This window comes from Triturus cristatus, chromosome 1_2 (genome assembly GCF_964204655.1).
Source record: "Triturus cristatus chromosome 1_2, aTriCri1.1, whole genome shotgun sequence".
Lineage (NCBI taxonomy): Eukaryota > Metazoa > Chordata > Amphibia > Caudata > Salamandridae > Triturus > Triturus cristatus.
The window spans coordinates 1,104,502,394-1,104,790,751 of NC_140580.1; the positions used below are offsets into that span (position 1 = coordinate 1,104,502,394).

A 288,358-nucleotide genomic window follows, 5' to 3' on the forward strand; every position below is an offset into this window, starting at 1 on the left:
CCATCGATCAATGCCTGAATTTGCATCTCCTGATCCAAAAATATACTGTGACCAAAAAGGGGACCCTTTTTCTGGGTTTTATGAACCGCCCATCAGCCTTTGATCGAGTGAACCAATCAAAGGTGTGGTCTTTATTACTGTATGTGGGGGTTGAGCAAGCTGTGGTTTCCTTCCTGGCCGACCTTCGCATGGATATGTCTATTTCTGTTAGATTTATGACTGATGGCACCTGTGCACAGAACTTTTCTATTACAAGAGGTGTGAGACAGGGGTTTTCTTGTCACCATTCCTATTTACCCTCTACATTAATTGTTTGGAGGCTGCATTGGGTGAAGCACAAGGAGAGGAGGCCCTCGCCAACGGGGTTCACGAGCATACCATTCCTCCAATACATGGACGATGGCATCCTTATGTCAAGGATGGCATTAGGATTTCAAAAGCTTTTATATTCCTACAGCAATTTTATGGAGGGCCTGGTTATATCCGTGAACACCTTGAAATGGTTAACAGCGGTGTTGCGGGTTAAGCCCCCCCCCCGAATTAAGGAGCCATTTTTGTCTCAAAACCTAGATTACCCAAGTTTGTTCTTTTAACTACCTGGGCATCCTGTTAGAAGACCAATCCTCCTGGAGCCCATCTTTTCAATAAAAGAAGCTTGCACTTTATAGACTGTGTGGAGAGATTTTGGATCTTAGTTCAAGGGTGGGCAGGAAACCTGTCAAAGTACTGGCCCATGTTTATAAAGCTAAGTGTGTCTCTGCCACTAGTTATGGGGGTATGGGTCTGGTGGTATATGGATTAAGGCTTAATATAGCTGGAAAAAAACAAGTTTCTTAGGCAGCTCCTTGGTGCCCCCCAGAACTCATCTACTCTTGCCGTGCACGAGGAACTTGGTATTAGTTATATCTCAGACCTCATTAAACTCAGGCCTTCATTACGCTGGATCTCAATTTGGCTTAGGAGAGAGCCAATACTTAACAGATTGAAACATAGGGACTGCCTTTCCTTGAAGAACCATAAAGCTATCCCTTGGCTGAGTTATATTAAATCTGTATTCACAGACTTGGGCTGCCCCAGTCTTTTCACGCAGCCCATGGACATCGTTAAAGACAGTTATCGGTGGGTCAAACATAACTTTGTACTGGGTCTTTCGGCTTCTGGAGAGGATACTGAGCTCTGCAAACCTGTGCAGTTAGCTCGATAGAACCACACCTGACCTGGGTGCACAATACTAACCACTGTCAGCTTTTATCCAGATTCAGGCTGAACTTCTTTCTTTGTCCTACTGGTAAGCTTCCCTAAAGGCTGTGCTACAGAGAGCCTTTTAGGTCCTTATGAGTGTGACAAAACCTCAGTGCAGTCTATCTAGCTTGTTGTCATGTTCTGTAACTTATACACCCTTCCAAGGAAAAAGTTTCTGTATCCTATTTTGAAATAGGCTCAGTTTGTTCAAGTAAGGCCAGCCATGCTCTTTCTTGTCCTATTGGGAGATATTCGTATTTGTGTAAACATGGATTATTTTTCTAAGCAAAGTTGTCAATATCCGAGGGTCCTAGCCTTAACGAGCTTGTTTTATAATCTTTTTTGTACATACTGTTCCCGTCCCTCATACATTTATGCTGCGTTTTGTTTTATCGTTGCTTATTGTGCTTGATTTGTCATTTCAATCTCCAGGACTGTTTACCTTGTGTTTTATATTATGTGTGCATTTACTCCTTTTATTCTGTTTTCATCCAGTTTTATATATTTTATCGTTATTTATTTAACAAATAAAAGAGGCTACTACTACTATATGAAGTACTGTGCGACGGTGCGCAAGTGATCACAATGTGACAGCTTCAGAGATATTGGAAATAATTGTACATACAAAATACCAATACATTAAAGAAATTTGATGGAGCGCAAGACACTATGGGCAGGATTTATCAACCTTTCATGCAATGCAGCAAGACAACTTGCTGCACTGCGCTGCGTGAAAGTGAGAGGGCAGGAATGCACCATTACTACCGACACATGGTGCAGTCCTGCTCTTTGCCTGTTATGGAGCACAATCTGCTGCCTAACACCAATACAGGCACCCTTGCACAATGGTGCAAGGGTGTCTTAGCTGCAGGCAGGCTTGTTTTTAGTGCAGCAAGGGACACCTTCTTTCACAAAATCAATTCTCCCAGGCCTTTTCCTCTTTCTAAGTGTGCTGCAAAATGCAGCACACTTAGAAAGAGGAATCAACGAGGAGAAAAAAAGATATTTCTCCTCTTTGCACCTCCACTGGAAAGGGGCAACATTTTGACGCATTCCAAGGTTTACCAGTATTGGTAAATCTAGGAATGCACCAAAATCTGTGAGCAGATGCATGGGAACACCCATACTCCAACCCTGGAATGCTTTCGCAGGGGAGAGTAATGCAAGGCCGCAGCTTGCCCTGTCATGTGTTACCCCAGATTTACCTAGCAATGAAGGGCCACGCAGGGGTCCTTGCGCTGCTTGGTAAATCTGATTTTGGTATTGCATTGTCCTTGCAACACTATGGGGCCTATTCACGAAGAGTCCTGCAGTGCAGGAAGTCACCTTGCTGCACTGTGTGACAGGGAAAGTGCAGGAATGTGCCGTCTTGAAGGCAGTATGACACATTCCTGCCTTTTTCTCTATGCTGGCGCTCTTTTGGCAGCCTAGCACAAATGCAGAATACCTTCCTGCACAAAAACAACCCTGAGAGGCATATTCCTCTATCCATGTGTGCTGTAGAATGCAGCACACCTAGAAAAAGGAAGTAACGAGTAGAAATGAAGATATTTCTCCTCGTTATGCCTCTCCTGAGAAGTAATTTCTTTCTGGCGCATTCCCAGGTTTAACAGTTCTGGTAAACCTGGGAATGCACCAAAAACCATGGGAGTTGCATGGGACACACACCCACGCAACGCCCATGGAATGCCTTGCCAGTTCAGAGTAAGACAATGCAGCGATTTGCGCTGCATTGCCTTACTCCAGATTTATGAAGCCACTCAGGGCCTCGCAAAGTGGGCTTGCGTGGCTTCATAAATCTCACTTAAAGGTTGCAGCGCTCTTGCACCACATTGTGGTGCAAGAGGAAATCAAACCACCTCGTAAATAGGGCCCGTATCGTGGCGCAAGGGCAATGCAATACTATGAAAAATCTGCTTGTTATGTTAATCACATTATTCTGTTTCCATCTATTAATCATTGCAGTGCAAGTATTTTACTGAAGAATAACAATGCTTCAATAAATATTGAAAGGTTTTACTGTGTATTGCTTGTGTATCTCTTTGGGTCTGCATAGTTGGCTGAGCAAAAGGGTTCTAGAGATGTCACCACAATATCCTTGGCATGTCAGGGTTGTTTTGTTCTGAGTTTGCAAATCCATTTGTTACCTTGTGACGTTAGGGGTACAGCTGGTGCAGCTAGCAGGACTATAGACCAACATATCCTGAGGGGTGCTCTGAATCAGTCTTACACCAATCCAAACATACGCACAGTTTAACTTGAGAAAGTATAAGCTTTATGACATACCATTCACCCCCCACACCCCAAATCCATTCAGAGCCAACATTAAAATCCAGCCAGGTTTTCTGGGTTTTTTTCAGACATATTTACATTGAATATGCTTGTGACTGATTTAGATATGATGGAATTTTTGGGAGATATTTATTTGTCATGCAATAAAATCTTTTTGGGGTCTGAGCCCCACCGTCCCCAACCAGTAGCAATCCAGTGGCGATGGGGTAGTTTTCTCATTAGAGAAAAATAAAGCTTTTCTCAACATACCCTGGTAGGCTGTTTCTTTAATATCAAATAGATGCTTCTGGTGGGGGGATGGGTAATTGGGGGGATTTGGCGGGGAAATGGCTAGGTCTTCAGACCACTGAAGTACTATGTTTGCTTGAACTGACTGGAGGCCATCCTCATGGCGCCTCTTTAAAAAATCATGCAATATTGTTTACAGTCGCTGCATGATCCTTCTAAAGACTATGGTGATGTTGGTGGTGTCTTAGTGTATGGTAACCTTTAAAGATAAAATCACAAAAAACATCCAAACGTCGGCTGTTCTGTCATGTGGCATGCTAGTAAGCTAGCTGTCAGACATGCTATGTCTGTTGGTTAAACTTTATAGAAATAAGGCTGTAGGCTGTACTCTGTTGGCACACTCAGCAATGACACAAATTGGGGCAGGATTATCAACTCTTTGTGGAGGTGTAATGTCATCAAAAGTGACAATAACCTGCTCAAAGTGTTGGTCAGGCATTTGCTTTTCAGCGCAAAACCTGTTTTATAATGGAAAAGAGAAGACCGACAATGAGGAAGCCACATTAGCACAACTTCTCATCAACATCCACAGAGGAAAACCCAAGATCCTGAAGGGTATCCCGGCCAGTACAACTGCAGTCACAATGCAGGTGATGCACTCGAAGAGGCTGAGGCCTTCACCTACCTGGGCAGGTAGTCATAAATAAGGACAAGCGTTTTCGTTGCTCCAAATTTTTCAAATTTTACATGTGTCCTGCACTGTGCAGCACACATACAAAGTGGAAAAAGTATAAAAGGAAATTGAAGCATAGTAATTTGTACTGTAAAAGTGTCCTTCCAATACAAAATCTATGCTGGACTCATGCAGGCACCTTTGTACGATGGTGCAAAGGTGTGTGCATAGAGAAAGGCAGCTAAATTGTGCACCAGTGCTTAGGAAGACAGCTGCTGTGCCATATCAACATAGATATATGGTGCTTTGTCTCTCTCTCTCTCTCTCTCTCTCTCTCTCTCATTTCATGTGGCACAGCACATTAGGTTGCTGCTTTGCATGCAATATTAGTAAATCTGCCCCTTGATGGCTTGAACCCATTGGGAAGCATACTAGCCACTAGACTTCAATCCAGCTGCCTTCTTCTGCCTTTAAGACAGTTAAGAGCTAGTGACAGCCTACTTGTTAAAGGGCATCTATCTTGGGCAATTGCTCTCCGACACAGCAGGAATTGTCAAAACATTTTTCTGTGTTTTAGCTGCATCACCACAGAAATTACCAATATGCCACAGGGGATTACTTTCAAAAGCACTATCCCAGATCTTGCAGGTTGACCAGAAACATAAAACCAGTAGTACATTTTTAGCAAGGCAGTAGTCATAAGTTAGTTTTACTGCACATAAATTTACACAACACATAGTTGAAATACGATACAAAGTTGAGCACCAGCAATTTGGTACATTTATGCTGATCTGCAGTCCATGCCACCGGAGGCATGTGGGTGAAGCCCCCGGCATGCAAACAGCAACCAGCCTGATTGTACCCAGTGTGGGGTTTGCATGTTTTGTGGCTACTCATCCCTTTTGTGCATTAAGTAGACCCATGTCAGCATTCTCTCACTTTTTGGTGCATTTGTTCTGATGCATTGCAATTGGATGCTACTGACTACTGTCTTTGCAATTGTAACACTCAACATCTTGTGAAGAGTTTCATGCTTGTGTGCATAATCTCTCAGGGTAGTATCCACTGAATCTGCATCGTCATGCGACAGCGCATTCGCTGAGTCCATCGCCACTGAAAGTCCAATCGCTCCAGATGTAGGTCTGGTGGTGTAGACAGTAGGTTTGTCCATGCACCCAGGGTGCATTATCATGCTAACACACAAAGTGGCCAGCATCACACATCTTCTTTGGGTTTCAGATCTTGAGCAGACATGTGTGCATCCTACACACATCAGTGCCTGGATACTCTCATAGGTGACAAGCAGTGCTTTAGAAAGCCAACTTACATTTCATCCAGTTGTTCTATTGTGACTTAGTGCAAGACCGCAAGAAAGCCCTTTGTGAACATAAGGATCAAATTCACCAACAGCTACAGGTTTGGACCACCTGCTTAGGGCAGACTCTCTTTGCACCTCAGGACACAGATGCACCTGCCTCCAGTCACACCCCAACCTGGTCACGCAAGTTAGTCAGCGAGCCCCGCCTCTAGGGAGTGGGGCAGCGGTCAGTTAATGAAGGACCTTCTTCCAGTCCTGAAGTAAGACTCGATCTGCTCCAGGGTTCGGCCTTTGGTCTCGGGAACACAAAACCCAGTAAAAACAAGATTCACTGCGCAGATGACGGCAAAAAAAAAGAAAGGTACGTCAAGGCCAAACGCCTCCTGAAACACAAAGCACAAGAAGGGATAAGCAGATGACCCTAGGTAGAAAGTACATTCTTAAGTTGCAACATCATATCAGACAAATGTGGCACAAAAGTTAATGCACTTTTATAATTTATTTATAATGAAGTTGACATTGATTGCCAATAGCCATCCTGTATTTCTTAAAACAAGTGCACCATATCCTTGAAAGGGAAAATATTGTTTTTATTGAACTGAACTTTGTAGTTTTTGGATTCTTGGGTGAAATTAATTGGGAATAAAGGACACATAGTGAGCCCAAGACCATCCTACTCTTGTAGTGGTGTCACACAGGAGAGTGGTGGATGGGGCACGTTGGAATAGCAAGTTGCATTGCAGTGTTAAGAGGCCTAAGAAATATGTGTAAATGTGGTCCTTTATGTGATTCCTTGATCAGAGACGAATTAGTCAAATGCACAAACAACCCCAAAATTCAAGAAAAGTTACTGACTGGTCATCCTGATTTGAAGGTTGCAGTAGAAGTTGCAAAAAGTGTACAGCACATAGCAGAGTGCATAAGCGAAATGAAGCAAGTAACATATCAGACAATGTTCATGAGGTAAAGAATAAATCTGGTATCGATGTACAATTAGGTGAGAATGGAGAGGTGAAGAACATTAATGAGTACCCTATCAAAAAAAGAGGATGATAAAAAGTAAAGATTGAGGTGTCATCATTGTGGGCGCTACAACCATTTAGCCAAGAACCTCAGTTGTCCTGCACAATCTATTGTATGTAGGAAATGCAATAAGAAGAGGCATTACACTATGCTATGTAAGAATCTAATTACAGGAAAAAAGTGTACATTCTATTGAAGATTTGGGTGATGTTGGGAACAAATATGTATTCCATATTGAAACTAATGCTGCAGAAAAGAACAATTATTCTATTATTGACATAGCCTTAGATGGGGTAAAAATGAAGGTGTATCCTGGCTCATGTTCTCCGTATACGTTAATTGATTATAATATTTTCAGAAAGAAGTTCCAAGAGAGGAATTATGTCATACATCTTGCAGACATTAAACCATGGGGATACAAAAAGGACCCAATACCCTTAGTAGGAATGATAAGAATGCAGATTTCATTCAAAGATCGTGCACTGGTAGGAAAGATTTACTTAACGGAAAATGGATCCACTTTATTAGGGTGGGCACACCAAACTTATTTGGAGATTAAGCTCCATCCTTACAATGTTGAACCTGTCTTAGCAGAGGAAGGGGAAAGCAAAAGCAAAGCATTGGGTGATAAATTGACCGATGTATTCACTGAGGAATTAGGACATTTAAAAAAAATCCAACACAAAATTAAAGTAAAAGACAACGCAGTCCCAGTTATTTACAAAGTTAGACCAATACCTCTCTTAATGCAGGAACCACTTTGAGAAGAGTTGAACAAGGTGGTCTTGGAGGGCCCTATTGAATTGTTTGAGAGTTCACTGTGGCTTGCCCCGATAGTGGTGACCCAAAAACCTGGAGGTAGGGGTTTGCGTCTTTGTGTCAACTTGAGAGACCTCAACGCAAATATCTGGGTGGACGGATTTCCTCTCTCCCGCAAAAATGGAATGATCAGTGTGATTGGGAAAGCTGAACAATTTACAGTCATTGACCTCTCTTCAGTGTAACACCAAATAGAGTTACATCCAGACTACAAATCTCTAACATCATTCATAACACCTTTTAAAGTGTTCAGGGTTTGCAGAATGCCATTTGGCCTTGCGTCAGCGGCTGCTGTATTTCATAGACCATTTATAGGAGAAGTTTACGGCTGCAGTTTTACAACTTTCTTTGTAAATTAACCCCATTGTATTTATTAACCTAACGCTTACTTGAAATATTATGTATACACCTTTAGAAATGTACTGTAGCACTTAGCAGGCTTCTTTAAACAGCAATTGTGGTGTGCAAACAAAGGTACATCAAAATACAAAGTAAAATCTTATTGAAAATTATGGCTGGAGTAATACTAATGTACATTTATAGCCACATTTCAATGAAGCAATTTCTATAGCTGATTTTTGGGAAAGGCATCTTTCCAATAACGCTTCAGTGTTTTTTTTATTGGTACTCCTCTTTAAGCCTGATTATGGGACAGGGCACTATTTTTCATAAGTCTATGCTAGACTCATTCAATTACTCTAGTGGAACGTCTTTGCAACATTCACTGACAGTACACATTTTTTAAATTAATCTTACATTTTGGATTAACTATTAGTCACATTCTGACTGCTTTCGGTCTTCATTGGCATGGCTTTAATGTGCTATGGTATGCAAATGACGTCTGTGCATGCCAGAGTTGGCATGTGTTGGCACAATAAGGTCGGACCCATAGGATTTGTCAACGTGGATGGCTTTAAAGTCAGGATAAATGGTGAGTTGCCATATTTGCCATTGAGGGTCCCCTTCAACCTCGACTTTTAAGAGCTGCGTCACTACACACAACTTCATCGATGACCTCTGGCTGAGATAGTGCCAGGGCTTCAGGCTGATCCTCTTTCCAGGGTCCCATTTTTGTCAGAGGTTGAAACAGGGCTGTAAAACTACCCCCTTGCTTTGTGGTTGATTTTCATGTAGAGTGAAACTGACCCCTCAAGGTCAAACTTCTGGCTTTCGTTTTTATGAGTGCTTCAAGACCCATGACATCAAAGTATCTAATGGATTTGACGTCAAAACATTCTTGTGGGTTTTGGTTTCGCCTGTTTTGGATATACTTTCACCGTGGAGTCACGTGATTGCTTTGTTGTGTTTTGTGGGCATCCTCTGGACTGGGACACCACACAAACCATTCTACTGGAGAATGGTTCTTGTACTATCAATCCCCATTAATATCCATGCACGGTTCTTACAATGTCCACCTTTTCAAATCTTTCTCAAAACTCCTGTGGGGACTCCTCTGCTGACACAGTTACCCAATGTGCTGGACACCGCAGCCCAGATTAACTAATTGTTCATGCAACGCAGAGCAGGAACCACATTTTCTGTGCTGCATTGTGCCACGGAAAAAGACAGTGCAGAGCCTTATCTACTAAGGTTGGGTTGTTGCTGTTATTCCCTGCACTGGCGCTCTCCCTAGGCTGCTTAGTGTGCCACAAAACCTCGCACCATGGGATTGAGGTAAGTGTGTTCTCTCCGCTTACGATTTGTACTCGAAGCATACATTTCCAGCGTAAATTTCTAAACGTATTGACAAACTCAGAAAGATCCCCTATGTGCTATGCACGTCCACACAAATGAGATGCATGGGGTTTTGGAAAAAAGAAAGCATTTTCCCTTGCTAGTGCCTGCTTTATGGAATTTGTTTTTGATTTAAAGCCCTTCCAGGCTATTTTAGTAGATTGGGCTTTGCGTCAAAACCCATGTAGTGTTTGTGCTGATCCACCCAAGTAACATCCAGAAACTTCCCCTTGATGCAAAGTGATGCAAAGTAGTTGCGCTTAGAAAAGCGCACCCTTAATACCTTTTGTGCTGCAAATTACTTTGCATCACTTTGCATCAGCAGAAAGCCTGGATCTTGGAGTTATTGTGATTAAGATTAGTGGGTGTTTCACTAGGCACAGATCCCCAAAAAATTGTTTTCCATTAACGTGAACTCCATCCCCTCCAAACTAATTCTTATACAAGCCAAGTCCACTTGAAGAAAAGGCTGTTAAGATGTTTCTGAATCGCTTGGTCCTAAGTAACGGTGGGCGTAGTGGGCGTAGTGGGGCTACGTGAAGCAGCGCGTAGTGTGCCCAAATCTACGCACACTCGCACGCTCCGCGTAGCCCCACTACGCGCCGCCCGCCTCCCGCCCACCCTCCTTTTAAATAATACCCTGCATGTTAAACAATTAAAAGTAAAGAGACTTACCTGAAGCGCGGTGTCTCCGGGGCTCCCTCTTCCTCATTTCCAACTTCTTGTGACACATGCGCATGCGCGGACGCCCGCGCATTTCTCGCAAGAAATGCGCATGCGCGGGCATCCGCGCATGCGCATTTGTCACAAGAAGTTGAAAACGAGGAAGAGGGAGCCCCGGAGACGCCGCGCTTCAGGTAAGTCTCTTTACTTTTAATTATTTAACACGCAAGATATGATTTAAAAGGAGGGCAGGCGGGAGGCGTGTGTTATGTTATAACAATTTATATAGCGCACTAATACCCATAGGTGTCTAAGCGCTTACGGTTCGCATACTAATTTGTAAAAAGCCATGTCTTGAGGTGTTTCCTAAATTCAAACAGGGATGAAATCTTCCTGAGAGAGAGCACGGAAGAGAGTTCCATATCCTGATAGTGCTATGTCTGAAAATCCTCCCCCCCAGTTCATCCTTTTGACTCTGGAGGTGGGCATCAGGAAAGCATTGGCCGAGTGTAGGGGTCTGCTCGGAGAGTACCAGCTAAAGGTACTCCAAAGAAATTGTGGATTTTCTCTGTGAAGTGCCTTATGTGCAATGCAAAGTGCCTTGTATTTTACTCGCTGGCCAACTGGCACCCAATGCAGCTTCTGTATCCCAGCCCTAATGGACTGATGTTTGGGAATATCCAGCACTAATCTGGTGGCGGCATTCTGCACCGTTTGCAATCTTCTGAGTAGATTGGACTGTAAGTTAATGCATAGGCCATTACAGTAGTCCAACTTTGATACAACCAGAGAAGTTAGAACTGTTTTTCTGGAATTTTTAGGGATGAATTTTATGCAAGGTTCTAATAGTAAAAAATGCGGAAGACACCACCTTCGAAATCTGAGAGTTAAAATTAAGCTTCTCATCTATTATGACCCCCAAATTTTTTGCTTTAGCTACCGGTGTAGGAGGGGGCCCAGGTGTTTGGCCCGCTAAACTGACGACCATAGAGGAAAAAGCTTTCCAAATAGCACCACCTCAGTTTTACTAGAATTAAGCGTCAAGCAGTGTCTACTCATCCAGTTGCTCAAGGAGACCATACAGTCATGAAGTTTGATGGAATAGTTAGTCTATTGTAGAAATGACCAACTGGGTGTCGTCGGCATATGAGGTGGGAATTAGATCAAAACTTCTGATCAAAGATGCTAATTCAGACACATAAATATTAAAAAGCGTAGTGCCCAGGAGGAACCCTGCGGCACCCAACAAGGCAGGATAAAAGATGCAGATTTAAAATTGCCTAATTGGAATGTCTGAGTTCTATCTGATAAAAACGAGGTTAAAAGCGATAGGGCTTTTCCTCCTAAACCTATGGTCTTTAATCGTTCTATCAGCAAGGTGTGGTCTACGGTATCAAATGCCGCGGACAGGTCAAGGAGGATAAGTGCCGCCAACCCTCCACCATCTAGTGCAGTGCGGATTTCCTCCGTGGTCTTTATCAGAGCTGTCTCAGTGCTGTGACATGCCCTAAATCCAAACTGACTATGGTCCGCGGGGTCCATTATATCCAGATTGGGTTTTTTAATAACGGCAAAATGCAGGCCTGTTTCCACTTTGTTGGGAATAGTTCTTGTGAAATCATCTGATTAAATATGCTAGATAGCCCCGGACTAATAAGATGGCTAATATTGTGGAGGATCCTCGGAGGGCAGGGCTTATCCGGAGAGCCATATTTGGTCCTTGAGAGAAGGGTGGCTATTTGCATTGAGGAGGTAGGGGTAAAATTTAAGAGAGGCGTTAAAATACTAGCTTCCTGTTCTGTGACATTGGTGTTTGATTTATACATGGTAAACTGATCATAAATGTGATCAACCTTTGATTTAAAAGCCTGGGCCAGTGTGTTACAGAAGTCTTGAGTACAATTGGCAGCATCGTCCTTTTTAATAGTTGTCAGATCATTTATGATCTTAAAAAGTTCCTTGCCGGAATTGCCCGCCTTCTCTATTTTCAGTGTATAATATTGGCTCTTTTCAGCAATTATTTTTTTCTTATAATCTGCTAACATTCATTTATACTGATCTTTCTCAGCTGCTTCATAGTTTTTTCGCCAAATTCTTTCTTGCCTCCTGCAGAACATGTGACTCTTCTGAAGCTACAGGCTTCAACCATTATCTTGCTAGTGTTATTATTTGTTAATTCACAACCTACATTTATGGGTTCGAGGGAAATATGAAGAGGCACAATGGAGGGAAGGGCAATTAATAGCTATTAGCAGGTGATGGCATCTGGCAACACAGCTTTTCCCTCTCAACAGAAAAGACAACCAGGTCAGTTGTCCCCGTTTGCTTCATGTGCCTGCTTTGCATTCACAATCCAGGCAAACCACAGCAGTATGTGCCTTTACTCTCAGCATTCTGACTAAGCATTCAGTATAAAATTCAGAGAACTAGCATAAATCTGAATCCTGCTGCCAACATCTAAAACACTTGTAAAAGGCCAGCTGCTGGGTATTAGGCCGAGCCCAAGACTTAAACAAGTGCCCATAATGTTAGCGAGGGCATTTAATGACAGATATAGCCCGAATCAAAAGTCATTTAATGCTATTATGATAGTCAATCCAATAAGGGCACAGTCTTCTAAATAAAACATGGAAATGCAAAAGGAGAAATATTGGAGCAACGGATGTATATGAGGAAATATTCTCCCTCTGTCACTTAATTTTTTGTAAAGGTGCTCTCATAATTCCAATATCTAAATATTATTTTGGTGCTAATCTTTATAATTACTGTTATGAAAAATATAAATATATGTTGGCAAGTATTCTGTATCATTTTTATTACATACTGCTTCTAGTACCACCGCATCTAAGTAAATTTGTAATATTGCAGATACTCACCGATGCAGGAATGAATGACTCGATCATAGTAAAGGCTGTTGCCCAGCTGACCAGCACACAGAGTCCGGAAGCCACTCCCCGTGCCCGGAGGGGCAGGACCTCAGACATCAGCAGCCAGGTGATTGGACCCCAGCCCATTGCATAACCTGTAACAAACAGTCCCATGAAACAAGTGGCTCATTAGCTGGGTAATAATGCAGAGATTATATGACATTTTTCACTGCATAAAAGGAATTGGACCAAGGAAGAGACACCTAGAAAAAAAAAAATCACTCTAACAGCCAGTCACTTAAGGGGTGATTAAGATAATAACACCGAATCACTCCAACAGCCAGTCACTTCGGGGGTTGTCTAGAAATAACACTGAGTAGCTCTACCAGCCAGGCACATAAGGGGTGATTTAGATAACAACACTGAATCACTCTAGCAGCTGTTCAATGAGGAAGTGATTTAGATCAAACTAAATCCCACTAACAGCTGGTCATTTAGGGGGTGATTTAGAGTTTGGCGGTGCAGGACATTTGCCAAAACTGGCAGATGTTTAATCCATCGTATTTACAGTATATACCATAGACGACACTCTTAATCGAACATAAAGAGCTTCTGCTTATTTTTGTATACATTTGTATACACGGAAATATATTCTAAATAGAGTAGATGGGGCATCCACCAATTTTAGGCAGATGTTCCACATCCACCAAACTCTTAGGGGCATAATATCAAGAATGACGATAACATTTTCACCGCTTTAGCAGCAGGAATCTGCCGCTAAAGCTGCGGTAAGGGGCTTGATAATATGCCCTTGTGAATTCCAGTAGAAGCCCAGGACATCAAACCTGGGCTTCTATTGGAATTCACAAGGGCATATTATCAAGCCCCTTATCACTGCTTTAGTGGTAGTTTCCTGCCGCTAAAGCGGTGATAATGTTATCGCCATCTAGGTAATATGGCCCTTAGAGCCTGAATCACAAATTTACACTTCTGTAAGTTTAAGATTCTTTGCTTTTCACAAAAGTGTTTTACTAGAAGTATCCTTATGAATGCTGAGTCACTGAACATAAAAAGAAAGGACAGTCACATCTTTTACCTTATCCCTAAAGTCTGTCACCATATCAATCACAGTCATCTGCACAGTTTGAAACACATTTTAGTTTCACACAGTCCCGAGGTCTGCTCAAACTGTATTCAGGCTGTAATGTCAGGCCTGGGACATGTTTCAAGGGGCTACTTAATTGGGTGGCATAGTAAGTACGTCAGACCCACTAGTAGCATTTAATGTTGAAAGTTGGCATTTTCTTGTTGCAACCAACTGTACCTTTCTGCTAGTGTCCTGGATCACATGACTCAATGGCTCTGCTGTTGGGGTTTGTATATTGCTTTCAGAGAATGAACCAAAGGAAACCTAGGTGTGGGGCGAGAGAGTATTCCTGACAGGATGACTGAAGAGGAACTGTCCGTACTCTGATTACATTTCAAAAGGCCCTGCCTGCAGCACAAACATAGCAAATTGACACCAGGCCTGCCTTTCATCACCCTAGACAGTTTGGAGCTAGGGATAAGGGATATGGGAAGAACTGACCAGAACCAGTTTTGAGGTAGGTCAGGGAATTCCCCCATACAACGGCTGGCACAAGGAATAAAAATACGATGAGAACTACGCATCAAAAAACTCCTGGACTTGTGGAAGATTCAGAAGAAGGACTTACCTGCCCCAGAAGGACTGACCTGCTGCTTGAAGGACTTCCTTGGTGTCTGAAGAAGGATGATTGGGCATGCTTGCCTTGATCCCTGGCTATACAGAGAGACTACAATGGTCAGTTGGCTAACCTTTGTGAACTACATCGACACCACAAGCTTTCAGAAGCCTTCCTACAACTGCCCAGCTGACCAGAACCAACAGACCTTGCCTGGACTTGCCGGAGTCTTGATGCTGGCCCCTTTTGGAATGAGTCCTGATCTCCAACAGGTGCCCCCAGATCCTAGACCATTGACTGGCATAATGAGAGCTTCTCCTGCAGAAAAAGGTGAAAATCCTGAAGTTTGCGCTCTTTGTGAGCACGATTGGGCCTGTTTATGCCAAAATTCTGCCGCCCTCGAAGACTGCCAATGCAAAGCTCTAGTGGGACCTGCTCCTCACGGCAACAGCAACCATCCACAATGACCGGCAACGTGAGATAGTCACTTCGTGATGACAATGACCGTCTGTGATGATCAACCAATGTAAATCTCTGGCGATGACTGGCTCTTTGTGCTACAGCAATGACCGCCTACGATCCTTGACATTCTCTTTGCGTCGAAAAATCTCCTCCTAGCGGCCTCCTCCAATGCAAATGGAAATCTTTGTGCTGGATTCGAGAAGGTAACTCGTCATACGAAACGCTTTGACCGAGTTTACCGCAGCCACAGATCTGCAAGCAAACTTGGAGAAATCTGCAATATTATCCGGCCCAACCTACACAACCTGTCTACCTGGGTGAAACTCCCCTTCACTGGCAAGCATCAGAACTCCGCTTGACTTGCATGAGGATAATCTTTGTGCTGCGTTGCCTGGCATCAGGGCACAAATTCATTTCTGGCAGCCACTCCCTCTAGCCCCTATTGGTTGGATAGCCTTAGCTAAAAAAGAATCTAATATCTAGGCTACTTTACTACTTTCCAATCTCCCAATAGTTCCTTTGTGTCTATTCTTCAAGGAATTGGATACCTTATTAGGTAATCTTATCTGGGGCCACACACAACATCGAGTTGCTCTTTGGAAAATACAATAGCCAGTAGACCGTAGCGGTCTGGGCGCTCCCACGTTCTAAGCCTACTATTTAGCACCTAAACTGAAATGGCGCCCACAATGGACTGCTGGATGATACATGAGTGAGACTAGCAGTGAGGAGGGAGTCCTCCCTCATCCACGGTTAGCAGCTTCCTGCATCCAAAATCCACACCTCCCCCCCATATAACCACTACAAGTGGCAGTGGCCCGGACATGCATATCCTGCATATACCACTTAGCACAGTGTACCGTGGCATATGCCCCGGCATTCCCCCTGGTAGGTTTCCCACACTTCCCTGCCACTTACACACACCGAGACATGACTCCTTAGACGACTCAGTCAATCCACACCATAGGCGACTTGGTTGTAGACGGACATCTCCTTTCGTTCGACCAGCTGATGTCGACTACAGCCTTCAGCCCTGCCAATTTCTTCTTCAAAGACAGTAGTCTACACACCTGCTGTGTTCTTTGAAACACTGCAGATGCAGAACCTTCAACCCACCCTTTAGTATAGACTGCCCTTATAATGGGGAATGACCAACACCTTATTACCTGGCTCTACAAAGCCATCCAAGACTTGTCAGTGGTCCTCCTAGAGTCTCTTCAACAGAAATAGGAGGATTGAGTATAGAAGAGGGCTGCATGACAATGAATGGACACAAGCCCAAGAATTTCCTTAGCTGGTCTCTCAAAACTTTTGTTTCAAGAACATACAATTCTTTCTTCTGCACAGATTGTATCTCACCCCGGCTCAAATAAAATGACATTTCCCAAGCGTGCAAGTGAGCTGTCCATGTTGCTGGTTGCTAGATGCTGACCTAATATGTATGCTATGATCCTTCCTGCTTGTTAGACCTGGCTTTTTGAGCAGGTTTATCCCCAGACCTTTTGCTTTTTGGACTCCTGTTTTTGACCCTGTTTTCGTTGGTTATAGGACTCTGGGCACTTTACCACAGCTATTCAGTGCTAAAGTGCATATGCTCTCCATGTAAACTGTGTTATTGGATTGATGTTTCCATGATTGGCTTATTTGATTTATTACTAAGTCCCTAGTACAGTGCAATGTGTCTGGTCAGGGTATGTAAATCAAATGCTGCTAGTGGGCCTCCAGCACTGATTGTGCCACCCACACAAGAAGCCTTTCACTGGGTTCTCAGACCTGCCACTGCAGTGTCTGAGTGCAGTTTGTTACTGCCATGTGATCCTGGCAAGTGCATCCACTTCTCAGACCCTAACGTTCCCTTTTCATACATGTAAGACACCCCTCAGGTAGGCCCAGGGTACCTCTATGGGCAGGGTGGAGTGTATGTGAAAGATAGGACATGTACTGGTGTGTGTGACATGTCCTGATAGTGAAATACAGTGCATTTTTTTGTTTTTCACTATTGAAGGCTATTTGTCCCATAGGATAAAATGGAAGTTTATTTATTACATCTTATACATATAACTTCCCATTGGGATAAGATAGAAAGGGAGAGTTTGGTATCTCTGAACTTAGGATGTAATAATGCATCTTTTTATATTGTGTGTTTGAAAATAAATTTTTTAGAAAGTGGGTATTTTCTTGCTTAGCCATCCTATTTGCCTCTGCTGGTTTGTGTATTGACTGTCTGATTTTGGAATAACAGGTGACAGGGGCTGGGGATGTGCATTCACTGCAGACAGCCACTGGGGGGTTGAGGTGTGTCCTGCCTTTCCTGGGTGACTCAGAGCTGGGCTGAATATACCTGGGCTGCATTTAGAATAGTGGGAGGAGTTTCACTAACACCTGAATAGGCCTGGCCTGCATTTAGAGTGGTTGGAGGAGATTTACCGTGCACCTGAATAGGCCCTGTCTACCCTGCACAATCCTGTTTCCACCTCATGCCAGGAAGCTGGGCCAGAGAGGACAGAATTGGTATGGATTGAACTGAGAGACGTTTGCCACAAGAGAACAAAGCAAAATGTGGTATAAATATTGGGCAAGAGGTCCCAGAACTTTAGATTACTGCTGGACTAAGGAACCTGCCAGGAAGAAGAGCTGGAAGATCTGCCAGGACGAGTACTGCCCCTTTGCGGTCTGCTTTGCTGGGTTAGCCTGCAGTTGCTGTATCTCTCTTGGGCAGGGAAAGGACTGGACTGTTCTTTCTGCATTCAAAGTATCTCCAAGGGCTGTATGTAGAGATTGCCTCCTGTTGGAAGTCTCAGGAAAATCAAAGACTTCAACATCTTCTGGGTATCGGCTTCTGGAACTGGATGTTTCAGCTGCCACAGAGGAAAAAGGTAACCCGACACCGTCAATGACGACACTGCCAGCTTTGTGACCTGAAGGCACAGCAGAGGGCACTGCTGCACATCACACTGCAACCCTGGTCTCACTGCCGCCGCCCGATGGCACCACCGAGGCACTGCTTGCACCGTGACATGTGGGCACTGCACTTCGGCTCGCCTCGCTTCACACCGCAACCACAGTATTCCTGATGGCACCGTGATGCCGTCATGGACACCGCTGCCTGCACTGTGACCTGCGGACACTGCTCTTGGAGAACACAGAGCACCGTCCGGCTTCGCACCGCAGCCCGGTGTCAACAACATTGCCGCTCCAAGCTGACATCGATGCCACTGCTTGCACCGTGGTTCGTGGGCACCGCTCGTTGGTTACTTGATGCACTGCCTTGTCCTACACTGCGGCCTTGGCCCACAGACGCCAGCACCATTGACTCTAGATCATCAACTGATGCTGCTAACTGCACCGCAACCTGTGAGCCCCACATGACGCATTGACCCGTCTCACACCGCAGCCTTTGTACACCGCTGCTTGCACCATGACCTGCCAGCACCGTGACGAGCGCCACATCTCATTGTACAGCAGCCCTGGTCTCACTGATGCTGCTAGATGACTGTGACCGAGCCGTTGCCTGCACCAAACACTGGAGGCACTGCATGCCGCATCGCTGCACTCCATACCGCATCCACGACGCCTGCGACACCAGCGCTCCTGACAAAAAACGTACAGAGTTCGAACAGCAACGCGTGTGACTATAAGGGCTCGACGAATACTGCACCAACTTTCCAAACTGATGCCTGCAGACGCCGGCTCTTCCGAGCTCAACGAGGGGTCGCCGGCATCCTGCATTTCTAAAGGTACTGTTTTGCGGGTCTTCCCAACACTGCAGCTGGCCTGTGACGCCCTGGTCAGCCAGAACTCTTTGGATTTGTTTACTTATGATGCCGTCATAGCCCCGGACGGAGCTATCGACTTCAAGGAACTGTATATAAAGTCTATTTTTGCTCTATTGGTATTGTTTACTGTATGTTGGCGTCCTTTTGTAGTGTTTTCACTGTATTACTGTGTGTTATGTGCAAATGCTTTTTACATTGCCTCTGAGGAAAGCCTGACTGCTCTTGCCAAGCAACCAAGGGGATGACCAGGGGTTATTATAGATGTGTAATACTCTTATCTTGACTTGAGTGGTGGATTCTGCCTGGTTTAGGTGCCAACCCTAGCCAACTAGAAAACACTTTTCTAACACCAGCCCTTCAACACTGCTGGCAAACAGTCCATGACACCCTGTGGGAGGTCATTGAACTGCCTGTTATACACACCTGGGAAGCGTGTTCACTGGGCATCATTAAGCACCAATAGCAGTACAATGAGCGCACCTGTTTTGCCTGCTTGGTGCTCCTCCTTGCCAAATGTGCACTCACCCTACAATGGCGCTCCAACACAGGCCCGCCATTAGAGGCCTGGTATGACAGGGTGCATAAGTGGGCGACAGCAGAGTAAGACACCCTTCGTTATGAAGAAGTGGGACACCTACGCAAACAACCCATATCTTACCACGGGGCGACCCTATTAACACAATTCTTACAGCATACTAGGAATGACGACCTTACCCCCTAGCCACATAGATCCTCTTCACCACCCCCACCAGTGCCAGTATCCCTCACCCTTATCTTACATGTGGAATGAAACTCTGCTTCTTCCCCACTTGGGCCTCCCTTGCTGTGCTCATCCCACTTCACTCTCTCCCTACTCTATCTGCTACTACTGTGAAATGCTGCCCCTACTCTCAGTTTATTTTTATCTAGTTCAACATGGTTTATAAACCGAATTCCCACCCTACGTTTACTCCTCCTATCGTTACAGTGCATTAATAATTTGCTTCACAGTCTCTTTGATCCTTGACATATACAGTTACTGAATTCTGCTAACTACAGAATGTCAGGAATTAAATGTTCCTTTCATTATCAATTACAATAATTGACACCAGTATCATGTAATGCACTGGGAGCCAGTTTATGTTCTTGACAAAATTCATGAAAATTGAAACAATTAAAAAAGAGAAAGGAACTCTTGAACAGGACTAACCTGGTCTCTGTATCTAACACGCGCTCCATTGTGGTCAGTCTAAACTTGTAACTTTCCCCTGGTCTAGTGCGACCAGATAACCGGTAGTAGCAGGTTATGCTTCTTGGTGCTATTTTTACCTAAAACTTTAAAAAATCAATATCACCAATTTTACTGATTGGATTTGGTGTAATTTTATTTATTAAAATTTACTCTTTTTTTCTAAATTGCATTTGGGGTTTTCTTTGTATTACTGTCTGTGTCCTGCATAAATACTTTACGCATTGCCTTTAAGTTAAGCCTGACTGTGTTGTGCCAAGCAAACAGAAGGATAAGCACAGGTTAGTTTAATGACTTTAAGTGGTTCCCAAACTTTTTTGACCAGTGGATCTCTTGACCGTTGGCCGCTGCTCCCCATTATGCTTTTCTTTTTTCACGGGTGGAGATTACCTGGCCCGTAAGGCCAGCCTCTGGAGTACTTCCATTTTATTCCCTTAAAATAATTGGCATGAAGCTGACGAAGGTATTATAATCATAGATGTAACAAAATAAGAGTATAACAGCACTGTTACGCATCACTGCTCGGATGTAGAGCTGCCTGTTGCCTTTTAGCTGCACTTATGTTGCAACCTCGGAGATGGTTTCAAAACGTTTGAGTGCACATCAATTCTTTTCTTGCTGTGCTCAGAGTTAGTCACTTCACTTAATAGATTAGTGCTACTCACTCAAGTGCGGGAGTAGGAAATTCAGGTCTGAGAGGAAGTACGAGGATGCATTACGAGTCCTCTATCAAGGAAAGTGCAGTTGAAATGTACTCTAATTGCCATGGTGTGCACAGCACAAGGAGCTCGTTTCACAAAGTGAACCTGCTATTCTTCTATAAAAGGAAAACAGAGCGACAAGCACCCCGGCCCGCGAAAGTGAAAGTGATCGCAGACGCAATCACGCACGGCGAGACACATGGCGGCTGCGCGCGTGCACGCAAGCTTTAGGCCACAGGCAGCACTTGGAAAACCCGCATACAAAATGTCTCGGCCAGACCAGCGCATGGATCAGGCGAGACCTAAAAAAGGACGCTTGCAGTCAGAGCTTCACGGTAAAGAACTTGCCTCCCCAGAGCGGGTGAGCATCAGCTGCTGAGCGCCGTAGTCCCTGCAGCCCCTGCCACATAGGAAACTGGCCCGAGTAGAGTGCCTTAGACCCCAGTGCGAAGGAAATCAAGGCACTTGGTAACAAGCATTTGAAATGCAATAGGTCTTGCAACTGCGAGATTTTGAGCTATTGGCATTCTAAATGACAATGCCTTTTATTTATGTGTTTAAAAAACCTGCAATAATAAAAGGCATTGTCATTTACAATACTAATAGGTCCAAGTTTCGAATATGCGAGACCTATAGCATTGCAAATGTTTGTTGAAAGTTCTCAGGAAGCACTGGGGAGGCCAAGCCTCAAGTGAACTCCTGCTGATATATTGTCACACTCAAATTACTTTTAACTACTGACCAGGATGCAATCCAGCCCTATGAACTAATGCTCAGGGCAACAGTTCTCAAATGCACATGTACCTTTTTTTTAGCTAATTAGTCTCATGAGTCATTTATGAAAAGAAGACGATTAAGAATAAAGATGTTTCATCATCACCTGCATACACTCTTAACTTCAATGAACTCTGTTAATGGCTCAGTTTTTTATTCTATGATTTAAAGAGCCTTCTCTCTGTGTGTGTAATAATATTTCCTCATTGCTAATAGTTTGTGTTAACTGTAATGGTTAGCTTTCCTGTGGTTGCGACTTCGCTAGCTGGAACCTGTACCCACGTCATCCGCGGGCCAGGCATGGCGTGCGGGGTTCAATAAAAGGGACAAGCCCGCTCGGGGGTGTTCTTCTGGCACCGGCTAACTGTGTGTCATTGCAAGATCCCCTAGTAACAATAATAGGCCTCATCTTTGCCGTTGATCAAACGAGGTTAGCACATTGGCAACGAGGGGGCCGTGACTCTCGCCTCGTCCTTGTGCCCCACGATAACCTGACTGCTACAGTGTGCGTCTGGTCCGGCGCTCAAGGAGCTGCAACCGCTGTGTCGCCCGGCAAGCTGGTGGTGCGCCAACAAGGCCATGCGAGTGAGTGCAACCCTGCTGTGAGCCCCCAGTGTCCCGCTGCTCGGGGACAGTACCTCGACAACACCTGCTGTCTGCTCTTGCACCTGGGGTGGTGGAGTGAGCTAAAGAATGATGATGGATTAAACCCAGATCAGTTGACTGGGGGTGAGTGTTTGATTTGCTCAAACGCTCTGTCCATCATCCCCTTTGGTATCGCTTTGTTCGCCCTAAGTTGGCAGGGTATGCCCAGACGTGGGTCCCTTGCTCACTTTGCCACTGGATTCAAGATAGCCTGGCTGATGAGGGTTATGAACCCGAAACCGGTCCCAGGATGCTTGTTTCCGGTCCAGGGAAGACATGGCTTGGCAGTTCGGTCTGGACTGTTCTCATGAGGCACAGGGTCAGACTGATTTGCATATGGCCATGTCTGAACTGGGGTGGTGGAGTGAGCTAAAGAATGATGATGGATTAAACCCAGATCAGTTGACTGGGGGTGAGTGTTTGATTTGCTCAAACGCTCTGTCCATCATCCCCTTTGGTATCGCCTACTCTTGCACCGGCGTGAAGTCCTGCTCCTCGTGGATGCGGCTTTGCTCACAGCTCGAGCGTGACCTCCGCAGGAGGGGCTCCTTGGTGCAACGCCTGCCCCGCCCCTGCGAGGTGAGAGAAGCTCGGCCAGTGTGTATGTGCGAAGAATGTGTTCTGGTGTCCGGCGAGGCCCAGAAGTGCACATAGTCCCCAGAAAGGGAGGGGGAGCACCACCACGAGGGAGACAGTGCGAATCAAGAGTCTCAGCACACAGGTGGAGCCCAGAGACAGCCACGATTACAGTGGGAGGCTATTGAGGACTCAGCAAGAAGAGTCTAGGCTGGACAGCCCAGTCTAGGAAGACAAAGGGGGCACTACCCATCGCCCCAGGCGCGGGGGAGGGAAGGAAAAGAAGAAAAAGGCGAATACAGTGGAAGTAGCCTGGAAAAAAATAAATAAAACAACTGAAAAAACAGGAGGAAAAGGAAAATAAAGGGGCAGAAACATAAATACAGACACAAAAGAAGGGGGCAGAGTGGCGCAGCAGCATTTCTACCACTCCACACAGAGCCAAAGAAAGAGACATCGGCACAGAGGCTCCGAACACAGGCCCGGCCACACTGAAGGAGGCTAAGCACGAAGAAGGGTGAGGAGGCACCTACTCACAGGAGAATAGGGGATGAAGACCAACCGCACACTCTACCCAGACTCCCAGTCCAACAGGCACTTACAGGGGTACTTCCACCTGTTAACAAACTAGAAGATCTGGCCACTGGGTCCCCGAGGTGGAAGATCTGGATTGAACGCCTGAATAACTATTTCGTTGCCACTAGGGAGACCGACAGGGCAGTGAAAAGATTGTTACTACTCCACTGTGCCGGAGACAAAAGATTCAAGTTGTTCAAACACCAGCCAAATACAGGCATTGCCACGGATTACGACGCTGCAGTGGTGGCATTAGATGCGCATTTCGACCCCCAGCTCAACCCAGACTTTGAACGTTTCAAATTGTGCCAAGCCCGCCAAGGAGAAGGGGAGTAAATTGATGCGTTTTACGCCCACCTACATGAACCGGAGGATGATCAGCCAAAGGAGATAAGGGCCCAGTTAATACAGGGGTACCTGGACAAGACACTCAGAGGCCTCATCCTGCGCCAGCCAAAGATCGCTCTAGAGGAGATGCTTATACTAGCGAGGACCCATGATCTATCAGCAGCCAGGGCCAATGAAATGTACCAGGCCCTCACCAAGCCACAAGGAAGACCAGAGAACATTAAGATGGAGTGGGCAGATGCCCTCTGAACGAAACCACGAAATGACACGCCCAGGAAGGCAAAGCCCGAAGCGCCCAAGATTCAGTGCGGGTACTGCGGGCATGAACCGCACGCAGCGAAAAACTTCCCCGCGCAAGGCAAAACCTGTGACAACTGCAGGATCGCCAACCACTTTGCTGCGGTGTGTAGGAGACGGAACCGAGGCCGCGACACCCGAAGACAAAGGCCACCATCTCGGACAGTACGGCAACTGTCCCTAGCTGACTTGGCGCAGTAAGAGGAGCCACAAAGAACAAGCTGGAGGTATCAAGGACCAGAAGACTCATCCACAGGAGGAGGATGAAGGGGAAACTTACCTGATCTCGTTTGCACAAGAGCTCAAGCAGCGCCGATGCCCCAACATACCTGCACGGTCAGAATCGCAGGCACAGAAGTAAAGGTGATCATTAACACAGGAGCATCGGTGAACGTGATGGGCCTCCAGCAATATCGGCAGCTCCGACCTCGCCCACCAGTCACTCCATCCCAGACCAAGATATTTGCCTATGGGAGTCAAACCACCCTGCCGCGGAGAGGTAAAATATCTGTCTCGATCAGGTCAAATGCCCAGGAGGTCACAGCCATCATTCACGTCATAGACCGCGAAGCAAATACCCTACTAAGCGGAGGACCTGGGTCTGGTTTCTTTTGCCAGGAGTGTCCAAGCCCATCAGGTAGATGAGCTACTCGACCAATTTCCAGAACTCTTCCAAGGACTCGGAAGCATCAAGTGTGACCCCATCAAGCTACACATCGACAAGTCCATCACCCCAGTAACACTGTAACACAGACGAATCCCCTTCCACCTGAGGCCAGTGGTGGAGAATACCGAAGTCCTTGAAAATTAAGGAGTAATTGAGAGTCTTAGTACCAACGCCCTGGGTATCCCCGATGGTTATCACGGAAAAACCCAAACAGCCAGGGGTCATACTCCTATGCATCGACATGAGGCTGCCCAACCAGGCCATCAAAAGAGAACACCATCTTATGCCAACCATGGATGACATAATTGCGGACGTCAACGGGTCAAGGTGGTTCTCTAAAATCGATCTGAATGCAGGGTACCATCAACTGCTGTTAGCAAAAGAAAGCTGCTACATCACAAAGTTCAGTACCCACTTGGGGCTGCGTTGTTTCAAACAACTGAACTTCGGAATATCCTCGGCAGCAGAGGTATTCCAGAACATGATACGTGAGATGCTGTCAGGATAAACGTCAGCGACGACATCCTGATCCACTCTGCCATGGCAGCTGACCATCACAAACATCTGAGAAGCACGCTCCACAGAGAAAAGTGTCTCTTCTTCAAGCCTTCTCTAGAATTCTTTGGGTACGTGATCAACCAGGAGGGCATTCAAGTAGATCCGAAAAAGTCGCATGCCATCCGAAACTCTCCAGCTCCAACTACACCTACCGAAGTGAGTAGTTTCCTAGGCATGGCTACTGATTGCGGGAGATTCATCCCTGATTTAGCGACCCGTGCGAAAGCATTGAGAGCCCTCACGAGAGCAGACACCAAGTGGCAATGGGGACAGCGGGAAGAGGAGGCATTCCAAAGTATCAAGGACACGCTCCTTGGGGAGACCACCCTCGCTTACTTCGATCCTGCAAAATGGACAGAACTACTAGTAGACGCCAGACCAGTGGGGCTAGGAGCGGTGCTGGCCCAGGAACAGGAGCCGGGCATATGAGCAGCGTTGTGCTTTGCCAGCAAGTCGCTCACCCCCACTGAAGCCAGGTACGCCCAGATTGAGCGAGAGGCCCGCGCTATAAAGTGGGCCTGTAATCACTTCCACTTGTACCTGACAGGCCAGTCGTTCACTGTGGTCACCGACCATCAGGCCCTGGTTCCCCTCTTCAAGGAATCAGCCCCTCATTCGCCTCCCCAGATCGAGCGATGGGCTGTACAACTTCAGTCATACCAAATGGAAGACGTGTACAGACCAGGTGCGAAGAATCCTGCGGATTTTTAATCCCAACATCCAGCACCACAAGAAGAGGTGGGTGACGCCAAAGGGACGGAACAATACGTCAACAACATGATCTCTGCGGCGGTGTGCCCCCAGGCGATGACACTTGAGGAGATCAAGGAAGACGCTGAGAAAGACACCGTGTACACTCGGACCCTCCAGGCGGTCCAAGAAAGGTCGTGGAGGAACTACCTTCAGCAGACCGGAGGACCGAGAGGGGCTGATGAAGATATGGAGAGTGGGGAGCAAGCTGAGCGCCACAGAGGACGGAATACTATTGAGAGGCTCGAGGCTCATGATACCACAAGCGCTGAAACACCAAGCAATGCAGCTAGCCCATGGAGGCCATCAAGGATAACCAAAATGAAGGCGAGAAAGTCTGGTTCCTGGAACTTGAAGAAATGGTTGAAGACCTAGTTCGCTATTGCCCGGCCTGCCAACTGACCAGTGCTCCAGAGAAGCCGACCCCGGTGATCACAGAAGAGGCCTGCACCCTCCCTTGGTCGAATGTGAGCATAGACTTTAGGAGCTTCCCAGAAGGGAAACACACGCTTGTCCTCGTGGATGCCTTCTCGAAATATCCCATTGTAGAACCAGTTGTGACGACCGCCTTCGCCAATGTGGCCCCCATCCTGGAGAAAGTATATGCCACGTTTGGATTTCCCCTGGAGATCCGGAGTGACTATGGGCCCCCGTTCCATGGGAAGGAGTTCGCTACCTTCCTGCATCCACGAGGGATCCACCATCGCCATGTCACGCCTCAATGGCCCCAGGCCAACGGAGACATTGAGCTCTTCATGCGGACTTTAAACTAAATGCTACGCATTGCCACAGTGGGACAAGTGGATCCCAAACAGCGTCTCCACGAATTCCTCAGGGAGTACCGGAGCACTCCACACTGCACCACGCTGCGGAACCCGTGGTCCCTCATGCTAAATGGCCCAAGGAGAGATCTGATCCCTACATGTCCTGGATGGACACCTTCACCGCCAGATGCCCAAGAAACTCAAACAAGGAGGGAATGACAGAACAACCAAGCCAGTGCTCGATGTCATGCTGTAACGCGGTCACTCTGACCCGGTACCACAGTCTTACACAAAGACCGCCGGCCAGGGGGCAAGTTTTGGACTATATATGAACCAGGAACCTGGACAGTCGTTGCCAGCAATGGGACCATGGTGACGGCCAGGAGAGGGAGCGAGGATATATCGTGAAACATCTCATGGTTCAAGGAAGTCCCCTCTGAAGCCCCAGCCGAGCCCTCGTGTATGATCCCCGGCTCCCACGGAGTGCCCAGGGTATGGAAGCAGAAGAAGGGGTCAATACAGCGGAACCCAATCCCCAAAACATGCTGCCTCCCTGTTCACCTCCCAGTAGACCAACACCTGGGAAGCCACCTCTAAGAAGCCAACCACATTGTTACAGCCTACGGCCCAATCCTCGCCCTAACCATCGGCTCCAGAATTTTGCGTGCTAAGGCTGTAGAGACTCATGCCACCGAACTGTGTATATTTTACTAGACATTCAGCAGTTGAATTTTCAAGAACCAAGTTGGAGAGGGATGTAATGGTTAGCGTTCCTGTGGTTGCGACTCCGTTAGCCAGAACCTGTACCCACGTCATCCGCAGGCCAGGCTTGGCCTACGGGGTTCAATAAAAGGGAAGAGCCTGCTCGGGGGCGTTCTTCCAGCACCAGCTAACTGTGTGTCATTGTGTGTTTAATGCAAGGTCCCCTAGTAACAATAATAGGCCTCACCTTTGCCGTTGATCAAACGAGGTCAGCATATTAACTGCGGCAATCTCTGGCATACAGGAGCAATTCATGTGCTATTTTGCATGTCACACTGCCATCTAGTGAGCAATTCATGTGCTATTTTGCATGTCACAATGCCATCTAGTGGTACTAAGAGGGCGTTTCATCTTTATGGTTTAGGAAAACATATTTTAGAATGCGAGCTTACACAATGCAAGAAAGTGCGGGACATTGACGTGTTGTGTGGCTGCGGCCCTAGCTAGTTTTGGAGGTGCACCAGGATGCCGCAGTGCACCGATTGAGAACTGCTGGACAAGGGATATTGACGCATTGTGTCGCTGCGCATCTGGCTAGTTTTGGAGGTTCACCAGGGTGCCGCTGTGCACAGATTGAGAACCGCTGGTCAAGGGATATTGACACATTGTGTCGCTGCAGCCCTGGCTAGTTTTGGAGGTGTACCAGTGTGCCGCAGTCCACAGATTGTGAACCGCTGGTCAAGGGATATTGACGCATTGTGTCGCAGCGCCCCTTTGTAGTTTTGGAGGGTTTACTTATTATTCACATCCTTTTAATAAATATTCGAAATTGGATTATTTTATGATCTCGACTACCTTACTTAAGAGTGTTCAAATAAACAAGCTTCCCAAAATCATGTCAGATCACAACCCCCTAGTCTTAAATATGCTCATCAATAGATCATACAAGGTTCCTAGACCTTGGACATTTGATAAAAAATTATTAGCGGATGTCGACTACATCACTCATATGAAAATATGGTCCCAGTCCTTTTTTGACGCTAATAGGTATAGTGCATCAAGGGGAGTGGTGTGGGATAGCTTCAAGGCAGGAATAAGAGGAGAGACCATAAGCTATACCACCAACGTATGGAAAAAGGTTAATAGGGAAAGGGAAGCATTGATGGGAAAATTGAGTGAGGCAGAGACACAACATAGACAAGATTTAATTACAGGTGATCAATCTGTTGAGAGCCTACATAAAGTAAACTCCTTAAAAGCTGAGATCCAGAAACAATTAGCAAGAAAGGCAGCATCATACTACCAGGCACAGAGATCATGCCTTTATGAAACTGGTGAGCAAGCAGGTAGAGCTCTTGCCTTGCGAATCAGGCAGGTTGCAAGTAAAAACATGGTGACACAAATTGAATATCAGGGCCAAATATACGACAAGCCTGGTGAAATTTTGGAGGGGTTTAGGAAATTTTACCAAGAACTATATCAGGAGGAAGCGGTTGGAGGGCACCCAAATATAACATGGTTAGACATGGGTAGTAAGCTAAAATTAGGCCAGATCGAATTACTGGAACAAGATATCACATTGACGGAGGTATTGGAAGCTCTGCAAGATCTTGCAAGCGGAAAGGCGGCGGGCCCAGATGCCATACCGTTAGAGCTATATAAAAGTCTAAGGGAGGAAACAACACCACTGCTCTTAGATCTATTCAATGGTGTTATGAATACCGGAATAATACCTGAGTCTTGGCAAGAAACCAATATAGTAATCTTTCACAAAAAAGGGAAACCAAAGACCAACCCGGGCTCCTACAGACCAATATCATTGATTAACAGTGATAACAAGCTATATGCCAAAATCATGGCCACTCGTATGGGAAGGATTATTGCGTCCTTGGTTTCCCCCTGGCAGCATGGATTTATCCCAGGAAGAGGAACCACAAACCATATTAGGAGAGCTATTACCTTATTTGACATCGGTGCTGCTAGGGGGGAGAGGGTCGCAATGATCCTCCTCGATGCAGAGAAGGCATTTGATCGCGTTAGATGGAGTTTTCTATGGAAGGTTATGGAGGCAAGGGGATTTGGCCCTAGATTTTGTCAAGCTATTCAGGCTATGTATTCATCACCTACGGCTAGAATTCAATCAATGGGGGAAAGATCAGATAGGATCAATATAACAAGGGGTACGAGACAGGGCTGCCCATGCTCTCCAATCTTGTTCGCGCTCTACATAGATCCTTTAATTACACAATTAATGAATAGTGCGATTATTAAACCAGTAATATCAAATGGGTTTCATACTAAAATTCTCGCTTATGCGGATGATTTAGCAGTCATTACAAAAGATCCAGAGCTAGCTATGAGGGAGGTAGTTAACATAACCGGTCAGTTTGGAGATGTGTCTGGCTACCGACTAAATGTTGATAAAACTCAGGTATTATGTTAAAAAAAAATAGCCAAGGTGGATGGAAGATATGTAGGATCTGTAGCTTACCTGGGTATAACAATAAATGCAGAACCAGGTAAAATAATTGACGATAATTACACCCCTCTCTTGAAATCTATGGAAACAGACCTAAAAAGAATGGACTCATTACAGCTGTCACTGATAGGGAGGGCTAACGTTATAAAAATGACAATGTTTCCTAAGGTGCTTTACAAATTAAGGTCAATCCCATTTAAAATAGATGAGAAAATTATTAGGAAGATTGAGGCCATTTTTATGAAATTTTTATGGCAATACGGCAAAATAAGGCGGTCAAATAGATATATGTCATTACCACAAGATAGAGGTGGGTTGGGACTGCCAGATATTAAGAGCTACCATCTTGCATGTCACCTCACAGACATGGCTATTCTACTCCATCCGGGGGGTCCAACCCTCAGACAGGCGGCGATACCATCAATTTTTCAGCTATTGGTAGGAGGTGAAGCCGTAGGGCTTTTATTAAGGAGAACTCAGAGGAGTTATTACAAGGAAATTGGATACAAGACGCTTGAGGGTGTATGGTATATTTGGAAAACTGTTAAAAAAGCTCTAGATATACCTACCATCCATCATCGCACACCACTTTGGAACTCAACACTTTTTCCAAATTTTAGTAGGGATGGAACGTGGCGTCATTGGGAGAGTCATGGTATAGTGGAGTTGGGGCAAATAATGATTGGTGATCAGTGCAGAACACTCGAAGAACTTACACAACACTATTCACTACGAGGCTATCAAGAGTTCAAATACATGCAGATTGTAAATAGAATTAAATCAATTAGGCCACGTATCACTCTGCAAGGGAAATACGAATTAATTGAGTATTTGAAGTCAGGGGGCCATAGAATTAGAGATATATATAAAATATTTAACGATGCATCAATAGATGATATTGGGAAAATTGAAGCTGCATGGTCCAAAAAATTGGGAGATCCCGAAATAGACGTTGATAAGGCGTTAGCTATGGATAAGAGGTTCTTACGCTCCTCGAATCTTAGAGCCCAACATTACAAAACCTTATTTAATTTATACTATACGCCCGAAAAATTATTTTCGTGGGGGAAAGCGACAGATAGCAATTGCCCCAGATGTGGAAATGGTACAGCAGATCTTATACACATGTTCTATGGCTGTGAAAAATTAAAATTTATCAAAACTGAAATAATACGGTTTTTAGAGGGGCTACTTGATGTCAAAATTAACCTATCCCCGACCCTGATAATAATTGGCTGCGACGTGAAACTAAATATAAGTATTGAGGCTGAAGCTTTAGTTTTCATCTCTGTAGCAGTCCTTAGGATTCTAATTAGCGCAGCCTGGAAGGATACAGAAGCCCCAACTTTTCAAATGTGGTTGTGCAGAATGTTGGGCATACATAATATGGAGGAAGCATTATATGATTTAAAGGGAGCAAAGCTAAGGGATGTGGGCAAGCGACTTTGGGCCCCAGTGGCTACATGGAGGACTGCAAAATTAACTACAAATGAATGACTTACTGGCTGTGTAGATATTTAACATGTCAATTGATCTCGTATTGTTTATCACTGTTTATCACTCTTTCTGTTTCTGTTTCGCATGACGGTATAATGCTATGCTTCTATTTTATGTATTTATGTATCCATTTAGGAATATGTATTTACCGGTACGAACTCTCAATAAAAAAAAAAAATGAAAAAAAAAAAAAAAGTAGTTTTGGAGGTGCACCAGGGTGCCACTGCACACAGATTGGGAACTGATGACTTGTGTGATTCACGCTCACAAGGATTGTATTTATTATTTGAGTGGGGCTTCCATGTCTCTCACCTAATTTCCTACAGTCACATGTCTAAAGAAGCTTGTGTTTTAAATTGATGATGAAACTATATGCATGGAAGAATGCATCTTTGAAAATTTGAAATGGCATCCCATGCAGACATACGTGAAACATTAAAGCTCTGCTGTAATACCATTAAATGAAAAGGCCAAAACAATCACAGTAGGTCCTCTAACAGACAGTGGGTCCACCAGACACCTGCGTGTAGGACCAATAAGGTCAAGGCCACAGTCGATCTACCTACTCAGTGCTACCCAAGCCATTGTCCGTCAATGGTTGGTTGTGGTTGTTGTATGTCCTTGATGGTGCTGCATGCACAGGTGTCTTAAATTTTACTTTGGTTTAGATTGAGTTGGAATTGTGTCTCAACAATGTGTTCATGTCATGCATGTTTTGTTTTCTTACAATGATAATGATTTGAAAATTGTTTGTATTTCAGTCATGTGAAAGGCTTCTATTGGTCTAAACCTCCAACATTACCCTCACGCTGTTAAACAGACTTTTAAATTGCAAGGGGATAGTGAACACCAGTTCCATATGTATTGCATTTGTGCCAAGGCACCTCTTGTCTAAAGTTGGAAAAGGATTTCCCCTTCTCTCTGCTTTGAAATGGCACCCAGTGGAGTGTCCCAAGACACTCTGGGGCATATCAACAACAACCGGCGATAATTATCTCGAAGCGCACTAGGATAATTATCGCCGGCTAGCGTGAATTTTTATCACTGAGATAGCGTGCTATTAGCAACGCTTATCTCAATAGCGATAAAAATCCTCACGCTAACAGGCTAACGTGAGATTATCGCTGGAAACCCAGCGATAATCTCACGTTACCTTGTTGATAGGGACAGGCAAATTTAGCCATGATATCCTCCTTCCATAGGATATCATGGCTAAGTCAGAAAAATACCAGATGTAAAAAAGCAGCGTTAACCGCGGTTAGCGCTGCTTTTTTTGTCTCTAACAGGGTTAGCGACATTCTTGATAATAGGAGAAATGTCGCTTAGCGACATTTCTCCTATTATTTTACTCTGGAACGCCCCCTTTGCATCTCATTAGAGATGCAAGGGGAAGCGGAGTAAAAGGGTGCTAACATGCAAATTTGCATTATAGCACCCTGTTGTTGATAGGGTGCTAGTTTTATCTCTGCTTTTTTGGCTTTGATGATGTGGCAGATTTTCTATTTTAAGACCCATGCAAGTTATTCCTGGTAAATGTACCTTCACGTGTGTCTTGCTCTTTCAGTGTGTGCTTTACACTATCACAGCTTACAGCAGCCCCTTCTATTTGACACTCACATGAGATTCCTGTGTTAACTCACAGTATTGTTCCCAACATTGAGGTATGCTCAGTGTTTGTGATCATGAATCATATAACCCCTGGAGGAGTACAACATAGCATCTCTTATAGCTGTATATTTCTATTGCGCCATGCATGTGCATGTTCAATCTTCCCAACAAACATAAACCCTAGGCCTGAAAGAAGTTTCAATAATATGAGTGAAATTAGCTTTACATTAAGTCCATTAGACAATTTTGTGAATTTTTTTGCACCCACGGAACTTGTTCATTCAGAAAATGTCTTGCCGAAACATGTTAGTCTTGTGATGGTATCTAGCACGACTTTTTATTATGAAGTGTGTGCTTGGAAGAAATAAGTCATGCAAGATATCTGCAAAGCACATTTCACTCTAAAATAGTAAACTCTCAAATTAATGGAATTTCACGAAATAAAATGATATTTGGCCAACCAACACATGCATCTATGTGATCTCTACCTAAGTGTTAAATATTGTACTCATACATTTCAAAATTCTATGCTATATTACAGGAATGCATCTCTTTGTGTTGTATATAAGGTTGATTGTGTGCACTGTATTCTGATTTTTTAATGCTGCCTTTGTGTTGTTTCTGCTTTCCTTTGGTTGTGTGTGAATGCACCCAGGAGCTCACTAACACACTTCAGAAGCACTGCAATAACAGCTAATAACAAGGCTGTGTTGCTTCTGGTAAAGGCTTCCTTTAAATAAGCTTTTTTTCTTTGTCTCAGTTGTGGCAACCTTTCTGTTGTGTATCCGCTGACTGTAAAACCACTCTAAATATGATGGAGAGACTATGGACTTTTTTGGAAGTCTTTATGCCTTTTTTTTGGTGATTTGACCACCAAGGATATGGTTGGATGATGCTGGACGGCTGCAAATTACTATCCTACCACTAACCTATACATAGGGAGGATGCTAACCTATAAATAAGGGGGAGGAGAGTTCTTTTACATCACTCCTATAGCAAGGAGAAACCTCTCTCTCCACATCAGAACCTCCTCCTCTCTTCTTTAATTCCGCAAGAAGCTGACGGCCTGGCATTTGAAATAACCAACCTACCATAGGCAGCGCTAGGCACACTCACCTGCCCAGTGCCAGGATACTGCAAGGGTGTTAGCGCTCTTTACAAATAACCTTACTTAACATAATATAACGGTGTCCTGGCTTCGTGGTTAGGAGATCCATCAATATTGATGGTTTGTCTGTAATCTTCAAACTCTAAATGACTCCTTGAGTCTATACAATGAAGCATTCTTTAATAATTGGAGTGCACCAAAGTACTTTTCGACAGTCTCTCAATTTGTGCACAGAACTCTAGAACACTTTACTGTAGGAAACTGGGAAATTAGTTGAGGTGAAAGCCCCACTCAAGTAATAAACAGAACCCTTGTCAGGGTGAACCACAAAAGTTTCAAGATAAACATGTGCTTAAATCTCTGGTAGTTAGGCACAAAAGCAATCAGTCTTACCTTAGAGGTGATTGAGCGCCACATGTACTAAGATTTGTTGGGGTGCATCATATTCACCGTTAGTCAGCACCCGCATATAATTAATGTATGTTTAGAAGTGTTATAGAAATGCATTTGTTGAAATCATATAACGTAGAAGTGTTAGAAACGTACTAATGCCTTGAGAGAAATTAACGCCATTAGTTATTGTGAAATGTGTAATGAGTAGTTTTGTATAATGTTATGGCATTAGGTAAATCGTATGCAATGTTAAGTGTTAAGAAATGTAGGCTACTTATGTTTAGTTATAAGAGGATTATGTTGAATTAATGCATAGAATGTAATTGTAATGTGTTTAATTTTGCAAGGCCTAAGTGCATATGTAGGGGAGAAGGCCTGTTCATTTCTTATATTAGCTATATTTGAGGCTGACAGGGATTTCTTAGTAAGGCTTGAATTGTAGTGAAATGTAAAACTTAACGATGCGAAGCGCCTCTTTTTCCGTTCCCATGTTTCTGTTGCAGGTGCAAGGACATTTAGCTCGTTAGTTAGAATAAGTCTTTGTTGTAGGAGTTGAGATACGAGGAGCAGACTGGAGGGAGTGAATTGGAATGTGAAATTGCAACTCCTAGTACGGATGGTGTCTGGGACCGAAGGTCAAGCTAACGGACGATGGAAGATGGAAAGCTCTGGATGGAAATTTACAGAAGGAAGACCTGGCTGAAGAGGTGTGCCGAAGGGCGTGTGTGACGATTTTTGGGGTTTGTATTAGGGACAGTGCCCCGTGGGTGGAGCAGACGAGACTTAGGCGGGAAGCTAGAAGGAGCATCATAGATCGAGCTCTCACTAGTGAAGACTTCTTAGGAAGTTTCACTCCTGACACCTCTATATGATTTTTTCGGTTGGAAGGGAATGTTAAGTAGGGATGCCACTCTAGAATAGAGTAGGGACAGAAATGCTTTGATTAATGAATACGAAATTCGATGTCACTACAGCGATTCTTTACCTGATGCTTTTAGAAGCTGTAATTCTCTTTATTTTTAGTCGAATGCGGATTCTTCGTAGGTTAGCTTTTGTGTTAGTGCCCATCTATCTTTTGTGCCTTGTATTGAGGTGCCTATATATTCAGATGTTTTTGTTGGTAATAAAAGGTCAAAACCTTAGATTCTGAGTCCTCTATTCATTTACGATGTCCAATCGCGGTACATATGATTTGATAATTGTGTTTATTCCCCCTACGCTAATTGGCAAGTAAAAAGATCCTGGCGACCTGAAAGGGTTCTTGGAGATAAGTAGGTAGACAAGAATCCGGCCTTATCAGTTGGTAGCAGAGACGGATGGTTATTTCCGATAGCGAGGGAAGGTTTAGACTAGGATAAGTGATCCTTGAGGCCCATAAACGTTAAGTGATGGTGATCCATCAGAACGTGAACAGCAGACGACGACGGCTGATGGACATTGACGGCGAGTAGCAGTGTGGCAGAAAGCAGCAGTCCGAGGAGTGAGTATGAATAGGGTGAGATGTTGTCGATTGCGGTGTTGACTTGTTGTGTGATGTCTTGCGGAGTTGGTGTGAATGTTGAGTGATTGTGAGATCAGGCTGTGAGCGCGCGCAGCCCGGGAAAGTCTTAGGCTCGACGAGTAGCTTAAGCGATTGGGTGTAGAAGACACCCGCGGTAGATTTTGTTGACCACCCGAAGGGGATCGTGAGGCGCCATCGATCACCCGGACCGAGATAGGGAGAGCGATTGAGTGAGTGCATGTCAACCCGACGCTGGCCGTGGGTTGTGGTATGTGAATTTGAGTATTTCTAACCTATCAGAGGCGATTTGTCTGGCCGGACGGGGACAGACAGTTGCCAACCGAGGTCGACAACTTCGAGAGACTGTGGACGTACAGTCAGAGAAGTAACTTGTATGGGACAAGCGGTTATTTCAGCGTATGAATGGGACGAATGCAAGGGTAAGACGTGTGTTGTAAAGGAGGGGAGCTGCTGCGAGTAGAGAGAAAAGCGACGTCAAAGGGTGTCGTGCCGCGATAGGTCGGTTGGTGTGAGTCGCGTTGTCATTGGTGGATAGTTACCAGGAAGTAAACAGAAATTGTGTGCGTTCAGAATTTGGTCATTATGAAATGTTTTAAAGCTTTCCGAGAATTGTGTAGAGGTGACAAACATGTGGTCACTCGTGGGGGAGAAGAAGCCCCTCCCGAGGATACTCCGGCACATTACATGGCGAGAAATGTGGGGGTGCATACTATAATTTGGCTCGAAAATTGGCATAAAATGACCCAAGGTGAAGGAGAATTCGCTTTCCCCAGATATGGTTCATTCAGGCTAGAAGTGTTGTACCAGTTGAAGTCTGTGATGGCGGCTTTACGACCTTTGCCAAGGCCAACACAATTTGATGCACTGCATGCGTGGATTAGGACAAGAGATAGAAATCAGGAAAGGGTGAAAAAGTCGATCAAGGCGTTTCAGGATGCCAGATGGGATGCAGAAGAGAAAAGATGGAGAGTACAGGCAATAGAAGGACACAGACTGTATCCCTTATTGGTAAAGACGGATGGATCAAAAGAAAAGGCAGCAGATGAGGAGGATGACAGTGACACTGATGATAGCCTACTAGAGAGGTTATTATCTGAGACACCACCTCCATACAACCCAGATGCCCCGGAAGGGAATTCAGCTCAGATAGAAGAGACTAGGGGAGCACCAACCCAACCAGACGTGAGAGTAGAAGGAAAGATCTCGACAGGAGCCAAGGATACGAGGAATCAGCCTGTGGCTAGCATAAAGGTTGGGAGAGGTGTGAGGTTACCGGATGTGCTGAAAATACCGGTCACTATTGGACTTATTGTTTCAGTGTATGACCCAGATCAAGAGAAGGTAGGAAGCTCAGTGCAGTCAGAGGTAGGGGTGAGGAGCGTGGTCGAGAGAAGTGAGTCAGTGGGGGGAATGGAGCAGACTCCGAAGCCTGTAGAATGGAGTGCACCATTGCCAGCCACAGCAGACTCCTCTAGGGGACAGGGAGAGTCGAGGTCAGTGAGACCGAGGTCTTTGGTCGAGTCGAAATCAGACTTGTGAATGTGGACACCACCAGTGAGAAACCAGAGCCAGAGTGTGATAACAGCAGAGAGTGAACGAGGCACAATAATGAATCGTTCCGTTCCTATGAGTATGTCAGAAGAGAGTAGGTCACAGGAACGAGAATGTGAGTACAATGAAAAGGATGATGCAGGTTACCGAGAAGTACTGAAGGGAGCCCTGAGAGGGAGAATGTTAGATGTCGTAAGATTAAAGGCAGAGGTAGATGAGATAATAAGTGGAAATTTACCTCTTGAGAGAATGTTGATATACGAACAGGATGAACTACTTTTTGTAGCGAAGGATGTGACTCGCAAGGGACGAACCACGCATGAGAAGTTGTCAGATTTAGCCAAGAGATGTGAGGTGGATTTATCTAAAACTAAAGCATTGCAAGGAAGTCATAGGTTGCAGTACAGTGACCAGGAATTAGAAGAGAAAAGAGTCATGGGATTGAGAACCCATATCAAAGATCTAATCATAGCAATGCGTGCATGAATTATGCTTGATAAGTGGGAAGAAAGATGGTCCAAGAAGAAAAGCTCCAGGAGAGCAATAGGAGAGACGCCAACCCCGGGTGGAGGGACAACGGAGATAGGGAACTACCCTTTACGGGAAGTGCAGAATGGAGGATACGTGCATGTACCTTGGAGTAGGGGTGATTTAGGTGCCTTCACAAATGATTTCCCCCGCCTGAGGGAGAAGCCTGTGGAGTGGTAAAGCAAGTTGACCGCTTTGTCAAAATTTCGAAAGTATTGTGGATTGATCTGAACACCTTGTTTGACATTGTGTCCCGAGCGACTTGTGGTCGCAATGTAAAATTGCTGTTGAGTGGCCGACTTCGGAGCCTGACAGGGACCCGATTTCAAATGGTCAGTCGCCGATAGTGATGAAAAAGTTTGAACAGGTGATTACGTGGTTCAAGTCGAAAATATCACCTCAGAGACATCGATTGGGTGAAGATAGATAGGACAGTGCAAGAGCCTAAGGAGACCGTGCATGAGTTTAATGAGAGACTTTTGCAGACTTTTAAACAGTACAGTGGCCTAGATGTGTTGGATACCAAATACATGGCACAGTTTGTTTCTAAGTTTGTGTTGGGACTGAGGCCAGAGGTTAGTCTCATTATACAAAAGCATCTGATTTGTTGGCAGAACAAGCTCGTGGATGAGATTCTACGGTACACTAGATACTGTAGTGATGAGATAGAATCCAAGCACAGGAAGTTGAAAGATAATTTGCTGCTGGTGCAGATGCAAACAGCCCAGGGACAGCCTAATGGAGGAACATTGGGAAGGAGACAGGGAAATAATCAAGGAGGAATGCAGAATACTCAGGGTCAGGGAAGGCCGAAGGGAATAGACCCTAAGACAGGAATGGATGTGGCGACATTGAAAAAGACTACAGCATGTCATCTTTGTCACCAGATTGGACACTGGAGACACGAGTGTCCTTTGAACCCGTTGAACCAAATACAGCACGAAGGAGAGGAAGTCCAGGTTCCTGTGGCGGACACGGTCCCTACAGTGACTAGACCTCGGATGGTCAAGGGGGGGACAGGTGTTCCGCAGATGCAGGTTCCACAACCACCCAAGATACCGAATATACAGCAGGGAGCTCGGACATATTTGCAGATGCCTTTGTTTGAAGTGAGTGGGGAAGACGATTTAGACTCAGTGGCACGACCCTGCTTAAGGGGAGAAAATGACTGTGCACTTGGAGCAGTCCTAGAGGTAGATCAGAGGGGACCCTTTGTGGAAGCAGACATTGAAGGTCACCCTACGACCTTTTTAGTTGATACGGGTGCTACGCGATCGACTGTAAGATCTGCAGTGGTCCCGGACCTACCCCTTTCTGGACAATCGATCCAAGTCATTGGCATGGCAAATAAGAAATTGACTAGCCCGCTGACGGAGCCAATACCTATTAGGATAGTGAATTTCAGCGATCGACACCAGTTTGTGGTATGCGACTCTAGTCCAGTTTGCTTGCTAGGGAGAGATCTGTTGTGCAAGCTTAACTGCACTATCTACTGTACCCCGAAGGGAGTGGAAGTGCAGACGAGTGATGACGATGCGACCTTTAAGGTTGCGAACCAGCGTTTTTGTGTTGAAATGTACCCAGCACTGACGGTGGATGAACTTCCGCTTGACCTGAGGGATTCCGTGTCAATTGATGTATGGGATCTCAGTGGAGAGGAGATCGGACTAGTCAAGGGAGTAGACCCAGTGAAAATCCAGATTAAGCCAAATGTAGAGTACCCGAGGACGCCCCAGTATAAGTTATCACCTGAAACCATTGTAGGGATTAAACCTGTAATTGAGTCTATGATTAAGCAGGGAATTCTGAGGGAGATCATGGGTAGCCCATGCAATTCACCTATTATGGGACTACAGAAATCGAGTGGGAAATTCCGGATCGTACAAGATCTGCGAAAAATTAATGAGATAGTAGTTCCATGTTGTCCGGTGGTACCGAATCCCTCTGTCATCCTGTTCCAGATCCCATGTGAAGCTGAATGGTTCACAGTGGTTGACTTGTGTCAAGCCTTTTTCTCGATCCCTCTGGAGACAATTTCTTTTTGCTTTTCGGCTGGAAAACCGTGTGTTAACGTGGTGTCGTATCCCACAGGGATATACAGAGAGCCCGTCTATCTTCAATCAGATCTTTAAGAGAAGGTCTTGTGCTGCCACAGGACTCTGTCCTTGTGCAGTACATTGACGATCTGCTTGTGGCGTCAAAAACTTAAGACGCCTGCAGGATCGATACTGTAGCTCTGTTGAATTACGTAGCGGAGAATGGGCATAAGGTGTCTCCGAATAAGCTACAATACTGTCTCAGTGAAGTACAGTATTTGGGTCACCGGATTGAGAAGGGTAGAAGGAAGGTGTCACCAGATCGCATTGAGGCTATTCTGAAAATGCCTGTTCCAACTACCCAGAGGGCAGTTCGAATGTTTTTGGAAATGGTTGGTTACTGTCGCCAATGGATCCCAAACTTTTCCTTTGAAGCGAAGCCTTTACAGCCGCTGACGCGTAAGGATGTGAGTGATCCGGTACCATGGGATGAAGACTGTCTAAGGTCATTTTTGAGACTGAGAGAGGCCTTGTGTTGCGCTCCAGCTCTGGGGATGTCTGACTATAACAAGGCATTCGCACTATTGTTCTGTGAAAGGGAAGGTTGTGCATTGGCAGTTTTAACTCAGATTCATGGGAATGTCCGTAGACCAGTTGCCTACTCTTCAGCTACTTTAGATCCCGTAGCTTCTGCGTTGCCCGGATGTCTCAGATCCGTTGCTGCAACAGGTGTCAGTATCGAAAGATGTGAGAGCATTGTAATGGGTCATCCGCTTACTGTGCATGTACCACATTCTGTTGAACTGTTGATGACCAGGACTAAAACACAGCACCTCACAAACAATAGGTTGACGCGTTATGAACAAGTCATCCTTGCTACAGATAACGTGACATTGAAGAGGTGTTCTGTTTTAAATCCTGCCACACTGTTGCCTATCCCGAATGTAGACGATAAAGACTGTGAGGATCATGATTGTCTCGATGTGACTGAATTGTACACCAAAGCGAGACCTGACATTGTCGATGAACCGCTTCCAGAGTCAGATGAAATTTTCTTTGTGGACGGTTCATGTTTAAGAGACGGTGTAGGTCGATTGAAAGCAGCGTTTGCTGCATGTACCATCACAGGAGTGGTTAAAGCTGCTTGTTTAGAAGGAGTATACTCCGCACAGGTGGCTGAGCTTATAGCTTTGACTCGTGCCTGTTTGGCTGCTGACAAGATCCGTATAACGATTTATACGGATAGTCAGTATGGGTTTGGTGTCGTTCATGACTTCGGACAGCTATGGTCACAGAGAGGGTTTATGACATCTTCTGGTTCGCCCATCAGGAATGGGGATTATGTGAGGCAATTGTTGGAAGCATTGCAATGTCCAGATGAAATTGCAGTTGTAAAGTGTTCTGCACACACCAAGGGAAATGATTTTGTATTATTAGATAATAATTATGCAGATGAAGTTGCTAGATTTTGTGCGGAACAAGGGTGTGCCTTTACTGAAAGACATGTTGATGGAAGCCAAGAGAGATCCGATTTCAACGTGATGTTAGCCATGGCTGATACATGGGAAGAACTGAAACAGTTGCAGGACGAAGTTTCCAACAAAGAACGGGATAGTTGGGTGCGAGCTGGATGTGAGCAGGGAGATGTGGATGTGTGGGTTTCAAATGATGGAAGAGCTGTATTACCGGAATGCCTGTTGAACCCAATGGCGAGATTGATACATGGTGCTGTGCATCTTGGTAGAGATGTGATGGTGCGAGTGTTTCGCCAAACATGGTACAATCCAAAGTTTCGTGCAGTAGCCGAAGCTGTGTGCCAGAGATGTGTCACGTGCCAACAAATTAATGTAGGGAAGAGGACAGCTGTGACGTTGAGTCATATAGGGAGGTCAGGTGAGCTTTCAACAGAATGCAGTTAGATTTCATTGAGATGCCAAAGTGTAATGGGTTGAGGTACATATTAGTCGTAGTATGTGTCTTTTCTAGATGGGTGGAGGCTTACCCAACACGTAGATGTGACACACTCACAGTAGCCAAGTTACTACTGAGAGAGCTTATCCCGAGGTTCGGTTTTCCGACCTCTTTTGAATCAGACAGAGGAACGCATTTCCATAGTGAGATCATGAAATTGCTTTGTGCTGCCTTGAATGTAGACCAAAGGTTGCACTGCAGCTACCGACCAGAGGCTTCTGGGATTGTGGAACAAGTTAATGGGACATTGAAAGCCCGAATGGCCAAAGTGTGCTCTTCAACATCTTTGAAATGGCCGGACGCAATGCCCTTGGTTCTCATGAGTCTCCGTAGTGTGCCTGATAGGAGGACTGGATTGTCACCCCATGAGATCCTCATGGGGAGAGCGATGCGTTTGCCTGCGATACCTGCCACTGCTTTGATTAACATCACTGATGATTTGATTCTCGACTACTGTAAAGGCCTGGCTGACGTGGTCCGTTCTGTATCCCAGCAGGTGCAGGCAGCAGCTGTTCCAGCCGCAAGTGACCTGTGCCACGACTTGTGCCCAGGGGATTGGGTACTTGTGCGCAAACACGTGAGGAAGAGTTGCCTGGATGCTCGTTGGCATGGGCCGTACCAGATCATTCTGGTTATGAATACGGCAGTGAAGTGTGGGGGATTGCCGAACTGGGTGCATGCCTCCCATACCCGTAGAGTCCCAGCACCCTTGGAAGATACAGCCCCTCTCGTGAACGAAAACCCAGCTGAGGTGGCAGAGCCATCTGAGAGGGCAAGTCAAGCTGTAGGGGCAGCTGGTTGTGCACTAGACCGAGCTGAAAGGGGATGTGAGAGTAGCCCCGAATTAGACTCCGAACAAAGGAAGAGTTGCTGTGGGCGGAGTAGAGCCAAATTCTGCCGAAGAAGAAAGCAGTGCACAGGGTACCAGAAGGGAGAGCAGAAGTGCCACAGAAGCAGAAAAGGTTTGTCCCGTGAGTTAGAGACGGGTAAACTTGCGATTGGCACCGAGAAGAGATCTTGCCCCAGTTTCCGAAGCATCTGACTCGGAGCAGAGTGACGAAGAGCAAGCTCAAGGCGGCCTGAGAAGCTCAAGGAGAGCAAGAGTGCTGTGTCAAAAGTACGCCTCACCAGATTGGACATACGCTGTGACTGATGCCAGGTTTACTGAGTACGGGGAGGCTGAAATCGTTGACACTGGTCAGCAGTTCTCCGAATCTGAAGGTGGAAGTGTTGCTGAAGATTCCAGGACTGGAGATCGAGGGGATATTGACCATCAACATTCCGAGTCCACCGCTTCTGAGTAACGTCCGTGGACTGATCTTGGACACCCTAGTTTTCCCGACCTTTGCTGTCATACCAGCTCCCCAGGAGTTGAAAAACCTTAAAATTGAAATCTTGCAGGGGGTCCTAGAACTGTTGGGACCAGCTTTTATTCTGGACTGATGGTGAACTTTATTGTGTATAAGTCTGAAAAGAAGATAACCTAGACCCGAGTGGAAGAAGAATAAACTTAGGGACTTTCTGTTGAAGAAAACGAAAAGGGCTAGGGAAGTCTTTCTGGACGGTGTAAATAAGGAACTGAAAATTGCTAGGGGTTTCCCAGCTTCAAGAGGGCGATTGAACTGAGTTGACAAGAAACTCTGCATGAGAAAGAGACTTTTACCGATTGTCATTGAACTGAATTTTGAGCATCATATGAAAATGGCGGAAGCTGGAAATACTCACCGTACAGCAAAATTAGTGATAGGTACACTGCTAGGGGTAGTGATAGTTGCTATATTCGCGATAGTTGTAGCCTCATATGTATTGTCACACGAGCAGGAGGGGGAGGTTCAGGGGGCACCTACACCTACCACTTCCAGCCAAAAAGGGGTTACTATAGGAGCTCGAAGAGCTTTGACACTTGAAGAAAGCCGTATGTTTCACATAGATTTATCTAGAGGTGACTTCAAACTTAATGCTTATGCGAAGCTGTTGTATGAGTATGTTGACGCGATGGATGCGAAGGATTGCTATGTGTGTATGCAGCTGCCTGCTTCTGTGGATGAGGGTATTAGATATCATCACCTTCCACTAACATATGGGATTTCTTGCAGCTTATTGCTTAGCCTGTTTTATGAAAGGAAACAGTTTGAGTATTTCTTTTCCAATTATGATACAGTACTTCCTGAAGTTACGGCATTTAAGCATTTGAATAAGTATGATTATTATAAGTCAGAAGATAGACTTCGGACTTATTTCATACCGACTACAAGTTTAGATACAGCTTATGCGCATAGACATAATTTGACGTGTTTATTATCAGAAACTGAAAAGAAGTTTATTGGTCAAATTGAGGATAGGTATAGAAAACTAACCCAGAAACTAAATGCAGGAGGCAGTTCAGTAGATTGGACTGATGAGGAGAAATTACACAGATCAAAGGGAAGTTATGGACCTGTAGCATTAGATCAAGTACAGAGGGGAAATGTGTGTGTGGGACGTCCACAGACCGATAAGGACAAGGTCTCGGTGGGACATAGTACGTGTGACCATACCTTTACCATGGAAGATTCTGCTAAGAACTTTTTGCAAGGTCCGGTACAAGTGATTCCAACGGTGTATTTTGTATGCGGAAAGAATGCCTATGTGAGATTGCCTGCGAATTGGTATGGTACATGTTACTTGGCTATCATTTTTCAGAAGATTTACCACGCAGAAGATTTGAACTTGCTAGAGACCGGACGTCATTCTAAAGTGCGAAGAGCTGTGAGTGCAGGAGCAGTGATTGGTGATATCTTTGGAGCAATGATACCCAGTTTGGGCGTGGTTTTGAATGATGTGAAAATAAGAAGGTTGGCGACCGTGGTTGATGAATTGTCAATGAACACGGCAAGGTCATTGCTGTTGGTTGATGGAGAGATGTTATCGATAAGAACGATGGTTTTGCAAAATCGTCTTGCATTACACGTATTATTGGCAAAGGAGGGCGGAGTCTGTAAATTGTTGAAAGTTCAGGAATGCTGCACATATATTCCAGACAATAGCAAGGATCTGGAGAAATATATAGCCAACATCACCACGATTCATCCAGAGGTTGCAGATTTGACGGAAGAGAATGTGTGGGATAAGATTGGCAAGGGATTTGGTCGAATAGGGACTAGGTTTGCAGACTTGGGAAAAGGGTTCCTCGGATTTGTACTGAAGCCGTTGATCATTGTGGTGGTCTGCGTGATCTGTCTGTGGGGACTTATAAGAGCCTTTAAGTGGTACAGGGGAAATAGGATTGAGAGAACCCTCAGAGCAAATGAGAGACGAATGGCGAAAATGCATGATAGTCAATATCAGAATCTTAAAAGGATGGAGGGGTTCCGACAGGGCAGAATGGCTACCACCACTGTTTAGATTGGTTCTTTCTGGGACGGAAATGAGGTTGTGATGGTGTGATGAAAATTGTCATCAAAGGGGGGAACTGATAGAGCGCCACATGTACTAAGATTTGTAGGGGTGCATCATATTCACCGTTAGTCAGCACCTGCATATAATTAATGTATGTTTAGAAGTGTTATAGAAACGCATTTGTTGAAATCATATAACGTAGAAGTGTTAGAAACGTACTAATGCCTTGAGAGAAATTAACGCCATTAGTTATTGTGAAATGTATTTGTAATAAGTTTAATGAGTAGTTTTGTAGAATGTTATGGCATTAGGTAAATCGTATGCAATGTTAAGAGTTAAGAAATGTAGGCTACTTATGTTTAGTTATAAGATGATTATGTTGAATTAATGCATAGAATGTAATTGTAATGTGTTTAATTTTACAAGGCCTAAGTGCATATGTAGGGGAGAAGGCCTGTTCATTTCTTATATTAGTAAACATAGTGATCCACCCACAAGTAAATGTGTATGTATGAATCTCCCAAAAAGAAGTATATCACCCCACAGTGGTGGAGAGTACACACTAGTTGTTACACCAACGGAGCCGATCGGGGAGGTTATTCAGCAGGGCAGTGCACCCGGGAGTCATAGCCTATTAGGCACTCCAACCACCCGTTCAACAGGCTCATGACGCTTGTCATTTTGCAAACATCAAGTATATTGACTACACTTACCTATTAAGGCATTATATATCCTCAGGAAGTTATTTCTTCTTGTTACACACCTTTTTTTTCGTTTTCAATTATTTTATCACGTTATCACACGTCACAGTGAGTATAGGAAGGGATCCTTAAGGTCCTGAAGAAGAAGCCTGGGGAGCTTCGAAACATGTCGGCAGACATAGGAGGCACAGCTCATTGAGGCATGTACACCTCCTCCCCCCACCTTTTACTAATACCAGCTCAACGGTATATTAAATTTTTTTTATGACCAACGAGCCAGGTATTTTTTATCTCACTTTTCCATTCACCCCAGACCCTTCCTCTCACACCCTTACAGAACACATAGTTGTCTCATAACAACAGTGCTCCCACGCAAACGTAGGTCGTAGCACGCCCCGTCCCGTAGAGGGGTGGGAAGACCCCTATGATGAAGCATGACACCAAGGGCCCTTTTGGTGTGTGAGGGGTATTTTAACAACTAGTGTGTACTCTCCACCACTGTGGGGTGATATACTTCTTTTTGGGAGATTCTTACATACACATTTACTTGTGGGTGGATGACTATGTTTACTGATCTAAGCCTGGGAGGATGTATCCACCTTCACTACTCATCTTGAGTGGTACCTCTCTACTCCCCATTTTGTTCTTTTCCACATTTCTTATATTAGCTATATTTTAGGCTGACAGGGATTTCTTAGTAAGGCTTGAATTGTAGTGAAATGTAAAACTTCACGATGCGAAGCGCCTCTTTTTCCGTTCCCATGTTTCTGTTGCAGGTGTAAGGACATTTAGCTCGTTAGTTAGAATAAGTCTTTGTTGTAGGAGTTGAGATACGAGGAGCAGGCTGGAGAGAGTGAATTGGAATGTGAAATTGCAACTCCTAGTACGGATGGTGTCTGGGACACAAGGTCAAGCTAACGGACGATGGAAGATGGAAAGCTCTGGATGGAAATTTACAGAAGGAAGACCTGGCTGAAGAGTTGTGCCGAAGGGCGTGTTTGACGATTTTTGGGGTTTGTATTAGGGACAGTGCCCCGTGGGTGGAGCAGACGAGACTTAGGCGGGAAGCTAGAAGGAGCATCATAGATCGAGCTCTCACTGAGTGAAGACTTCTTAGGAAGTTTCACTCCTGACACCTCTATATGACTTTCTCAGTTGGAAGGGAATGTTAAGTAGGGATGCCACTCTAGAATAGAGTAGGGACAGAAATGCTTTGATTAATGAATTAGAAATTCGATGTCACTATAGCGATTCTTTACCTGATGCTTTTAGAAGCTGTAATTCTCTTTATTTTTAGTCGAATGCGGATTCTTCGTAGGTTAGCTTTTGTGTTAGTGACCATCTATCTTTTGTGCCTTGTATTGAGGTGCCTATATATTCAGATGTTTTTGTTGGTAATAAAAGGTCAAAACCTTAGATTCTGAGTCCTCTATTCATTTACGATGTCCAATCGCGGTACATATGATTTGATAATTGTGTTTATTCCCCCTACGCTATTTGGCAAGTAAAAAGATCCTGGCGACCTGAAAGGGTTCTTGGAGATAAGTAGGTAGACAAGAATCCGGCCTTATCAGAGGCAATGTGTGAAATATGTATGCAGCGCACAAACAATAATAAAGTGAAAACTCAACACAATAAAATAGAGAAAATTGTAATAAATGAAGTGACGCCAAAATGACAAAGCTCCATTGAGTAGACCGAAAGATATCAATTTTTTTAATTTTTAACAGAAATAGCACCAAAGGGCCCAACGCACCAATCGCGGTAATCTGGTCACACTGGACCGGGTCAAAGTCCAAAGTTTAGATCAAACGACATGGAGTGCAAGTAGGATTCAGGGACCAGATTTGTCCAGGTGGATAGTTTACCTTCTAACTTAGTCCAGTTTCATGAAAGAAGCCCAGTTGGCTGCAGTCGGGCTGCAGGCTGGATCCTGAGATGGGCTCATCGATGGTAGGATTGCTAAAGTCCCAGGCCTCAGTCGGAACTTTGTGTTGGTGGTGCGGTCTCGATCAGCATGAAAAGCTGCTCGACTTCACATTGACAGGAAACACAGGACGGTTGTTGTCAACACAAATATTTCTGGATAGCGAAGTCTGGGGTGTGAATCCGGGAAGGTCTTGTTGTCAGACATATGCAGTTCCCTCGTTGGCCTCTGTGGCGTCTGCTCATGTTCACAAGAAAAAGGGCACTATACCTTTTAGCTCGAAAAGTCCAGAGTCTCTCTATTTTTTCACCTAGAGCCAATTCATACAGGAACTTGGGCACACCTTTTAGGGGTTAGACTTCACACCAGAAGGGGCGATCATCACGATTCAGGCAGGTCCAGTTGGTACTGGTCAGCTAGGCAGTTGCAGCGAAAGGACTCTGGAAGCTTGTTGTGTCTTTGTAGTTCAAACAGGAGGTTAGCCAACTAACTCTTATAGTCGCTTCTTGGTTCCTGGGTTCAAGGCAAGCAGATCCAGTCTTCCTTCAGGCTGTAACCACTTCCCGGGCTCTTACGCCCTATCTCTCTCCTCAATATTGATATGAAGGTTTTGAGTGGAGTGTTGGCGGCCCGGCTCTTACCACATATGACCCAGCTGGTACATCCTGACCAGTCTGGGTTCATCCCAACCTGCAATACAACACATAATTTGTGCCGTCTGGCGCATTTATGGCATGCACCGGAACTTGAGGGCTCGGCCTGGGTGCTATGTCTCCTAGATATCCGTCAGGCCTTCGACACGGTTGAATGGGACTATGTGTGGTGGGTTCTGGCTCGGCTGAAACTTGGAGACTCGTATATGAGGTGGGTGAGGCTGCTCTATTCTGGTCCGACCGCCCGGGTTCGACTCCATAACCAGGTGTCCGATAAATTAGTGCTCCAGTGCGGTACGCGGCAGGGTTGTCCCCTGTCGCCACTCCTTTTTGCGTTAGTGATGGAGCCACTGGCGGCTGTCCTTCAACGACGAATGGAGTGCTGGGGGGGTCCGGGTGGGTGATACAACTCATGTTGTGTCAATGTATGCAGACGACATGATGGTCTACCTCACTCAACCTGACGTGGCGGTCCCGGAGCTTATCTGGGAACTTGCCCGATTTGTTCTGCTTTCTGGACTCTGTCTTAACTAGAGGCGATCCAAACTTTTCCCCATGGGTAACTTGAGAGGGGTGAGTCTAGACGATCTGCCGGAAGTGGGGATGGTTTGGGTTACTGACTCGGTCCGATACCTCGGGGTCCAGCTGGCGCATACCCATGATGTATACCACAACCTGAATGTGGGGCGGTGCACAGAGGGGATTAAAAATTCCTTCAGGTTCTGGAGAGATCTCCCGTTGTCACTGATGGGGCGGATTTCATTGATAAAAATAGTGGTTCTTCCACGTTGTCTGTATGTTTTGCAGAGCTCGCTTTATAATGTCCCGTGGGTGTACTTCACACAATTGGATCGCTTACTGGTGGACTTGCTGTGGGGATGTAAACGTAAACGAGTGAAGCTCCCTACCCTGCAGATAACTTGGGAGCAGGGAGGGTTAGAGGTCCCCAGATTGGCATATTATTATATTGCGACACATTTACAGCATGCGGTACACTGGCTGGATGATGGCGACAATTGGGAGAAACGGCTGTTGAGGGGGACCCATGGAGAGACCCCCTACCTCAACTCCTTATGTTGGGATCGAAGGTCCCAGTGCACCTTCCGTATATTATTAGACAGGTGGCTGCTATATGGGAATACACGATCCGCAACGTGGTGAAAAGAGCCCCTTACGCTCCAGAGGCCCCGCTATGGGCGGTTACACAATTTAGGAATGTCGGCCATCACTCGATGGACAACGGGAGGCTGTGATACGATGGAAGACTTGTACCTGAATCAGTGTTTTCTCACTAGAGAGGAGGCTGAGTCAGCGTTTAATTTAGGTCGCGGACAATACCTCCAATACGCTAAGATTTCCGCGGTAGCACGTGAGGTGTGGCCAACATTTCCTGATGAACCGCCCATATTTAATACCCTTCGGACTCTAGTCACGATGGTCGGGGACCGCCAATTGGTAACTCATATTTATAGGGCATTGAGGGACGACTTTGCGGTGGCTCTGTTGCCAATACAGGGCAAGTGGGATGAACTCCTTGAGACGCCTCTGACGGAGACTGAGTGGAAAAAGGTGCATATAGAGGTCAAAAAAATTAGCTCTAATGTGCGGTTCAAACTACTTCATTATAACATTGTTCACCAAACATACCTGACCCCATATACACTACACAAAATATACTCTGACAGGTCCTCTGAGTGCCCCAGGTGTGGATATGCTGATGCCAGGTTTCTGCATATGCTATGGGATTGCCCTATGGCGACCCGCTTTTGGGAGGTGTTATTGGATCATTTGAAATAAGTAACGGGGTGGTCAATTCAACGCACAAGTAGGCAGGTACTTCTGGGACTGATCTCTAGGCCCAAGGCCAAGAAACTTTCAAGACGATTTTTGCAGCTAGGTTTAGTGTTGGCAAAAAGGCGGGTGGCGATTCATTGGATGAGTGCGCAGCCACCCACACTAAAGAATTGGGCCCGGGACCTGGTTGAGTGGGCAACGGCGGAGGTAGTTCGTATGAGACGAGTCCGAAGAGACGACAAATTAGAAGATGACGTGAGTGTATGGCAGGGAATGATTTGGGAGGTCCCGCTTTGGGAGGAGGTCGTAGTCTCTCCCTCACGGAACACTGAGGGAACCCTGGGGGTGCAATCTGAGCGTGACGACAGGGTAGGTACATCGCTCGGGGTGGCTTAGGGGGCATATGGTGAAATTGAGTCATAGCACTGGTTCTGTACTGATTTTCCTGATATATAGGTGATGGGAGGGGTGTATCTAGTTGACCGGGGGTGGGGGGGGGGGGTGGAGGGAGGGAGTTCTTTGGTTATTTGCATGGGTGTTTGATGCTGTTCATTTAGATCCTATTATTTAGGGTGATGTACAGTATATGGCATCGGATAGTTGCTGTTTCTACAAAATGACACTGTATTGCATTGTCCTTGATTTGTATACTGAGAATTTTTGTTTTATGACTGTGGGAATTATGATTGTAACATGCTGTGCTGCTTTGTGCACGAACAAGTTAAAATAAAAATATATATTTTTTTAAATCCTTCAGGCTGTAGGCAGCAGGACTGTCCTTCTTCTGAGTCTTCGCATGTCCTGGAGTGTTCTCATTAGAGGTTCTGGGGGGCACCACCTTTACACCCCGTGCCTGCCTGTGTAAGGAGGAAACTTCCTTTGTCTAACCTTAAACTGGTTCTCATAGTTCTTCCCTTTTCCTGGGTTTGACTCCAGTCTGTCTAGTGTAGAGTGTAGAGTGTAGAGAGGCCCGGGTGGGATGCATTTGCCAGTGACAGGGCAGGCATCTTCTGAAGTCAAGAAGGGGCTGGGTACAGACCGCAGCCTTTCCTTTGAAGCTCCGGTAGGGCAGGGTACAACCCCAAAGGCCATCCTGCTTGGGAAAGAAACACCCATTCATCACACCGAAGGCCCTTTTGTTCCCTGTCTGGAAGGAATGCACATCACACTACAGGAGAGCTATTAGCAGTCATGTGACCCTGAGCACTTGTAGAATGGCACATTTGGTGTAGGTAGAAAAATGCCAACTTTCTAAAAGAGGTATTTTCAAAATAGTAATTTAAAATTCGCCTTTACCATGAAGGACGATTTTAAATCAAAATTTCAATGGGTGGAAGAAGTATTTCTCTAGCTGGTCCTAAACTGAAGTTATCACATATTAAATAAAAAAGGGTAACCCAGTGTTAATCTATGTGAGAGCTAGCCTTAAGTACACATGTCCTATCTACTACTTTTTAAATACCATTCACCCAGCCCTGTGAGCCTTTAGGGCCTTAGGGTGATTTGCAAGCTTTAAAAAGGAAGGTTCCGCTATGGCTAAAGGTATATTTTGCAGCTCAAAAAGTCAGTGGCAGGCAAGAGACATGTTTTCAGCGCTTCTGTAGTGGGTGGGACAACAAGTGCTGCATCCCGCTTTAGCATTTCATTTGCAGGTCCTGTGTACATGAAGTACCATTTAATAGGACCCAGGAGTAAATAAAGGTGCTAATTAGATGCATACCACTTTTGCCAGGTTTAGAAAAGACAGCACAAGTAGTTTACCACTGGTTGGCAGGAGTAAAGTGCACAGAGTCCTAATGCCAACAAAAACAGGATCAGCAAAAATAGGGTAGTGAAAGTCAAAAAGCTGAAGGAATACATCACAAAAGATGGTCATTTCCACAATTCGAGTCAGTTACTTAGTCAGTAGATCAAACACAGGATTTCTTTACAGTTAGATTATGTGTAATACTTCAGTAACGTTTTCTGTGTAACACTGGACTGCTCTTGCAGTCATCTGCACAGTCTGTACATTGAACGCTAGGAAACTCCTACAGTCAGTCACTCAGTTTATATCTGTAACGCCTGCAGTCAGACTGTGAGATACAGCACCCTACGTACCCATGATGTAGAGCATAATGCAGAACAGGGGGATCAGTGTGATGTAGTTGGTGGGTTCCATGGTGGTGCTGGTCAGACTGTCTCCAGTGTGGTTGGTGCTGTTCCCTGGAGGTAGTGATGTGAAGTGCACATACAAGCCCATGGTGAATGTTGAAGCCAACATAAGACCACCTGCAAGACAAAGAATGGAGAAGATATTGAAAAAGTGGACATCATTTAAGGAACATTTCTCGTGCATTTGCTATTACCTCTATTGCCGCTATAGGCACAGTTCGGCACACGTTCTATAGGCTGTGGCCTGTTTAGGTGTCCTCAACAACTTGGCAGTTATTACTGATCTGGTCAACGGACAGCAATATCTGTCTTCCCATATGCCGAGAAAGTTAAACAAGCATTTACAATGCAATAGGTCTCGCATTTGCAAGAGTTTAAGCTATTGGCATTGAAAATGACAATGTCTTTTATATGTTTTAAAAACCAAAACATAAATAAAAGGAATTGACATTTACAATGCCAATAGCTCAAACTCGCAAAATGCGAGACCTATTGCATTGAAAACGCTTGTTTTATCCGATACTGGGTCATGGCATGGGTAGACGATGCGTCGTAAATTATAATCAGTGACTGTCGGTGGCCGCCCTGCCTTTCTGTTATGCTGTTTTGTTATACCTTAAACAAAAACTAAAACAGATGAGTAAAAAAAAAAATCCTTGACATAGGTACTCCTTCGTTGTAATCAGTGGTCGAAGTCGGCGGGAACAGCAGGGCACGGCGTGCCCCTACTTCTTCAATTCCAGCGATTCCGTTCCCCTACTTTTTTATTTTGAAAATGCGTCCCGGGACGCAAGAAATCGGCATGGCCTATAAAGCTCGGCGTTCCTGTCGTTTGAGGATGGGCAGCAGAGAAGTAACAGGACCCTGTCTTTTTCTTCTTACCCAGAGAAGAAAAAATACAGTGTCCACTTCTGCTCTGCGCTTCAGCTGCCTTCCCCCCTCCCCCCAACTCTTTCCCTCTTCCCTCTCTTTTTGTCTAGCAGCTCTTCTCTTACAGAAAACCGAGATTTCAAGACGGGGTTCTCACTCTCTTTCCTCTCCTTTCTCTTATTTCCTCCCCTGTGAAATGGATTATAATTCCAAAGTGCAGCATCTGGAATAAAAGGTTAAAAATAGGAAAAATAACTAAGTAAAGTAAGACAGACTGGTAGCCAGAGGGGGGGGGGCTTAATCTTTAAGCAATAGGCAGAGTGGAGCTGCAGGGGCTCTTAGAAGGGGTGAAACAACCGTAAGGCCTCATTAACATGCAAATGGTCTTTAAAAGACCTGTGAAGTGCTCGGGTGCGGCTGTCTGTGTACCCTCTGTGTACCCGGGAAGCTGTCTCATCCCGGGCTGCCACACACGACGTGAGTCCAATGGGTGTTGCGCGCCTGCTGATAGCAAACTGACCAGATTGATTTTATTCACACCCAAACAAATTAGCGCCACTTTTACAGAGTTTGCCAGTGAAGCGCTATTTTTGTTTTCTTGTCTTTGTTTTCCCTGGGCTTGCAACTAGTGCACCAATCCTGGAGGTACTACAATGCGTGGATTGGAAAACAATATGTGTACTGCGGCTCTGCGTACAGGGATGTGGTCTTTTTACCATACTGCTTACATTTTGTAAGGATATAAGCAATGGGCATTGAAATGGGTCCATTCAGGGCCCTGTAGTCATGTCCTTAACTTTTCAGGCAGGAGCACTCACTGAATTCTGAATAGTGAGTGTAAACGCATTAAGATAACCATGTTGTTCCTGCTTACAATTCACATGGTTTGCTAAATTTTGCATTCCCTATGAGTGTTTGCTTTTTAGGTCTCGGGACCATCCGGTCGGCAGACCGGAAGTCCGGAGATTTAATGTTATTGAGAAGAGGGGCTTGCACCCGCCCCTCTTCTATCCTGTTCTCCATTGGCTGGCCTCTTAAATGCTGGCCAGCCACTGGAGAAGAGGTCCAGTCACTCCGTTGAAGGCCCGTCTTTTTCGGATCGGGGGGCGTGTTTTTTGCGTTCCGTTTCGTTAACTCCTAAAACACGCCCCCCAATCCGAAAATGCCGCTGCCTTTACTCCCGCTCCACATGCGCCTCAGATTCCTGACAACGTTCATTATTTTCAGTCATTGGCAGTTACAAACATCCGGTGTTCTTTATGCGCGGTAACTGTGGCATGATAATCTGTGCATCGTCGAGCAGGGAAAGGTCTGCGTAAGACTGCGCTGCAGCCGTCAGTATCACTAACCAGCTGTCGGAGGTTAGATTTGTTAAACTGCAATTAGTCATGTCATCCCATTCTTCCACCATGTCTGTGAATCAAACATGTGTTCACTGCGTCTACTAAACAACTGATACTAGTTTACTTTTACTTCACAAACGCATAGACGATGTGACACAAATTTCATCTAAGAGTGCGTCCACTACACAGGCTCAAAGAGGTGAGCGCGTGCTACGGCGGTCCGTGTGCAAAGCTCAGAATCGAGGTCCAGCAGGGCCGATTCCCCTATTCATCATTCCGTTCTAACAGTTGAAGAAAGGCGTAACACAGCAGATAGAAAATATCCGTAACTTAGAGTGTCATACTGTTATTGCTGCTAAAAAAAACCTTCAGATTGAGCAGTAGTTCGGTTTCACTGCTGAATTTTTAAAAGAAAAAGCCTTTTCACTGAGCACTCATTTCAGCCAGTGCACAGCATTAATAGTGCCACATTGTAGAAAATGAACCGGAAAGACATTCTGCCTATTAAAAATATCAGCTGATTTAAGGATAAAGTGTTTTCAGTCCCCAGCTTCCCCCCGCCCCCCTAAAAAAGAAATCGGTACCGGCAAATTCTCCATTTTGTGCGCAGTGGCCTTTCTACGGCCTGGAATGACACTCGCAGCATTTACGATCGGACACCTTTAATTTAAATTTTTTTTTTTTTTTTTTTTTTTTTAATCGGGTGGTACAGCTGAAACAAGGTCAGGTACATGCATCAGTTACCTGTGCCTCATACTTTCTTATTGTTTAAAATTTGAATTAAAGTCGCAGATGGTGGATTGAACAAACATTAGGAGCGCAACCCTTCCCTCACTGAGCCACCCCTGCCACCGAAGATGGAAAAAACAAACATTGCTGCCAGGGCGCCCCCTGCCTCACTGTCCTCACAGCCTCCGATCAGTGTCACCGAGAAGCATTAATTAGATGCAATTTATTCCCTTTTTGCTGCTTGGAATACCAGATAATCACAGGGTGTTAATTGAAGCCAGCCAGACACTTAGCTTTCTTAAACACCGCCAGCACTTTCTGCTGGGAGCATGTTGTGGGTTTTTTAAGACAGATAAATAACAGTTCAGACGGGGCTGCTACTCCTGTAGTACTCTTTTACATACTGTTAAATGCCTTTGTGAACTGTCCCCAAAACATCTAAAAAGGGAATAAAATGAGAATATTAAGGTAATAGGCATACTCAATCAGTTCAAATAGAAAGGAGTGGTGCCCTTTTTGCACTTCTACTAATAAAGAATTCGACGTTTGAGATCTGAGTCACAAAGAAATGTAAGAGTACATAAAATATTACTCCTTAAGTACTACTTTCCCTACTCCAAATGTTTTTGCAAATCATCCCCCGAACTCCCTTATAACGGTTGGGATCACTCGCTACGCTCGCTTGCCACATGCCACTCATCCCGAACTTTTATGCCTCACCACTTTCATATGTCATCAGCCGCCACTGTTCTACGCCCAGGCTTAACAGTTGTGACAAATGCATCATTGCTGGGTTGGGAATGGTGTGTCCTACAACTTGAGAAGATTGGTGAAACGTGTGAGAATCAAATCAACTGTCATCCAGATGCTGCAAAAAAAAACTTTTCATGTGATATTCCTGGTTGAATTTGAGCTTAAAATGAAAGCAAAGAAACTCTGGATATAATGGTCCCTGTCTCTGTAAGTGAGAGTGCTTCTCAGACCAGCTAGTAAGCTCAGGTCAAAGCCATAGGTCAACATGTTTCATGCATTAGGTGGTCATTGAGCGATCTGGTGGCATTTCGTCCGGCCCAACCATTTATACAAACGGGTAGATGTGACCTAATATTCTCTGCAGAGAGAGGAGCTCAATGACTCAAAGCCCCACACTGTGAATATCTGATGAGGTGCCGACTGACATCTTACCACCACTGGCGAGCACTGTTCTAATAAAGTGCTCGAATTGTGAAAACCCTCCTGCAATTCAGGGCAAATCGACCTACCCGATTGCGAGGATGCCAACACAGAGCACAATTTGTCAACTCTGGGCAGTGCCCACTATCTCCTATCCCCGTCCTTGCCTCAGAAGGTGTGGTGTCCATGCCATGAACATTACATGTGATTATGCTGACTTTGGTCATCCTGTTGTTACAACATAAGAGTGGGCCCCAGAGAGACCCATAAACCACATGGCGACAACCACAAATCTAGGCACCAGAGCCACATTTCTTGGAAAGGAATATGATAGCACACCATATGACTCTGCAAACTGCAACAATAGAACCTACAACACACAGGGCAACACTAGAACATGTAATCACCCCGACTGAAAATTACCTCTTCTGGACCCTTTCTCTGCTGTGCTAAGTATGTATGTAATATTGTGTCAAATGCAGTCAGATAACGTGTAGACTCGAGGAATGCCGTTATATGCCCCCACATTTTACACAGTCTCCATAACTTCTCAGCCATTAGGAGAAAAAAGTGACAGCTACCAGCAACCCAACACGTCTCAGCAGCTTCCTGATGTTTCAGACCTAACCATACAAAATCCTGAGACCAATGAGTAATCATCATGGCAAACCTAGAGAAAACCTCAACAGCTTCCTTAACTTTCCGTTCTTTTGCGAGGCAGAGAGTAACGACTACGGCATGAGTGTTCGCTGACCAATCGCCCCCACTATGGCCACCTCAGAAACCTTTCTGATAATCTGTCAATTTTTATTAGTCATTTATTTTTTAAATGCTTAATTTTTAGTGATAAATGCAAAGATCTAGAAACAACGGTGCCACTTCTGCTTTGGCTCCCAAGATCAATGTGTATGTGTCTAGATCCATGTGTGTGTGTGTGGTTCTGTACGTGTGTGCGTGTGGCTGTGTGTGTATGTGTATGCGGCTCTGTGTATGTATGTGTGGCTCTGTGTGTGTGTGTGTGTGGGAGGCTCTGTGTGTGTATGTGTGTGCCTCTGTGTGTGTGTTGCTCTGTGTGGGTGGCTTTTTAGTAGGTGGCTCTATGCGTGGGTGGCTCTGTCTGTGTGTGGGTGGCTCTATTTGTGTGGCTCTATTTGTGTGTGGTTTGCTCTATGTGAATAGCTCTGTGTAGGTGGCTCTGTGTGGGTGGCTCTGTGTTTGTGGGTGGCTTTGTGTGTGTGGCTCTGTGTGTGGGTGCAAATGCAATAGGTCTCGCATTTGAGATAGATTACGCTATTGACATTGTAAATAACAATGGCGTTTCTTTAAATGTTTTAAAAATAAAAACACACACAAAAAAAATGTCATGAGCAGTGCCAATAGCTCTAACTTTAACAATGCCGAGACCATTGCATTGTAAATGCTTGTTGCTGGATGTTGTCACTTTTTTTTTGTAGACTGCATATTGCTCTGCGTCATTTAACCTCTTCAGCGCTGCGCGGATTCCCGCGCAGTGCTGAAAGATCTGAGCGCGGGCGGGGCCATGACGGAACCGTCACAAGCACAGCCCAACCGGCGTGCATGACGGAACCGTTCCGTCATCGGCATCGAAGAGGTTAAATTGAGCCGCATCCAGGTGTTTATACCCGGCAGCAATTGGGTTGTAGTTGAAGGCAGTGTGAGTTTTTCTCAGTGGGGCAGTATGGTGTTCAGTGGGGGAGAGGATGTGGCACTATGGCCAGAGCTGCTGAATTTGGAACTGGGGAACCAGATTCAGCCTTAATAACCAGTCAACCAGACCACTCTCCTGAGAGAGCACAATCCCATGCTAGACCTTAGAAGGCTGCGCAAGACCTTAGAAGCCCTGGTGTCTTAGCACCAGCAGGTGGACCCTAGCAGTGGCAAGTGTGGGTTAACCTTCAAGGTTTGTCCACCACAATCCATATTGAAGTTCACCTCCAGTCTTGCAGACAGGCCTATGAAGCAGCACACCCTAGAGCGACAGTGACTCTGTCACTGAGGTCACAGGACACTTGAGAAGGGCCAGCTCTAGAGCAGTGCAACCGGTGTGACCGCACCGGGTGCTGACTTTGGGTGGAGGCATTATGTTTGCAAGTATATTAAGGTTTTAAAAGTGCTTGCTGCCTCCTTCCTGGCCTCCAGCAATTTTCGGCAACAATAAAAATGTCATGATGACTCTGGTGTTTAATGTTCTTCCTAGAGAGAGATCATTTTGTCTAGTGGAAGTTCTGATTCATGGAAAGGTAGCTCAGAGGGTTAATGTGCCTGCTGCAAAGAACATGTACCATACAGATTGTGAGAAGTTGGCCTGGTATATGCTGTCCACTAGTTATAGTGGGCACCTTGTACCAGTCCAAACAACCCTTATTGATGATAGGTTTAAAGACAACCTTTATTGAAAGCTATCCTAGTGGTAGCTATGGAGAGCAGCCTTCAGGCTAAGTCTTGAAGGAGTGTAAAGCAGCTTGGTTTACCAGATTATAACCTCTTGAATTACTAAATGAAAGGAGATCCACACAAGGTATATATAAAATATATGCATTTATTTCTAAACACTCACTACTAATCTCTTTATGAGATTAGAGTCCAAGATTCACAATAATACAGTTCTAAAACGACAGTAAATAGCACAATATGCAATGGGCCCTAGGGACGGACCAAACCATATATTAAGAAAGTGGTATAAGAACCACAACTTCACTAGACACAGTGCCTAAAGCACGTAGAATCGCTGGGACCCCAAGGAACCACCCAAGGTAGTGACACAGGAGACCCACAGGGGACGTGTGCAGTGTGAGAACACAGGCGCGAGCCCCGTACTATTTTATGGGAAAGTCACGGTTGGAATTTTAGAAGTTAAGGACACTTAGGAGAGGACTTTGAGATAACCCCTTTAGACTTAGGGGGTTCTAGGGCCAGCACCCACGGGAGCACCGGAGTACTTGAGTTACCTCACCCAGGGAAGCCGGGTGCATAGGTGTCAGATGGTGTCGGGGATCGTCGTTGATTTCAATGGCGATCTACTGCAAAGTGCTGCTGCCGGGAAGGAGAAAAGTGTCCAGTGTGATCCAAGCCTGGATCGAAGATCAGAAGAATCTGAAAGCAGAGGGTACGGAGTCTGGGTCACTTGCCAGTGACCAGGGGCACGGTAGACGAAACCCCACCGATGTTGGGTGATTTAAGTGCGAAGAGGCGAAGCTTGACTCTGCAGCCACGAGGACCAGGAGGAGTCGACGACAACCAGAAGCTGGATTTGAGCTGTCCCACAAAGGATGTCGAGTGCTGGGGTGTCGGTCCTGGTATTGAACACAACAAGCCTTGGCAACAGCAACCTACACAGGAAGAGAAAAGATGCTTTGGTGCGGACCAGCAAGGTCCTGGGGACTCCCCAAGCAATGGAGAGTCAGGACACGTCTGGAGCAATCAGGTAAGCCTAATTAGAGGTAAAGTTGCCTTCACAGGGACCCACCAGTCGACGGACTAGGGATCGCGAAGGGACCTCGAGAGAAAACACAAAGGGCCAGCTCATGGAACACTCGTGGAGTGTAGGCGGGCAATCTTCAGTGCAAATGCTGCTCGGGGTAAGGGCTATAAGTAATCCAAAGCTTAGCTGCAGGAGTTGTTGGAAAGCTGATGCTTCTGCAAAGTGATGTGGTGTCCAGGGGTTCGGTTTGCACGGTCGCCACGAGGGATACGGGCCTCAGACTTGCTGTGGGCACTGTTCGACCTCTAAGACCACGGAAACCCACCTCCTGTGTTGCAAAATTCTTTGGAGTCTGGCGGGAGCTTTGGAGCTGTCTTGGATCTGTCTTTGGTGCCTGCCTTGCAGGGGAGTAACTCCTTTACTCCAAGGGAGATTCTTTACTTATCTAGTTCAATGTAGATGTTTCAGGATTCAGTATCAGAGTAACTCCTTTACTCCAAGGGAGATTCTTTACTTATCTAGTTCAATGTAGAAGTTCCAGGATTCAGTATCAGAGTTTCGTCCAGGTGTAATCTGAGGTCCTGTAGCCAGGGGTTCCTTTCTTATACCCAAGGAAGGGGTGGGACAAACTCTAGGGACCCACCTATGGGAGGGTCAGGAAAGAGGGGTGGCTACACCCATTTCCTTTGTCCAGTTTCGCGCCAAAGCAGGGGCTAGTAGCCCCTGCAACCGGTTTGAGCTGGACTATGCACAGGGACACCAAATGTGCCCCAGTGCTGAACTTAAAAGCACTCTTGGAGTGCACCCACCCAGCCCCAATACACTAAAGCCTTTGTGGGAGGTGGTGACACCTCCCTGTGACAGGAAACCTATTGTCCAGGCCTCCCCTGCCGGAGTTTCATCCAGCAACAGGAGGGCATACTCGTGTCTGTGGCTGGCAGCATCCATTTTGTGATGCCAGGGCTCTGTTAGCTGGTACCGGGTATACCGGTGCTGTCATGTCTCTCCCTCTAGAAGGGTGGGATCATACTCCCACACCAGTCACCTCTGAGCATACCCTGCCAACTTATGGCGAACAAAGCAAAAACCAAAGGAAATGATGGACGGAGTGTTGAACATTGCAAGCACTCACCCCCAGTCAACTGATCTGGGTTTAATCCATCACCGTTCTTTAGCCCACTCTGCCACCCCAGTTCAGACATGGCCATATGCAAATCAGTCTGACCCTATGCCTCATGGGAACAGTCCAGCCCGAACTGCCAAGCCATGTCTTCCCTGGACCGGAAGCAAGCTTCCTTTGGTTTTGCTTTGTTCGCCATAAATTGGCAGGGTATGCTCAGACGTGAGTCCCTTGCTCACTTTGCCACTGGATTCAAGCAAGCCTGGCTGAAGACGGCTGAAATGCCAGAAACCGGTCCTAGGAAGCTTGTTTCCGGTCCAGGGAAGACATGGCTTGGCAGTTCGGGCTGGACTGTTCCCATGAGGCACAGGGTCAGACTGATTTGCATATGGCCATGTCTGAACTGGGGTGGCAGAGTGGGCTAAAGAACGGTGGTGGATTAAACCCAGATCAGTTGAATGGGGGTGAGTGCTTGCAATGTTCAACACTCCGTCCATCATTTCCTTTGGTTTTATTTTGAAAGGCTTCCCAGGGGTGACACAACACATGCTGCAGCCCCTGGTAGGCCTCTGGGGTACCTATGCCCTTGGTACATAGTATACCATATACTAGGGAGTTATAAGGGTACCCCAGAATCCAATCTGGAGTGTACCTATAGTACTTGTAATCAATTTAAGGGAGAAAGTAGATAGACTGGGGTCCTGAATAGCAGGATCCCAGCCAGACTAAGTCGAAAACCAGCAAAACACCAGGAAAAAAGTGGGGGCAACCATGTAGTCAGATTCCACCTTCCTACACAGATCACAAAGTGCACATAATGTAAATAGGTCAGTGGGCTACTGCTTTTGTCAGAGAGATCCTTTTGTTACTTGCAGTTTATAAGTTAAAATCCTAACATACAACATTGAGCTATTAACTTTCATCTAAGAGCTGCATACAACCTGCAAGGTATAAATTAGACCGTTATGTTTTTCCCCCCGGTCTTTGATTATCCTAATGTTGCAAAAAGTGTTCTTTTGGACAGAAATCAATTCTGATTATTAAAGAGAACCCCCAACCATGGTATTACGATTTAAAATTCTGAGTTTGTTTCTCCAGACCAATCACTATTAAACTATACCGCCTAGTAGTATGGTTGTCATGTGACTCCTACACCTTCTAGTCCTTAGTCTTATGTAACATTTTCTATACAGTGATTTACACACATATTGATTGTCTCTGAGTAATGTGTGTGATGTAAAGTGCTCTGACACCCTACACTGGTATGAGTTGGGCTGTAAATCAAATTAAATGCATCTGAGAGAGAGTGTGGTTATGGAGACTTGAGGGGCACTGTTAAAGGGTGGTAGTGAGGGAATCCATGACAGAGGTGGCCATTAGAGGGTAATAACAAACATTAATGCACAGGGCACCACCAGTGCTAAGACCGGCCCTGCCCTTGAGGCCAGTCTGCCTCAACCATAGTTAGCTCCATTGGCCTTGTTTCAGAAGTAGTAGCTGCAACTCACCAGGGATTGGCAATGCAGAATTTGGCACGCACACCAAACTCAGTTCGCAAACTTCACAGTCTTTCTGCTTCATTCACAAGCACTTTTAACATGTGCTGCTTGCTGTGGGGTCACTGGAATTAAATATGCAGCAAAGGAGGACAAAATTATGCCACAGTGTTGACTAAATTATGCATTTATAAAAAGGCTGCAGCGTAATGCAGTATATTTTCTGATATTTTATTATTTTGACGTGTACACATGCTAACAGTCTTTGGAAAGATTTTGCCTTAATAGGACCAGTGTAACATACAAATGCAACAGTGAGAAAGATGATCAGTCAACCTTTGCAATAAGCCATCCACTCCGCAGCAAAACAAGTCACATTTTTTGTTAACTTTTGATACATTTGAGCTATAAACAATTTATTAGTTTAAATGGTCAGATCATGCAGCAGATCTTGCATTAGGAGGCAAATATGGCAGAGCCAGAGTTATATAGAAAACATTTGCCAACTAGGATATTTTGCCATTCATGTTTGAACTGCTGTTTTGGAAAAAGGGAGAAGTGCTGATGATAAACACCATGGCTCTGCGAAAAATTGCTTGTGCTTCCACATTTTATCGTATTTGGGACATTCTTTGATTAGAAGCATATCCCACTTTGTGAATGTGTTTTAATGTCAATAACTCATTATAACCTTATATAATCATGTGTATCCATTGGTTGATTAAACTGGGCAGTGAAATGCCAAGCAAATACTAAAAATTGGGATATTTGCGCATTCTGGCCACACCTCTGGCTCCGCCCACTGAGCTAATTCTTGGGTTATTCCCGCCCTCTGATTCTCCGCCCACAGTTCCCCTACTTTTTTTCCCCCACGTCGACCACTGGTTGTAACTCAAAACATAAAACCGAGGGCTGAGGCACTAAGTGTCAGGAGTGGAGGAAGTCTCCGTTCACTACTTTCAGCTTGGTGCAGTTTCAGTGGCAGCGTCCACAGGGTGGTGCTGTTCTCCCATGGAAGAGCAGAGGGTTGAAAGAAAACTAAGACTACACTAGAAGTTCTCAGCAGCGCTGGACTGCTGCTAAGAGGCGCGGTCTCGCCACACAATCTAGGCGTGTGAAAAACAGCCTGCAAATATTTACATTTACATGTTTAGGTATGGTAAATCATTTTTTCCTCCCAGTGTTTTACTTTTCTACTGAATACACGGTGGCAAACTTCCTAAACGGTGGCTGTTATCCGGTGATGTAGTGAGCCCAGTGCTTAATTTGTAAAATATTAAGTCCAGGTGCTAACATTTATGTAGGAGGTCACACCCACTTACCCCGACTCCACCAACTTCCTCCACTGGCCCCACCCATTCACTCTATTGGCTCCACCCACATCCTCAACTGGCATAGAACAGCTATTGAGGTACCCATCAAGCCTGAAAGATATTTTCAGAAACAATATTACAACGGAATAATGTATAATATAGTACAACTTTAAATCCTCTCTGCCTACATCTCACACACCTCACAATGTTACTGTGAGAAGTTGGCCTGGCATATGCTGTCTCCTAGTTATAGGGGACACCTTGCACCAGTCCAATTCGACTCTTATTGATGATAGGTTTAAGACAACCTTTAAAGAAAGCTATCCTAGTGGTAGCTGTGGAGAGCAGCCTTCAGGAAGGAGTGTTAAGCTTATTGTTTTACCATAAATAACCTCTTGAATAACCAAATGAAAAAGTAGCCCACACAGGTATATATATAAAATATATGTATTTATTCTAGACAGAATCCCACAGTCTCTTTATGAAGCTGTGGCAAAGTTACAATTCAAATAAGCATTTATAAACACAATAAATAGCACTGGAATCACAGGGCCCAGGGGGGACCAAACCATATATTTAAAAAGTGGTATAAGAACCACGACAATTCTACAGACAATGCCTAGGGCATTTAGGATCGCTGGCCCCTTAAGAATCCTCCCCAGGTTATGAGGAAGGGGACCCACGGGTGGCGCGTGCAGTGGAAATAGCTGCTATTGGGATCTCCATTAAAGCCTATGGAGAATGTCGCGGTTTGATTTACACAGATTAAAGACACTTCTAGCAGGAGTTCAAAGTTAAAACTTTAGAGTTAAGCTTTTGAGGAACCCACTATCACGAGAGTACCGAGGTATCACTGTTACCTGCCCCAGGGAAGCCGGGTGCATAGGTCGTTTTCGATGTCGGGTCGCGGGCTGATTTTCAATGGGAAAATGTTCAAAAGTGCTGCTAGCCAAAAGCGTTGATGATGCCGTGAAGATTGAAGTTGTAGAAGTTGTAGAGGAGAACCTGAAAGCAGAGGGGACAGAGTCTGGGTCTCGGCACAGTGACCAGGGAGCTCAAAGGAAAGAGCCCTTCAATGTCGGGTGCTTCAAGTGGAAAGAGGTGTAGCTTGGATCTGCAGCCACGGGCTCCGGGAGGCTTCAAGGAAGGCCAGCTTCTGGAGGGCGACTGTCCCACGTTGGATAAGGGTCGCGGCAGTGTTAGTGTTAGTGTTAGTGTCCGGATTGGATCCACTAAGCCTTGGCAACCGCAACCCACGCAAGATGAACAAATCAGCTACTGGTGCAGACCCACGAGGTCTGTGAGAGGTCTCCTTTGGATAGACTGTAGAGCAGGCCTGGACCACGGAAGGCAGCAAAATGGAGTGCGTAAAAGGGAGCCCACGGGCCACCAGAGGGGGCTAGGGCACTGATCTTTGGCACAAATGCTGCTTCGTGGTTGTCTCAATAATGGGCCAAAGCACAACTTCCCCACTGGTCAGGGTCATGTGCTATGCAAGAGGTGGCCGGTGTCCTGGGGTATTGAGAATCTCGGCACCCACGCGGTCCACGGTGCTCAGGTTTGCTGAGCACACTCACTGGCCGCTGGGATGCTTAGGAAACCCACCTCAAGGGTGCTGGAAGTCGACGAAGTCTGCAGGAGCAGCGAAGTTCCAACCAGGTCACTTGCAGTGCTTCAGGTGCCTGCCAAGCAGGGGGATAACTCCTTTATCCCAAGGGAGATTTCTTCAGTCAGCTGGGCAGCAGCTCGTCGAAGGTCAAGTCTGTAAAGTCCAAGATTAATCTGAGGCTCTGGGGCCACGTTATTCACCTTTATCCCCAAGATTAGGGGAGTGTCCAGAGTAGTGTCCACCAATGAGTGGTGAGGCGGGAAAGGGTGGCTACACCCTCTCCCCTTTGTGTGTTTCCCGCCTGGGCGAGGGGCAGGATGCTCCTGAACCGGTTCCAAGCGGTGTATGAAGAATGCAGGCGCTGTAACTGCCTACGTGCAACTCTGAAAGGACATTTGGTGCACCCACCCAGTTCCAATCCACATATCCTGTCTGGGGAGATGCTAGCACCTCCCTGCCACAGGAGCCCTATTGTCTAGCTGGTGAGGCTGGGATTTTCCCCAGCAACAGCCAGCCAGAGTCGTGTGGGTGGTGGGTAGTAGCCATTTTGTACTACTTGTGCACTTTTAAATTGGTGTCTAAATTCTGCCGCTTTTCCCATATCGCCCCTCTAGCAGGGGGGAATCATACCCTCATGCCCATGGCTGGACTGGGGGTATGATTCCTACATGTTTGACACCAAACACGATATGGTTCTGTGTAACCATTCTCAAGTTATCGTGTTATCGCGATAGACTTATAATGCGGTTAAGAGTATATGGTATAGCTACACTACAAACAACCCAGTAATGATTTTATGAAGGTTGCAGAGGGGCCCTACTCAGGTAGGGGTCCCCCCCTCACACATACCTCAGCACCCTGCCTTGTAGGATTACCAAGGCCTGCTATAGGGGTGACCTATGAGAGTATATGCATTGTAATGGAGTGGGATATAGGGTACCTATATCCCTGTAAGGGGTGCTAGCACCACCTTACCCAGACTACAGTAGTGGTCTGGTGGTGTCAGTTTGTATGGCTGTCCCGGGTGGCACAATAAGTGCTGCAGCCCTGGTAGGCCTACTGAGGCACCCATGCCCTGGGTACCTAGGGTACCATCTACAAGGGACTGCCAGGGTATCCTCAGTATCCAATTGGCTTGTACCTAGGGTACTCACATCAGTTTTAAGGAGAAAGCAGATAGGCTGGGGTCCTGGATAGCAGGATCCCAGCCAGACTAGTCAAAAACCACTCAAATACCAGGCAAAAAGTTGGGGGCAACCATTAGTCAGATTCCACCTTCCTCAATAAACCCCCCCCCCCCCCAAACGAAAGGAGATAAGGCTAACCTTGTCCAGATAAGCCTTTATTTCCTGAGTGGCCATATAAGGAAGAACCTGCACTAGCATGGTTGCTCCCTGTCTCATGGTCCACTTGGGGAATCCTACCCCAAGGGGTTTGTGAGTCTCTCCAAAGTCTAGGGGAATTACCTGTATTGGTTTTTGGTACAGAGGTGGGCTGGTGGGGTGTCTGAGTCTGGAAGTGAGGCCCTATTTGGGGTGGTCTCAACCTCCTCAGGTCACTGGTCACCATGGAAGCCTTTCTGCCCATGACTGTGTCATATCTAGCCCTAAGGGTCAACCTCTGGCTGCCTACAGCTGGGGGTTGGGTCCCTTTGGTTCGAATAGTGGAGGGCACTTGAAGGGTTGGGGCAACTATGCCCCAGGTTTCCCTGTGCCCAACAACGTCCATTTGAGGGGTACCTGTACCTAGGGGTAAGGGGGATCCCTCAGTTTGTAGAGGAATATTCACCTGGCTAGAACTACTCTGCTGGGTGTCCCTAATCTCCCGATGAGGGGGTTCCTCTGGGCAGGGGCCCATTAAGGGTTCACTGACCTCCCTGACCTCTGCAGCCCTGGGCTGACTGAGGCAGGGTAGAGAGGGGCAGGATGCCTGCTCCAGACTGGGTACCACCTTGGAAGGATCCCCTGCCATCAGAGGGGTGGCCAGGCCAGGCCTGTCCACTTCTGGGGCAGTTACTTCACAAGGGCCAGGATCAGTTCCCTGAGAAACTTGACCCTTACCTTTAGTCTGGTGGGGGGGGGGCTGTTCCTCACCCCCTATGCTCTCTGTTTGTGTGGAGTGATCCATAGTTTCAGGCTTCACTCCCTTTATTTTTTCCTGGGGTGGAGGTGAGGCCCTCAGGGTCTCATCCACTCTCTCAGGGATGCCTACCATTCTTAAATGGGCATTGTGGTCTACCTCAGCCCAGGCTGAGATTTCCAGATCATTCCCCAGTAGACAATCTACAGGCAAGGTGGGGGACACTGCCACTCTCTTTGGGCCAGTGACCCCTCCCCAGCTGAGATTTACCACTGCCATGGGATGGACTGTCCTAACTCCATCAATATTGGTCACCTGGTAGCTAAACCCAGGTAAAAGCTGTTCTAGGGGCACCAGTCTCTTGGTCACCATGGTGACACTAGCCCCTGTGTCCTTGTAGGCCACAGCCTTCTGACCATTGATCATGGGCTCTTGTCTGTACCTGCCCAGGATACTGGGACTCATGGTAAAGTTGGCAAACCCCATGCCACCAACACAGACTAGAGTTGCTTGTGTAGGGGACCTGGTTAGGCCAGAGTCCACCTGAGTTCCCCAAGAAAATCCGACTAAGTTTTTGGGTGCACTCCCACCACCTGGGGGATTACTACTAGTAGCAACAGGAGGTGTTGGAGCTGCAATGGGAGGAACATTTTATTTATTGCCATTCTTTGGACAACTGGAGTCAGTTTTCCAGTGGCCAGGTTGCTTACACACATGGCAATATGGTTTCTTGTTAGAAGAGGAAGGATTTTGGGACCCACCCCCAGCAATGGTTTTTTGGAGCCCTTCAGAGGACTTTTCTGTTTTATTATCCCCACCTTTCTCTTTGGGCTTAGTAGAATCTTTCTTCTGGTCACCACCTTGGTTCTTGGGCCTGATCCTTGTTCAGACCCATTTGTCTGCCTTCTTTCCCAATTCTTGGGGAGAGGTCAGATCAGAGTCCACCAGGTGCTGGTGTGAGAGTTGGTTTTGACAATTATTAAGAATCTGCTCCCTCATGATGAGATTATACAATCCTTGATAATTATTTACTTTACTGCCATTTAACCAACCTTCCAATGCCTTGGTAGCACAATCCACAAAGTCTACCTAATCTTGATCCTGTGCTTTTTGGGTGTCTCTGAACTTTAATCTATATTGATCAGTGGTTAAGCCAAACCCATTTATTAAAGCATCTCTCAAGCTATAGTAATCATCTGCATCCTCTTCTCTTACAGAGAGGAGCTTGTTTCTACCTTTGTCTGCAAAGGAGAGCCACAGAACTGCTGCCCACTGCTCTATTGGGACCCTTTGTACTTTACAGGCCCTCTCAAGAGCAGAGATCCATTTGTGGATGTCATCCCCTGTATGATAGGGGGGCACAATCTTGTGGAGGTTCCTATCGTCAGGGACTTTCTCTCTAACTCTAGGGGTTTCATTACTGCCACCAGGGGTCTCTAGACCCCACTTTCTTGAAGCTTTCTGAAGCTCCAGGGACTCCCTGTCTAATGCCAACTGTTCTCTCCTGAGCTGTAGCTTTGCCTGCTCAAACTGGATCAGTCTGCATTTCCTCTCTTGGGAGGATTCTCTCCTCTGAGGAGAGGCAGAGGTCCTTTTGGATCTCCTAGAATGGTTGGACCCCACTGAGGGGGATCTGTTCCTTCTACTTGGACCCACCACTCTCCCTTTAGGGATGGAGAGAGTGCCTTTTGGGCCATCCCCTCCATGTTGTGAGTGGTCTGTTTCTTCCAGGTAAGGATCATCATCCTCTTCCTGGTCCTCATCAGAGTCCACTCTGGGAGTGTCCTCTTCTGAGGGATGCCCACCCAACCTGTCTACCCCATCAGACCCTAAAGTCTGCTTAAAGTCTGCTATGAGCAGGATTTCCCTGAGACGTTGAGTATTGGCACCCTTGTTTGTCTTAAGTTTCCTAGAGGTGCACATCTCCCTAAGATCAGCAAAGGAAAGATGATCATATTTGTCGACTGGGACCCTCTGGGGTCCTTCCAGAGCCTTATAGGCACCTGAACCTGAAGACATTTTCTAGTGTAGTGGTACTGGTGTATCTACCTACACTAGGTGTGGCCTACTGAACCCTTTCTTGAGTTGTAGTCAAGGTGTGCTAAACCCTCTACACACAACTCCTAAGTTCAGGAGAACTTATTGTATTCTAAGCTTGAATTTATATGTACCTTTGGTACCAAGTGGCGTTCACTTTAGAAATTCAATTTGTTATCTGGTAAAACAATGGCAAGCTTGAATCCAACCGCTGCACACCAATGTGAGAAGTTGGCCTGGCATATGCTGTCTCCTAGTTATAGGGGACACCTTGCACCAGTCCAATTCGACTCTTATTGATGATAGGTTTAAGACAACCTTTAAAGAAAGCTATCCTAGTGGTAGCTGTGGAGAGCAGCCTTCAGGCTAAGTCTTGAAGGAGTGTTAAGCTTATTGTTTTACCATAAATAACCTCTTGAATAACCAAATGAAAGAGTAGCCCACACAGGTATATATAAAAAATATATGTATTTATTCTAGACAGAATCCCACAGTCTCTTTATGAAGCTGTGGCAAAGTTACAATTCAAACAAGCATTTATAAACACAATAAATAGCACTGGAATCACAGGGCCCCAGGGGGGGACCAAACCATATATTAAAAAAGTGGTATAAGAACCACGACAATTCTACAGACAATGCCTAGGGCATTTAGGATCGCTGGCCCCTTAAGGATCCACCCCAGGTTATGAGGAAGGGAACCCATGGGAGGCACGTGCAGTGGAAATAGCTGCTATCGGGATCTCTATTAAAGCCTATGGAGAATGTCGCGGTTTGATTTACACAGATTAAAGACACTTCTAGCAGGAGTTCAAAGTTAAAACTTTAGAGTTAAGCTTTTGAGGAGCCCACTACCACGAGAGTACCGAGGTACCACTGTTACCTGCCCCAGGGAAGCGGGTGCATAGGTCGTTTTCGATGTCGGGTCGCGGGCTGATTTTCAATGGGAGTATGTTCAAAAGTGCTGCTAGCCAAAAGCGTCGATGATGCCGTGACGATTGAAGTTGTAGAAGTTGTAGAGGAGAACCTGAAAGCAGAGGGGACAGAGTCTGGGTCACGGCACAGTGACTAGGGAGCTCAAAGGAAAGAGCCCTTCAATGTCGGGTGCTTCAAGTGGAAAGAGGTGTAGCTTGGATCTGCAGCCACGGGCTCCGAGAGGCTTCAAGGAAGGCCAGCTTCTGGAGGGCAACTGTCCCACGTCAGATGAGGGTTGCTGCGGTGTTAGTGTCCGGATTGGATCCACTAAGCCTTGGCAACCGCAACCCACGCAAGATGAACAAATCAGCTACTGGTGCAGAACCACGAGGTCTGTGAGAGGTCTCCTTTGGAGAGACTGTAGAGCAGACCTGGAGCAACCAGGGGAACTCTTAGATGTCGAGATTGTTCTCCGCTTGGGCCCACAAGTCGAGAGACAAGGGACCGCGGAAGGCAGCAAAATGGAGTGCGTAAAAGGGAGCCCACGGGCCACCAGAGGGGGCTAGGGCACTGATCTTTGGCACAAATGCTGCTTCGTGGTTGGCTCAATAATGGGCCAAAGCACAACTTCCCCACTGGTCAGGGTCGTGTGCTATGCAAGAGGTGGCCGGTGTCCTGGGGTATTGAGAATCTCGGCACCCACGCGGTCCACGGTGCTCAGGTTTGCTGAGCACACTCACTGGCCGATGGGATGCTTAGGAAACCCACCTCAAGGGTGCTGGAAGTCGACGAAGTCCGCAGGAGCAGCGAGGTGCCAACCGGGTCACTTGCAGTGTTTCAGGTGCCTGCCAAGCAGGGGGATAACTCCTTTATCCCAAGGGAGATTTCTTCAGTCAGCTGGGCAGCAGCTTGTCGAAGGTCAAGTCTGTAAAGTCCAAGATTAATCTGAGGCTCTGGGGCCACGTTATTCACCTTTATCCCCAAGATTAGGGGAGTGTCCAGAGTAGTGTCCACCAATGAGTGGTGAGGCGGGAAAGGGTGGCTACACCCTCTCCCCTTTGTGTGTTTCCCGCCTGGGCGAGGGGCAGGATGCCCCTGAACCGGTTCCAAGCGGTGTATGCAGAATACAGGCGCTGTAGCTGCCTACGTGCAACTCTGAAATGACATTTGGTGCACCCACCCAGTTCCAATCCACATGTCCTGTATGGGGAGATGCTAGCACCTCCCTGCCACAGGAGCCCTATTGTCCAGCTGGCGAGGCTGGGGTTTTCCCCAGCAACAGCCAGCCAGAGTCGTGTGGGTGGCGGATAGTAGCCATTTTGTACTACTTGTGCACTTTTAAATTGGTGTCTAAATTCTTCCGCTTTTCCCATATCGCCCCTCTAGCAGGGGGGAATCGTACCCTCATGCCCATGGCTGGACTGGGGGTATGATTCCTACATGTTTGACACCAAACACGATATGGTTCTGTGTAGCCATTCTCAAGTTATCGCGTTATCGCGATAGACTTATAATGCGGTTAAGAGTATATGGTATGGCTACACTACAAACAACCCAGTAATGATTTTTCGAAGGTTGCAGAGGGGCCCTACTCAGGTAGGGGTCCCCCCTCACACATACCTCAGCACCCTGCCTTGTAGGATTACCAAGGCCTGCTATAGGGGTGACCTATGAGAGTATATGCGTTGTAATGGGGTGGGATATAGGGTACCTATATCCCTGTAAGGGGTGCTAGCACCACCTTACCCAGACTACAGTAGTGGTCTGGTGGTGTCAGTTTGTATGGCTGTCCCAGGGTGGCACAATAAGTGCTGCAGCCCTGGTAGGCCTACTGAGGGACCCATGCCCTGGGTACCTAGGGTACCATCTACAAGGGACTGCCAGGGTATCCTCAGTATCCAATTGGCTTGTACCTAGGGTACTCACATCAGTTTTAAGGAGAAAGCAGATAGGCTGGGGTCCTGGATAGCAGGATCCCAGCCAGACTAGTCAAACACCACTCAAATACCAGGCAAAAAGTTGGGGGCAACCATTAGTCAGATTCCACCTTCCTACAGTTACCCACTGTAGAAATGCGCCTCTTCTGAATCTGTCCTGTTCTGCATATAAATTTAATTGTGCATGGTGGCACAGAATGGAACTGCACCATATCCATAATGCAGACCCTGGGCTGTATAATCTGCATGGAATAGGGCATCACTTTTACTTTACATGGACACATCCTTAACCCAGTCATTCACCCCATAGGAAAATTCAGTGATGTGGAAAAAAAAAAAAGAACAGAAGCCCATGAGCAGCACTATCCACCCCTTCCTTGTAATATTGAGAATAACTAAAGCCCCTCTCCAGGCAGGTGTACAGTTATTGAGGTATGACTGTACAAATTCCCAATCAAATATATCAAACCCTTGTCAATACCCTAATTTTCCATATTTTGACAACAGTTTTTTTGAGTCACTATCGAAATCTAAATCCTGGGCAAGCTCAAGGAATCAAAATAAAGATGTAGATTTTACTTCTCTTCTCGTTTGGTACAGAATCCCTGTCAACAGCCAGCTTGATTAAACTGAAGAACTCCATTTTAAACAATCTGTTTCTGGACCTTGCCCAAGATCCACAAGTAATACATTTGAACACATATCCTGAGGATTTTTGGGCCTATATGCATCCAGGTCACCAGTCTTCTTTTCTACACAAAACAGATTAATATAGTGTCAATATGTGACTCTGTAATCCATCATCTGATATTTACAAAAAGTAACATGTGCCCCTAAAGAGTTCTAGTAGTGTTATACAAGCCCCCATGCTGGCTAAACAAAAGTTGGGGTGATGGCCTATTGTGAATCAAGCATCTTGAACACTAAAGACATATACTCCCCATTGCTAATCCTTAAGCTTTAAAAGAACTGAAGGAACGCCCTAGAACCATAAAACCTTGTGATACTCAAAGTAGCCAAGAATGTGGCAAGTTTATGTCTCCGTGGCAAAGTGAGACCATACTCTGAACTCGATTCTCAATGCTACTGCAGAGGCTGTCATGTACTCCGTTACGGCCCTCATAGCCAAAATTCCTCACAATACTTATAAATTGACCAACAAAAGTACTTCACGGACAAAACAAGCACCAACAAGTCTCAACGTCAGCAGCACATAAAACTCACACTGACAAACAATAACACAGTCTTACCTCACAGTATCACTGTATCACTTACCTCAATATCACTTCTAGAAAGAAAATCTAAGGGGCATATTATCAAGCACGGCGTTAAAATTATCGCCGCTTTAGAGGTGGAAAACTGCCGCTAAAGCGGCGATAATGGGCTTGAAAATATGCTGCAGAGAATTCCCATAGAAGCCCATGTTGACACCAGAACATGGGCATCTATGGGAATTCTCACGGGCATATTATCAAGCCCATTATCGCCGCTTTAGCAGCAGTTTTCTGCCGCTAAAGAGGTGATAATTTTAACGCAGGTTCTTGATAATATGCCCTTAAATTATTTCTTCAAACATTGACTAGTAATATTAATAGCACCTATAATATGATTTGTGAGTGAATCTGCTCTTTTTTGTTTTTTTGCAGTTTTATATAGCGCAACCTCGACTCAAAGGTATTGGAACGCTTTACATGAGCACCAGTTACATTACACAAAGACACATTTGTTATGTTAGGAACAGGGAGATTAAGTGATTTGCCCAGAATCACAGGATGGTGAGCCGATGCCCAGACCAGAACTTGGTTCCCCAGTTCCAAAACAGGCAGCGCTGGCTGTCATGCCACATCCTCTCCCCTAATCTGGGGGAGAAGCCTGGAGAGTGGATGTTCAATTGCTAGAGTGCCTTGCAAACGATGTGAAGACCCACAAACTTGCATTCATTATATGGTACATTTAAAGTTGATTTATTCTTGTTGAGGGAAAAGTAAATTGCTTTCACAAGGACGCAGTGCAGTGGGAATAATCTCAAAATTCATGAGGTGTAGGAGAAGGGTATTGTCTAAGGGAAAATCAGTTAGAAAAAGTTGTGTGAACCCTATTTTCTTATATGTTAACAAATGGGTAACTGTGCACAATGACAAATGTGTGTGTATTCCTGGAAAGCTACTGTAATAATATTCAGTACTTTAAATGGGCTGGTAGTTTCAGGGACCGAGTACCTGCACTTCTTTAATTTTCAAGTGAGAGTACCTGCACTTCTCAGCAGAAGCCTAATACGTTTAATTGGAGAGTACCAGCACTTCTCTGCAGCAAGAAGGTACTCTGGAATAGTAAATACCCACACTTTTCCATTTCATGCATCTGTCATCCTGTCCCTGGAGTGCTCTCAGATGTTTTGTCCAATTTCAAATTATCCCTGCAACACCATAAACGACAGGCCAGGCCCAATCTATGGAGGTCAAGTCACATCCCAAAACGCTGCAGGAAAGGGTGGGTAGCGACCTTACTTTATTATGAATTCTCCTTGGCGACTGGCACATCCAGATTACCAGGAAAAGGCCAGGTGGTGCCTTTAAATACAACTTCATAAAATCAAAGTACCACTCGGGATAGGGGTACAGGGAGATTTGCCCAGGTCCAATACATTAACGAGAGAAGGCATTGCATTCAACCAGGCAGATTCGTTCATATGTATGTCTGCATGCCACAAAACATCAAACCGTAACAAAACGCCAGCTTTAACAAACGACGCTCCGAAGGTGCAAAAATAGGACATTTGCCAGATTCTGGGGTGGCTGAAAAGAGGTAATGTTTCAATGGTCTACGCTTGAAATGCGCTGGCTGCAACCTCGTTGTGGCGAGTCCCCCAGGACTCCACAGGGAATAGTTTTCCATTGCGGCGCATCTTTGAGGACTACACCCAACCAACCCCACCGCATTAACCTTGCAAAATATCCTCCAGCCAGAGAAATATTTCAAATTCTCCAATATCTACCTAGCAGGCGCGCAACACCCATTGGACTCAAAGGGCTTCAGGCCCCCTCCCCCCCACGACCATTTGCATGTTAATGAGGCCTTGCTGTTGTTTCACCCCTTCTAAGAGCCCCTGAAGCTCCACTCTGCCTATTGCTTAGAGATTCAGCCCCCCCCCCCAAGAAATCAGCTCCACTCTGCCTATTGCTTAGAGATTCAGCCCCCCCCCCCCAAGAAATCAGCTCCACTCTGCCTATTGCTTAGAGATTCAGCCCCCCCCCCAGGAAATCAGCTCCACTTCACCCCCCAAAACTTTTTCTTAGCCCCCCCCCCCCCACCCCCCCGAAATTTGGCTCTAGTTGCGCCTCTGCTACCTAGTTACCCATGTCTACAGGGAGCACTATCAGCAGTGCCAGTTCATGCTTTCACGCCCACAAACGTTTTGTAGTAGAAAGGTCAGACGCCTGCCTGCATCCCAAATACGAAAAAAAGTGATGCTTGTATCAGGATGTGACACGCAAATGCAAGCTATGAATTAGTTCCGTTACACTGAGTGTATGAAAAATTAACTTATCTGGATTGCCTGAAAGGCAGGAATCGAATAGGAAACTGCCGTGATTAGGTTAAAAAACGTTTTTTTAATTGACTGGGAAGAAATGTGTGCATTTGTTAGCATTTGAAACTTTATGCACATGTTAGCACAAACCTGAGAATTCGAAAAAGAAGTAGATAGCAGAGAGGTATACAAAAAAGAGGCATGAAAAGAATGAACAATTGGGCCTACCATGCCCTGACTCGACTGGTGCTGTTGCTGTTCAAACTGTTGTAATTACAGTTTACTCCTCAAGGCTCGCCTCAATGCCAAAGTCGTCCAGGTCGTGCTCTCAGACTGACTTTGAACGGCGGCGGCCGTTGAACCACGATGACTTGGTGGTGAGGTGCGGCCGTGCGGGTATGCTGGGGCGTGGCAAAGCAGCAAATGCGCGTGCAATCTGAAAAAATCTGCACACGCTGCCTGCTGCCATGCACAGCCCCAACCCCCGCAGAAGATCAAAATCCAGTCCTGCCCAACTCAGTGTCCCCGTCCCGCCCACTGGGCCGGTGTTACCTCCCGGCAATTCTGAGCCGCGGCCGCTGGGCTGACAGTGCCACTGCATCAACAACATTTAGATTGAGATTTTTTTTTGGGGCATCTTTTATGTAGCGCGAACTCGACCCGAAGGTATTGGAGCGCTGTACATGAGCACCGTATTTTACATTGCATATTCAGGCACGGGGAGATTAAGTGATTTGCCCAGAATCATAGGATGTGGACGCGACCTCGAGGCTCGAACCCTGGTTTCCTGCACCAAAGTCGGCAGTTTAAGTCGACGGACCAGAAGAACTTGAAGACGTGAAGAACAGAAATTGAAGAATCAGAGTCAGAAATAAGTTCAACATCAACACAACAGTACGTAACACTCTCTAACAGTAACAGTAGCACTTACGGTAGAGCAGCACTCACTCTGTGCCGCTAATTACTATCAAATCATTTACGTGCACTAAATGCGTATAGACCCGGCCCTGATAATTAAGTGCCGGTGCTAAGCACTGGAAAGCACCGGCACAAATTAAGCCCTGAGTGAGCCACACTTACGCTCGCGTACCGTACCGAAGTCACGCTCATGCGGGTCACGTACCTCGGGGGTGGTCTCAGCCTAAGGGGGCAGGGGCCGCTCGAGTCTCCGGACAGTGGAGCATTAACAGCGTCTGCGCCTCTTATACATGCACCTCCGGCCTGGGTCAGTTCGAGGTCCAGCTGTGCAATCGGCGACCCACGTTTGTCCCCACGCACAGTGACGTTCCCTGCCGGGGCTGTGAATCGGGGGGCCGGTATCAAGTAGACCGCGGCAGTCGCTGGCATTGCAAGCTCGGTTCCTGGACAGGGTGAGAGGTGAATCTAGGGCTCTAGGCACACAAATGGCGTAACGGGCAGAGAGAACTGCTGACTTTGGAACTGGGGACAGCGGCTCGAGTCTCGGTGTCCAGTTCCCGTGATTCTGGGCAAATCACTTAGGGGCATATTTACAAGGGCTTTATCTCCGCTTTTTTGGCTTAAAACTATCACCCTATTTACAAGAGGGTGCTAACATGCATAATCGCATGTTAGCACCCTTTTACCCAACGCCTCCCTTTGCATCTCTAATGAGATGCAAAGTGGGCATCACTGGGCGTACCCCAGATAGACAGCCTTGTAAATATCGCTGATGTTCACATCGCTATATTTACAAGGCTGCCCCAGCATTTTAGCACACGTTAGTTTTTCGAGAAACAGCTGTTTTCTCCAAAGACTAATGTCTGCTAAAATGCAGACTTACCTATCCCCAACATTGGGGTGGATTATGCTGATACGACCCTGTGGGTTGTATCAGCAAGGTTATCGCCGTTTTGCAGGGAACATCGCTGGAAAACCAGCGATGTTCCCTGCAAAAGGGTGATAATCCCGCTATCTCTGGAATTTTTATCGCCCTGGAGTAACGCGTTGTTAATAACGCGCTACCAGGGCAATAAATTCCAGAGATAGCCTGCGATAATATATTTATTGCAAAGCGCCCCTTAATTTCCCTGTGCCTAAAAAAGGTGTTTTTGTGTAATGTAACTGGTGCTCATGTAAAGCGTTACAATACCTTCATATCAAATTTGCTGTACACAATACAGGAGAAAAAAAACAACTTTGCAGCGCTTACCAAGGGTTATCTGTAATAAACAGGGTAAACTTGAAGCCAGAGTGAAAGTACATAGGTGGCAGCAGTTCAACAAACGCGCTGCCCATCTGAGCCTTACCCTAAGACCTGGGGCACAGTAAGGAAGCCATGGGGACTAAGGCAACTTGCAAGCCATACAACGCTAGTGGATGAACAGCAGTTCCAGATGGTGGACCCCCTTGACTGCAGGCATCAGCACTAGATGCACCATCAATCCACTCATCCAGGGCGGCCCTTCCACTGTCCAGTGATCTATCGGCCCCGGCTGCTCCCAAGATAACAAAGGTGAAAGCTTAATAACTATTTCAGGGACACTTGAGAAACAGTCAGCACTGTCAAGAGGTTGCTCTTCTACATGTTGCTGGGGAGAGGTTCACAAACTATTTGAGAAGCTCCCAACACTTGTGAACAGGACTATGACACATCAGTGATCGCTCTCCAGGGACCTTTTGACCCTCAGCTCAATCCAGACTGAGAGGTTTGAGCTAAGACACAAGACGCAACTGGAAAGGAAGTCTATAGACTGTTTCAGTGCCCGGCTACGGACAGCAGCCCGCACACGCAGAGGTGATGGTCCAGCAAAGGAGGTTTGAGTCCAAATGGTGCAAGTCATCCTGTTGAGGAAGCCAGGAATGAAGCTGGAACCAATGACGGTGCTAGAACGATCGCGTGAACTTTCCACTAACTCAGCAAAGCTGATGGATAATGGTCATCAAGTCTGAATCTGGCTGCGCTCCTTCAGGAGGAAACCATCGACGTGCTCCAACCAAAGTACCAGGACAGACGAGATACGGCGAGAAAAATATGTGAGCCACTAAAACTACTGCACCATGGAGCCCCATCCCTCAACAAAGTGCCGGCACAAGGGAAAGCAGACTTGAAATGTGGCAAGGTCAGACACTTTGTCGCAGCAGGGGAAGAGCGGCACCAGGAAGATGGTCGTAGTCTTGGAGAACCTTTACTAGAGAAAAAAAACAGTGGTGCGCGCGCACCACAGAGGAGCGGGGGCTAGGGAGCGCGGCAGTGACGCGCATCGCTGCGCATGCTAGACACCGGTGGGAATGGGCGAAGCAAATGCGGGACATGCGCCCGCCATTGCGCAATTCCGTGCCTTTAAAAAAATTTAAAAAACACAAGCGAAACCCAATGGCAGCCAGCGAGAGCAAAACCACATGCACGAGCGTGTGGTTAGCTTTCAAAACCCCCTTACAAGAAGTCTCGCGCTGCGTGAGCATTGTCACGACCTGCAACGCTAGGCGCGAGACCTAAAAAGGGATGGGTGGGATGCTGGAATGCATCCAAACTGCTGGCAATTACCGGGGGCTGCATTCCAGTCCATCATGTTTATGTTTACTGTGCTACTACAGACAGTGACCAACCATATGGTGAGCACTGGTCCTGCTTCAATAAGAGCAGTGCATAAAAACAATGCCATACTATGTCCCTTTTGAATGTGAGCACAATCTACCCAAAGTCATTTTGCCTTCTTTGCCCTCATCATTGAGGTGCAGCTTGAGTCGTATGGCAGCGAGTTATGGCATCCACATCTGCATATATCCAATGCACTAATGATTGGGCCACTGAGAAAAGCAAAAAAGTGGTAATGGATGGTAAATTATATTGGAACAGTGCCATAGCTGGAGACTTAGTGTCACCCCTTTACTAATAGTTACGCAGCCACATCTCTTTTAGCTCTTTTTTGACACCTGTATGAATGTAGGGATGCGTATTTATCATGTGGTAACCTAGCTATAGATCAACTAGGCACTTGTTAGGGAAACCCCATCCCACGTTTAGATGCTCACACACTTTTAACCTACACAAAGCGCAGTGTAAGGTTTTGTCATTTAGAGGGGTCTTTTACAACAGGGCGTACAAACCTGAGACGAAGAGGAGAATCTTCCTGCCTGCCTTGTCCATGGAAAAAGCTGCAATGCCCACAGAAAGTAGTCGCACCAAACCAACCAGGGCCGCATCATATTTCCCGTCCTACAGAAGTAAAGGGGAAAGACTAGGTCACCAAACACAAATCGACTCCCATAAGTAACATGTCCTCAATTTAATTTATTACTACTTATAGTGCCTTTTTCATAAAAACATCTAAATGCATTCTCAAAAATGATTGTCATTCAAAGAACTCTAGGAGTCTTATAAAAACGAATATTTTTCTTCTCAGAATTGTTCTCCCATTGCTATATTGATCTAAAATAAATAAAGGAGAGAGGTAGCATCTCCCATACTGTAATCCAAAAACTTGTTATGCATAAAAACAGCATACAAATCTCCACTGTTACACCTCTCTGATGAGCTCCTAGCAGAATGAAATCCACTAGAGGGGCTGCAGGGAAGGAAAATGCACAGAAATGTTTGCCCTGTGGCCATAATGTAATGAGACATGATAAGTTAGTCTATTCATACCTGACATTGCTATATAACAAATGTACTATGAAATAAACAATTACAAGGTCCACAATGTGATGCAGGACGAGGAAGAGAAGAAAGACTACTAAAGCCAAGGTACATGCTGGGGAGACATTTGTGTGGGTTAGTTGTTTTGCTACACTGGTTTCTTTGATTTTATTTTCTCCCTCACTTCCTAAGGACTCACAACAACTGGTCCACGCTTGGCTACAAACTCTCATTTGCACCTAAATTGAGATTTGAAATATATTTTTTGCATAGACCATTTGATTTGCATTGGGAAAAACTTCAAAACATTATAACATGGAAATATAATAAAAGAGTGTTCAGTTATCTTGCTGGATAGCATATCAATGTGAATGAGACCTTTCATGGGAGCTCTAACACCTATTGCAACCACCTCCAATCAATCAATTAATCAATCAGGGTCGTGTAAAGCCCAAATACCTACCCGTGAGGGTCTGAAGGCGTGGGGCTGGGTCTGCAGTTCAGTCGAAGAGACAGGTCTTGAGGTCCTTCCTGAATTGCGGCAGTAATGGTGATTGTCTGAGGTGCAGAGGCAGGGAGTTCCAGGTCTTCGCAACAAGGTAGGAGAAGGATCTGCCTCCATCCATGGTCTTGTGAAAGTGTGGGACGGTGGCTTGGGCCAGTTGGACGGAGTGGAGATGTCTAGTGGGAGTGTAGAAGGGGAGGTGGTGGTTGAGGTATGTAGGTCTGGCATTGTGGAGGGCTTTGTAGGTGTGCGTGAGAAGCTTGAAGTTGATTCTGTTGTTGACAGGTAGCCAGTGAAGATCCCTCAGGAGGCTGGTGATGTGGTTGTGGCGTGAGATGTTCAGGATGAGTCTGGCAGAGGCGTTCTGGATGGTCTGCAGTTTTTTGGGGAGTTTCTGGGTGGTGCTGGCATAGAGTGCGTTGCTGTAGTCAAGTCTGCTGATGACGAGTGCATGGGTGGCCGTTTTATTGGATTCGGTGGGGATCCACTTAAAGATCTGAGGATCTCCACTATTATAGGTTATGTATTACAATTAAAGCATAATTTCAGCATCTATTCCTAGCTCTTCCCACAATCTTCACACTCCATTGCCATTAAAGATGAACACAAGTGTCAACGAATAGCTAATCCGATAAGCTACACGATTTACATTTTTCAAGGGAAATCCAGAACCTCTAGCTCCTCCCACAACTGCCTGAAGTAATTACCATAAAAGAGAAAGTCCAAGTCCCAGCCACAATTTCTGTCATGATCTGACAGATATATTACCCGAAAGGGTAAGAGCAACCCACATCTTAGATCAGTCCATATACTTTCTGTGCTATTACCCTTGCCAGCAAACCCCTGCTTACCAGTATTACTTTAGTTTTGTTAAAGATGGACTCCAAGAAGACCAGTATGGGCGTGACCCCTGACAGCTGCTGAAGGAAGCGCATGAACACCGTGATCAGGAGGGGTTTGTAATAGTAGGGGTCCCGGAGCTCGGCCCATGTGATCTTGTTGCCCTAAGGAAAGAAGCATAAGGTGTAAGACATAGCTCCAGAAACATAGGATGTAACAGTGTAGTGCCAATCACAGGGCATTACAGTGTGGATTATAAATGCATAAGGTAAGATGGTAAGATATTGAATAAAGACAGTCTGTTGAGTAGCTGTGCGCTCTACAAGTCCTTTTTAACATAACATAACAACAACATAAAGTGTGAAGGCATAATATGCAAAGACAGATGACCTATAGTGCGCAACTAATGGTATGGTTCATTAAATTATTGGATGCAAAGCTACAAAGTAACATGCAAGACAATATGATGTGGTCTATAAATGCACACATGGTTTAAATGGATAGCTTATAAAGATCCGTCAATTTAATATTTCCGTCACCTTAATTATAGAATATATACATTACATATAGAGTACATAACTCAGAGGAGTTCCTGGGACTGCTCTAGTTTTCTGGTCCTTCAACGTGCTTATGGTGCCTTTGCAACTTACTCTCGAAACTTGGCCTGAATGCAAGCTTCAGCCAGCCTGGCCTAACTTTTGAATCTCCCTGGTTAGAGGCCTGGTCAATGCAGCTACCGCCTTTCTCAGGTCACCAAAGTAGGGCTTCTATGTGGAGGCTAGGTCTGCTCCTAGCCTTGCTGGTATGCAGCATCTACCATAGTTTTGTCCTTGGTAAATGTCTACTAGGGTGGTACACTGAGCATTTTTTTTTATCTAGACAAAATGCAAGATGCTTGCCCAAGGAGGGCATCATTTATTCTTGTTCGGAGCACTGGAAGAAATCAAGGGCCAGCCAAACGGCTTATAAGTTCAAAGATTAAGCACTCTCCAAAGCTGTGGATCACCTGAAGCTTTCTTCCTGGGCTTCATGAAAGGGAGAAGAGGAGGAGGTTGGTACCAATTGGTCGCTCGATGATGAGTAGCCAGACTGAGTATACTGACTGAGTATCCTGGCTGAGATCAGACTCTCAGCCAAGGTCTGTGGACTTCTGGTCGTTGCCCACCAAGGAACAAAGGGAGAAAGGTAGCTGAGATATCGTTGCAGTGCAGCTGTGCGCCTGGCCGGGAAGGGATGTATGTTCAGTCTCACCCTCTGACTAAAGGCTGCTCGACAGGGGCAGCGATATGCAGATTGCAACATCCATGGCTGAAAGTCACAATATCGAGTGACAACAGATGATCCTGTCATAACCTATTGTCTAGAATATCGACTCCAACAATATTGTGAAGGTAAGTATGTATAGGTAAGTATAGATTTCCAATTCTTAACTCCACATCTGTGTAACTTGAGGAAACACATGTCGTTGATAGGGAGTTAGGTGTAGTAAATCTATATTTACTTCTATATAATTATCTTCACGATAATTTGTTAATTGATATTGTGGTCATGTTATTTTTGGCAGGACACCTTCTATTAAAACATGATATTATGGTGGAATATGCACACATCCCCAAAGAAGCATGAGCTCAACCTGAGAGGAGCTCTCATGTTGTGCCACATTTGCTCTATCCGTCGTAGGGCACTATTAGTAGTGCACACGATTATCTACACGTGTTATACACAAACCACTAATTACGCTCTGCTGGTGAACGTCACCAAAACCATGAAGCATGAACTCACCGATTTCTATGTCCATGCATGGGAAAACACAGTGCAAGTCTGAAAACGTTGAGTAGGGACAGGGTGAAGACCAAAACATTAACCTCAAGCGAAACACAATGCTTTTACGATACAGTCTCTACCATTGCAAATATCCAGGGATTAAACAGAAAAGAAGACAAAACACAAATAATGGCAATAAGCCACAGTACAATGGTTCAAGGCAGAAACAAAAATAGTGAAAAAGCATGGGTTGAATTCATGAGCTGTATTGGGAATCAAAGGCTTGACCCGTAACTGTAAATGGCCCCCAGATACAAAAGCCTCAGTAAACAAGCATTGGCATAGCCTTTGGGACCTTATAAGTGTTTAGCCATGCAACACCTGATGTTGTTGCACCAAGGATATTGTGCTGGATAACTAAACACTTATAAGGTCCCAATGGCGAGACCTATTGGCTATGCCAATGCTTGTTTAAACTGTGCGAACGATGCTTCTTTACTGGCTGATAAAAAAAAAAAAGTAAATCCCCCTCTTTTTGGTGGATGACACCCTGCTAAGACTGAGAAGGGCTTGAGATTCTACTTGAGAGATTTGCCTTATGTTCCACCTATGGGTTAGGGGTTAATGTCCAAAAGAGTAAGCTTATGACATTAAACCCACACAAGAAATCTAAAGGTAAAAAAAATGATAGGTGGGAGTAACTTAAACAGTGAGGGAGCTTGACTATCCTGGGGTCACGATATCTGACTCACTCGTGTTCTAAGCAAATGCTGAAAAGTACAGTTTTACTAAAAAACAGATCATGGCCAGTCTCTAAATCCCTTAGGCAAACATTATACCAGCCTATATCACCTGTTCTCGATGTATAGAGCTCAAGCAGTAAGCAGAGCCATTTATGGATTAGATTTATGGGGCATTGTGAAGTATCTAGCTTTGAGAAAGCTGAATACGCTTTCAGAAGGACAGTGTTTGCTCTGCCTTCATTACTTGTTATGAAGAATCCAGTATAAAGACTATGTAAATACCACAATACTCCTCTGCTCCCTTTGAGATTTGAGTTGTCCATGAAATCTATTGCTGACCACGTGAGTTTGAGGCCAAGCCTGTACTCGGTTGTGTGAACTAGTAAAGACTTGGTGTCCTACAGGGAGAGTCTGCGTGATGTGAGAGGGAGGCGAAATGCGAGTAAAATACTGTGGTTGAGTTATGGCAGTCACTTGTAGACCTTGGCCTGTCAAACAATTGCTCCGATGTGGACATGTTTTCGGTGGGAGCACACGGTTTCGTTAAGGAAAGGTTTTGGTATTGCCTTAACGACCAGAGAGATTTGACGTGAACTTTGGGTCAGTTGAATTGGACTATTATTTTGAAGACTATATGGACCTGATACAACCTCCCACAGCCAAATCGCTTTACATAAAGTTTAGATTGGGGACCTTAACAACTGCCTCTCTCATACGTAAGTGGTCAGTTCTGGGTAATGACATCTTGTGCCCAATTTGCATGCAATATGAACATGTAATATCTCGATAAGAGATATGATGAAGAAAGTGTGTAGATTAATTTTTTTTAAGTTATTTAATTCTTTATTTTTTTTTTACCAACGTATCATTGTCAAGTTAAAATAATAAATAAGATGCAATGAATACATGCGCCGTGAATTGAAATAAGTTGGTATAATTTTACTTTTGCCCAGCAGGTGGCAGTAAAGTTATTTAATTAACTGTGAATTTGAACGCTTCACTTTTCCATTTTTATCCGCCTTTGAACCAAACGGACTAGGTATTAGAAATAAAGCTGTAAGGAATGGGCAATGCTTTGGTATGAGTGTTTCGAATCTCCCCCTGCTAAACTTCCACAGAATGCTCCATTCCTTGAACAAGATGAACAATTTTGCCCAAGGTGTGAAAGGTTTTTATCAGTGCAGAACAAATTGGTATGGTGGGGTCCGTGGAGTCCGTGAAAATCGAACATCAGTAGCTTTGTAAAACTTCCCATTGACAACAAAAGAAAACAAGGATTGGCGTGTGAAAACGTGCTGAAAATTACAATTACAAACAAGCTGCGAGATGCGCTTTGTGGTGGGGGAGGGGGAGGGACATTGAAGCGAGGCACGCACGCTTGGCCGAGCGAGAGGAAAGCCAGATGGAGCCTCTGCTCGTGCCTGTGTGCGTAACCACACACTGTATGCCACACAAAGCTGTGGTCATACTTTGAAAACTCCACTCCTAAAAGTCTTGCTGGAGCAGCACATGCGCTGGCTCAGGCGAGACCTACAAAAAGGGGTGCAAAATTCAACAGGGATCAGAATTCCAAGTAGTGTAGAGTTGAACACATCTGGTAGCTGCTGGGTGTGGTAAAATATGCACTCTTGCAATTATCCTAAAGTCAATTTCAGCAAGTCACACCTGCCTAAATTTACCCAGTGAAAAAATATTTGGTAATTACCGGGACACTGCTCAGAATGCTCCTTTTCCGTGTCTAAACTTAGACTCATAGGTATTTATTGGACCAGCTAAATACCTCACCAGCCAGTGATGGAACTTACTGCGCCCAGAAGGTACATCATGTCCCTTCACCATGCTTCTTATCGAGCACTAGTGTAAAGAGTGTAATTGTGCAGGTCCTTATGGACAAGAATAGTTTGTATTTACAAAGCCAGCACAGCTCAGCGTAGAACATAATAAACAGGCTCATTCCTAGCCCCAGGGAATCTACAACTTGTGTAGTAGCACCAGACATTTGCCCATCACAAAAAGTCTCAGGGAGGTCTTCTAGAACGTCCCCTCCTTTTAGTTCAGGTCACCCAGCATGAGCCCCATCCTGAGTCTGAGTAAGCAGGATAAGCCTGACATACCAGCTTTAGGCTCTCCTCAATCCGCTCGAACTCCTCCCTGTACTTTGTGTCCTTCCCGCGGAGCCATGCCAGGGACTTCAAGGCTTCTTGATCTTTGCCCTTGGAAAGTAGGAATCGAGGGGAATAGGGCATGAAGCAGAGCATGATGAGCATGGTAAGCACGGGCACAATCCCTGCTACGGCCAGCCAGCGCCAGGGTAGGAGAAGACCTGCGGAAAAGAAAAAACATGTTAGAGGGGCAAGAAGGGCTCTAACGCTAGTCTTGGATGTAGCCAGCTAGAGCCATGGACAAGCACACATTAGAGTGGGCAAGACAGAAGATAAAGGCACAGTCCTCCCAACAAGGAGCTAGTGCCATGGACAAGTATACATTAGTGGGGCAAGACAAGACTAAAATACATTGTCTTGGCTACAACCAATCAGCACCTTGGACAAACACACATTAGTGGGAGCAAACATGACCAAAAGACATAGTAAAGCTACAACCAACCAGCACCTTGGACACACACACATTAGTGGGGGCAAGACATGACCAAAAGACATAGTCATGGCTACAGCCAATCAGGTTCCTCCTCCTTGGCATGGCGTGCGGCTGGTCTTATCTCTGGTACCAGGACAGAGAGCACCCTGAGCACCATGCCAGGGTGAGTTGAGGAACAACTCCAAACATTAGCGGGTCACTACCAGTGAGTCCTCCACCTTTCAGCTCCAACGTACATGCCATACATCAAGGGGTCCCACAGGGATCGGCTCTTAGCCCTACCCTATTTAACATTTACATCCAACCTTTGGCTGAACTGGCGACGAGCAGAGGACTAACTGTGGTCTCATATGCTGACGACACACAGTTAGTCGTGGCACTATCAAATGACATCTTGCAGGACGCGCTCAAATTTAGGGAGGACTCAACAGCCATAGAAGACTGGATGACTACCAACTGCCTCCAACTTAACACGAGCAAATCAGAGATCCTGCTGGTAGGGAGAGATGTTGCACTATGGAGTGAGCAGTGGTGGCCATCTACTTTGGGCCACCCACCTGTCCCTAAGCAGGCAGTAAAAAATCTGGGAGTCTGGGTGGACTCCGCCCTTACTTTTCAGGCTCAAACCAAAGTGGTAGCCAGGACTTGCTTTGGACTTTTACGTGGGCTCAAGCCACTGCTAGGTTGTTTCGATCCCACTATCTGGCAGGTCATCCTCCAGGCCAGTATTTTTTCTAGGGTGGATTATGCCAGTTCACTCTATTTGGGGATGAACAAAGCTGAAATTCTCTCCCTACAAAGGGTGCAAAATGCAACTGCCCGGATGTTAATTGATCTGCCGAGAGCATGTCCTACAACCAGCGCAATATATAGACTGCACTTGCCCCCAGTGGCAAAACGCATTGAGTTTAAAACCCTCTGTATCGCACACAGGATTATGAAACGGCAGGCTCAAGATATCCTGGCAAATCTCCTTTCACCCTATGTACCCACTCGCCACCTACGCTGAATGGGGCAACACTTGGCTGTTGTCCCAAGGGTGAGAAAGATCCGAGCAGGGAATTCTCTCCCTATGAGTATTAGGAGAATTGGCAATCATGCTCAATTTTGCAAAGTCATTAAAACATATCTTTTCCCCGCTTGAGGGGCCTCTGGCACTCGGTCCAAGGTTTTCTTAGCAGTCTGCAGTATCAGCAACAGGACGCCCCTTTGCCGGGGCAGCTGTGTGCTATATAAATATGATAACATAACATAACATTGTGACGTCTCAAAGGACCACTGGATGGTTTTGCATCTGTCATAATTCATTCAGTTTTTTGATTTGAGCACTTTGAGCAGAAGCATGGAATTTAGGTCCTGAAGAAAGCCTCGACACCTCTGAGGAGGGTCATAGCATAGGTTGAAACATGTTGACCTTTCTTAAAACTAAAAACAGGTTTAATCACTCCCTCAGTGCCCTGTTTTTAACCCTGGATAATGGACCCTGTTAGAAATGGGATTTCTGGTTGGCTAGGGCTTGCGCCAGAGCCAGGCAGAAACCACCACTCTAGCCAGGGCAAGGGAGTTACACACTGAAGATAACCCCTGCTCACCCCCTTGGTAGTCTTGGCATGAGCAGTCAGGCTTATCCCGGAGGGAATGTGTAAAGCGTTTGCGCAACACACATACTGCAGTGACACACTAGGCACACCACAAAAGACACTCCATACAAGGTTATATTAAAATAGCCTTTGTAATATCACAAACACATTAGAACCATAATCACAAATGTACACTGTGCCACCTGGCACTAGGCAATATTTCACAGGGGATTGTATAAATGACAGGGTCAATTGGGCTACTGTCAGAACCATAAGAACAGGCAATAACACAACCAGTAAAGACTGGCAAAACACTGTACTCAGCATTATCACAAGCAACATAAACGCATTATGTCTGCATCACATGGGCATCAACATCATAGCATGACATTTGCTTTGGGCATCACATTAGGCATACATCCTAATAACCAGCAGTGCTCCCCAGTAACACTAGGAAGGTGCGCACATCTCCTGGGGGCCTTACGCCACATCAGGACACCAAATGACCCCAGGCCAACTGGCCTTCTCTGGGGCCCAAATGCCCCTTGCCCTAAAAGTCAGGGCGCAATAATCACTGGACCTTCCACCAGGCCCTCCGGCTGCCAATGCATCAGGGAAGAGGTGCGCAATGCACAGTGGGCGGTGGGTGCATCTCACCCCTTCCTCATCATCACCAAAGTGCCCCCTCGTTGCAGCTGCCCACGCTCTCTCGGTGCAGCTGATGTGAAATGAGCACTGGCACCACCGTGCCTCTCAAGTCCCACTCTGGGACCCAAATTGCCCCCACGTTGCAGCTGCCCACAACCTCGTGGTGCGGCTGAGAAGACCGGCACCAAAAGTGCCTTGGGAGCCCCTCCTTCCCGGGGCTCCTCTCGCAAAAATGCTCCCTTATCAACTGCGGCTTCCAAACTGGCCCAAGAAGGAATCACCCAGCCGTTGCAGCTGCCCGCGCTCTCGCGGTGCAGCTGAGGAAAGCAGCAAGCACTGGCACCAACTGTGCCCTGGGAGCACCAACAATGCTCCAGATCAGCCCCCACTCACTGGGGCTCCTCGTGGATGCCTCCGGTCTCCTTGGGGGCACCAGAACCGTGGCTGTCTCCTTCACTGCTCTCTGCCTCCTCCGGTCTCTGCCTCAGGATGAAGGCACCAACAGTGTGCCTCAGTAGGTCCCTTTATCCAGCACTCACAAAGGCGTGGTAGGCTCCTGCCTGGATTTCTTCTTCTGGGCCAGACACGCGGGGCTCCCACTAGCACACGGGGGCCCTGCCTTCATCCAGGCACGCTCTGCCTGGCTTCCGGGTCACACTGCCTCGCCTCCGGCCACGCCCAAAATCAGGCAATTTGCCGGACTGGCCACATGTTGTTCGTGGTGTGATGGCTCCTCTCTGCGACCCAGAAGTGTGGGGTGGACTCCCGCTTCACTTCTGCACTGGAAACAGAGCCCGTCACATGCTGCCATGACACAAGCCCACCTCGGGGGCTCAAGGGCACTGAAAACGCTGAGTAGGCTCCAGCTCCACTTGTGCAGCACCCAAAATGCAGGGTAGGCTTCCACTCTGCTTCCAAGGACCCAGGGGGAGTCCTCACATTGGGATCCCCTTCGCGATACTTCGCTGCCCAGCGCTGCAGGCCTCAAGCACTCCTCTTGTCCTGGCAAGGTTGGAGTCCCCTCTCTGGAGCTCCAGCAATAAGGATATAGAGCTCAGGAGGCGCTACGACCAGAGTCCAGAAAATAAGGCTGGGCCCAGGCAGGCCAGCTCACAAGGCCCTCTAGCGGAGGGGCAGTCCCTCGTGGCTGTTCCTCCTGGGGCCCAGCAGGTGCAAAGAGCACCCAAGAACAGGACACCATCATGGGGTCACAGACCCAATATTTATACTTCATTTCCCTTTGTTCTGCCGTGGCGCAGGGCTTGGGGAACCAGTCTCAACTGGTTCTGGGGGGTATTGGAGCACTTTGTGTACAGTGCTTCTACTCCCCTTTGTCAGGTTAAGGCTCTGTCATCAGACACACCACAGGGGGGGCGGAGCCAGCATTCACCCAGGCAGGCACAGACCTATGCAGGGTCAGGGAACTACTCCTCCCACTACTCCAAATGCAGATCTCCTATTCAGCCTAGTGATGACTCACCCTGCCCTCCCTCGAGCCACACACCTCACCAGCCGCTGTCACTACAGAGCCAGACATACAATACACATCAGGCAGGCAGACACATAGCACACAGAAATGTTAACTTCTAAAAGTGTCATTTCTAAAATAGTGATAATTACGCAGCATTTACTATTACTAATCCAAACATACCAAACTTGACCACGCTGCTCCTCTCATATCAGGAATTACCACTGAAACACTTATCAGGGAATCCTCAAAGCATTCCTATGAGAGGGCAGCCTCACAGCAGTGAGAAACCAAAATGGCTGTTTGTCATTACCAGGACATATAATGCACTTAAGGTACATGTCCTTCCTTCTACCAACAATGCACCCTGCCCATAGGGCTAGCTACAGCCTACCTTAGGGATGACTGATATGCAGTAAAAGGGGGGTCACAGACGTGGTCACACTTTAGACGTCACGTCACAGCGGCAGTAACACTGCGCGCACAGGCCCTTCAATGGCAGAGGCCTGAGACAGGTTTGAAAGGCTACTTTGGTGGGTGGCGCAATCAGCGCTGCAAGCCCACCAGTAGCATTTAATTTACTGGCCCTGGGTATCTGAGTTACCACTTTACAAGGGACTGACCTGTAAATTAAATACGCCAAACAAGTGTAGACTAATCTTACCATGTTTACCACAGAGAGCACACGCACTTAACACTGTACAGTAGTGGGGGCATGGCCGAGACTCAGAGTGAAATGGCTGCTTGTTTTTGTGACTCTGTGAGCCCTATCCCTCCTCCGATTATCCTGCCTAACTATCCTGACTCCTCGCGGTGGGAAACACACCTTATTACAAGCGGGGGCTCCTGGACTGACTCCCACCGCCACCGAACTCCCGTGCCCGAAGTTATTGGTCCCGGAGGCAGTGGGCCTATGCGGGCCGTGGAGCCGGAGGCTCGATTTTGACATCCTGCAGCTGCGGGGGGGGCCGAGGCGCGGCCTGTGGTCCCAGCAGAACCTTGTCCGTGAATGTCACTGTGGGCAGGGGCACAAAATACATAACTCCGGTGGTGCCCGCGAGGCTGTACCGGCCCTGGTCGCAGATCTAACGTCGCCGTTTGAGAACAAAGGAGCTAGCGTACAGCGCCTGATACAACGGCCGCGCCTGAGAAAAGACTGACGGCGGCTTTTGCCAGACCCGAGGCGAACCGACGGTGAGGTGGAATCGGGGGGGGGGGCCCTGTGGTGTGGAGAAAGCAACGGGATCCTGAACAAACCCCCCATCTTCCCCAGCTGACTAATCAGAAAGGAAAGCTCTAGTGACCCCCGTGGGGGTCCAGCAGGAAGCAGGAAGGTGGTCCCTTCTAATTAGCGCGCTGAGGCCCAGAGATAAGCGGCTGAGGGTGGAAGCTACAAAAGGTGCCAGTACCCCACGATCCTGCCGACAAGGCCAAAAACCACCCTGATAACTCGAGCCCACTCCCCGCCTGACAGTGGGCTACACCAACGTGGGGAGAAAACTGTGTGTCGCCCGGGCAGTGTTGAAAGTGCCCAGAATCACCTACTTCGGCCATCTGGGGGAAGTGGGACGGTGCCATTGATCCATACTGCCCAAACACAATCGGTGGCAGACGGACGGAGACTTAGTCTCGCTGATACGCTGAGGGAGCTCATAACTAATACTGGAGATTGAGGCACGCTGTTCAAGGGCAGATTGACAGAAAGCCGCAATGGCTGCAGAGAAGAGCAAAGCCTCTGGCGCGAAGGGTCCAAAAGCAGTACAAACAAATAGGTTGGACCGTTATACCCTACCTAAAGACATGCTCCAGAGCTGACAATCAGGAGGTGGGTCTGCCGGCGAACATGGAGGAGAGGACCAGGAACTGTCCTTAAAAGATGTTATGAAGGCAATCACTACTGGCCAATCCAGGTTGGAGCATAAAATGGACACCATTGCGATTGAAGTCAACCTGATCTGAGCCGATCTCACCAAACTTAATGGGAAAGTCAAACAGGTGGAGCTCACCACTGCCAGTCTCGTAGACGACGTCGCCCAGCTCCAAGGTCAACTGCAAGACATGCAAACATTTCGCAAAGCCACTGAACTCAAGCTGGACGATTATATGGGGCGCTTACGCCACAATAATCTGCGCATTTTAGGTGTGCCTGAAAAAGTTGAGGGAGAGGCCCCTGACCTTTTTGTTGAAGACCTTATCCTGCAACACCTAAAACTCAAGGGCCTCAGTAAGTTTTTTGTTATTGAAAGGGCGCACAGGGTCCCTGGTGGTCGTCCCAAGCCGGGAGCCCCTCAATGCCCAATGCTGGCAAGAGTGCAAAATTTCCGGGACAGAGATGTGATCCTCCAAAACGCCAGAATGGGAGCTGCACTCCGCTTTGAGAATGCAGACATCTCCTTTTTCCCTGACTTCACGCAACGAGTGCAGCGTCAAAGATGGTCCTTTACAGCTGTGAAACAGAAACTTAGGGACAAGGGCCTGAAGTAATCTATGTTATTCCCAGCACATCTTCAAGTGGAAGCTGAAGGGAAAATCTGGTTCTTCGAGCAACCGGAGGAGGCGGCGGACTGGCTTGAGTATCAGATGGAGCGTGACCCATGTGATCATAATGCTGGGTGTGATGCTGCCTCGCAGGCCCATGGCTGATAAGGCTGACCTAGACACGAGGGGTTCCCAATGCTGGCTGACTGTCAAGTTTGTCTGTACAGGTAACGGGCTGCGGCGAGATCGGATCCTGGAGAGACGCCTCCCCTCTCTAAGACTAATTCTCAGAGCTTTGATGTGTGACTCATGTTGGGGACTCTTTATTCTGTAGCACCTGGGGGGGGATGGGAAAACGGGAAGCCACGTCCTTCATTTTCTACTAATAGTTCTTCTTCAGGGCGACAGGCAGTCTGCAAGTTTCTTATGGGCAGTTTCGAGCCCAGAGTGCAGGGCAGCAGGGTGGGGAGCCGTTGGGAAAGGGGGGAGGGGGGCTGTTGGGTTGGGGGGTTGTGTTTCTACATTGTTATAGTTCGCACATCGGTAACTCACTTCACTGCTACCGCAGAGGCACTTGCCAACAGTAACCTGAGCTATGAGCGTCATGGGGGATAAAAATGTTAAGATATTGAGCTGGAAGATCAATGGGCTTGGGGACAAGATCAAGTGTAGCGTGGTTCTCCAATATATTAAACGGCAGGCCCTGGATATTGTTCTCCTACAGGAGACGCACCTGGTCGGGAATCTCTGTAAAGCAATGCACAGGAGGGGTACAAAATGGTCGCACATGCAGGATTCACTTCGGGCTCCAGAGGTGTAGGCATCATGATTAAAAACTCACTCCCACTTGATGTGGGCTCCATTTGGACAGATGAGAGAGGCAGATACGCTGGGATCTCGGGTACATGGGAGGGTCGCACAGTCACATTCATGTCCATCTATGTACCTCTGGGACTGCAGGGCTCCACCTTTACTGACCTGGGATCATTTCTACTCACTGTACCAGATGGCCTCCTGGTCCTCGGAGGTGATTTTAATGCTGTAGTCTTGGGCGCATTAGACCGCTATCGCTCCAGAAAAATAAGACCCTCTGCACGAGAGTATATCACCCAGACCAGATACAACACACCTTCCATTCAGACGCCCACCATAGTCTTTCCCGTCTGGATTACTGCCTGGTCCCTGCAGCACAAGTCACTCACATACATGAAATCAGGCACCTAGCTAGGGGCATCTCTGATCACTCTCCGATATGGATACACATAGTATCAAGCCACGGTGGGTAGGCTGGCTCCAATCAACCCCTGGTACTTTCGAGACCTGAATAGATTATGGAAGAAGGTATTCCCCGGTTACTTTTAGGTCCAAGAGGGGGGAAAAAATTTGATATATAGGATTATATGCCTCTTAACCGACCTATCTTATTTTTGTAGGTAAAAAACTCTCAAAGATCAATGTAACAACACCACAGTTTGCATCGGACAACAAGAGGGTTACGCTCCACAGAACTACGGAAGAACAAACTTATATATCCAACGTCTCAAGCCTCATGTGGTAAACGTGGATAACAGATGCCTAAAAAATAAAATAGAAAAACCTCTTGTTTGCCGTTTGCACCCCTCTGGGAGTAACACTCCAACTTAGGAGACAACATAAGTGCGAGGCTAATACATGTCGCACAGGACAGAATTTTACCAAGACAAGACATCCTGACACTGAATATTTCCATGTTGGCAGATTTATAACAGATTATGTAAACAACGGTTCTAGTCCTACCAGATAGCTACCCTAGAGGAACCAGTACAGAGATTTCACTACGTATATGTACTATACTCAAACAGAATAAAGTTTCCCATCTACTCTTTTAATTCTTTGATGGTCCTGAGGAAGGTGATCCTAGTTATATTATCATCGAAACGTACGTAGACCAGACCAGCTACTTCACAACTGGAAAACGAACTCTAATGGATCAACTTAAATCTAATGAGAAAAAGAAATTCAGTCTGAAAACAATGTCATCAGAATAAAAATTTGACAACAGTAATTAGCAGGAGATCTATCCAGTTGTGATACTTTTTATAATCCTTTTTGTCTGTATATTTTGTGGCATGTGGTATGGATGTTGGTATGCAAGAATAGTTAGCAAGATGTAAATGTAGACATTTTTTGTTGTTCGTTGAGGGGCATTGTTAATTATCCAAGTATTGTTTTGTTTCTGATAACAATCTAACTGTTGTTTATATCTATTGATCACGTATATCCATTCGTCTCTAGAATTCATGTAAAGCACAAACAAAGAAAAAATATAAAAATATGAAAATGTTATATGAATACATATTTTTGATACAAAAAAATCTTTTTGTTTCTTACTAAACAATAAAAACAAAGAAAAAGCAACAATTTTGTAAAGACATTGTATTTATGGGGAATATTGTGGTGTTGTTACATTGAACTTTCGAGACCTGAAACTTCGTACTAACCTCCTCAAGGCCATAGACGATTACTTCACTGACAACGTGGGGTCGGTGTCCTCATCCCAGTCCTTATGGGAAACTTTTATGACCGTAATTCGAGGTCAGGCTCTGTCACTGGTCGCGGGGACGAAGAAAGACAAACAAACAGAAATCCTTGACATAGCGGCTGCCATTTACCGAATGGAGGGCGACCTAGAATTTGGTGTGACACCGGAAAAGCTCCATCTCCTGAGCCTGAAACAACACGACTATAAAGCCCTGGTCACGGACAAGGCCAAACTCCTGAGCATTGAACGTCAAGGTAGAATATACGAACTGGGTGAGAAAGCAGGGAAGCTAATAGCATTGTTAGATAAAAAAGACTGGGCAAGCAGACTAGTCCCGGAGCTCAAGGATAACGGAGGTACCTCTCTCACTGAACCCCAAGACATAGTGGACATGTTCGCCACACACTTCCAAAATGTATACTTGACAGTGACCTCACACACAGAGGAAGACTCACAAGACCTCCTTCGAGACATCAGACTCCCTCGTCTTTCTTCTGTGGATCGCGACTTTATGGAAAGGGACTTGACCAGAGATGAAATTGCACAAGCAATACGCGCATTGAAACCAGGCAAGGCTCTTGGACCAAATGGTATCCCCATAGAGCTGTATAAACTACGGCCCGATTAACTTGCACCATACCTAAAATCGATGTTTGAGGAATCTATAGAGCGAAGGGCCCTACCGAGGGAACAGAGAATAGCCACTATAGTCGCCATACACAAAGAAGGGAAGCCAAGGACCGACTGTGCCTCCTATAGGCCGATTTCCCTCCTAAATGCCAAGCCTAAAATCCTGCCCAAACTTCTGGCTGCCCGTCTGATTAAGGTAATAAGCAACTTAGTGCACCCAGATCAATCTGGCTTTATGCCACATAGAAATACGGCCCTGAACCTACTCAGGGTTCATGGAGTGCTGGGCAGAGAATCAACCATTCAAGAGTCAGCTGTAATAGTGTCCCTGGATGCCACCACGGCATTCAACACTGTTGAGTGGCCCTACCTCTGGACAGTACTTGCAAAACTGAGATTTGGCCCACATTACATACAGTGGGTGAGTCTCTTGTACCAGGAACCTCTGGCCCAGGTGGTGGTCAGTAACAAACTGTCAGCCACGTTCACACTTAGCCGCGGCACCCGTCAGGGTTGCCCACTTTCACCCCTTCTCTTTGCCCTCGCCCTGGAGCCACTGGCTGTTTGGATCCGGCAGGATCATATGATACAAGGGCTGAGATGTCCCCTGATTTCGAGGACCGCATCTCACTCTACGTGGACGACATCTTATTCTATCTGGCCTCCCTGACAAACTCCCTAATAGTAGTGTTAGATATTTAGGCAGTATTCGGCAGATTCTCTGGATTCATGGTCAAGTGGGGGTAAATCCTTATTATTCGCCCTTAGGGGAGATCCTCCAAACCCCCCCCCCAGGGAAACTGCCCACTTCAGATCAACACAGCTGGCTTCAAATACCTAGGTATTTTTATTTCTCACGATCCCTCGGCCCGCTACACCCAAAATCTTCTTCCGCTCCTACGTAAACTCAAAAAAGATATTATCTGCTGCAAATTGCTCCCCCTCTCCCTATTAGGCAGAGCGGACCTGTTTAAAATGATGTCCCTGCCCAGATTTCTCTACGCACTGCAAAATGCCCTTGATCCGGTACCTGGACATTACTTCAGGGAAATTGAAGTACTTCAGAGAGATGTGCTGTGGGACGGACAACCGCGTATCGCCCTAAATAAACTGACCGTAAACTGGTATGATGGTGGCATAAGACTCCCGGACATAAAAAAATATTACTGGGCAGCACACCTTGCTGCCGTAAATCACGGCACCTTTGGATGAGGCGATGACCCAGGCTATGCCATGGATAAATGGCTCCTCCCTGGAGGTAACTATAACAGGGCACTCTATTCGTGACCCCAAAAATACATCTTGACGGGGACTAATCATTCGGTCCAAATTTGGCACAACGCAACTAACTATCTCGGGTGGGGACGTAAATTGACGTTGGCAACCCCACTTTGGCATTCTGAACCGCTGGGCAGCCTATGGAGGTCAAACGGCTTTGACAGATGGGATCTCATTGGCATTACACAGATCAAGGACATTTGGGGAGAAAAGGGAGTCAAATCCTTCACCGCATTGCAGGCTGAATATGATCTGGCTGACACTGAATATTTCCGGTTTGCCCAGATCCTACACTCACTTCGAACGCTTCTACATAAAGGTGCAGTCCCACCTGAAGCCTCACCCTTAGAGGACAGAATATTAGATGGCCACCTACCTGAAAAGACGATTTCCTTCATATACAAAAAACTGATAGACAATATGACCGATCCCCTACAGGAATAAGGGAAAAATGGATGGAAGATGGGATCGAGATAGACGACGAAGACTGGCAAGACGCAGTGTCTTCTCCTAGAGTGGTCGCCATAACGGCATGCCTTAGACTGGTCCAGCTAAAAATCCTCCACCGTCTGTACATCACTGGGCCACGTTTGATCCATATGGGGAAAGCAGACAATGGGGAATGCATGAGAGGCTGTGGTAAAATGGAAACCTTTCTGCACATCATATGGGAATGTAAGCATGTTAGTTCTTTCTGGCACCAGGTACATGAGGCAGTATTTGCTGTGCTATGCATCCGTCTCTCTCCGGGCATTGCCTCCACAACATATGGGAACCCACAGACCTGAACACTCATCAGACACAATGGGCCACCCTGGGATTCATGATAGCCAAGAGAAACATCGCACAATTGTGGGGTGCTACTAAACCACCTATGCTAGAGGCCTGGGAGAGGGACCTTGACTGGTGTATGTTTAGGGATAAGACGGTCTATGTTGCCAGGGGATGCCCCAAAAAATGGGCACGTATTTGGAGTCCGTGGAATAGATATGGTGGAGAAATCTGTGCACCTCTTGATTGTTCTGAACCAAATGTCCCTCTCACCCCTTGATGTTCCCCTCTTATGTCGAACCATAATCCTCCTCCACTGTTCGCCTTTATTATCAATCTCCTGTCTGTGTCCTCTGTACTGTCTATTTGAACTGATGTATGTTTCAATAAAAAGATTTATAAAAAAAAACACTGTACAGCAGTGCTAAAGTGCCCAGAGTCCTAAAACCACCAACACCATGTCAGAAAAAAGGCTAGGAATGAGGCAAAAAGTTCAGGGGTGACCCTGCAAAAAGGGCCAAGTCCAACACAACCCCCTTCCAGCCAAAAGCCAGGGTAGACCAATCATTACCTTGATCGGCTTCCCTGCTTGGGGTGATAGAACACGGACGCGGGCTCGCAACTGCAGGGGTACACTCCAGTCCTATGCCAATCGGAACCCCTGTGGTTCCCTCTGTCAAAGCTCCCAGGACCAACTAAGCCATCCCACTGTGATTCCCTAGTAGTCTGCGGCCAGGACCAGGCTCTAGGCCACCCAGATGTCTCTGGTCCTTGCCATCTCACATAGAGGGGGGCAGTAACTCCTGGCACATAGCAACCATTCTCCACTCTTCCTCTCATCAGTGCAGTTCTAAACTGCCACTGGTCCTCCAACCTAGGGTCTGCACCCTCAGGTTGACCAGAGGTCTCAGACGAGGCTCTCCTCTACTTACCTCTCCTTCTGGGGTCCCGCACTCTCCTGCCAGGAGAAGCACCCTCAGAACCAAAAACTGTCAGGACGCTGGAACTAGACCTCCTACACAATTCTGCAACTGATCTACCAACCTAAGGTCTAAACCCTCAGGTTGAACCGGGGTCAGAGGCGAGGACTCCCTCCCTCTGCACTCCCTTCCAGAGTTCTGCACCCTCCCATCGGGAGTGGTACACCTGGAAGACGAACCGGTCAGGACACAGCTTACAGTCGTCCTTCCCTCCAGGTCAGGCAACACCTGAACCTGGCTTCCCAACCCAGGGACTAAATCCTGGGGCTGGGCACCCCGCCTGGCACACCAGGACTTCCTCGAAAGCATACATGCCTCCCCGAGGGTAACACATGACTCGTGTTGTGTGACGCAGGTCTCCTGACCCCTGTCCATCTGACAGTGTGCGAAGACCCCCCAGGACAGAAGTGGTGTCACCATGGTCACTTTTAGGAGGCTCAGCCCTTCTGACTGGCCCCTGACCCACTGGTTCTCCCACTGGGGAACACATTCCCCTCTCACCCCTCAATCTGGACTCCACTTACGAGCGGCACCGCCAGACACCAGAACGGCTGGAGCTCTGCTTACAGACGTTCCACGTTCTCCTGACACTAGGAGATCCCCCCTCAATGGACGGTCTACCAGTACAGCCTAGGCTCCCTACCTGGTGTTCCCTTAAGGAACCCTGCAGGCCCTGAGACTGAGTTTCTGGCACCTTGGGACTCATCCCATTCTCACAAGTTCTCCGCAGAGACAGGACGTGAGTCCCGACACGCCTCCCACTACACCGGGACCTAGCTGGGCTACTCTGAACCTCTCCCACCACTCTGGACTGGACGATTCCTGAGCCACTCCTCTTTGGGTCACTCCCCAATGTCTCTTCACACCCTCTGGCACTTACTCAGAGGTCTGCCTCCTGTGCATGTTCCCTGGGATCAAAGAACCCACACTCCAACAGGTGCTGGCGTAACCCCAGAAAGCAATTACTGAACATGTGCTCTCTGACAACCAGATTGAACAGCCCTTCAAAACCATTTGGTGTGCTACCCATCACCCAACCTTCCAGTGCATCACAACATTCATCCACAAACTCCCCCAAGACTGGTGAGACAGTTTTCAGCTGCCCCTGAACCTCAAGCTGTACCCCTCTACCTGGGAACCAGGCACCCTACTCTGGGATCCGGGAGTGGGACTTCCTACAATGGACTCCATATTACTGCCACCACTGGACCCCACCCTCACTGGTGAATCCAGACAACTAAAACCACACTGAGAGGACGTACCCCCAGGAGCTAGCTTCTCCCTGGTGAAGGCCCTCTCTGCCTCCTCCATCCTCTCCTGCGCTAAGACCCTCTCAGTCTCTAGCTTTTTCTCCTCCACACCCAGCTGCGCTAGCTCCAACCTGAGCCTTACCCAACGCCAGCTGATGCTCCCTTTCTTCCCTCCTGTCCACCCACTTCTGTGGGGACAGGGAAAGGGACGGGGCGCTGCCCCTGGCACTGGACCCAGCAAGGGACTCCCTATCTATGGGGTCCTCACTACCTACTGGCGTCCCTGCCCTGTCCTTTTCTTCCTCCTCTTCAGACTCTTCCGGACCTCCCTAATTACCACCACTTAGGTATGCAGAGGGATAATCGTACAGGTCTCTGTGGTACTCTGAGACTACTCACGTGGGGATTTCTTCAAAGAGGAATAGTTTTCTGTGGAACTTACCTTCTATTGGTATCCCTCTTTCTACACAGAAACTCATTACCTCCTCCTCAGTGTACCCGCTAAGGTCATTATCATTATAGATTAACCCCATCCTGGCAAGATACACAACCCACAGTGCAAAACAAGAGTTCTAGTTGTCTGAGTTGGAGCAGGAATATACAATTCAGAGATGACACCTTCAGGAGAAATGAAACAATCAGGAGAAATAATCCCCCAACTTGTGATTATCTAAATGCAGAGTTTGTAGTGCAACCAGTTGTTGCTATGGTTCTGCGCAAACGAAAGTCCTAGGCTCACCGCTGACAACCAATGTTAGAAATGGGATTTCTAGTTGGCTAGGGCATGCGCCTAAGCCAGGCTGAAACCACCACATCAGGGCAAGGGAGTTACCCGCTGAAGATAACCCCTGCTCACCCCCTTGGTAGCTTGGCACGAGCAGTCAGGCTTATCCCAGAGGCAATGTGTAAAGCGTTTGCGCAAGACACACACAGCAGCGACACACTAGGCACACCACAAAAGACACTCCACACAAGGTTATATAAAAATAGCCTTTGTATTATCACAAACACATTAGAACCATAATCACAAATGTACACTGTGCCATCTGGCACTAGGCAATATTTCACAGGAGATTATATACATGACAGGGCCAATTGGGCCACTGTCAGAGCCATAAGAACAGGTAATAACACAATCAGTAACAACTGGCAAAATACTGTACTCAGCATTATCACGAGCAACATAAATGCATTATGTCTGCATCACATTGGGCATAAACATCATAGCATAACATTTGCATTGGGCATCACATTGGGCATACATCCTATTAACCAGAAGTGCACCCCAGTAACACTTGGAAGGTGCGCACATATCCTGGGGGCCTTACGCCACACCAGGACACCAAATGACCCCAGGCCAACTGGCCATCTGTGGAACCCAAATGCCCTCTGCCCTAAAAGTCAGGGCGCAATAATCACTGGACCTTCCACCAGGCCCTCCGGCTGCAATTGCAGCAGGAAAAAGGTGCTCAATGCACAGGGGGTGGGGGGTGTATCTCACCCCTTCCTCATCATCACCAAAGTACCCCCTTGTTTCAGCTGCCCACGCTCTCGCGGTGCAGCTGATGTGAAATGAGCACTGGCACCACCGTGCCTCTTAAGTCCCACTCCAGGACTCTGGGAATCAAATTGCCCCCACGTTGCAGCTTCCCGCAACCTCAGGGTGCAGCTGTGAAGACCGGCACCAAAAGTGCCTTGGGAGCCCCTCCTACCCGGGGCTCCTCTCGCAAAAGTGCTCCCTTATCAACGGAGGCCTCCAAACTGGCCCAACAAGGAATCACCCAGCCGTTGCAGCTGCCCGCGTTCTCGCGGTGCAGCTGAGGAAAGCAGCAAGCACTGACACCAACTGTGCCCTGGGAGCACCAACAATGCTCCAGCTCAGCCCCCACTCACCGGGGCTCCTCGTGGACTCCTCTGGTCTCCTTGTGGGAACCAGCACTGGGGCCGTCTCCTTTGCTGCTCTCTGCCTCCTCCGGTCTCTGCCTCAGGATGAAGGCACCAACAGTGTGCCTAAGTAGGTCCCTTCTTCCAGCACTCATAAGGGCAGAGTTGGCTCCTGCCTGGATTTCTTCTTCAGAGCCAGACATGGGGGGCTCCCACCAGCACACGGAGGCCCTGCCTTACTCTAGGCACGATCCGCCTGGCTTCCGGGTCGTGCTGCCTCGCCTCCGGCTGCGCCCACAACCAGGCAAGTTGCCTGACTGGCCACTCGTCGTTCGTGATGCAGCGGCTCCTCTCTGTGACCCAGAAGTGCGGGGTGCACTCCCGCTTCACTTTTGCACTGGAAACAGCACCCGTCATGCGCTGCCATGACACAAGCCCACCTCAGGGGCACAAGGGCACTGAAAACGAGGGATAGGCTCCCGCTCCACTTGTGTAGCACCCAAAATGCGGGGTAGGCTCCCGCTTTGCTTCCAAGGACCCCGGGGGAGTCCCCACGCTGGGATCCCCTTCAGGCTACTTCGCTGCCCAGCGCTGTAGGCCATAAGCACTCCTCCTGTCCTGGCAAGGTTGGAGTCCCCTCTCTGGGGCTCCAGCAATAAGGAAATAGCACTCACAAGGCACTAGAACCAGAGTCCAGAAAGCAAGGCTGGATGCAGGCAGGCCAGCTCACAGGGCCCTCTAGCAGAAGGGCAGTCCCTCGTGGGCTCTGTCATCAGACACACCACAGGGGGGCGGATCCAGCATTCACCCAGGCAGGCACAGACCTATTCAAGGTCAGGGGACTACTCCCCCCACTACTCCAAATGCAGATCTCCTATTCAGCCTAGTGCTGAGTCACCCTGAGTCACCCTGCCCTCCCTTGAGCCACACACCTCAACAGCCCCTGTCACTCCAGTGCCAGACATGCAATACACATTAGGCAAGAAGAGACAAATAGCACACAGATATGCCAACTTCTAAAAGTACCTATACCTCTGGTGACTTCAACACTTATTCTTATGAAGTAAGATAAACGAAAATTAATACGTTTACCTAAGCAGTAATTTCTGCCTTTTATTTTGGCAGACAAAGGATCTCAACTCCTTGGTTAAATATTGCAAATATACCCCCTTGTGTCCCTGATATCTCAGAGGATTAGATTGATTCCAAATATAAGGGCATTAGTTGTCTAACTTATCAATTTGTATGACAACTTTGTATTTCGTATTGTGTACATAATGATTTCTCTTTGTGACATTGTATTTGGTTGTTTCAATGTTTGATTATTATGAGTTTATTTGTAATTGTATGTCAAAATACATTTCTCACCTTGTTCATTTTCATTGTGTAAGTACTAATGTGGTATTTCGTGTAGTTCATTATGTGTTCTTTTTGTGATCAAAGATATTAATTTAAAAAATAAAAAATAAAAGGCAGAAATTACTGCTTAGGTAAACGTATTAATTTTCGTTTATCTTGCTTCATATGAATAAGTGTTGAAGTCACCAGAGGTATAGGTTATTTTTTTCTTATGCAGTGTAACTGGCCCTAGCTACCCTCTAATCCTTTGGGCCAAACCCCTCCCTTTTTGATAACTTCTAAAAGTGGCATTTCTAAAATAGTGATAATAAATATGCGCACACCATTACGCAGCATTTATTATTACTATTCCAAACATACCAATCTTGACCACACTGCTCCTCTCATATCAGGAATTACCACTGAAACACTTATCAGGGAATCCCCAATGCATTCCTATGAGAGGGGATCCTCACAGCAGTGTAAAAACTAAATGGCTGTTTGTCACTACCAGTACATGTCACACACTTAAGGTACATGTCCTATCTTCTACCTACAATGCACCCTGCCCATAGGGCTAGCTAGGGCCTACCTTAGGGGTGACTGATATGCAGTAAAAGGGTGGTCACAGACGTGGCACACACTTTGAATGTCACGTCACAGTGGCAGTAACACTGCACTCACAGGCCCTGCAATGGCAGAGGCCTGAGACAGGTTTGAAAGGCTACTTTGGTGGGTGGCGCAATCAGCGCTGCAAGCCCACCTGTAACATTCAATTTACTGGCCCTGGGTATCTAGGATACCACTTTACAAGGGACTGACAGGTAAATTAAATACGCCAAACAGGTGTAGACCAATCTTATCATGTTTACCACAGAGAGCACAAGCACTTTACACTGAACAGCAGTGCTAAAGTGCCCAGAGACCTAAAACCACTAACAACATTTCAGAAAAAAGTTCAGGGGTGACCGTGCAAAAAGGGCCAAGTCCAACAGAAGCACTAATATGTACTCGCTGCCCTTTAGCTAGTTTTATTTATCACTTTCACTTTGCTCTGCTGCCCCCACAAACCCTAGTTCATCATTCTGTAGTTTCCTGAGGAGTTTCTGGGTGACACATGCGTAGAGTGCATTGCCGTAGTCCAATCTGCTGCTGATGAGAGCGTGAGCGACTGTTTTTCTGGCCTCAGTGGGGATGCAACTGAAGGTTTTTCGAAGCAGGGGAAGCATGTGGAAGCATGATGAGGAGACAGAGTTGTTCTGGTGGTTCATAGTGAGTGAGGAGTCCAGAATGATGGTCCGTAGGTGTGGGGGAGTTTCTAACACGGCGGGCCACGAGGATTAAGGCTTTGGTCTTGTCCAAGTTGAACTTGAGGCAGCTGTCTCTCATCCAGGTGTTGACGGCCTTCATCCTGTCATGGAAGTTGTGTCTAGCGGTTGTGGGTTCATTGGTGAGGGAGAGGATCAGCTGGGTGTTTTAGGCATATGAGACGATGGTGAGTCTGTGGTTCCTGACTATGGCTGTGAGCGGGGCCATGTGGATGATGAAGAGGTTGGGGCTTGAGATGAGAAGAGCACTGGGGGACTCGCAGCCAATCGCTGTGGCTTGTGAGAGGAGCGGTGGTAGTCCAACTCACTGTGTTCTACCTGTGAGGAAGGAACGGTTAGTCCAGGGCTAACATGACCAAAAGACATTGGGGCATATTCTCAAGGATCTATCGCCGAGTTATCAGCACTTTATCACAGCCAAAGTCGCGAATTTCTTTTTGCCCCATTCACAAGCTGCTGCTAACAACCGATACCACCACTTTTCCTGCGAAAGGATCTGCAAAAAATATCGCCACAGACGACCCCGGCAACTATCGCTAATGAGATGCAGAGTAAGCGTTCCCAAGGAAAAATCCGCAACAACACCACTCCGCAGCATTCTCAACGACCAGCCACATCGGCAATAAGATCCGAAAACAGGTGATAAGGCGCGTTAGCAGCAGGAAATTAACACCTGCTCTGACCTGGTGTAAAGTTGGACGACAAACTGCACCATCAAAGGGAGCCCAGCCCTGAGCCACACTTGAAGAACAACAGATGCCATGGAGCCAGTCACCATGCATCCCAGAGCCCCAAGAGGGCAACAACACCCACCACCCCCAGGATCGCCACCACCCCAGACAACCAGAGGCAGCGCAGACAAAGACAGAGTACCATCTGGAAATGCACCAGCCTCTCAGACCCAACATCAGACAATGTCAATGCCCACTACAGGCTCAAAAGGACAACCATCCACCGCATCCTGACCATCATTGCCCACAGGCTGATGGTACCAACACAGCGGACAATCAACATCCCTCCGCAGACAAAGCTGCTGGCTGTGCTGCACCAGTTGGCCTCTGGGACATTCCAACCAACAACTGCCAGAGTCGGAGGAGTCTCACAGCCAGCCCCATCCAAGTTCCACACACCTGTCCTGGATGCCATCATCAGCTAGGTACCCCAGTACCTATACGTCCTCCACAATGCGCAGGAACAGCTGGAGACAAAGCAAGGACCATACGCCATGGCTGGATTCCTGCACATGCTGGGACCAATCAACTGCACACATGTCCTACTTGTCACTGCACACAATTACCGTGACAGAAAGCACACACATAACATCAATGTGCAATCAACAGTGGACCACCAGGGACTCTCCACCAATGCTATATCCAACTACCCAGGCAGTGTGCATGATTCATACATCTTCCGGCAGTCCAACATCAACCAGCGCTTCTAGGATGGCACCGATTGGAATGCACTGCTCAATGGCAAGTACCAAATGGACACACCACACACTTCAACTCCACAATCATGCTACTCACAACTCTGGCAATGCACATGTCACAAAATCACATACAACATGCCAAACAACATGGCCACCCGCCAGACATGACAGCACAACTTACTGTGGCAACCTGGGCTAGCCATGTACATGAGCCATCAACGGCATGGCACCTCAGCCACACAATAGCGAATGTGGGGAGAGGTGGGAACCAGGCATGTGCGAAGGAGGCAAGTGACCCATGAATGAGACTGTACACAATGCCAAGTGTGGCGGAGATGTGCTGGACAGACTGCATTATGCAGAACACAGACATATCCATGTCTAAATGCACTGCTGATATTTGGAGTGCAGTGGACAGTGGATGCAACCATGTCAACCCAGCCAGTGGGGAAGATCACGGAAATGAGCCTGTGACGTCCCCCCCTGTAAGCGTGTGCGGAGTGGGCTGGCCCGGCGTACGCCAGGCCAGCGTAGTGGTGTGGATAAAAAGCACGTAGCTCTGGGCGTGGTTCTGTTCTGGAATGCCCAATGTGTCTGTCAGGGTGGCGCCTCCCACCCCGCAACGAGGCCGACGCCATCGCCGTGAGTGGTGTGACCTGTGACCCTGTGCGCCTGCTGCACCCTGGGCCTCTGGTCCCCAAACCCGTCCTGCCCACCCCTGCACAGGCAGGCCTCACTGCTCACCTGCCAACACTGGCGTGTGTCAAAGAGGGCCACCAGGTGCCAGCGCAAGCTCCAAGCCCGAGGTCCGCGACCTTGGCAGCCTCCTCAGACCATCACAGCCCCCGTGACCCAGGCCCGCTTTACTCCTTTCTCATTGACGTGCTCTACTGTTGCCTCCGGCCTATACTATGGTCAAGTAGGTCACACATTTGAAACGGAGTCTTGATTATGCAATGGCAGAGTACACACTTTATGGCTGATTTTATCTCAGTGTACTCCCTTCAATGTGTTGCCACCAACCCTGTGCATAGCATTCGAACTACACCTGTCTGTGGTCCCTTGCTGACTACTGCCTTCGGCCCACACCGCGGTCGAGTAGATCACACATTTGGAACTGAGGCTTGATTTCTGCTTGGCGGAGTTCATAGCATTGTACGCAAGGAGACGAGTAAGAGGAAGACACGGTTCAGTCTGGAGGAGAAAAGGATCATCGTTACGGGGTTGATCGAACACTGCTGACAACTGCTCTGGTGTCACTAACTCTGTTTATCGCGGGCCAACAACACGTGGCTGTGGGCCCCTGCTGATCGCTACCTCGGGCCTACATTGTGGTCAAGTAGGTCACACATTGGGAACTCTGTCTTGATTTATGTATGGCAGACTTGATATCATTGTACTGGCCTCATCGCAGTCTGCATCCCCTTTCAGCTCCGGTGCCACTAAGTCTGTTACCCGACATCCATGGACACTTTCTGATCGAACTTTTGTGGCGACTAAGTCTATGGACTGGATGTCATCATCATGTCGGTGATACTGACTTTTTGCCGAAAACAAGCCTGTAGCATTCCACTCCTCTATTTGCTGCTTCCGGCCGGCTTCTGCCCTCTGCATCATGCCCTGGAGGATGCTTTCCACTGTCCCCAGCAAACCTTTGCTACATTCACCATGGACATCGATGAGGACCCGCTCAGCTCACGTGCCCCTACCTCACTGCACCGCAAGTCATCGTTCCGTGGCGGTGTGCCTGTGCCTGCCGCAGTGCATCCGGGGCCACTAACTCTGTGCATCTCAAGTCATGGACCCTGTCTGATAGCATGTTGGATGGCCTCTGGGTCGAAGGACTGGGGGTCATCAAGGCCATGTGCCTATGTCCCTGCGCTGTCCGCTGCCTCCGGCCTCAACTGCGGTCCACCTGAGCTCACACATCAAATCGTGTCCTGACCTGCCCGGACGATGCATCACAGCAGGATGCACATGCCACCACCGCCAGGACCAACTCCAAACAACAGGTGGCAGAGTCGGAAGTGTCTTACTGCCAGGCTATCAGAGTTGCTCACACCTGTCGTGGGTGGCATTATCAGCTTGGTACCCTGCTGAGCTCTTCAGGTGCCACTAACTCAGTACACAACAACTCATGGACCATTCTGCTTGCATGTTGGGTGAACATTGTACTTTCTCCGGCTACCACCATGATGCTTCACAGTTGTTTCTGTTATGCTGGTGTTTTCTGTTTCTGCCTTAATTGTGATCACTGTTCAAGTTGTTGCCAGCACCAACGACTCCATGAGGGCTGGCTTACACTCATCTCACACACTTCCAGCACATGCGTCACTGTACATGTGACCATGCCAATAAAGGTGTTGAGCGCACATGCCCGTAGCCAGTTCAATGAACTATCTGAGTGTGTCCGTGTGCCCATGATGTCTGCACTAGGGACCCGGACCCTACAACATTACATTGTGCCGTGTACAGAGGATGCAGCCATGTTACCGCAGGCATCGGCTGAGACATTGCACATGTAGCTTTGTAGTCCCCCACTCAATACGTAAGAGGAGTGAACTGGGCCGGCGTATGCCAGTCCAGCATGGGGGTGTGGGTGATTGTCCCGTGGCTCTGGGTGTGGTTCAGTCTTGGAAATGTGCAGCGGCATGTGTCTCTGTTGCAGAGTGGGTCTCCACTGGGGAGTATAGGTAGTCCCTGATGGGCCTTAGACAGCCACGTATGTGATCTGGTTCGGCTTCCATGAGGTAGTACCCCACCGCACATGTTCGGCCACCCCTTCTGGCAGTCTGACACCTAGCCTTGGAATGCGATGCGTGCTTCGGTGGGCTGCTGGGAGCAAACCGGGGTGGTGGATGCGTCCAGCTGTGTTGTTTGTGCAGGGGGGTCGAGTATCCACAATGCAGCAGTGCTGCCCTGCTCCTGGAGGTCGATTGCCTAACATGTCCATGAACTGTTGTAGGGCGTCAGTGACGATAGTGTGGAGGTGCTCTTCAGCATCACTGTAGAGTTGTCTGGTCTGCTCTGCTGGAGGTGTTGTTTGTCCCTCTGCAATGTGAAGGGGAGAGGCTCGCTGACATTGTGTTGGCATGTATGTGGAGGCATTGTTCAAGTTTGCATACAGACTGCATGACAATGTACATTGTGACTGTTTGGGAGGGGCGGACTATTTGATGCGGGATAGTGGACATTTGGACTACATGATGTAAGTGAGGTTGTACACGTACATTTTCATTTCACAGTTTCCTGCTATGTCAGATGTGATTGGCCATTTTCTACGCACAAGCGGACCCAGTTGTGTCCTCTGTTCTGCAGTGTAAGTGTTGCACTGTGTTCCACATTGTCGTCCATGTGGATGTGCTGTAAAAGACACACAGTTGATGGACGGAATTCAGAACAAATCAAAACATTCTCCCCCAGTCAAGAGATCTGGGTTACATTCATCATTCTTTTGCTCACCATGCCACCCTAGTTTAGACCTGGCCATATGCAAATCAGTCTTGACCCTGTGCCTCATGGGAACAGTCCAGCCCGAACTGCCAAGCCAGGTCCTCCCTGGACCGGAAACAAGCATCCTAGGACCGGTTTCGGGGTTTCACCTCTCTTCAGACAGGATTCTGGGAGAGTTGCACCTGCAGCTGTGATTTTGCTTCCCTTTATCCCTTGGAGGCGGTGTGCCTTTGGCTTTTGTGCTATTAAGGTGCAGTGATGTTGGCAACTTGGGTCATTTGTGCTCTTGGACGGTTTTTGTACTCTTGTGCATTATTTGTCTGCAGATGTATTGTTGACGTCAGTGGTTGTTTGTGCATGTGGATGTGTCAGAGTGTGACCTGCTCCTTTCCGGATGTGGTCCGCACTCAGCCACCTCAGTGTCGTGGCGTGCACAATGTCATGGTGATTGTACTCCAGCCATGCTGCTCATCATGTGGTGTCACTTGCATTGTCAGTGTGGCTCTCACATACGCATCTTTGCTGTGTTTTGAACGGGTGCATGTGTGTGTCGTGGAATTGGTGATGGGTGGGGTGGGACCCCTTTGGGCACATGGTGGACGGGGGCCTACATGAAGTTTGTATGTGTGCTGCAGTGTGCCACGGTGATCAGGGACATGACCCAGGGTCATTGTGGGTGTGCGGGGTGCTACACGTCATTGTGCATGTGTGCCTTTGTGCCCGTCCCCCCCCTGTTCCCCCAGTCCCTGTTTGTTACTCACCCTGTTGATATTGTGTCATGTCATGTCGAGCCATGTCCGAAGTCCCGACACCTTGCACCGTCTCCACACTGATGACTGTGGCCACCATCCACCTACATTCGCCGTTGCTGCCTTCCTGTTGGCAGCAGGTTTCTGCTTGGTTTGGCTTTTCACATTGTGACAGCACATCTTGGCCTCCTCGCGACTCCGGCTGCATTAACAATGGAATGCAATTTTGCAGTCTATGTTGCCAATGACAGGGTGGAGGTGACGGACAGTTGTTGTTGGTGCTCTGTCACCTCCGTGACGGCGATCCGATTGTCATGCGGACTGTACCCCGTCTTCCTCTTCTCTTTGTCCTTCCCCGACACTGAGGTTCCTTGCTGGTGGTCTGTGGGGCTTGTGGAGTTCGTGTTCACCTGGGCACTCGTTCCGGGTGCATCCATGTTGCTACGCAGTTTATTTGTTGGTTTTCTTGTTCAGCTTTTATAGTGCATTTTCCCGCATGACGCATGGGAATTGCAGGCCTATCGCTGGTTATCGCTGATTTTTGTATCGCGATTGGCCTCATTGCTACTATTTTCGCGTTTCGCATTTTTACGGCGTCACGTTGATTTTAATGTGGTCATTTGACGCGTTATCGTGTGACTATCGCATGGTGCCGCCAGGTTGTGAATACTACGTTAACACGCCATTGTTTTCCCGCGATAGACTGCGATAATCAAAGTTGCGTTAAGCTACAATTGTGGTGGTTATCACACGTTCTTGAGAATATCCCCCATTGTCTTTGCTACAGCCAATCAGCAGTTTGGACAAGCACACGTTAGTGGGGACAAAACATGACCATAATACATACTCATTGCTACAACCAACTAGTACCATGAACAAGCACACATTAGTTGGGCAAGATATGACCAAAAGCCGCTTGCGCTCACGGAAGGATTTCCAACCTCAAATTACTCTTAATTATGCGAGCAGTCACTTATTTTCGGTTATTCTGCATCAAAGACAAGAGAGAACTACAGGAATTACTCAGATTACTCGGGCGTTATTGAAATTCCTTCCAGGCCTAATTAGATGGAGAAATACATAACCTCGGGCAGCTCCTCAGCTCTTGCTAGCCCCAGATTAAAGTGAAACCTTGCAAAATGCAAAGTATGCTTTTAGGGGACAACAAAGGACCTTGGCCCAGGGCTACAGCAACCACGAGGTAGGTTGAAAGTTGGAAAATGAAAAGTGTTCATTAGAGGTGGCAAAGAAGGTACAATGGTCACCCACGTATTACAGTGAGATCCAGGATGCGGCTACATCTGAGGATAGGACAAGCTTGATTGACAGAGGAAATGCAGAATGGACAGCCTCCATCTACCTACAAGTTAAACGTGGTTCAATGACACAGGCACCTTAGGGCAACATAAAAGAGACGGGCTCCAGCAACAAACACTGTCAGGGCTGGGTCTAATCTGGGCAAAAGGCCAAGTCATACAAGAGAGAGCAACCCCTGCTTCTTCTTTCTGAAGCACCAGAAAATATATTCATTTCAATGTTACTCATCACAAAGTGACTCAGACTATTTCACTTCTATACTGTATTTTTGATCCTAGCTGGGACTGCTCTCACTTCGCCTTTCACGCCCTGAGTAGACTCTAACCGTTGCTACACGCGTATCTCTCCAGTATCCCTATCAGGGGACTGACTGCCAGGTTCCCCTGAGCTCAAATAAAAGTCGTGTGTGTTCTCTATAATGTGTTTTCTTAGCACTGACTGCTGCTTCTAAGAGCTAAAGTCTAATAAAGCACCATAACACACACACACACTCTCTCATTTCTATTGGTCCCCAATTTAGAATCCAGATGAGGGAGAAGAATGCTGTCTGTGGCAGTCAGTCAGCAGTGGACCTCCTTCACCCTCTCTCCATGGTACTAAATACACTTTAGGCCTCTTTCACAACTCTTTTATAGGTCTGGAAGCCCCACTCAGGTGCCCAGATACCCTTTTTTAGGTCTGGCCTGACCCAGCGCATGCCCTGGTCTGGCGAGACTTTTTGAAAGGGCTCCAAAAAGTGCTACCAGGCCAGCCTAGAGCTACAGTGCATGTGCGCGGGCACGCGCGCCGCGCTTGACGCGATTGCTTTAACTTTTGAAACAAGCATTGTCATAGCCAACAGGTCTCGCTTTTGGGACCTTATAAGTATTTAGTTATGCAAATGTTGCATGGCTAAACACTTATAAGGTCCCAAAGGCGAGACCTATTGGCTATGCCAATGCATGTTTCAAGTGCGAAATGACTGCTGTAACTCACAGAAGTACTTTATTTACAGTCGTAAAATTATTTACGTGCGTGAACTTTTTGTGTGAGCAATTCCCTTTCTGTAGGTGAGGGAGGGCCATTCCGGTTTAGGAATGCCTTGGACGATTTTGAGCTCATTTACCACAAACACACTGTTTCAGGTAGAGACAGACTTTTCTAACACTTTATTCACCTGGGAAATTGCTGGAGTTACATCCCTGTCACCGACAGGAGTGAAAGGGGAAGAGAGCAGCCCCCTAAACCCACTGGTGGTATAGGGAAAGGGGTTTCTCAAAAGGAAATATTCTTTAGAAAATTTAAAAGAATTGAAAAAGATTGCGTATGTGCACTCTGTTATACATTCATATGTGTGTTTTCACTGCAAAAAGGGAACTGACAAAACGTTCTCATAGCGAAGCCTGAAAAGCTGCAGCTGATGCAAGGTTTACCGGTGTGGCCTGGAATAGCTCTGGCAATTCCAAACAGTCGGTAATCTGCACCCAAGCGAGAACATGAGGGTGGAAATGGTCAACTGTTTCAAGAATCGAGAAACAATTTTACTTTTAAATAATGAGCCTTCGGAGACCCCATATAAGCTTCACTTCAATGTCATTAGTCAGTGCAGGGTCGGTGCGCTCAATATATTTGACTAATCCACTTGGTACATTCAGCAATAACTTTGGGGTCTATCTCCGGAGTAGCTATTACTTTAGATGGAATGGTAGGGCTGGGTCACAAGACACAAATTTACAACCACTGACTGTTGTGTGGGACAGGAAGTATTTTTCCCAGACCTAGAATTGACTGAGGACTGCCCCTGAGAAGCCTGTTTAGCTATCCCAAAAAGACTTTAAGGGGCCGATTACGATGGAGGTCGGAAAGCCTCTGACCGATGGTTTGAGGCTTTCCAACCCCCATCGTCGGTTTCACTTCTGACGGGCTGATTATGTATCAGCCAGTCGGAATTGAAACAGGCCGGTAATTCCGGCTGGCTTCCGATGGGCTCAAGAGCCCGTCGGCCAGTCGGAGCCGGCTCGTATTCCCAAAGGGCGGGCCTTTCCACCCTTGGGATTACAAAGCACGGTTTCTGGCATGGTTTCCATGCCGGCCTGTCAAACATGTAAACCATGTCAGAAAGCGTGTTTGGGGGCCCCCAGCAGGGCCCCCTTCTATGTGCAGCCACCGGTTAGGGGCTGAGGAGGCATCTATTGTGCCCCCTGTTGATCCCTGCACCACGTGGCAGGTACCATGAGGTGCCTGTCACTGGGTTCCGGGATGAACTACATTTCCCATTTCCCTAAAATAGCATGCATTACGGCCGGATTACGGCCGTAATGAATGCTCCCATAGAGAAATGTCGGAATACGATAGAACAGTTTTCAGTCGCATTGTAATGAGGGGGCGGGACCGCCGACAGGAGGTCGGTCCGTCTGTTTATGAGATGGTGTCGGATGGGCATCGTAATCGCCCCCCTAAATATGGTGTCCTTCATTAAGATATCAACAGGCGCCATGAAGCTTTGCAAGTTTGCATAGATACATACAACAAAAAGAACATCCTGTCCGTGTTGGTGAAACCTCTAGTTATTTAACCTGGTTCTTTTACCAAAAGGAGAAAACAAAGGGTTCGAGCTTCAGTTATGATACTTACCTAAGGCATAAAGTACCAGGGCTCCAGTAACTGCCATGATCTGGGGACAGGCACCCAGGAATCCCCGAACACCAGAATGAGAGATCTCCGACACATACACCTGTAAGTAAAAATTAGATCGTCAGTGTGATACCCATGGAGCACCATTACTTGGTAGTGCTGACGGACCTGCTTAATTCTCAAATTCTTTTGCCAGCCTAGAGTAGACCTGGCCATGATTTACTCTATCCTGCAATGCTGTGTGAGATCTCCTCTCCCCACCTGCATGGTCATATCCTCTGAGGATAGTTCAGTGCACTTGAAGACCAGATAGGTCGAATTTGGCACTTAGGTACTAACATTTGTGATTTAACGTATAGTCTGTAGGAACTGTGGGCGACCTGGGTGGCTCAGGGGTGACACACCGCAACAGCAGCTCAGCTATTATGCTTAAGCTGATGCATAAATGAGTGTCGCTCTGTTGAGTAATAGCAACATCTGATGTTTCAGTGTCAAGATGCCTAAGAACATTTGGCTTTATGCAAGCCTATGATCAAAAAGATCATATTAGGTGAAATAGTAATGTACTTGTTATGAAGTACCGAACATGCCAAAAAAATGATGGCTACTCTTGCATGTGCATCCATATTTATGCACATTTGCACGCATATGTACGTGTTTAAATGCATAGTCGGCCATCTTGGAAAGGTGTTTGCTATAGTTTATATCAGCAACCAATCCGGAATGGCTGCCTGTGGGTGTATACTTGCATGCACATTTGTACACAGATACTGGGTGGCCATCTTTGAATGTTTTTCCATAAACTATAACATATAACATACAAAGACCTTGTCTTTTCAAGTGCATATGAGTAGACACATGGACAGCCACCTTTGAATGTTTCTTGCAATAAAGTATAAGATAAAACCAACTACACCTCCACACTGGACTCTACCCATATGAAAGTTACCAAAATGTTCCCCGCTCTTGAAATGGCCAATATGGACTACATATCCAACTATAAGCTTTTTTCCACTTGTTTAGACAAGATTGCTCCTCTTACCATAAAGACAATATCTCCAACAGGTAAATCTGTCCATTGGTTTAGTGAAGGTAAGCTTTTAAAACAAAGAAAACCAAGGAAGAAATCCAATGGAGAACTAACTACAATGAACACGATAAGCATACTTCTTTATGATGTTGATCTTTTTGCATACATGTGATTTTTGTGTTTCCAGTTGTTGATCCCAATAGGAACACAGTTGATAGAGAGAACTCATTTCTCAAATACATTTTGAAGGCAGGTAAAGTCTAAAAGTCCTATCTGGATTCAATGGACACACAAGCAAAATGTCTTACTGGTATGGCAGCAGAGGTCAAGCCCCCTGCAAAGCCTGTCAGGATCCTTCCAAGGAGCAACATCCACACGTGTTGGGCTCCGGCCATTAGTGCATAGCCAACAGCAGAAGGGATAGCAGAAAACATAATGCTCAGCTTGCGGCCCAAGAAGTCATTCAGAAACATGGCACTCAAGCCTCCAATGATGGAACCCAATGCGAACACAGACTGTGGAGGAAATAAATGAGATGAGGCACTGTCAGCAGCAGGACAACACATGCTGACAACAGGATCACAGAGGTCAGCATTCCATCCACAAGAGTCAGCATTACAATCATGCAGGACAAAATAACCACACAAGTTAGAAACAAGATACACTGCTCAAAAGTAAGCACCACAATTCAAAGCAACAACTACATAAATTAACAGAAGAATTATCAATGTCAGTAAGCAAATAAGTCAGTAACAGAAGCACTCTGGTCAAGAGAACAGTCTAAAGGATGTCAACGCTTTTAACTAATAAATTAGAGGGTTTATGTGACGAATCGGAACCGTGTGAATCCTAAAGGAAATGGGCCATTGTGCAAAACAGAAAACCTGCACGGGACAAAATTCAAGTCAAAATCATAAAGGTTTATTTAAATTTATAAAGGAATCATCTCAACAGAAGGCAAAATAGTTATCTAGAACTAGGAGGATCTAAATTTCCTGATGTGCAAGAAGGTCCTTGGCAATGAGAGGAAAAATGGTGGTCACTATTCTGCATCCTCCCTAACTGTACAGCAAAATCATAAGGCAAAATTGGCCAGACTTAACAAAAGTCCTCGCTGCACGGAATCTACCCCTGCTTAGGAGTCCATTGTTGTTTCGTATTATGTCTCCTAATATGTGTTGGGCCAAGGAATTCACAAAAATTGGAAAAGTGTGTCCTCACATACCCCCCTGGGTGTAATGCTTAATCAGTCACTGCATCCCAGTCACCAGCACAAATTCTTGTGGTGAATGGGGTCCTCATTGAGGGGATGGGTAAATGTGGAATCAGGATCTAGAAAGTCTAAAACATCCAGCGCCCTGATCCTGAGGCCTTCCTTCTAATGGGAGTAGGTCTAAGGGATGATTAAAACCTGTGGCGATGCAAAGGACTATCTATTATTCCTGTATCTGAATAAGTCAATATGTTCAGCCTGTATAGTGGTGCTTAAAAGGTCCTCCGCTTTCTTTTGGACCCAGATCCTGGTGTAGAGTGCTTTCCCAACTCCTCTACTCCAAGCAGGTACATGCATTCGTCAACATGCACACTATGCCTATCAGTAAAGTCCTGTGGGACAGCGTTTGCTGGAGGTGCAAGATTTATTTGCTCCTGTTGGTATGTGAAATACTTAACATAGCAATTACTAAAACACATGACTAGAGACATTAACAGAACAAAAATTATAAAAATGATTAAAAAAATAAATGAACATAGAGAGAAAATAAATTCTTTTCATGCTTGCAGTAACTATTTGTAAACAACATTTCACACTTGTGAAGAGTGCACACATCAAACACCTGCAAATATGTGGGGTTAGTGCAAATAGTGCATAGATTCAATCACACATCATAAGGATGTCTTAACTTAGCTTAAACTACTGAGGGCCCCATTTAGAAGTTCGCTGGGCAATCACACACTATGAATTAATAATGCACATTGAGAGCATGATCAAAAAGCCAAAGGCAAATGGTAGGCTGGAAAACGGGAATGTGTCCAGCCCCACAGGTCTCTGGCACTTACTTCTTCAAAAGTATTTTCCCTCTGGATCAATAAACATGCTTGTCAAACCCTCCGAATGTTAATCATTTCAGTGGCAGTACCACGCTTAAAAGCATTTCTCATGTGGCTCTGGTCGGAGTTTCTGTGTCACGTGGGACATGTCCCATCTACAGACATAGGCTCATAAAACCAAGGGGCATATTAGCAACGAAATTTTTTTATCGCCAGCTATCGCTGGATTTTATCGCCTAAATAGCGCGTTATTAGCAACGAGTATCTCCAATGCGATAATTAATCCAGCGATAGCGGCGAAATGCCTGTTCATCGCATGGAATCCAGCGTAAATAGGCCAGCGATAGGGGAATGCTTGCTGATATGCCCTGGTGGATTCAGGCCCACAATCCACCTCCCATTGTGTAGATAGGTAAGAAGTGTTCTGAGCAGGTGTTAAAATTCCAGCGATGAATGCGATGAGCGCGACTTATGTCATCGCTAACCGGGTCCGGGGCCTCATTGCTAATAGGGGGTAGGTCTGTTAGCGGACATTTTTGTAGACTTTGGGTTGGGAACGCCTACTTTGCATGTCATTAGCGATAAATATCGCTGACATGCAAAGCGGCACCCAACACGGTCGCTTTTGCCATGAAGCTGTCGCTAACAACTGTTAGCGACAGCTTGCTGATAGAACGATAAAAATATCGCCACTTTAGCGGCAAAAAGTGCCGCTAAAGCGGCGATATTGCCCTTGCTAATATGCCCCCTTGTGTGGCAAGATAGGGTTCTGTCAATGAAGTCAAAGGAATGGCTGAATCATTTGGGTGTGATCTGCAACCAGGGTATTTTATCATTAAGGCCATCAATGAGTGCTCTCAGGCGATGTATTCACTGTTGTTCCTTATTTAGTAAGATTTGTAAGGTGTTATTTTGATGGCCAATTGTTACTTTTTCGAGAACCTCCCACTTAGGGCCCGATTCTGATGCGGTTAGGAATTCTTCCCGATTGAATTGGTTTGGAAATGGTTTCCGACCGACATGGATCGGGAGAGTCCGACCGACCGAGTATGATGCATCCGGATGGGAGCCTATGTTCCTAACAGCATCGTCATCTGGTCCTCGGTCGGGGAGACACGTTCCCAATCCGATTCGGAAGGAGCAAATGCCGTTAGGAGGCCTTCCTAACCGCATCTTAATCGGACCCTAGATGGGAATGCTTTCCTAACCGCATCGGAATCAGGCCCTTAATATTATTTTCTGTATAGTGCTTTAACAAAACATTATTAGTCATTTTTATCGAGCTACTCTTCCACCTTATATTACTGCAATGCTCACTGATTTTGATAAGTATTTTGCTTAAGGTCATCCCCATGTACCTGAGGCCATATGAGCAGATTATCACATAAATAACATTTTCACTGTTACAATTAGTGTGACCTCTAAGTATCCTTGGTCTTTCCACGCCAGTATCGATCTTCTTTGCAATACCTGTAAATGGGCACACGGAGCATCTGCCAGAGGCATAGTGACCTGTTACATGCCATAATCACCATAGTGGTCCATCATTTGTAGTAGGGGTGACTCTGTTACTGGTGTGCACCACCCTACTCTGATACTTCGGCCCCGTTGATGGAGAACAAGGGGAGACTGCAGGCATTTCTGACCCTCCAAATGATACTCCCATGCTGTCTAATGATTTTAGCGACCTTCTTGGACATAGATGAAAACGCAGTTAAACATGTCAGTCTGTCTGGTTGCTCTCTTTGATGTGCTTCTACAAGAGAGTACCCTTTATTATTAGAAGCCTGGTTCTTCACTCTCTTAGTTATTTTCTTAGGGTATAGGTGGGCTGTAGGTTTATCAGTTGGAACATCTGCTTGTTGGTTAAATGTCTTTAAACTGCAGCAGTTTCGTCGGACTGGGAGGTATTGTACAAAGGGAAGGATTTCACATGGAGACCTTGAATGGAAACTATCAAAACGTAAAAGACCGTTTTTATCAATTGTTTTTTCAAACACTTTAGTTTCAAAGTGTCCTTCGATCACCTCAATTTCCAGATTCAGAAAAGCAATTATCTTCAGGGAAATAGTGTGAGTGAATGTGAAAAAAGGGGCCACAAATATTTACCCACTCCACAAACTCCAGGGCTTCTGCTTAACTAACTTGACAAATGACAAGTACATCACCAATGTGCCTCTGGCATACCTTTATGTGGTTTCTGAAAGGATTGGCTTCAATGTGTATATATAGTTACATTCAATTTGATGGACATACAGGCAAGCTAAGTTTGGAGCATAGCTGCCCCCTGCGTCTGGTGGTAGAAAGTGGTATCATAGGAAAAAACATTTTCCGTCAAGGCTATCCTGGCACATTCCATGATGAAATGTACCAGAGAAACCATATCCAATATGGACCTCCTAAGGATGCCAATCTACTATTTCTAGAGTTCTTTCTCTGGGGATGCTGGTGTAGAGTGCTTTGATATCCATAGTACTGAGCAGATCACTGTCCTCATTAATGCTGGTGTCACGTAAAATGCTTTAAGTATGAGGACATCTTTTTCACCAGTGATCTCAGAAACCAATCACAAAATTGAGAAAGGTGATCAAGTTGATCCCCAAGACTATCAGACTGCATGGTGGTGAAAACTAATTCTGTGAATTTTAGGCATGCAATGGGATTGTGCTATCCGAGGTTCTTTTGCCACCAGGAATTCAGCTTCATGTCCGATATTCCTTCCTAGTACTAAGGCTTCTTCAGTGATACTCTGATTGATAGCCCTGAGTACATCATATCCCAGAAAAGCTTGCTCCTTTGCAGTATGGTAAATATTGTGCACAATATGTGCTCCCATCAGTGTTGACTGTACTCACAAATTGTGGACTGCATGTACCATGAAGCAAAGGAGCAAACTGGGATATAATATAGTGTCTGGCCTCACCCTTTTCCCTGTCCAAACTGATTTTTATGACCTCATCTACCATATATCACACGTTCCTAATGTTCCTTTTTGTAGAAATTGCATTCTGGCCCATTGATTACATTTCATCCGGCCCGAGCCCTAGACTACATCCAGTTTCGGAGAGTGTATGGCCCAAGCCAGAGATTCTGGCCTGACTGCTGACATAAAGATAGGACTCATAAATGACCTCTGTGAATACCAAAGGTCATAAAGTTAGACTTGTGTCTCAGATTACCTTTGTGAATCAGGCCTAATATTGGCAATAATAGTCATGGAGGACAATATTTTTTGATTAGTCTAGTATACAACCCAAAAGATTACAAATGACTTATATATTCTTCAATGTGAGGTCAGCAGAGCTGTGTGCTGTATATGTACAATTCTTACTCCAAACCATGACGTTTCCTTTGACGTAATGTTGATGATGGGGTCTCTGTTGTTCTCCAACGCTGGGATGACGGGAGATGGGTACACCAGCGCAAAACCAAAGTTGAAAGCACCCAAGACTGCAGCAAAGGCCGCAACAAACAACCTCTTATTTTTGAGAGTTCTAAAAAATAAATTAAGAAATAAATATTATTGTTGCAGTAGCTGCAGAAAAAGTAAACTTTCAATTGGAGGACTAGTTTTCAGTTTTTTCACATATAGTAATATTTAAAAACAATAAAAATAGTAATATAGCAAACAAATGTATAACAATAATAAAAGCAATAATAAGAAGAGCCATAAAAACAACAATTAACAAAATTAATAATAATAACACTAATTATTATTAGTAGTATTATTTGTGTTATTATAATTGTGTATATATATATTTATTTATATGTGTAAGAAACAGTTTTTTTGTTGCAGATGCCCCCTCTCTTTTTGCCCCCTTTTACCTAGGAGAAGCTGATTTTTTTACTCAAAAAATGCACAGAGGCCTGCTAACCAGACCTCAGTGCCAGTGTTCTTTCCTTAAAACAAGGTGATGTTTTCCTTTTTTACAACAAGCCAAGGGCTTGAGCACCCCTGTTAGTCCCAAGTAAATGGTACCCCTGGTACCTAGGGCATGAGTACTAAAGAGGATACCCTAAGGGCTGCAGCATATCTTATGCCACCCTAAGGGACCCACTCACAAGTTCCACACAGACTGACATTGCAGACTGCGTGACATGGTGCCAACCATGAGTGAAAACATGACATGGCAAACTCCCATCCCAAAGTCACTGCATTGTATATATGTAAGTCACCCCTACAGCAGGCCTTTGAGCCCTAAAGCAGGGTGCATTATATTTTATGTGAGGACATTTCTGCATGAGCAGATGTCCCCTGGAATGTCTAGTTCTTTTTCTAGATATTGCAAATGAACAGGAAAGCCATCTTCAGGTATATACTAGGCACTGGTCAAAATGAGTTCCCCAGCTAAATAATGGCTTTGATTAAACCTATGGTGTTTGGTATTACCTTGTCTTAATAAATCCATACTGAAGTTAGTATTTGTTGGAAAACGAGGCAGCATCTGTGAGGCCTGCACAAATAACATGACTACATTTGTCCTTCACTGGGAACCAAACACCCAATTGTAGCGATCGACTCTCAGAGGGTAGCGTTGCAGAGCAGTCTGAGGCTTACTCAAGGGAGGTGGTGTGGGCTAGTAATCGACATTTGCAGGTGCGCCAAAAATAACACTCAATAATTGATTGTCCAGTCTGTACTTTGCTTTATAAAAGTAAGAGTACATTTATTAAACACACACACTACTCAATACTATGCATCAATTTACAAATAAACATAAGCTGTTGGAATTACTTTGTGACATTGCATAACATCTCCACCCCTCCCGCAAAGCGGGGGTGGGGTCTAGTACCACCACTCCCATGTTTGCACATCAACTTGCCCCTAATGCAGATAGTTGAACATAATCTGGAGCGAGGGCCCTGCGCACTGGCACCATCCCAGTGGCGACCCACTCCATTACCCCAACAAGCGTTAAAAAGGGGTAAACCTGCCTTGGTGACACATGACCCTGACTGAGCATCTCATTCTGACCATAAAGTATGCACCTCTATATCTTAAGGGCTAGCAGTCTAGGCTCTTCACCTAAGCGCAGCAGCAAGAATCCATGTTTACGCACACTTTAGAATGACAGTACTCATCACCTTGGTTGATCATTTGAATGCATTGCAATTACAGCCCCCAAAGGCATCACAGATGAAATCACAGGATTGCTCATATTCAGCCAGACACCCTAGCAGGACTGTCTGGCAACATAACCCCACTTGGCTTATGATATCTTCTTACACATGTGACTTACAGTCCCTTCAAAAGAAGTACTCCTGGCAACTACACTTCTCCTGCAGTGCACCTCTTCACTTTAAAAGGAATCACAGGTAAAAGCATGGGATTACGTAGATACAGCCAGACCCCCTAGCAGGAAGGTCCAGCAACATAACTCCATTTAGCTTAACATCACCTTACACAGGTACTTCACTTTACACATGTGACTTTCAGTCCACCTAAAAAGAAATAACCAATAGTAAATGCATTTCGGGGCAATTACACCACTTCACCTCCAGGGGATGCACTTCTTCACACATCTCCAACTCAGCCCTTCACTTCATGATGCACTTCTCTACACACCCTCAGCTGTAGAACAAAAGTTCCAGCCTAGAATGTGTTTAAATGCTAGCTGGGCCCTTGAGAGGTAGTTTCCTTTAGGTCCCCATGACACTGAGGGTGAGACTTTTCTTTGTGCTGGGGGGGGGAAGACTGCGCTTCTCCAGCAGCTCCCCCAGCACCTTTTCACAAGTGAGGGTGACCCCCCTCCTCTGGGGGCCACAAAGCACCAAAACGGCAGATTTCTTCGTGCTGGGGGGGAAGACTGCACTTCTCCAGCAGCACCCCCAGCACCTTTTCACAAGTGAGGGTGACCCCCCTCCACTGGGGGCCACAAAGCACCAAAACAGCAGATTTCCAAATGCCTGGCGAGGCATTATGGGGCGCTTCATGCTCCTCTTTACCAGCCCCAGCCACTGAGAACACTCTCCTCTGCCCTCTGGGTCTCTGAGAGGGTAGATTCAGCAGTGTGCTGTCTTCACTGGATCCCTGCGCCAGCCTTTCGTCTGGCTCTCCTTATGGGCCTCTCTTCTCCCTGCGCAGAGGCCCCTGCTTCTGTGCACCAGTCCTGGGCTCTTCTTCTGGTGCTGATAGGGTCCTGGGGGCAGTCAGGGGGTCTCTCCTTCCAACTGCCCATTGCGCCAGGCTCCAGCACCTTCAGCCTCAGCAGACCACACCCCAGAGAGAGCGTCTCTTCCTGTGCAAGCACTTTTTAAAAGTTGAGTAGGGGGCTGGCAGGAAGTCTTTGTTGGTCCTATCAAACAGCGACACATCACGTCCCTGCCCCTGCTCCCTCCCTCCTTGTCCAGCCTCTGGGTTTGTTCAAAATGGCGTTGTCCAGGGTCTCTGGCCACAGGTCTGAAGCTCCATCTCCCCACGCTGCCTTCCCTCCTTGGTGCAGCCTGGTGCCTGGCACCTAGTGATGGATGAGCCTGTAGCTCCACCCATCATCTCTTCATGGAGAGGAGGCCCTCGCTTGTGGAAGAAAGGTTATCAATCCATCCAGCAGAGGTCAGCCCTCAGCCTGGGTCTGGTCATGGCTGGCTCAGAGAAATATGACAGTTCTGGATGACCCAAAAGCAGTACAAATATGACTTTGGACTCTGCAGAATACTTATATTCACATTAGCTACATTGGACTTAAGTGTGTGTCTAGAATCTGTAGGCCTAATGGAAGTTAATCTAGCCAAGGGCCCCACATTCCCATAGGGGAGTAATGAAGTGAAAAAACAGTAAGACACACTGACTTTCCCTGGCATGTTTCTTTCCAGTGTATAAAGCCTATTCCATGTCACCACCCAATACTGCATAAGTCCTGCCACACCATTCACTTTGTAGCTGCTCCTGGACTGCGCACGCTAGGAATCTCCCCTGCACAGCCCGTACACGTGTGCACACGCATGCACACATGTGTCTGCATGTAACCAGCCCGGTGTCCCTTACTCCAGCTGCTGAACAGTGGCCTGGCCAAGCCAGGTGAACACCAGTAAAATCCCTATGCAGTCTCTTACATCCTGAGTTCACTGTGGGTGAGTCCCAACTTATGAGGCTCCCCCACAGTAAAAGCTCAACAATTAGGTGCTCAAAAAACGAAAAATCCGGGCGGCCCATAGTGTCAGAACCACCTTTTAACAGAAGTGGATTTTGAAAAAATCCATACTGATACCAGTAGTAGATCTGTTAAGACATGCACCCAGAGGGCACCTTAAGGGTGCCCCCTGAAAACCTCAGCCTCTAGAGTGGTTTGCTGATTGGTGTAGACCAGCCTGCCACCACAGATTGGTTTCTGACCCCCTGCAGATGAGAGCCTATGCTCTCTGAGGGCAGAAACAATTAGGGGTGGGCAAAAAATACCGCTCCGCCGGCGGAGCTTGCAATGTTCCGCAAAGCTCTGCGAGGTGACAAGGAGCAAAGTTTTCTCTGTCACATGGCTCACCAGTGTTAAGTTGGTGAGCGTGAGTGAGAACAATCGCACGCTAGACCTCCTCGCAGCACGATTTTTCAACAGGGGTGGTTGCAGCAAGTCGTGACCTCTCACATTGCGAAATCTGTTGCTCGCTTTGAGGAAGCTGCCACTTGAGTAGAATATCTACTCGAGCTCCAGAAAGAAACAGCGCCCACTGGTGCAACGCATAGTGCTGTTCACAGTGATTTTACAGCATGGGCGAAACTCCCAGCACTAAAAATCGATGCGAGCAGTTTGACTTCCACACTCCGCTGCTCGAGGAACTCTGCGGAGGTTGGCAGTATTGTTTTTGGAACTTTGCAGAGTTCCACAGAGCAGAACTTCGTGAACTCCCCCAGGCCAAGAAACAATGCCTGCTCTGGCCAGAGGTGTTGTCACCTCTTCCGAGCAGGATGGCTGGTAATCAGCATAAATGAAGGCAGGAGGCTTCAAACGCCTCTGCTGCCTTTGATATGTGGCATCGACTTCCCCCAGACAGGGGAAATATCACCCCTTCCCATGGCCATTTGTCACCAGGACAGGTGGTAAAATTAGCTCGTCAGAAGGCATGGTCACTATCAGGCTAATTACACTCCTAAAGTGGGCTACCTGAAGTGAACATGAAAAGTCCAATTCCACAATCTTGGATTCTGGTGAAATTAGATACACTGGGTTATGTCCACTCCCCGTAGGAAATGGTCATATGGGGTGCAGCCCCCCAAAGGTGTAGCCCATTGACTACTATGCTAATCTCCCCTCAACGCCCCTAAATTGAGATTTAGGTGGCACTCCTGACACCAGGAACTCCAATTCGTAGACACAAGAAGAAGAGGACAAACAAGAACTGAGGAGCAGCTGCGGAAATTTTAGTGCCAAACCCTACCTGCTCCTGTCCCAACAATTGCAACCAACCCACTGTGCATCAGCCAAGAAACCCAGTGGACTGCCAGCCCTTTGCGAATTGCCAGCAATCTCCCGTAAAGTAGAGGAGCTACTCCCTACAGCCTGCAGGCACCAAGCAGTAACGTGCGGTCCACCGTTTGGTTACCCCCCAGTTTCACCAACACAGCAGCCACCCAGAAAGAGGTAGTCATACTCCAAAAGATCAGATCCATCTCTACAGCAAGAGAGAAGATGCCTGGACCAACCGGAGCTGAACAGCACCAATACTAGGGGTATTGGACCCCTTGCAGCAACCAAAGCCTACTTGCGTCCAATCCGGACTGCAATGACATCAGCACCGCAGAGACCCACTTCAAGAGTGGCCCAGCTGTACTGTTTTTCTGCACTCAACCAGCAAGACCAACAACTGTGAGCACTCCTGAGGCACAAGCCCAGCAGAACTAACCACTCTACAATCGAGCGCGCCAACCCAGATGCCCAAGAACTGACTGTGGTGTCCTTGCTTTCAGGGCCCTCATGAACCTAGCCCACTGTTGGGAGCTCCCAGATTTGTCCCCCACTGTAGTCTATATCTAGGTGCCTCCTCCCTCTCTCCTTTGGTGGAACACTCAAGGCTACCAACCCAATCATCACCTCTGCACATCAACGCTCCAGGGCAGGTAACGACTAACTGCTGGTGGTTCTTTTGGGCCTTGGGCCCCTACCACCTTATGCGCTGAAGGGAATCCCCAGAAACATATTGCAAGTAACTGTATACAGTATATGCGTTTTTCCATAGGAAAGCATTACAGTGTAAAGACGTATTTAAGTCGACATTTTACTTACCTGTAAAAATCAATAACTCAAAGTACTTACTTGATCAGAAGTTCTTGGTGTTGAAATTTATATAAAAACATGGTTTTTTTCTAAACTGGTCCGATTTATTCTTGACTGTGTATCTCATTTATTGCCTCTGCAAGTTCAACAAATGCTTAGCACTAACCTTTGATAAGCCTAAACTGTTTTCCCACACTACCACAATAGAGAGTATGTGGGAGTATTACTTGTGCCTCTGTTAACCAATAAGGGTCATGTGGACTCAAGGCAAAGTACCACATTTTGGTGTACTATGTAGAGAGGCAGCTTTCTACAATATATTTTATCACCTACTGGCGGTCCCTAGTAGGTAGTTATTGTTAGGACCTAGTTTGCATAGGAAAAGCATTTTATGTTTTGCCAATATCATTGACGCCATTTGACGAATGTTCACAAAATGTTCAAATTAGTACAACGCTCAGTTCATATGCTGTGTTGACAGATTCGAGGTGATTCCTCAAGCGGGGCCTGAGAAAAAGAGGGTGTCCCAAAACACTTTTTCCCCATGTTAATTCCTGTAGAGATTTTAGACATGACTACAGCCTGAACCGCTGGACAGAATTGCACCACATTTGGCAGAAAGGTAGCTCTTAGTCCAAATAGACCCCTTTTTGTTACTTGGTGTAAATCCGTTCAGTATTTTTTGAGATACTTAAAGAAAAACACATTTACATATCTAGAGGCGCAAATAATTTGCGACTATTTTGTGACGAATCGCAAATACACCTACCAGCAGGAATGCAGTGATTGAGTAGAAAGTTGTGGCCACCATTTTATGTAATAGGACATGGCCTCGAGGGCTCTAAATATTTATTCAAAATAATAGAAGGGGTAAGGGTACAGTGACCACATGGCTCGAATATAGGGGTGTTTGAGGGACTCCTTATGAGTAAAACGCATCAAAAAACGTTTCTTTTCCACAAAAGACATTTGCGAATGCGTCGGGATACTCATCGTGGACCACCGTGTAATGTCACGATGAATTTGCAAATATTGCCCCCAAAAAATACATTCACAGTCTCATTCAGCCACTAATGCATTTACTCACAGATGGACACACACTCCGTCACAACCCCTCACAGACCCACTCAGAGACCCACTCAGAGACTTATGCACCTACTCACAACCCCACTCAAAGACTCATGCACCCACGCACGGACCCACTCAGACACACATGCATCCATTCACGCACTCACTCAGAGATTAATGCACACATGCACAGACCCACTTAAAGACTTACACACATACTCACACATGTACTCAGAGACTTACACACCCACTCACAGACCCACTCAGAGACTCGGGCACCCACTCTTAGACCCACTCAATTACCCAGTCACAGACCCTCTCAGAGGCTCATTCACCCACTCAAAGACTCATTCACCCCCTCACAGACCCACTTAGAGACTCATGCAACCAATCACAGACCAACTCAAACACATTCACCCATGCACAGACCCACTCAGACATGCATGACCCTCTCACAGACCCACTTAGAGACTCAAACACCCTCTCACACACCCATTCAGAAACTCACATTCCCACTCACAGTCACTCTCAGAGATTCATGCACCCAGTCACACACCCAGAGACTCATGCATCCACTTACAGACCCACTCATAGACTCATGCACCCAGTCACAGACCTCCTCAAAGGCACATGCAGCCACTCAGAGACACACTGAGACACTCACGCACCCAGTCACAGACCCACTCAGGCACTGATACATGCAATCACAGACCCATTCAGAGACTCATGCACCAACTCATAGACTCACTTGCAGGCACATGCATCAAAGCTTTTTGCGATTGCAAACGGTGCAAATCGCAAAAATAGGCCGTTTGCGATCGCAAAAAAAGCTTTTGCGATGCATGAATCAACTTGCCATTCACACTTTAAAAAATCTCAATTAATTGCAATTTTTCAAATTGCAATTGCATTTAAGGAATCGCAATTAAATCCATTGCAAGACCCATTTGAGAATAGCGATTTCGCTAATAGGTGTCGAAAATTACCATGAAGTTGAACTTCATGGTAATTTGCAAAATCTTTAGTGCATTTTTCAAAGTTTCATGTTGCGCATACACATGCCCTTAGGGCAAGTGTGTGCGCAACATATGTGCACAGATCAATTTCAGGGGGTGCAACAGGGTGTCCCTTTGACATCCCTGCACCCTGAAATTGCATGTGCAATTTGCGAGGACCTATTGGTACTCGCAAATTGCGCATGCAATTTCCCATTCATTCCTTATTTGCAACTCACAATTTGCGAGTTGCAAATAAGGAATGTGTAGGAATCGCTATTTTTATAGCGATTCCTACATGCATAGGCTTTTGCGAGTCCTTAATTGCGATTCCTTAATAATCGCAGTTAAGGACTCGCAAAATCCTACCTTGATGCATGTGCCTGTTAGAGACTCACACACCCATTCACACAACCACACAGAGACTCGTGTACCCACCCAATCACAGAGCAACTCAGTGACTGGTGCACCCATTCACCAACCTACTCAGAAACTCATGTGCCAACTCACAGATCAACTCAGAAACGCATGCACCCACTCACACGCCCACTCAGAGACTCATGTATCCACTCCCAGACCTACTCAGACACTCACACACTCACTTACAGACCCACTCAAACACTCACACATTAACTCACAGACCCATTCAGACTCTCATGCACCCACTCACATACCCACTCCGACACTCACACTCCCAGCCACAGACCCACTCAAAGACTCATGCACTCACTCACAGACCTACTCAGACACTCACACACCCACTCACGTATCCAATCAGAGACTCACGCATTCACTCACAGATCATTTAGACACTCAGACACCCAGTCACATGCATAGAGTCACTAATATAGTTGTGAATTTTAAATGTGCTGGTGGCTATTGAATGTCTGCTTTTGTTTTGCTTATTTGCAAATTTGAAAAAAGGGGTATTTAAAAAGAAAATGGACCAGTGTTTGGGAAATAGGGTAGCTCTGAGAAAACAGGATGCAGTGTTATAGTTAGGAAACAAAATTAAAAAACAGAAAAAATTAACTAAAAAAAGAAATGGTACAGGGTTGTTATAGTTAGGAAATAGTAATTTAAAAGACCTTCGAAATTCACTGAAAAAACAAAGGTTACAGAGTCATTATAGTTAGGTTCAGGTTTCACTCATACAAAACCATTGAAATTCAGCAGTTATAGTTATCTGATCTAACTATAACTTACGCTCCAGCAATGCACTGTTTATGACCACACATATTAAATCACTCGTGAAATGGTCAGTGACATCACTGAGGACATCACTGATGATATCTCAAATGATACCAGAGATGACATCATCCAGTGATTGTTAGTGTTTTCTAAAAGGTTATGAGACTAGGGTACCACAAAAGTTAAATTAGTAAAGTTTGTGTACTACTAATGATTAATTCAATGTGTAACATATATTATGTTTGTGGCTGTGTGACTGTTTGTATCCCTGTTTGACTGTGTGTGTAACTGCATGGGTGTGCTAGTGACTGTGTGAATTTCTGTATCCATATGTGACTGTGTGAGTAGCTGTATGAGTGAGTGAGTATGTGAGTGGCTGTATTGTTGGGTGAGTGGCTGTATGGGTTGGTGCTTGGGTGTGTCAGTAGCTGTGTTGGGGAGGTAGTGTGTGTGGCAGTAGCTGTATAGGTGAGGGGTTGTGCGTGAGGGGCTGTATGGGTGAGTGAGTGTGTATATGCATGAGTGAGTAGGTGTGTGAGTGGATGTGTGGGTGAGTGAATGGCTGTGTGAGTAGCTATATTGGTGAGTGAGGGTATGTGAGTGGCTGTATGGGTGAATGGCTGCGTGAGGGTCTGTGAGTGGGTGTGAAGGTGACAGCATAGAACCTTGTGTGACGTGCTAAATAGGTGAGTAAGTGGGTATATCAATGGCTGGATGAGTAAGTAAGTGAGTTTGTCAGTGGCTAAATGAGGGAGTGAGTAGCTGTGTGACTATCTGTATCTGTGTGTGAGAGGAGTGAGAGTGGCTGTATGGATGAGTGAGTGAGTGAGTGTGTGAGTGGCCGCTATGGGTCTGTGAGTACCTATATTACTTGCTGTGTGGGTGAGGGTGTGGGTGTGTACATTGCTGTATGGATGAGTGAGTAGGTGTATTAGTTGCAATATGGAGTGAATGAATAGTTCTGTTGGTGTCTGAGTGGGTGTATGTGAGGTTGTATGGGGATGTGAGTGGGTGTGTGAGTTCTTCTGTGGATAATGACATCAGTGATGTCATTTGAGACGTCATCAGTGATGTCATCAGTGATGTCACTGACCATGTCTTGACTGATGTAATATGTGAGGTCCTAAGCAGTGCATTGTGGGGGTGTATAGCTAGCTCAGGTAACTATAACTGCTGAATTTCAATGGTGTTGTATGAGTGATATCTAAGCCTAACTATAGCGACCCTTAAACCTTTGGTCTTTTCAGTTAATATATATATAGAGAGAATGAGATAGATTAGATAGATAGATAGATAGATAGATAGATAGATAGATAGATAGATAGATAGATAGATAGATAGATAGATAGATAGATAGATAGATAGATAGATAGATAGATAGATATTACCTACTTGCGATAGCCAGTAGGTAGTTAAAGTTAGGATCAACTTTTCCAATAGACAAAGCATCTTTGGTTTTGCTAATAACTTTGGAACCGTTTGACAAATCTAATTTTCAAAACAAGTTACATTAGCTGCCATTTGGAAAGTTCCAGGGAGTCGTTATGTAACTTTAGGCCACAGTTATAGTTTCTTAACATAAGTATAACTATAACTGCTGAATTTATTTTTCAGGGGCGTTATAGGTAGCTGGACATTTCCCTCGTACAAAACCCTAGAAATTCCCCCGTTTTAGTTAGTTCAGCTAACTATAACTCGCGCCCCTGCAATGCGTTGCTGATGACGTCACATATTACATCACTCATGACATAGTCAGTGACATTACTGATGACATCACTGATGACATCTCAAATGACATCACTGATGACATCACTGATGACATCATTCATGTGATCATTTGATGCCTCCTGTCAGACCCTAATATAACCTTTGATACATACTGCCACTCTCAAAACCATAGACACTCCAACACCAATAAGTACATACTCCATCACAGAGTCTTATGTCTAAACACCCATCCACTCACTCACCCGTACAGTCACTCATACTTATCGTCACTCAGTACAGGACTATCATATGCACTCATACCCCTATATAGACACTCCCACACCGCTACTCATCCATAGAGTTACTCACACACATACTCAGTCATGCAAGTAATTAATCACACTGCCATTTACTCACCTAAACAGTTATACACACACAAGCTCAATTACTCATACAAATACTAGCACATTCTTATGGTCTTATACAATCAATGATACAAGCACACACTCATCCATACAGCCACTCACACTATCAAACACTCTCAGTTATAGTCATTTCTGTACTCCAACATACATGTATACTGCTGTTCACATATGTAGTAAATTACACATGTACAAATGAAATATATATTCATACACTAACACAACCATACAGATATTCACCCACCCATACGGTCCATTACAGACCTAGTGTTGAAACCATGAACCCAGTGAACCACCCACTGACACATCTAAACACGAAGGGGCATATGTATCAAATTCCATTTTTGCGATTCTCAAATAGCGATTTTTAGGTAATCGCTATTTGAGAATTGCAAAACGTGATGTAATAAAAAATTCACAAATGTTTTGCGATTCCTTGGCATTCCTTAATTGCAATTAGCAAATTGCTAATCGCAATTAAGGAATACCTTCTCATTCATTCCTATGGGCTAGGAGGCCCATAGGAATGAATGGGAAGACATTCTCATTTTGCGATTCGCAATTTGAGAATCGCAAAATGAGAATGCAATTTCAAGGGTGCCAGGGTGTCAAAAGGACACTCTGTTACACCCCTGAAATATGTATGTGTGACACATATGGCGCACAGACATGCCCTAAGGGCATGTCTGTGCGTCACATGGCACTTTGAAAAATGCCAAAAAGTGCATTTTTCAAAGAAATCGCAAATTACCACCAACTTGAAGTTGGTGGTAATTTGCAATTCCTTACGGACAAATTGCACCTTTTCTAGGATTCCTTAAATTCAATCGCAAAATAGAGAATCGCAAATTTTGAGATTCTCTAATTTGCGATGCCCTTTTGGGATGATACATCCCAAAAGGCCTTTTCCCGTTCACAAATGGGCCGATTCTGAGAATTGGCCCGTTTGCGAACGGCAAAAGGGCTTGATACATATGCCCCTTTGTCACACACATCCCACCCACACAATCACTCAGGTGCCCATACAGATACTCAGACACTCAAACAACCAATCAATAACTTATATAGACATTCATGTACCTATTCACAAAACCATGCATCCGCTTACACACCAACAGACAGACGCATACAGTCATTCACACAGTTTAATCATTAACTCATGCATTCAGTAAGATACATTTAATGACTCAATTATAGAGTCAGTCACGCACCTACAAAATCATCCATTCACACACTTATACACTCACTCATTCTTCAATATGCCTTTCCCTATATGTAATAAACATATTTAAAGTTTATAGAAACACACAGTCACTGGATGATGTCATCAGTGATGCCATTTGAGATGTCATCAGTGATGTCATCAGTGATGTCACTGACCATGTCATGAGTGATGTAATATGTGACATCATCAGTAGTGCATTGCGGGGGCGCGAGTTATAGTTAGCTAACTTTAATGGGGGAATTTCTAGGGTTTTGTACGAGGGAAATGTCCAGCTAACTATAACGCCCCTGAAACCTATGGTTTTTTCAGTGAATTTCTAAGGTTTTTTTAAATGCTAATTCCTAACTATAACATGCCTGAAACCTATGGTTTTTTCAGTGAATTTCAAAGGTTTTTCAAATGCTATTTCCTAACTATAACATACCTGAAACCTATGGTTGTTTAAGTGAATTTCAAAGGTGTTTTAAATATTAATTCCTATCTATAACTTATCTCTAAAGCAATGATGTTTAATGATTTTCATAGGATTTCTAAAGCTTCATATTTCAGTGTATCAATTCCTTTAATTATGTTTTTTTTATATTGTTTTTCACAATTTTTTAAAGTTTTTTTGTAATTAATTCTTTTAAAAATTAAAAAATATTATTTGTTTTTAATGATTTATTTTAAATGTCAAAAAACATATATATATGTATTTCATGTAAATATTAATTGAAGACATAATCTAAACTCTTTTTAGAGCCACTCAAGAACAAAACACTTAAGCTTGATGTTTATCTCCCAAAAATTTCATTTTTTTTCCCTTGGAGTCGCGCACCCAATGCGTTAGGAACCGCGCACCCTACGCAAGAGAAATCGTGCACCCAACGCCTTAGGATGCGCGACTCCTAATTTTACCGTAAAAAAAAAAAATGGCCCCTATCACTAATTTTTATTATCTCGGGGGACCCCATCCCCCGGGGCTTATAAAAACACGTTGGGGACCGTGGGGGGAGCCCCAACGCCCCCACGGTCCCAGCCGGCTCCCCGCGTCCTTCGGGAGCCGGCATTGCTTTTCCACATGGGGGGCTGTTGACATGCAGCTCCCCGTGTGGAAAAGCAATATGGTTTGGATTTTGAAAGAGAGAGCAGGTTTCCCTGCTCTCTCTTTCAAAATCCAAACGAAGTTTGCTATGGGAGGGTGGGAGACTCCCGCCCTCTCATAGCAAACAATAGTGTCCTGGGGTGGGCACCCCAGGACACTGTAGGAGCTGGCCCTGGGGGGTGGCGGTCCCCAGGGCCCTCGAAGGCTCCAGGAGGGGGGGCATGCAGCCCCCCTCCCTCAATAAATAAAGCCCCGGGGGGTTGTGGTCCCCAGGGCTTGGGGGGGCCGTTCAGCCCCCCCACCCTATTTATTTTCCAGTCCAGGGGGTAGTGGTCCCCGGGGCTGGGGGGCCCCTCTGGGCCCCCCTTTGAAATTTTTTACGCATTTTGCCCCCGGGATTTGGCACCCCGGGGGCTAATTATTAAGGAAGCGCGAAAGCCCGCGCTTCGGTTTTTTTTTTACGGCCGGATCCGCGCACCCTGCGCGCATTTTGTCGTTAAAAAAAAAAAAAAGAAAAAGGGGTCCTGGGAGTCCTTCTGGGACCTCCTAAGCAACACTAGAGGGTCAGAGTATTTCTACCCTGCCCCCTTTACATCTTTCACACACTTATTTCCCTTACTTCTTCAGCCTCGCTTCTATCGAGGCACAAAATGGCTGCCAACAGTTCCTGGTTTCGAATGTTGACAGACACTTGACAGCCAATTAGCATTCAGCGCGTGATCGGGAGGGTGCGCGCACGGTTCGCAGAGGGTGCGCGGATCCTCCGAGGCCATAGATATATATGTACTTTTGACTCTAATTTTCGCAGGAACTACTGAACGGATTTACACCATTTAAGGAAAAGGCACGAGTCTGAACTGAGGACTACCTTTTTGCCAAATGTGGTGTAATTCCGTTCAGCAGTTCGGGCTGTAGCTGCGTCAAAAGGTCCTATGGGAAATTGCATGGGGAACATGCGTTTTGGGATCCCCCTTTTTTCTCGGCCCCCACGGCAGACCCGGCCAAGACGGGATGAAAAGGCTCAACGGACCGCTTCTATGCAAGTCACTGCAGCCACTGCCCAGGTCACTGAGCTGTCTCGTTGGATTATATTTAAAATAGAGGCCAAATAACGAAAAATTCAATTTATGGAAAATTCCACAAATGACTTGCAGGGAGAGGAAATAGCGGAATAAACTCAAGATATATAGACAGAAAAAGAAAAGAAAATGCTAACAGGGACAAACGTGTGCCCGGAGGCAGCGTAGGGGTCTTACCTTCAAAGCACTGCCTGATGGCGGGAGCGGACAGGCACAAGATCACACAGGTTAACGTGTTTGCGATCTTGCGAGGAGGCCTCAAATATCAAGACACACGAGCCCACGTATACATATATGAATAGTATTAACATTTTACGCTATCCAATTGTCGAGCCTTCGAATAAGCCGCAGTTACGTCGCACGTGGCTCGCCCTTTGATGCCTTTCTGTGCGCGCGCATCCAAGCTTGATAATATTGAAAATATAATGACCGCGAATGTAGCTCACAAAACTAAATGAAAAGGCACTTGGTAAGCGGCTTTACTTGCACTTCTCCGCCTCCCTTCTTGGCGGCTTAAAGTGAACCATATGCAATGAATGTCAAAGTGGGGTCTGCGGTGCTGTCTGTTCACAGCGCACACAGGTGGGGGTAAGCGGGGCCAGGTGGGCACACTGCAGCACAGACAGGGGTTCAGCTTTAATAGCAGCATTTCAAGAGATTTACAAAGAGTTAGACTCCTCCCGAGGTTAAACAATGGAAGCGTCTTCTTGGGGAAAATAATGCAAATAAAAAGGAGATAAAAAGACGGGAGCAAACGAACAGAGACGAAGAGAAGGGCCAAATTCTTATGGAAGGAAAAATAAGCAGAATCGAAGAAGGAAGTAGAAAAGTAAGGGGTCATTAAAACAGAAGGAAAGAGAAACTAATAAAAGAAGAGGAGGGAAAATGCACAGAATGGAAGAGGAATTAGAAAATGAACAAATAGAGGAATCGAAAGGAAATAAAAGAGAAAAAAAGTTGAGGGAATTTAATAGAAGAGGCAAAGTAAGGAGGAGATAAACAGAAATGAAGAGGACGTAAAGGCAAGGAAGGTAGAGGGAATACCAGAGAAATAACGAGAGTAAGAGTAAATACACAGAAGAGAGTATGAAATAAACACGACGGAAGTGTATCAAACAGAAAAACAAGCCCGCGCGCAAAAAGGAAATAAAAACAAGCATTGGCCGCGCGGCCGTGAAAGTGACATGGCCGCGCGGCCCGCGAAAGTGAATGTGATCGCATCGCGATCAAGCACTGCGGAGGAAAGACACATGGCGGCTGCGCACGTGCACGCTCACGTGCACGCAAGTTTTAGGCCACAGGCAGCACTTGGAAAATCCCACATACAAAATGTCTCTCCAAGCCAGACCTAAAAATATAAAAAGAGCACCAAGGAACATTGTGTTTTTTTTTTAGGAAAGAGCAGTCCAGCAGCAAATTGTAGCTGCCAGGTCTGCAAAAAAGATAAAAATAGAGATATATCCTCTTTCTCAAAAGAAAAAGAAAACACATAGGGGCATATTTACAATGAAATTATGTAGCACAGCGCTGCAAGGAGTTTAGCAGTGCGGCGGTACAGCGGATGTACTGTATTCAAATCGATATCAAATACGGCGCACTCCTCTGTTTTCTCTTGACCCGGTACTAAAAATGCTGCCAAGCACCAATGCACACACCCTTGCGCCACAGTGCAAGGCTGACTGCATTGCATGGTTGATTGTTTATGTGTAGGGAGGGACACCTTCCTGCACATAAACAATCATTAAAGGTGATTTCCTCCTTCTATGTGTGCTGCAAAATTTAGCACACACAGAAAGAGCAAAAATCGAGGAGAAATAAAAGTATTTCTCCTCATTGTGCCACGCTAACGCCTGCTTTTCATTGGCATTAATTTATCCCGCTGCCTCACATTTACAGATCTTTGTAAATCTGGGGCAGTGTAAAAAAGCAATGGGTGTTGCAGTGGAACGCCCACAGCAACACCCATTGTGTGCCCCTTTGACACAGAAAACTGTGTGAAAGACTACGATATTTACAATGCGCCGCATTGTAAATATGGATATTGGGGCATGGTCTAATGCAAATGTAGGAATAACTTTGTTGGCGTGCCGACAGACACAGGAACAGACGCAAACAGCCCCTGAGAAGGTGCACTCACAGTGTGCCACATTGTCTGTGGTTCTCTTTAAGCCAGTACTTTTGAGGAGGGAAAGCGAGTCCCACAGTCCCCCGCTGCTCAGAATATCCCTCATTTATTTTCCAGTCCAGGGGGTAGTGGTCCCCGGGGCTGGGGGGCCCCTCTGGGCCCCCCTTTGAAATTTTTTACGCATTTTGCCCCCGGGATTTGGCACCCCGGGGGCTAATTATTAAGGAAGCGCGAAAGCCCGCGCTTCGGTTTTTTTTTTACGGCCGGATCCGCGCACCCTGCGCGCATTTTGTCGTTAAAAAAAAAAAAAAAAGAAAAAGGGGTCCTGGGAGTCCTTCTGGGACCTCCTAAGCAACACTAGAGGGTCAGAGTATTTCTACCCTGCCCCCTTTACATCTTTCACACACTTATTTCCCTTACTTCTTCAGCCTCGCTTCTATCGAGGCACAAAATGGCTGCCAACAGTTCCTGGTTTCGAATGTTGACAGACACTTGACAGCCAATTAGCATTCAGCGCGTGATCGGGAGGGTGCGCGCACGGTTCGCAGAGGGTGCGCGGATCCTCCGAGCCCATAGATATATATGTACTTTTGACTCTAATTTTCGCAGGAACTACTGAACGGATTTACACCATTTAAGGAAAAGGCACGAGTCTGAACTGAGGACTACCTTTTTGCCAAATGTGGTGTAATTCCGTTCAGCAGTTCGGGCTGTAGCTGCGTCAAAAGGTCCTATGGGAAATTGCATGGGGAACATGCGTTTTGGGACCCCCCTTTTTTCTCGGCCCCCACTTGATGAATCACCCCGAAACTTTCAGGATAGGAGCGGACCAGAGCTGGCCAAAAGTTTAGAAAAGTTCGCGAAGATTCGTCAATCGGCACCAGACTTATTGGGGATAGAATGTTGCAGATTTCCTATGGCAAATAGGTCCTAACTATAATTACCTACTGGCAACCGCCAGTAGGTAATATAGATATATATATGTATATGTATTTAGAAAGCACTAGAAGCCAAATGTATCAAGACTGGTTGCAAAAAGTGGTCGACAATTGTACACAAACCTTTTGAGATCAAACATACGTACTAATAGATCACATCACAAAATGTGCAGATGCAGGGGGTTGCAGAACAACCTTGCTAAAGAATATTCATGAGACAGCTCGCTATTTGCACCCCTGTGATTCGCAACAAACACAGTGATGGTGGCCTTAAACAAACAGTCGAAAGTGATCCTTATTCGCATTCTGAAACTTTTTTTAAAAGCAGCCCATGTTCCATGAAGCTGGTGTTGCTTAGCAGAAAAATCTTTGGTTTTCTGTTTGGGTAATCTTCAATAGATAGCAGGCCCCTTCTCGCGCTTGCGTCTTTAGAGAATTGACCTGCAGTTTTTTGGGGGTGCCATCTTTCATTGTGCTACCAGTATTACAAAGGAGTCCAATAGACCTATTACATCGGCGTGTTAATCTAACTTCTGTGTTTGCACCTCTGGTCATACATTGGTCATTTCTCTTTTTTATTCTGCCTTGTCATTTTTGCCTTTCATGTTGCATTTTATTACTCTCCGATTCACAGCAGTTCTATCTTCTTTCAGCAGTGTTGGATTTTATTGCTGATAAAAACATGTATGATTTTATTTTATAAAAATTGTACACTTTTTAATAATTGTAAAATATATATAAAGCCACATGTTCATTCTGTGAAATGATAGCAAACAATTGTTGACATTATGTTTCATAAATTCATATTTTCAAAATACTAATCACATAATAAACATTTGTAAATTCTGCTATTGCTTTTTGAATTTCTTTATCTTCACAACTTTTTCAAACCACCCTTAAACGAATATATGATCAGACCTGGTTAAACACACACATGAAAAGAATTATATAAATATATCCTGAATTCAGAAATTACAATCATTCCTTGATCGATCTAACACATAGAAGATCTCCACGTTTTAGTTTGCTTGCCCGCTATTTGCAGAAAAATGCAAATTGGAAGATGAAAACATCAAAGATTAGCTGAAGAGTGGTTTCATGCACACATTGGGCCTGATTCACGAAGCAAATAGTAAACCTACGTACAGTCTACATGCAAGAGTAGATTTACTAGTATCTGGAATTCACAACTGTTCTGAAGAATCTGCATGGGAAGGTTCGCCAGGCGCATGTTTCCATGCATGTCTCTGGGAAGGTCTTGTGACATTTCTAGCCGGATCCTATTCCCGTTGTGCAGAGCTCAGTATCTGCACAGGTAAGATGTGACTCCTTCTACAAACTCGTGTTTTTGTTTTCTTATGGTGAAACCTCTTCTCCCACAACTGCACTACTTCTGGGGGTGATCCATTCCGCTTCCCATCCTAGAAAGGAATTTATGCCAACTCTTGATTGGACCAAGGGGAATGGAAGAACTTGTGAATGTCGACAAACATCCATGTTTCTGGGTATTCAGAAACTTCCAACTACCTATGCTTTGGAACACCAACTGTCTCACCCCTTGGGTGGGGTTTCTGGGTGTGTAGAAGTTTCCTTTCCACTCATGGTGGAGCTCATCACACACAAAAATGCAGTTTCACATGCCTTTTTGATTTCCTGCCAGGCTTAAAAAGGAAAATTCAGTTAGAAACCAATCAGTATGACCCAATTTTCCTTTTTGCATGAGGCCCTTTTTTGCAGGTATTTCATTCCAATTTTGCAGGCATTATCCACGTAAAAACTAGGCTGCACTACTGGGAATGTCATGTGACATGTCCCATGATGTTCTAGTCCCCCTCTGCAGAATTCTGCAGAGAATTACACAAGAGGCTGGAGGTGAGAATTGAGTCTCTTGTGCAAGTGAACATTTTTTTCTCCATGGGAAAAACAATCTTCTGCATGGAGAGATGCGTCTCCAACATCCCCAGAAAGTCTGTGAATTTTCCATTCCCCCTCTCATCCCAGAAGTGGAGCTACTCCACAAATATACATGTTTGTGGGTGTTCCTAAACCACCCTCTTCCAACCCCTAGAATGGGATTTACTACTGCAGATTTTACACATTCATGGTGGAGAAATTCACCATGGTAAATTCATTTGCAGCTGTCAGTAATCTCTTTATAAGTTTCTGGCTGGTGTAAATGAGGTATTTTCGGCTGAAACTTAAATTTAAAGCCAAAAATATATTTGCATTTGGGTTCAAGTGTGTGCGTCTATACTTGGTACAAGTCCCTATCTCTTTTCTGATGCGACTAAAGATCATCGCAACACAAGCCTCGACATGGCCCATTTACCTTCTCAAAACATGTAATAGATCCCCTCAAACCTCCGCTTCTCTTAAACACTCTAGACATGATCTACTTCGCATTGCATGCTATACAATTTCTTCTTTATTCGATGAAGTGCAACTTTATAAACCTCATCTTTTAAATCTAGTCTTTACTCTAATTACACATATGTTGGCTCAGTTGTTGTTGCTATTTCATTTCTCAAACGTCTTTTTTCATGTCCAGCTATGTCAAACTGACCCATCATTATCTCTAGACCTTGGGCTGGAAGAACAGAAGTTTATTAAACAACATCCAGGGGGCGGATATGGAGCCGTTGTCAAAATGATTACCTGACCCTTATCAATAGCTCCATAATTTCTACTAATGTCACTGCAAGACAGATTGCATAATATAGGATTTTTAAATTGTAAAAATTTGGGGTGTGCAATTTTTCATTTCCACGAGCTAAGTCTTTTAAAGATGCCCCCATAGCTGGTCTACCTCTAAGTATCAGAGAGTCCAGCTTTTCCCTGTGTACGCCCTGGCGTAGTTCTTACATGGAAACTAGCATTATTTCCTTGCAAATGTTAACAAACATAGGCGATGGCAATAGATTACACCTTTGCCTGTTCATTGCATTTCCTATACGTTTTCCCAATGCTGTTCAGGATCAGCGAAAAGAAGAAAATAGTTATTGTCAATGCTCAACAGGATCACCAAAAAGAGCACAATGATGGATACGTGTGAACGCTGGGCATAAGCATGCGTTAACGTTACAGTTGCCCCAGAGTAATCGTAGATGGGGGCACATGCGTCTCCACCCATGCAGGCGCAGTTATTTTGCTTACATTTTAAGTTACTATTCCAAGATGATGGACACTCATATTTATAGCAAGAAATAAACAAGCATTGGCATAGCCAATAGGTCTCGCTTTTGGGACCTTATAAGTATTTAGTTATGCAGCACATTATCCTTGGTGCAACAACATCAACCGTTGCATGGCTGAACACTTATAAGATCCCAAAGGCGCGACCTTTTGGCTATGCCAATGCTTGTTTGCACATGAGGCTCCGGGGGTTTATACTAAATACAACTGTGTGGAAACCACTTGGCATTGAGGTGAACATGTGATTTTCAACAGAACAGATATTTTATATTTTACTTTTCTTCCAAAATCTCCAGGTGAAAACACATAATAACGTTGCCAATGCAAAGCGCTCGGCGTTTTCAAATGAGTTGCCTCTAAACGCTTTGTCAATGATTTGTATGACTGATAGAACCAACTGGGCTCAGGCACTCAACCTTAGAAGGATAAACGGCAGACCCGGCCAAGACGGGATGAAAAGGTTCAACGGACCGCTTCTATGCAAGTTACTGCAGCCACTGCCCAGCTCACTGAGCTGTCTCGTTGGATTATATTTAAAATAGAGGCCAAATAACGAAAAATTCAATTTATGGAAAATTCCACAAATGACTTGCAGGGAGAGGAAATAGCGGAATAAACTCAAGATATATAGACAGAAAAAAAAAAGAAAATGCTAACAGGGACAAACGTGTGCCCGGAGGCAGCGTAGGGGTCTTACCTTCAAAGCACTGCCTGATGGCGGGAGCGGACAGGCACAAGATCACACAGGTTAACGTGTTTGCGATCTTGCGAGGAGGCCTCAAATATCAAGACACACGAGCCCATGTATACATATATGAATAGTATTAACATTTTACGCTATCCAATTGTCGAGCCTTCGAATAAGCCGCAGTTACGTCCCACGTGGCTCGCCCTTTGATGCCTTTCTGTGCGCGCGCATCCAAGCTTGATAATATTGAAAATATAATGACCGCGAATGTAGCTAAATGAAAGGGCACTTGGTAAGCGGCTTTACTCGCACTTCTCCGCCTCCCTTCTTGGCGGCTTAAAGTGAACCATATGCAATGAATGTCAAAGTGGGGTCTGCGGTGCTGTCTGTTCACAGCGCACACAGGTGGGGGTAAGCGGGGCCAGGTGCGCACACTGCAGCACAGACAGGGGTTCAGCTTTAATAGCAGCATTTCAAAAGATTTACAAAGAGTTAGACTCCTCCCGAGGTTAAACAACGGAAGCGTCTTCTTGGGGAAAATAATGCAAATAAAAATGAGATAAACAGATGGGTGCAAACGAACAGAGACGAAGAGAAGGGCCAAATTGTTATGGAAAATAAGCAGAATCGAAGAAGGAAGTAGAAAAGAAAGGGGTCATTACAAACAGAAGGAAAGAGAAACTAATAAAAGAAGAGGAGGGAAAATGCACAGAATTGAAGAGGAATTAGAAAATGAACAAATAGAGGAATCGGAAGGAAATAAAAGAGAAAAAAAAGAAGGGAAATTAATAGAAGAGGCAAAGAAAGGAGGAGATAAACAGAAATGAAGAGGACGGAAAGGCAAGGAAGGTAGAGGGAATACAAGAGAAATAACGAGAGTAAGAGTAAATACACAGAAGAGTATGAAATAAACGCGACGGGAGTGTATCAAACAGAAAAACAAGCCCGCGCGCAAAAAGGAAATAAAAACAAGCATTGGCCGCGCGGCCGTGAAAGTGACATGGCCGCGCGGCCCGCGAAAGTGAAAGTGATCGCATCGCGATCAAGCACTGCGGAGGAAAGACACATGGCGGCTGCGCGCGTGCACGCTCACGTGCACGCAAGCTTTAGGCCACAGGCAGCACTTGGAAAATCCCACATACAAAATGTCTCTCCGAGCCAGCGCAGGCGCTAGGCTCAGCGAGACCTAAAAATATAAAAAGAGCACCACAGAACATTGTGGGTTTTTTTTAGGAAAGAGCAGTCCAGCAGCAAATTGCAGCTGCCAGGTCCGCAAAAAAGATAAAAATAGAGATATACCCTCTTTCTCAAAAGAAAAAGAAAACACCAGCGGCTGTACTACACATAGGGGCATATTTACAATGAAATTATGTAGCGCAGCGCCGCAAGGAGTTTAGCAGTGCGGCGGTACGGCGGATGCACTGTATTTGAATCGATATCAAATACGGCGCACTCCTATTGCACCAGTGCACACACCCTTGCGCCACAGTGCAAGGCTGACTGCATTGCATGGTTGATTGTTTATGTGCAGGGAGGGACACCTTCCAGCACATAAACAATCATTAAAGGTGATTTCCTCCTTCTATGTGTGCTGCAAAATTTAGCACACAGAAAGAGCAAAAAACGAGGAGGAATAAAAGTATTTCTCCTCATTGTGCCACTCTAACGCCTGCTTTTCATTGGCATTAATTTTTCCCGCTGCCTCAGATTTACAGATCTTTGTAAATCTGGGGCAGTGTAAAAAAGCAATGGGTTTTGCAGTGGAACGCCCACAGAAAACTGTTTGAAAGGCTACGATATTTACAATGCGCCGCATTGTGAATATGGATATTGGGGCATGGTCTAATGCAAATGTGGGAATAACTTTGTTGGCGTGCCCACAGACACAGGAACAGACGCAAACAGCCCCTTAGAAGGTGCACTCACAGTGTGCCACATTGTCTGTGGTTGAGGAGGGAAAGCGGGTCCCACAGTGCCCCGCTGCTCAGAATATCCCTCACTGCACCTGCCTGCTAGGGGCTCGCTCTCCTCTCTTTAAAGTATGGGCGGCATGTCGCCTGCACTGTGCAACAGTGATTGGCTTGTAAACAGTCTCTCCATATTTCACTGAATACGCTGTCCATAGGTAGGTGCTGGTGGAAGGAGGATTAGAACTGATGACAGAGTAATTGATGAGGAGCAGGGTAGGTGGGTCTTTTTAAAATAAACAAAAAAGACAAAGCTAAGCAGGGTAGCGAGTGTGAAAGAAGCAATGGACAAGCTTGGGTGGATCAACACAAAACAGGGCGGGTCAGACATGAAGAGGAGAGAAAGAGCTAGAAAATGCATGGACTTCCAATTAGAGTGCTGGAAGGAAAAGAAAAAAAAACTGTAGTTTCCTGATTTGGAGCTGTAAAAGGATAGAAGCCATCCAATCCAAAGGATTTTTAAAGAAACTCCACATGCAGATGAAGCAAAGCTATTAAAAAAGATTCAAGTAACTGTGATTGACAATAAATGTAACCAATTGTGAACAATGGCCTAACCTAAACCACTGTAAGTATTGGTACTGTCTACAAAAGGAACTTGACAAGACTGCAAGAAGCTGTCTGTAGACGAGACCTAAACAATGATCAGCCATTTTCTTGCTACTGATCTATGAAACCATCTTCCTCCCCACCCTGTAACTGAATGTATATTAGGTTTTTTTTTCTTGAAACAGCTTTACGGGTGCATTAAACTCAGATTTAAATATCAAAGCCAACATGTAAATAGCTTTGCAAACTTAATATTCGTAGTATTTTCGAGAAATACAGAAAGTTTACACAATAAAATGATGTGCAAATTCACACCTCTGGGTACAATGTATTTGCCGCTTGGAGATGGCAAATGGCATAATAAGGGCCATTAACATTATAAGGCAGGGGGGTAAGACATTATGCAGGAAGGTTCATGAATTATATATCAAGAAAAGGCTTAATATTCAATGTAATGTGACACATTTTGTAGTGGAACCAAATTGCCAATTTAACATGTTAATTCTGTATGGCAGGACGTTTATAGTCATTAATATCAGTTTAGCACCTAAATACAGCAATCAACAACTGAAAGGTGAAATCATTATGAATGCTGTGTCCAGCGTGCTGTGAGGTCAGGGCTACTGAGCATGTTGTAGCTGAAGTCCACACTCTGCATAGTGGCCACTAAGTGCACAGGTCCAAAAGCACAGAGAATGAACAAAGGCCACACCTTAAACATATCTGGCACTGACGGCATAGACAACTGCCAAAAGCAATGCACATCAGTCAATGAGCACATGGGTTCGGGGCACAAGGCATGGCATTCAACATTGCTGTGCCTAGCAGACAAAGGTCTAAGCTGGAAGCCATGGTCAGTGAACCCTGAGAAGAAAAGAAGCAAACAGGTTGCACTCCAAATGTTTATCTGAAATTATAATCTTCACCGGTCCTTTTAGTATTATTAGGGTGCTATAGAGAAACACCTCCCGACCAAGAGGTGTGGGTAGAACAGTCCGAATGAAATATATGGCTCCCTCCACTGGGGAGACAACTCAAATAAGCACTCCTTGATGCGATATGCTTATCACTAGACCAAGTAAATACATGCGGTAATCACTTTAGGAAAATCTTTAATCATCGGTTGTATTTAAAGTTAATCCATAATTCGAAATAACATATCCTTGTAATTCAATTCTTCATTACAAAAGACATATGTGATTGAGTAATGTTTCCTTCCACAGGAATTCTGTGTCAAAACCCCGATGCATTTCGGGTACAACCCTTCTTCAGGGGGAAATCCCTAAAAAGAAAAAAATAAGGTGCTAGGTACACCTCGAGTAGAATGCGTATCTGTGATTAAAAAGTGTTCAAAAATGTGGCATGCTAAAGAATCCACCACCAGAAAAAACGCTGTGTTCCCCCTATAAATGTTGTCCGTAAGAACGATAAAAATTGCACTTAATGAATTCAGCGAAAAGTGAGCTGAATCGCGGATCTTTTACAAATTACCAATGGTTAATCAGGAGTGAATAATGATACAAACAATGAATAATCAACCCTACAAATGGAGAGAATGAATGAATATCAGGTGTGTTAAATTCTTGGCAGAACAAAAATGTGAATGAAAATGTGAACGTCCGACACTTAAACAGATTTGTCTAGATGCGGTAAAATGGAAGTGAATGGTGATAAGAACGATAAAGCCGTGAAATGAGAAGAATAACGAGAGTGAGGTGTGTTAAATTCAAAGTAAAAAATAAGAATCAGGAAAGTTAAATGAGGAAAAAAACGTGCAATAAAACGTGCAGTAAAAACTGGAAGTTAATACCTGTGAAGAATGCTCACACGAGCATCTGCTAGTCAACTCTCTCATCTCGGAAATGCTGTTGTCAGCGTTTGGAGACCTGGTAGTGGTTAGTATGGTGAACCCGGAAGTTAACGCGCGGTAAATCATAGAAAGTGACGGTGAATAAGAAACAATGCCGAGTATCTGAATACGAAAAAAGACTCTAGTAAAAAATATAAAGAAGTTAAAATATGAAAGAATTGAAGGAAAATGTGGTGTGCAAACAAAACTTAATCGGAACGCTCATAATATAGTGCATGTTTAACATGAAAAAAGAAAAATCAAATGAGGCTGAGAATAGTTGATTAACCCAAGTAGAACCGCTGTAAAATGGTAAAAATGAACAACATCTGTGGAAGATAGTAAGGAAAAAATATGAGAAAGAAAAGAAAAACAGAAAGAAGAAGAGAGAACGAAAAATAGTTTATGTGGAAGAAGTCTGAGACAGAGTCAAATAATAATAAAGATAATGAATATTAACAAATCAAACTAATAAATCGTGCAATCCAATAAGGAACAATGAACATGATTATACACGTATTACAAGTATTAAGAGAAATCTAAAGATAACAAATTCACATCGTTCATTAAGGCCTTTCGGTTGTATTGAGTTCAATTTGTATATCCAATAAAGTTCACGCTGTATCAAAAAAATGTTGTTGTCTCTACCTTCTCTGCAAGGAACCTGTTCCAATATCAAAAATCGTAACTGGCTTATGTTATGGTTCATAGTAGAAAAATGTGCTGCTACTGTTGATTTGGTGTTCTTCAATCGTATATTGGATTTGTGTTCGATTAAACGTGTTTTGATTTTTCTTTCGGTTTTCCCTACATAGGGTAATCCGCAGGGACACTTTAACAAATATAGAACGTTAGTAGAATCACAAGTAGCAGATACTTGTAGTTTGATAGGTGTCCCTTGAGTAGGATGTGTCAAAGTAGTACCTTTTATGATGTTATTGCAACTCCCACAATTGTGACAGGGAATGGTACCAGTATGTACCTGGTTGACTTTGGCAGATTTCATCTGTAAAATTTGTTGTAAATTTTTAGTACGCTGGTAAGCGAAAATGGGTAATTGTTGAAATATACCTTTAAAATCGCTTTCTGATTGCAGTAACGGCCAATATTTACAGATAATATTTTTGATGTGTTTACTGCGTGTCGAGTATTTGGAAACAAATACCATGCGTTCAGCATTCTTTTGAGACCGAACATTAATTTTAAGTAATTCGGTTCTGTTTTGTAGATCGGCTCGTGTCTCAGCTTGTTTGAGAATTGTCTCTGGAAATTCCCTTTGTCGGAATTTTGTTAAAACTTTGTTTTTGTTCTCTGAGTATAATTCAGGGGTAGATGAGATCCGCTTTACTCTGAGTAATTGAGAATATGGTAAATGTTTTTTCCGACTCATCTGATGGAAACTGGAAAAATGTAAACAATTGTTCCTATCTGTTGGTTTGGAGATCACGGTAGTGATGAGCTTGTTACTTTGAAGAGTAATTTCAACATCCAAAAAAGAAATTGTACTTTTACTGTAAGAATGTGTGAACTGAATTCGGTTATCTATGGTGTTGATGGCTTGTAAAAGGTGAACTTCCTGGGAAGAGATATGAGTACTAACATTACAAACTAATGTATGTTATAAAAAGTATACATTTAATTAAAAAAAAAAATTCAAATGAATGTACACTTATGGTTCCAAAATGGTGGCTTCCAAGTTGTGGTGTTGGTGGTAGAAACGGAGTGCTGTGCTGTGTATGGCCTTCTTGGGAGGGTAGCAAGGCATTCTGCTCAAGGTTATTTGAGAAAGGAAGGCTGGGGTGATCCAATCAAGGTTGTCTTTTTTTAGGGTGGTCGTTATCCTGCGGCTAGGGGGAAATCTATGAGTCTGTAAGTGACTTATTTTAAGGCTCTAAACTTTGCCTGTGGTGACACAGGGGTGAGTCAGGCGGGTAAGCTTGGTTTGTTTAAACCTTTGGAGTGCAGAGTAGATGAGCACAACATAGGAGAAGCCTAGAAAGACATTCCCGTGGATCGTGTGAGACTTCACCAGCCATTCCTGAATAGCTCGAATACACAGCAGAATGGTAACAGGAGGTTGGGACTGTGAGTAGACACACAGGACAGGTAGCATTGCAGCTGGTCCTAGGAGACCAGACCGGGAAGGGAAAAGAATGAACAGGGTCAAAAACAAAACTAGGGGGGGGGGCATTAACTCGGGAGGTCAGGAGAGGCCTTGTAGATGTCATGTAACCTTCCGCAAAGCTATCTCAATGCCGCCGGAAGGTGTTGCACATGAAATGGGGTTCTTTGGTACTTATGATTTTATCCACATCCTACTTCGGAAGAGTTTTATTTTTTAAAGACTGGGATGCTGTTTTTCAAGACGTGCAAGCTGCAGACGGAATTTCCTCTGGGTGCCTGAGTGAGTGCAATGGCAAAGTAAGTGAACCAGTGCTTAAATTGAGCCAGTGGTTTCTGGGGCACTTAATTGTCAACACCGGTGCTTGTGACAATTTGCCACAGGGTGGCGCTGTCTCATTAATTTAGAGATGACCACAACAACTGATAATGATTAATTCAATATACATTAAAAAAAGTACTATTACCTGCTGCCCAAGCGATTCTTATAGCTTTTGGGGCATGTAATAGTCAAAATTGTCACACTTGGAAGGAGAGTGATGGCTAGTAGTTGTGGGGTTACTATCATTGGCAGCACTTGCAGGGGCAATGTGTGTTGCAAGCTACAGTGGCCTCCTGAGCGGACCTAGGCACCTATTTAGTTTATAAATTAAGCTGTGAAGTGAACTAATGTTTAAAGGCACCAAGAAGGAAGGGAAATGAATCCCTACATTCCGAAAGGGATATGTTCTACAAGCTGGTGGCAAGTTCTGACCTGCGCACTATCACATCTCAAACAAAAAGCCTTCAATCTGCTTGATAAAGTGCGCAATAAGGTCACGCGTCCCTACACTCACCGCGTGCAACTGTAAACCCTCCAAGGAAGCCAAATGCTGGGCGATGAATGTGATGAAAAGTTGAAATGAACTGGTGGTGAAATTCACAGCGTGCAGCTGTGTAATGTTTTGTAATGTTAAAAGCTAAAAAACCTACTTAATGACAATTCAATTTTTCAAATATGTTCGGTTACATTCTATAACCAAGGCCTTCTTTACAAAACATGAAATGGACAGGTTTTCTCAGTGGACTATACAGCAGCACTTAACAGTGGGTGCGACCCCACGGTGGGATAGCTCCCCATGCATGGTGCAGAAGGTGGGGTTGGAGTGTGGAGTGGAGGTCGTCGATAGTCCACTGGTGCACTGCGTTCACTTATGTGGACAACAGCAACACTGGACCCCGCACCTGGGTCTGCTGCAGTAGTTTTCCTTAGGCCTGGGCAAAAATTTCGTTCCGGTCGCGGAAATTGCGATAATTTGACATTTTTGCGTTCCGCGGAGAGCGCGAAAATGTCAAAAATTCCGGTTTCCGCAGCTTGGCGATAATTTGTTTCTTGCTCGCGCTGTAAAATGATACATTCTCGCGCGCGCGCGATCGCCTTACCTGAATCCCTGCGTTCGCCGACAAGTTTTCTTGATCCGGTCGCGTTCTCCATGAGATGTTGTATTGTTTTTAGCCATTTGCGCTGTCTCGCGACAGTTCGCGCCCGCAGTGACGTCATGCGTCGCGCGATCACGTCTTTCTTCTCGCGATCATGCACCGCGAGAACAACTCAAAACAAGATGGCCGCGCCCGCAAGCAGCCACATGGGTAAGTTGGCGACCCGCAACCATGCAGAAAATCGCGCGAACATGCCGGAAAAAAACTTCCGCATCTTCGCGATATTTCTGCTTGTTTGCGATAATTTTAAACATTCTCGCGATAATTTGCGAAGGTTAATTCCGCAAATTCCGCCCACCCCTAGTTTTCCTGCTCAAAGTATTTGGGGGAAAAGCTGTCTGCTGCCAGCTGTGGGATGAAAAGACCAGAGGGGACCACAGAGGCTAAAAAATACTGCAGTCCAAAGACAGTGTGTGCGAGATGCCCAGCTGGGGCTAAAGGCAGTGAGTGGGAGGCGGTCCACGTTAGTGTGGGCGGGTCATTGCCATGCTCAAAGGCCTGGAAGAAAACATCATAGAATGTGGTGCTTGAAGTGCAAAACATATGGGGTAGCCACCAACAATGCAGCAACAATAAGGCTCTTGGCACGGATGCAAATATGTTTAGTAATATGGCAGATAAATAGATAATATGTTCCTGTCACAATCTCCCTAACATGCTTAGTAGAGTAATAGGGTCATACGTACAGAATTTAGGGATGGCTATTTCTCAATCCCAATTTCCAATGTACAAAAATGTGTAAGTTGGAGATAGCGATTCATAATGGGGTCGCAATAGACCTACCTCATTAATTTTAATGAGATAGGTTGGAATTTGCGTCCCATTAGAAATTGCAGAAATCACAGGGATGGTGGCCTGCTGAGATCAGCAGACCACCATGTCTCTGATTACTCTTTAATAAAGCAAACTTTTTTTATTAAAGGAAGCATGTTTCCTTAAAGGAAAACAAGATGCATTAAAAACAAGCATTGAAAATGCAATAGTTCTCGCCTTTGATTAAGTTAAAGCCATTTGCTTTGCTAATGGTATTGTATAGCAAAGCAAATGGCTTTATCTTAATAAAAGGCGAGACCTATTTCAGTACTAAAACGCACTAGAACACATAACACAAGCTGCTCTCTTGTAGGAGAAAACTTTGTCTATCACCAATTGACCCATAGTTTTCAAACTCTGTACAATAAGCGCTACAACCGCCGGCTAGCACTTTATGAAACACATTTACTCTTGAAGCGCTACAGCTGCTGGCTAGCGCCCTTTGAAGCACATTCACACTCACATCATCCTAGCTGTAGCAGTCATCGCCTGCACCCCGCGATGCCATTTCCTTCATCATGTCTGAAATCCCTAGGAGAGGAGCCACGAGGAGAGCAGCAAAAGGTGGTGATGACTCTGGTCAACCTTTAGATGTAACCAGTGATTTAAATGAGCCGGTACTGTCCGGTACTGAGTACCGGCACTTTTATGTTTAAATCTTTTGTTGGCATTTCAAAATACACAGAAGAAAAAACTTCAACCAAAGTAAAGAATAGCACCCTGTTCAGTCTCAGGTTGATGCGTAAGTCTCTCAGTTCTGTATTGCACACTGGGACAGGCGTGCAACCAATGTGGGAATGCCATAGAGTTCTCCAATAGGGTGCTATGAAACAAAAGTAAGGTAGTGAAACCCCCCCCACCCGCTCCCCCCTTCCCTCCCTCAGTTCCGCGTCTGTCAAACCCAATCTCTCTTAATTCCAGCAGCGCCCTGATGTCACTCTTCTTTCTGTGTCTCAGATAGTCTCAGTAAGCGGAGATAGCGGGGACATGTAACTTCCCTAAACTCGGTGGCCAACAGTGACAGGAAGGGCTTCCACAATTCTCCGTACTTGTATCCCTCCCCGGACAGCGTCAATGTAAGTTTTTCCATGCCCAGGACATGCCACAAGCGATATAACCAGCCCGTGAAAGTCGGTGAGGTGTGGGAGCGCCAATGAGTGAGTATGTTCTGCGTCGCTGAACCCAGCGCTATGGCCATTAGCCTACCTCTGCGTGACTTAAGTGGGTATGTCAGAGGGTTTGGAAGACCTAGCAATACATATGCCGGAAAGCGCGGGATCGCAGTGTGAAGATGTTTGTCTATTTCATCAAGCACCTGAGTCCAGTACGCCCGAACTCCCTCGCAATCCCAAAGTAAAGGAGTCAGGGTGCCTATCTGCCCACAACCCCTCCAACAATACGCCTCCCTCTTCTTATCCATCGTATGTAGGCGTTCTGGAGTGTAATACCAATAGGTCGCCACTTTTGTAAGTGTATCTGTGAGTCCCATATGGTACGCGGAGTGCCGGGCCCTGTAGTATATACCCTCCCACTCCTCATGAGTCAAAGATCTACCTAGCTCCCTCTCCCAGCGCATTCGTCCTGCATTGTATGTGTGCGTGAATCGCCTTTGGAGTGTTCTGTATAAGTCAGTGATCAATTGCTTGTCGGAAGAGCGTGTTATTAACCACCGCTCGTACGGAGAGAGTCGCCTGTCTGCCCACGGTCGGACCCTCCCATCCAGCGCCCAGTGTCGGACCTGAAGATATCGAATGCGTTCCACCTCCGGCAAGCCGTAGTCCTGCCTGAATTGCTGGAACGGGCGCACCCCCTCAGCGTCGTACATATGATATAAGAAGCGGCAACCTGCCGGTTTCCATCTATGAAAGGCCGCCGAATCCATACCAGGGGAAAAATCTGGATTGTCCAACATGGTGGTAAGCGGGGAAGGGAAGGTGGTAAGCTCGTGAGCCACATTAGTGCGATCCCAGATCTCCAGAGGGACGCGAGTAATATGGGAGGCATAGAGGTTGGGGGGCCTGTGCTGTCGCCGCAGGAAGGTAATTTCCTGCAAAGGTCTAGCAGCTACCGCCTGATCCTGAAACAGCCAATGCTTTTCCGACTCCCAGCGACTCCACTCCACTAAGTAGCGTAGTTGCGAGGCTTGGAAATAAAGTTGGAGATCCGGGATCCCAAGTCCCCCGCTCTCAGGAGTCAGAGTGGACAGTCGTCTCTTCATGCGGGGCTTCCGTCCATTCCAAATGAACTGGGCCAACTCCGACTGCGTCTGCTGGATCCAGCCAGCAGGCGGGTACAGGGGTATGGTGCGGAAAAGATAAAGGATCTGCGGCAGGATGGTCATTTTGACCGCCGCAATCTTGCCCAACCACGAGAGGGGATAGTATTTCCACTGCCCAAGCTCTCTGCGAATCTTCTGACGCAGAGCAGCATAATTGAGGGTCACCACCCAGGAGAGCGTAGAGGCCAACTGAATTCCCAGGTAGGGAATCGAGTCCTTTGCCCACTGAAAGGGGAGTGAACCTTCTAAGTACTGCTGCGTGGAGGGGGTCAACGAAAGGTCCTGCGCCATTGATTTGTCCGCATTAACCTTGAACCCCGCCACCTGTGCGAAGGCGTCCAGATCCGCCATACACGCCGGTAGCGCCTCCCGCGGATTTGATAGCGAGAGTAACACGTCATCTGCATACAGGCTGATGGTATGGGTATATCCCCTGAACTTAATCCCGGAGATTCCCGGATTTTGCCTGATTTTCTGAGCCAGGGGTTCCATGTATGCAGCGAAAAGCAGCGGCGACAGAGGACACCCTTGCCTCGTGCCCCGCATGATGGGGAAGCTAGCGGACGTGTGTCCGTTGACTCGGACCATGGCTGACGGGAAATTATAGCAGTTGAAGATGTGGGTGCGGAATCTCTCCCCAACCCCATCCGCAGCAACACCTGCTCCAGGTAGGGCCAGTGGACCCGATCAAACGCTTTTTCGGCGTCGATCGCGAGGAACATATATTCTCCCGACATGTGAGACGCCTTCTCGACCAGGTGTATGACACGTTTCGTGTTGTCTGGGGCTTGCCGTTCCGGGATGAACCCCGCCTGATGCGGGTCGATTAGGTTTGGCATGCAGGGCGCTAATCGACTAGCCAGGATCCCCAAGTAGAGTTTAAGATCAACGTTCAACAGGAAGATGGGGCGGAACGCTCCACAGCGGGTCCGGTCTTTCCCCGGCTTGGGAATCACCGCTATGTGAGCCCGCAAGAGGTCCGGGGGAATCGCTCCCATGACCGAGAAGGAATTGAAGAGCCGGGTAAGCAGGGGCGCCAGGAAAGTACAGAACTTCTTGTAGAAAATGGCGGTGAAGCCATCAGGCCCTGGGGCCTTCGCCAGCTTCAACTGGGAGATAGCCGCAATCACCTCCTCAGGGAGTATGTCTCTGTCCAGCTGGTCTGCCTGGACCCCGGTCAGAGTGGGGAGCTCGACGGAATCCATAAAGGCCGCTCCATTGTCCGCTGCCGACCCCAAACCGTCGTATAGGGCTGCATAATAAGCTCGGAACGATTCTGCTATGTCCCTGTCGTCCGTGACTCTCGTGCCATCCTCCCGGCGAATCTCACGCACTCCCTGGCGTCTCCAGACCTCCTGAAGTTTGTGTGCGAGTAAGCGTCCGCACCTATCACCCCCCGTATAGTAAGCGTGTTTTAAACGGAGAGCAGCATATTCCGCTCTATCCTGATCAAGAGCCGTCAGCTGCTGCCGGATGGCCTTCAGTTGCCGCCACGTCCTGGGGGCACCTGTCCTCTGATGCATTTGTTCCAGCTCTTTGGTTTTTTGTGTGAGTTCCTCCCGCTTTCGCCGCCGCTCAGAGTTGTCGGCAGCCGCTATAGCAATAAATTCCCCGCTGAGAACCGCTTTCAATGCCGCCCATTGCGTCGCAAGGGTCGTGGCAGTGTTGTCATTAGGCGTGAGAAAATCCTTGATCGTCCCGGTGATCTGCCGCAGCACGTCCTCCCGGTGCAGCAGTGAGTCCCGAAGACGCCATACTCTATCCGGCTGTACCATCGGCAGCAGAGACAACGCGACATACACCGGAGCATGGTCTGAGAGTGAGATCGCCCCCATCTCAACCGACACTGCCATTTCTCTAACTGCGGACGACGCTAGAAGATAATGCAGCCGTGCGTATGTTTCATGCACATGCGAGTAATAGGAAAACTCCCGGTCCTGTGGGTGAAAGCTACGCCACAAATCTTCGAGCCCTAACTCCCGTAATCTAGCAAGCCCAGTCGTAGAAATCGCCCCCGTTTGATGTGTACGTTGGCAAGATCTATCGCGTACGTTGTCAAAAACAAGATTTAGATCGCCCCCCAAGAGAATGAGCCTATCACTCGTCGCCGTCACTTCCGTGAGAGCGGATTGCAAAAAGCGCTCTTGCCCCTCGTTGGGAGCATAAAGTGAGCCAATGGTGAAGGTCAAGACCCCCAAGGCAAACCTATAAATCAAAAGCCGTCCTCGAACTTCGGCTTCCTTCTGCAGGACCTCCCCTCTAAAACGCTGGGCCACTAGGATAGCAACTCCCGCTGTCTTAGTAAGACTAGAGGAAAAGAGTTGGACCGGGAATTTGCAGGATCGGAGCCTGTGACAGTCCTGAGCAAGCAGATGGGTCTCCTGAAGGAGGCAGATGTCGTCCTGCGAGTTCTCAAGGCATGATAGCACTGCTCTGCGCTTAACCGGGCTGTTGAGGCCCCGAACATTGAGTGTTAATACCTTAAGTGTTGGAGGCGTCATGTGATCTCACCTGGAATGTCAGGCTGTGCCATGTAGAGGGTGCTGCTCGTGTCCGGAAACCGCCCACTGATCGACGTTCCCCCTTCCCCGCATGCTGGCTGCCCACCGTGCCCTACTCCCTGACAGACGTGGAACCCCCTTCCCTCTTTCAGTCAACCCCCCCCCCCCCCCTCCCTCCGAACATCTCAACATCGTAACAACAAAAGTCCAGAACCAGTGTCCTCCACTTTCCAGTGGATGGTGATGGAAGGGCGTAAGGAACGGTAAAACCATGAAGAGGCCCCTCCCCCGCAGACGACCCTTTCAAGGATCCAGCAAAGTAGCCCACCACAGCCATTACTCAGCCACACCAGGCGAGGTGCTGCGCTAGCCGACGGAGACAGTCTCTAATGCATCCTGCTGTCCTCTGAGGATCTCCGCCACTGGGGGTTTCTTCGCACGTTTACGACGGCCCTGTTGACGCCAGCCGGGTCCCACCATTGCGGCCTCCGTCGGACCCTCTGCCGCCCCACTGTCCTCCTGTGGTAAGGTCACCCCCAACAGCTTAGCCGCTTCCGACAGGGACTTCAGCTGATACAGTGTATTGTCAATGCGGAACACCAATCGGAACGGGTGTTCCAAGCTATATTGGATGTTGCGTTGTTGGAGGTGTGTCGTGATGGGCTTGAACAGCCTACGTTTATGAAGCGTAAGTGCCGACAAATCCTGATATAGCACTGGTGCATGGTCCCGAAACCTCACGGGGTGCTGCCGGCGGGCGTTACGCAGTATATCGTCTTTGGTGCGGTAGTCTTGAACACACACCAGGATATCCGATGGGCCGGCCGCTGCGGGCCGCGGGGGACCCACTCTATGTGCTCGGTCAATTCGCAGCTCCGTCTCCAGTGGGCGCTCCAAGATGTGATTGAAGAGTTCCCTCGTGAAGGTGAAGAGATCCTTCGAGTCCTCAGTAATATGCACCCCTCGAATCCGTATATTATGGTGCCGGGACCGGTTTTCCAGGTCCTCCACGTGCGACTGAAGGTCCACCTGCTGGTCGTGAATCCTGAGGATTTCTTGTTGAAGTGCCGCCAGCTCCGAATCGCGGCCGTCCCCCTTATCCTCCAGCGCAGCAACCCGTTCCCCAATACTGTCCACATCTCTGCGCACTTTCTTAAGCTCCGCAGTGAATTCCTTTTGGAGGTTTTGGATATCAGTCCGTAGGCCGGTGAACATAGATTCCAAAAACGACTTGGTGATGGGTTCCGATCCCTCCGGCAGCCCGGGCGGGCTACCCGCCGTGCTCAACGCCATGACGCTTGTCGAGGGCCCTGCCTGAGGCTTCGCAAACAGCTCCTTCAGGGTCTTGTCTCGGCGGCCTTTCGGGGGGACCATAACGTGCTTCAGGTCCACCTTTCTCCCATCCGGGGGGGCTCAGCACCACCCGACCCCAAACCAGCGCCGGTCTCGGGTCCCTCTCCCCCGGCTCCGCTGCCTCCGATGCAAGGCCAAAGCTGGCGAGCCTCACTGGTCCGGGACGTGTCTTCCGCTAATGCCCCGGGTCCGCGACTTCCTCAATCCTCCTCTCGGCCCTTGCGCCACCGGGTAGCGCCGCTCGTACTCAAAGAGCCACTCAGTCACGTCTCTTCCGCTGCGGCCCTGGGGCACCCAGCCCCCGGTGTCCGGGGGAGGCCGAGGGCCCAGAATGCCTCGCCGGCCCGCTCCCGGGCTCCCCTCCTCACGCCTCGTCTCTGCCTGTGTCTCCCCCAGGGACTCTTCGGGGTGCCCCCGGCCGAAGGTTCCACCTCTCGGCCACCACCGCGCTGCTCGTCCCTTCAGGCTGGCCCCACAGAGCTCTTCCACCGCAGCGACTGCGCTAGGGCCCGCTTTCACCATACACCCTTCCGGGCTCATCTCCCACGTCGACAAGGGCCCCGCTCTACCTTGGTCGCGTTGAGCCCCGGGCTTCCACTCAGTCTCCGTGCGGTGGAGATCTCACAACCAGGGAGGGGCGATCCGGAGGACCCCACACCCTCGGGGTCCCCGGCTCCGTCAGTCCACTGATTCCGGCCTGCACCGACCCCGGAGACCGACTGGCGCGTGAACAGGAGGCCCTCCTGCTGTATCTTCCGCCCCCTGGGGCCAGCTACCGCTCAACTGTGGGGCTCTCACCCTTGCGTGGTCCGACGGGTGCACCACCGTCTCTCGGGATCCCTGGGTGTTGCACTGTTCACTGCGCCCGGAGGTAGGCCACCTGTCTCCCACACGTCTGCCCCGGGCCCCCACCGGCGGCGCCAGCAGCGCGATCACTTGCCTGCCTGGCGTCTGCACCCCCGCGGGGGCCCCGGGGCCTGGGTCCGATCCAGGGTCCGCCACACCTCCGAGGCCGCCGGTCCTCTTCCCTCCACTGCCGGGATCGTCGCGCTGGTATCACCCGGGCTGGCCGCTCTGCTCCGCCGGGTCCCCTCGCCACCAGGCCCGTCCTCCGTCTCCGTCGCCAGGGGTCAGGCGCCGATCGCACCCACGTCAGGTCCGCTAGTTCTCGGGGACCATGGGGCCGCAGTCCGCCTCCAGTCTCTGGGTGTCCTCGAGAGCCTTCCGCCCCTCCTCGCGGCAGGCCCCGCTAACGCCGGCCCACCCTCGACTCCGCGGCACGGGTCTCAGCTGCACTCTGCCGATCGGCCTCCGTTCTCTCGCCGTCGCTATCCCGGCGGGCAATTCCTGGGCTATTATCTGAGGTGACGGCCAGCTGGAAACGGCCGGACACCGTGCTTTCTGCGAGTCGCCCGTGGGAGAGGCAAAACCACACGTCCACCTAGGCCGCCATCTTGGCCACGCCCCATACCGGCACTTTTAATCGAAGACTCGCATGTGGACGGCGGTGCACCAAAAGGTGGAGAGCGGAGATATGCAGTGCGCCTTATCGGGGGCGTCAGAGGGCGAACAGAGCACAGAGTCCAGATCGCAACCTCGGAAAATGGATATGACTACAACTTCAAGCGGTGCAGCGTGGCACCCAGCGCGCACACCACAGGGTTTCTCGCCGCCACCACCCCGGCTGCTCCCTCTCTCCACTGCCGGTTGGAAGCCCACATGATAACAATTCTGCAGACACTAAGGAGACTCCCTGGCTGGCTTGCTGAGGGATAAAGGCCCAAAATCTTACCAGAATTGATAAACTGCTCGAAAATTGCCCTGATCCCATCCAATTGTCTCAAATATTTCTGAAGTAGAGACAATTACGCCAGTGGTTTCAATCCACGACTGAGTTCTATAGTGAGAGAAAAAATAAATTATCTCACATATCTTAGAGCTGGCTAACAATCGGACTCTGGGATGGGTACACCGTTTCAAAACAGAGTCTTTCTCAGTATAGATGCCCCCCAGGAGGGGGTGACGTGCCACTGCCTTCCCGCTCTTGGGCAGGAAGGCTGTGGCAGGGGGCTACACGGCATCTCCGTTGCTCCCATGAGCTAAGAAATGTGGGTGCCCCGGAGATGGCCCTCTGTTCGCCAGTTCTAGATCAGTGCAGTTTCTGGTATGGCCCCATAGAGCTCTTACCCTCCTCCCATGAGCAACGGATGTGTTGGTGCTCTGTCGCCGAAAAGACGTGAACTCTTAGGGAGGGAGGCCCCGATGCCAGGCTGTTCAGGCGGCAATGACTGGACCGCAAAGGAAGTGACCTGGCAACCCGGCCGAGCGAGAGATGTTTACTAGAGAGTGGGTAGAAGGGGCCGGTGGGGGGAGGGATGGGTGTGAATTGAGGGGGGTAGTTGGGGCGAGGCACGATACTGTCAGCCCAGATTTTAAAGGACTAAGGGATTGGAGGGAACAAGCCAGAAGTTGGCTCATTGGAAATGGAAGGGAGAAGCTCGGGAGTTGTGTGCGTGTACGCGCGCGCTAAAAGGAAATAAATGCTGCTATGTGAAGCAGCACTATTCGCCGACAGATAAGGGGTGGTTTAGTGGGGGGGGGGGAGAAGCCTTTTGTTTAAAATGCGTGACGAGCGCATCTAAATAAAACAAGCTCAACCCAGATGGCCCGCGCTCACAATGACAAAAAAAGAGTGCTTCCCAGCTAATGAAGTAGACTGTGTCACGCCGCAAGTGAGAGATCCAATCCCGGTAGGCGGGGCCAAAAGGAGACAAGGCGGCAACAAGGAGGGACTAAAAAGCCTCCTTTACAATTAGAAGCCAGCGTTTTGGATGAAAGATGACGCTGCCCAATTAAAAAGATAGGCGAGGCTTCAACTCCGCCTCCAAGAGCTTCGAAATCTGTGTTGATTGCGCACTGCTTTCGCCAGCCGAGACCTACAAATAAAATGAAACTGTTAAGCTTTATTTTTAGGTCGAGCCTAGGCAGCACGCATGTGCTATCTGCAAGACCTGGCGTAAGCAGTATATGGAGTGTAATCGCGCCTTCTGCTTGCCATTGGTTAACTCCTCCTTTGCTCTTCTTTCCTGGCTCTTTATTGGTTAGTGCTGCAGATACATCACTTCCGTTGTATCACAAGGAGCACCGGCCAACTACAGTTTTGTTATGCTGTAAGTGTTTGGCAGTTTCGTTTAGGGACAACTTCTTTTGTTCTGTGCTAGGATGTTCTATCACCACGGCACAGAGCGGTTTCATGTTTTATTTTTTTTTATCTATCCCCATAGCGGCCATAAAGCACAAAACTTAATATGCATGGGTGCTGTGCTCTATATTGTAGCACAGCGCTCGCTTTCACTATTGTTTTTTTAATTACTTTATGTTTTAGCATGGCGAATGTAGCGTTCCTAACGCTATTAATTGCATGCTCGCGCAGTCGCGCTAAATAATCACAGGAGCCGGTACTTTACACTTTACACGCGGCTCCCGACTGCCGCGCCGAGGCCACGCCTATTTATTTATACTCACTAGCGTCTGACGTCACGCTTCAGCGCTAGCGCACCCCGGCAGCGCGGAAGGCTAGAACGCCTCGCGCGCGCCGCACATTACACTCCTTCCAACCTTTATAAAACATTAAAGCACAATGCAAAAATCAAAACCAACGATGAGTCTGTTACCAGTCTGCCAGTCCTTTCAGGTTACACCATGTAGTCCGCCAACTGGGACGACGGTGCCAGGTTCTTCCGCAGGCTGTAGCGGGATTGGCCGCCTCTGGATAGGGCCGCCTCGGGGATTTTGCGCCTTGGGGTGTTAGGCTCCTCCCGGGACGGGGAGCAGCCAGGCAGGTTACCCCCAGGGGTGGCTGGGATGGACTGGGTGTCACAATCTTCACTCAGACCGTCCTCCCCCTCCTGGTCTCCGCTCAGCTGGTCGGGGCCGGGTCCCTCTGGATCGGCCCCGGGACGTGAAGGTGTTCCTGGGTGGACTTTTTTGAAGAAGGACACATCTCGGGTGACCTTTTCAGCTCCTCTTTGGGTGGTCACCATCGTGCCTGTCCGGCAGGTGACGATCCACGGTTGTGGTTCGAAAGGAAGTCTGAACTTGCTGCCTGGGTAGCGGTCCTTCACATACACTCGATCTTGCCATTGTATCGTGGACTCCTTAGCGCCCCTTCGTCGGCTGGCTTGGTCATTCGAGCGCGTCCGATTGGCTAGAGTCTTTTCATTAGTGGCTTGTGCCGGAATCCAAGTCGGGTGGTGAGGGATCGTGTCACTCACGATTGTCCCCATGGTGGCTGTTCCTGGCGCTCCCTCTGTTGTGACATGGGGGGTCATCCGGTATTCCCTCAGGAAACTGTATATCGCCCGCTCCAGTGGAGATCCGTCAGCCATGGCTATGCGAATGGTTTTGTTTAGTGTCCTCATAAACCTCTCCACCTCTCCATTGGCTTGGGGCCATCGTGGTGTCACTTTGCGGTGATGGATCCCCCAGCTCTTGAGATATTCTGCAAACTCCTGCCCCTGGAAGGGGGGTCCATTGTCAGTCTTGACCACCCCGAATATGCCATGAGTGGCGATGGTTTTCTCAAACTTCGCTATTACTTCCGTGGCTGTCTGGCTCCCCACGATTTCGACCTCTGGGTATTTGGTGAAATCATCAATGATGACTAACGCGTACCGTCCATCTGGGAGATTTCCAAAGTCAGCGCTCACGCACTCCCACGGCCTCAGGGGATTTTCTTCAGTCGCCACCGGGTGAGGGCGATCCGGCTGTTGGGCGAGGCTGGCCGGCATGACCAGTCTCGGGCCACGCAGAAGACATCCTTGGGCGTTGACGGACAATTCGCCCTTCACTCTCAAGATGGATTCCAGTGGCAGCTTGGCTTGGGGAGTCCTCCGACTTAGCGACTCTTGGATTGTTCTCCAATCCCCCGACCTGACGGCCTCCGCCGCTGCTCTCAAGCATTCATCACCTCTCGACGCTTCTATGATTGCGGCCAGGCTCATCGGGAGGGGTCGTGACCGCTCTGTCACGTACCGGACGTACTCCTCTGCATCCTCTGCCTCTTCCTTCTCTTCCGTTGTGGCTTTCCGCGGGTGCCTTGACAGATAATCCGCCGGGTTCGTGGCCCCCGGTTTGTACTCCACCCTGTAGTCGTACCCTTGTAGTTGGAGTATCCACTTTTCGATCCGGGGCGGCGGCTTCGAGGCTGACCCTTGGAATAGAGGTATGAGGGGCTTGTGATCGGTTGTCACCGTGAAGTGATGGCCGTACACATATACATGAAAGTGCCGGCAGGCCCAGTGGATGGCAATGGCTTCTCGCTCGATTTGCGAGTAACGCTGCTCAGTCTCGGTCAGGGACCTGCTGGCGTAGGAGATGGGGGCCCACTCTCCGTTGCTCTGGAGTTGAGTCAATACCGCTCCCAGACCAAAAGGGCTTGCGTCTACCGCCACGTTGGTGGGCTTCGCTGGGTCGAAGTACGAGAGGGTAGTGTCCGCCGAGAGGGCCGCCTTCGTTGCTTGGAACGCTTGCTCCTGTTCCGGGCCCCACTGCCACGTGGTCGATGACTTGGTCAACTCCCTGAGGGGTTTGGTGTGGTTGGAGAGATCCGGAATGAAGCGGCCACAGAAGTTGACCATGCCCAGGAAAATCCTGGCCTCCGAGATGTTTGTCGGGGCTGGGGCTTCTTGGACATCCTTCACCTTGTCCGGGTCTGGGGCCACTCCTTGGTCCGAGAAGGTGTATCCGGAAAAGCTGATCTTGTTCTGCAGGAATTGACACTTCTCTCGGTGCAGGGTCAGGCCTGACTCCTGAATCCTTTTGAGGACCCCTCTCAACCACTGGTGGTGTTTCTCTATGGTTGACGCATATATCAGCAGGTCGTCGTTCACATTAAGCACGCCGGGGAGCCCGCTGAGGACTTCTCTGTTGTATTTTGAAATACCTCGGCGGCACTCGAGATGCCGAAGTTGAGGCGCTGATACCGTCTGAGGCCCACATGTGTGGAGAACGTGGTGATGTACCTCGAGTCCGGGTGAAGTGGCAGCTGGTGATAGCCTGATCATAGGTCCATCTTCGAAAACCACCTGGCCCCATTCAGCTCTCCCAGGATGTCATCAATGGTGGGCGTCAGGTGTCGCTCCCTCTTGACTGCGGCGTTGGGGAGGCGCATGTCCACACAGATGCGGATTTGTCCTGGCTGTTTCGGCTTCCTGGCGATGACGATCGGGGATACCCACGGGGTTGGCCCGCTGACCTTTTCAATGATGCCTTGTCTCTCCAGGGCCTCCATCTCCTCCTCGACCTTTTGCCTCAGATGGAACGCGATTCGCCTGTGCCTCAGCGCCACTGGTTGGACCGACGGGTCGATGTGTAAGGACATTTCCTTTCCTTTCAGACACCCGATGCCTTTGAAAACTTCTCCGAACTCTTCCATGATGGTATCCAGTTCTTCCTCTAGGACTGCCATGGCAAACGAGATCAGTCTCAGCTCTTCGGCCGATTGCCCGCTCAGCAGCATCCCGCTGCCCTCTTCTGTGACATAGATGGTGGTGCTGATCCTCCTCTCTCCATGTTGTAGCTCTGTCTTGAAGCACCCAATGAGAGGAATGGGTGTCTTCTGGCAGTACGCGAACACCCGGATCTTCGCCTCTCGCAGCAGAGGATGGGGGCGCAGTTGGTGGTAGACATTGGCTTCCATTAGCTCAATGGATGCCCCAGTGTCAATTGTTGCCTTTACCTCCTGTTGTTGGACTAAGATGCGACATTTTGGAAGTCTGCGCTTCTTCTTCTGTGGCTGGTGGATCGCAAACACATAATGGACTGGGTACTCTTCGGTGTCATCGTCCATGTCTTCGCTGTCTGCCTCTTCCTGCACCGCATGGGCCGCCTCCTTCTTGACTCTGGTGGACTGGCACACCGCCGCAAAATGATTCATCCACCCGCAGGCGCTACACTCTTTCCCTCTGGCGGGACAATCTTGCATGCGGTGGGGCTGGTCGCCACAGTATCCGCATTCTTTCTTCTTCGTTTCCGGCTGTCTTTTCCCTCCGGCTGGTCTCCCTTTGGGCCGTACCACGTTCACCGCTTCCGCCACTTGCACTTGCTCCGTCTTCACGGGACGATGTAGGGCTGCTTCCATGTGCGAGGCCCTCGCCTGCGAGAGCTCCTTCGACCGTCCGATGGTGAGGATTTTCCTTCTTCCTGGAGGACCGTGACCCGGAGCTCGGACGTGTAGCACCCCTGTATGATCTGCCCTCGGATCTCCTCTTGCTCATCGCGGAACCCACAAGTGCTGGCTAACTCCTTGAGTCTGCCGTGGAACGCATCAAGAGACTCGTCCGCCTCCTGTTTGGCTTGACGAAAGATGAATCTTTCATAGTCTCTATTCGCCATGGGTTCGAAATGGGCGTTGAGGGCATTTAGCAGCGTGTGGTACGTTTTTGGCGTTGCCTCCACAAGAGTTTTGTAGATGCGGTGGATGTCTTTGCCTCCTAGGTGGAGTAGCAGTGCCCTGCGCCTTTCCCTCGAGATGCCTGCCCCTTCGAAATAAATTTGTAGGCGGTCTGTCCAATCCCTCCAGCGTAGGGCGAGGGACGACGGGGCACCGTCAACGACAAACGGCTCAATGGCGGGAATCGACGCCATCTTGGCACGTGCGCAGCACGCGTGGGAAGCCGGCTACCTCTCCTCTTCGTCGAAACCGATAGGTGTGCACCCCCTTGCGGATGTTGCGCGTGGACTTCCCCCGTGCCTCTACACCATCCAGCGGGCGCGCATACCTCCAGGAGTCATCAGCAGGACCCTCCGGGTGCTAAGCGGCTTGGGCGATCCCACCAGGCGTGGTCCTGCTCTGGGGTAGGGTGCGGCCGTCGTCAGGCTCCTCGTGGCATCAGGCGTTTCACCACCCAGGCGAGACATACCCCTCACAGGCTGCAGGATGGAGCTCCAGGGCTCTCACAGTGCCTCCACAGGCTGCAGCATGGGCCTTCAGGGCTCCTTCAGTGTCTCCCCCCGGAACCACCAGCAGGCCCAGCCGGGTCACCATGAGGAGGGGACACCAACCACAGGCCTAGGACACATGTGTGGCCAATTTACACACCGTGGGGTCCAGGGACAGCAAAGCAGGGCTCAAAATTCCCCTCGTCGCCAGTGTAGTGTTCCTAACGCTATTAATTGCATGCTCGCGCAGTCGCTCTAAATAATCACAGGAGCCGGTACTTTACACTTTACACGCGGCTCCCGACTGCCGCGCCGAGGCCACGCCTATTTATTTATACTCGCTAGCGTCTGACGTCACACGTCAGCGCTAGCGCACCCCGGCAGCGTGGAAGGCTAGAACGCCTCTCGCGCGCCAGACATTACAGCGAACACTTTTATATTTAGAACACGGGCACCGCGCTATATGCCTTAGAACTGTTTTCCATTGTGTCAAAAAAGACTTTTCTGACACTGAATTGGAAGCTACTTTGGCGAAGTTAACATGCTGAACTAGAACATCTGATATTTGTTCGCCGCTTGTGCACAAGCGAAAAAATTGAGGGATTAGAAATTTGTGCGTTAGTGTTTGTTACCTGTGCTTTATGAGTTCGATGTGGAACAGGAACCACTGGCTTTCAGTTACCTATGATAAATGTTGCAAATTAGTCCCTAAAATTGTTTGCAGAAACTGATGTTTCAGTGCACGTGGTATGCACCCACACTGCTTTCATCTGATAACTGTACTTATATTATCTTTATTTAGTAGTAATATTTTTGCGGACTCTTAGGCCACGAGAATATTAGTCAGCCGGGGGCGGCCATGTTAGAGACCCTCTTTCTACGGCTGATTGGTTGCCGATGGAATGGCACAGGCGCATTGTAGTCAAGCAGGATGCATGGAGTCCGGGCCGAATTTGTGGATTTCTAAGTGGAAAAGTTGAGGGGTTAGAGGTTTTTTTTCTATGTGTATTAGTGTTTCTTACCTGTGCTTTATGTGTTCTGCATGGTACCGGAACCACTGGCCTTCCGTTACCTATAACAAATATCACCCATTGGTCCCCAAAGTTGTTAGCAGAAACTGACGTTTGAGTGTGTGCATGAAACAAGTATGCAGCCGCACTGCTGTCCCCATCTCTTCTTGTTTCTGTATTGAACAGTTTTCCCCACATTTCAGATTCAGAAGTGTCACTTTTGGGACAGTTCTGGTTTCACTATATGAGAGCTGGGAGTGTAGTGATAGTTAGTAGATTACTTCTATAATGATGGTGCTGCTGCCTGTCCCCGCCAGGTAGTCCATGTGACGTCTATGGTCAGGGCTGTGTTGTGAGTACATTTTACTGCTAAGGAAGTGACAAAAACAATTTAATGTGCTGACAGCAAGTATTTTTTTTGCTGATACTACAATCAGTGAATCAGTTCTTGGCGAGATTTTTAGAGGGGGTATGGTTCCTAAAAGGTTAGATTTATTGGCGACATATAAAGTAATTGGTTGCTAGAAAAAGTGTGATATTCAACGCCATACAATTCCATACAACCGAACATATTTACACTCCACTCCATACCACATGATTACACTCCACATAAATCTGCTCAATGCCACATAGCAACACTCCACATAAATACACTCCACACCATGGCACATAATTCCACTCAACATAATGTCACTCAATTCCACACAATTTCACACTGCACCATTCAAATCCACACAATTCCATTCCATGGCACACAATTCCACTCCAAAACACATAATTCCAGTACTACACAGCACATACATCCAATCCACACCACAGAATACCACATCATGTCACATAATTCAATGCTACACCACATAATTATGTTCAATAAATGCCCCTCCACGACACACAATACCACTACACATAAGACCATTACACTTCATACCACATAATTACTATCCACATAATTCCATTGCACATGCACGCACTGATCCAGAATTTCTCATATTGGTTCACTTCAGGTATTTCAGCACAGTTCTTTTACCATAACTTTAAAAACAAATCCAAACCACAAGCACACTCTCCTCCTCTTCTTTCCATCTCTTCTGCTTACTCAAACACAGCCTCTTTATGCATCTATAACCTTCTCTCCCCTTCATTCTCTCTTTCTCACACACTCTTTCTTCTACTCTAGCTAGAGTTCATTCACCACAAATGACCTATCACTCTCAATGTTACTATCTATCTTTTTTATACAGCTCTCATCCCTATCTATTTACCATACCAAATATTTCCAAAACATGAATACACTACACACCACACAATTCCACCTCATGCAATTCCACAACTAACAATTCCAATTCAAACCACACAATTCCACTACAAATAAAATATATTCAATCCACTTCAAACAAAAAATATAAGTAAAAAACAATATCATTTACAACGCTAAAAGCTCTAACTTTCACAAATGCAAGACCGAGTGCATTGCAAATGCTTGTTTAAGAGTAGGCAGTGGTCGATTGGACCACTGCCAGCTCTTAAAAACTAATTGTTTCAACATTAACAAATGGGAAGGAGTCCCGTGGGGCTTCATGTACAAGTTTGTTGCCGACAGTCTTCTGTACACATGGACATTCATTGCATACAGTTTATATGCAGATGACCACCCAATACATTGAGCAGGTATCTCAAGTGAAGCAAAGGCATACCTTGTGTACAACCTTCACGCAAAGTACCATCCAAGCATATTTTGCATAGTACATGTAATTTTCATGAAAATAAGGCATATTAAATGTGGAAAAGTTATGCTACATAACCAAGGTCCAACACTGATGAGTTCAATTTCTCACACCCTCATTCCCAATGGCCTCTTAGTTCTAATAGGGCTGGCAACAGAAGTTACGGGCTCCATCTGTATTATGAAAACCACAGAAACACTGCTTCACCCAGAGATCCCAGTTGGCAAAAGCATGGGGATGGGGCGGGGTTAATTTCATATTTTAAAAAAAGTTAACTTATCTTCACCGGCCCGGTCCAGTCCTGCGTCGTCTCTGCTCCTCACAGGAAGCAGCCCAGGCAGCCTCCATTCCCTCCCCATAGCCAATCACAATGCTGAAATGGAAGCATTGTGATTGGTTGGGACGCCGAACACACAGGCGTCTATGAGGAGGCCATTTTCTCCATGTAGGAGAAAAGGGAGAGTGTGTATAACTGTTTTGGTCTGCCCTGGGGCCGACCAAACAGTCAGCGCCCTCAGAGTGGGCAAGCCACTCCTCCCCTGCCCTTGAATAGGACCGCCCACCCACCCGCCCCCAACCAAACCCTTCTGCTTTCTCGCAGTCCAAGAAACAGAAACATAAAATTTATAATACCATTTTATGTTTCTGCTTCTCGCACTGCGAGAAAGCAGTGGGGCGACGCTCCTCCGCCCATATGGAGGAGACGCCCCTGATTGTCCCATTCATTTCTCATTTTGAAGAGGTGCCCTCATGGTTCCACTTGTACTCCTCCACTATCTCCAGCCCTTGGACTTACCTATAACACTAGTATTTGTAATTCAGGGGTTTGAGGTGTGGAGTTGCTGGGTGAACACTCAGTCACTGAAAGTGAGGGCCTCTACCTTAATGTCAGTGGCCATGTGTCAATTTACTGTAATAATCTCATTGTAAGTCATGCATTCACCACCAAAGCAGTTTCTAGGCACCATGGCAGATATGTATTGTTATCACAGCTCCATGATGCTCCTTAGGGCATCCACTTGAGGATGAAGCCATGACTGGATTCTTCAGGATTTAAAGAATGGGCCTAACAAGTACACACAAACTCATGCAGTGGAGGAATTATCATCTGTGTGATTCCAGAGACTGAATTGGACCAAATGCATCCAAACAGCAGAGGCTGCAGAAGTGATATCATGAACACTTTGACCTCCGACGATGCCAAGGTTTTGACCCTTCACACACCAGCAGTCTCCTACTGGCTTGTAAGAAAGAAAGGAGTGAAACTACTGAATGTAAACATGGCTCCACGAGTCCTACATATTTTCTTTACTGATAGGGGCCTATTCACAAAGGCATTTTGGAGCAAGTAAAGTATATTCCGGTAGTACTTTTTCACATGGACTTACATGGCTTTCTAATTGGCCACAAAACATCTAAAATTAGTATAAAATTGCAATAGTCATATATATATATTGTGCAATTAGAAAGGATTGTGCCCTCTTTCCTCTTTTACTAATTGGAAGTAGAGTGATTTAGGGCTGATTCACAAGTGCATGTAGGAGTATTTAAAGGAGCACTCCTGTAGTAATACTTCCAGTACCCAAAATACTTTTATGAGTCAGCCCCATTACTCTGGAGCTACGTTCTAAAGGGCAGTGTCACCCATACAAAAGGAAAGGGCAATTGTAGCTGCTGCTGTCATTGACTACCCCTGATTGACATCTGTGGGCATTTAGCTCCTTCCACAGTTGTCACTAATCCAGACAGTGACAAGGATTGAAATGGTATTGAGGAGAGAATTTCCACTAACCCACTAAAGGTGGCCGGTGGATGTAGCACTGTCATGGCCTAGAAAGCAAAAGGGAGGACCAGGCCTGGCAGTTCGGGCTGGACTGTTCCCATTGGGCGCAGGGTCAAGACTGATTTGCATATGGCTGGGTTCAAACTGGTATGGAATGGAGAGCAACGATGAATTTAGGCCCATATCTCTGTACTGGGGTGAATGTATCACATTGTTCTGCATTCTGTCCTGCCATAACTATCCATGCAGTGCAAATCTTTGTGTTCAAGAGCTCCCAGTCTAAGGGTAAACTGCAAAAAGTCCTGACTACAAAACCCTTTACCTAATAACTCCAACCTGTTCTGTTTGGACACCTTTTGGGCTTCTCCAATGAGTTTACTGCCCTCACACTCGCTGGGATCTGGGTAAGCCCCTAACCCAGGAGCTAGAACATTTTACTTCACAAATCTGAGGCGCTTGACCTTTAATCACAAACTGGGCAAACACGTTTCAACCTCCCTTCCGCTGCTACAATGTCTGTGATGTCCCAACACTCCCTTGAGTGAGATGGAAAGCAGAAGCTGAGGTCAGGAGTGACTTCATTGCCCGGTTTGAGCAGATATTTTTACTCCATCATTTCCCCTTTTTGGATGTTGAAATGTAATAATAAAAAGTTTTCCTATGTTCCAAGATGTCACCTCAATTTTACTTAACGTCGTTAGGGCCTTAACATCCTTGGGGCCTCGGTGAGATTCTCTTAGAGGGTCAAAGTTCTGAAGGGTTCCTTTCAGTGCTCATGTCCCAAGCAGAGTTCTAGCCAACAACCGACTGAACTGATATCAAGCCTTAAGTCCAACTGAGATTTGTCCAATGCCCCATAACCCTGAGATATTCAGTGGAGCATTTGACAGTGAGCAAATGTCCATATGGAGTTTTTCTCACTGCGGCTAGGCCTTGTGATGTTTTCTCAGTGTCCTGAGATACTAAGGGGTCTATTATAAGTTGCCCAGTCTTCAGGGCTTGTAAAATGTGTATTATTGCGTATCATATGTTGATTGCAGAAATTGTTGCTGCAGATAAAATTTCCAGACTCAAACTCGAAATCTCATTACTTTTAACTGGGACAAATTCCTCCTGGTATGAAGTGGAAGATTTGTCTTCTTTGAAATGTGGCTAATCTTTGCGGATGAGCACAGTGGTACAGAAGGTGGAGTGAGGGTGATTTAAAACAATATAATATATGTAAGAAATCACAGCTGTGAGGTTAGGGGTGCTGCAGATTCTCCCACACCCCTACTACAAGACGCCTGGACGAGCTAGACTCATTTGTAAACAGCATCCTCATGCAATTACACTGAAGGGGAAACAGTGTTCCGTTTGAGCTTCCTCCAGGGTATAATATATTTTTTTCCATTCAGGTTTCATTCCATTATGTAGATTAGGACATCCAGACATCATTACTACAGGTGCACATTTGCCACGAATGCTTTCTGCACACCCCCTTCTCAAAGGACTTTGCCTGTGGGATCCACTCAATACTTTCTTTGAGCACCTTGTAAACATGGATCTGACTGGGGGCATCAGCGCAAATCCTGCAACAACACTCAGAGTAGGTTCTGCAAAGGCAGATTTTGTGATGCGCTCATTGAAAACTCAGAAATATAAACTCTGTCACTTTTGCAGTCTCCCTGCTGGCCTGTGACTTGATGTGGGTTGGCATAGACTATCTCTCTGGGCTAGCAGCAGTGTGTCAGCAGCATACTGTCTTTCTCGCATAAATACTTCTATCAGGGTGATGTAGATTCTCGACTCTGTTTCTTGTCATCATGCTCTCTCTGTACCACTGCTTGAAATTCAACCAGTTTACAGAACAAGACTTAACATCCTGTTAATGTCCGTCAGCCCAAAATAAAATGACACCACACCATAAAGTATATGTTGACAAAATAAAGTAATGCACACGTCATTTGATGATCGATTAATCACTGTGGGGTCGACCTGTTTCAGCCACTCACCAAGTCCAATACTACGACTCTGTCCCATTATTCCCATCCCTGGGTGATTCTGTTACTTTAGAAGTTAGGAAACCATGGTTCCCATCCCAATGTGGTCCTATCATATCTTCGTACAGCATGGCTCCCATCCCTAGGTGATCCTGTCACTTTACATCTTCAGACAGCACGGATCTCATTCCCAGGTGACCCTTTCACTTTGGAACTTTGGACAGCATGGTTACCATCCCTTGGTGATCCTATCACTTTAGAACGTACGACAGTGTGATTCCCATCCCTGGGTGACCCTATTACTTTAGAATGTTGGACAGCATGTTTCTCATTCCCAGGTGATCCTTTCACTTTGGAACTTCGGACATCATGGTTCCCATTCCTGGGTGACCCTATCACTTTAGAACTTAGGACAGTGGGATTCCCATTCTATGGTGTCCTTATCACTTTAGAACGTCGGACAGCATGGTTCTCATTCCCAGGTGATCCTTTCACTTTGGAACTTTGGACAGCATGGTTACCATCCCTTGGTGATCCTATCACTTTAGAACTTACGACAGTGTGGTTCCCATCCCTGGGTGACCCTATCACTTTAGAATGTTGGACAGCATGTTTCTCACTCCCAGGTGATCCTTTCACTTTGGAACTTCGGACATCATGGTTACCATTCCTGGGTGACCCTATCACTTTAGAACTTAGGACAGTGGGATTCCCATTCTATGGTGTCCTTATCACTTTAGAACGTCGGACAGCATGGTTCTCATTCCCAGGTGATCCTATCACTGTAAAAGTTAGGAAAGCATGGTTCCCATTCCTAGGTGATCCTATCGATTTAGACCTTCGGACAGCATGGTTCCCATAACAAGGTCATCCTATGACTTTAGAACTTTGGACAGCACGGATCTCATTCTCAGGTGACCCTTTTACCCTGGAACTGGTTACAATCCCTGGGTGATCTTGTCACCGTAGAACTTCGGCCAGCATGGTTCCCATCCCTAGGTGATCCTATCACTTTGCTGTACATGAGTGGAACCGATCACCAGATGCATTATATTTTAAAATTTCCAAATATTTTGAAACAACTCCGGAAGGCTCCGTATCAATGAGCTCAGACCAAAAATCAGGATGAGCAGAAAACTTTGCTCCGCCGGCAGAGTTTCCGGAGTTTTGCAACTCCGCTTGGAACATGGAGTTCGACAAAAACTCCGCCTCCCGCTGTCTGGTAGCAGAGTTTGCCACCCACCACCTTAGAAAGTTATTTCCTTATAGTGGCATAGGAGGAAATTGAGGAGCCGTATGGCATGGTGCATGTGCTGACCTGCAGTGGGAGCCCGCATTCCCAGACTCTACCTGCAGGTTTCACTTTCCATTCTGAACTTCCTGTGGCTGTGTCATGCACGTGCTCCAGCGCAGCCAGCTCTGAGTGAGTCCCAAGAGCTGCAGGCTAGGCTGGCGGACGAAATCTATTCAAGACTCAGAGGCTGGCTACAGCCAATGAGAAGGCCTCTGAGACGCTCCGATGTCCCGCTCCTGACAGGTTGGTGGTGAATGTCAGGGGGTCAGGGGGCCCCCACAGGATGTGGGAGCTTCCTGGCATCATGCCCAGCAGCTCTGCTCAGCCTCAGGCAGCGATAGACCATCTCCCCCATACCAGTGCCCCGCAATGGCCCCCTATGCTTGGCCTTACCCTAGATTGGTGGCTTAACTAGGTAGGGCGGAACAGAATTTCACAGAGTTTCTATTCAACTCCACGGAATTCCGCGTAGTGATGCTCCGCCCACCCTCAGCAACTAGGTAAATCCCCTCTATCATTAGATCTGTGAATAAGTATGCAAGGAATTCATCAGAGCTGGCTATGGTTCTGGGGGTTGGGGGTAGTCGATGAAAGTTACTTGATGGAAACCAAGTGCACAGAATAGAATTACCGTCCTTAACAGATGTGTTCGGAATAAGGTTTACTCCAAACATGTTTTGTAGCTTTAACATAACCGTTCCACTAATTTAAGATTGCATAAGACCATTTTTTAAGCCTGTGGTAATATATCCTGGAGGAGGGGGTGCAGTAGCCTATCCACCAATATTTATGAATGCCCACTTCATAGCAGGTGAGCCTATTAAAAGCTCCACACACTGCTTACTATTCTGCCCTCTACGTTCTATTCCACACAATGCCCTCTAGTGATTCCCCACCAGTGACATCTGCTTGTTCTACTAACCACTACACACCCCTAATTCTGCCCACTAATGCAGGCTCTTGAGACCTCCCACGCCCGCGTGATATCCTTACAGGGTATCCCTGTAACTGCTTCATGCACTGCCTGCAGATGTCACCTCCTGAAAATGACCCCTAGTGTCACCTCTGGAAGCTGCCAACCAAAGTGATCTGCTCCTTACATTTCCCATCATCCCCTGCACCTCACTCTTCTTATTGATGTTAGTGATTGACACTGCCCACCAACGACAGTTTATCAGATTTCTCGCCTATGCCTGCTCTTGCTTCTGCCCACCAGTATCACCTCCTTCCTCTGCCCACCGGTGTCAGCACCTTCAACTGCCCTTGTGCGCATCAAACTTACTTTAGCCTCAGATCAGATGGGGGCAATTAGACTCCAGGGGTGTCAGCCCATGGCCTCTCTCTGAGGTGACATCCAGGGCACATTTTCGATTTTGTTTAACAACTTTCATTTTCTCTTTCGCTCTTTGTACATACTTACTTTCCATAACATGGTCATTCTCACTTCTTTTCTTCTACTTCCTGCTCTCTCTTACTTTTGGTATTACATTTTTCACTTTCAACCTCTCACATTTTATTCAAACATCCTGTTTCATACAAACCTCTTTCTGAGGGGGCGGTTTCTCTATTAGAGCTCTGGGGCTGCACACCTCTGAAATATCTACACGTTTGCCTCAAAAAGTATTAAATACATTGATTAATTCCACTTAGAAATACAATCATATCTCTAAACAAATCAATGTATTGAAGTCTGGGCTGTCTGTCCCAGGCTGCCTGCCCCCACTCCCCTCTGAAGCAGGAAATGGAAGCTAGGCAATAAATCAACTTTCCCCAATGTGACACAGGACACAGGATTTACCCTTCTGAAGCCCTTCACCAAGGATGTATCTTGGTCAGTAAGTTTGGGGGGGTGAGCTTCAGATTTCCCAACAATCACACTGGCACATCATGGTCTATAAATCAAATTCTCGCGCAGGGCAGCAGTAAAAGATGCTGCACTGTGCTGTGTGAGAAGGAGGGAGCAGCAGAGCGTCATATTCACAGAGAAATTGCACTCTCCTCCCGTCTCCCTAGTGCCGGTGCCTAATCAGGTCGCCATGCGCCAGGCACACACAAGGGTGTCTCCTTGAGTCCAGGATTGGTTTTGTAATAGTAGGGTACCCTTCCAGTACAAAATGCTATGCTTAGACCAACTTTATAACTTTCCCACTGTGAATGTGTGCTGCACAGTGCAGCCCAAGTGCAAAGTTTGAAAAGGAAGCAGAAATAAAAAGCATTTCTCCTTGATAGTTCCCTTTTGAAATAGGCTTTATTTTTTGATGCAAAGCTCTGTCTACTTGTCTTTTAGAAAATCGGGTTTTGTGTCAGAAACCATGGCTGGTTGCATGGGAACGTCCACGCACCACTCATGGAATGCCCGCTTGGCTCTAAGTAATACAACGCAGCTCTGTGAGCTGCTTTGAGTTACATTCAAGTGAATTTCCAGTGCAAAAAATGTTTTGCTCTGAAAGTAAACTGGGAAATTATTTTGCGTCTATTTGCATCACTTTTGTGACGCAAACATGGCACAAAATCTTAGTAAATACGCCCCATAATGTTAAAATACATTACACAAAAAAGTAGGGGGCACGAGAGGGGCTTAAGGGGCAGTGAAAAGGTAAAGTAATGCATACTGAAAGGGTACTAAGAAAAGAAATTATTTTGTGAAATAACCAACATTTTTTCCATTCTCTTTCCAAACAGAGGAGAGTGTGAAATCAAACAGACACCTAACCATACCCGACTGAAGGCACCTGTACCCAACTATTGGGGGGGGGGGGGGAGGGGGTGTAACATCCGCAACACCTTACGCCCCTGCCATTCACTGTCATTGTACTTTATGGTGATTTCCAATGTAGGCCAGTGACGCTGTCAGCATCGCAGCTTCAGGCATCGGAGTCTGCATCCCTGCATGAGGCCAGACGTCCGTCATTTACCGGCATAGATGCCACCCTTTCCCATTCATCACATAGTAGGGCTGAAATTAATAGTTTTTCATTTCCTATTGCACAACGCAGCAGCACTTTACAGCCTTCTCGTCAACAATGAGGAAATAGAGGGCACCAGCCAGCATCGGATCCAGCCCAACGGCCTGTATGAGAAGAAAATGCTTCAGGATGGTGAAGCTTGAGCTTGGCGAAGCTTTGCACAAGGGTCTCTTGTCCATGTACTTTATAGCAAAAAGAAGAACTTTAATCTCTTATGTACAAAGCACCTGCACTTCTACAGCATGCCCGAAAACGAAGACGATGCAGAGGATACCAGCTATTAATGAACAGTTTATACAGTGCCAAGTCTCGCAGAGTTTTTAAGCAGTGAACTCAGCATGCTAGGTGTGAATAAACAGCACAAGGAACCATCATGCCCGGGACTCTGACAATGCACTTTAAGTAAAACAATGGATGTATTATGCATAATGCACTGGCACCTGTACAGCACTTTTTAAACTAACAGGATAGAGGGCTTCACACAGCAAAAGACAAAAAAATATAAGCAGTATAACAATTTTGTAATGCATAAGCCGTCTTTAAGAAGTGAAACAGTGTTTGTGTATTTTGCTTAAAGCACTTTAAATGAAACACGGTAATTCATTCTATGCAGTTGCACTTTTAGAGTCAGTCTCGGCAAAACAATGTGTAGACCAATGAGCGAATGGTTTACAACTTATGGTCTTAGCATATTGACTGCATAACATTAGCACCGAAGAAAATGTTGCACAGCCATTGGTAATCAAAAAGCCCTCGTTCTAATGTGAAATTGGGCAGTTCACCCTAATTGTTTAAAATCTGTAGACAGTAGGTTTTTAAATGATTACTATTAAAACGTTTGCATGTTACTGATTAATGAATATCAGAGCGTATGACACTTTTCTGTAATGATTTATATTAACTATACAAATAAACTTTAATAGCACGTGTTGTCTTGTGTATATTGTGCTGAGACCCTTGTTCATTCTAACCTCCCCCATTGTGACGCACCAGGCCCTGGCTGCAGGTCACTGACACCTTTAAAAGTGGAGCTGCTGTATTGGTTCACCCGCAAAATTGATCCAAAAGGCAAGCAGGGTGTTTGTTCCCTTGCAAAGTTGATTCAAATGTCCAAGTCAAGCCCAAATGGGGAAATATGTGCTTCTAGTCAAGACAGTTACATGTTGTTTGGCATTAAAACTGGCCCTAACTTCCTGCCCTTAACATTAATCCCAAAAATAGGGATTGATTTATGAACAACGAATGTTTAAAACATTAAGGTAATGCATGTCAGAAACGTAGTTCCTCTTTTATTTTACATGTTTTAATTGGTTTTGCATTCCCCAAGAGTGTCAGCTATATCTTCATGTTGTGTTTATGTATTTTTTCGTACATCTTATTACTCTTGTATTGTGCATGCTTTAAGTTGTGCCAGGTGTTTATGGGGGGATGTGATTGAGAGCTCTGGCACTGAGGCTGATGGCAAAGCAAAGTGCCTGACAGTGGGTTGGCCTCTTTACAGAGCACACGGAACAGTAGTCATGTATTCCAGTTGCAATTGAAATGCGGTGCAAATGTGTGTGAAGGGGGTACACAGATGTCAAAATAATTGCATGGCAAAGTAGAAGAAAATAAAGTGCCTAAATGGGAGTGAGTGCAGTGTATGTTTGGGGGTGGTGAATTGAAGAAGATGCAAGGAAGTGCATTCGGGGTAAAGTGTATTGAGGGTGCTGAAGAGGAAAGAGATGAGGTTCAAGATGTACCGGTGGATGAGATATGCAGAGAAAAAGGGCATACATATCGTACATAACTGAAGACCAATGCTCCTTCTACGGGCCTCAATTATATTTAATTCACAGTCTCAGAATTTAATCATTTCCAATGTTAATTATTCATAGCAAATCACTGTTGTTACTCATTTATCTTAAACAGCTAAGAACCACTGACAAAGCCAATAGTAGTGGCAGGTTTTAGGTGTATGACAGTTATTGTGTTATATAACTGGATTCAATAACATCTCAGAGTGAAACAAAGACACCTGTTGGGTGGCACCCAATGGGAATCACAGAAATGTATTTTACATGTTTCCTTTGCGAGAGCTCCCACTTTTTTCATCCTACTTAAAGACCACGTAAACTTACTTCTATAGGACTGATTGCAGTCAGCAGTTGTAGGTTCTTCCTGAAGCCTTAGAGAATTTTCTTCCAAAATTGATGCTGCATGCTGTGCAAGACACTGGGCAAGCATGTACTTTAAAGGGCCTGAAGTTGTCGCATTGTACAATTTGTAATTATATTCAGTTGAACATATTCATACAGTAAGATATGGGGCAGTTTTTAATGTTTTTAGATTTTAAGACTAAACTTTCCCACTGCTTTATAAACCTTGCTTTCTCACTAAATTAATTTACTTTAAAATGCACCATTTTCCAATTTTTTTTTTAAATGTATTCTTGGGAGGAGCCCCCCCTGACCCCACATTTGTCAATTAAGCTTGCTTACTTTGTTCGCTACATAAAAGATATATCTAACTTTTACACCCTACCACCAGCTGCCCCTGTCTTTCTCATAGAGTTTCTCAGGGCTCATTCTTAAACCCTATGCTTTTCAATCTGTATATCTGTCCTCTAGCCCATCTCATCCAGTATTTTGGCTAAAGTTTTATGTATACGCAGATCCTCATTTCACTACACAGCAAATCCTATGACCCTACTTTAACAATCAAAGCTGCATGCTCAGTGTTGTTGAATGGATGGGCATAAGTCCTTGAAACTGAACACCCACAAAACAAAGATCTTAATCATCTTGGGACGCTATTTTTTTCTAAGCCAATCAGGCAAATCTTTGGCCTATCCAGCTTGGATATGCGCCAGCCGTAGTTTCTCATGTGCAGCATTTAGGTTTTCGTTTTGACCAGGACCTCTCATTATCATCTCACGTGAACAAACTTTACTCTGTTTGCTTTCTCACTTATCTCCCCTCTCAATCCTGTTACTTAGTGGTTCAAGGAAATGTATTAAGCCACCTTGAGCTAATGCAAATCACTGTTTCTAGACTCCACCGCCTTCATCCTTACACTTCTTCACACATCTAAAACATGGAAACCAGCCTTGCTCTCACTCTTCCTGCTCACTCTTTTTCTTCCGAGTATCTGAAATCTCTACATTGCCTACCTGTTCCTGACATGATTAACTTTAAATCCCTTTGGTGTTCCATGCCTACCAATGATTTTGTCCACTTCACCTCCAACAAAATGTGCCACTACCACTCAGCCCTTTCTTTCAGATTTTCAGCTGTCTGATTTATTTCTCCCAGTCTCCACCATGTGCAAGAGAGTGGCTGGACTTGTTCCATCACAGCTGTTAAAATATACAACGTCTTACCCTATTCTCTGTGAGCCCAAAATCTACTTTTGACTTCTACATAGTTTCTACATCCCCTCCTATGTATCAAAGCTCTCCTGCATTTCAGTCTTTCGGCACCCATGTATTCCTGTCTTTGCTCAACCTCCTACTTTAGCCTTCTCTGTTCTTCTGTCCACCACCAACAGTTGTATTTTTCCTCTGTATTTCCATTGCTTTACCTCAAATGTTCTTCTCTTTTTCTCTCTCTCTCCTTCCTGGACTCTCTATTCTCACCCCTCTCTTCAGCTTCAGTCTCTCACAAACTTCTGAGCACCAGTGTCACATGACTCCCAGGACCTTAACAGAGTGAGACCTAATGTTCCCCATAACAATGGAACTGCATACAAAGTATTTTCGGCCTCAAACTAAGGCATATACGATCAACACTGAAAACATTTAATCAGGCAAATACAAAACTATTGCCTTTGTGAGTGTTTATTTGAAGAGGAAAAGTTGCTTTAAATTAAAAATTAAAAATGAATCCAGGAAACTCAGCAAGGAGAAACGATTGGTCAATCAGGCTGGGTGTTGAACAGATTTTGGGGGGGGTCTTGGTACGGCCAGGTTATCTTCAGGGCCCCTAGTGCTCTTTATCTCTGGGTTAAAGTACGATACATCTGATCCAGTCCAGAACTTTTCTTTTGCAAATCACTGATTTCAGATGTTATTTAGATAGATTACACAACAACACTTTAATTTAAAAAACGATTTGAAGTTTGGTTCCCGAGTCCGGTGCGGCGTGAACCGATTGTGCAGAGGGAATAACCAAACGAACTACAGAGAACACTAGAGTCCGCCATCTTTTTTGGTTGATGATCTAGTCTTACAAAATCCTGCCTTGGTCCATAGGTGGTGTGAAGGCTATTTAAGTTGCATCCCGGCTCAAATGCTTGTCAGACACGTTCAGCGAGCACATCAAAGGCAAGCCCATTTGTGCCCGTCCACACCTGGATGCCGCTAGCCACCAAGAATCCTGTTTCTGGCACGCTAATGGTAAGACCACGAGCATCATTTCATATACTAGTACTGACCGTACAGAAAAAAGGAAACATTTCTAGCCCATTATGTATGGGGGGACCACATTTAGAACAGGATGCTCCCCACATCTGCAAACACCGTCATTTGTTTGCGTCCCTTCAACTCGTCAGGTTAGGGGCAAACTTCTAAATATCCCTATCTAATAGACAGTGTGGTATGGTCAGAAACCCTGGGGCCCCCCACATCACGGGTGTGCTGTCTTTACCCGAATGCCCCTTCAATTCCTACACATGTGCTGGAACTATGGGATCTTCTGGATACAGAAAGAACCGGACCTATGTTTTATTACCGAAACATGGCTACATACTACAGCACTTCCCTGCATCCCTATAGCGTTCCCTTCCGACTATAGATTAATCAGACTCGAAAGACAGTCTGAAGAAAGAGGGGCTGGCAATTGCATTCCGTAATATAGTAAAAATTGCACTATTAGAATCTTGTAGCACTGACTGGATAAAGATGGTCATTTTTAAACTTGAGACTTCGCCAAAGTCCACATGGAAACATGCATACATTTATAGGCTGCCAGGCGCAAAGAACGTGTTTAGCATCAAGTTGTTCGAAAGGTTGGCTCCTCATATTTTAGCATCATAAATTGTATGTTGATTGGTGAGTTAAATCATCATGTGTAGTTGAACTCTGGTCCAGATACAAAATGGTTACTCAGATCTAGACTTCTTAGGTCTTAATCAAAAAGTGGCATGTCCTACGCATATAGCAGGACATAGGCTGGATTATAGTCACCAATTCATCCAGTTTACAGGTAGATATCCTAATCTCACAAGTCTGGACAGACCATTCTACCATCAGTTTCCATCTTGATTCTGTAATAACTGAAGACTCGAAGACAAGAGCCGCAAGACTGACAAGATCATGGAGGAAGGTAGTACCGTTTCTAGTTACTTGGGCCCCCACTCCCACAGGGATTATGAAGATATCAATTTAGCCATAAAAAATTATTTTGAGGGAGTGTTCATCTGGACATTAGATATTATCACGCCACTCAAAGTTAGCAGGAATAAAATGAATCTAGCCTCACCTTGATATTTAGAATCTTTAAAAAGGGAACATTCAGCTTGCAGAAAGCTAGAACGCAAGGAGAGAACCACAAAATCACCTGGAGACAAAGCTATCTACAAAACTGCGTCAGGGAATTATCATAAAAACCTCAAGAAAGTAAGAAAATCTTATATAATTGATAGGATTCACAACACGGGCAACCTAAGAAGAGAACTTTATAAGATCCTGAAGGAATTTACAAATCTTGCAGCCTGTGCCTCACCAATTCTAGCCTCTCAGGTCCTTTGTGACGACCTCGCAAATCACGTTAAAGAAAAAAATTCTATGATCTATAAATCTCTTCCAATTGATTTGATGCTGGAAGGGCCAACTCCACCTAATTCCTCAGCTATTATTAACCCCACGCTCTTGGATACTTTTAACTTTGTTACTCCTGAACAAGTGTTGGTCCAGTTCAACAGAAACAAATGTGGCTCTCCAGATGACACTGCCCCGCCCTATATTATGGCCCCTGTTCTTCTTGCCTCTGTTACTGACTTGTTCAATATTTCTTTGAACATGGAATCGCTTCCAGTAAAATGGAAAACCACTTATATTAGACCGATCTTAAAAAGAAAACACTGCAGATCCTCCGGAGAGGACTAACTATAGACCTATATCTCTCCTTTCCTTTCTTGGAAAAGTTAAGGAGACTTTAGTTAATCATCAATTCATAGCTTTTCTGGAATACCACTTTCTGTTGGATCCCTCCCAGGCAGAATGTTGGGCCTCCTTTAGCACGGAAACAGAGTTAATGAAGGTCTTGGGATAAATCAGACTCACCTTGGACGGGGGGACTCAGCCATGCTGGTTTTACTTCATTTGTCCAGAGCTTTCAACACAATCTCTCATGCAACTCTAGTCCAAAGACTGAGAGAGATTGGTGTCGGGGTAAAGCATTGGGTTGACTGAAAAACTTTCTGAATTATCAAACTCATTCAGTACAACTGGATCTTTGCAGCTCTAGAATCGTGGCATTAGATAAGGAGTTGCCCTAAGGCTCATCTTTGAGCCTGACCATTTTTAATATTTATGTGGCACCCCTAGCCAAAGTGAAAAGATCATGTGGCATTAGTGTTGTCTCGTACGCATATGACACTCAACTTGTCATCATTACGGCGCCCAACGCTGAATATACCAAACTAAAATTCAGGGACTGTATGATTAGGATTGCCTCTTGGATGTCAGGCAACTACCTCCAACCAAACTGAAGGAAGACAGAGATTGTGCTCTTTGGGAAAGCCCACTCCTATCCCAGAAAAAGCAGTCACAAACCTTGCTGTTCTAGTTGATGAAAATCTGTCCACACAAGACTATGTGAATTCACTCTCTGGAACATGCTTTGGTCTGATGCGTATGCTCAGGAAAGCCTTTCAATGGCTACCTTTGCAGACCATGAAATCCTTCATCCAGGCCCTCATTGTGAGTCATCTGTATTATGGAAATACTTTAATGGTTGCAATGAATAATGGTCTTTCTTTCAAGCTCCAGGTTATACAGAACAAAGGTGACAGTTTGGTCTGCAACCTACCCGCCAGCTCTCCTTCGTAATCTAAGTTGAGATCTTTGCACAAGCTTTCTATAAGAAAGTATGTTCTTTTTAAGTTTTTATGCTTGGTCTATAAGTCCTTGCATGGGAGTGAAGCAGGCTATTTGCAATATAATCTGCAGCCTTACATTCCCACCCTCAATCTCAGATCAAGTGAACAACTGTTATTACGCCCCCAATGTATTCGCAAGGCCAGGTAGGGGGGCAGCTCCTTTTCGTTTTTTTTGGCTTCCCAGCATTGGAACCAGCTACCACCATATCTACGTTCTTGTGGCAATTTAGTTTTATTAAAAAATCTTTTGTAAAACATGGCTCTTTAACATTTACATTTTAATTCAGTTCTGTGTGCTGCTCGAGCACCTAGAGACCCCTTCGGGGGTGATTTGTGCCCTTAATAAATATAAATAACATACCATAACAAAAATAGCAGTGCGTAGTGAGTTCGCCTCACCTCCCGGGCCGGGGCTGGTTCAGCGGTCGCCACCGCTGTGATCAAGACGGAAGCAGGTTGAAAAGCGTCTTTTTTGTTTGCCAAAATAAACTGCTAATTTGATTTGCATACGAGCCTGTTGGTGAGGTTGGATTCTTTCACTAAATGGGAAAGATTATCATTGATATATATATATATATACACATATATATATATATAAACTCGGAGTGCCGGGTTTCAGGACATCCCCCTCTACCTGTCACAGTGCCACAGGCAATTGTAGTGAGGCACATAGTGTTTAATGTGGTCATCTGTGAACACTTTAATTTGGCGGCATTTGAAAAAGTCACTCCCGACGAAACGCGTCATGCCTCTGCCTTTGCTTGTTCATTAAAGTGAGTTTCCTGATGTACCCACGTGGGCTCGTTCTTCCAGAAGAGAACTTGGTTGTGTGTGTGTATATATATATATATCTACACACACACATACTGAAAAAACAAAGGTTACAGGGACGTTATACTTATGTTCAGAATTTCCACACAAAATACCAAAGAAATTCAGCAGTTAGAGTTATCTCAAGAAACTATAACTGATGCCATAAGATAACTATAACTCATGCCATCACCATGCACAGTTTTATCCTCAATAATTTTACTGCAAATGTTGCATTGATACTTTTAATTATTTCGTATAAGATGTCATCAATTATTAAATTTGTGGGGTAATTAGCAGCCATGGCGAGGGTGCGAGTTAGAGTTACCTTAGGGCATTTCTCCTTCAAAGATACACCACATGTGTAGGGCCTGCTCTCGTTGAATGTCCCTGTACATTTTTGGCACATCATTTCTTGAGAGAAAGCCTGGCTGACACACCTATGTAAAGTGGCAGGTGTAAACTTTCACTGCTGTTTGATAACTCATATGATACAAAAAGAAGTGGAAGTACGAAAATCTTTGATTTTTTCCAAATAAAGTACCAAAGTTCTTTAAACATCCAGAGATATGAGAAATGACTGAGCCGAGATCTCATCACGAACTGGTAAAATAATATCTTGACCTAACTGAAAATGTGTTTGAATTTTAGGTCTAAAGATTGGGTCTATTTTTAACACCACCAATTTGGGGAAAATCTAAGATAAGGGTAGGAGATTACAAGGGCACTTATCTAACCTAATATTCTGACCGATGTTATTTAGGAAGGATAACTTTGCATATAAACGCAAAATATCTGTTAATTCTAAAGGCTCTACAAGATGCTTTTGTGAGCCTTCTAGAACTGTTGCCAAATTCTATGTAAGTGCTGGATTAGGAACCACTGGCTTGCTAAATTTAAAACTCTTCATTAACCTGGATGCCAAAAGGATTATTTGTGAGATATCCCCATATGAATCCCCTAATCACCTTCTATTGGGACACACCAGGAGATGGAGCTATACCCTTTAGAAACTCATGACTCCAGAATTCTAAGATTGAAAAGGGTCACAAGTTCTGGCTCTGAAGTTTTCCCCCATTTTTCAACGGCTCACTAAAGTTTGACATAGGATACAAATATTGATACTAATGTTGATCATTTCCTGCTTGACTGCATGTTTGCAGCTGCTTCCTTTGGACACCCTAGGTTTCAGAGGGCAAGTCTCTCAATTTCCAAACCATCAGATGCAGATTGATCAACAGGCTTTCTGGCCGGACGCAAACATGGAAAATGTGCCGTGTGTGTAATACAGCCCCAGCATCAATGCAACTTTTGCCTTGAGGCAGGCTACTAAAATATCCAAACATTTGAGAAATCCAACTTAGGAATTTTTGGTTGATACCAATGTCGAACTTATTTTAGTTTTATTTCTGGGCGAAGTGAGTCATGTAGTAACTTTGACCTCAATGCATGCGCAGTCATGAAGTTTGTTAAAAATTAGGAGTTTTCATTTTGGACTTTAAGGTAATTTAGCGGCAGCCGGTGTCTCTGTGTGGCCAATTCTCACACAATGCGGCCCGATCCATGCAGCTCAAAATGTCCTGCAGCGTACAACCTTGAAGGACCAGTTTCGGATCACAGAAGAGGCTTTTGCATCAGGATTGGGCTGTCACAATGGCTTTCACTACTCTTCCTCTGGTAGGACAGATGTCGTCTGCTTAAGTTTCAGCGAAGAAACCTAGTGGAAATATCTTACATGGCATCTTCCCACATCTAATTTAAGGCAAATATTTATTTTCACCCTTGTTAAAGAGGACGAAAAAGGATAGCAGAGCTTTGTTCATGTGTTGTATTCATTCCCCTCCACTATGCATAAGTTGCACCATCCTTAAGTTGACAAGCATGAAAACTGGTTCATTGTAGTAGCTGAAAAACCCTGTGAATTAGATTGCTCTACCATTCAAACTGACCATTCTTTAATTGTAGCTCTATGCGTGCATATGAATTGAAAACGGCATGATTGCTGGTGGCCATTTTCATATGAACACCAGTTGGTGTTGCTTTAAAATCCACTAGCTGTGCATTTTCACGTCTCGCTGACCCGTCTGCTTGCTAAAGATTCTTGTGGGCTTACCAAGAATTTTCAATGGGCTTGTCCCCCCACATTGCTTACCATTGGCTCACTTTATTGTCACTCTTATTTGCTTGCTTCTTATTCAATTGTTTTCAAGTTCAATTTTTACTCTTTTGTGTTTGTTCCTCCCCTGGAGCATGTCCTCTTTTCAATCTAATTACTTGTGTCCTTCCACAGATCACTTTTAGGGAGCTACTTTTTTATTTTTGCTAAAGTACTCCATGAGAGTGAATGTGTTCTGTAGCTCTCTCCCTCATGTGCTGAACCAAACACTTGCCGCCACGCTCCACGTTTCTCTAACCCTTGTGGCCTCTCTCTCTTGTCTGATTCTACTTATGCTGTGTTGCCCTCTCCCTTGAGTGCTTCTCCGCTCACACCCATGTGTTGCTCTCTCATTCATGTGCTAAACCTGCTCTCTCATGTGCTTTTTCCACTCCTCCTATACATCTCTCTGATCCAATTAGCATTAACCATCTTGGGTTGGTAAATAATAAAAGCAAAGCAGATGGTGCTGCTTCATTCCAGGCGTGAGCATGCCTGGTTACATATGCGCACACCAAAAGAAGTTGCATCATCACACCTTTTAAAACTTTTTTACTCTTTTATGCCGATGTTACACAGCATCATAAAAAAGTATATTTTTTTTCTCCAATACTGCACAACATTGGCATAAAGCACTAGCAAAGGAAATAGGTTGGCAAGGCAATAGGCTGTGCCAAGGCTTTTTTTTTACAATGGGACTAAAAGTGTACACCCCCGCCCTATGTGGTCTTCACAGAGGTTGTAGTGTAGGGGGAAAGGGAATGTGTTTCGAAATTTGGCTGCAGCCACATCCACAGAGTCTGTTGGTGGCTTCCTATCGTGACATTGGTTGCAAAATGACAAATGGAAAAAAAAGAAAATGAGCAACTGGCTTAATATTTCACAATGGCTGCCGGGGCCATCTAAACCAGCTCATGACTTAGGAATATTAGAAGCCCGAGTACTAAGAACACTAGACCCCGGAGCCGCTGTCGTTAGCAGGTGAGGTAATGCCAGCCAGTGCTTAATTTGAGCCGGTGGTTTCCGGTGCTCGGCACTGGCACTTAATTGTCAGCTCTGGCGCTTGTGACAGTCTACCACTGGCGGGCTAATTAAGAGATGACCACAAAAACAGTCAAATATTCATTCAATATACATTAAAAATTACAATTACATGCCGCCATAGCCATTCTTATAGCATTGGGGGCCTGTAGTAGTCCAAAGTATCATACTTGTAGGAGTGTGATAGTTAGTAGTTGTGTTGGTACTATGAAAGGCAGCGCTGGCAGGGGCAATGTGAGGTGCAAGTTGCAGTGGCCTCCTGACAAGAGCCCTGGCACTTTTTCATTTTTAAAAATTAAACACTGATGCCAGAGGGTGGGAACTCAACCTTCCCGTCCTGGGATTGTATTTATCAACTACGTGTAGATGAATAAAACATTTATTACACATGCTGCATGCATTTGTTTCCTAGTCCATTCATTTATCAACAGAGCTCTTATGTGCCCAAATCATTCCATCCTTTTTAGGTCTCGCCTGACCCAGCGCATGCGCTGGTCTGGCGAGACTTATTGAGAGGGCTCCAAAAAGTGCTACCAGGCCAGCCTAGAGCTACAGTGCATGTGCCCGAGCGCGCGCGCCGCGCTTTACCGCAATTACTTTCACTTTCGCGGCCGCAGGGCCGCTTTGATGTTTGAATTGATCGCAATCGCGATCACTTTCACGGCCCCACGGCCGCTTTGCATAGCCAATAGGTCTCGCTTTTGGGACCTTATAAGTATTTAGTTATGCAACTGTTGCATGGCTAAACACTTATAAGGTCCCAAAGGCGAGACCTATTGGCTATGCCAATGCTTGTTCTTTTTTCATTTTATATCTCTACATTTATAATGTAGTTGGTCAGGGGCATTAATGGGTAGATCTTCTGTTTCACCATTCCAATGTTTGCCCTTCTGATTCCCCTTTTTAATTTAGAATTTCTTCCCTCAGTGAGTGGAATTTTTCAATAGCATTATAGCCCCTGGCTTGGGCGTGTGTCTTGCTTCTATAACTCAGGTTGTGGGCCTTTAACAACTCATATAGCCCTTAGCAATATACTATAATGCTATCATATAATATTGCAAAGTGCCAGAAGGGAAAGTGATGTGAGCACAAAAAAAGGCCATGAATGACTGACCAGTTTACAACTGACATGGAGCAGATGCTGACCTTGGCACTCACATGTATGAAGGAGGAACAGACATGGTATAAATCAGGGGGTTTGGGTTGTCTTGAGATTACAGGGTCTCCAAAGTCGAATCATATGAGCCATGTGATAATTTAAGAAAGAAAGATGCTCCTGTATTATGCATTTTTTTCCTAAAGTCACTGGAGCGTTCAGGGTGCAGTTGTTGGGCATTATGTGCTCAGCGTTACATGTTCAAAGAACTCAGAAATTTCAAACTGCCCCAGGTAAACTGTGAGAAGCTCATATTATCCAGGATTATTCTTGGAATTCTGGTACTTGTAGTTCTATCATTCCCTTATTAATGGAAGGTCTTCCGGATCTGGGAAAAGAAAATTCAAGCCAGGATAACATTCTCACATCTGTCATGGGACAACTTGAGCTCTCAGATTTCATGGTGGCCCATCCTTGATGTGTGAGTAATTAGTTCACTTCAATATGATATTTGCAAATTCGTTTTTTTTTCAAATAAAAGCAACCTACACGTTTCTCAATGTAAAGGCAAATATCTTGAAGATAGCACGGGGTGCATATCCTGTATTAATTAAATATTTCACTAAAGTTTCTGATTGGCCCAGTTTTTGGCTTTCATGTTTACAATATAATGCATTCTGGAACTTGTAGTCCTGGTTCAATTAAAAACCTTTTGGGCTAAAGTGCTAGATTTTAACTGTTTGCAGCGAGAAATACTTGACTGCATTATGCTCTGGGGCAGTGAAATTATGCAGTAGTGAAGGATCAAGTAATGCAGGAGGGTTAGCCAAATTACCAACTAGGAAAAGGCACTTAAGAGTCATTACTCTGCATATTCTGTGGCATTATCAGGTCATTAGTTTTACATTGTAACACAATGGTTTGCCTTATAAACGTACATTGTCACCACGCACAATGCCGAGTTAGAGCAATCCATGGTTGAAATGTTACCAGTTAACTAAGTGTGCGCTTTAGCACTACCCTAGAGCAGCGATTCTTATAACTTTTTATCCATTGGAGCTAGATTTTTTTTTTTTTAAATAGGTACAACTTGAGCAGGAGATGTTGGTTTATGTGGTGGGTGTGGCAAATTCATATTATACCCGCTGCCGAGGGCTATACTGGTTGGTAAACGCCCTGAACTTGAGTTATAGGCCCAAACAGCAGGCGAGGGCCTATAACGAGGGTGAGGGCCTTTAACAACTAGTATAGCCCGAGGCAGAAGGGCTATAAGGCTATTAAAACATTCCACCCAATAAGAGTGGAACGGTCTCAATTAGAAAGGGAAAAACATGAAGACAAACATTGGAATGTTTGAGCTCCAGGTTCATACCAGTCATTATAAGCCTGGAGCTACTCCACTGACTTCAATGGAACTCTCAACATGCCAGTGTTTTAATGCAGAGGTCTATACCAGTTGTTAAAGGCCCTAAAACCGAGGCCTATAACAAGGGTGAGGGCCTTTTACAAAAGGTATAGCCTGAGGCCGGAGGACTATAGGGCTATCAGAACATTCTGCCCCCTGAGGGTAGAATGTTCTAAATAGAAAAAGAGAGACAAGACAACCATTAAAATGTTGGTGCAGAAGAAGGCTTTTACCAGCCATTATAAGCCCAGAACTACTCTATTGTCTTGAATGGAGCTCTCAACATTCCAGTGTTCTAAGTATCCAGAAAATGCAGCAGATGTGCAGTCAAACTTTTTAAGTGGCCCTGATTATTCTGTGCTGATGACCTGAAGTTGCCTGGGACCTGGAAGCATGTTTCACCCTTGCAATTCCTGCACATTCCGGACCCCCTGGGCTGACCCCTTCTAAATGAGTCGATGCTGCTTGCAGTCACCCCCACCCCCACTCCCTCTCCTGCCATGCGTGTCCTCCGCAATCTTCTGCTCAGTACTGTAGCAAAGCCCCTGGTGGCAGGCCCGGAGCTGGGCTGCATACGCTGCCCCGCACAGGTGGTGCTAAGTCACCCTCATGTGCTATTTATCGCTTAAGACCATATTTGCACATAGAGTGCTATTTTGCTCTCTCCGTCTGTGCTGCAGACACAAAAACATTACTGTTAAGATTTAATCTTCAAGACAAAAGATTTGTTTCTGCTACAGGTGCTGCAAAAATGGCGATAAACAGTCCAACCCTATGAACATGGGTGGATATTTAGATTAATGTGTGTTAATTTGAAAGTTGTGTATTTTTGGATGATGCCAGTGGTTTTTAGTGGATGCAAACTTCCTTTTAATTACCTCCAAACAGAGCTGACAGCAGGAAACTCTAATTGGGTGGAATTGCGAACCAGTTACTATATGCAAAACGATGATCAAATGCGCCTCTGTGCAAAGTAACACAGACTAGCAGCAAAATATCACCACTGAAGGCAGTATCCATTGCATAATTCCTCTGAGTCAAAGAAAACACAATTCATCCTGTAAGAAGGTTGTGTGAACCTTTTGTAAAGCCTGTGGTTACTGGCAAGGGATAAAGGGCCATCAAACTGCACATTATTTAGCTGTCACTCTGTGCTTCCGCTCTGGCTTTGTCCCTGCAGCTACACTGTGATGTCATGGGGTTTTCCCAGATTGCCAAACTGACTAATCACAAGCCCTGGTCTTTCAGCCTGAGTGCGTGAAAGTGATGTATCCCACAATGCAGTAACCCCACGATGGTGGTCATCACACACAACATGGAAACACTATCCACATAGGCTTAAAGCAAAGATAGGTCCTTTCCAATCGCGCATGCTACACGGTATAGCATGCTACTTGTGTGGAGGAAAAGTGCTTCTGCATCCTACACAGGAGGTGGTGTTATACAAATGCTATACCCAGGGCAACTGAATTATTCGGCAGGGTTGAGTAAATCATGCAGAACCTTTTAAGATAGTATTACTTCATTATTGTGTCATTTTTACACTATTTAACACTGTCTGAGCATTGTCTTCTCCTTATTAGTATCAGTTTAACACCCATATATAGCAAAAAGCAACAGAGAGGTGACCGGTCAAGCTTTGCAAAGACTCTTCTACTGCTCAGCAACTCGTGTTTCTGTGTTTTTGGTAACTTTTGAACCATTGCTGCAAATAATTTTCTTTTTGCTAAAATCTGCAAGTTATGCAACAGATGATGGATAATGTGAAAAATTTGGCAAATCTATAATTATGCAAAAACGTTCCGGCTGCACGATTGCATAATTCCAGTGACCCTGGCTATAACACAGTGCCATACAATACAAACTGCAGAATGACTGGTTTGGGAACAAGGATGTAATTTGCAATACATCCTCTTTAGAAATATGTGGCATGTTGCAAATTGCCCACTGTCAGAGGCTCACAAAATGGCCTATCTCATGAATATTAATGAGGCAAGTCACAATTTGCGATTTACTCTGAATGCAGGGTTGATGGTCTTCATAGAACAAAAGGCCACCTATCACTGTGTTTGCTTTACTAGCACCCCACGTCTGTCAATGGGATATGGTGTCTTTTTAGGTCTCGCCTAGCTTTGCTGCGCGAATGTGCTGCCATCGCTTTGCAAGGCATGCAGTATATACTGTAGTGTGGAAGCTTCGTGGAAGCTCCGCCCACTCTCTTCCCATCGGCTTTTGTCTTAAATGCTGCCTACCGATTGGTTTGAGGCTTTTTAGTCCCTCCTCATTCATCATTTGTATCCTTCCACGGCTATTGGCCCCTTTACTCCTGACACTATTTTCTTTTAGGTCTCGCCTAGCGTTGCAGCGCGAATGCGTTGCTATTGCTTTGCGAGACATGCAGTATATACTATAGTTTGGAAGCTTTGTGGAAGCTCCGCCCACTCTCTGCCTATTGGCTTTTGTCTTAAATGCCTCCTTCCAATTGGATTGAGGCTTGTTAGTCCCTCCTCATTCATCATTTGTATCCTTCCACGGCTATTGGCACCTTTACTCCTAACACTATTTTGTTCCCTGTCTCCCCTCCCCACCGCCCCCTCCGTCAGTCTGTGACTTCTCACCCTCCCCGCCCCCCCACTCCCTTTATATTTTCTTGCCTGCCGGCACTTCCATTTTCATCTTTATTATTGCCACCTTGAAATATGCGAGTTCAAGATGCGTGTTGTACAAAAACTTTTCTTGTTTAATGAACTAGATTTTAATGGGGCCGCACCAACGGAGCAGGAGGAGGAATCGCATCGTCCACATGAACACTCTCAGAGTCTCCACTAACACCGATGACACCCTCAGCACCGCCGAACACCTGCACTTCCAGATCCACACCGATCCCAACATCACCCTCAGAGGAACCCTCGTCTATAGACCCCCCGGACCCCGACCACAGTTCAGCGACTCCATCGCCGACTTCGTCAGTGCAGACGCCCTTGCCTCCACAGACTACATCCTTCTCAATGACCTGAACTTCCACCTCGAGAACAACAACGACCGCAACTCCACCACCCTGATCGCCAACCTCGCCAACCTCTGACTCCGACAACTCGTCACAACACCCACCCACTCTGCCGGCCACACGCTTGACCCCATCTTCTCCGCAAGCGCCCACATCTCCTTCAACCACACCACCGAACTCCACTGCACCGACCATCGCTGCATCCACTTCACCTTCCAGAAACCCACCACGCACCACCGCACCCAACAGATCCCCAGCCGCTGCTGGAGCAAAGTCACTGAAGACCAGCTAACCACCACCCTCGCCCGGGGCCCACCCGCAGACCCCACCAGTCCCGACACTGCGGCCCGCAACCTCAGACAATGGATCGACGATTGCGCCAACACCCTCGTCCCGATCAAGAAACCCTCCAACAGACACACCAACAAGAAAGCCAGCTGGTTCACTGAAGACCTCCAGGCCTCCAAGCAATCCTGCCGAAAGCTAGAGAAGAAATAGCACCGTGAACAGACACCGGACACCTACGCAGCCCACAAGAACGCCACCCGTAGACACCATCACCTCATCAGATCTGCCAAAAGGGCCTCCTTCAAAGACCGCCTAGACAACAATGCACACAACAGCAGTGAGCTCTTCATCATCGTGAAGGAACTCTCCAACCCCAGCTCCAACACCAACGAAAATCCCACCTTCGCAAGACCTGTGCGACTCCCTTGCCACGTTCTTCCATCGCAAGATCGCAGACATCCACGACAGCTTCAACGTCCCGACTGCCTCGACAACCACTGAGACCTCCGTCCCCACTGCAACCATCCGCACCGACCCTCTGCTCTCCTAGACCAACATAAACGACGATGACACCTTCAAAATCATGAACACCATCCACTCCGGATCTCCATCAGACCCATGCCCACACTACATCTTTAACAAAGCCAGCACCACATCGCACCCCATCTCCGGAAAGCCATCAACATCTCCTTCGAGACAGAAACCTTCCCGGAGAGCTGGAAGCATGCCGAGATCAACGCCTTACTCAAAAAACCCAAGGCTGAACCCAAGGACCTCAAGATCTTCCTGCCCATCTCCCTGATCCCATTCCCGGCGAAGGTCATCGAGAAGACTGTCAACAGACAACTGACCCGCTACCTCGAGGAGAACAGCATCCTGGACCTGTCCCAGTCCGGGTTCCACAGCAACCACAGCACCGAAACTGCCCTCATCGCAGCCACTGATGACATCAGAGCCCTGCTGGACAACAGAGAAACCGTGGCCCTCATCCTCCTGGGCCTGTCAGCCGCCTTCGACACTGTCTGCCACTGCACCCTACGCACACACCTCCACGACGCTGGGATCCAAGACAAGGCTCTGGACTGGACCACCTTCTTCCTCTCCGGCAGAACCCAGAGAGTCCGCCTCCCCCCTTTCTGCTTCAAAGCCATCAAAATCATCTGGGGCGTACCCCAGGGCTCATCCCTCAGCCCAACATTGTTCAACATCTGCATGGCACCGCTCGCCCACGTCGCCCGACTGCACGACCTCTGTACTGCATTTGCCATTTTCACGTGCTAAACTGCATGTTGACCTCGATTCCTTGTGATGCTCTGATCCTCCATTTTGTTGTACTGCATTTCCGTTTTGTTCTGCTTTGACCTGTAGTTACACTTCAGCAGTAACATAAACATGTTTTTCACGTAAACCAGTGCGAGCTGGGGCAAGACATACCTCGTGAGGTTATTTTGTACCTTGAGCTTGTTTTTGTGCATTCTATGCTTATCTCTAGGACAGAGGGAGTATGCGCTGTGCAAGGCTCTCCAAGGTCGGAGACAGGGAAAGTAATGTCTTTTGCCTCTGCACACCCAAGCAGAATCTGGCCAAGTCTGTATGGGTGGATCTGACGCAGAGATGCGGCCAGCACCTATGATGGATAGATGGGCTAGAACGCCTGCTAGAGGGTACTCAAACGTGTTGATTTAACTATAAAAAGCGGTGTCTGTGGGGTGGAGCTCAGGAACTCAGTCTTGAAGTGGACGCACTCGTGGGACGACTTTGGTGCCCGGAGAGATTACTTCCTGTGCCCCAGTCTCTACAGGGTTCCCGACTTGGTGTTTTCGGTGCTTGGCCAGGGATGTTGAAGACTCCGGTGCAGACGCATCTGGTGAGGTGCTTAGTACATTAACTGTTTATATATCTATATTCAAGATCTCATATTTGTATATATATAGTGTGGTGTATTCATTGTTTCACTTGGTGCCTAAGAACTTACTAGCTTCAGTGACTTATTGCCCTTGTCTACGATACTAATAAAGCTCATTTTACTTCCAGAGGAGTGTTGGAGTTTCTGTGTAAGTAAGTGGTGTGCGTAAGTTTAGATTACGCAAGTGGGCAAGGCAATACAATCTCCTATGCCAACGACACCCAGCTGATCCCCTCCCTCACCAAGGACCCCCTCACCGCCAAAACCAACCTCCAACAAGGAATGAAAGCCATCGCCAAGTGGATGAAGAATAGCCGACTAAAGCTAAACTCGGACAAGACGGAAGTCCTCATCCTAGGCTCCACCCTCTCGGCCTGGGACGACTCCTGGTGGCCGACCGCACTGGGAAGAGCTCCAACACCCACTGACCACACACGCGACCTAGGGTTCATCCTCAACTCTACTCTCTCCATGACAAAACAGGTCAACGGCGTCTCGTCCTCCTGCTTCAACAGCAAGACCTACAGGTGGATCCCCACAGAAACAAGAAGAACGGTCACCCAGGCCCTCATCAGCAGCAGGTTGGACTACGGAAACGCCCGCTACGCAGGAACCTCGGCCAAACTCCTGCAACGACTCCAAAGCATTCAAAATGCCTCCTCACGCCTAATCCTCGACATCCCTCGCCGCAGCCACATAACACCCCACCTGAGAGACCTGCATTGGCTCCCCGTCAACAAGAGGAACCCCTTCAAGCTTCTCACCCACGCACACAAGGCACTCCACAACACTGTACCAGCATACCTCAACAGACGACTCAGCTTCTACACCCCCAACAGCCAGGTCCGCTCCGCCGCCCTCACCCTCGCCACAGTCCCCCACATCCGAAGAGCGACCTCCGGCGGCAGATCGTTCTCCCACCTCGCCGCCAAGACCTGGAACACCCTCCCCATCCCCCGACGGCAGACACAGGGCCTTCTAACCTTCAGAAGACTCCTCAAGACCTGGCTATTCGAGCAGTAGTGGCAAACCCCCCCCCACCAGCGCCTTGAGACCCTCACAGGTAAGTAGTGTGCTTTACAAATATTTTGATTGATTGATTGATTGATTGATTGAATGTTACTCTACATATAATAAGACTCTAGGCAACATTCGGGGTATGCATGGCAACTGACTTAGTTCACAAATGGCATTGTAGGATGGTGGGACGAGCGGCAGAGATTTTAACTCATGCTTATAACGAGCACTTTTAATAACTTCCTCTCAATTCAGTGCTATTATCTTGTGTACTGAGGTGACGCGCTAAAGAAATGCACTTTTTTTAATTCTGAAGAGATATTATCGCACATTTACATCATGTTTACTGTATGATTCACATGCCAATCATTTTCACGGCTCGCCCACTGGCTCATATATACGCATTGGCTCGTTTCTGGCTGGCTCTACCTGTTAATTAATATACTGGCTCGCGCACCTCTAACAAAAAGAGATGAATGGATACATGACAGTGAGCCCGGTAGATGCTAGAGAAATAGACTGGTGCAGACAAGCAGACAAAGTCAGTCTCTATTGCCTCACGTTAGAATCATCATTTTCAATAACCTGGAAATCTGCTGGCAACTCCTGCATGCCCCAATCTCATCCCCCTCACCTATTCTTAGCAGAAGCGGCAGATTCTGAGCTGTGCCCTGCGGGTGCAGAGGAGCACGGCAGAGTCTGTAGAAGCACTGGGATCCCTAGCCTCTCCGGGTGGGCACCTAAGCCTTCCGGGTGCCTTCACACTTAGGATAAATGAATTCATTTTGTTCTGTGCTTTAGTCGACCCTCTGTGAGCACTGTCTGGTAGATGAAGCTCTGTGTTAATAAACACATTCAGAGAGGTGGTTGTGTACAAACAAACAACAGCCACAATACCGTACATTTTGAACGTGTAGTTAAATACCTTCTCATCGAGTACCTCATTGTCTGATCATTCCATGGCACTACCAAAATTACATTTAGACACATTTGCTCAACTGTAAAACTCTCCCTTCTATGGGTCATTTAACAACTCGGGGCTATGGGGTTAGGTAACCTACTTTGGATGCTGTGTAAAAGAGTAAATACAAAAATTAATGCAATGAAACTAAGCAACCAGTACTGTCTAAAACATTGTGAAAACTGACACGCATTCTGTCATTTTGTTTAGTTAATGTCAATTTTCTCATAGATGCGAGTAAATTACTCTTAATATCCTAATGAAATCTGCACACTTTTAACTAATAGCACCGGGCGACCTTTGACAACTAGGCAATGAATACATTTTCATGTACCCCCGAAGCCCCCCTGTCCCCCACCCCCTTGGCAAACTTTATTGCCTCCCAGTGTTTGGGGGATAACCAAGAGGCAGGAGAGTGAGTCAAATAGTCTAGAAAATGAAAGAGAAGCCGGGATTTGGATTCACATAATCCAATCCCGATCGCGTTGGTTAGTCTGTAAGCACTACTTTTATTAATGAGTTGCGCATTAGTAAAGCACCACGGTGTGAATGGATGGCGACACTTCACCCATGAGGTACGTGCCAGGCAATTGTTGACACAATCCACACTTTGTATCTTTTTCAATATATTTATTACGAAGTGCAGGACCTTTCCATGGGATTTTGCACACTACATACATTCACTCCAAAAATAAAACGTGTAGGGGAAAAACATTGCCATTTACTATGTCAAAAGCTCTAACTCACGAATGCGAGACCTATTTGCATTGCAAATGCTTGTTTTAAAAAGGTACCCTTTTGGCTACACTTTAAGATTTAAGAGAGATTCTCCCTTAAGCTGCCCTATATGATGCAGAAAAGGAAAGCTCTCCTACGGGCTCAGCTTCCTCTTTGTGAATCTGTTGCCACCCACTTCGAGGCTGGTAACTGATCAATGGGTTACACCCACAATTGGTGTCACAAAATATAGATACATACCCTTCCAGCTTGTAAACATGAGAGCAAGGCAGGACTGTACTTGGCATCCGACTGTACTGGGCATAGGGTGTTTCCCTAGGAGGTTGGAAGGGTGAGGGGCCTGTTTTGTTACTGGGGCCCTTTTATTAGCAGTGCAGCAGTTTTGAAAGCACCATCTGTAGCATTCCTTGTATATCCAGTGGTTTTCAGGCAACAATAAAAGTGTCAAGATAACTCTGGTGATTAATGTACCTGCTGGAGAGACCTGGGGAGTTTTGTCTAGTGTCAGTTTTGACTCATCTAATGTAGCACAGATGGTTCATATGCCTGCTGTAAAGAGCATGTACCATGCAAATCACAGAACATTAATTTATGTGCATAGCCTAGTGCGTTACTGCTTTTGTCACAGAGATTCTTTTGTTACTGTGCAGTTCATGCGTTACAATCAGAATTTAGCCCAGTGAGCTATGAAATGTCATCAAAGAGCTGCAAGCAAACTGCATGGTACAGGTTAGAAAGTTTTGTTTTTCCCCCAAGTCTTTCATTATCCAAATGTTGCTAAAAAGGGTTTGTTTGGATAGAAATATATAATTATCAGTAAAGCCAACCCTAACCACTGTGCTACATTACGAATCTTGAGTTTGTGCTTCTCCAGACCAAGCACTTTAAAAAATGCCTACCAGTATGGATAGTATGAATTCTATTCCTTCTAGTCCCCTATGTCTTACGTAACATTTTTGTATACTGATTTACACATGTATGATTCATTGTCTTTGTATCTGTGTGTGATGAAAAGTGCTCCAAAACCCTACACCGGTATAAGAGGCGCTACAAAACAAATTAAATACATGTGAGGGCGGCGCTAAGGAGCTATGAGGGGCACTGTTGGAGGGTGATAGTGAGTGAATCATTGAAGAGCCCCAAGAAAGATTGTTAAATCCTGGTGCACTGTAAGGCCATCATTTACTATGCTTTAAAAGCAAATACAATTGGATATATAATGACAAATATGCTGTAGAATGCGACAATTTTACAATTTTTTATTGGGGGGGACCCCCCCTAAAACTCCATTTTGTATTGGTCAGGCTCTCTCTGCACTCACTATGCACCGTATAGGGGCTGGTGGGACAGAATTTGCCAGGGCTGCTTTGGGTTCCCAGTCCGCCCTGCATGAGCGGGAATCCCCATTCATGCCGCTTCCTTTGTGCAGTTTGGAAGAGGTTGCAAAAACGCTTTTACAAGTAGGACGGATTTTACATCTCATGCAAGGGTGTTAGTGCTTTGAAAAAAGCCCTTATGTGGTCACAAACTCTGTGGATTTGTGAATCGCAAGGTTTGCTGGAGCACAGGTGCTTTCTGGTTTAGGCCCTTTGTTCCGAGAGGTCCCTGGAGTATTCACCCAGCTCCTGAATCAATGGCCGCAGAGAAACACCTGCACCGCACAAACACTGCAACACATCAAGCTCCCACCTCCCAGAATGTAAATGTTTACCACATGGATGAGAAAAAGGGGATAATTCACAGGAGCATTTCTGAGCACAGGAAGCACTGCTAAAGGACTTCACTTATACAAACTCTTGCGTGGCTTTGTGAATCGGCCTAAAAATCTGAAGTGTCCTTTTGCAAAAGTGCAAAGAGGGCACAGTCCTTTCTATTTACACTGTTTGTACATGAATATTCAGAATTTAGGCATGTGACAAGAGTGCATAAAAGAGTGCAACGGGAGTACTACTTTACTCCAGAATCCCTTCGTGACTGGGTGCCATAAACGCGAACTTTAACAGAGAGGCTGCCTTTTAGGGAGATTGGAATTAGCTGCACCTTGAGTACAGGTGAGTTGCACTGTTACACGTGATCTCTTTCTCCTTCTCTGTGTGACTCCACTCAGACATGTGCATGGAGACTCCTTCAGTTTATAATTTTTCAGAGTGCCCATGATGGGGGCACCCCTCTTGGCATTAATGAAACACCTGGCTCAGTTAGAGTACATGAGTAATGACGTGTAGGGTAGGAGGGTTCTATGTATATGTACCTTCATCCATATACTCTTGGCCAGACGTCTCCACTCTCTAGCATGCACCAACACTGCTTCGGCTGGAAAGATCACTTCAGATGTCTTTGCTCATTCAATTCTTGGCCTCTCCGATGGTATTGGTAACAAGGAAGCCGATGATGGTTATTATGGTTTTAATCATTTGGACAAGGCACAACTAGCCACTGTTGTATGGTATGTGTAACCCATGAACTAGAGGTGTGGGGTTCTCTCGTGACATGGTTTTGCTTTGACTGTCTTCACCATTCGAGATTGTTTGGTGTAGCATTTATGCCTCAGCAACACACTCCACAAAGGCAGCAAAAAGACTGCGAATGGTGGCTCAGCGAGTTACCGCCCATTGCTAATACAGTGAGCTGACTGTAACGATACGAATCAAGGAAAGCCAAATTCCTCTTTCCATCCTTCCGAGTCCAATACATTGGATACCATTAAGTAATAGTAAAATCTGTTATATAGAGCGCCTAGAAAGGACCCAAGTGCGCTATATAAAAGAGGTTGTGATTATTATCCGACAGCATACATTCTCCCGTGCACTGTATAGCACACCTCTCTTGGCCCTGCTAGCACGGCAGCCTGTCTCTTACCTGACATATCTCTTCTCGGCCTCCCTGGCCTCTTTGTGTGAAAAGGTGTTGTAGTGTGCTCGCGGGGTCTCGCCCTCTAGAAGCGGCTGGGTGCTTGGCGCCTGGTCCTCCAGCAGTGGTCGGTCCATGGTCCTTCCTCAGCTGGGTGTTAGTGGACGGTGGTGTAGGCTGGTGCCCTGACAGGGATGTGTGGCGTTCACCCTGCGCTCTGGGTGTCTCTTCCTCAAGCAGGGGGAGTGGGAGGAGATTTCCTGCCCTGTGACAGAGTGTCTGTAAAACGGCGGGCGGGGGATGGGAGGGGGGAGGCGTAGAGTCCTGTGTGGGGAGCGCCGGGATTTTGCAATGTAGGAATCTCTCCCGGACTGCAGTGAGCAGGCAACTCGAAAGCAAAGCACGAAAGATTGGTTTTGTCTCATAAGTGCACACCCACGCACTGTGGTGCAAGCCGAACACGCTCATGCACGTCACATTCATACACACTGACAGTCGTGCGGTGCACACACTGTCAAACAGAGGTGGGCAGATATAAAGGAGGGAGGCAACAGACAGGGCCGTAGCTTCGTGGGGGGGTGAGGGGGGGTCACGCCCCGCTAATAAATGTATTTTCTGGTAAATAGCTAAGTACAGGTGGGTTCAGTCGGGCATGGTAAGATGTCTGTCGGAATTCACCAGGAATGTTCACATGATCACAGACAAAAACGCACACACACTCTCTCCTCTGCTTTCAAAGTCTTAAAAAATGTTGGTTATTTAATTAAATATTGGGCTTTGTGTCGCTTTGTATTTGTCTCCCTGTCCACTGTCCCCTTAACCACTCTCATGTGCCCTACTTGTCGTATAATGTATTTTATCATTATATGACTGTGTGATTGTGTAAAATCTGAAGTTCACTCCCCCATTCTCACTGACCAAGCTACGCCTCTGGTAAGAGCCCTTGTAGCGTGTCGGTATGTGAAGGGCCTGAGTGGTGGCACTCTGCGGGGCCCAGCTACAGCACAGAGCTATGTAAATCCCCACACACACACACACACACACACACACACAGTTATCTAGTGTGGGCCAAGACCTCGAGTGGTCATGCGCCCCCTTTATTTATATCCTTCGAGCGCGCGCGCCCTCTGGATTGCAAATGGGTGCACCATAGTATAGCATAGGGCAGGATGGATCCCTCACTACATCCCTCCTTTTCTTTAGCCGCTTACTTTCTCTTTGCTCCATGACTCTCTCAGCATGCAGCACACAAAGTCTCTAATTTTGGCTAGGGGCAGGGTTCGGCCGAAGACCATACATCTGGCTCCGGGAATTGGCACTTGGTCCTGCACTGGCGGGGACCCTCACCAAAATGGAAGATCTTCACTTAGTGTGATTCCAGTGTTTAAAGCGGTATTCATTTACTATTAAAATATAGTATTTATTTAGTATGCATGAAGACTATGTAGTATGCCCACAAGCCGAAATATGCAAATGAGGGAATACTAGTTCTACTCAACTACCCTTCAAATACATGATGAACATTTCAATTGATTGCTAAAAGAAGACTAGTAGTATTCTAGAAGAATAGTATTTGAAGCTTAGTAGTATTCTGTTAGGGTTTATTTGCAGCTCCTTTGCTATTTCAAGAGCAAAATGAAGGCTAGTCTCATTGATTGTGGCCACTGTGTGAAGACTAGTGGTATTCTTTGTGAGCAATATCTGAATACTAACGTCAATGATTGTGAAGACTCTAGTAAGACTAGCAGAATCCAAATTGAATGTTAATTGAACACTAGTCGCATTAATTCTGATTAATTTATAGCAATTTTATTAATTTGGTTTCTTGCACAAGGCTTATTTTAATGATGGCTTTTGGATTACATTTTATGCGTTACATATCTTGGGAGTCAATGATTCTAATACGCCTCTTACAAACTCATTAGTCATGCATTTAGTAAGCATTTTTTAATGGTATGTGACACCCTCGCACTGTTGCGCATGGGTGTCTGTGTTGGCGCTAGGCAGCTATTTGAAATGTCAGCGCAAGGGAAAACACAAGGGTGCGCCGTGTTCTTGTAAATACGGCACACCCCTGCATTTTTTAAATGACGTGCTGCTGCAAAATTTGCTGCAGCGCTGCGACCATTTCCTTGTACATATGCCCTTAGATTCGCTATCAGGCAGAGCCTGCAAGGCCCCTTTGGAGAATGGAAGGGGTTCCCCTCAGTGACACCTTCATCTGCAGAGAACTGTTAATCAGAGACAGGGGCGTAATGCAGGCCCTTTCAATCCCTGCATTGCCGGAGCGCCATCAATTATCAGGGAGTCCAAAACCTGTGGTGGGAGCCCTTTAAGCTGGGGGGGGGTGTTGCAGGGGGGACGGGGGTTGTGGGGGGAGGGGGTGACGGGCAGGGGGGGTCACGGGCAGGAGGAGGGGGTCGCATGTGGTGGGTTAATTTAATTATTAATAAAAAAATATTTAAACCTACTTTTTCACCGGCCGGGTCCCGCGTCTTCAGGAAGCAGGCAGCCTCCCTCCCCTAAGCCAAATCACAACGCGTTGTGATTGGTCAGGATGCCGCCCAGGAAGGGGCTTACGGGGAGGCCATGTTCTCCATGTAGGCTGCATTGCAGCCTGCATGGAGAACTATAGAGTGCGCATGACTGGTTTGGGCGGCCCCAAAGTGCCTAACAATCAGTCATTGCCCTTAGAAGTGAGCAAACCACTCCTCCCCTGCCCTACAGCAGACCCGCCCGCCCCCAACCAAACCCTTCTGCTTTCTCGCAGTGCGAGAAGCAGAAATATAAAATGGTAGTTATTACCATTTTATGTTTCTGCTTCTTGCACTGCGAGAAAACAGTGGGGCGACGCTCCTCCGCCCTAGTGGAGGAGCCGCCTTTGTGATCTTGCCATCCGCTCCCTGTGCATCCACTCACTCTCGCTTCACTTTTCAATTCCTATCTCATCCTTCTCTTGCTACCTCACCCTTCTCTCTCTTCCTCGCCATTTCTCTGTCCCTCACCCACCTCTCAAACTTGCTCACCCTCCTCTGTCTGACTCGCTCTCCTTCTCTCCCTCGCAGTCCTTTTTCTCACTCTCCTGCCTCATACCTCAGTCTCCTCCGTATCCCTCTCCCATCCCTCTGTCCACCTCTCCCTTCTCTCTCTTACCAGTTTAGGACCCAAGGAGTAACAGCAGCACTATAATCGGGGTTAATGGAATTATGCAACACAGAAGGACCAAATTATGCAGTATGGTTGACAAAATTATGCAGGCTAATCCCTGTGTTAGTATGACTTTATTATTTAGTCACTTTTTACACATGTTAACACTGTCTAGAATGATTAGTAATATGTTAAAATGCAAGTATCTGGATTAGCAGCTGAAAGGTGAGGAATAAACCTTTGCGAAGGGCCTTCCACTCTGCCGGAACAAGTCAGTGCTATTTCAGTCATTGTTGCGCCATTTAAAATAGCTTTTTGTGAAAATCTGCAAATTATGCAGCAGATGATGAATTATATGGCACATATGAGACATCCATAACTAAGGGTAAATTGTTCAAGCTGCTAAACCGCATAATTCCAGTGGCCCTGATTATATGCAGTTCTGACTATTCATGTGACAAAATTTGAGAATAACTGGAGAGTGAATAAATGCACAGTCGCTGGGGTCCCGAGGTGGAGTGTCTGGTCTTTAAGGTGCTTCTAATTATACTAGTGAGCTCTGCCTCCTGCAAGCACCTCGGGAGATGGAGACTAGAGAGGATAGTTGCATCACATGGTACTAGTGCCGTCATGGAATTGTTGCCATTGCTTTCCTGTACATAATAGACACTCGCACAACTCCTTCCCATTCTGTCTGAGCGTTATTTTTAGTGAAGCTTGACAAGATGTTTGACTTAGGAGTCAAAACGTTGCTATTATCAGTGTTTTCGGTTTTTTTGTGTTTACTTTAGTGCCATAAACAGGGCCATATTATTTATGCAATTCTGCATATTAATAGATGTGCTACGTTTGTCACACTACCCATCACCTGCTGCATAAGTTGCAGATTTTAACAATAGTTACTAGCTCAATTGGATCATAGGGTACTAAAAATGCAATGGCACACTGCTGCGCAGTGGAACGCCCTTCGCAAAAGCGGACTGGCCATCTTTCAGTTGCCTTTGTAGTGTTTTGGTGCTAAACTGGTTCTAACAAGGTCCTTTGCCAAAAGACAGTGTTAAATTATAACAATCTAAATATAATGAAATAATACTTTCACATTTCTACCGGCCACAAAATTCCAGTGGCCACTGTCATAAATTAGGAACAGCATCACAAAAGAAATAAATCAAATAAACCACTACTAAGATATATATCCTGATTGCATGAACATTTTTACTTACCTTTCTTGCAAAATCCTTTACTCAATTTTTTGCCATAAAACTGTTTTCTCTGTTAACTACTGAGAAACTGGAGCTTGCGCTCTTGCTGTAGTGGGGGTGTCTCAGGTACACATGCACAATAATAGCACTCATCCCTCGTGACCTCACCCCTGTCCACAGGCACTTATAGCTGCCCATGGCATTGGTGTTTTACACAAAATATAAACTATTAGCTTTGATAGCGAGGCCGCAGCCTTGTGTTATTTTTTTCATTAAGAGAACAAAAGATTGTTTTCTACTTGTGAATGAGCCTCAGGTGGGCCATGGGCTAATTTGGGAGGGTGGGAGGGCCGACCCACCTGGCCCACCCTTTAGAACCGGGCCTGATAAGCACTCTGACACGGGAGCAGGTCTTTTTCCTGTTTCTTTTTACAGTGGAAATTAAGCGAACGAAGTTGACGGAACACTCTGCCGTTTCCTTATTAAATAGTGATTGGCGGAGCCCGTTTGAGAACGTGATGTGTGCCTTCTATTATGTGAAAGGGGTACGTAAACCACTGGGAAGCGGCGAGTGCATGCCTGTGGGCGGAGGTGTAGAATAGTGCTGCTAAGACAGTTCTGTTACAGCTGAAGCGCTGTAAAAGAGCGTGCCTTCCATTTTCCAAAGCTGTGCAGATTTTCTCTATAAATACTGGGGCCTATAGTAGCGCTGTACGTGCCAAAGAACCAGTGAACAGGACTTTGAGTGAAGTTACTAGTCTGTACCGTAGCTATAGTTAAATTGGGTTTGGTCAGACCTACTTAAATCGGTTTGTTACAAATTAGGATCTGCCAATTTATACATAATCTTACTCCTGTGAATTTTAATTTTCATTTTATTATCAAAGAGTGCCAGGAAATGGTATGTCTTCAGTTAATTTTATGAGGTTGACGGTCCGTGCAGCAGTGTTTTACCGTTTGCAAAGGAACAGCGGTTCTTTAGAAAACAAATCTCATAATTTCCAAGTAGAACTCACAAACAGACGCACCGTGATATAGTAAATGTTTTATTTCAGATTCGACATATAGTGAAAAGGACACGAGCTCAGTGCTGAAGTGATTCGCACAACTGAATACAAAGTACATGGAGTGAAGAAAAAGTGAAAAAAAACTATTACTGAAAATAAGGTGTCCTGATACCATTGTAATCCAGGGCGGGCGTTGTAGCAGCGATCTCACTGCGGCGGGTATGTTAGGCTCATAGGAGCGCCTGAACAGCAGACCGCCACCGTGAGAGAGCCTGCAGCATGTTCCTTCATGGTGTGGCATGCACCATGTCATGCTTGCCACACCGTGCAGGAACTAACGGGCAAGTCCAGGGTGGCCAGTGGCGTAGGAAGGGGGGTGCAGTGGGTGCGGGCCGCTCCGGGTGTCATCTCTGAGGGGGGTGACAAAATTGCAAAATTCCGTTCCCCCAGCTCTCACCTGCCGTCTTCAGTGTGGCACCATCTCGGGGCGACTATCTGTGGATTCACCAGATCCCCCCCCCCCACCCTTCAAGGAGTCCTGCCGCGGGGCGGCAAACGCAGGTACCGCCCCGGGCTGTCTCAGGTCTAGCTACGCCACTGAGGGTGGCACAACATGTGCTCCCCCGTCCCCTCATGCCCATATTTATCCAGGGGCCCTGTTAGGGCCCTCTTACCTGTATGTCTGCCACCTTTTTCATGGCAGGGTCCATGCCATGAAAATGGCGTGGGAATGTGAGTCGTAATATGCTCGGTGGTGCCGGCTTCGGCACCGCCAGTATATTCAGCCCCTTTCGAGATCACCGCCGCAGTGGGATCCTGGATCCTGGCAGAGGTCTTGTGGCGGTCCCACAGCCACACTCGAAATACGGTGCTCAGACCACTAGGGTGGTGGTAGTTGGACCCCGAGTACGGCGGTCCTGGGACCGCTGTGCTCGTAATAAGCCCCCTACTATACTACTCATAAAGTGGCGACTCGTGTCATAACAGAAGTAAAAATTGATTATAGGTAGGAGGACTTCAGAAAAGAACCAAATGGAGCAGAGATGTAAATATCTCAGAACCAGCCACTTAACAAAAGTGTTTCAATGGATGCATAGGTATACTTTTTTCGAAAATTATAACACAATGGAATCAAAAGAAGGATATACCAATTTGCACGAGACTCCAACCACATATCTACAGGAATTGAGAAAACCTTCTGAATATGGAATGGACAAAAATGCACAGGACCTGGAAGAAAAAGTGATTTTGACACCCGCCACTCTGTCTCTGCTCAGAAGGACCAATATGTTCTCTCTGCCAAGTTACTGTTTCAGTAGGGTTCAACTCTCCTCTCAGATAGCTTGATGTGCACAGAGGTTTCACTGTTTGACTATTAGATGCAATATGACTGGATCACAAAGTAAATTTGAACCAGAGTCATAGTCTATCCACTTTATTGAATGCAGTTAAATAGTCAATATAGCTTACAAACAGTTTGGTAGTCTTGAATGTAAAGCCCTTTGTGATACAGTCGATAAAGCTACGATATTATCAACAATAGAGCATTTAGACATGAATCAGTCCTATAGAAATTGTATTATTTTGTATTTTCTGCACAATTTGCCGAGAAGAATGATGTAAGTTTTGAGAAACTTTTCTGTTAGAAATCAGGGGGCTTATTTATAAGCCCATTACGCCACCGGTGCCGCACTTTTATGGACGCACCGGCGGTGCAGTGTGCCTGCCCACATTTACAATGCTACATAAAGCCACCCTGGGTGACTTTTCATGGCCTTGTAAATATGGCCCTCTTTAACGCATTACTCAGCTTGTAAGGAGCGCTCCATGGGTGTTGCTGTGGGTGTTGCCACGCAACATTCAGGGAACCTGAAGCATTCCCAGATTTACAAGGTTTCGGACACATGACAATGCGTTAGATTCTGGAAGTCCAACAAGAAGAAATGCCTTTATTTCTCCTCTTTTTTCCTTTTTCAATGTGTGCTGCACACATAGAAAGAGGAAAACACCTCTCGTGATGTTTTTTGTGCAGGAAGGTGTCCCTTCCTGCACAAAAACAATCACCCCTACAATGCAGACACTCATGCACCATGGTGCAAGGGTGCCTGCATTGGGGCATGGCAGTCCATTGTGCGCCAGAGCAGGGGAAAGAAGAGATCATATATGTTTTCATGCTATGGGTATAAGGGTGTTTCCATGAATAGGGTCAAGGATGCTATTAGCTCATTTCGCTCCATGGAATTTTATCATCGGGGCCATTGATATGGGTGTCACATATATGATCTCTTCTACCCAGGTTTTGTTGTCAAATATTCATTGGAACAATACACACCCTGTCCAATCTTTGGCACCACCCTGTACATCATTTTCTACAGGTCTTTGAGGACAATATATTGCTTTACCAGTGACTTTTTGATATGCAGAGACCTAATAGGAAGATCTCAGTGGAATACTCTGTACGCTGGCTGACTTACTATTTTTCTTGCCTTAATAATACACAAAGCCTATACCTTGCTACCTACTACAGTTCATGTTCTCACAGGCTCAAGGTGGCTATATAAGCTTGAATTTTTGTTTTAGAATATGAAAAGATGACTCCACACTATACATTCTACACCTAGAGAAGAAGCTGAAACAGCAAATGTTGCTAGTGAAAAAGAGCATGCCGAGAAGGAACATCTGAAACAAAATGTGGAAGGAAAACAAACAAGCATTGGCAACGCCAATAGATCTTGGCAATATTTTTACAAAAGTGACGGTTGTGTATAGCGAGAGCAGCACATTGCATGGTCACCATGATAGGCTGGAACGTGACATTGCTTGACCTTAGCTGACGCCCGAGTATGCTATGCAATATGGTTAAAAAATATTGACAAAGCCAAAAGCTCTTGCATAGATGAGACCTATTAGCTTTGCCAATGCTTGACAGTTAATAGTAGTTAACAGCTAAGCACCTACTCAACAGCGAGCAGGTCTTATGGTTGATTCAGCCGTTAATCCTTCTGTGGTGGATAACATGAATAAGATTCATTAGGGTGGGAATCATTCATTAGCCCCAAATTGGTTCAGTGATTTCAGCACTCACTGGTGACATCTGGCAACTCTGATCTGCAAGTCAAGCATTCAAAAACTCCCAGGGCTAACCAAGCCTTTTAATTCTTCTGAGCCTGAAGAAGTGAGTAAATTTAAACTGAGGCATACTAGGATCATGTAATTACCACGTATACAAATGGGAAGGTTGCTGCATGCGCACTGTGGAGTACAGTATTTTCGTACATAACAAATTTAAATAGTGCCGCACACCATGTAGCAATCGCCATGTTCTTGGACGTAGCAGGTGCTGGTGAGATTTATGACCCAAGCACAGTCTGCTTTTATGCTCCTGCTCTTCAGTGTTTTTAAGTCTTGTCTAGGCATTGTATGCGCTGTTTCTTCGAGACATGCTGTCCCTATGGATGTGGTGTCCTTATACACCCAGATACCACAAGAAGAAGGACTTAATGCAATTGTAATTTTCCTGGAACAGAGACCAAGACCTGTGCGAGTTCCCAGTGAGTTCATAATGGAGTTGGCAAGGTTTGCCTTAAAAAAGAACTATTTTAAATGTCAACAGTGCTACTATTTTCAGACTAAGGGTACTGCTATTGGTTGTCCCTTTGCGCCGGAATTGGCAGTTCTGTTTATGGCACAATACGAAGAACGGTTTATTTACAACAACAACCCCTTTTGGAGTCAGATATCGACATATGTTCGGTATATAGATGATATCTTCCTAATTTGGAATGGCAGTTTTTCAGACCTTGTGGAATTTCATAACTGGTTAAACCAAAGGACACCATATATCCAATTCAGTTTGAAATCTAGTTCAAATACGATAACTTTTTTGGATGTAGAAGTATATAGCTCCCATGGCAAGCTGTTGACTTCATTACACACTAAACCTACAGACAGAAACAAAGCCCTTTTACACACGTCACCATCCGCGTAGTTTGCGTGACAACCTGCCAGTAGGCCAATTTCTTCAAGCAAAACGCAATTGTTCAACCAGAGATGAATATATGTTTCATGCAAACAACTTGCTCGAAAAGTTAAAATCGCGAGGCTATCCTAATAAACTCTTAGAACAAGCACTCAAACGAGCTTGGTGGACACCGAGAGAAGCGCTGCTGCAGAAAAAAGACAAAACATCTTCAGATCGGATGGTCTGTGTAACCACGTTTTGTTCAAGTACAAACTTTCTTAAACGTGTGATCAATCAAAATTGGCATCTGGTACATAAAGTACATACCACATGGAAAAAAACGTTCTTTGCGCTAAAAAAAGATCAAAGTGTTGGAAGTTCAATTATCCGTGTGGCTGCACAAGAACCTGCGCAAAAAAACACCTTGAGATTATTACTGAGTCTATCGCCAATTACTGGGCATCATAAGTGCGGGACATGCATATACTGTCCACAAACAATTGAAGGACCCCTTTTCACTTTTAAGAACATCAATTGGACTGTTCTATCCAAAATTGAGAAAAATTTTCGAGGAGGAAATTTGGAGAGCTCCTCTGTGCTTTTTTCATCCGCTGCTGCTAGCGGTGATGCTGTCGTGATGGGATGGCACAACAGGAAGTCGGCTGGGTTGTTGGCCCCTGGGCGAAACACTACAATGAGGCGATACGCCTGGAACTGCACTGCCCATTTTGGGATCTTGTGCGGGACCAGCTGCGTTGTTCCTGCAAACAGGGGAATCAGTGGTTTGTGGTTGGTCACCATTCGGAAGTCATGTCCATAGAGATAGAGATGGAAGTGATGGCAGGCCCACTTGATGGCAAGGGCCTCCCTCTCAATCTGCATGTAGCGCGTCTCTGTTATCGAAAGCACCCTGCTGGCATACACCACGTCCTTGTTGGTGTTCTCTTGGAGGAGGACCGCCCCAGCCCAACAGGGCTTGCATCAACAACCACTTCAGTATGGCACCCTGGGTGAAAGTACGCTATGACAGTTTTGTTCATCAGTGCATCTTTGACAGCCTGGAAGGATGCGTTGGCCTCAGCTTTCTAGTTCCAAGGCATCCCATTCTTTGTGAGTGCCCTCAGGGTTTCGGACAAGGAAGTGAGGTTCGGTGTGAAGCGGCCACTCTACGTGGCCATTCCCAGAAAGCTGCAGACCTCTGTCGGGGAAGTGGGCACTTGTGCTGCAAGGATGACAACAGCCCTCTTCGGGTCAACTTGTAGCCCCTCACGTGAGAAAACGTAAAGGAAGAAGTTGTTGAGGGTGAGGCTGTTGGTGAGGCGTTGGAGTGCCTTCCGTAAGCGCATATGGTGGTTCTCCAAGGTCCCTGAGAAGATGAGGATGTCATCGCTGAGGTTGATGACCCCTTGCAGGCCACATAGGGTCTTACGAATGGCGTTTTGGAAGACCTCGGCAGCCGACGACACCCTGAAGCTCAGCCGTTTGTATCTGTTCAGCGCCACATGGGTGGAGAAGGTGGTGATGTACCTGCTCTCTGGGGCGAGTTCGAGCTGATGATATCCAGCATTTAAGTCGAGATTCGAGAACCATTTCGCTCCATTGAGGTACACCACGATGGGGATGCACATATTGACGCACAGCCTGATGACCTCCGGCTGCTTGGGTTTAAGAGCGACAACTAAGGGTGACAACCACGGTGTTGGGCCAGTGACCTTTTCAATGACTCCCAGCTTTTCTAGCTTTTGCAGATCTTCTTCGACCTGCGGGCGCAGGTGAAACAGCATCCTCCGGTGTCTTAAGGCTGTTGGCTTGATTGAGGAGTCTATGTGCAGCTTGAACTGCTTGCCCTTGAGACATCCGAGACCCTCAAACAGCATCTGGAACTCAAGCAGGATGGCATCTGCATGGGAGTCATGGACTTGATTGGGAAAGACCAGTTCCAGGTCTTCTGCTGTGTGGCAGCTGAGGAGTGTGCCTTTCTTCCCTTCCGTCACGTGGAATCTTGCCGGAATATGGTGTCAGTCACTGGTCACCTCAACCTCAATTACCCCTCACAGGGGGAGCGTCTCTGTGTCACCCTATCTATAGATTTTTGCTTTGGTAGATGGGAGAGATGGACGAGGCGAGATACGCTCATACTGTTCTAGATCCATGACATTGACAGATGCTGCGGGGTCGATGAGTGCCTCTACCTCAGAGTCTGCCACAAGGATTGAGCACATGAGGGTGGTCGGCGGCGTGGATCAGCACAACTGAAGAAGGAGACCAAAAATGCATCATCGTCTTCCTCTTCCATGACAAATTCTTGGCCAGGAGGGGTAGCCTCTTCCTGTTCCACCAGGTCGTCGAGGGCAGTTGTTTAACTGCTGCAGATATTCAGCACAGCCTAGTTGTATAGGCTCGAAACTTCCAGTGAGCAGGTTTTTCCTCTTGCATAGCAGGGGCCGGTGGGTGCATGTTCCACAACACAGTTTCCGCAGGATCCACTCGTGGGCACCTACTGACCCATCTGAGTCACACAGGGGCATCTCTGGCTGGCATTCAACATCTCTTCTTTGATGGCCGCATGCTGCAGTACCCCAGATGTGAATGGGTGTCTGTTCAGGGCTGCTTCAATCTTGTCTGCCCTGGCGTTCGACAGTTCATAGGATCTCACCTTTATTTGAAAGATATCAAGTGAAATCCCTGGCTGACGGTGTATCAGCCTGCGCAGCAGTACAGACAGGCACCCCTGGATAAGTTGCGCTCGTATTTATTTTCATTGATCATGGACCATGCAGGAGCTTGCGAGCTTCCACAGGTGGGCATAGAAGACGTCGACCTACTCTGTGTCTTCTTGTTTGGCTTGGCACAACTTGAATTTCTATAAATCGGGATTGACTTGAGGGTCGAAGTGTCAATTTAGCGCAGCCACCGCCATGTCATAATCCTCATTGTCCCCCATGTTGGGGAGTGTCTCGAATAGGTCGTACAGCACCCCTCCGCTGTAGCACATGAGTAGCAATCTCTGTTCTTAGTTTCTCTAGCTCCCTTGAAGTAGAGGTCCAGACGACCAGTCCACAATTTCCAGCGAGGGGTTGCCGTCGCAGGATCAGTGAGCTCACTAAACAGTGGGAGAGGCAACGTGGCCGAGTGACTATGGTGTTGAGGTGGTGGGGGTGGAGTACCTGAGGGCAGTCTGGCAGCCCCAGCTTGGGCAGGGATGCTCATGGTCTACTGAGTGGGGGTGCAGGGTCTGTTCCTCCTGCCCTCTTTGTGTTCAAATGTGTCCTTTCACAGTGCATATTTGTTTCATGTGCACTGCTCCCTGTGTCCTTCTTCCTGTTTTTGAGATCGTATATATGTGTATGATGTTTTGACTCTGCTCTGTTTTTGTGATTATTTTCTGCATCTGTCCCTGTGCTTTGTATACTCTGCTGGTTTGAGTAGCAGATTGTTATTTTTTTATCTCTACTTTCCCTGGGAAGGCAGTCCCTTGTGGCTGGCAGCCTGGCGGCAGGAGGTCTCTGGGTTTCCTTCCCTTTAGGCCGTGTCGTGCAGGTGTCCGCGGGGTGGGGTGTGCACGTGGTGGATTCTCCCTTGGCCGTGTGTGTGCCCTCTGCTGCCCCCCTTTCACCCTCACCACGTGCAGTCGTGTGGTGTTGTCGGCCTCGGTGAAGTGCAGGATGTGGATGCACCATTGTGTGGAGCAGGTGACCTGCTGGGGTGCGGCAGCTGTCAAACGGTGCGAGCGTCCTCCCTGTTAGGACACTGACGGCCTTCCGATCTCACTGGCACATCCCTTCCAGCGCCCTGGAGAAGACAGAAGGCGACGGGAGCGCTGTGCTGGAGCGCGCCTGCAGCCATTGTCCCATGGAGTCGGGAGGACAGGCTGCCGATTTGGAGACTGCTGGAGAGGCGCGGGTAGGTACCACCTCATCGACAGTGTAGCGTGCCCGGTATACGAAGGGCCTTAGTGGTGGCACTCTGCAGGGCCCAGCTACAGCACAGAGGTATGTATATCACAACACACACACACAGTTATCTAGTGTGGGCCAAGACCTCGAGCGTTCATGCACCCCTTTAATGAGCGTGGTATTAGTCTAGAGGAACACTTTTATACGGAGTCCAAGCGGGACTCAGTAAGCAATGTATGGAGGGACACAGGGTATGGAATGATATCACATTTATTACCAGCATAAATGGAGTATCATTCGATTCTTTACGATAATAGTTCTGGTGCTCACACAAAAAAAGTACAGGTGCTTGAAGTGAAGGTGCTTAGTGACTACAAAACTCCAATCTATTCAAATACAGTGGAGGAGTTTTGGTTGTGAGGTCGACGGCGTTTCGATCTTAATAACTAAAGATCATCATCAGGACTGAAGTATGAGCAGGTAGAATCTATAGGAGGAGAAAACAATGGAGCGACCATATGTCCCGAATATAAAAACAATTGTAACAAGTGCGCAATCTAGGATTAGATTAGCGTTAGCTGTTAGCTGTTAATAAATGGGATGTCATTCCATACCCTGTGTTCCTCCATACATTGCTTACTGAGTCCCGCTTGGACTCCCTCTAAAAGTGTTCCTCTAGACCATGGGTACTCATTGTACAGCCCGCGGGCCGCCAGCGGCCCGGCAAGCCTTCCTTGGCAGCCCGCGGACCTTGCTGGCAACATAACTCTGTTTTTTTATATCGCCGGTTGCAGCAGCGCGGAGCTATGGGGGCCGGGCGATTCTTTTAAAAACTCTTCACTTGTTAATAAAGCTTTGTTGTATTTCACCTCTTCTTAGCGCCCCTGCATCTCCACTCTAATTGAGTTGAGATGCAGGGGCACTTTTGAGTGGAGATGCAGGGGCGCTAAGAAGAGGTGAAATTCAACAAAGCCTCATTAACAAGTGAATGGTCTCTAAAAGACCTGTGAAGTACTTGGGTGTGGCGGCTGTGTATGTTCCAGGGAAGCTGTCTCAGCGCGGGGTGAGGTGACAGGGACAGCAGGGTGAGGTGAGGGGGGGGGCAGCAGCTAGTGAGTGCAGCGGGTGAGTTTACAGCGGAAGGAAGACAGAGTGCAACAGAGGGAGGGAGAAAGAGAGGGAGAGGGGGAGACAGAGAGCGGGAGACAGAGAGGGAGAGACAGAGAGAGAGGGAGACAGACAAGGAGACAGAGGGACAGGAAGGGAGAGGGAGGGAGACAGAGGGAGAGGGAGGGAAACAGAGGGAGAATAGAGGGAGAAGGAGGGAGGGAGGGAGACAGAGAGAGAGGGAGACAAACAGAGTGAGTGAGACAGAGGGAGACAGAGAGAGACAGCGAGAGAGGGGGAGGGAGACAGAGAGGGACGGAGACAGAGAGAAAGGGAGACAAACTGATAGAGAGAGAGAGAGAGAGAGAGAGAGAGAGAGAGAGAGAGGGAGGGAGACGGGGAGAGGGAGGGAGACAGAGAGAGGGAGAGGGAGAGAGACAGAGAGAGAGAGGTAGGGAGGGAGAGAGAGAGAGAGGGAGGGAGGGAAGGAGGGAGACAGAGGGAGGGAGGGAGACAGAGGGAGGGAGGGAGACAGAAGGAGGGAGACAAGAGGGAGGGAGACAGGAGGGAGGGAGAGGGAGGGAGAGGGAGGGAGTGAGAGGGAGGGAGGGAGACTGAGAGAGAGGGAGACAAACAGAGTGAGTGAGACAGAGGGAGGGAGGGAGACAGAGAGAGCGGGAGGGAGACAGGAAGGAGGGAGACAGGAGGGAGGGAGAGGGAGGGAGACGGAAGGAGGGAGAGGGAGGGGGGGAGACCGAGAGAGAGGGAGACAAACAGAGTGAGTGAGACAGAGGGAGGGAGGGAGACAGAGAGAGAGGGAGGGAGACAGGAGGGAGGGAGACAGGAGGGAGAGAGAGGGAGGGAGGGAGACAGAGAGAGAGGGAGACAGAGAGAGAGGGAGACAGAGAGAGAGGGAGACAGAGAGAGAGGGAGACAGAGAGAGGGAGGGAGACAGAGAGAGGAAGGGAGACAGAGAGAGAGGGAGACAGAGAGAGTGAGTGAGACAGAGGGAGGGAGGGAGACAGAGAGGGAGGGAGACAGAGAGAGAGGGAGGGAGACAGACGAGCGAGACAGACAAGAGGGAAGGAGACAAAAGGGAAGGGAAGGAGACAAGAGGGAGGGAGACAAGAGGAAGGGAGAGAGACAGAGGAAGGGAGACAAGAGGGAGGGAGAGAGACAGAGACAGAGGGAGGGAGACGGAGAGAGAGGGAGGGAGGGAGATACAGAGTGAGGGAGACACAGAGTGAAGGAGACACAGAGTGCGGGAGACACAGAGTGCGGGAGACACAGAGTGCGGGAAACACAGAGTGAGGGAGACACAGAGTGAGGGAGACACAGAGGGAGGGAGACACAGAGAGAGGGAGACAGAGAGAGAGAGGGAGGGAGACACAGAGAAAGGGAGAGAGAGAGAGGGAGGGAGACACGGAGAGAGGGAAAGAGAGAGGGAGGGAGACGGAGAGAGGGAGAGGGAAGGAGAGAGGGAGAGGGAAGGAGAGAGGGAGACAGAGAGAGAGGGAGACAGAGAGAGAGGGAGACAGAGAGAGAGAGAGGGAGACAAAGAGGGAGAGGGAGACAAAGAGAGAGAGGGAGACAAAGAGAGGGAGGGAGACAGAGGGAGGGAGGGAGACAGAGGGAGGGAGGGGGACAGAGGGAGGGAGGGAGGGAGACAAGAGGGAGGGAGAGGGAGACAAGAGGGAGACGGAGACAAGAGAGAGGGAGACAAGAGGGAGGGAGACAGAGAGAGAGAGGGAGGGAGACAGAAAGAGAGAGGAAGGGAGACACGAGAATGGGAGGGAGACAAGAGAGAGGGAGGGAGACAAGATAGAGGGAGGGAGACAAGAGAGAAGGAGGGACTGAGACGAGAGGGAGGGACTGAGATGAGAGGAAGGGAGAAAGAAGGAGGGAGACAGAGAGAGGGAGGGAGACAGAGAGAGGGAGGGAGACAAGAGAGAAAGGGAGACAGAGAGAAAGGGAGACAGAGAGAAAGGGAGACATAGAGAGATAGAGAGATAGAGAGAGAGGGAGACAGAGGGAGAGGGAGAGAGAGAGAGTGTGATAGATAGAGAGAGAGGGAGACAGAGAGAGGGAGAGTGATAGAGAGAGCGAGAGTGATAGAGGGAGGGAGGGAGACAGAGCGAGAGAGATAGATAGATAGATAGATAGATAGATAGATAGATAGATAGATAGATAGATAGATAGATAGATAGATAGATAGATAGATAGATAGATAGATAGATAGATAGATAGATAGATAGATAGATAGATAGATAGATAGATAGATAGATAGATAGATAGATAGATAGATAGATAGATAGAGATGTGTGAATGCCGGGTCTGGTGGCTCAGTGGACGAAGGCGTCCGCTGCAGGGGCCTGTGTTCAACCTCATGGTCACAGTTTTTTTTTTTTGCACTAGGGTAGGGACACGCGTAGGAATATAAATACATGCTATACTAATTCGAATGCTACGCCAACTTTTGTTCCATCTCAAAACTTAAATCTAAAACCCTTACCCCATGACCAACTAAAAACAACGCAACCTGAAAGCCAACACCCGTTAGTATTAAGCCATCTGGATTTAACGCCAGCTTGTACTCCTTTTACAGTTGTGCTTGCAAATGAACCGCAGCAAGGGCCGCAAGACAGCAAGACCTGTGAAACACTCAGAAATAAGTCGTTGCATTGGCTAAGCACAAAAGTAGGCTCCACAACCAGAATGTTTGAAGAATTTAAAATGGCACGTAGGGTGGGATGGGTAGGTAAAGATAAGAAATGTCTTGCTGGTGACTGTGTGGTTTTAACATTCCGTACTCCACAGCTAGTGGAAAAGATCTTGAGGGAAGGGGGAAATAACACGCTAGAGGGAGGTATTAATATACTACCCCTAGGTTTTTTCTATCGCCCACCTCTTAATCTAGTGAAACTTAGTCAGTCTGAGGTTAGTATACAGCCCATATATAATGTCCCAGTAAGAAATCGTTTTAGAATGCTATCCTCTTTAGAGGAACCAGATTGACTATGTCATCCGGTAACACCCTTCTTAACTAATCCTAAGAACAATGTGAGTAAGGATTTGGCATCTAGTTATAAGGATCTAGAGGAATTTATTCCAGGCCATGATGAAAGTGTACAAGGAAAGGGGAAAAATAAATCAGATCAACATGTTGATCATAGTATACTCCTAATAGCAACGAGGGACTAGAATGTGCACCTGAAAAGGTCAGGTTATCAGAAAACAACGAGTGGCCTACCCAAAGAATGCCAACAGTTAATGATGGGAATCTTAAGATCACATTTTGGAATATAGCGGGCCTATCATCTAAACTCTCTAAAGATCTCCTTTCAGATTTTATCAGGAAAACTGATATCCTCTGTTTGCAAGAGACATGGGCTCTTGGAGAAATGCATATAGACGGGTTTAAACCCTATCATACATCTGCCACCCCATCAAATTTTGGGAGTCCAAAGGGTGGCTTAAGTATATACATTTCAAACATGTTGTCGATAAAAAAAATCTCCTTCATAGCGTCAGAACTAAATGATCAAATTATGGCATTAAATATGGACAATTATAATTCTGTAATTATTGTAAATTTATACAACAACGTTGCAAAGGAAATGGTGGAAGATACTGTGAATCAAATAAGACATGTAATGCAAAAAATTCAGAACTCAAACTCGGGGAATGTTCAGATTGTATGGGGCGGGGACTTTAATACCACCATATGTCCACATAATAACGATACAACATGTGGATTGGTGGATGAGAAAATTTGTAATTTATTTCATTTCCCGCATAATGTTTATGGAAATGCCTTAAACAAGAGCCTATTCATGTTAGATTTGGGTTTCGTTAATGCATTAGTTTCACCCCTATCCCATTTTCACAGACTTTTAACGGGAGAGGTTTGTGCTCTATTATAGATTTTATTTTGTTCTCGAATCGTTTTTCACATTGTATAACAGGATATAAAGTGCATAAAATAGCTATTAGTGATCATTTCCCACTAACTGCGACAATATTCTGTAAAAAGTCAAATCAGAATTCTAGCAAAGAACGGGTCCAAACAACTATTAATTTGGAGATTGATAAAGTCAATGGTTATTCACTGAAGTGGTAAAAAGTCGACCCAGACAAAATAACAAGGTCAGTGGTTGGGAAGGCACTGAATTTAATAATGAATTGTTTAAACGAAAATACATCACAGGAGACGGTGCTCAAACGTTTTTCAGATATAACAGAAATAATAAAAAACTGCCTGAAAGTAGAGATAAAAAGGGGGACAGTAAAGAAAAAGGGGTGGCTTAACACAGATTGCACGAAAGCCCATTCCGCACTTAAAAAAGCAATTCATAATAAGAACAAAGATAAGACAGAGATAATGCGGAGCAGGAAGGCCTATACCCAAGCGGTAAAATTGCGGAAAAAAGAAATAAAAGATTCCACTTGGGAGGATATGCATAGGGCTAGCTTAACAAAAGACAGTAGGGCCTTCTGGCGAGTGGTCAGATCTCCTTCTTTTTAGTACAGACGGAAAGCCTTCAATCAAAATAGCAATTGATGAAAGTCAGTGGGTGGAGCATTTTTCAAAAATGTTTGACAGGCAGAGGTGGTTGTTGATAGCCAAGATACCTTATCCATAATGGCCAATGAAGTAGTAAACTACCCGATAGATGTCCTCTTCACCTTAAAAGAAGTTCAATCAGCATTGAACACGAGTAAGGGAAGTAAGGCCCCTGGGCCTGATGGTGTCCCTGTGGACATATATAAGCATAGCCCAGATCTTTGGGCTCCATTGCTAACCCGTGTCCTAAACGCTGCCACCACGAGGGGACTAATTGAAACATGGTCTGACTCTATCGTGGTCCCCATTTATAAAAAAGGAGATAGGCAGGATCCAGCTTGCTACAGACCATTTCCCTATTGGATTAATTGGGGAAGGTAGCGGAGAGGATACTGCTTACTCGCCTTCAAAAACGGGCTGAGGAGAAGAATATACTCTCGGACCTTCAGTTTGGATTCACGGAAGGGCTGAGTACAACCGACCAAGGTCTTAATTTGTCTATTCTTATGGGTAAATATATGAAGGCCAGGAAGGGGAAAATCCATTTGGCGTTTGTCGATCTTTCCGCCACCTTCGATTTTGTTTCCCATGAGAAATTGTGGAGCATCTTAGTGACAATGGGGGTAGAGGCTCCTTTAATCCACTTTCTGAAAGCACTATATACTAATGCAAAAGTGTGCATCCGCTATGGGCTTAATGGGGAATGCACAACATTATTCCAGGTGAAGAGAGGCGTAAGACAGGGGTGTGTCCTGGCACCCTTCCTTTTTACACTATACACAAATGGCCTAGAAAAGGCAATGTTGGAGGAGTGTCGGGACTTACCCCAGTTGGAAAGACGACCAATACCCGTATTATTATACGCGGATGATGCCGTTATTATGGCTAGGACCCCATTGGCGTTGCAACGGGTAATAGAATCCTACAATGCTTTTATGAAGAAAATAGATGTGCAAATAAATGTCACAAAAATCTATGTAATGAATTGTGGTAGGGGTGGCATGAAGCAGAAGGATATCTTTTTAAATGGGAAGAAGCTGGCAACTACTTCTATCTACCCCTATTTAGGGATATTAATTGATGATAAGGGTTCTTGGGGTCAAGCTATTAATACTAGGAAGCTTCCGTTTATGAGAACCACGATGTCTCTTGTAAATTGTTCACAAAAATTGGGCAAGAGGCCCCCAACTGAATTAATTAAGATCTATAAAGCTACATGTATAACTGTAGCAACATATGGGGCAGGGTTATGGGGCCATCGAAATTTATTGGAAATACAGAAAGTGGAGAATGCGTTTCTTAGGTATCTATTGGCCGTGCCTAGAACTACATCTACTTTTATTTGTCATACCGAATTAGGTTTGCCCTACATCACAGATATTATAAAGGTGCAACCGGTCGTCCTATGGCATCGGATTTGGAAGTCACAGAAAAATACATTTAATCAGTTGGTACTGCAAGATAGCCTAAAACAAGAACATACCCTTGAGATAGGATGGATGAGGTACATAAGGGATTTTATGACTGATCTTGGAAAACCGGAATATTATTACAACTATTATTACAACCCCTGGACAATTTGCGCTATTTCAGGAAAAGAATTTAAAAAACAGGGGAATGCAGCACATGGAGAGTATTAGATTTGCGAATTAGGCACTAAAACCTACAGTTCAATCAAATCAATTGATAACTGTATCTTTTTATATTCAACCATACCTTCAATATACCTTAAAAGGGTATGACAGATTTGTCCTTACCCGCTTCAGGTTAAATGTTTTTCATAGGTTGGTCAGTTTTCCAATGGTTATTGATTGGTCCAAAAATGTATCAAACTGTCCGTGTGATAATTTGTCTTCGCATTCGACGATACATGTGGTGTTACTCTGTAATTTTTATCAGGATTTAAGAAAAAAGTGGATAAACCCCATATTAAAAATATGGGGTCTGCGACAATGCCACCCAGCCTTCATTGCACTTCAATTTTTAGATAATGAATGTTTAATAAGCAATGTTGCCTCATTTTTTAAGAAAACAATCAAGTGTAGAAAACAATTTGACTTAGACTCCCTCGATTGTAATACTATGGTGGTCTTGTAACTTTCTCCTGTGAAGATCGCTAAGAGACTAGAACGTAAGGACGAAGGTTCAACTATGTTTCAATCCTTCATATGAACAATTGAAAATCTTTGGAAATTTTTTATAATGTTTTTAACTTAAATTTTGGAATACTGATCTCATCGCCTATAGAAACAATGAAACGTGAGAGATATTTTACAATTGTATTCATATTTTAACAGAAAACAAGTTAACTGTGAAAATGTTTTTAAATGGTTTTGAAACTGTGAAAAATTAATTGGTAAATTTTCATATACTTATATGTATGCTTTTATGATTTTTATGTGATAAAAATCGAATAAAGTATTATGAATTGATCTGTGGGTGAAAAGGCCCACGCCTTATTGATTTGTCAGAGGAACCAATCAAATACTTAATCACCCCTTATCTTGTAAGGTTGGGCAACCCTGCCTATCCATTGGTCTCAGAAAGCAACAATATAGCTGGTGCTAGTCATTCTAGCCAATCCCGCAAAGAGACTGCAGGATCGTGACCTGCTTCAGAACATGGATTTTCAGAGTTTCAGGCAAAGTGCCATGTTTTTGTTCAAGCAACAAGCATTTTTGAGGCCATATGTTACAATCTGGCACTCTCCTGTGTCTATTTGTGTTTTCTCCTTAAGGCAGCTATCTTTAATGGTCTTAGTGTAGTATGAGCCTTGATCATGGACTTTTCTGAGAGTTACTGCGTCTCTTTGACCTGAATCTCACCTATTTTCCACTGACACGTGCTGGAGGGAGTAAAGCTTAATTGTGTGTTTCTAATATATGTAGTTGAGTTTGAGTCTCTGCGAGCTTTTAGTCCTGGGTCCTCTCACTCTAGTATAAAACAGCCACAGTGCTGTGTACCCAACAGTGGCTGGGCGGGTTTCCCCTCTTGCCCCTACTTATGTTTTGTGCATGCCTGCCTGCCTGCTCAACACACTTTGAGCTGGGCTGGCATGCATGGCAGCTGCAGAGATGGAGGGGCCGCCTGTGTAGGCAGCAGAGCACAAGGTAGCATCTGTACTCGTGGGAGCCTCACTGGCCCAGGAACCAGTGGCGGCTGCTCCCAGGAAGCAGTAGTGGGGTTTCGAGGGGTGGGGAAATAAAAAAAAAAGATAACTTACCTGCCAGCCAGCCGGCTGCACAGCCACTGCCTCTCCTCCGTCCTCTTCCTGGCTTCTGTGCAAACAGGAAGAAGAAAGCACCCAGGTTCCCCTATGCCAATCACAACGCTGCAACGCAGAGTTGTGATTGGTCTGAGCGATGTGGTTCGGCCCTCAGACGGGAAATGAGAGCCTGGACAGTTTCTACAACTGGGCTGTAATACAGCCTAGGTGGAGAACATGCAAAGTGTGCATGACTGTGTGGCTGGCTCAAGACGACCGGTCAAACATTAATGTGCACTTACGGAATGCTTCCACTCCTCCCCCCTGCTTTGTCCAGCCCCGCCCCGCAAAACTGCCTAAGCACAGAAAAATAAAATGATAATAACCTCACGTTATTATAATTTTATTTGTCCTGTATTGCAGTGCTGAGAGGCAGCGGGCGATGCTCCTCCGCCTTAGCGGAGGAGCAGCCCCTGCTACCCCTTCAAAACATGATCATTCACTGCCTTTTTCTTATTTTCAAGCTGCCCTATGTAAGGTATAGGTAGCTCATCTATTTTTTTATTCTGTTACTTACAGTAAAAAACGTATAGCTGTAAATAAATAAAGTATCTTCAACCAGTAAGTCTGTCTGCAATGTGCAAGTGAGGGCAAACTGAAGCATGCACAGCTATTAGATGCATGAGTTGTCACATTAAAAGTAGACCTATTAAGTTTCCCAATACTAGCTGTCTCAAGGCTGAGCAGCACAAGAATCCAGTACCACAGCAGTTAAAGCTTGTCTCAGGAGTGTGCAGCACAAGCCTTCAAGTATCTCAGTCTGTTACCACTTCTCTCAGGGGTGAGAAGCACAGGCCTTAAAGTGTTGCGGTCTTTTACTGCTTGTCCCAGGAGTGAGCAGCACGGGCCTTCAGTGTCGCGGTCTAATACTGTTTGCCCCTGGAGTGAGCAGCACGGGCCCTCAGTGTCAAGGTCTGCTACTGCTTGTCCCAGGAGTAAACAGAACAGGCCTTCAGTGTCACAGTCTGTTACTGCTTGTCTCAGGAGTGAACAGAACAGGCCTTCAGTGTCACAGTCTGTCAATGCTTGTCCCAGGAGTGAGCAGCACGGACCTTCAGTGTCTTGGTGTGTTACTGCTTGTCCCAGGAATAAACAGAACAGGCCTTCAGTGTCACAGTCTGTTACTGCTTGTTTCAGAAGTGAGCAGCACAGGCCTTAAGTGTTTTGGTGTGTTACTGCTTGTCCCAGGAGTGAGCAGCACAGGCCATCAGTGTCGCTGTACTTTACTGCTTGTCCCAGGAGCGAGCAGCACTGGCCCTCAGTGTCGTGGTCGGTTAATGCTTGTCCTGGAATTAGCAGCGCAGGCCTTCAGTGTGGCGGGTCTGCTACTGCTTGTCCCAGGAGTGAGCAGCACAGGCCCTCAGTGCCAAGGTCTATCGCTGCTTGTCCCAGGAGAGCAGCACAAAAATGCAGTACCACACCTGTTACTAGGTGTCTCAAGAGTGTACAGAACAAGTCTCCAGTGTATATCCCTAACCAGCCTGTCGATCTGACAGGTAGTACCTGTCAACTGACCTATAAGGGTGGGGGGGCATACCCATAACACATACTGTTTTTAGATCAAGCCTAGCGGCAGCGCACATGCGCTACTCACTCTGCGAGACTGCTTAGTAGAGTATGGGAGAGAAGCTGCGCCCATTCTCCTCTCATATTTTTCATTGGTTTATGTCATTGTCTTTCGTAAATGCTGCCTTCTGATTCGTTAATAGGCTTGTTAGTTCCTCCTTAGTACGGCCTGGTCTTCATTTGTACCCTCCCATGGCGACTCGCCATTTTACTTCGGTTGTTACACGGAACCTGTTATTTAGTCTGTAAGCACTATTTACTTTATTGAGTTTCTCATACTGCAGGACGGACCTGCGCTGCTTCAGCTGAAATACTTGTGTTTTTTTAAGCAGAACGGCTGCCCCGTAACACAGGCCCCTGCTTTCAATCACTTTAACCCGGCATTACCTTGTGTCTGTTTCCACCCCCCCCCCACAAGCAAAATGGATTCAGAAATGATTAGCGAACTAAGTCATCAATCAATCAATCAATCAAGCATTTGTATAGCGCGCTACTCACCCGGAGGGTCTCAAGGCGCTTGGGGGAGGGGGGTTCGATACTGCTCGAACAGCCAGGTCTTGAGTTGCTTCCTGAAGGAGAGGTGGTCTTGGGTCAGGCGGAGGTGGATGGGGAGGGAGTTCCACGTCTTGGCAGCCAGGTAGGAGAAGGATCTTCCTCCTGTTGTGGCTCTTCGGATGCGGGGGACGGCGGCGAGGGCGTGGCTGGTTGATCGAAGCTGGCGGGTGGGAGTGTAGAAGGTCAAGCGGTCGTTGAGGTATCTTGGGCCTTGGTTGTGGAGAGCTTTGTGTGCGTGGGTGAGGAGTCGGAACGTGATTCTCTTGCTGACGGGGAGCCAGTGCAGGTTTCTCAGGTGTACGGAGATGTGGCTGTGTCGGGGAATGTCCAGGATGAGGCGTGCTGAGGCGTTCTGGATGCGCTGGAGTCGTTTCTGGAGTTTGGCTGTGGTTCCGGCGTAGAGGGAGTTGCCGTAGTCCAGTCGGCTGGTGACGAGGGCCTGCGTGACCGTCTTCCTGGTTTCGGTGGGGATCCACCGGAAGATCTTACGTAGCATGCGTAGGATGTTGAAGCATGATGCAGAGACGGCGTTGACTTGTCTGGTCATGGAGAGGGAGGAGTCCAGGACGAAGCCCAGGTTGCGTGCGTGGTCTTTTGGTTTGGGTGCACTGCCAAGGGCAGGGGGCCACCAGGAGTCGTCCCAGGCGGAGGGTGATGATCCCAGGATGAGGACTTCCGTCTTATCTGAGTTCAGTTTCAGGCGGCTGTTCGTCATCCACTCGGCTACGTCTTTCATCCCTTCGTGTAGGTTGGTTCTGGCGGTGGCGGGGTCGTTGGTGAGGGAGAGGATCAGCTGGGTGTCGTCGGCGTAGGAGATGATGTTGAGGTTGTGTTGGCGTGCGATGTTTTTTTACTGCTTGTCTCAGGAGTAAACAGAACAGGCCTTCAGTGTCACAGTCTGTCACTGCTTGTCCCAGGAGTGAGCAGCACGGACCTTCAGTGTCTTGGTGTGTTACTGCTTGTCCCAGGAGTGAGCAGCACAGGCCATCAGTGTCGCTGTACTTTACTGCTTGTCCCAGGAGCGAGCAGGACTGGCCCTCAGTGTCGTGGTCAGTTAATGCTTGTCCTGGAATTAGCAGCACAGGCCTTCAGTGTGGCGGGTCTGCTACTGCTTGTCCCAGGAGAGCAGCACAAAAATGCAGTACCACACCTGTTACTAGGTGTCTCAAGAGTGTACAGAACAAGTCTCCAGTGTATATCCCTAACCAGCCTGTCGATCTGACAGGTAGGACCTATAAGGGTGGGGGGGGGGCATACCCATAACACATACTGTTTTTAGGTCAAGCCTAGGGGCAGCGCACATGCACTACTCACTCTGCGAGACTGCTTAGTAGAGTATGGGACAGAAGCTGTGCCCATTCTCCTCTCATATTTTTCATTGGTTTATGTCATTGTATTTCGTAAATGCTGCCTTCTGATTCGTTAACAGGCTTGTTAGTTCCTCCTTAGTACAGCCTGGTCTTCATTTGTACCCTCCCATGGCGACTCGCCATTTTACTTCGGTTGTTACACGGGACCTGTTATTTAGTCTGTAAGCACTATTTATTTTACACTTGTGTTTTTTTAAGCAGAACGGCTGCCCCGTAACACAGGCCCCTGCTTTCAATCACTTTAACCCGGCATTACCTTGTGTCTGTTTCCACCCCACCTCCCCCCACAAGCAAAATGGATTCAGAAATGATTAGCGAACTAAGTCATGTGAATTCCAGGTAGCACATAATCGTGTGCTAATGGGCTGAAGCTGACAACAGCACATCTGTGTTACATGTCATCTGTACTAAAGCCACCTGATGGGTTATTTTCAAAAGCCTATTTTATTAACAACACCACTACAAATACCACTACCACCACCACTACCAATACCACCACCACAGATACCACCACCAATACAACCACCACAAATACCAACACTAATGCCACCACCAACAATACCACAAATACCAATACCACCACCACCACCAATACCACCACAACCAATACCACCAGCACCACTAATACCACCACCAATAATACCACCACCACCAATACCACCACCACTACCAATACCACTACCACCACCATCAAAACCACCACCTCCACCACCAATACCACCACAACCAATACCAAGACCACCACAAGACCACCACCACCAATACCACCACCAACACCACCAATACCAACACCAATACCACCACCAATACCACCAATAGCACAATACCACCAATGCCACCACCAATTCCACCACCACCAATACCACCACCAATACCACAACCACCACCAACACCACCAATACCACCAACACAACGAAAAATACCACCACCAATACCACCACCAGTACCACCACCATCACCAATACCACAACCAATACCACCACCACCAATACCACCACCACCAATACCACCATCAATACCACCACCACCAATACCACCACAATACCACCACCACCATCAAAACCACCACCACTACAACTACCACTACCACCAATACCACCACCACCACCAATACCACCACCACCAACACTACCACCACCAATACCAGTACCACCACCACCACCAATACCACCACCAATACCAACACCAATACTACCACCAATACAACCACCACCAATACCACCACCACCCCCAATACATCCACCACCAATACCACCACCACCACCAATACCATCACCACCAATCCAACACCACCACCACCAATACCACCGCCAATACCACCACCAATACCACCACCACCCCCAATACATCCACCACCAATACCACCACCACCACCAATACCATCACCACCAATCCAACACCACCACCACCAATACCACCACCAGTACCACCATCAATACCACCACCACCGATACCCCCACCAATACCACCACCACCATTAATACCACCACCAATACCAAAACCACCACCACCAACACCACCATCAATACCACCACCAATACCACAACCACCAATACTACAACCACCAATACCACCACCACCAATACCACCACCACTACCAATACCACTACCACCAATACCAATACCACCACAACCACCACCAATACCAACACTACCAATACTACCACCAATACAACCTCCACCAATACCACCACCAATATCACCACCACCACCACCAATACCACCAGCACCACCAATCCCATCACCACCAATCCAACACCACCAACACCATCCCCAATACCACCATCAATACCAATACCACCACCACAGATACACTCACCAATACCACCAATACCACCACCACCACTAATACCACCATCAATACCTCCAATACCACCACCACTACCAAAACCACCACCACCAAAACCACCACTATCAATACCACCACCACCAATACCACCACCAATACCCCCATCACCACCAATACCACCACCAATGCCACCAATACCACCACCACCACCAATACTACCACCACCACCAAAATCACCACCACCAAAACCACCACCAACACCACCATCAATACCACCACCACCAATACCACCACCACCAATACAACCAATACCACCACCACCAATACCACCACCCCACCACCAATACCACCACCACCACCAATACCACCTTCCCCACCAATACCACCACTAATACCACCATCACCAGTATCAATACCACCATCAAGACCACCACCACCAATACCACCACCAATACCAATACCACCACCAACACTACCACCACCAATACCAGTACCACCACCACCAACACCAGTACCACCAACATCAATACCAATACCACCACCAACAATACCAGCAATGCCACCACCACCAACAATACAACCAGCGCCAACAATACCACCACCACCAATACTACCACCATCAATACCAAGCCACCACCTCAGGGCCTTTTGCTTGCTAGTAATAGCAGGGGCACTGTACGAGGCCAGAGATGCAGCCAAGACCATCCCTCCCTGCTAGCCATAAAGCACAGTCCCCTGCACCAGGAGGTGAAGTCAGGGCCCTACTACAGCTGGAGTGTTGTTTATTAGGCCAAAGATAGCAATGCCATTACGCAATGCCACACTGCACACTCAAATCACGGTGAGGGCAGGAAATAGCCCCCCCTTCCACTCTTCCTCCTGAGCCGCGACACTGTAAATACAGAGCGAAAGGTGTTGTCGCACTTTGTTAGTGTTTTCAGATCGGATCATATGTAACTCTCACTTCACACTTTGTGTCTGTGTAATTTACAACACTTAGACATCTTCCTCACTGCACTATTTATCACTACTTTGAAGTCATCGCAGGCCGGTCTCTTCCTCTGATATTTACAATCTAACAAGCGTTCGAGAAGGCCCTTTATTGCAATGCAATAGGTCTCGCATTTGTGAGAGTTTAAGCTATTAGTATTGTAAATAACAATGCCTTTTATGTAGGTTTTAAAACCCACAACATAAATAAAAGGCATTGTCATTTACCATGCCAATAGCTCAAACTCGCGTGAATGCAAGACCTATTGCATTGCAAATGCTTGTTTTCTTTGTGTGCTGGCAAAGAAACACCCATAGACGTACATTGCCGGCGCTGTTCAGCTCAGAGAACAAGTCCCCTCCAAATGATTTAAATAAGCCCAGGCCACCTAATTGACTGTCTAGACATGAAGCAGGTTCTCCTTGAGAAGAAGGGCAAAGTTCAGAAGAGTTCTGTTACTGTGTGTTCCTAGGAGTGAGCGGCACAGGCCATCAGTATTCCAGACTCTTACATATACGTTCCTTGGTGATATATATATGTGATCAAGACAATGTTTCACTGTCGAAACGCGTAATGCTGGGCACTTGCCGTAATGAATGAAAGCTGATAACCTTGCAATAAACGCACTTTAAGCAACTAAAGCACGCTGTGGTACCAGGGCCGGATTGGGAACCAAAACCGGCCCTGGCAAAGTGCTCTTTGCCAGGGCCGATTTCGGCCGATTTTGTTACAGGGCCGATTTTGCAGCTATGCTGCAAAAATGTCCCTGTAACAAAAAAACGGCCCCCAGGGGTCCAAAACCGGCCCCCATCCATGCGGCGCACCGGGGGATTGCCGGGTGCCTGGTGCTCGCTACGGCCAGTCCGGCCCTGTGTGGTACGTACCTGATTCTTGCTGTGACGGCGGCAATCCAGGAGTGTGGATTTCTTCATATATATATGTGTGTGTGTGTGTGTGTGTGGGGGGGGGGTGTGTGTGTGTGTGTGTGTGTAAGGTACGTATATGAAGTTAAGAGTAGTAAATCTTTACCTCCCTCTGTACACATACCTTTTGATATTTTGTCCCTTGACAATGTGGTAACAATTTTCCGTCCCGTCGATATCTGAGATTCAATATTCCCTACTGCAGTTGCACAGGTTTGGATAATTGAGTTTGACGCAAAAAGCAGAGAAGTATTAGTGCCAAGTTAGCATAATATTTTGAGGTCGGAATTCCCTTCTCATACTCAAAATAAGACTTTGTCTCAGAGACACGTAGAAGCAAAATTAGTATGATTTTCTAGCCAATTGACTAAAGAATAAGAAAACAGTGTGTTCAAATGTCCTGTAATGAGAGAGGAGGTAATGTAGGACAAACAACGGTAAAACGATGACCGTGAGAAGTTGTGTGTGGGGACACCGAATGTGAGTCATCAGCAGAGAGCTTTTGTGATTCAATGTACCCCGGGGGGCCTGAAAGGAGAATGATTTGTGTCAAGGGAGAACTATGGGAACAGGGTTACTGGATGTCACCAGAACTTCAGAAATGTATAGTCAGGTCCTGTGTTTGCACAAATGTACTCGGGTGTCTGATCACTCACATTTTGCGAAGTAATATTGCATCTCCGAACCTTGCCTAGGTTGTCACATGAAAGAAAATCTGCCTGGTGATCTTAAATCATTCTGTAAGCAGAGTTTGTGTGGTGGTTACTTTGTGAGAGATTAATTCAATTTCAAGCCGGATCCTTCCTCCCACATCCCTTGGAATCACCATATTTTAATACAAATGGATTATCTGAAATCGTATCTCAGTCCTGAGTTTATCTCCTGTCTGTTGCTTTTCTCGTCACTTGCTCAGCCCCTTTTCCTGCCCTGTGCTGAGGAGTGGTAGCAGCTGTGACAGATGGATGCAGCCACCATCTTACAAAAGAAGGAAAGATGGAAGGTTACCGGAGTCAAAGATCACACAGTTTTATCCTCCAACTACAGGAACCATCTGAGATGCTCCAGGAACTCTTTTGAGAAGAAGAACATCAAGCAAGACCACTCACTCCTCAGGGCGGCACCCAACCATGTGCCAGCATATTGGTCCTCTTGGTGTCATGTTGAATAATGTCTGTGGTGCAACCGTGTCATAACATAAATTTGAATTAAAATGTATACAAACTATCCAAAGATTTTTTTCAAGTCCAATTATTGTTACTTTCAGTTTGATTTATTACTTTTTTAAACCTTGGTTTTAGTAAATGTAATACCCTGGACAATGATCTCCGACTCATAATACATTTTCAAACACTGACAATTATTACGGCTAATTTACTAAATTTGCATTTCTGATTAACCCTGTTAATATAGTAATTAGGCCTGTGTGGATTACACTTGAGTAATCAGAGTAATTTTGGGAATTCCTTGTTGCTCTTCGACACAGAATTACCAATAATAATGTGATTATGCCCGTTCACGTAGTTAAGAGTAATTATGGAGAAAACATCCTACAACTAGAGCACATTTAGCAAAATAGGGAGGTAATTTACTAAGATTTCGTACTGTGTTTGCGTCACAAAAGTAATGCAAAGAGGCGCAAAATCTTTTTTTTCTAATTTACTTTCCAGCGCTAAACTTGTTAAGCGCTGGAAATAACGTAATGCTCAGCAGCGCATAATTAAGCAATAAAAAATAAATTACTTCACACATTTACACATATAGACACCACAACACACACCTAAAATTAATTACACAATTAGCATAATTAATTAATAATTAATTAATGTAAATTAATTAACAAATAAATAATTATTCATCAGTAAAAAATAAATTACTTCCCACCCATCACACCATTTACACCTATAAACACCACAACAAGCACCTAAAATTAATTACACAATTACCATAATTAATTACTAATTAATTAATGTAAATTAATTCACAACTAATTATTAAACAATTATTAATAAATTAATTTACACATTTAAGATGACAACATCACAATTAAACAAATATTAATAATCTAAATTATTCAATACATTTTATGTAATTAAATTATTTGCCACCCCATTCTCCAATAAACCCACAACCTGCTATGGAACTAAAACCACACATTTCAATAAAAAAACTAAAAAAACTGCTATTAATAATCAATACATTTTATATAATTAAATTACTTCCAACCCTATTCCCCTATAAACCCACAACCTGCTACGGAACTAAAAATGCAAAAATCAAGAATTTTTTTTTATAACTAGTAAAATTTTAGCATATATAATAAAAATACAAACACTTCTTATAGAAAAAAACAAACAGCACACACATATAATATATATACGAAAATACATTACATTAATAAAAGATCTATATTTTTAACTATATTTTTACAAATATTAAACACTTCGATATTTTTCACATCGATATTACTTTCCTAAAATCGATATTCTTGACCACGATATTTTGTCTGACGATATTTCTGACCCACGATATTTTTACCTCGATATTTGTGCACCGTATAATCTGCCGTTTTTAACCCACAGAAATGGTTTCTACTGCAAATGGAGCAAAAGTTACAAAATCCATGACTACACAGATTGCTGCAAAGTGGAAGACCCTTCGCAAAGGTTTACTGGTCACCTTTCTGTTGCCTATTGGTGTATTTGGATGTTAAATTGGTACAAATGAGGTTAGACATTTGCCGAGACTGTTAGCATGTGTGAAAATGACTAAATAATAACGTAATACTGTCAAAAAGGAAACCTTTTCTTGCCGCATTATTTGACCCTGACACATAATTTGGTCCTCTCCTGCCTCACAATTCCAATGGCCCTGGCTGTGGTGTAAGGTAGAAGTGGGCCAACCAACAAATTAACAGGGACAGCTGTGGTTGGCTCTGGATCTTAAGAGTCCATGCAAAAGCCGAGCCTTGAAAATATGCGGCATGTCAATCATGCAACACAGATCATGTTAGAATATGGTAAAGTGTATTCAAAATTCAAACAATTCAAACATGGAATCGTTTCATCTTAGTCTGAGCCACTGGAATTATGTGATTCTGCGGCTGCAGCTTTTGTCACATTATTATGAGTTTGCTGAATTTGCCACACAAGCCACCATCTGCTGAATAATCTGCCAGATTTAACAAAAAAAAATAGTTTCTAGTGCAAACTGATCAAAAGTTACTAAAAATGTGGCAACATGTGTTCGCACGCAATGGAAGGCAAAGGTCATCTTTCAGTTCCTTATTTCTGCATTTGGTTGTTCCATTGGTAGTCATGAGTTGAGATCTTTGCACAGACAGTATTATTTAACATGTGTAAAAATGACAAAGCTATCAAATAATACTATCAAAACATTTGGCACATTATGCTACATAATTTGCCTTTTCTTGTCACATAATTTAGTCAACCCTGAAGCATAATTTGGTGCTCTGCTGCCACATAATTCCAATAGCCCTGACATCAGGTTATATGCAAAGGGGCATATTTACAATAAATGGTGCATCCCTGCATATCAGCAGGGATGCGCCAGTTATTGTGTGCCACAACTCCGCCACCATGGATGCGCCGCATTTACAATGCGGCGCACCATGGGGCAAAAACGGCACAGATGCGTGATGCATCTGTGCCGTAAAAGTGGCGCATTGCTGAAGTTGCGTCGCAAGCGCGACGTAGCTCCAGCAATGCTCTGGGGGGCCCTATCTTGCTAATGCTGCGTCAATCCCTACACCTGCTTCAAGCAGGCGCAGGGTTTTGACGCAGCATGGGCATAAAAGTGACTGAGTGAAATCTTGTAGATTTCACTCAGCCACTTTTAGGAGGCGTTCCTGCGCCGGAACACCCTCACCTGCGCAGGAACGCCTACATGTGGTGCAGGGCTTTACAACGTGATGCATCTCCCAGATGCGTCACGTTGTAAGTACCCCGCACCATGGTGCAGGATTTGCGCCGCCGCTGCGTCACAAAAGTGACGCAACGGTGGCGTAAATGAGCCGCAAGGGGTTTGTAAATCTGCCCCACTGTATTTATTACAAGTCAGACTTTTTAAACATGACCTAAGCAATATTCCCACCCCCATTTCCTTAAAAAGACAATGCTAATAGTGAACCAAAAGGCAAGTCAGGGTTCATGCTACCCTATATGTGGCGTAGATTCTAATGATTGATGGAACAACTTTATAGGCCATTAAAGAAAACACAAAAGATGTTTTGTATACTGAGAGGCCTGTTCACACGCATTTGAAGGTGCCCTCATTTGTAAAGAAAAAGGGGGATCAGTTAAAAAGGATTTGCCCATTTTTAAAGCTGAAAGTTTCATTTTTTGCAATTATTTATATCAAACTCGGCCGCTAAGTATTAGAGCCCTTTACCTGAGCATCGAGACTGGAACCTGTTTCGCTAGTTCCCGAGTCAGCAGCTCTGTCAGTGATGCGATATACTCACTATTGCTATTCTCTGTCACGAACAGAAAATGGGAGTTTCAATCCTCCCTTTTATGTCTCTAGGTCTTGGGAGCCGCAAGCCCTCTCCTAGAGAGAGAGAGAGTCTAGGCGCTGGAAGAAGGAGGCCTGCACGCGCTTTAAAGCGTGCAGCCTACAGGGAACATAGCCTAACACACGTCCTTCAGAATGTCCCCAGCGTAGCAATCTTCATCATTAGCTACTAAAATTGAACACAACCTCCAAGACACTGCCCTCTTTCCTTGCAGGTACCCGTGGCATATTAGTAGCAACTTGTGAACCCTAAACAACAACAAAGAGATAACAAGTGCCCATTTTAGCCGACATATTAAGCATCCATGAGATATTATAAAAAGTGTTGTGTTCAATCTTGGCTGTACAGTCATACTTTATTGTAACATGATAACTGTGTTGTAGTTATGTGTCACATATCTCGTTTGTATGACGTTCTAGCTCCTCGATCAGCTCTATCTGGGACGTCAAGGAGAATGAAGTGAGGCCCACGCTCTTGAGCATCGGTCACCAGAGGCCTTCGCCTTCCTCAGTTTTATAGTGCTCAGTGTCACTAGGTGCAAGGCGGAAGCCACTGGGACTTGAGCCTGTGCTCCAAACATTATAGGCAGTCTGGCGCGTGCTAGAGAACAGCTGGGCTAGTTCCTTTGAAGCATGCCTTTTGGAGGAATTACAAGGGAATTAGGAGTCGACAGGGGCGTAAAATCCCTGGCCCATGGTGCCCTGAGAGCAGGCAGAGTAGTCATATAAAAGGTCTTTGCAAGGGGGACATGGGTGAGGCATTGAAGAGGAAAGATGGGAGGGAGAATTTATCCCAGAGAGCATCTCTGGAAAGCCAGCAGGTTGCTGTGCTAGTGAAAAAACATTTCCTTCAGTGAACCACTTCCGTGCTCCCTTCTTACACCATCAATAAACACAGTGCTTAATTTGAGCCAGTGGTTTCCGGTGCTCAACACCGGCACTTAATCATCAACAACAGCACTTTTCATGTGCACCAGTTAAGGACACATTCATTTACGGGGATTTTAAGCAATTTGCCTAAAATCACAGGATGTTAAGCAGATGCCGAGACTCGAAGCTGGCTCCTCAGTTCTAAATGTGGCAGCTCTGGCCATTATACCACATCCTCTCCTCCCTTTCCTGGCTAGTAGTTGGTTCTGTTTTAGAGGCTAACAAGAGAAATGAGCTGGTGCAAGCTGCCTCCTGACGAGAGCCTCTGCACTTATTTTCTTTGACAAATTAATCACTTAATAAACATTACAACATGAGGTACATTAAAGTATATCAGTCTGCCTGACATATATTTGCAAAAATCACACATTACTGGCACAAAAGTTCCAGAGAAACAAAAGACATTAGAACAAGATAGTGTACAATTCTGTTCTGTTCTCACAGCAGTTTTTACATTGCTGAGCGCTCCACATACAAATAAAGTATCACATGAAAAAAGTGTCAAACATAAAATACCACTAATGTCGGTTATTCAAGACTCTCTTCCCTTTTCCAAAAGGAACTGAAAACATCAGTGGTCCCATCTAGGTCGGGAGAGCAGTTTCTTCTAGTTCCCTTCTAGGTATTATTCAGAAACTGTCATCAGAGGGTCATTCAGTATTTAAGACACTCCCCTTAACCTCCTAAATACCTGACGCATTTCGACCTACATTCAATGAACAATGGGGCCACCCAGTGTCCCTCAGAACCTGGGCATGGATACGTAAAGAAAAACAGTGGTTCTGTCGGGTGTAAAAACTATTTCTTGTACAAATGATCAATTCACTAAGTTATTCTATACAATCCTCCTGAGTTTAGTTTAAGGAACACACAAAAAACACAGCTGTGACAAAAGTTGATGGGTATTATGTTATTTTATATAAATTGCATCATTTATATATACCCGAACAATTTATAAAAGCTGTCAAACACAACGTGAAATCTGAAGTGTTATGTGTTTCAGTGACATATTGTGCTTAGTGATATAGTTGGTGCGTATTATGTACAGAGTGACTAAAATATGTACAAGGGAAAAAGGAAGGAAAGCCAGAATACAACGGAAAAACAATAGCTTTGCTGCTTCAACAAATTAATCTTTTGCACGCAAAGCCTTGATCTGGACCAAGAAATATCATCGACGTTTCAACCCAGGGTATGCATTACTAGGTAGTCAATGCGGGTCTTCATCAGGACAAAGGTGGGGGAAGAGGGAAGGCATATAAGAATCGAATATTTGCAATCTTGGCCCCATCGTGACAATTCAAAGCCGGTATGAAGGAGGGAGCAGCAATTAATGACCCGCTTTTTGGAAACGCTCGCTCATTTTTAAAGGGGAGCTCATGCGCTTGCTTGTGGTGTGGTTACTCAAGGGATGGTTCTAGACTAGTTTCTTGTGACACCTCGGATAGTATGTGACATTCTCAGGCTTTATTCATTGCAGAACACTGTGATTCACTCGTTTATAACGCGCTCTGGCGCTTACTCGTGGTGTTGTGAAGGAAGGTTCTAAATATATTTCTTTTGGCACCTCAGATAGTGAGTGGCGTTCTCCGGCATTAGTCCTGGCAGAACGCTATGACTCCTCGAAAGACCTACGGCCGGGTGACCTTACATTAAACTGAAGGTCATCCTCGAGGCTATACCAATTGCAGGGCACTTAAAAGTGGAAAACAAAATGTATAAAACCCAATAAGTAAAACTGTGGTACATAAAAAGGTAAATAGAGCTAGAGACCTACCTCAATACCGTGAGGGTTGAGAGGAACTCCCAAGAGGGAGTACGCCCTCCCGTGTGCTAAAACTAGACCACAAAAAGTACTCCTCTAGTAGGCCCTCCCATTTGCTAACACTAGACCACAAAAAGTACTTCTCTAGTATGTAAATCGTCTTCACAATTTTACTTGGATGGAACCTGATCCAACAGTGATGGAAAGTCCCTATGTGAAGCTAAGGATAGTGACCCACTAGGAAGTGAGGAAGGAAACAAATCCGTTTGTTTTATTTACCCTCACACACCCTAGTGGTGTCATGCTTCATCATAGGGTCACCCTGACGCCTAGAAGTCAGGGTGGGCTCGACCATATTTCAGGGAGCTCTTAGAGAAGTTATTGGCAAGGGGGAATTAAAGATTAAAACTCCTCAGACGGATCCCAGTTTCCCTTTATTCTTGGATCTGTCAGGGATATTAAAATTAGAGATGAACGAGTCAATTAGGGTATTATGGTCCTAAGACCCTAGTGCCAACATGTTTCAATCTGCTAATGCCCCTGAAGGGTGCCAAACTCTCTCATTCCTCATTCTAAGTCCTCTAGACAGTGCTAATATTTGTTTCTATGGTCCCGTTGGTAATTCCTCATAGTAATTCTTAAAGACAGAGCTGCTAGCTGCTACTCTGGTCCCATCAGTAATTCCTCATTCTAAATCTTCAGGAAAGTGCTGCTACTATTGTCCCACCGGCAATTCCTTATTCTAAGCCCTCTGGCAGCGCTTCTAGCTGATTCTCCTGTTCCATCTGCAATTCCTCATTTTAAGTCCTCTAGACAACGCTGCTAGCTGCTTCTCTGGTTTCATCGGTAATTCCTCATTCCACAGTGCAGCAGCTGCTTCTCTGATCCCGTCGGTACTTACCACTTTTTAAGTCCTCTTGGCAGTGCAGCAGGTGTGTCTCTGTTCCCAGTTGTAATTCCTTATTCGTTGTCTTCTAGGCACTGCTGCTTGATTCTTCTATGGTCCTGTCGGTAAATCCTCATTCACAGTGCTCTAGACAGTGCTGCTAGCTGCTTCTCTTGTCTCATCTTTAATTCCTCATTCTTAGTCCTCTAGACACTGCTGCTAGCTGCTTCTCTGGTCCTGTTGGTAACTCCTCCATTCTAAGTCCTCCAGGCAGTGCTACAGCTGGATCTCTGTTCCCAGTGGAAATTCCCCATTCTTAGCACTCTAGGAAGAGCTGCAGCTGTATCTCTATTTCCAGTGGTAATATCTCATTCTGAGTCCCCTAACCAGTGCTGCTAGCTGCTTCTCTGGACCCAGTGGTCATTCCTCATTCTTACTCCTAAAAGGCAGTGCTGCAGATGTGTATCTAGTACCAGTGGTAATTCCTCATTCTCAGTCCTCTAGACAGTGCTGCAGCTGCGTCTCTGGTCCTGTCGGTAATTCCCACATGTTAAGTCCTCTGGGCAGTGCTGCAGGTGTGTCTCTGTTTCCGGTGGTAATTCCTTATTCTTTGTACACTGCTGCTTGCTGTTTCTATGGTCCTGTCGGTAAATCCTCATTCACAGTCCTCTAGACACTGCTGCTAGCTGCATTCTAAGTAATTTAAACAGTGCTGTTAGCTGTTTCACTGGTCCCCTCAATATTTCCTCATTCTGAGTCCTCTAGACAGTACTGCTACCTGGTTCTCTGGTCCCGTCAGTAAATCCTCATTCTAAGTTCTCTAGGCAGTGCTTCTAGCTGCTACTCTGGTCCCATTGGTAATTCCTCTTTTTACGTCCTCTAGGCAGTGCTGCAGCTGTGTTTCTGTTCTAAGGGTAAATTCATCATTCTACGTCCTCTAGACCGGGCTAATAGCTGCTTCACTGGTCTCATCATTAATTATTTTTCATTCTAACTCCTCTAGACAGTGCTGCTAGCTGATTCTCTGGTCTCATTGGTAACTCCTCATTCTACGTCCTCTAGACAGTGCAGCAGCTGCTTTTCTTGTCCCATCGGTAATTCCCACATTTTAAGTCCCCTAGGCAGTGCTGCAGGTGTGTCTCTGTTCCCAGTGGTAATTCTTTATTCTTTGTCTTCTAGGCACTGCTGCTTGCTGCATCTGTGGTCCTGTCGGTAAATCCTCATTCACAGTCCTCTAGACAGGGCTGCTAGCATTTAGACACTGCTGTTAGCTGCTTCTCTGGTCCCGTCAATTATTCCTCATTCTGAGTCCTGTAGACAGTGCTGCTACCTGCTTCTCTGGTCTCATTGTTAATTCCTTATTCTAACTCAAAAAAACAGTGCTGCAGCTGCATCTCTGGTCCCAGTGGTAATTCCTCATTCATAGTCCTCTAGACAGTGCTGCACAACTTCTCTGGTCCTGTTGGTTATTCTTCATTCATAGTCCAATAGACTGTGCTGCTAGCTGCTTCTCTGGTCCTGTTGGTAACTCCTTCATTCTAAGTCCTCTAGGTAGTGCTACAGCTGTGTCTCTGTTCTCAGAGGTAATTCCCCATTCTTAGCACTCTAGGTAGTGCTGCAGCTGTGTCTCTGCTTCCAGTGGTAATACCTCATTCTTAGCTTTCTAGCCATTGCTGCTAGCTGTTTCTCTGGTCCTAATGGTAATTCCTCATTCTTACTCCTCTAGGCAGTGCTGCAGCTGCGCCTCTGTACCCCATGGTAATTCCTCACTTTTAGTCCTGTAGCCAGTGCTTCTAGCTGCTTCTCTGGTGCCAGTACTAATTGCTCATTCTTAGTCCTCTAGGCAGTGCTGCAGCTGGTTTTCAGGTCCCGTCAGTAATTCCTCATTCAAAGTCCTCCAGACAGTGCTGCTAGCTGCTTCTCTGGTCCCATCGGTAAATCCTCATTCCAAGTTCTCTAGGCAGTGCTTCTAGCTGCTACTCTGGTCCCATTGGTAATTCCTCTTTTGACGTCCTCTAGGCAGTGCTGCAGCTGTGTTTCTGTTCTCGGTAAATTCATCATTCTACGTCGTCTTGACCATGCTAATAGCTGCTTCACTGGTCTCATCAGTAATGTTTAATTCTAAGTCATCTAAACAGTGCTGCTAGCTGCTTCTCTAGTCCCGACAGTATTTCCTCATTCTACGTCCTCTAGACAGTGCTGCTAGCTGTTTCTCTGGTCTCATCGGTAATTCCTCATTCTAAGTCCTCTATACAGTGAAGCAGCTGCTTCTCTGATCCTGTCGGTAATTCCCACATTTTAAGTCCTCTAGGCAGTGCTGCAGGTATGTCTCTGTTTACGGTGGTAATTCCTTATTCTTTGTACACTGCTGCTTGCTGCTTCTATGGTCCTGTCGGTAAATACTCATTCACAGTCCTCTAGACACTGCTGCTACCTGCATTCTAAGTAATTTAGACAGTATTTCCTCCTTCTAAGTCCTCTAGACAGTGCTGCTACCTCCTTCTCTGGTCTCATCGTTAATTCCTTATTCTAACTCTTCTAGACAGGGCTGCAGCAACTTCTCTGGTCCTGTTGGTTATTCCTCTTTCTTCGTTCTGTAGACAGTGCTGCTAGCTGCTTCTCTGGTCCCATTGGTAACTCCTCCATACTAAGTCCTCTAGGCAGTGCTAATGCTGTGTCTGTTCCCGGTGGAAACTCCCCATTCTTATCACTATAGGTAGTGCTGCAGTTGTTTCTCTGTTCCTAGTGGTAATACCTCATTCTTAGTCCTCTAGCCAGTGCTGCTAACTGCTTCTCTGGTCCCAGTGGTAATTCCTCATACTTAATCCTCTAGGCATTGCTGTAACTGCGTCTCTTTACCCCATGGTAATTCATCACTTTTAGTTCTCTAGCCAGTGTTGCTAGCTGCTTCTCTGGTACCCAAGGTGATTACTAATTCTAAGTCCTCCAGACAGTGCTGCGGCTTCTTTTCTGGTCCCAGTGGTAGTTCCTCATTCTTAGTCCTCCAGACAGTGCTTTTAGCTGCTACTCAGGTCCCATTGGTAATTCCTCTTTTTACGTCCTCTAGGCAGTGCTGCAGCTGTGTTTCTGTTGTAAGGGTAAATTCATTATTCTACGCCTTCTAGACCGTGCTAATAGCTGTTTCACTGGTCTCATCATTAATTTTTCATTCTAAGTCCTCTAGACAGTGCTGCTAGCTGATTCTCTGGTCTCATTGGTAATTCCTCATTCTACGTCCTCTAGACTGTGCATCAGCTGCTTTTCTTGTCCCATCGGTAATTCCCACATTTTAAGTCCCCTAGGCAGTGCTGCAGGTGTGTCTCCGTTCCCAGTGGTAATTCTTTATTCTTTGTCCTCTAGGCACTGCTGCTTGTTGCTTCTGTGGTCCTGTCGGTAAATCCTCATTCACAGTCCTCTAGACAGGGCTGCTAGCCGCATTCTATGTCATTTAGACACTGCTGTTAGCTGCTTCTCTGGTCCAGTCAATAATTCCTCATTCTGAGTCCTGTAGACAGTGCTGCTACCTGCTTCCTGCTTCTCTGATCTCATTGTTAATTCCTTATTCTAGCTCCCACAAACTCTGCTGCAGCTGCATCTCTGGTCCCAGTGGTAATTCCTCATTCATAGTCCTCTAGACAGTGCTGTACAACTTCTCTGGCCCTGTTGGTTATTCTTCATTCATAGTCCTATAGACAGTGCTGTTAGCTGCTTCTCTGGTCCCATTGGTAACTCCTCCATTCTAAGTCCTCTAGGTAGTCCTACAGCTGTGTCTCTGTTCTCAGTGGTAATTCCCCATTCTTAGCACTCTAGGTAGTGCTGCAGCTGTGTCTCTGCTTCCAGTGGTAATACCTCATTCTTAGCTTTCTAGCCATTGCTGCTAGCTGTTTCTCTGGTCCCAATGGTAATTCCTCATTCTTACTCCTCTAGGCAGTGCTCCAGCTGCACCTCCGTGCCCCATGGTAATTCCTCACTTTTAGTCCTGTAGCCAGTGCTTCTAGCTGCTTCTCTGGTGCCAGTACTAATTGCTCATTCTTAGTCCTCTAGACAGTGCTGCAGCTGGTTTTCTGGTCCCGTCAGTAATTCCTCATTCTGAGTCCTACAGACAGTGCTGCTAGCTGCTTCTCTGGGCCTGTCGGTAATTCCTCATTCTAAGTTCTCTAGGCAGTGCTGCTAGTTGCTACTCTGGTCCCATAGGTAATTACTCATTCTAAGTCCTCTGGGAAGTGCTGCAGCCATGTTTCTATTCCCAGGGTAAATTCCTCTTTCTAAGTCTTCTAGACAGCGCTAATAGCTGCTTCTCTGGTCTCATCAGTAAGTTTTCATTCTAAGTCCTCTAAACAGTGTTTCTAGCTGCTTCTCTGGTCTCGTTGTTAATTCCTCATTCTATGTCATCTAGACAGTGCTGCTAGCTGACACTCTGGTCCTGTCAGTAATTCTTCATTGTAAGTCTTCAGGACAGTGTTGAAAGCTGCTACTCTTGTCCCTTTGACAATTCCGCATTCTAAGTCCTCTAGGTAGGGCTGCAGCTGCATCTTTGGTGCTGTCAGTAAGTCCTCATTCTAAGTCCTCTAGACAGTGCTGCTAGGTGCTTCTCTGGTCCCGTCAGTAATTCCTTATTCTAAGTCTTTTAGAAAGTGTAGCAGCTGCTTCTCTGGTCCCAGTGATTATTCTGCATTTTAAGTCCCCTAGTCAGTTCTGCAGCTGTGTTCCTGTTCATACATCTACCACACTCCGAACCAAAACACATGGATAAAAGATACTGCCATTTACAATGCCAATTGCCACAACTCTTACAAATGCGAGACCTATTGCATTGCCAAAGCTTGTTTTGTATATTTTTATTGAGTAGTACATGTCAATATATTACCAATTCTTAATAAAAGCAAATCAGACAATAAATCAAATCATATTCACACAGTATAATACTATGAAATGTTAACTTCCCAGATATCTAAACACAAAAATATAATACAAATATCAATAGATACAATAGCAGAGATATTGTTCATAATGCATCACGCTTCAAATTAGATCTTAGAAAGAAGACCTGGAAAGAAATAAGGAGGTGGAAGAGGGAGGAGATGATGTAAATACTGTACAATATATTTCAGACCATATATTATAGGTATCAATAAGATAGAAGAGATAATATCATGCAGATGCACAGATATAGCATTTTAAATTGAGTTTTCCCCACTAATTCCCATATGTAAATTGTAAGTCCGAATTAAAAAATTAACAGCACTAATGGCTAACGCATCAACAATCTTAATGATAACAGTATGAATAGAAATAATAATTTTGGTGAGTTAACAAGCAGAGAAGGAGACTAAAATTGAAGGAACTCCCTTATTGTGTTTTCAAATTAGGAAGAAAAAGCTTAAATATTACCAGAAATAGAATATGTATGAGCTGAAAAGGGTTTCCATATTTGGATGAAAATTTCAACGTCATCACACAATTTTTAAATGAGTTTTTCATATGATGCCATTTTATACATTTCAATAAACCACTCGTCATACTTTGGACGTTGTTTTAATGTACACATTTTTGCTACAGCGAGTGCAATATCTATCAATCGTTCCATTTGGCTTGTTAGATTTGGGAGATCAGTAACATCATGTAATAGAACTAATGTATCCATTAAAGGGATGGGCATTTGTATTGCTCTTTGTAAAGAGGCAGTCATGGACGACCACCTCGCCGCCAGGACATGGAACACCCTCCCCATCCGCCTACAGCAGACCGAAGACCTTCTGACCTTCAGAAGACTTCTCAAGACCTGGCTCTTCGAACAGTAGCAGCTCCTCCCCCTCCACTCCCCCACCCCAGTGACTTGAGACCCTCGCAGGTATGTAGTGCGCTTTACAAATGCCATAATTGATTGATTGATTGATTGATTCGTTCAAAACTGGACATCGGAATAAAATGTGTCGTATATCACTATCCTCCTGTTGACACATCCATCAGGGTAGAATGGTGTAGTAAACCTGCTGTCTTGAGGTTTTGTGGTGACCATTGCCAGGTATGATGAATTTTAAAAAGAGTAAATTTCATTCTGGCCTGTTTTATTCCCTTATCCATGTTTATAATAACGTCAGCTAAGGGCTTAGTTACTGTAGCATATTCTGATGAGGAATTCCTCATCAGAATAAGCTACTGTAACTAAGCCCTTCCATTTGATGTGGAGTTGTGCTAGTAAAGGGCTTGAGTTTAGTTTATGCACTATGAGATTATAAAATCCAGAGACCAACCCTTTGAATTTTCCCCAAGTTCTTAAGTATCATAACATTGGGGAACCCTTGAGTATCCACGGATATGCCTAGTCCACTAAATGGAGCATATTTTAGGAAATTCTGTCTGAAGCATTACAGGGATTTTAAGCTCACCTTCTAACGTAAGTAAGTGGTGCCAATCATAGAATACCTTATCTCTCTGAATTAAGAATTAGTCTGTCACCCTATTCTAATATAGGCATTATGCCATATGGGAGCCTTTTTATTCAGTCTTTTGTTACTCTAGAGGAGTTTTAGGGTGTTTATACAAATCTTAGACACAGATTGAGTAATAGGGTATGTAGTTTGTAAAGCAGGTGATTTATGAGTATAAAGCATTTGTAAATTAGATTTGCCTGTAGAGATTGTTTTCCAATAAGAACCCATAGTGGGGGATCATCCTGTTGGCCAAAGATAAATTAATTGAGATAAATGGAGGGCTGAATAGTAATGCTATATGCATGGCAAACTAAGCCGACCATATCGTATGTGAGCAATCAGTTTGGAGATTTTAAGTCTAGGTCTCAGAGATCTCCAAATGAAGGGTTTAATACCTTTGTCAATGCCACGCAACAGTGATATTTTAACTGTCAAAGGCAACATACCTAAAACATAAGTGAAACAAGGCACTATAATCATTTTCACTGTTTGTGCTTTACACCGAAAAAAAGGTTAAGATGGGGCCATTTATCGTACTACGACTTTGTTTTGTCAATAAGCAGATCTAAATTAGCTTGAACCATACGTTCTAAACCTTTGCTGATATAAATACCTGGATACTTTAGGCAATCCACTTTGCATTAAAAATTGTAGCCTAAGATAGCTACTTTCATTGTACCCCGAGAAACTGGAAGAGTTTCACTCTTATTCCAATTAACTTTGTAGACAGAAATGGTTGAGAAGCGAGTAATGGTAGGCATGAGTGTAGAGCAGGGGTCCTCATAGTACGGCCGGCGGGCCTCCAGCGGCCCGGCAAGCCTTCCTTGGCGGCCCGCGGAGCTTGCAGAGAATATACTTGTGCTTTTTTCTTTTTTTTAAAAAAGTGTCACCAAACACCGCCGTTGCAGCAGCCCGGACTCCGAGAGGGGGCCGGCAATTCCAGCGATGGTAAGAGCGGAGCTGCGGGGGCGCTCAGAGGTGAAATACAACAAAGCCCCATTAACAAGCGAATGGTCTTTTAAAGACCTGTGAAGTACTGGGGGCGGCTGTGTGTGTGCGCCTGGGCTGCCACACAGGTGGGGGGTGGGTGGTATATGCACTGCCAGCAGCAACCTGCCAGGCCAGTGAGTGCACAACACTTGCATCACCCTCTCTCTGCCTGCCACTGCCTCCATGCTTCTGAAAGGTAAGACAAAAACATGCGTTTTGCGTTTCAAATGTCCGATCCTGCAGCAGCGCACTTCCAAAGCCCATACATGACAGTAACCCGATTCAAGGCCCCATTCTCCCGATTTTTAAAAAAGAATCTCCCACTTCGCTCTTCTGAAATGTTGGCATGTATGGTAATACAGTGATTAACAAATAAGCGCAACAGGAACCACCTGCACCAACAGACTACGCATTTTTCCATGGGTGCCACAGCCCGCCATCTAGTACAGTAATAAAAGCCCTTAATAGAAGATTAGGCTACAATTCAATTATTAAAGGTGGCGAGACAACGTTCCTCCGCGACATCAGTTTCTTCCGCAAGCTATGGATTCCTCATGCTGCGAGTGTCCTGGCCCTATTCCAAGTGTCGTGGCAGTGAAGTGACAGAGGGCAGCAGGGTGTGAGTGAGGTGACAGAGGGCGGCAGGGAGTGACACCCGGGTGAGGGGACAGAGGGTCGCAGGGAGTGACAGCCGGGTGAGGTGACAGAGGGATGCAGGGGGTGAGAGCCAGGTGAGGTGACGGAGGGACGCAGGGAGTGACAGCCGGGTGAGGTGACGGAGGGACGCAGGGAGTGAGAGCCAGGTGAGGTGACGGAGGGATGCAGGGAGTGACAGCCGGGTGAGGTGACAGAGGGCAGTAGGGACTGAGAGATGGGTGAGGTGACGGAGGGCAGCAGGGTGTGAGTGAGGTGACAGAGGGCGGCAGGGAGTGACAGCCGGGTGAGGGGACAGAGGGTCGCAGGGAGTGACAGCCGGGTGAGGTGACAGAGGGATGCAGGGGGTGAGAGCCAGGTGAGGTGACAGAGGGACGCAGGGAGTGACAGCCGGGTGAGGTGACAGAGGGCAGTAGGGACTGAGAGACGGGTGAGGTGACGGAGGGCAGCAGGGTGTGAGAGTGAGGTGACAGAGGGACGCAGGGAGTGACAGCCGGGTGAGGTGACAGAGGGCAGCAGGGAGTGACAGCCGGGTGAGGGGACAGAGGGTGACAGAGGGCAGTAGGGACTGAGAGACGGGTGAGGTGACAGAGGACAGCAGGGAGTGACAGCTGGCTTTTACATTACACAGGGAGCGGGGGGATTGGGGGGGACTGTCTCTGGGCTGGTGACGGGGACGTGTAGACACAGTACGTGTGCACTGCCCGAGGCACAGAGATAGACAGAGACAGACAGAGGCAGAGACAGACTGACAGACAGAGACAGATAGAGGCAGAGACAGATAGAGGCAGAGACAGAGGGAGGCAGAGACAGAGGGAGGCAGAGACAGAGGGAGGCAGAGACAGAGGGAGGCAGAGACAGAGGGAGGCAGAGACAGAGGGAGGCAGAGACAGATAGAGGCAGAGACAGATAGAGGCAGAGACAGATAGAGGCAGAGACAGAGGGAGGCAGAGACAGAGGGAGGCAGAGACAGAGGGAGGCAGAGACAGAGGGAGGCAGAGACAGATAAGAGGCAGAGACAGATAAGAGGCAGAGACAGATAGAGGCAGGGACAGATAGAGGCAGAGAGGCAGAGACAGAGACAGAGAGGCAGGGACAGATAGAGGCAGAGACAGATAGAGGCAGAGACAGATAGAGGCAGAGACAGAGGGAGGCAGAGACAGAGGGAGGCAGAGACAGAGGGAGGCAGAGACAGAGGGAGGCAGAGACAGAGGGAGGCAGAGACAGATAGGAGGCAGAGACAGATAGAGGCAGGGACAGATAGAGGCAGAGAGGCAGAGACAGAGACAGAGAGGCAGGGACAGATAGAGGCAGAAACAGAGAGACACAGATAGTGACAGAGAGGCAGGGACAGATAGAGGCAGAGACAGATAGAGGCAGAGACAGATAGAGGCAGAGACAGATAGAGACAGATAGAGGCAGGGACAGACAGATAGAGGCAGGGACAGATGGAGGCAGGGACAGATGGAGGCAGGGACAGATGGAGGCAGGGACAGACAGAGGCAGGGACAGACAGAGGCAGGGACAGACAGAGGCAGGGACAGACAGAGGCAGGGACAGACAGAGGCAGGGACAGACAGAGGCAGGGACAGACAGGGATAGACAGGGAGAGAGAGAACGCGCGAGAGAGAGAGAGAACGCGCGAGAGAGAGAGAGAGAACGCGCGAGAGAGAGAGAGAACGCGCGAGAGAGAGAGAGAGAGAGAGAGAGAGAGAGAGAGAACGAGAGAGAACGAGAGAGAGAGAGAGAGAGAGAGAGAGAGAGAGATGTGCATGCCGGGTCTGGTGGCTCAGTGGACGAAGGCATCTGCTGCAGGGGCCTGTGTTCAAGCTCATGGTCACAGTTTTTTTTTCTAGCCCCGCCCCCTCCCCCACTGACCCCGCCCCCACGGGTGCGGCCCTCGGCCACAAACCACACTCTAAATTTGGCCCCCGAGAGAAAGTTTGTGAGTACCCCTGGTGTAGAGAGTGAAGTCGGTAAGCATGAGTAATAAGTCATGCACATATAAAAGGATTTTTGAGACACCTGCCGGTATAGGAATGCCTGCTATTTGTGAACACTGTCTATTTCTGCAGCCAGTGGTTCAAGTGGAAGAAGGAATAAAAGTGGCAACAAAGGACAATTCTGACGGTTTCCTGTTTGCTCTAAAAAAGATTTTGAAAGGAACCCCCACAATTCATCTGTGCAGAGTGTGTCTCATATAGCTATTTGAACTTTGATATATAGTCATTACATTATCCCAACCTGTGTAATGTACAGAACATATATCTCCACTCAGTGCGGTGAAAGGCCTTCTTGCATCTAAGGATAACATTATTCTGTCTTCTTCAGCATCCTTGGAAATCCATAGTATGTGTTCCAAAGTACGGAGAAGGTCTCAAGAAGTTTTGCCTGTCATAAACCCAACTTGAGAGTTATGAAGGAGTTCAAAGATAACTTGCTTGCATCTTTTAGCAGGAATGAGGGACAATAACGTCGATCTATATTCAGTAGGGAAATCAGATGATAATTCCAGCAGTATAATGGATCTTTCTTGGGTTTGGGAAGGACCATTATGATGGCTTTATTTGAAAGTAAGGAGTGACAACCAGTTTCCTCCTCTTCTTTATAGGCCTCATAAAGGGCATCTATTGCTTCTGGTTTTACTCAATGGTAAAATTCCCCAAGAAAACCATCTTCTCCCTTTGCTTTATTGTATGGGAGATTGGAGACTTGCTTTAGTAATTTCATCCTTTGTTATTTTACCCACCGGTATAAGCCAATCTTGTTCATTGAGGCATGGAAGTGTTATTTTATCAAAGAATTCCTGTTCTTTGAGGCTATCTACATCAACCTCTGACCTATATAATTTTGTATGATAATCTGCAAATGTATTAGCAATTGCCTGAGTCTCAGTTATTAGCTTACCTTCATAGTAATATATGGATGGGATAGCTGGCATAGCTTCGCGCTGTTTTAATTGAATATATGACATTATAACGCAAACAATTATAATGCATGCTTTTACAATGCTGTTTTTACATTGCAACTACAATTATTTCACATGATTTTACAACGCATGCCATTACAACGCATTTTTTAAAACTACCATTACAATGCATTACAATACAACGCATACTATTACAACGCATACTACTTTTAGTGCAACAGTAGGGTAAGTGTTGGATAGTGTAGGGGTAAAAATTACTATTCCCACTCCAGTGAGTGCAACAATAGGGAAAGTGTTGGATAGCGTAGGGGTAAAAATTACTATTCCCATTCTAGTGAGTGCAATAGTAGGGAACGTGTTGGATAGCGTAGGGGTACAAATTAATATTCCCTTCTACCCCAAACCCATACCCACCCTAAAACTTAAAAATCTCCATTTCTTACCCTATAATTTGTTGTCATGGCATGCGTTGTAATGGTGTGTGTTGTAATGACATGCGTTGTAGTGACATGCATTGTAATGGCATGCATTGTAATGGCAGTTGCGTTGTAACACTTGCGTTGTAAAAGCAGTGCAATGTAATGACTGCATTGTAATGGATTTTCCCGTTTTAATCGTGCCATTAGTAAACTGCAGCTTTTTTCCCCTTGTTCATAAGTGCAAGCCTTAAGTCTATATGTAACATATATTCCGCTTTTGAAGTATATAATGTATTAAGCTCCATCCTAACCTTTCTCAATCTACATCTGTAAACTTCGGTTGGATTGGTAAAATGAGCTTGTGTAAGGTTTTGATATCATTTTCTAGAATTGTTTGTTTTCTGTTCTACGTTCATTGGCTATAGCAGAATCTCTCATAACTTGCCCTCTAATTGTGGCTTTTGCAGTTGTCCCTAATATTTGTGTTGTCTTTCATATAGGTAGTCAAATGTAATTCACAGGAATGGACCAAAAATCAGCATCAGCTCTCGAGCCTGTGACCTTGCTCATTTCAACTTCCATTGATTGCAAACTTCACTTACCGGACTCAATGTGTTTGTAAGCAACATTTCCACCAAGGATGGGCAGTGATTTTTCTATGAACTCGTAGCACACTTGCGATACTGTCATGGTTCTTCCGTTCCCAATAATCAGGCCTACGGTTTCCTAGTTCCATAGGTTCCGCATTACTCCATTGCACTGACACAGCTCAAGCAATGCCTCAGGGGCTTGCTTTGTGGCTACAAACCATAGAGATGGCACTTCCAGGTTAGATGATTCTCAGTGCCCCAGGTACGTCTGGGTGATGTAGTTCTTTCCGGTTAATTCTCTTGTGCTCATGTGGAGACAGAGGGTAGTATTGTAGGCAATGTTTGTAAAATAAATGGGGGCGCTTCAAATATTTTTTAAGAAATCCTCAATCATTGAAGGGTAAATAGATCATTTTCCATAGTAGACGTTAAATGAACATTGAAAACATGTGATTCTATAATGATGCATTGAGGGAGACTGGTAACTATAACTCACAATTATCTATGGTTGACATCAATGATGCCCAAGAGGTCAATTGTAGGAAACTAAGTGACTTCGGATCAAAAGCAACTTGCATTGTCCATGATACAATTCCTTATCTATAGAAAGAATGACCTATTTCGGATATCTCATTCAATCCATTTTCATTTGTCTTCAAGTTCAGGGTTAATCGGGCTTCCACCATAAGCAACGTGTTCTCAATATCAGTACTTTTCGTCACGTCACAGGACGGTCCATAGTAGTTCAGAAGCTCTATGATTTGCCTCCTCGAAAATGTTCCACCAGTGGGGACTTTTTTGTTTTGCGTCTAATTCTCGACTTGTGCCGCCCTCTGCATTTTCTGACCTGATTTGTTTGACCTATGTATGCTTCCCCCCAGGCATAACACAGAATATACAACATTCTTGGTTTTACATGTAGTGAGTTCACAATGTTTTAAGGTATTCCCATTGTAATGAATTACATCCTTTCTATGGTGCTGGAATAGCTTGCAAACTTCCCACACTTGTGATGAACTCCAACTCGTGGAAATCCCAAAAAATTGTGCATCATTGCCATTCTGACCCTTCTGGTCGAGTTGTAGCCTACTATACTACCTCTAATGTTATGATTCCTTTTTAATGCAAACAATGTTTGGTTCCTGAATTTTTTTATTCCTGAGACCATGTTCAAGTGTGTTTTTATTGTGGACTTTACCATATTTGTCACTCCATTAAAGGTTATAACACAGACCAGGAGAGACATATTTTACTTATCTTTAGGGGCAAGTAGCTGTTCCCGGGTTGTATACCAAGCATGTTTCTTTTTTTTCTTTTTTTTATTATTTTTATTTTTTCACCATCAATGTTTCATTAGTCATTAAAAAAAAAGCCATACAATATTATACAGGATTTTTTTACACCAAAAGAAAAAGCAAAGGGAAAAAAGGAAGAATAAGACAGAAAACAAGCTCAAACCAGCCGTTGAGTAACTATATCTTCAGCAAGGCGACCAGAGAATAAATAATTCATCAATTAAATCTATTAAGTTCCAGATACATTCCAGATACCCGCCCCCAATCAATAAAAAAAGGTGAGAGAGCTATTGAGATCCTAACATATGCAATTTTTACACAGTTCACAGCCAAGAATTATGGTCAAGAATTATGGCTGGGGTTGCTCTAATCTAGCCTTCCAATCGGTAATTGGGGCCCAAATACGTTTCCCCAATTTCATAGCCTTCCACTCTTTCTTCTCGTAAAGGCCTTTTTCCAGACTATAAATGGCTAAAAGCCGTGATACCCATTGTTGGAAGGTAGGAGGGTTGGGATCCGTCCAAGCAGCTGCAACACAAATCCTAACAACCGCCATGGCGAGGAAAAAAAATTCATGGTGTGCTACTTGAGCTCCATCCCTGCCCACACCAAAAACCGCTAATTCATTAGTTAATCTTGTTTGAATCCTCAAGGTTTGTCCCATAAAGTGCTCAATTGCCCTTTTCAAAGGATGCAATATAGGGCAAGAGGCGAACATATGTACCGTATCAGCCTCCACGCTGCAACAGCGCGGACAACAAATGCCCATTGTCCCTCCCCACTGGGCTATTCTTGCGGGGGTGTAATAGAGTTCAAAAATGGTTTTAAAGTGTTGAGCGTGTAGGTTAGCTACCTTCAATAACGTGCATCCTAACTTAAGCGAGGCTATAAACTCACTCCCTTCAATGCCGAGCTTACCCCGCCATTTCTCTGAATATTTTTCCAGATCATCGTTTTGATATTGGTTAAACTCACTATAAATTTGGGTGATAGAGCACCCTTCAGGATTTTGCACCCTTTCCATAACTGTGTCTCTGTTAAATGCTCTTGCTCCCCCACTTTTCCTTACAAGAGCCGTCCGGATCTGTAAAAATGTTAAAAATTCCCTGCGCTCCAAGTTAAACCGGGTTCGGGCTCTTTCAAATGTAATTATACCGTCAGAATCTATAATGTCGCCAACTGTTTTAACACCCAACCCGTCCCACCGCCTCATTACGCTATCATGAAAAACCTCAGGTAAGGATGGATTCCCAAATAGAGGAGTATAGCGGTTCAGTCTGCCCAGTCCCAGCTTTTTCCTGACAGAAGTCCAAACTGATATTGCTGCACCTAAGGTCTTAAATGCAACTATTTTATAGTAGCTGGCCTCACTAAAGTTCAGAAGCCAATTACGCGCTTCACAATCTATAAGTAGATCGTATGCATCAGGTACAGCCTCGTCATTCCTCCACCTATCTGTAACAATGCCTCCCAACAGCCCACGCGTATATTGTAATACTGCGGCCCAATAATATGCTTTTACATCAGGCACTGCCCAGCCCCCTTTCTCCCTGGGGAGGGTCATAAATTTAAGTGCCCTTCTCGTCTTCCCTTGTGCCCAAATAAACCTATTTATCATTATTTCCATTTCTTTAAACCAGCCATTATCAAACTTCAGGGGTATCGTTCTAAACAAATATAAAACTTTTGGGAGGAATATCATTTTAATAATGTTACATCTTCCCACAATCGAAAAGTGTAAATTATTTAACCTATCAAGATCCCTCATTGATTTGTGGATCACTGGTGCAAGATTCTTTTCAACGACCTTAGTTAGGTCCGATGTAATGACGACCCCTAAGTAGGTGGCCGACTCGGTCACTCGTGGGTCTACCAAGTTGGTGTTCTCGTTAACAACAATTTGGGTCTTTCCCCGGTTGAGTCTGTAACCAGAAACTGCCCCAAAGCGCTCTGCCTCATATTCTATTTCCCCTAGCGCTACAGTGGGGTTTGCGGCCGTGATTGCCAGGTCGTCTGCATACCCCAAGATCTTTGTTTCAAATCCATTAAGCCGTATTGGTGAACTGCCTCTGTTTAACTCTATTCTCCTGATAAAGGGATCAATGTAAAAAGCAAAGAGGAGGGGTGAACACGGGCACTCCTGCCTAGTTCCTCGCTTAATATCTATTGTGTCGCTCTGTCCTCCCATAACGCGGAGTCGAATCTGAGGATTCCTATACAGAGCCTGTATAGCTCTCATGCACCCCTTACCAATATTTACATTCTCCAGTACCGACCAGAGGAAGCCCCGCGAGACCCTATCAAACGCCGTCTCCGCGTCAAGCAGTATTAGCACCATAGGGTCTCGTGCGACTGAGGTTCCGTCAAACAGGGCGCAGACTTTCCTGATATGTTCCGCAGTTCTTCTGCCAGGGATAAATCCAAGCTGGTGGGTCGAAATCACCTTCCCTATAATTGTGCTAAGGCGATTGGCTAAGATTTTTAAATAAATCTTTGCATCACTATTCATTAGGCTGATTGGCCTATAAGATCTTGGCTCATTAGGGGGTTTACCTTTCTTTAAGAAAATAATCATACTGGCTTCTCCCCATGATTGCGGAGGTGTTTGTCCATTCTGTACCTGGCGCATTATACAACATAAGACTTCCCTCAACAATGAAAAAAATGTTTTATAGAATTCTAACGGAATAAGATCAGGGCCTACCACCTTGCCCTATGGTAAATCTTTAATGGCTCCCTGGATTTCCTCATCCGTAAAGCTAACCTCCATGGCTATAGAATCTTCTGTTGAAAATACCTCAAAAGGGGCTAGCTCTATATAATCCCTTATATTTTTGGGATCCCTAACAATGTACTCGCTATATAGATTTTGATAAAACCCATGAAATGCTTTGCAAATATCCTTAGGGGTGGTAGCAACCGTCCCATCTGATGTTTTAATCTCCGTGATTTCCCCCCTAGTAGCTATCTGTCTGGTCCTTACTGCTAAAATGTGCCCAACTTGCTCGCTAAATTCATGGTTTGTTTCCAAGCCAAGAATTTACCAGCTGCTTTAGCGGCCATAATATCCCCTGCAGTAGCCTTTGCTAGCGCCAGTTTCTGTACAATCTCCTCGATGTTAAGGCTGGAGCCAATTGCTCTAACCAATTCTTCTTCTAAGTCAGCAATTAGTGGTTGTATGGCCTCCCTCTCCACTTTCTCCGTCTTGTTCTGTTTCAAAGAATAACTCATAGTTTCCCCCCTAATGCCTGCCTTGAAAGAGTCCCAAACTACCCCAAGCTCGGCACTTCCCCAGTTAACCTCAAGAAATTCTTTAAGCCATTTATTCATATGTTCATGGTATTTTACATCCTGCAGTAAGGCTCGCTCAAACGTCCAGCTTGCTACTTGTGTAATCACCGCAGAATTTTGAATCTCTAAAACCAAGGGGTTGTGATCAGATACCACTCGTGGTAATTTTTTGATTTTACAAAGGGAGAGAAGAGAAGAAGAAACTAAGAAATAATCTAGACGAGCTACGGCCCTATGAGATGCTGAATAGTACGTGCTGCCCGTCCCCAAGGGGTTTGACTGCTCCCATACATCCGCAAGCCCGTTGTCCTCCATCAATTGGATTACGGCTCTATGGGCTTTCTTTTTGCGGCCTGCAAATTTAGCTGGGTTCCCTTTCCACAACCCATTTAAGCCATTAATATTAAAATCCCCACATACAATAATCGGGAGCAGACTATTAGCCAATTGTATATTAACATGATTAAACATTTCAGGATCATCCACCGTGGGTCCATAGACTGAACAGAGCGTAAAAGTAAGTCCTTGCATTTGACACTCCACAATTGCCCATCGGCCATACTTATCAGATAGACATTTTTTAACCATTATCCCCCTTCTTTTAGCGAGTATTGCAACCCCCCGAGTCCGTGTCCCTTGCGAGGTACATGCTTTTAGGTGAAATCCCAAATGATCTAAAAGAGTCTTTCACAACCCCTCAATATGCATCTCCTGTAGATAAACAATATCAACCCACAGGGTCTTGAGACATTCTCCTACCATCCTTCTTTTAGCGGCATCATTTAACCCACATACATTAATAGTTACTATTCACAATTATGTATATTTTATCATCCTGCCTATTGCCTAACGCTTGGTGTATCGTCCCTGTTCCCATTTTTTTGATTATCTGGATTCCGAAGTTGCTTTCCTTACTAGATGGTGATTTTTTTCCCCAGTTTTCCCCACCCAGAACCCCCTCTTAATATCACCCTGCCCTCCCTGTCCCCAAACCCAACCCCCCTTCCTCCCCCACCTATAATGTGAAGCAAGCAGATCTAAGGTCTCTGTGATGGAGCCTGAAAGTCGACGCCCCCTTGCTGCCCTCCAGTCTATTTACTGGATAACCAACTTTTCATCACTATCATATTTTTAGCTATTCTTATTAAACTCTGCCCATCCCCCCTTCTCACACCCACTGAGCTTCCCCCTTTAGCTATTTTGTTACAATTTTGTTTTAAACAGTGCTTCCCCAGAAAATTCAGGTGACTCATTTAGAACCCCTCCTATGTTCCCTACAATGAATACCCAGTTAAACTTCTCTTTAGGGTTTCACAGAGTCCATATAAGCTTTAGCTTGAACCTCCGAGGTGAAAACTCTGGATGTGTTCTTATAGATAATATTTAACCTCGCAGGGTTCATCAAGTATGCTTGTGCTCCCATAGCTTGACATGGCTGGATCAGTTCTCTTAATCACCAGCGTCTTTCCACGGTAACTTGGCAGTAATCTGGCATCACAAAGACCCGTTTGGCATTTGGGTGCGCTTTAGCGTAGATCTCTTCTTGAAGCAAAAAGTTTCCAAAATAAATTAAGATTGCTCTTGGCATTGCAGTTCTTTCACTACTTGGATGTGGAGTTTTCTTAAGCATCATGGGAAAGCGGTGAACGCGCTTAATCTCGACCTCCCAATTCCAATGGTTAAATTCTGGAAAGGCATCGTTCATCAGCCTCAAAATATAGGCCCTAATGTCATCACCTTCAACGCCTTCTTCAATACCAAGAATGCGTAGCTTATTGTGTCTTTGCCTATTCTCAAAGTCCTCCATTTTCCATTGGAGATCTATAAGCTGCTTATCATAGGACTCAGCGTGTACCTGAGCTTTCTCCATATTATCCTCTAGTGTGCTTGTGCGTTCTTCTACATGGGTCAGCCTTACATTTGTATCTGTACAAGCTTTAGCCATTTTTCTTTCTGCACCTTGAAGTTTCTTTGTTGCCAACCTATTTTTCTTTCTGTCCTTATGGGTGTCCTCCTGCAATTGTTTGATTGGGTCAAAAATCATTTTTAAAGAGGGTGCAGACTCATCATCTTTGTCGCCCCCCTGTCCTGTATGATCCAGATAGATACTCCTGGTGGCAGAATAGTCCCATTTCAGAGTGGGGTCCATACTTCCTCTACTTTCTCTACGGTAGCACCGCTTTTCTCCGAAGCTTGGCCTTCTCTCTGTTTATTCATGAGTTTTTTTTTCTGAACTCTGTCTCTTTTTGTGGAATGCCGGAGCTGGTAGTAGAGCTGGAAAGCTGAATGTTACTACTCTACTCTGCTTCAGAAGGGCTGAGTTCAGAGCCATCAGTCACTGTAAAAAACTTGTCCCCCCGATCTAGCATGTCTTTTGGATCATTACTTGCTATGATCCCTTCTATTAGTTTGCTCGTATTCAACTGATCCTTGATGTTTGTGTTTTCCCCATTAGCCGAGCATGACCAAGATCAGGATTTTCTGGCGGGCTGCTGCTTCTGCTAATTTGGATAATCTCAGCTGCGAAGTCAGCTTGGATTACATTCACTAAAGTATTTGCAGGGAGTATGTCCAAAATAAAATCAGTCTGACAAGACTGCAACTGATCTTGCTTATCATTATTTATCTTATTTATCTCCTTTGCCTCGATTTGCCCATTTTCTCCCGTTATGGGGATGCCATTTCTAAGAGCTAGCGGAGTAGGTGAAAAAAAGTCTACTATACTCTTTCGCCTTCCCAAGTCCTTAAGCCCGGTTCTCATCCCTTTAGCCCCCGTGCCACTGACACTTATTTTCTCCTTTTTACAGGCGTCACCACTCTCACCTTTTCTCGAGCAGTCCTGGGAAACCTGGGAGACCGGACCTTTTGTACTGGCAGGGCCCGTTGCTCTGCCTCCTTTAGGTACCATTGCCCCTGCGTCATCCCGGGCTTCTGCGTTTGCCTGCACATCCAGAGCTTTCCCACGGGCTCCTCGGTTAGTCTTCGGGGGCATTTTTCCTGCTTTGACTTGGTTAGTGCGCTGTGCCACTGCAAGCCGCCTGGCCTCTCCAGATGGATCCGCCCCTCCTCCTCCACTCTTGGATGCGATCCAGCGACGCTCCGCTAGCACCAACCGGGCAGATACCAAGACCACCGTCAAAAGTTCCTCCGCTACCGCAAGGAGCTCAAACTCGCCCCATCCTCGATCGGTAAGTCATAGGGGGAGCGTCCGATCCTTTACTGCTGTGGATTAAGCTGTTCGGCATTCGTTGTCCAGCCTAAAGGTAATCTGGCAGCAAGGGGCGATCACCGCGTCCGTCAGTCAGGCGCCATCTTGCTGTAGCTTCTTTGGAAATTGTCACTGTCCAAGATCATTTAGGAGTCTGGTTGCATTACTAAAACAGGCTTTTTTTTTGCCATTTTTGTATCGGAAAGAATTTGCTGTATGGTAGCTTATCCTTCAGGTCTCTTTGGTGTACAAAGTTGTACATAACTTTCCTTCCTCAAGCTTTAATGTTAAATCCAGAAAGTTAATTTGGGTCTTGTTTGATGTTTATGGAATTGGATATCCATACTTTGATTATTCAACCATCAGCTTTGATGATTTTGAACTGTTGAATCATCGAAGAATGGTCAATTAGTGCTGGTGAAAAAAGTGTTTTTTTAAATCTTTCTCCTGGTCTCAATCTCCTAGAAAACTTTTAATCTTCTCAGCGGAGGAAGCTCAGGTGTTTATTGACCAATGCCTACATTGTACAGTTATTTAGAAGTGAAAGAAAGCAGCACATGCCAAAGCTCACAGAGAAGACTTAAATTGATCCCACTCCATGAGAGAGAGAATAAGGATATTAAAATTGAAACTAGTTGTCTCAATGAATCAAAGGAAAACATGCAAGAGGTTATGCATTTTGCAATGGATACCTTTGCTTTCCCTTAGAAGGTCCTTCTTCGGTGTAACAAGATGATTTGTACAGCTGATAGAAGCAGTCCTCTTCTTTAACTGCACTTCTCATCTGTTTGATATTAAGAAGGCCTAGAGCACACCCAAGTAGCCTATTGACCATCCACATAGGATACGAATTTTGAGATATTATTCTAGTTCTAAAAAATGTGTTTCTGAAAACTTTCCATGTCCATAAGTAATATGGGACCATATGTATCAAAAACGAGTTTTGCGATTCTCAAATTGCAATTTTTAGCTAATCACAATTAGAGAATCGCAAAATGCAATGTATGTACGATTTGCTAAAAATTTTGCGAATCCTACATGTTCCTTAATTGCGAATCGCAAATTCAGATTCGCAAATAAGGAATACCTTCCCATTCATTCCTATGGGCTTGGAGGCCCATAGGAATGAATGGGAAGACATTTTCAATTTGCGATTAGAGAATCGCAAATTGAGAAAGCAATTTCAAGGTTGCAAGGGTGCCATAAGGACACCCTGTTGCACCCCTGAAATATGCATGTGTGCACATTTTGCGCACATACATGCCCTAAGGGCATGTATGTGCGACAAATGGCACTTTTAAAGAATCATAAAATTGCTTTTTTAAAGAAAATCGCAAATTACCACCAACTTGAAGTTGGTGATTATTTGCAATTCCTTAAGGCCATATAGCAAATTTCTGGTGCTTCCAGAATTGCATTTAAGGAATCGCAATTTATACATCCCAAAAGGCTTTTTCCCATTCACAAACGGGCAGATTCTGAGAATCTGCCCATTTGCAAACGGGAAAAAGGCTTGATACATATGGCCCTTAGCCTCTGAATAACTGTATTGGCATTTTTCCAAAACTTTCTGGGAACCTGCACAGACATGAACCTGTTACTGCAAGTCCGCCCTCACCTCTTTGTGACATATCATGTGAATGCTCTTTCCTACTTGTTTTCAACCAAATTGCAGACATTTTATTTCCACAAATAGCTTTTGTTCTTCCTTGTCCAATAATGGGTTAAAGTATTGAAAAAGTCGCTTTGACGAAACACATGTTGGTTATGTCTCTCTTCTTTGAAGACTTCCATTTTTATATACACCTGGTTACTAAATCGCTAACCATGCTCAAAGAAGCCGTCGGCAACATCTGGTCACAGCACTAAATTACAGGTCATGTCTATATACTTACTCTACTACAATTATAGCTGTATTGCTTATGGACACTGAATGTTTTTGAAGCATGTGTGGATGGTCAATATAACACGTAGATGTGCTCTGGATGGTCATTATACCATGTAGGTGTGTTTTGGGCCTTCTTGGCATTACATTGAATGTGCCATCTGTCCACTCTCTGTTTTGGACTCTTTAGGTTACAAGGGTATGGTCTGATGCAGCACCCACTTACATGTAGTTCTGTACCATTACACAGTGTACTTTGTGGTGTACTACCTTGCAAGTTATCAGTTGTGTGGTGGTAAGCATAAGCCACTGCTACCAAGTGTGAAGATGTAATGATCTGCTTGATCATGAAGGGGCTGACACAGGACTGGAAAGTTTGACCAATTTCATAGCATGGATGTACATAATGATGCAGAAGCAGGGGTATTTGATGTGGTTGTGTTGGGCTTGGCCCTTTCTTCAGGGTCATCCCAAACGTTTTGCCTTCACCCTCCTTTTTAATGAACCTGTTTTGTTGGCTTTGAGGACCCTGCACCCTTTACCACTGCTAATCAGTGCTAGAGTGATTGTGCTCTCCTACAAAACACAGTAACATTGACTTATACCCAATCGGCACGTCCAATTTACTTGTAAGTTCCCAGTAACAAGTCACTACCTGTGCCCAGGGCACGTAAATTGTAAATTAAATGCTACTAGTTGACCTGCAACACTGATTGTGCCATCCACTTAAGAAGCCCTTTAAACATTTCACCGGTCTGCCATCACAGCATGTGTGCAGTTTTAAACTGCCATTTCGAACTGGCAAACCAAACCTTTCTTTTTAATACATATGTCACCCCTAGGTTAGGTCTTGGACAGCTCCGAGGGCAGGGTGCAGTGTATTTAAAAAGTAGGACTTTTGAGTTTTTACATATCCTGGTAGTGAAAAAGTCTTACATTTGTTTTTTGCTACTGCAAAGCCTACCTCTCCCATAGTATAACATTGATGTTACCTTATTACGTTTAATTATCTTTAGCTTCGAAATGGGAAAAGGTACTCAGTTCATGTTTGGTGTCTTTGGAACTGCAATGGAAAATCCTCTCTTGTGGTGAAGTAAGATTGTAAAATACAATTTTGATAATGCCACTTCTCATAAGTTGGAATTTTCCTGCCTTGGTCATTTAGTGCCTGCAGCCTGTCTCTGGGTCACATGACTGGGGATAACTGACAGTTAGACTTTGTGTATTTCTCCCCTCGACAGCCACACACAATAAAGAACTTAGGGGTGTCTGGATGGGCCATCACTGTCGGGATGGAAGGGCAAAGCTTGGCAAAGTCCTACTTACACTTGAATAGGCTTTGTCCTTACTCCACACAAAGGGCTGCATACCCAGTGTAGTTAGTCTGGAGCCAGGGCAGGGGAGGCAGGAAACAAATGCCCTTCAAAGGGAAATGTCTAGAAGATTATCCCACTGCAAAGGAGGCACGTGGTATACATATTTGACCTCGGACACCAACTCTTTTGTTCACTTCTGGACCGGTAGAGACTCTGCCAAGAAGAAGGACTGATGTGCTGCTGAAAGGACTACCACTCTGATGGACTGTTACCCTGCTTGACTGCTGCCTTGCTAGATTGCTGTCTTGCTGGATTGCTGCCCTCCTGTCAGAGTCAGCGGGATTGGGCCTGTCCCTGAGCCCAGAGTGACTCAAAGGGCTGTCTGCTGGCCTCTTGCTCAGAGCCACAGGAATATAACAAGCTCCCAACCACTTGAACTAGCACCCAGATCCAGCTGGAGTAAGCCCCTGACTCCAAGAGGTGCTCCTCAGTTCTTGGGGTGTTCATGACCATGAACAGGCCCGTTAGTGCCAAACAGTGTCCTCGCACTGCCAACCAACGCAAAGTTCAGTCAGCCTGACCCTTTGTCCTACAGCATCGACCGCTCGCACGAAGCGCCCTCGCGAAACTCCATCCCGACTACTCATGACAGGATCTTCATGCTACAGCAACGACCATCCACAATGCCTTGCCTGCTCTTCATGCTGCAAAGACACCCATCTGTGATGCTTTCCTGCTTTTTGCGGCCCCCTTCACTGCAAACGGGACTCTTTGTGCTAGACTGAGAAGGTAACTTGTCACCAGGACTAACCTGGTCCCTGTATCTGACACGTGCTCCATCTTGGTCAGCCTGAGCATTTAACCTTCCCCTGGTCTTGCACAATGAGATGACGACAAGTGGCGCTGTTGGCTTTTTTTTATTTTTTTATTTAAATCTTTAAAATTACATATCTCCAGTTAAACTGATTGGATCTTTGCTGTTTTGATCTTGATTTATTTACTAAATTTAGCTCTGTTTTTAAAATTGGTGTGGTATTTTTCTTGTGTTATGTTTTCACTTTATTACTGCTTGAAGTGTTGCATAAATGCATTACACATTGCCTCTAAGTTAAATCTGACCGACCTGTGCCAAGCTACCAGAGAGTGGAGCCCAGGTTAATTTGGGGGTTTGCTTATGCCTCATCCTGACAAGGATTGTGTTTGCTGCTTGAGTAGGTTTTCACCCCCTTCAAACAGTAACCATATTTCTCACAGGCCCAGCTTCTAAATGCAGAGTACCTGGCCCTCCACAGATGCAGAATGGATGCTATTTCCCAATGCCCTCCTACAGGTGTACCACACCAATAGTTTCTGGCAAGATTCACCAGCAAGAGGGAAAGGGGTTTGGGATCAAGAAGAGACAACGCTGGTTTGGTGGTGGCACTCTCTCTAGCCTGGACCTTCACTTGGGTAATTCTTCTTTGCAGATACCCTTATCAATCCCTGGACGATGGGAGTACCTAATGCCCTGAAAGAGGAGACAACATATAAATCAAAAATACTCTAAACATTCCTCAGTTTCTGATCTATTGCTATGTTTAGAACCCCTACCAGAATCATTTGGAGTTTTAGCTTCTCTTCAGAATAATAATAAACTCTAATAATGAGGATAGATGCACTGTTCAGATTCACGACTGTTCCACAAATAACATTAATACTATTGGATTTTCTGCAATGAACGTCAATTTCCTCACTTTAAATTAGAAAGACTTCCTTCAAGCTCTTGAATCAGCAGATAGAGAGTCTCAAAATGAAGTCAATATATTCATGAGGAGGCGCACAAAAAGGAACAGGGAAAGGATAAACAAGGAGGAAAGGAAAAAGAAAGAACACCTAAGGGAGGCAAGATGAGTTGCAAATTGGGAGTTTTAGTTCTTGGGGAAATTATCAAGTGTTCTTGCTGACTTCTCGGGAGATACAACCACTTGATGACTCCTTCCAACTCCACTTGTGGTGTTCCTGACGTGACGTCTTCTATCGGAGCAGTGTCGCGACAATGAAGGGTCTCCCATTATCTTTGGGACACTACGGAGATAGTAGATGATTTCTGTAGGGGTACAACACACAGAAACCAATGTAGAGCTGTGCGGGGTGTGCTCCCAACTGGAACTTAGCTCTCTTTCTCTGAGCGAAACTGGATTGGCTACCGAACACGGAGGAGAGACACTTTTTCAGGAAGTAGTTCGGCTGCCGAAGGTATGCCCACCACTCACTCTATAGTAACTGGGAAGAACAGCCAGTGAAACACTCTCTCGTCAGGAATTTCAAATTGATGTACGCAGAGAAGCGCGCGTGCTTGCGTCTTAAATCACAAGTTCTTGTGAGAATGCTCCGAAATCAATGAACTGCACAGACTCAGAAAATGCTTCAGCCATCATGCATTGTTTGGGTATAATCTAACTCTGCATGTTCTTCCAATGATTTATCATTGGAGGCTTCACTATGACCTTACCACTTCTTTTCTGACCCTTCCTCAACTTGCCCTGAGTAAGGGAAATGGAATTAATCTGATTCCTGACATTTCTCACCTAAGACTTGATGAGATCCAGTCGACAAAATGCAGACATTTCCTTACTAAGGATGACACCTAAATCATTTTGACACTTAGAGCAGACATATATTTGACTTCTCTGGTGAGATCAATACTAGGAGCTAGCCAAGCTGTTTATCCTTCTCGGCACTAAGATTCAGACCAGGCAGAGATTCTCACATCTATGGAGCTTCAGCTAGACTTATTTTTGATGGTCATTGGACATTATTAAAGCTGCAGATTTAACAGATGAAGCTGTGGTATTTTGCCTTAGCAACAGAAGGGTGGGGGACAGGCCCACAGATAGCAGTTAAAGACACGCACACTTCTGACTGTGCAATTCTCTGGATAATACGTGTTTGTTTGAAAGCTTGCCGAACCAAAGTTATCATTGAAGCTTTCTCTATCCACAGCTCACACATTGGGACCATTCAGGAGTCCAAAAGGTCTGGCTCATATGTGAGTAGAATCAATATCATGCAATCCACAGGTCATCCAGTTTTATTGGGAAAACTCTACAGCAGTCCCACATAGGCTGGCATCTGGATAATGAAGTTTGACTTATTGATGGTGTAGGCAATTTTCAAATGATTCAGGACTCAGGTGTTCATTCTCATTATCGCGGCCTGGGGGGAACATGCTGTGAGACCTCTCTTTTATGGATTTCCCAAGTAATCTGGCATGGAAGTTGAACGGTCTACTTCTGGCCCAGGGAGCACTTTGATGCTTTTCTCACTTTACAAATCATTCCAGACTGAACTTCTTCAGACTTGGACCAGTGAACAATACGCTTTTGTCACTGAATCTTCTACAAGCAGCGATGTGAAGAGAGTGGTGATGGTGATTGTGGGTTGGGTCAGAAAATCTTCATGATCTTTGTATTGTTGGTTGGCCATGAGTTCTCCTCTTCCTCTTCTTTTAGGTTCACACTACTATCGCATGTGAAGGCACCTCAGCTGCAGGCATTGGCCTTGACACAGTGAGATGGTTGGAATGCAGTCTATGGATTTGTCAGGTGAAGCACCTCAACTGCATTGTGTTACATTTCATTCTGAGAGGTGTTGCATGGGTGAAACATGGGCGTTCCCATGCATCCACCCATGTATTTCATGCAATGTCAGATTCATAAGGTTCGTAAACCTGGGAATGCGTGAATTTGCTATGCCTCCCAGAGGATGGCATATCAATGGGGAACATCTTTGTTACTCCTCATTATTACCAAAGAAGAAAATGTCTCAATAGATTGTGGCTATAATCAACAATTGGTTCTGTTGGGTAATACAATTGCTGTGCTCTGTGTAATCAAATACAAAGGCAACCATATATCCTAAATCAATTTTTCAATAAATTAAATTTTAAGACAATATATTTACGATAAGAACACACCAAAAAGGACATGAGTTGTGAGAACAGAGTATTTTTTTCTGATTTGCAAGAAAATAATGGCTGTCGCAGGCACAATCAAATCCTGGCGAAACAAAGAACGCGACTATTGTGAATTTAGGTGTCTAAGTGACAAGTGAAGTCAGTGATGGGCTATATACACGACATACATATGTGACATAAATGAATGGTCATTTTTTTTTTTTTTTTAGTAATTAACTCTTTATTGATTGGTTTAGCAAACCATTTACAATTTAAAACATAGCTAAATTGAACAATAAAATAACAATAATAAATGTAAAAAACTGTAGATTTAAAATTATTAAAAATTCGGTTGAGCATTATAGGCTAGTAATGTTCTGCTGGAAGACATCGCTCTGGCTTTCTGAAGTTCTGGACTCCGATTTGATTATTGAGTCTGTTCACTCAACCACCATACTAAGATGAAGAGGGTTTCACTGTGGATATGGCTTCCAGTTGTTTTGACGATTTGTGGATGAATTTCGTTAGCCCAATGTTTAGCTTGGTGTTGTCAGGGTTAAGAGCGGTCATTATTGCTTGGCGGCAAGATCGAACTCCCAACATGATAAATTGCCTTCGCAGCAATGACCGTCAGGCCAAGAGCAATGCGGGACATGCACAGACGTAATGTTCCATTGTTTCAGAATGGTAACCACACAATCTGCATTCAGTACTGCAACCTGGCTGGCACCATTCGGGGAGGTTCTTCAGAAAAGGCCAGTCGCCCATCCTCAGCGCTAAAAACTTATTTTTCCAATAAAGTGCGTATGTGCTTGAAAGATAGAGTGGCTGAGCACCCACTTTGAAATTGGAGATTACTGCCCAAGCGTGTTTCCTCATTGACAGTGTAGCCCTATCCGAGTGAAAGGACCACAGTCTGACGTTTTTTTTTTAATTGCAGTCTTGAACACCGGGGAAAAAGGGGTTTAATTCTCAAAGGTCTTTTACTCCTAGTAACTGTAAACTGCGGTCTAGGTGTTGCCGATGCTTATGGCTGGTCTGGTTTTTAGGTCTCGACCTTGCTATCGCGTAAGCGATCGCAAAGCGAGACTATAGAAAGCGGGTTTGAAAAGTGCTCCCAAAAAGCGGATTGCATTGCTAGGCACGCGCACAATCACGCGCATCGTGCCGCCATGCAATCCGCCTTTTGGGAGCACTTCAAAGGGTCCGCTCCCCCGCCCCCAAGCGCGCGCGCGCCACGCTCCGCCGGGCTTGTCTTGTTTTTCATTTTTTTTTACCTTTAAGCACGAGGCGTGCGTGCGGCCAATGCTTGTTATTCTCTGTATCTTAAGCAGCGCTGCTCATGCTCGCTGCCGTGTGCGCCTCCGAGACTTCAATAATAATCTCCCCCCTTGTTTCACTAGCTTTAGAACGGACCCCTGCCTCCCACTTTGACCTGAGTGAAGACGGTAGTACCAGTTATTCACATCAACGTATTTTGATCTGCTACTTTCCCCCAAAAAGTCTGCCAACATTTATTACGCTTTCCGTGAAACCTCGTCAAGCCCTCCACTCGCTATTTCCAACAACGTTTAGGTAGGTAAGTATGCGTATCTTTTGTGGGGGTACTGGGAAGACCCCCACCCCAATACGCACAGACCTGTTCTATTGTTTGGTGCGAAGCCCTCCACAGAGGAAATCTTCCGAGGAATCTCGTTGTTCCTCAAAGTTTACGAAGCGATAGTCAGCACTTTCAAGACCAGCGCGCGCACGCACGCACTTATGCTGGCCGCCTATAGTCCGTGTACTCACCCAGGGTGGACTTATGTTGGTGAATGACGCATTGATTTAGCTCACTTTAGCACGGGACCTGATGCACAGTCCTTAACGTGGCTGCCTCCTCGTTCTCCCAGCGCTGCGTTGCTCCCACCTGGGCACCCTTACCTGTCCTGCCTTCTCCCTTCATGACCGTCTCCAGCGTGGTCTCTGCATCTCTCGCTCGGTCCGGGATCGCCCCATAGCGCTCTTCGACCCATTTAAACCTCTCTGCGCCCCCTTTTTCAAAAGAGAACCCCTCCACACAAAGGACAACGAGACCATCAAAACAGCAGGGTTTCAAAACCTTATTGGGAAGAGCAGGTTTCTTGTCGTCAAAGCGACGGGGTTCCTTACGGCTGTGTCAGCCGTTCCTTTCTGGGACTGGGGTTGTCAGTTTTCTCTTTCTGGTTGCGGAAAGAGGTGCTTAAAAGCGGGGACTAAGTTTGTTCACTTCGCGTTTTAGACCAACAGGGGCAGGGATATGTGGTGTGTTTAAATCTATCATGTATTTTCCTCCCTAACCACACAGGCACATTGTGTTATGATTTGCAGAAGGGATCGGGGCTACATCACTTCTACACTGTGTTATACTTGTAGTATGTCCCGTATGAAGATACGTTGCACTTACATAAACCATATCCAAGCGCTTATTTGCGCATGGCGCGCTTTCCTGCCGCGTGGTGAAATACGAGTCTATATTGGATGAATGGTTTATTAAAGTATAGCGCATCACCGGACTCTGAGCGTTCGTCTTTTATAAGTCACACAGGATAAATGTATGTGCTCAGGGTCACACACGTTGATTCAGTGGGTATGCTGGCGTTGAAATTAAGAGTGAGCCCTGTTTTCTTGGACATCTGTGTTTGTGTGGACTGCAAGGGTGTGTGTCGTGAACAATCGAGTAATATGCATCATTTTTTTTGTGCAGTGCTGACTGCTGGGGCTGGTCCACTTCTAAACACTATTAATTGTTAAACCATGGTGCCAGCAAACCACTCACATCAAGGGAGTTCTACCCACCCGCCTAATTGTTTTCCACCTTAATGGTGTTCCTAGCAGCTGTTGGTGAAAGTACAATCGCCCAAAACACAATTGAATGCAGCATCTACAGAGTGAGAAAACTACACCCCCATTCCCCGAAGAGTGCATAATTAATAGAGCTGGCATTGCTGCCTGCATGCACTACAGTTTAGATGCTTATGCCACACCTTCGTGTATTGCTTCGTGGCAGGGGTTTAAGTGGGCCGGGTCCTAAAAAGCAGGTGCTGAGACGAGTCTCTATCGGGCTCTCCATTTTTGCCACTCACGTGAAAAAAAATCTTAAGTCTGCAGCAGTACCACACTTCACTGCTTTGGGATAAGTTCGAATAGACTCGTTATATATAGTTCTTTCACTGTCTCATCATTTCAAAAAGGAAGCTTTTTCAATGTTCTATTCAACGAAGCCATATATATATATATAGAGAGAGAGAGTTTTATTTTTTGGTAGGCACGGGGAGATTGTGATCTGCCCAGAATCACAGGATGTTAACCGGTGCTGAGACTCGAACCTGGTTCCTCATCCCCGAAGCCGGCAGCTCTGACCCTTAGGTCACATCCTATTGAGTTCACGTTTACGATGCTAAAAAAAAGTATATATGTTCTAGAATGTAACGTGTTGATGGCGGAAAGAATAGGGGCAGGGGGCTCGCGTGACATGAAGCCACATGCTGGAGTCATGATCACTATTATATTCCAATCCGAGCATTTCAGCTGTGCGCAACCAGCCCACTTTCCGACTCCTGCAGCGCTGTATGTTTTCAGCCAGCTCCTGGCTTCAAGGTGATTTATGGGCAGAGCATACACTTCGCCTTTCATCTTTGACCCCCTTTCATCTTTGACCCCCTCGGCGTTCACTGGTAGAGAGGCCTTTCTGACAGAAGCAAGCACCCGCCTCCCTTACGATCTCCCCACAATGCCAGACAACCTTGCCGAACACTTGTTTACGACAAAGTTTTTAGGAGCAGAGGGCAGGGGTGAACACACGGGGGAGGGGCATAACATAGGCCCACACAGCTGCGGGCTCGGGGGTTGTCAAAACGAACATCTGTGAATCAAAAAGCACCCTTTGACAGGCCCACGCTGCCCTGAAGGAAATACAACACCCCAGGTGATATATATATATGTATATATATTTGGTATAGAGTGCTCTATACTTGAGTTGCTCTCTGCAAAAAAACGTGGGCACTACCCACGGTTCTCAGCTTCCTTTTTGGATAATTTGTGTGGCACTCTGTGCCTGAAAGGGTATTTATATATATATATATATATATATATATATATATATATATATATATATATATATATATATATATATATATATATATATTCACTGAAAAAACCATAGGTTTCACACATGTTATAGTTAGCGGAAATTTTACTGATAAAAAACCAATGAAATTCCCCCGTTATAGTTAGTGCAGGCAACTATAACTCACGCGACCGCAATCCTCTGCTGATGCTAATACTGTATTTAGACACTTATTTGCCCATGTCTTCTTCCATACATTTTTAGCTATACATATATTACAAATATTTTTTTTTCATAAAGACACATATGTCATCAGCAGAAGATTGCGGTCGCGTGAGTTATAGTTGCCTGCACTAACTATAACGGGGGAATTTCATTGGTTTTTTATCAGTAAAATTTCCGCTAACTATAACATGTGTGAAACCTATGGTTTTTTCAGTGAATTTGCAAGGTTTTTTAAATGCTAATTCCTAACTATAACGTGTGTGAAACCTATGGTTTTTTCAGTGAATTTGTACGGTTTTTTAAATGCTAAGTTACTTTACGCCATTCGTGGCGTGCGCGCCCACTTAACGCAGTTCGTTCCGTGCGCGCACGGTGGGCACGCGGTGCGATGACAAAGCAAGAAAGCACGTCAACAAATCTGTTTCTGCTTTCCTCCGTGACTATGGTATGGGTGCCATTTACCACAACAACTTGCGTTATGACATGCAAGACATTTATAGAGGAGATGGTGTGCACTTCAATGATGAAGGGAACAGAGTCTTCCTCTTGAACCTTAGACTCTGCATCGGTACTTACTTGTAGGTACCACTAAAAAATCATTTCATAAACACAACGGCTCTTTTTAGAGCCCCCTAATATCTAAACACTTAAATCTGATTTTCATTTTTTTTTTTTTTTTTTTTCTACCGTACGCTTACCGTAAGCTTACCGTACGCGTACCCCGTGATTTTTTTTAAAATCAATAAATGTTTTTTTTGTACTTTTCTGTCCTTCTTTGACCCCCTTACAAATGTTAGGGGGTCTGTAACTCTCCTCATTGCCCCCTTTCCTTGTTTTCACTCTTTTTTTTCAGAGTGAAATACACAAAATGGCGGCCGCCGCTTCCTGGTTTCGGCCGATTCGAATGTTTACTAAGATCTAAGAGCCAATCAGAATCGCGCTCGCGCACGCCACCGTACGCTTACCGTAAGCGTACGGTAAGCGTACCGTAAGCGGGCTCAGATATATATATTGATTTAAAGGCTATTTTCTCAGAATCTACTGAACAGATTTACACCAAACCTACAAAAGGCACTTCCTTGACCTAGGGACTACCTCTCTGCCAAATTTTGAGTAATTCTGTTCAGCCGTTCGGGCTGTAGCTCGTTCTAAAGGTCCTATGGAAAAATGCATGGGAAAAACGCGTTTTGGGACCCCCCTTTTATCTCAGCCCCCGCTTGACGGATCCCCCCGAGACTTTCAGGGTAGGAGCGGAGCGTAGCGCCCCACCTATTTTGAGAAATTCGCGAGGATTCGTCGACCGGCGCCAAAGTTATTCAAAATAGAATGTTGAGGTTTTCCTATGGAAACGTGGTCCTAACTATAACTACCTACTGGCGACCGCCAGTAGGTAATATATATATATATATATATATATATATATATATATATATATATATATATATATATATATATATATATATCAGAAGAGAACCAAACTCCTGTTAACCTCAAGCATAAAGAAGATGTGATTAAACACAGCATACTAACAGGGTAAACCGTGTCTGCATTTCCTTTGCTCTATCAGCCGTCCCACACCATTACTCCGATCGCTATTTTTGCACAGCGGCAGAGCACCCAGGATAATGTGCAGCATGACTAACCACTTATACGGTCCCAAAGTCGAGACCTATTGGCTATGCCAATGCTTGTTCTGTATTTCCTGCCATAAATGAATGAATTATTTTAAATGTTTCTGTTCTATATCCAATTTCGTAACATGAATTCACAAGACCCAATAATGATTTTTTTAAGTCGGGTCAAGGAGACTGTATGGACATGAATGATAATAGCGTTGAGGTTTCGACCCAGGAATTGCACAGATTGTCATGTGTCAAGGCGGGTCTTCCTCAGGACTGTGAAAAACAATGCGAACAGCCACATGGCCAAGGAATCCGAAAAATTGTATTCTAGAGATGTGTAATGAATAACGGAGATCCAGTGTGGATGTCCTCCAGGAGATAGGAATCAGGTAGTCCTATTAAAGAAAAGGACATAGTATGGATCCTAAAGAGGTATCATAGATGTCCACCATCCGGTTGGAGTTTTGTGTTGAGTAAGAGTGTCTAGAATAATTGAAGAGTTGGAGACATTCACCATCTGGTTGGAGTCTAGCAGTATTCTATTTTGTGTGGTAATTAAGGCTGCCAGAACGGTCGGAAACTTCAATGGTCGGAAATCAATGCCGCACAACTGAGAATGACATGAGATGGGAATTCCAGTAGTGCGGAAAAAGCAAAATGCCATTGTTTGTTTATGTACAGGAAAGCGTCCCTTCCTGTACATAAACAAACCGTTTTTAAAAATGCCATTTGTAACTTTCATGTGTGCTGCATGAAGCAGCACACATGAAAGTTACAAAATGGCATTTTAGGATTGTTTATGTGCAGGAAGGGACACCTTCCGACACAACCAATCCTCCCCTGCACGCAGACACCCTTTCACTCTTGTGCAAGGGTGCCTGCGTTGGCGTTAAGTTGTGAAACTTAGCACCATCGCAGGAGGAAATGCAAGGCTGCACCACATTCTTGTAAATATGGTGCAGCCTTGTGTTTCTGAAGTGGCGGAGCGAGCGTGTCGTTAAGCCCAGGAGGCTAACGACACGCTCCGCCACTTCTATTGTACATATCCCCCTGTGTATGTGCAGGAAGGTGTCTCTTCCGGCACAAAAAAAAACATCCTCCTTGTAATGCAGGCAGCCTTGCACCATGATGGAAGGGTGCCTGCATTGGCGCAAGGCTGCCTTCAGTGTGCCAGCACTATGAGACGGCAGAAGTGCGCCATATCTTAACAGGTTATAGCGCGCTTCTGCTCTCTCCCTTTCACAGCAAGATGCCGTGCTACACTGCGTGACAGATTAGTAAATTTGACCCCGGGAACAATAACAAGTTCTAACTTTAAATGTGGTCACACAAGCAAAAACACTATAAGTATTAGTGATCTGATATCATCAAATGTGTAGCAGCCGAATGGACGGATTGCCAAATGGAAATAACCATTGATGATAAGTAGAAAGAAATGTGTGGTCTAAGCGAGATGATACCTTGTTTTGCCAAAGCAGCTTTTGAAGTCAGACCGTCTATATGGCCTTGGCAAGTATAAATAAACCTTATGACACCAATATTTTCTTTTAAATGCAACAAGAGATGTTCTAATTATCATTGTCATACAGGACATTAGACGCCTGGTTGATCCAATTTTTCTTATGTTTTGCTTCTGTTTTGGTCTCTTGCTGTACAGCAGCTGCAGGATTAGGCCATGTTTTGTCCCATCAAAACTGGACAATAATACTGCTAAATTGGCTGTAAGTTGCAGCTCACTCCTAAACCAGTGTTCCATGGCACAGTTGCAACAATTGCTTCGCGACACTTGTTTCCCGACATCAGCAGTGCGGAGTGTGGTAGTGGGGACACACAGAGGGCCTTAGACTGGTGCACCTGGAACCCACGCTCAATAATCTGGTGAAATAACTCTTCTGGAATCGAATAATTCACAAGAACATCTATTTCCCAAAAAGGACAGGGGTAGCGGAAGCGACATTACACGCCGTTTGTCCTTTATATTTACTCACACACATGTGCATACACATACACACACAATCCCACATACACGCATTCTAACATAAACACACTCTCACCTGCACGCATGCAGACAATATACATTTAGAAGCATTTTTTAGTTATTTATGTTGCCAGGAAGGATGGCATTCTAGCTAATTGTACTCCATTTTTTAAACTACTATTTAATATATTGTATTATTCACTGTTGGTGTAATAATAGATAGACAAAAAAGATTTGAGCCCCAACCGATGTCTATAAGGACTATCTATCTGCCCCTGTGCTCCTGGCACTGATTTTCCAACCCTTGAGGCCTGAGGTTGTTAATGCAGTGCCAGGAGTCGCAAGCAGAAAGCAAGGGGTAGCATCTGTAACCCATGGCAACCCCTAATTGACGTGCATGCTAGTTCATGAGGTGGCTTCCATCAGTGTGTTTCTAAATTTCTCTCACTTGTGGGTCCCATTTCAGATGACTACCAGAACACACTTTCAGGTAGTCAAAGGCTGCAAGAATGTTATTTTTCTATTTTTGCTGTAATTCTCTTCTCACTCCATATCTCTGGCTACCTAGGGCCTGATTACAACTTTAATGGTGTGGGTGCGGGCTGCCATGCCAGCGGCCCGCTCCCACACAGCCAACGTCGACTGCTTACCACCCGCCAGATTACGAGTCATTTTGTGGTCTAGAGGGCAGGCAGGCAGCTGTCCTGCAACAGTGCAGTTCTAATGCTCATATGTGAGCCTTTGAACAGCAGCACCGAAGAAGCGCCAAAGCAAGTTCCTGCACGGCATGGACTGTGGAGTCCATGCCGTGCATTTAATGAGGTGCATGCAAACAAGGTGGGGAGGGGCACAACATGTGCCCCTTGCATGTATCCCCAGGCCCTGAGGCAACAGGTGACCTGTAGGGCCTTCTTAGTTTTGTCACTGCCAGCATTTTCATGGAGTGAGCACCGCCATGAGGGGTGAGGAAACTCGTAATATGATTGGCTGTGCCCAGTTTCCCAGATCTCAGGTGGTTGCCACGGTCCTTTGGTGGTCAGACTGCCGTAGTTGTAATACGGCAGTCAGACCGCCGGTGCAGTGGTACCCAACCACCACCACACCTCAACTGCTGGTTACCGCCAAACTCATAATTAGGCCCTGATTGTTATCCTTCTTTTCTTGTTTACATTTACATTTACAAGGTATTTCTTTAGAAAATTCTCAAACAACTCTCTGCACAAGACCATCTCAAGCAAAAAGTGAGTAGGGGTCTGGCCCTAGTAGGCGTAGGGATATCAACTTGCATAGTAAAGTGTTGTCCCTCATTTAGTAATAATCCGAAAAAAGTATCTGGGTAGTACATGTCTTTTTCTGACACTCATAAAAATTGGAAACTCACTGGTTAGTATACCCCAATTTGTCAAAACTTGACAGAGCATCTGTAGTCACATGAAGATGTTCATGTGAATAAATCTATGCACAGGAGGGCAAAGTAGGCGGGCTTGAACATTACATGGCGAGATTGCCTTGTGATTTTGTAAATACATATGTGCATGTGAGTGGGTTTTCTGAAACTAGTCTCCGAGTCTTTCGTACCCTGGAAAAGGCTGTCTGTAGACTTACTCCTGGAAGGCTTGGACCGGAAAAAGCGCACCGTTAAATTTGGTGGGGTTAGGGGTAGCGTAAGGGGAAGGGGATACCTCACAACGAAAAATATAATCCCCAGGTAGAAAAAAAGAAGAAACGTGTAAGCAAATGCATTTGCACCAGCGCAATCATTTTTCTCTTACAGAAATAAATGCTTGTATATTTTCACAAGAGAGCACGGAATTCACAACAGATTTCCAGGAATGTGCCTTAAAGCCTGGTACTCTTGCACATTTCCAGAGAGATAACCTTGGGAACTAAGAGTGTTTCTAGTGAGTTGTTGAATTTCGCCAGGCCTAACATCTTGTTGAGCGCAATACGGGCAATGTAGAGGGAGGTTTTTTTAAATTTGGTCACCAGTGTGGCACAAAGCAAATATAGCAAGAAAGGCATTGGCCACAAAAATGCATGGAACTATGAGGAATCACACCAGTGACATGTGGTTCGCTGACATCTCACATTACATGTATGGTCGGGGGTTCTGTTGTGCCCTACACAAGTAGACACAGGTAGCCATGTTGAGTTTCCAAGTCTTCTTTATTGGTTCCTTGTCCAGTTAACATATTTCTTAGTCCAGCCAGCTCTGGTCAAGTACCAGCCCCACCAGGAGCAGTCTGTCTAGCTGCTCAGCCCATCTCTAACTGTCAACACTCATTCACTCAGGCAGCCAGGCATTCCACGCATCACAGTCACACCAACATTCCGTAACCAACTCACACTTTGGCCAACGAGCTAGGATCAGCAAGGCTGGTTCACATGCAAATACAAGTTAGGAGGATACAACAGGTTCCTCGCTCTAGTCAGAATAGTGGTCTGTTGATGGTGTATTTGGTTGTTTTTCGCTTAGTTTAATATAATTTGCGGTGAATTGGTCCAGAGAGGTGATTGATGGCTCACGAAAAATGTGTGCTATTCGATGTTTTTCTGCACCTTACGACTGAAACTTTACGGGTGTGAACATTGATCTGTTCGCGTTTAATCATATTCAGCCTTAGATGTACACCATGGGTATTTTTACCCTGAATGCTAGCTTGACTTTTTAGCTTCATGCGCTTGTAGATCACTGTACTTTGCATTGTCCTGCCATCTAGTGGTAGAATATTGAATTGTCCTTGTGAAGTAATTGATAGAAAAAGCCCCCAGCTCATCAGGTTATTTATGTCTCCTTCAAGCGGGACTAAATCCATATTTTACGAGTGTAAAACCAGATTTATATATCACAAACTTAGCTTTACACTAATAAAAAAAGGTTATTTGCACGTACAATGAACTTACACCTGCAAATAAGTCTGTCCATTGGGCCCAAGTTATGTCACTTCCCTTTTATTTTCAACAGATTTGTGCAGAGTTCACCAGACAGTCTGCATTTCTCTCGCACTCTCTCATGACTATTAGATTATATCGGATAAACTCTTACTATAGTGCGGGGCTTTCTGAAAGCAGCCTTGGACACCGGTGTGTTAGGTTCTGCCTGCTGACTTCATAGCTGCCAAGTTTCTAGATTGCATATGTGTGACAATTTCATGATTTCAGTGTACTTATGAGTGACATTCATCGACCAAATGTGTGACACTCAGAGTGACACTTTCTCATGAGCAGAACTAAGCAATGAAGTCCGCTGCGTATCCTCCACACACACATTATGCAGAGACAATGTATCATGCACCTGTGAAGGAGTCTAGATAATGGTACATAATACAAAGAGGATTACCAGATGTAGAAATCACATGCCATCCATTCTCGTAGGCCATATATAGTAAGAGTGTTTGACTGGAGAAGCACAAACGTAGCATTTAATCCCAACTACAGTGGCTGGGGTTGGCTTTGCTAATAGGAATGCATTTCTTCCCTATCAAACGCATTTTATCAACATTAGAATAATGAAAGTCAGGTGCCGCTGTATAGCACCCGTCATATTTTATCGCCCATAGTTGATTCCTGCAAAGCAGTAATATTGCAGCCTTGCCCTGCGGCCGGCGCTCTGTATTTTCAACTCTCTGTCCTGTAAAGTTAACTGGTTGCAGTTAGGCTTTCATTAACACTTACCATTAAACGACAACAGTTAGAGAGATCTTGGTGCTCCACTCAATACCACCTCCAGTTCACACGGTGTACGGCAAGAATGCCCGCGCGCCACCTCAGGGTCTGCTCTCGGCCAATCCTGCGGCGTGGTCGTATTGATGCAATCTTCTCGCGCATTGGTAAAATATGAACAGACAAGGCACCACCCCCTGGATCCACGTGCGGGACCAAAGCACCGCCTCTGCTTGTGGGGCCAGATTGTCTATATTCTTGACTGAGAGACCACACGGTACTCTCTCTAGCAGAGTGTCTCACATCATGAAACTGCTTCAGTAACTGATATCCCGGGCCACGGCATGGTGCAATGTATTTAATGCTCTCAGGGTGAAAATAAAGACACCGCTGGGTCCTGTACCATTTTTAACTTAAGTGGTTACCTTGTGCCACCGCTTTCCATTTTGTACATAACTGCATATATCTTTTATCCTTTAGGACACTGCACTATTCATTGTCTACCACCTGCCGGAACACGTTGCTATGAATTAATGACCCGAAATGGGTGAGTCCATATTTATACACAGCACACTGAGATATCGGTTGTTGTTGTTTAGGTCTCGCCTACCAGCACGCATGTGCTGCGTAGGCAAAAAGACCTTTTGCGATCGCTTTGGCTTTTCAACCAAAGACGTGCACGCGTTCCATTGCCTTCAATGGCAACGCGTGCACGTGTGGCAATTGACTTGCGGGAGCGAGCGCTGCCATATGGCAGCAATTATCGCTCTCGCAAGTGAATCGCGCATCCTCCCCTCTTCCCCCCTGCTGCCGCGCCTCCCCCTGCAGCCTGCCGTGCTTGTTCTTTCATGCGGCGGCAAGCAGGGGACTGGTGTAAACGGTGGGGGAGGGGGCAGATATAAACATGTGTGTCATTGTTTCATAGGCGGAGTTATATTTTATTAAGTTGTTGCACTCGAAGCTGTAATTAGAGCAGCGGCCAACAGGAATGTTTGCTTCCCATTGAAGCCAGAGCCGGACACAAAACGGCATGTATTACTCACAAGACAATTCACACCTCCATGCCACGATGCCTACCTGCTAAATTAAAGACATCTTGTGGGAGCAGACCATCTCAAAACGCTGAAGCTCTGCTCTTTGAACCCCTGACCTTTAAAAAGGAGAGATTTTCAGATCCACCCCTTTCTGGAAGTGCTACCAACCAGACTGTTACTTTACACCACGGACCATAACCAGACGACGAACAAGTTTTAAATCCAGAGAGAGACATGTTAATTAATCTCGCCCCCCCTCCCCATTATATTTGTAATCTGCATCGAGCCTAACCTTGAGGTTTATCTACTCCCCTCGATTTTATATTATACTTCATTTAGCCTAATCTGGTTACTCAATATTTCCAACTGGCGCAACTGATAAATCTCATGGACTGTTCTGTTAATATTGTCATAACTGTTCACACCTAATTTTTAACGGATTACAGTTAAGGTTTTCATGTAATATTTTGTTTCTATTCCAAAGCGCTTTCACACATTTGCGTAATGCCTGTGCTATGGAAGATTAAATTACATAATCTAAATAAATTGCTGCTAGTTCATTTGTGGGATGAAAGCTTGCGAAGGAGAGAAGTAGAGGGAAAGGGGCCCAGGGTTTGAAGTTCTTTCTTCCGTTCAGTTCTATAATTGTTGAAAACGAAATTAGAGTTACTGCCGCTCTCTAATGGCTATAATTGGATTCCGTATTAATTTAGAAAAAGATGACATAAAAACGCATACTTGCTGATCTTGCTTATTATAGGCCGCATTTAAAAAAATGTCAAAGGTTTAAGCCATTTATAATTGACATGTTGTATAGGCGCTGTAACCTTGATTTTTGTTTTATTAGCCACACCTTTAGAATCAGTCCATGCTCTCAAAGAAGTCCATTGTGGTGTCCTGTTCTTGTGGAGCTTGCAGCTCCGATTCTAGAATGTTTATATGTTGCCTAGCGCCACTTGAATGCTGTGAGCAGTTGATCCGTACCTACGACTGGGTGGGGTCTCTGCACCACTAAACTCTTCAATAAACTTACTAATTCAACTATGACAACTGCTCCAGAAGATTTCTTGTCGAACTTACCTTTTCACATTGGCGACGAGGATACCATAATTTTATACCGAACTTTGCGGAAAAGACATTATCAATGAGATCTATGTTAAAAAAAGGGTGTGAGTTTGAGTGGTCACAAAATTGCGAGAAGGAATTTATTGAAATCAAGGGTCATCTCAATAATGCCCCATGTCTCAGTAGTTTTGATCCATCTAAGCCCTCGATACTTATGACTGACGCAAGTTCGACTGGTTTAGGTGCTGTTTTACTACAGAAGGTAGAAAATGTTGAAAACACGATTTTGTTTATTTCTAGGCCATTGAGGGGTGCGGAATTTAACTATTCCTTCATAGAGAAAGAAGCCTTAGCTGTTTTCTGGGCGGTACGAAAGTTGAGGAAATTCTTATGGGGAAAGAAATTCAATGTGCTTCCTGATCACAAACCGCTTAAAGAAGTCTTTTCAAAGAAAGGGATAGATTTTGTTTCACACCGTATTCGAAAATGGGTGGTTACCCTTCAAGAGTTTGAATTTGAAGTTTTGTATTTACCTGGTTCCTGCAATGTTTTGGCTGATGGTCTTTCTAGACTTACTGGAGATGTTGATGATGGAAGTGAAGATAATGAAAACTTTGCTGATGAGGTTATGGACGAGGTAGTAAATGTTTGTGTGATCAGTGAAGGGGTGGTTTCGGAAGATGTGTGGAAAGAAAATCTCTCTAGCGATCAATCTTTGCAAAAGGTCATTGGTATGGTGAATAATGGTTGGTGTAGAAAAGGTGATTGTGATGAGAGGTTGAAAGGGTTTTGGGATGTGTAAGATGAATTGGCTGTTGTGGACAATCTGCTGATGCGAGGGAGTAAACTCGTTCCACCTTCTGCACTCACGGAAAAATTGGTTGCTAGCGCCCATGCCTCTCACATGGGCATAGCAAAGACTAAGGAAAGAGTCAGAGAAGCATACTGGTGGGCTGCCATGGACATTTTTATAGAAAGACTTGTGCGTGAATGTTCAGACTGTTCCAATTGTGACAAGTCAATCAAGTGTAGGACGCAACCTATGGTTATTAGGGAGCAAGCTGCTTCTCCCTGGTTGGATATTTGCCTAGATATCCTGGGTCCTGTGAAGTTTAAATCACAAGATCGTTATGTCATTGTATGCTTGGACATGTGTTCATGGTGACCAGAAATAAAGATAGTGAATTCTGTAGTATCTTCTGTTGCTATTGAGTTCTTAGATGAACTTTTTGAGAGGGAGGGTTTTCCCCTGTCGGTCTTATCTGACAACGGTGTTCCATTTACTTCAAGATTGTTTGAGGATTTTTTATCAGCGAGGGGAATCAAGCATGAAAGGTCGGCTCTTTATCACCCACAAAGTAATGGGGTCGTTGGAAGATTTATTAAGGTGCTTAAAGAAACCATACAGCAAGCTAGATCCTGTGGTGTTTGTAGGGCGGCTGCTCTGAGAAAGAAGGTGAGAGAATATCGCTTCACTCCTCATTCCTCGACTGGTAAGTCTCCGTTTAGGGTTTTTAAGGGTCGTATGGCCAATGTGGAGGTGTCTCCCTCTTGGGTTTCAGATGTGAGGCTGTCTGTTGATCATGATGTTGATTGCATGGATGGCTGGAAGGAAAAAGAAAGACTTAATATGGATAAAAGGAAAGTTACTTATGATTTGAGGAAAGCTGTGAAGAACACGTTTGTTGAGGTTGGTGATTGGGTCAAGATCAGGTTACCAAAGAGAAGTTCTGGTGTATCAAAATACAGTCAACCAACAAAGGTGGTAAAGGTGTTCAGGAATGCCATCAAAACTGTTGATCACAGAATTTGGAATTTGGACAGGGTTGCTAAGTGTCATACTTCTAGTGCAAGTCGTGGAGTGAGCTCCACTTTACCGGAAGGTCTACGTAGTTCTATTGCTCCAGGGCTTAGTTCGAGACCACTTCGTTTAAAGAGGGTTCCCATTCGTTACCAAGATTAATGTTTCTGTTATTTGATTTTTACATCGCCACAATTTAAAATTTACATTGTTTTATGCATCTTGCATGCCTTGTTTATATTGTTTTTTTTTTATTGTGTTCTTGTTTGTATGGAGGGAGGTGATGTGGTGTCCTGTTCTTGTGGAGTTTGCAGCTCCGATTCTAGAATGTTTATATGTTGCCTAGCGCCACTTAAATGCTGTGAGCAGTTGATCCGTACCTACGACTGGGTGGGGTCTCTGCACCACTAAACTATTCAATAAACTTACTAATTCAACTACGACAACTGCTCCAGAAGATTTATTGTCGAACTTACCTTTTCACATCCATCTATTGCAGGTGTGATAGTTCATTCACTACATGAATCTATATTAAACCTCATCGCATTCAAAGATTCTAAACTGCGTTTCACCTTATCTAGGTCTATTAAATGAGCACCCTTGAATTGGGTAACAACACATATCTGATTTTTAATTTGAGGTTTGGAGAGCATGTACAAAACTCCAAAAGACAACAAGCATTGGCATAGCCACTAGGTCTCGCTTTTGGGACCTTATTAGTATTTAGTTATGCAGCACAATATCCTTCGTGCAACAACATCAACTTTTGCATGGCTAAACACTTATAAGGTCCCAAAGGCGAGACCTATTGGCTATGCCAGTGCTTGTCTTGTTTGACTGCTTTTAATGACCAATGGCACAGGAGGACATACTGATCTTTATCCCTGCATTCACAACATGTGGCAACATCGCCATCTTGTGGACAATGCTTGCAAATCAGCCAAGTGAGCTCAAAATCAGTGTGTGCCTTGAACAATGGTCTTAAAATACCATCGATTCCCGAAAAAATCACATTAATTATTATGTAGAACCTATTGTTTACACTAATTGCCCGCGAAGCTGTCTTCCACGCATCTCTGTTCATAGTATATGTGCTGCATAGTTCGTGTCATAAAAAATGCCGTTTGTGTCCGAAAATCCTATCAAATACTGGTGATAATACAAACTGCGCCCTTTACTTAATACGGCGAAATTGAGGCTTTGTCGCGGTAAAACACATAGGGGCAGATTTATGTTGCCTGGCGCATCCCTGCAAATCAGCAAGGATGCGCCAGGAATGATGCGTCACGCAAGTTTACCCTTGCGCCACACATGATGCGCCGCATTTACAATGCGGCGCATCATGGCGCAGGAATAAACAGATGCGTGACGCATCCGATGGCGTAAGGTTGGTGCAGTGCTTCAGTTGCGTCGCAAGTGCGACGCAACTCCAGCACTGTTCCAACCTACCCTATCCCTAACATGGTGCGTCAAGCCTTACGCCTGCTTCAAGCAGGCGCAGGGTTTTGGCGCATCAGCGTTGGGAAAGTGACTCAGTCAAATCTTATAGATTTGACTGAGTCACTTTTCAGGGGCGTTCCTGCGACGGAACGCCCCCCCCTCCGTCGACACGCCCACGTGAAACCTGACGCAGGTTTTACGTGGCGCAGGGCTTTACATCGTGACGCATCTCCATAGATGCGTCACGATGTAAATATGGCGCAACGTGGCGCAGGGTTTACACTGCCGCTGCGTCACAAAAGTGACGCAACGGCGGCGTAAAAGTGGCGCATCTCCGATATAGATCTGCCCCACAGGGGCAGATTTATGAGCCCCTTGCGCCACTTTTGCCTCACTTTTCCCATGTTAAAAGTGACGCAAAAGTGGCGCAAGGGGCTCATAAATCTGCCCCATAATGTTGTTCGTTTTATTTGAATTCTCTTCGTGCCATCATGTTTTCTATCATGATCAGTCGGGCATATTAAGGTGACACAGTAAAGTTTTTTTGGAACCCGAGTATAAAATAAAAACACAGCCCTTCGAATAAATGTATCATTTAGTGGATTTAAAGTCTTATAGTTCGGATTGCTTCAGTAGTTTACGGATATAATTCAGTGAACTCTGCAGACTAATCCACAAGTACGGATGGCGCCCGTTTTGTGTAAATGGTACGCTGCCATTAGATGTGAAGGACTTGCATTGCATCTCCGGGCTAGATCAGGTTTCATTATGTCACGAGTACGTTTTAGTACCTTTACGTCAGTAGTACTTGACTTCACTGATACCTCTCTTCACAGTCTACCTCTGGATGGTCTCATTGACTCTACGTTCACTTCCATAAAACAATGCAAGGGCAGATTTAAAGTCTTGCAGCATGCAGGAGGTGCCACACCAGTGTCTGCAGTCCCTTCTGTAATACAAAAGAACCAGGGAGCACAGAAGGTTGGCACACAAGCCCCGTTCCACCCTTGGGGCGCTTTATGGAATACAACCCCAGGACTGAAGGAGGATAAGGAATGGAAAAATGGCCACTACCCAAGAGCTTATTCTTCAAAAGAAAGGAGCCATTCATAGTAGGCTCAACATCTTTCCTGGATTTGCCATCATGGGGCATTTTGTCTTACTAGGGTTTGTCATCCACTGCCCTTGGAGGTCACATAACCAATTCCCAGATGATTTTCCATGGAGGGAGGGAAACAAAAATCTCCATATAAGATACCATAGTAGCTCCCATTGTGCCAAACCTGGCGCGTCAGCTGTATCTCTCTTCATCCGGACTCGGTGGGCTAGCGCCCCACTGTGATTTCATTGAGCTTCGGAACAGGCCAGCGTTTGCCCTGAATGTAGAAGGTCTGGAATGTTCCTCTGAGAAAGATTGCTCCTTCACCCTTCTGCGCTCACATAGAAACGGATAGTTGGCCTCACACAGACAATTTGAAGTTTAAGCATATTTATCTGAGAACCATACCATCCAAGACAAGTTGCCAGTGAGTTTTCATACCCCTTTTCTTTAGTTAATTGGAATTTACGGAGGCTATGTGGACGGCAATGCAAAATGCTTTGTAAATCCCAAAGATGTTATTCATGAAGAGATAGTTTTCTTTAAATATATGTAAAGATCAAGATTTATGTTTTTTTCTTACAACAGACAGCGGTTCTCCAGCGGCAGTGCATAGGACTGCCACTCACTTGAATGACAGGAGTCTTGGAATCTAAGACTCTGGTCCTCTTTTCATGCCAGAGAAACACCAATGCATTCCGCTCCTCCGGAAAATGTTACCCCAAAGATAGTCTGTCATTCCTCCTTTAGTCCTTAACGCCATAAAAGCATAAGCGTATCTTATTGTGCACAGGTCTTTTCATTTCTTTTTTTAACCTTGGTTTTCTTTGCAAAAGCATGTTTACTGTTGTATGTGCTCAGCTTGCGTTTTCAATACTGTAGTTTGGAATTCTGTCTTAGTCTGGGTTAACTAAAGCACCAGGCAAGGGTTGTCGTGTTTGCCTGGCACCTGCTATGGCTCCTCTGGTAACATTTAGGTGAAAGGATCATCTCCTGTTCTTGTGAACAAACTCACTCTCATGGAGTCTGAACTACAAAACAGAATGTTGCCATGAGCACTGGGACATTAGCTTATGGGTTGATGAATTTTAACAACAGACATAATTACACTGCACTCAATGCAACATACACTCCAAATACCACTCAGTACCACATAATTACACACCACATAATTACACTCTATTTAATGCAACATACACTCCACACAATACCACTTAGTGCCACATAATTATATGCTACATATTTACACTGCAGTCAATGCAACATACACTCCAAATAATACCACTCAGTGCCACATAATTACACACCACATAATTACACTCTATTAAAAGTAACATACACTCCACACAATACCACCCAGTGCCACATAATTATATGCTGCATAATTACACTGCACTTAATGCAACATACACTCCATATAGTACCACTCACTGCCACATAATTACACACCACATATTTGCACTCTGCTGAATACAATATACACTCCCATGATCCCAATCAGTGCCACATAATTACACTCCACATAATTGCACTCTACTCAATGCAACAGAAATACACTCCACATAATACCTCTCAGTACCACATAATCACACGTCACAATTACACACTATTCAATGCAACATAAATACACTACACATAATACCACTCAGTGCCGCATAATTACACACCACATAATTACACTTTACTCAATGCAACATAAATACACTCCACATAATACCACTCAGTGTGACATAGTTGCACGCCACATAATTACACTCTACTCAATGCAACATAAATACACTCCACATATTACCACTTAGTGCCACATAATTACATGCCCCATAATAACACTCTATTCAATGGAACATAAATACACTCCACATAATACCGCTGTGGCACATAATTAAGACGAAACATAATTACACTCAACTCAATGCAACATAAATACACTCCATAAAATACCACTCAGCGTGACAGTTACATGCCACATAATTACACTCTACTCAATGCAACATAAATACACTCCACATACCACTCAGTACCACATAATTACACGCCACATAATTAATCTCTACTCAATGCAACATAAATACACTCCACATAATACCACTCAGAGCCAAATAATTACACGCTACATAATTGCACTCTACTCAATGCAACACAAATACACTCCACATAAATGCACTCTATACCACATACCACCAATAAACATAAATGCACTCCACACCATGCCACAATTTCACTAAGCATAATTTCACTCAACACCACAGTTCCAGGCCACACAATCCAACTCCACACATTTCCAATCCACACTGCATAATTACACACCAAACAATATATTTCAATTCCAGAACTCCACAATCCACAACGTACCTCAATCCACACCATACAGTGTCACCACCTGAGCACCAAACATCATTCACCACCACCATTTTGCATCAGCGCACCACCTAAGTATCACATCAGTCTGCCCTTGGAATCTGGCATCTGTTGATTCTCCCCTAGTGTCCGTCCGCTGCTCGTGTTCTAAATAAATTACTGTTTTCCAACCTCCACTTCCCCGTTATTTATGTCCCGCTCCCCCATAACAAAATTGTGTATAACAAATGAGCATGAGAACAAGCAGGAAGAAGTTGCCAGCAGTGCAAGTAGTAAAAAAAATTGAAGACATTTTGTATGTTAAAATCTTTTTTAAATAAGGTTTTTCAGTAGTATATAATGTCTTCTTCGTTTGCATAAAGGTAACAAAAATGCTTAACACTTTTTATTATAACTTTTCAACATAATGCTCAGCAGCCACAGTGCTCTACATCAAGGCCAAAAGTTCTGGCTAAACACACAAGGTCCCAAAGGCGAGACCTATTGGCTATGACAATGCTTGTGTTTCGATGTTTTCAAACCTGCTGATTGTAAACATCAAACAGCTCATGCATACCCACAAACACTCGCCTGCAGAAAAAAAACATAAGTAGGAAACATTGCCATTTACATCGCCAGTAGCTCTAACTTTCACCAATGCGAGACCTATTGCATTGCAAATGCTTGTTTTATGTTAGTCGCCATTTGCATGGTCACAATTACCCTGCATGCTGTTCTCGCACTTTGTGGAATATTGCACAATCAATTCGAAGAAGGTTACAAATGTTGAACTGGCATGATACAGTGTATATTTTTTATTTTTTTAACTCTTTTCCTATGTTTACAGGTTGATGATCTAGATCTACAGGTATCACTTTTTAGGATGCTGTGTGGGTGGTCACTTTTCTTCACTACATTGGACCACCGCCAAAAGGTGTAGATAGACTCACATCGGTCCTGAAGAATTTGCGTCCATAAGACGGAATGGCAAGAAACATGTTGACCTGATCTCACAGCGCAGGACCCTGCAACCTTACAGCAGGGGTGCGCCATTTCTTGTTTTTAGTCAGGAGAGTGGCCACATTCATTAAAATTGTTCTGAGTGGAGCTCTAGCTCCTGTTTTAACCCCACATTTTCACATCTACACTCACTAGGGCACTCACACACACTGCACCCAATGGCCAGGAAAAAAGATCTCCGCTAAAAGGCCCCATCATGGGTGCCGATCTGATATTGCAGCGCCGACCCGACGAGAAGCAGACCCAATGATGAAGCATGACACCTAGCTGACTGGGTGTGTGAGGGTCTCTTTCCGAAAGAAGGAAATTTTCTCCTGCCCTCAGCGAGTTGTTGAGTTCTCCACACGCACATCTACCTGTCTCCTTTTCTTTAGGAACAGCAAACTATTCTGCTTTGTACTGTAATTGGGCTTGTATGCTGGACCTGGTTAAACAAAGCCCTCGGTCCCCTTTTCTTGAAGTGAAAATAAAGTTTGACATGGCCGCTGTGGCGAGGACAAATAGCATGTCGGTGAGAAACGCATTGGGCGTGCTGCTGAAATGCATTCCAGCCTCCCCTCATCACAGCATGCCTTGGGAGGTCCCTGGGACGCTATCTTTGTGTGACTAATGCATTTATGTGTGGTGATGCGGACACCAGTACTAAAATGCGTTATTCCAACCCCTAATGTGTGGTACTTGGCAGGATTGTGCCTTCTTTTTGTAAACAGTTGCCCTCATCCTGAGGTGGAGCCACTTCATTTCAAAGGGGCAGCAACAGGAGTTAGTGACCCCTTTGGAAATTAATATCCACGGCAACACTGCAGATCTGTTTAATTTTGCCCGGACATTTTGACTGCAGAAAGTGAAAGTCAAAGCTCAAGTGAGGAATTACCCAGAATTGCTTTCCCTGAAGTTATTCCTCATATGTTAGTAGACCCCCATGGCCAATCTCTTAAATGCATATTTTCCTGCCCCAGAGGTATCAGGACCCCAATACTACTAACTCCAAGGATGCAGAAACATTGCCCTACTTCCTAGGCCCCTCATTTATTTAAAAACACTTTTATTAAGCGTTGGCACATCGCACGACAATGGCATGTTGGATACAGTGACACAAATCGGTTCAGGTGATATATATCTAATGTCTCGATGTAGCGATGCCTTTCATAGGGATGTGATGACAACCATAGGGAACATATATGCATTCCTCAGCTTAACTGCAACAAGAGACATGGCTTACCATAGAAACAAGCAGGGCACAAGCAGTTCCAGAACTGGTATCTGTGGCTCCCAGATGGGAGGTGCATCAATGGTAGGGAGCGGGCATCGGGCCCCCCATTCCATCACAGCCCGCATCGGGCACGCACACAACAGTCTAGCCCTGCTCCATTCACACACAGTAGGAAGAGCGCGGTTCGGTGAGGGCAGGAGCATCTCTGGAATGGCATCAAGCTCAATGCTAGATGGAGGAGGGAAGTCACTGCCCGCTACCCGACCCCCCCCCCCTTCCTCAGGTCCCTCAGATTAGATTTGTAACTCACACACAAGGGCATCTCACTCATGCAAGACAGGGACTTTTCATAAACCCCTAGCTGCTTCCCTGCGCA

General features: G+C 45.8%; 1 protein-coding gene across 1 annotated transcript; it reads right to left on the minus strand.

Annotated features, from left to right (window-relative positions):
* Positions 1 to 5,125: 5,125 nt before the first annotated feature.
* Positions 5,126 to 201,240, minus strand: SLC2A6 (solute carrier family 2 member 6). Its single transcript, XM_085613733.1, has 10 exons — positions 201,009 to 201,240; positions 121,447 to 121,609; positions 116,375 to 116,581; positions 115,037 to 115,136; positions 86,841 to 87,049; positions 82,231 to 82,383; positions 80,346 to 80,454; positions 52,633 to 52,803; positions 12,869 to 13,014; positions 5,126 to 6,136 (listed from the first exon to the last, which is right to left on the minus strand). The coding sequence occupies exons 1-10, from the start codon at positions 201,134 to 201,136 to the stop codon at positions 5,981 to 5,983; spliced, it is 1,542 nt and encodes a 513-aa protein (XP_085469859.1). The 5' UTR covers positions 201,137 to 201,240; the 3' UTR covers positions 5,126 to 5,980.
* Between the last annotated feature and the right edge of the window lie 87,118 nt (positions 201,241 to 288,358).

Bases quoted from the DNA above. Each gene is read 5' to 3' on its own strand.
- SLC2A6 (XM_085613733.1), bottom strand. From the start codon at position 201,136: ATGGACCGACCACTGCTGGAGGACCAGGCGCCAAGCACCCAGCCGCTT. The intron at 52,804-80,345 runs GTTTGTACGCCC...TTTGTCTTGCAG, and splicing joins GATTCTCCTCTTCGTCTCAG to GTGGTCTTATGTTGGCTTCA. The intron at 6,137-12,868 runs GTGAGTATCTGC...TTTGTGTTTCAG, and splicing joins AGTCATTCATTCCTGCATCG to GAGGCGTTTGGCCTTGACGT.